The 248,400-nt window shown below is 46.6% G+C and overlaps 5 protein-coding genes across 22 annotated transcripts; 2 read left to right on the top strand and 3 right to left on the bottom strand.

The window, feature by feature from the left end:
* The first annotated feature begins 9,755 nt into the window (after positions 1-9,755).
* RNF4 (ring finger protein 4) lies at positions 9,756-28,114 on the top strand. Its single transcript, XM_027067943.2, has 8 exons — positions 9,756-9,993; positions 13,048-13,162; positions 15,450-15,529; positions 20,033-20,101; positions 24,115-24,124; positions 24,536-24,695; positions 25,291-25,339; positions 25,911-28,114. Exons 1-8 carry the CDS (start codon positions 9,985-9,987, stop codon positions 26,058-26,060), a joined length of 642 nt encoding a protein of 213 aa, XP_026923744.1. The 5' UTR covers positions 9,756-9,984; the 3' UTR covers positions 26,061-28,114.
* A 14,609-nt stretch (positions 28,115-42,723) lies between these two features.
* On the top strand, positions 42,724-209,417 carry FAM193A (family with sequence similarity 193 member A). Of its 16 annotated transcripts, none has more exons than XR_008296454.1 (24): positions 44,339-44,465; positions 112,707-112,952; positions 136,752-136,909; positions 137,413-137,580; positions 140,816-141,050; positions 147,704-147,828; positions 151,921-152,068; positions 158,942-159,019; positions 160,588-160,700; positions 160,834-161,076; positions 163,480-163,633; positions 163,750-163,929; positions 168,986-169,237; positions 178,874-179,072; positions 179,994-180,266; positions 181,561-181,843; positions 182,745-182,928; positions 183,928-184,158; positions 186,529-187,366; positions 194,808-194,889; positions 203,356-203,481; positions 204,583-204,670; positions 204,790-204,907; positions 205,217-209,417. XR_008296454.1 is itself a non-coding variant. In XM_053217700.1 (22 exons), exons 2-21 carry the CDS (start codon positions 112,725-112,727, stop codon positions 203,447-203,449), a joined length of 4,266 nt encoding a protein of 1,421 aa, XP_053073675.1. In that variant the 5' UTR covers positions 44,339-44,465; positions 112,707-112,724; the 3' UTR covers positions 203,450-203,481; positions 204,790-209,417. The 16 variants fall into 16 exon arrangements, 8 of the variants coding, with proteins under 8 accessions (XP_026923107.1, XP_053073675.1, XP_026923368.1 ...); XR_008296457.1 differs by having other exon boundaries at positions 204,790-205,362; positions 206,385-209,417; XR_008296455.1 differs by having other exon boundaries at positions 204,790-205,362; positions 205,988-209,417.
* LOC106978860 (heterogeneous nuclear ribonucleoprotein A3-like) lies at positions 59,497-61,005 on the bottom strand. The gene has a single exon (XM_027067650.2). It carries the CDS (start codon positions 60,988-60,990, stop codon positions 59,902-59,904), a length of 1,089 nt encoding a protein of 362 aa, XP_026923451.2. The 5' UTR covers positions 60,991-61,005; the 3' UTR covers positions 59,497-59,901.
* On the bottom strand, positions 81,326-82,008 carry LOC106978837 (Golgi SNAP receptor complex member 2). The gene is given in 5 exon segments (XM_015076583.3): positions 81,326-81,414; positions 81,417-81,623; positions 81,626-81,671; positions 81,674-81,903; positions 81,906-82,008. Coding segments are annotated over 5 exon segments (675 nt in total).
* Positions 209,418-212,952: 3,535 nt separating the features above from the next.
* Positions 212,953-247,759, bottom strand: TNIP2 (TNFAIP3 interacting protein 2). 3 transcript variants are annotated; one of them, XM_027068310.2, is made up of 6 exons: positions 247,400-247,753; positions 218,303-218,590; positions 216,757-216,846; positions 215,710-215,976; positions 215,472-215,591; positions 212,953-213,801 (listed from the first exon to the last, which is right to left on the bottom strand). In XM_027068310.2, exons 1-6 carry the CDS (start codon positions 247,676-247,678, stop codon positions 213,535-213,537), a joined length of 1,311 nt encoding a protein of 436 aa, XP_026924111.1. In that variant the 5' UTR covers positions 247,679-247,753; the 3' UTR covers positions 212,953-213,534. The 3 variants fall into 3 exon arrangements, with proteins under 3 accessions (XP_026924111.1, XP_014932091.1, XP_026924169.1); XM_015076605.3 differs by lacking the exon at positions 247,400-247,753 and adding an exon at positions 222,645-223,280; XM_027068368.2 differs by having other exon boundaries at positions 213,606-213,801; positions 215,476-215,591; positions 247,400-247,759.
* Between the last annotated feature and the right edge of the window lie 641 nt (positions 247,760-248,400).

Genomic DNA, 248,400 nt, shown 5'->3' with positions numbered 1-248,400 from the left:
GTATTATCAGTAGCTTCCTTGTGTAAAAGAGAAATTGTGAGCCTGAGGTTTCCCTGGAGTATTTTTTTTAATTATGTTTATTTTTTTAGTGATTTGTACACCCAACATGAGGCTCGAACCCATGAACCTGAGACCCTTTTGTAGCCATTATGTTTGTAGAGATGTTCTTTCCTTTTTTCCCATGATGGTGGTGTGTTTTTGAGTCTTTGTTTCCCGATGGTGACTATATTTAAAAAAAAATTTTTTTTTAATGTTTATTTATGGTTGAGAGAGAGTGTGAGCAGGGGCAGGGGGAGGCAGAGAGAGGGAGACACAGAATCTAAAGCAGGCTCCAGGCTCTGAGCTGTCAGCACAGAGCTAACATGGGGCTGGAACCCATAAACCATGAAACCATAACCTGAGCCGAAGTCAGACACTTAGTCTGCTGAGCCACTTAGACGCCCCTGCTGATATATTTTTACTTGCAGTGTAAGACTCCATTTCCGCCATCTCAGAAATTCAGCCTCTTTTCACCTCAAAGGCATTCTCTCTGAGGCATGTCGTGAGCTTGATAGTTTATTTCAGTGGAAGAAAGTCACAGTTTATTTCATCAGCATGTTTATGGTAAGAGAAGGGGACAGTGAGTATTGGACTTGGAATCAGATTGAGCATGTCGAGTGCAGGAGAAGAAGCGGTTAGATTAGGACCACGAGCATGGATCATATTAGGGTCCTGCTGTACGAAGAGCCTGCGGCAGGTGACTGACAGCCTGGATACGAGCCCAGTACAGCCACTTGTGCTTTGAACACTTGTTTGGAAGCGTGATTAGTTCCATCCAACAGGATTGAAATCTCGGGGACCAGTCTGAACGTTTCGGGATTCGAGTTGATGTGCATAATTTCACCTGTGAGAGATACTAGGTGAACACAGAAAATTGAACTGAGCTGAACCAAGTCACGCAGCCTGAAGATAGTACACTCTCCTCAAACATCTACTCAAACATCTTTCTCAGTGACTGTGTTATGAGCCACACCCTTGCACATCTCACGTTTAAAAAATTTCGCCCTACTTCCCAGTAACTCACTGCAAACCTTGTAAAGTACCATAGCTGTATATGTGCATTTCCCATTTAACGTGTACAGATGTGCTACCGTTTTTGTTAGGTTCTTAACTTTTGTGTGCATGTGACATTGACAAAGCTTTTTTAGTTGTACCCTTAATTTCATTTTCCTCCCATAAGCTGTGTAGTTTTTTGCATTGTGTGGTATATTTTAGAAATACACACGTCTGTAACTTCAGATGAGGCCACAAAGGTTAGTGGTGAGTTGGGGAAGGGAGGTTGGCTCTGTGAAGGTGATGGATGTGATTGGGAATATTTGCAGTCTTCTTGGATCTTTTGGAGCCTGGTAGTTTTTTGGGTGTTTTGTTTTGTTTTTTAAGCTACCATGTGAAGCCTTTTAACTTTCCCTGACCCCTTTTCCATCTATATTAGAGCATTGGATCTATTAGTTGGGTGCTTTGCTGTTCTTTATGAAGCATCCCAGGTGCCACATTTGTCCTGGAGGCCAAGGACTGTTGATTTCCTATTTTACTTCCTAGGGAGAGTGTTGAAGGAGAGTTGACGAGGGTCTGGATTAGGGCTTCCTCTGCTCAACCCAGGTTTATGGGATCCCACTACCAAGACTAGTGTCTCTCGAGGATTGAGTTTGGCTAGCTCTTTGGTGACAGCATGCATCCATTCATTAGCCAACCCACAGCTGCATCTGCCTTGAGTGGAAGGGAAGGACTTGTGCTGAGGAGCTCGCGGAGGAGGGGGGCAGTGCTATTTGAGACCAGCCCGCGTATGCAGTAAAGGAGTTCCCTCAGTGGGCACTGCTCCTCTGCTCCCTGCTATAGGTATAAGCCAAAGAATCAAATTTGTAAGCTTCTGACGATACCCCCGCTCCCCTTCAGGACCTGTACCTTAGCCCTTTTTTTAGTACTAGATTCGTTCCTCACACACCCTCTTCTCGACTGGATATTAGTTCAGGATTCAGTAGAAGCATCTAAGCCTTCTAGCTGGCTTTCTCTGGCAGGCTCTGTGTTCAGGCGCCATCCACACAGGCCTAGCACGCCTGCCTCTGTGAGTTTCATGGCCACAGTGACCCTGATCCTGAGGAAAAATGGGAAGTTGTTGATGGCCTCAGCACCTGAGGTTGATACGCTCCACTGGCCTCTGGTATCTTTTTGACCTCGGGAAGGATAGATCCATAGATCCTTAGGTTTCTTTTTGTTGTTGTTTTTTTAAAGCTTATTTATTTATTTAGAGCATGTGTGTGAGCAGGGGAGGGACAGAGAGAGAGAGAGAGAGAGAGAGAGAGAGAGAGAATATCCCAACCAGGCTCCATCCACTGTACTGTCCATGCAGGGCCCGACATAGGGCTTGATTCATGAACCGTGAGCTCATGACCTGAGCTGAAATGAAGAAATGGACGCTTAACTGAGCCACCCAGGGGCCCCTTGGGTTTCCTTTGTTATGAACCCCTGCTTGTGGCCTCCAGGAATTGCCTTTATCTGCATCACCAGGCCACCATGGCCTGAAAGAAAATTGGGTTAGGGGTCATCAGTGGAGAAGCCACTTAGCTTCTCTTCTTTGCCGTCCCAGAGTAGTAACCCTTCTACAGAGGAGTTGGTTGGATGTGGTATCTTTTAATATCTTCCCAGCTGTGAATATCTTCCTGACCAATCACTGGTAACAACCTCATCAGCCATGGCTATCGGGGAATAAAGGTGTCCCCATGCCCAGGGGTTTCATCAACAGAAAGGTCAACCTAGTGTTTGGGGGGAATTGTTCAAAATCCTGCAGGTAAAGCTATAGAAAAATTTGTAGGAACAGCTTGTTGGAGAAGAGGAGGAGCCACGGTCTACACCGGCTGTGTTTGGGTCCTAGGTGTGTCCTCCCAGGCCTGGATGGGAGAGGCGCAGGGTCCCGCTAGAGGCAAATTCCTTACAGATGTTTCTGGGGCTGTGTCCACTGCAGAGTGCCTCTGAGTGACTGACTAAACCCTGTCAAAGGGTCTAGAAAAAGAGTATTATATAAAGTTTATCTTTAATTTTTTTTTGTTGTGGTAAAATATATCTTTTATAACGTGAATTATTTGAACCACTTTCAGGTGTTCATTGGTATTAAGTACATCACACTGTTGTGCAACCATCAACTGCCATCTGTCTGCAGAACTTTCTCCTCTTTCCAGAGAGAAACTCGTGTATTCATTAAATAGTAACTTCCTGTTCCCCCTCCCTCCCTTCCCTGGCAATCACCATTCTACTTATTCTCTGTTGCTGAATTTGATGGCTCTCAGGGCCTCATAGAAGGGGAATTATACATTATTTGCCCTTTCGTGTCTTCTTTTACTGAGCATGCCTTCATTGTTCATCCATGTTGGAGCCTGTGTCTGGATTTTATTTTGAAAGCTCAATAATCTCTTTATTGATGTTTCTTCATAGATTTTCAAAAAACTGAAGTTCACTCTTAATTTTGGATTTTTGCATCTGGAGGCTTGAATCACGAAAGTAGACCATCTCTATATCCAGGCAGCTGTTCTTTTTTTCTTTTTGTCTAGTAGAAGCAAAAGGCTGTCCTTGAGGGGTCCTGTGTTAGGAGAAAAGGAAAGAAGTTCCCTTGGTGACATCACCAGGCAGGTGTGATGGTCCTTGGTGCTAATGCTGCTTTCAGGCCTCTGAGACTGATGATTGCTGGCGATGGCTTCATCAGGGTAATAAAATACATTTGGAAAGAGCAGCTACTGTCTCTCCAAGCCTAGTGTGGTGCTTTCTCTTTCTGTCACATCCTTTCATCTAACTCCTGCAAAACCCCCAGGGGAGACCAGTGGTCAAGGCCCCTAAGCCTCCTTTAGGAGTAAATAACTGGGAGAGGTCTGCCCCATTACCTCTGTGCTGGCTTTTCAGCCTGCTCTAAGCCTAAGCAGGAGTGACTGGCTACATCCTGCCAAGCAAATCTTTTCTGGAAATGAAATGACTCTCGAGATCATGACCTGACCAAAATCAAGAGTCAGACACTTAACCAGCCGAGGCGAATATTTTTCTTAAGTACTGAGGCCCAATTGCTGATGTGACAGTGTCATCAAGGTTCCATTTAAAAAATTGGGGGGGGGGGGTGCTCCTGGCTGACTCAGTGGGTAAAGCATGTGACTCTTGATCTCAGGGTCATGAGATCAAGCCCCACATTGGGGGTAGAGCTCGCTTACACGCTTTGAGGGGCGCGTGGGTGGCTCAGTTGGTTGAGTGCCCGACTTCAGCTCAGGTCATCTAACGGTTCATGGGTTTGCGCCCTGCATCAGCCTCTGTGCTGACAGCTCAGAGCCTGGAGCCTGCTTCAGATTCTGTGTCTCCCTCTCTTTGCCCCTTCCCTGCTCGTGCTTTGTCTGTCTGTCTCTCGCTCAAAAATAAACATTAAACAAAATTAAAAAAAAAAAAAAAAAGCTTTGAAATGAAAGTTATTGGCAGGGGTTTTTTTTTGTTTTGTTTTTTTGTTTTTTTACTTTTTTTGAGAGAGAGGGAGTAGGGGAAGGGCAGAGAGAGCAGGCTCCTGGCTGTCAGTGCTGGAACTCACAAACCATGAGATCATGACCTGAGCTGAAACCAAGAATCGGAGGCTTGACCTACTGAGCCACCCAGGCACCCCAGTTATTGGCAACTTTTAGTGCTCAGGCTCAGTCCCCCAAGAGGGCAGGCTGTGCTGGGCACCAGTACGTTGCCAATGGCCTTCGGTATTTTTTACATTCTTTACAAAATTACAAAAGCTGTTGGTTAGTACACAATGCTCTTTAAAACATTCTTGATTTTTAACACATGTTCCATACGTAGTTCTACTTTTGGAATTCCATTTATAGAAATACTTAAAATAACAGGGCAATGCTATGTTTATGGTTTTAAAAGGGGAGATATGGAGTAGACAGTTGGTGCTAGCCAGTACCCGATTAGTCACTGATAAATGGGTGTTTCCCTGATGAAATCCTGTAGGATTTGTGCTGCTTTCTCTCTGCTTGTACCACGCCAGCATAAAGAGGTTGCCCTGGCTGGCTCATTCATACCCACAGGAGACTGCGTGTGTGTCTCATAGCCATTTAGGAGTTTACAGTGAGAGCTGCTTGTAGTTGGCACACAGAATGAGTGGCCCGATGCGTCGATGCGTCTGCACATCGTCTCCCCGTAGAAAAATGCATGAGGAGCCACCGAAGAACCAAGATGGCCTGGCACTTGTGGCACCCGCCTGGAGAGTTAGGTCTCCGATGTCTGTGGGTAATTGTGCCAGCCTCTGCTGCCTGGTGGTATGAAGGAGGGCTCCCACACCCTGGGCTGCACAGAGCTGCTCATCCCTAGATCTCCCTTGGGCACCCTGTGGACCTACACTTGGGTCTCTGGTGCACCCCTGGCCTGCCCCTCCTCTGTGGACTCTCCCTTTCTTGGCATGGGAGGACCAGCTCTGGTCTCTCACTGACTGCTTCCTGCCTGCCTGGCTGTTTCTAGCCGTTTTGTCTGTGGACGTATATCGGGTACGTGGTCACGTGTGTCACTCCCACTAGAATGGGGGGGGGTGTCATTCTCTGAAGTGTCAGTGATGACTTCATGGGAAAAAAATCCATCTCTGATAAGGACAGAATGAGTAGAGCCTTCAGTCTGTACTGGCCTCGGTAGCTCCCTCCCGTCAGGCTGTCCTGTCTCCCACCCACCACCTCCAAGCCACACAGCTTTCTTCTTGCCTGGGGATCTTAAGTCTCCTTACCTCCTCTCTGTCTGCTTTCTGACTGGTGCAGCCTCCCGCTGGCCCTCAGAGCACATGGGTGACAGGATCTTTAAATGCAGCTCTCCATGGAAAAGCCTCGGTTGTCCTGCCCTTGAGGTGTGGGTTAAGAGGCGAGTCATGATGGGTCCGTTCACCCTTGCTGTCTTCTGCCCTCTCCAGCCACCCACACAGCCCCTGCCTGAGGCATTCTTCTCCCCTTCTGCACATCCGCCCCCGCCTGGTTTGTTTCTTGAGTAACTCCTGTCACTTTGGGCCTCCACTTGCTTGGTCACCGGTGAGCACCTTCCTGTCGCCCGGCCTGTTGACTGCTGCTTCCTCCCTGGAACACAGGCTTTGTCTGATGCCTCCGGCTTCTCTCCAAGCTTTGTTTCTGACTTTTTATTCTGCTTATAGGCTCTTGCTCTACCTGACTCCCTGTGTTTAGAGGTTTAAACACAGTCTAAAACCTCTACCTCCACTCCAGTTGTCTCTCCTGAGTTTTTTCAGCTGCCTTGGACCTTTCTACCTGGATATCCCACATCCAGCATTTCTAAAACTAAAACTGTCTACCGTCAACTCCTGTTTCTTCTCTCCCTTCCCTGGTTCAGCTTTATGGCATCGCTCCTGCCAAGTAACCAGCTAGATACCTTTGTATGTGTGGTCCTTACCCTCCTATCAGAGCTTTAGGAACTCCTGGCATCTGGCCTTCCTGGCCATGCCCAGTGTCATGCTCTACCCCCGTCTTGTCTTCGTGGCAGGGACACCATTAACCACTCCACTTTGCACAAGGCATCAGGCTGGGTACAGAGTGGACAGACAGCGTCCTGCCCTCACAGCACTTAGTCGAGTGAGGGCATGTGAATGACTTCACGGTCTGCCTTGGGAACCGAAGGACCGTGGGCCGTCTGCTGACTTGGGGTGCTGGTATTGTTGGAAGGACTTTGTTTCTGGATATAGTGAATTCGAAAACCTGGAAAACATCATCCATTTTCCAGATTATTTCTAGAATCAAAGACACCTGATTCTGGCATGGTATTTATTTAATAGTGTAGGTTCTGGTGTCACACTGTCCTGGTTTAAGTCCAGGCCACTGTTTGGTGGTTGTGGATTTGGGGCAGGTTGCTTAATCCCTGACCATCCTTAGCTCTCTCATGGGTAAAACGATAACCTCAGTAGCACCTTCCCCCTTGTTGGGTGATGGGACCGTTACAGAAACTGTGTTTGGAAAGCACAGTGGTTTGCACACGTTAGAAGTAATGTCTGGGCTTCAGCTGTTGTTAGTCTCACTTTTATTCTGATGGCCTCTATCACCTGCAGGATCCAGAACACTTTGTAGGCTGTGGAGGCTACCTTCCTGTGAGCCCTGCCTTCCCCGTCCAGACAGTACACTTCCACACCCGCACTCTGGTCTGTTGGGTGCCCTCTGCTTCCCACCTCCGTTCTCTGGTGGATTTCCCGAAGGCCAGCCTTCCAACTCCCTATGCTCTCTGAACACTGTTCTTCCAAAAGAAGCGGAGAGATTGGAAATGAACTGCTGGGCTGGGGCTGTGGGAGGTGGTTTCAGAGAGTAGAGGGGGCGTGCAGGCCACGAGGGTGGGGGTGCCTCTGGGGCAGCCCGTAGGACAGGTCTTGACCATCCTTGAAAGTCTAAAAAGTAACCAAGTGGGAGGCAAGAGGCTTAGGGAGTAGCCCAGGCGTGGGCTTTACTTTATTTGCCGTCGCTCAGCAGGCAGATCTCCCTCCTTGCCTGTCAGTGACGTTTTTATCAAAGATTCTTCTCAATTCTGAGACACACCATGACGTAGGTGACTTCCCCCCCAAACAGCTGCATCATGGTGTGCCCCCCGGACGTAAGCTCCTCCTCAGGATCTGAAACATACGCAGATTTGTTAGAATCCAGAAAGTGTGGCGGTCTTGTGAGTCCCTGGAGGCCATTGGGGTGCCTCCCCCTCTGCTCAGACCAGGAGGGCACTCTTCCTCCCGGCCAGAGCCTCTGCCCTGAACGCAGTGTCAGCCGAGGTTTACCTTTACTGGGCCGGGTGTTGCTTTGGGAAGCGTGGGGGCCCTCTGTGTGTGGGGGCCATCTGAGGGGGGGTGCCGTCAGGAGCGGTCATGCTGCGTGCCAGCTGCACGTCTCCCCGCAGAGTGACGGTGAGGACGCTACCCCTCTAGGCCAGCCGGGATCAGAGTGGATAATGAGGTGCCAGGGAATTGGACGTGGGCAGACGCAGATCACCAGGCAGTAGAGAAAGAGGCTCAGCCGGCTGGGCAGTTCCTCCAACGGGGCTTCTGTTGAAAACACCCGGGGTGGGGCGGCTGCTGAGAAACCTTCTCTGATCTGTCCTTGTCCTGTGTTTCTTTACACCTGGCTCGTATACCTCAGTTACACCTGAGCCGTCGCCAATGCCAGCGTGCCCCCACCCCCCAGCGGGGAGCTGATGCCTGGGTCTGTTCGCTGCTGTGTTCCCAGGGCAGGGGCCGTACTGACCATTGAGCGAGGTGGGGAGACGAGGTGTAGAGAGGGGCCGGGGGCGGCAGATGAGTCCCATTAGCCCCTGGGATCCTCGAACACCTGTTGCAGGAGGCGCTGCTCTGTTTCATAGTTAAAGAAACAGGGCACAACGTTTGGTGCTTTGCCCAAGGTACGAGGAGGGCTTTGGAAGCACCTGACCAATCCAGGCTGCCTGGGTCTGCAGATGTGCTCCCCACCGCTGCAGCCAGCTGTGTGTCTTAGAAGGAGGTGCTGGTGGGAGACCTGTTAGGAGGTAGGACAGATTAGAGAGCGGTCGTGTGGTTCCTGCTGCCTCGGTGTTTCCACCTGCAAGGCCTTTTCCTCGTCCAGTGGTTCCTGTGGTGCGGCCTCTGAAGCAGCACCATTAGCACTGCCTCAGAACTTGGCGGGAATGCAAATTTTTGGGTCCCATCCCAGACCTGTTGAATCAGAGACTCTGGTTTCAGAAGCCTTCCGGGTGAGGCAGGGGCAGGCTCAAGTTTGAGGACCCCTGTCCTTGTCTGGACCACTCTGGCCCAGGGTGGGCCACCACAGAGCCTCCTCTTTGCTTGGATTCTCCCCGCGTCCCTCAGCCTTGCCCTGAGCTCAGGGCTTCCCCCACTAGAAGCTGGCTTTTTGCCCCCTTAAACCTTGATGACTCTTGGCCTCAGACTCCATGTTTTTGCTTCTCTTTGCTCCCTTGCCTCCCAGTGGAAGGGCCCTGAATGAAATCCTAGCAGCCTCTAGCAGCCCCTTCACTTGCTGTTTCTCTGCTTTTCCTGGAACCTCCCGCTTAGCTTCCCAGCCCACAGTTTCTTGGTTCTTCCCCGTTCAGCTGCTGCCAACGACAGAAGTCTCAGCTAGGCATGCAGGATGAATCCCAGCAGGTGGCTCTCGTGTCCTAAACTATCAGCACCTCCAGAGGGCGACAGTGAAGTTATGGAAAGAGCCAGAGGCTTCACTCTGGCCTCAGAAGCTCCGTGCCTTCCTGGTTGCAAGGCGTCCGTGAGGTCATGTGTGGTGGTTCTGATTCTCTTTCCTTTTCACAGCAGCCAGCACGGGACTCGGGAAGGGTTTCAGCAGCCAGAAAGGAGAGCAGGCAGTAGCACATGGGTCTGATCTCAGACTTTGGCATGATGGAGCCCCCAGTACTCTATGAGGATGCTTGCTTCCTGGGCACCTGGGCGCTCAATCCGTTAAGCATCAGGCTCTTGATTTCAGCTCAGGTCACGATCTCACGGTTCATGGGATCAGAACCCCGGGTCAGGCTCTGAGCTGACAGCACAGAGCCTGCTTGGTATTCTCCCTCCTTCCTTCCTTCTCTCTCTCTCCTTCCCCTCCCTCCCTCCTTCTCTCTCTCTCTCTCTCCCCCTCTCCCCCCTCCTCTGCCCCCGCCCCACTGGTGCACGCTGGTGTGCATTCTCTTCCTCTCAAAATAAAAAGAATGCTTGCTTCCTAAGAATATGCAAGTAAGGAAATGAGTTGCGTAGAGTATCCGGCAAAGTTCAGGGAAAGGGTCGAACTGAGTTTGTTGATGACAAAGGCGGCAGCACGTACCACCACCTTGATATCTTTGATTTTCAGGACTTCAGATACCGGGAATATATCTGGCTGCAAATTGCCATGCTAGCAAGAGGATGAGTAACCAGTGGGTGTGAGAAGTTGTCGCCTTCCCTGCCAGCTCTGCACAGGTCCCATCCTTCTCTGGAGGGTGGAGCCAAAGGGCACCATGAGTACGGTGAGTTTTAACAGCACGTGAATTTTATTTTATTTATTTATTTTTTTAATTTTGTTTTCAAGGTTGAGCAACTGTCTCATTCCTTATGACACATCAACGGAAGTACCGTAAAAGTGCCTATGAGTAACCCTTGTTCTCAAAAGAATGTGTGCTGGACCTCTGGCAGCTGTGCAGCCTACTCGTCTTAGGGAGTCCGTTGTCTTGGGTGGGGTCCTGAAGACAAGGCTGAGAAGTAATAGTGGGGGTGGGGGGTGGGAATTGTACCAGGGCTCTGGTTTATTTAATCATTTACAACCCAGTTTTCCATTTCCCTTCAGTCTCCTTCCCTTGTGTAGTTCTTGGTCCAGTGTGGGCATAATGGTAATGATCTCTTGTCAGAGTTTTCTTACACTCAGTGACCTAAGTTGGTAAGTCAGCATTATGACTGTTCAGAGCTTTGATCAGACTCAGAAGCAGTGCTGGTTTAGTGGAAGCAGGGGTCACCCGGAGCCCCTGGAGCTTCAGAGGAGATTCCCTGAAAGTCCCCCTCTGCAGTTTATTCCCTGCTGACAAAGCTGCTCATCTGATCTAAACTCAACCCAGTTGTTTTCTGAGATACTAAATTCATATCAGGTGGACCAGATGTGAAAAGACAGCCTCGTATTCTCTTTCCAGGTTCCAGAGGTGCTATGAATGTGGGGGCGGGATGAGACAACCACAGCTCCCAGGGTGAACAGTAGTAGAAATCCTGTAGATTCCTTTTGCTGCCCCTCCCCCAATGTCCATCTCCTCCTGGCCACTCCCAGTCCCTAGTATGCTCCAAGCCCTTTTGGTATTTACACACAAAAGGGCCTTTGTTTCCCTGACCTACCCTCCTAAAAGGCAGACGTGACTTCCCACCTGGGTCCCTTATCTGCAGATTGTCATTGCCCCTCCCTTGTTGGGAAACCAATGTCCTAAGCCTGGCTGCCTCCTCTATGAAGCCCACACCTTGCCCAGGCAGGATCTGGACAGACAGAGCAATATAGATAGTCTCTTCTGTGATTGTGTGAAGAAGTTGGTTAAACTTCCTTGGAACGGTGTAAATAACTTAGGTGATCAGTTTAAACTGGAGGCTGAGCCTCTCTGCTCGCCAGGAGGGGAGGGGGAGAGCCACGATGAGAGTAATAGGACAGAGTGGAGGATCTCTGCAAATGTCGTGGGGTTCTTGAGGCTGGCCCTGAGCTGATGTCCACCTGCTGCCTGCCCGCTGGTGAGGGCGATTGGAGGAGAAGGTGGGAGCCCTACAAGGGGTCGGTCCTGATGTGGTCGTGCTGGCGGGATGAGGGGTCTCCTCGTCATGGAGGTGCCATCTGCATAGGTTCTGAAAGCTGTGTGAGAACTGGCCGAGTGAAGAGGGGAGGAATGGGTAGCCCAGGCACAGAGGGGCTTGAAGAGCTGCCAGGGAAGAGGACCGCTGTGGGGTTTAGGGTGGGGCGGGGGAGCGTTGAGCGTGCACATTGCGGCAGTAGCCATGATAGGTTCTTTCCATCACCTAGACCTTGGCCAGGGCCCATGGCTGCTGCCCGCCTCCGTCGGTGGAGACCAGAAACCATACAGGTAGCTGCAGAGGGGCACGGGGGTTCTGTTTACCAGCATCTGCTGAGAAATACTAGGCTCTTTCCAGAGGAAGGAAAATGCAAGGGCAACTTCAGAGAGAAAGAGGCACGAAGCAGCCCTGGGTGTTCTGGTGGCCGCTGGGGAAGCCTGTAGACTCCACTGAGGCCGGGGTGTCAGCTCCCTTGAGGGGCAGAGCAACTCCTCGCTGGAGAGCTTTGAACTATTGCAGTGGCTTGTCTCCGGGCCCTCCTGGGGATGGCTCCTCAGATCCACTGAAAATTGCTAAACCCAAATCTGATTTCTGACTCTCCTCAAGCTGCCATTTGCTACTGAGGAGCCGTTGGAACCCAGCAAGAATCAGACATCTCTCTGTTGCCTAGCCAGTGAGCGTTGGGCCCAGTGATGGGTTCCCTTAGGTCTTGTGCAGATCTCACCAACAGTGTCAGGTCCATCCAGAGTTTCCAGAGACAGAATGCTTAGTAAGGTACGTAAGCAGTTAGGGTATTGTTGGCGTCTGCGCTCAGTACTTTGCGCACTCTGTCACCTAATCTGTGTGCCAGCTCTGCAAGGCTGGTACTGGGGAGGAGGAAGTTTAGACTGCCCCACCTCACCCATTTTGAAGCATAGTGGGCCCGGTGCCGGTTAGAACGCAAAACACAGGGAGCCAGGATTGGTTGGGGCCATGCAGGGTGGGAACACAAGGTGACAGGGTCAGGTGAAAAGTTCTATCTCTTTTGAGGAAGGCAGGCTGTATAGGGCATGTTCTCATCCTGTCTTTCAGGGCCATCCAGGTCAGAAAAGCTGGAGCTTACTGGTAAGCCAGCGCTCAAGGATGTGTCTGAGAAGAAGGCTGGTTCAGAGAGTATGGACTGCAGCTAGGCCAGCCAAGAGCCTGAGCTTTCCGGAAGGCAGGGCTCTTGGGCAGCCACTGGGAACTTTGATTCTTTGAGCTCTGGGGGTGATTGTTGGGGTGTAAACCACACTGAATAGTGCTCTAAAGGTTAAAGGTTTTTGAACGAAAAGACCCAGTTTCCACAGTGGATAGAAATGTGGTAAACTGAGGGCCTTTGGGTTGAAAAAACAAAGAGGGCTCAATGGGACCAAACACAAATCCGAGGAAGATAGGTTTGTGACTTTTTTTGGTTAAAAGGAGGGATTTCTGGCCAAGCCTTGACCTAGATCAGAGGCTTCTATAGAGTGGTGTGGCATGTACTTTGGATAGACCAGTAGTTTGATATAACAGAAGTTTTACTTTGTAGAATTCATATTCACTATGTGTTTAGTATTATTTCTCTCTAAATATTCAGTGATAGGAATGTCAGGTTTTGAAAGGACCCCCACCTCAGGCTGGCTCACTGGCCTCCTACTCTTCCTGATGAGTTGAGCCATTCCCATGTTGACCTTTTATTCTTGTTAAGGAAATTGTGTCAGCAGCCAGAGCTCATGCGACTGTTTCTTTCCCTGGGTTACCCTCAGAGAAAGCGTCGTGGTGGGACAGTAAATTCTAGACAAGCCCAGAAGCGAACTCGGGAAGCAGCGTCCACCCCTGAGATGGCCTTGGAAGCGGAGCCCATAGAACTTGTGGAAAGCGGTAAGATGGCCAGGGACGCCGTGACCGGGGGCGGGGTGGGGGGTGCTGGTGGGGGACGGTGTGTGTGGGTGAGTACAGCACTGCCGCCTCTCAGCTGTGGGGCCTGGTGGGAGCCACACCACCTGTGCGTGCCTCCGCTGCCCCCTCCGAAATGGGGTGCTCCTAGTACCGCTCATACAGTTGTCCGCGAGGTCACTGAGATCAGTGCTTGTGAGAGAACGCTTGCTGTACGAGGGTTAGCTTCTGTCCGTGTGTCTGTAAGACCTATGTGACCCTGGACTCCGCCACTTGAGCCGCGGCTCAAAACCGGAAGCGCACTGGATCAAGAACTGCTTTGTGCGGTATCCGAAGGCCTCCACGGGTTCCGACAGCCTCTCGGCAGGGCTGACCTTCTGGGAACGTGCAGGGGGGTGAGACGGCCCTGGGCTTTTCAACTCGAAACTGCATCTCCAATTTGTTCTGCCTCGTGAGGTTCTCCGATTTCCTTTTCTCTTTCTCTTTGAGATACAGAATTTCCCAAGAAGGCAGATCTGTTGACAGCTGTCTGTGTTGGAGTGGGCTGGTATAGGCAGAGGCCAGATTGATTTTTCCCCCCTTCTGCCTGCTGAGGGGGACGGCCAGTGGCCTGAGTTGAGTCCCTGTGCTCTGCATGTGTTAAGATTGATTTCGTGACTGCGAAGCTTGAAAACTGACATGTAAAGAGAAGCAGCTTGTCTTGAGATACATTTCATGGGCCCTTCAGAGAAGTGAAATTCTCAGTATCGTCTCTGTGGCTCCTGAGTTTCACTTCTGTGAATTCCTAAAAGCCTGGAGGCTGAGACCCTGGCCCCCCTGCCATCCCCTCCCCTCTGTCCCAAAGTTGATTCCCCTGCATCTGAACTCTGCCATCATTCAGGAGAGGCTAGCGCTGGAGGCTCCTCGATCGGAACACTGAGCACATGAGTGGTCTCTAGGGGCTCGGGGTCTCAGGCTTGACTGCTATTTGGCCCAGCCCTCCCCTCACCGCAGGCCACCTCAGCATGTGCACAGGGCCGTGTGCACAAGCTGCCCGTTGGAGTCCGGCTTCTATTTATGGAGCCATAGATTGTGTCCATCAACACAGAAACGGTTCTGTGACCGAGAGCATATCAGTATGTGGGCTGTTCTTTAAAAAGGAGGAGGTCAGGGGCACCTGGGGGGCTCAGTCGGTTAAGCGTCCAACTTCAGCTCAGGTCATGATCTCACAGTTCATGAGCTCGAGCCCTGAGTTGGGCTCAGTGCTGACAGCTCAGAGCCTGGAGCCTGCTTCAGATTCTGTGTCTCCCTCTCTCTGCTCCTCCCCCACTCCTTCTCTTTCTCTCTCTCTCTCTCTCTCTCTCTCTCTCTCAAAAATAAACAAACATTAAAAAACTTATAGAAAGATCATTTTGTAAAAATTACATTGGACACAACCATATATTGTGGTCTTTATTGCTGTGAAACTTCTTAATATAAGAAAATAAAGCAAGTTGGAATATACTAAATGCATCACAAGTGACTGTCCCCAAACAAATACTTCTAAAAATCCTACTCCCATGCTTCTTAGTGCTGTAGCAATAGAAGCAAAAATGATCCTAAATCTTCTTTTTTTAGTTTATATAAATGGAAGTTGTCCTCTGCCATTTGCTCCTTCCTGCCGCACAGAAATGCTGCTGTTTGGCACGTGTCTTTTCCCACTTTGTCCTGTGCTCACGTGGACACTGCCGTGTATCCTAGGGCTCAAGGGCAAGCTGCGGAACGGGCCCAGCCCATTTTGGTGTATTGGGGTGCTAGCAGATCAGTAAATACCTCCTTTGTCCCACCTGAGAGCTAAATGGAGATGAAAACGTAACTGATGGGGGTGTGTGGCTGAGCCCGACAAGGTCTGTGGGTGGGTCCATCCCAAAGAGAAAGGCCCTGCGGTGAGCATGCCTGGTCCTGTCCCCACATGTCCCCAGGACTGCTGGGTAGGTCACTGCCCCTCCCCTGTGCAGGGGCCAGTGGGGACACAGAGGCCTGGTTGTGTGGCGGGGGAGGCCCCAGGGATAAAGGTGTGCATGCGCGCAGACCTCACCCCTCGGTGCAATCGTAAAAACTACACGGTGCCCCTCAGCAACATTCTGGAAGGGCATTCACTGGCTGCCACCTCTGGAAAGGGGATAGGTCCTGAGGGTCTGCATTCTGTCCTTTGGTAGGGTTTAGCACAGGTTTATACCTGTAATCATTTCATGCTTAGAGCGGTGTGCCTTTACTTTTCTCCTAATGCCTGTTAAAATGCTTTGTTTTGAAGCTGGAGACGAAATAGTGGACCTGACCTGTGAATCTTTAGAGCCTGTGGTTGTTGACCTGACTCACAATGACTCTGTCGTGGTAAGTGTTGGAACGGAGAGTCGCCTCTTCCTGGCTGCGGGCCCTGGGCCAGCGTCAACTTCAGAAGGCCTCAGTCACAAGTAGTGGCCTGTGCCAAAGAAGCTCGTGCACCCAGTGACTAGAGCCCAAGATAGAAGGTGTTTCTAGAAAATCATTTGTTGTGGCTTTGCTGCCTGTGGACAGTAAATGTTTGTGACTGTGGCCTTTCTGCAGCTGGCACATAAGCCATGTGGGGAGAGCCCCGAGACCCCACCTCTGTAGCCCCCCATTCCACCCTTGATACCAGCTGTGCGGCCTTAAGTTCCTCAGCCTCCTTCGCGTTGTGAGTGGGGATGTGTCACGGGCTTGTGTGCGTGTTCGGGTGGCTGGCACGTGGGGGTACCGGGCACACGTGGGTTTACACTTCACAGCTGGCGGGAACGAGATCTCTTCAGTTCCAGGAGGGCCCCCTCACGGGGTGCAGGTGCCCTGCACCGCTGCCTGCCGCCTCAGCTGTGTCAGGGCTCCAGGGAGGGCAGCAGCCTGCCTGAGCCCCCTTCCTGGGGCACCGGCTACGGACCCTGGCAAAGAGCGCGCTCGCCTCTGTGGCCCTCGAGGAGGGAGACCCGGTCTGGGCAGCGGGCGTGCTGCGGAGTGGTCTGGCACGCCGCCTCCACCACGTGGGGGTGCACCGCTGTGTGTGGGTCCCGGCGGCTGCTCCGCCCCTGGCCCCGCATCCTGAGGCTGCGTTTGCCTCTCAGGGATGCCTCTAGCATCTTCTGTCCTGATAGGTACTTTGTGGAGTGGAGCGAGTGGGAGGCAGGCGCTACCAAGGACTGGGCTCGGTAGCGGCTGAGTGTTCACCTGGCCTTGGGTCCCACTGATCCTGGGCTTATTCTGATTGTGCTTGGAACTTCAGAAGAAGGTTGCACTGAGAAGCTTCAGGACTTCTTTAAAAGGAAAAAAGGGCGACGAGGAGGAGCTGTCTTGACAGATTTAGAGGTTTAGACTCTGGCCTTGATTTAAAACCTATCCTGTGTTCCACACGCACACGCGCGCACACACACACCACCCATCCCAGAGGAGAGGCAGCTGTTCTCGCCAAGCTATTAAACAGCCTCCCACGGGTCCTGGATGCATGTGCAGGTGGGATGTCGGCTCCCAGAAAGGAGCCAGTAGTTCTCTGGAGATCAGTTGGAACTTTCTGAGACAGGTGGGGAGTAGGCTTAGCTGTCAGTAGTCTCTGCCTAGGCCCGATGGGTGTGTTTTTTTGAGGTACGTACATGTACACAACTTTGCTGCTGGTCCCGCAGGCTCCCTGGGGTTCTGGAAGGATAGCTTCTTTTGGTGCCTTGGCTAAAGCATGCGGCCCAGTTGCTGATAGACACTTAGAAGCAATGCCAAGTCCTTCTTTTCTGTGATACTCCTCCCCACCTGCAGCATGACAAGCCCTGGGGGGATAGCCGGGATCCTGCTCGACCTTCGTGCCCTCAAGGAGACGGTGATCAGCTTCTGTTGGGTGACACGCCAACAGCATGAAGTCCCCTTTCATGCCTTGGGTATTTTTTTTTGCATGACCAGACTGCCCTCCCTACATGGGCTCCTTCGTGAGCTTTCCTGCTTTCTCTGTGTTTCCCTGGGCATGGAAAGTCCTCAGGAGACATGGAACAGGACTGTTAGGGTTGGGGGAGCTGTCCTAGGAGTGGATGGCAGGCCAGAGGCCAGCGATGGGGAGAGGGGGGAGCGGGCCTGGGAGGTGGGAGTCCTGGTTTTCTGGTCCCAGATGTACTGGTCATTTTGGTCCTGGGACTTGACTTAACCGTGGTCGCAGTGTTCCCAGCCATAAAGTAATGGTTTGGGACTTTATAGCACTCTTGATTCTAATTATTCTCTACTTTTTGTTGTATATTTTAATAAATTCAAATGCCAGTTTTTAACATGTAAGGCTGAAGTTCTTGCTCTAAGCAGATCTACACGGGAAACCTAATTGTATTAACTCAGGACAAGATGAATTGTAAGTTCAGGGTGACCTCAGGCCTCCCCTGCAGGAGAATGTGAATGGATAAATGTATCTGTTCCCAAATTGGGGTGATCTTCCCAGTTCTACCGGAATCTGGGAACAGGCCAGGTGTACCTCTTCTGCCTTGCTGGGAGTAGCTAGTTCCATATCTTGAGGACCAGAGTCTCTACTTACCTGGGTCCAGGCACAGCTTCAGAATGTCGGGGAGCCCTCTGATGAGAGATTTCACAGAGACTGGATTTTTCCAACTCTAAAACCCCAAAGCCTCCAAAACCCCCAGTGAATTAAGAGAACTAAAAAATGCTGTAAGGTACAATAAGACTTAATCCATCTCTGCTTAGATATTTTTTTCTCCAAACCAACTTTTATTTTGGGCAATGCATACCCAAAAAAGGCCGTCACTGCTGGATCCCAGGGCATGTGTATCTTTGATGTTTACCAGATTAATGCCTCTTTTCCAGAGGGGCTGTGCTAGTTGACGTTCTTGCCAGTGTTCGAGGGGCCTCTGTCTCCACGTGCTTGCCGCCGCTTTGCTTCCAGTCATGGTAACCTGGGAGTTTCCTGTGTGGCTTTAACGTGTATTTCCTTGATTCTTCTTAGGGTTGAACACTTTTTCATGTTCATTAGTGGTTCATTTTCCTCTTTTGTGAAGTGTCTGTAAAAATCTTTTTTTTTTTTTTAATTTTTTGTTAATGTTTTTATTTATTATTGAGACAGAGACGCAGCATGAGTGGGGGAGGTGCAGAGAGAGAGGGAGACACAGAATCAGAAGCAGGCTTCAGGCTCTGAGCTGTCCGCACAGAGCCCGACGCGGGGCTCGAACTCATGGATTGAGATCATGACCTGAGCCAAAGTCAGACGCTCAACCGACTGAGCCACCCGGCCGCCCCTGTAAAAATCTTTTTACTCACACGTTGTACATACAACTTTTACAATAGCTGGAGAAATTGATCTAGAACAGAGCAACTCCTTGTCTTCTCCCCATTCCTTCCCCCCATTTGGTTGTCTGCCTTGTGGGGTTTTTTAGACCTCGGTTTTTTTTGTTTGTTTGTTTTTGTTTTTTAAGTAGGCTCAACTCCCAACGTGGGGTTTGAACTCAAAAGCTGGAGCTCAAGAGGCGCATACTCTACCATTTGAGCCAGCCAAGCACCCCTTCCTGCTTTATTTTGTTTTACAAGTGACAAATATGAGCTTGCTGTTAGGTTTTCTGTCTTCTCAAATGTTTGCCTTTTTGATTTATGTAAAGAGGTTCTTAATTTTAATAGTTGGATTTATCAATTTGCTGAAGAAAATTTCATATAAAAATGTTGCTGTATTCTGACAGTTACTGTTTTGCCTTCTGCAAGTAGGTCTGTAACCCACGTGAATTGCCTTTCGTGTGTGGTTCTAGGGGGGCGTCTTTAGCCCCTCTCAGTGAAGTCTTACAGTGTTCCTTTTAGTTTTGCAAGTCTTTTGTTAGAAGAGTTACTCCTAGATACATGCAATATTAGGAAACTACTAAAAATGGTATAAAGTTTCCTTCTTTTTTTTGTTATTTGCTAATTGATTTTATCTGTTGACTTTTCTCAGTCTAGCAGTTCTTAATCTGTAAGTCTTTTGGATTTCTCTATGCACAGAACAAATTTTGGTTCTTTTCTACTTTTTTTTCTTACCTTAACACCCTGGCGAAAGAAAATTCAGCATTGGCTGAATAAAAATGGTGACAGTCCCGGACATTCTTGTCTCATCCCAAATCCGAAGGAATCTTTTCAGACTTCAACCATTAAATAAGCCCTCTGTGGTAGGTTTTGTTGCTGCTGTTCACGTCCTTTACAGATTGGAGAAATTCCCATTTCCTGTTGGTCTGCAAGTTTTGTCGTGAATCATGTACTGAATTTTAACACTTCATAGAAGGATAATTTTTCCCCTTTCGTATGTTGAAGTGGAGAAGTCAAGAATTTCATTGGTTTTCTCCATTGGTTTTCTCTGTGCACCATCAGCACAGAGCCCGATGTAGGGCTTGAACTCACGAACCATGAGACCACGACCTGAGCCAAAACCAAGAGTCAGATGCTTGACTGACTGAACCACTCAGGTGCTTCACATTGATATTAATGTTAAACCAACTAAATATTGTGGATGTGATATTTTCTTTTTATATATTGCCAGATTCTGTTTGCCAATATTTTATATATACGATTTTTGCACCTTTTTAAAATTGTTTTATTTTTTAGTGTTTATTTTTTAGAGCGAGAGCGAGAGAGAGAGAGAGAGAGAGAGAGAGTGGGGGTGGGGACAGAGGGAGACACAGGCTTCAGGCTCTATGAGCTGTCAGCACAGAGCCAAGGTGGGGCTCGAACTTAACGAACTGCGAGATCATAACCTGAGCCAAAGGTCGATCTGTCTAAAATTTTCACTTTTATTGGTATAAATTTGTTTGTAATGTCTTAATGTTCTGTGGAATCTGTAGTGATGTCTCCTTTTCCATTTCTGATTTCAGTTATTTGTGTTTTCTGTCTTTTTAGATTAGTATCACCAGAGGTTTATTAGATCTTTCAGAGAACGAACTTTTAGCTTTGTGGATCCTTTCTCTTGTAAGTTTTTTTCATTCATGGTTGCTTCTTTCTTTGAATTTACTTTGCTGTCTTTCTAACTTACTAATTTTCATCATTTCTTTTCCAGTAAATGCATTTAAGATTATACTTTTTAAGCTATATCCTACAAATTTTGTTATTAGTGTTTTACATTCAATTCAACATATTTATCAAACTTGTTTTTTAACTTTGAAACATTGGGGATTTTCTTTATTTCCTTTGTTGTTGTTACTGATTCTTTGAATTACTGCATTATTGGTCAGAAAATACATTCCATGTGTCAGTTCTTTGGTAATTCCTGAGACTTGCTTTGAACCTGGCCTGCACAAAGCAGCTGGCCTTCCCTAGATAACCTGCCTGGGCTTTGGTTTCTCTGTGAGGCTTTCAAATGTAGGCTTCAATTTATTTTATTTTATTTTTTTAATTTAATGTTTATTTTTGAGAGAGAGACAGAGTGTGAGCCAGGGAGGGGCAGAGGGGAAGGAAGACACAGAATCGGAAGCAGGCTCCAGGCTCCGAGCTGTCAGCACAGAGCCCAATGCGGGGCTTGAACTCACAAACCATGAGATCATGACCTGAGCCGAAGTCAGACGCTTAACCGACTGAGCCACCGAGGAGTTCCAGGCTTCAATTTTTCAAGAATTTTCTGTATTTTTTTTTCCTCTGGATTATTGTATTGCCTTTAGTTTGAACAAATAATTTTTTTTTGATATATCTTTTTTTAAAAGTATGTATGTTTTATCTTGTTTTGGTGGTTTTCAGTGGGAAATTTGGTGGAAATACTAGCCTGCCATTTATTGGAAACCTCTGCTTGTATTTTCCATCCTTCTGCCTTCTTAGCTGGGGTAGTAGGTGAGTTCAGGTTTTCAGGGCACTTTTCTTTTAAAGTCAGGTTGGTTTCCCTGAAATCTCTTTGTGATGTGTTTCCATGGTGTGCCTATGAGTCACACTATTCGTGTTACACTCCATACCTGCCTATTTTCATTCATGAGACTGGAAAGAGTCTGCTTAACTGAAGCTCTCTTGCAGGCAGGGACAGAGTCCTGTCCATCTCTAGGGGAATAGTCAAGGGCCCGAGGGGCACCTGGTGACTTCATAATCGTGTAAGAAAGAAGGGCTGGTCACCATGGCCAGGAACGGGGGAAATGGTTGTCTGTGGTGCTAGAGGGGCTGCTTACTGTGACTGCAATGTTCGTGGCAGGCCCGGTGTTCCTGGGCCTCCCAGCAGGGCCGCACTAACAAATCCGTCACTGCACTGCGTGCAGCGGTTGGATCCAAAGAGCAGCTGCTTTCGTGCACAGTGGGTGGAGGTGGCTGTTTTCCCCAGTACAGCAGCATGCCAAGTGGGGAGGCTGCCTGAAGCAAGTGGCTTGCTGAGCTCTTGGCCACGTAGGCATTCTTAGAAATGCATGCAGAGGACCCCAGGCTGCCTGTCTCAGTCCCGTTATTTCACCCAACGTATTCTTGCAGCCCCCGGAGGTGCCTAGAATGCCAGGGGTTGCGTCTACTGGTAGAAGGAGGGCTTGACCAGAAGCCTGTGACATGGGTGTCCGCACTTGTGGGTGTTCTAAGGCCCACCTGTGCTTCAGAAACTCAAAGGGCCTTCGCGTGACCGGCCTGGAGTCCGTGTGCCCTGGTGTGAAAGCAGGCGGCAGCGGGGGTCTGCTGTGGGTTGTTCGTACTCCGGACGCCTCACTGGTCTCTCAGCGCTCCGCCCTGTGCTTTATTCCACAGTCAAGAATGGGAAGCCAGAGCCAAAGGTGAAGCAGGCTGTGGGAGGCCACTTGCCACAGTACTAACTCAGCTGTTCAGACCAGGGGGTTGGGGGGTTGGTGTTTTGTTGCTTTTAAAGGCCTCTTGGCCACATGAGAGGCTCCAGAGCTGCCCTCCTCTCCCCACCAGGCAAGCGCTGTGTGACCTGCAGGGCCACAACTATGAGGAAGGGCCATTCCAGGGTGCTCGCAGGCACCTTACAGGGGTGCTGGAATTTGATATGGTTCAGCTGCTGGCTGGCCCAAGCACCAGGCATGGTGTCTCATGTCCCTCAGCCAGGCTGTGGTGCCATTGTTTTCTGCCCTTTGGGCAAGAAGCTTCATCTCAGGTTTTCTGTTGAGGATGGGGACCGAGTCATCACCAGTGAGGGGAGCTCTCTGGCCGCTGTGTATTCGTTTACCCAGTGGTTAGGTAAGGAACACCTGTCCTGAGCCTTGGACTAGGCAGCTGTATGTACCTCCCCAGAGGCTGACGTTTGGCCTGAGCCTGGCACTCCCTGCAAGTGAGCTGGGTCTGACTCGCAAGAGCCTGTGGAGACCTGGTTCCCACACACTGGTTTCCCGGGAGCCAGTGACGCCATATTTCTTCCAGGTGTGTCCACACTTAATCGAATGACCCATCTTGGCAAAGGAAGCGAGGCAGTGTTGGGGTGCTGGAAAGCTGGGATCGTCCCTGCCCACAGCAGATTTTCCTTCTGTTCTTGGTTAAGTTCAGAGCTCCCTTTCTGTAGACTTCATGGGGACTGCACCTCCTGTCAGCCCAAGCTTTTTTTCTAGTAAATATCCCAATAATGAGATTGACGGTCCCCCACTTTCATAGTTCCTCAGTCCAGCCTCCTCTAGGGGGAGGTGGGGGTGCCTTCAGTAGTAATGTGGGTTATGTTCTCATCCGCAAAATGAAGATCTTTATGCTTAGACCCTCCTTTCTGGGATGGCTACTTGTATCTGTCATGGTTCAGGTTGGAAAACTGAATCCGCTCTAGTTCTAAAGCATAAATGGATTTTAATACATGGGAGGAGATGCTTCTTGGTGTTGAAAGGGCTGGAGGAGCAGGACTCTAGGAATAACCCCAGACATCTTGGCCTTGACCCACCATGGGACCGTTACCTCCGCCCCAAGCAGAGGGTCAGGAGATGGGAGCTATCACCTGCACTGATCTCCTTGGGTTCAAGGAACCAATACCTTAGCCCCTTGCTAGGGAGGAGGGGCCTGGGCCAAGGACACTGCAGCCTGGGCCAGGACTGCCTGTTGATATTGCCAGCCGTGTCCACCTCCAGCGGCTGAAATGGGTGCTGTCTCACTGGTGGAACTTAGTTTGTGTCCAGAATCCCTGCCATGGGGAGTTGGGATGGAGAGAGCTTCTGGTTTCTGCAGGGCAGGACAGCATGCCCTCTGCCATGGTGTCGGCCAAAGAGAGGTGGGCAGTGCGGCTTTCCTGAAATAGGTGATGGCCTGTGACGAACAAGAGGAAGAGGTGTGCCACTGGTGACACTGTAGACAGACAGGTATAGGAGCTCAGAGAGGGTTGAAGCCATGGGGTATGAAACTATTGTAGCATAGTAATCCTACTGTAAGTTCTGCTGAGTAGCCGATGGCGGCCTCAGGTTCTCAGTAACTTGTGTGTGTTTCTGGAGAACCTGGAGTCAGGGTGGTCTCAGCCCTTCGTGTGCCACTCGTTAGTCCCTGCACACCCTGCTCTGTTTAATTACTTGATTATATCCCAGCATAAGTACTGCACACCCTCCTCCCAGTAAAGGTTCATGGAACAAGATGCTTGTCACTGGCCCACCGGACAAGGAGAGCGTACGGACCTAGTCCTGGGCTCCGTGTCCGCGGTGAGCTGGGGGCGCTGGTGCCTCTGTTCTCCAGAAGAGAAAGCCAGCACCTCCCACATGGTGAGTAACTTTCAGGTCACGAGGCTGGCAGCTCGACTCACTCGGCATGTGGCAGGCCGAGGCACACAGCGTGCCAGCTGCCAGGAGGCGGAGGCGCCCAGGACGCACCTTACTGGAGGGGAGGTGTCCAGACCTCCCGTCAGTGCTGGGCAGGGGCAGGCCCTCTCCCTGCACCTGTCCCATCCCCTGGGGTGGGGAGGCTTTACTGGTCCCCTGAGGATTTTTGCATTTGAAATAAGAAATGCTTCAATTGTGTCATTTAAGATAAGTTTTTTTGAAATAGACAGAGTATTTTATGTCATACTGACGTTCCTTTTCTCTTTTGTTTTCCTCCCGTTTTAATAGATTGTTGATGGTAAGTGGTTTCCTCTGTCTTTCATTGGGTTTGGGTGCAGAACTGATGTGGGTGAGGGGTGTAACGCCAAAGGCCTTGCCAGGCCTGTGGGTGCGAGAATGCCAGGCGGGAAGACCCCTGCGGTCAGTGCCCTGTGCTCGCTGAGAAGACAGTACCCCTAGGGTGGAGCTGTGGTCCCATCAGGGTTTAGAGAAGGCTGACCGCCTTGGACTCCCCACTGCTCAGGCACCTGCTCGTGGCAGAGGTGGGGCTCCTCCTGGGAAGACCGGAGGGTGGCCTCTGTATAGCTGGGCAGGACCTTCTGGGTGTGGTTCTGTGCCTCTCGGGTTGGCGCTGGCCTTTCCCGGTGGGAAGGGAGTGGTGAGGTGATGGGGCTGGCGACCCTGCCCTGAGCGTGGACTCCTCTCTTAGAAAGGAGGCGGCCGAGGAGGAACGCCAGGCGGCCGCGCCAGGACCATGCCGACAGCTGTGTGGTGAGCAGTGATGACGAGGAGGTGTCCAGGGACAGAGATGTGTACGTGACCACCCACACTCCTAGACACACCAGAGAGGAGGCAGCTGCAGGACTCAGGTGCCAGCCCCCACCAGCCTGCTTCCTCACCAGAAGCCTCTGGCCCCGTGGGTCCCCTCGTCCCCTGGAGAGGGGAATCTTCTCTCCCCCCACCTCCATTTCTCAGGGGGTAGACCATTGGAAATACTGGACCTTGCCCAAGCTCTGTGAGCCCGTGGCTCGAGAACGTCTTCTTGGAGCAGCTGCCCAGCAGCTAGGGACAGGCGGGCTGGATTCAGAGCTAGTTCAGCCGTTCCTGGAGGGACGAGGGTGTGCCCGGCATGGGCAGGGTGGGTGTGGACATCCCTGGGCCACCTGCTGTGAAGGACAGATCCAGTGGCTTCCCGTGTCCTGCACTAGGAATGCTCAGAGGGGCTGGGCACAGCCTCTGCCCCAGATGGGGAGGCAGAGAGTACAGCCTGGGTCGGGGAGGACAGGGCGTCTTCTCTTGTTCCCCTCTCGCCTCCCTGCTGCGCCCCCCTTGGGGCAGCTGGCCTTCTTGGGGGGCTTCCGATGCCCTGTGCTAACGGGGGATCTGGGCTGCTTCTGTGAAGCCACTCTGAGGGATTGAATGGTGGGGTTGCTGAGGAACTGACCCGAAGCCCTGTGATTGTAGGCCCTCTGGTACTGTCAGCTGTCCGATCTGCATGGACGGGTACTCTGAGGTAAGCCGGCTCTGCCGTGTCTTCCTGGTTCCTGGTGTCCACACTGCTTCAGTGGAAGAAGCGGGCAGAGAGGATCTTCTCGTTATGTGGCATTTGACACCTCTGTTCTGCAGTCCGCGTGGCTACTGTGTGTGGCCTGTCACACATCTGTGTGTGAGGGGAGAACGTGCCAGCTTCTATTTGGGCCCTGCAGCCTTCAGCCCTGGCCCCCGTTGAGCACACCAGTCCTGTGTGTTTCCTGTCCCAGCCTAAGCAGAAACTGCCAGTATTTCCCGTGGCCCCTGCGCCCCCCAGCACCGCCCTGTGTGCCCGCACGGCAGCCCTGGGCCTCAGCAGGCCTGTGGGTGCGGTCCCTGCAACCCTTGGGTGGCTGCTGCCGGGAGAGTGGCTCCCGCCTCTGCCCTGGGCCTTAGAGACCCTGTCGTAGTCACCTGACGCTGCAGGGCGAGTAGGTGTGTTCAGTCCTGCAGAGCTGCCCAGCCCTTCTTCCCCTTGTCACAGCAGAAGTGGGGCTCTCTGCCGCCGTGGGACCAGGGCACACGTGAAGGCTGTTCCTTCTTGTGTTTTCTAGATTGTACAGAATGGACGTCTCATCGTTTCTACAGAATGCGGCCACGTCTTTTGTAGCCAGTGCCTCCGTGACTCCCTTAAGAATGCTAACACTTGCCCAACTTGCAGGAAAAAGATCAACCACAAACGATACCACCCCATTTATATATGAAGTGTGGAGAGTGTCAGGAGAGGCAGATGGACAGACAGCCGGGCTAGGTCCTCCACTAAGCCTTTCATGGCTTCTCTGCCTCAATTTCCTGAGCTCAGAAAGACTATTTCAGAGCCAACGTCTGATATGTAAACTGCTCTTTTGTTTCAAACCCGCTCTTAGACCCTTTCGTTACCTCCGGTTTACTGCGGTGGAGCTGGAGCCAGGGCCCAGGCGGGGGTCCCCACCTCTGCCCCCCTGGGCATCCTGGTTCCAGGGTAGGAAAGAGGGAGTTAGGCACATCGGAATTGAGAATCGTGGTTCCAGCCTCTTTCTGGAGCCTGCATGTCTGCCAAGAAATTTTCCCCTTTTGGAAAGTCTGCCCCAGCTTCCTCCTGGCAGTGTCATCAAGGGGCTGGCCCGGCTCTCCCAGGCGGGCTCCGTCGTCCGTGGCGTCAGTCCGCCTCAGCGACCGAGCTAGACCAGGTCCATCCGGCCCGAGGACCACAGGTGTGAGCACAGCCCTAGAAAGACCCACCACCGGGCGTTTTTCTTCCCTGGCGAGTCTGGGGTGCCCCGTGACTCCACCCACACCTCAGCAGTGATGTGCGGGATGCTGCAGACCAGGAGACTCTCTGCAGGGCAACTCCCGGTTTCCTAAGAACGAAATGTGCAATAAAGCCTGTTCTTTGCCTACTTTCCAGCAGCACAGGAGATGTAGCACTGTTAGTGTCTGTCCCCTCAGAGGCCTCATGTTGCCCGTGGAGTGGTGCCTGTCACATCCCGTCCTATTCACCACCTGTTCTCAGGAACTTAGCCCGTGCCCCATGGTTTTTCACCTGGTGCAGGCCGTGCAAGGTATATAGGGCAGACATGTGGTTGGATATCCTCTCTCTTTTCTGATCAGATCTGTCCTGTGTTCGCCACATGCCCTCTGGTCCTCAGTTCCCACTGCCTAATGTCCACTCGAGTGTAAAGACAGAGCTGGTGGCAGTACGTGAGGCCTTACCAGCCACCCACATCCCTGCTGTTGTCCAGGTCAGCTCCCCTGAGTCTCAAAGAGTTCGGCCCACCTGACACTAGCTGGGCTCCGCCTTGGCTTTCACCCACACCCCCCACACCGGCTGACATTCATTTCAGAAGCTGCTCTTCTGACCTTTTGGGCTTTTGACTGCTCCATAGGTTTGGTTGGCAAAGTATGGCGGCCTCTTCTCCCCAAGCGACCCAGATAACACGCTCTGCTCAGCTCCCTCGGTGTGAACATCTTGGTCCTCAAGGAGGCAACAGGGTGACCTGACTGCCCCTCACGGCACAGGGCCTGGGGGCAGCCAGCAGGGGAGAGGCCTTGCTGCGGCCGCCCGCCTGGGCCTCTGCACCCTCCTCAGAGGGCTTCTAGCCAAACCACCAGCCTCTTCGTGTGAAACAGCTGCAAGGTGGGGAAGGGGCCTTCTCTGGCTTTGCTAGCAATAACTGACCTTCAGTTTACCCTTCTGAAGGAGCAGGGACTCGGCACGGAATTCACTTTAAACGGGGCTGAAGGAGTGTCCCTCCTCTGTGTGAAAAAAAATTTGTTTTATTCTTCATTCTGACTTTTAACTATTTGGCTCACTTCTGGTTAATTTGGATGAAAGTAATAATTTTCTACTTGGAGTCAAGGAGGGCAGGACGTCAGTTCCCATCGGCCTGATGCTGGGTGTGTCTGCCCTCTGATTGGACATCATTGCCTTTAAGTTCCTCTGGGCTTCATGGAACCTCTTTTGTTCTGTGCCAACAGTGCCCAGACTTCAGAACCCAGGACGACCGTGCAGCCCAAATCTCCTTTAAGTTTTGTGCTTAAGGACAAATGGTTGATTATTAGGTTGTATTCCTTCATACTAAATTGGGAAAAAATGTTTAGTTTCTGCTATTCAGAAACTGCAAAATAGGTTGGTAAGAAAAAGAACATTTTCCTTTCTTCATTGTACATAGTTCAGATCTTTCTTTCTTACATTTAAACTATATCCATGTACATCAGTCTGTTTTTGACTCCTCTGCTAGTGTTACAGATGGAAATAAAATCATTAATTTGAACCAGATCTCTTTAGTGCATTCATTTGCTCTTTGGGATGGATTTTCTCCCCCTCTGTGCAAGATGTGTGATTCCTGTCTGCCTCAGATTTAGCCTGTTGTGTGCACGTGTGCAGGAAAGTTGTTTGTGCGGCTACCGATCCAGAAACCAGCAGGCCAGACCAGAGGTCATTCCTGGGAGTGGAACCACAAGCCCAAGCCCTGGAACCCTTGATCAGGCAGGATTAACCTGCACCTCTGCTCCAGGAAACGTGGCTGGCTGCAGGGGAAGAGCTGTGAGCCGCGTGGACTCAGATGGACCCGGGAGTCTGACTGCCCGGTGCCCCTCCCTGCCTCAAGCACCCGGACACAGACTTTGCCTTCCACGCCTGGGTGGGGGCCCAGGAGAGCATGGCGTGCCCCAGGTGATCAGTGCCGGAAAAGGTGGGACGAGGGAGTGAGTGGGCTGGCGGTGGTGGTAGAAGAGCTTGCCTCCACCTAGCCCCACGCCTGTCCAGGGGCCCCAGAGATAGAGATGAGAGGCCCACCTTCAGCTGGAGACCAGTTCGATCAGAGGAAAATGCAGTTACTCAGACACTCCCTGCACGTTTTGTCACGCCCCAGTATTGCAGTTGGCTCTGGTGGGTATCGAGTAAACCCATGGATATTGCTGCCCTTCTGGGGTATGCATTCCTTGAGGGAGACTGTGCCATCAAGCCAGTGAAAAGTCAAAACCTGGAGGTCAGGTACAGGAGTCCCCGGGATAGCAAGAAGGGACGCTGAGCTGCAGTCTTCGAGGTCCAAAAGCGTTCTAGGGAAAGGGGAGGTGATGTACGTTCCTTCTCTAATGTACACCAAGGTATACCAGCCTTGCATTTCTTGGATAAATCCATCTTGTTCATGATATTTTGTCTTTTTGTTTTACCAATATTTGGCTTATGGTTTCTTAAGATCCATGTTATACGTTACAATGACCTACCATTGTCCTACTCTGTCTTTGCCAGGTTTTGGTTTCAAAGTAAGGTTAGTTCCTACAGAGAGACTACAGAGCATTCTCTGTATCCTGATTTTGAGTTACTCCTTGACTGAAGTGGAGCTCATAAATACTATCTCTGAACTGTTGTTTTCATTGAGGAACGATTTTAAAATACTGATGTGTTTTTCCCATGTTTGAGAATTCACTCTTTTTGTCTGTTAAGTCACAGGTTTCTGGGAATTCATACATTTCATCTCTACAAGATTTTGGCATAAGGTTGTTCATAGTCTCCTCTTAGAAGCTAATTAATGGCTGCAGCAATTTTTTTTATCATCAATCAGTTTTGTCAGTTTTATGTTGTGTATATGTTAACTCCAGTATCCAAAGTCTTTGTGGCTCTCGCTAATGATTTCTTCGTGTGTCTCGTGAACTTTTTCTCCCTTATTTTGAGCCCACGTAAATTGGTACACAGTCCAAAAATTGAGAACTGGATTGAAAGTGGGTTGCTCCAGAAAGTATTTGCCTTTGCTTTTATGAGGTATTTAAGGTTGTTAACCAACACAAGGGCGTTCTATTTATCTTTTATGCTGTGGAATATAGCACACAAAAGAGCACACTTCACTGAATTACCTCAAAAGTATAGCTCAGTGAATTACCGTAAGTCACATGCCCATGAAACAACCAACCGCAACAACAAACAGAATGTTGTTGCCACTTTAGAAGCTCCTACTTGTCCTTCCTCCCAGTCAGTACATGCTGCCTTCTGTCCCGGGGGAATCGCTATACTGACTTTGATGGCAAGGACTGCTTTGACTCTAATTCTGGTTTAATTACCAAAACATGCAACCTTAACCACGTAATTTTGTTTGACCTGTTCTTTGAGCTTCAGACAGCTGAAACTATTTGATATGCACTGGGGTTGGGGCTCCTGTTCCTCGGTGTTACATTTGTGAAATGCATTCATGTCATGTACAGTATTCATTTCGTTTGCTGCATGGTATTTCTGCAGACGAGTATGCTTCAGCTTATCCTCTTTCAGTCATTTCAGTGTTGGGGCTATTAATAGCCCAGAGTGAACATTCTGTGTGTCTTTTGGTGCAGTTTTGCTACCATACCTGTTGGGCATATACTTATGTGTAGAATCACTGGCTTATGGGGTATGAACATTTCAGGAAAACCCACAAATAAGTGGAAATTAAATCACACTTTTAAACAACCGGTGGGGTCAAAGAAGAAATCACAACGGACATTAGAACATACCTCGAGAAGAAAGAAAATGTGACCTTAACAAAACTTAAGGGGTGTGGTGAAAGCAGTGCCTAGGGGTTGCTTACAGCTATAAATGTATACATTAAAAGAGGAAGTCAAATCAATAACTTAATTGTATGTCTTAAAGAACTAGAAAAAGAACAGGAAACTAAACCAAAGCTAGAAGAAAGGCAATAACAAAGATTAAAGCAGAGATAAAGGAGTTTGACAATGGAAGACAGAAAACCAAGGACACCAGAAGTTGTTTCTTTGAGAAGATCAAGGACATTGGCAAGTGTTTAGCTAGACAAAGAACAAATCTGCTAAAATCAGCAATGAGAGGACATTACTGAACTTTACAGAAGTATGGAGGCTTATAAAATACTACTAAGAACATCTGTAAAATTGGGTAATGTAGATGAAATGGATAAGTTCCTAGAGATACAAACTACCAACACGGACTCCAGATAGAAAATAAGAGTGGGCCTGTGCAAAGTGAGACTGAAGCACTGAAAGTGCAAGACCAAATGGCTTCACTAGTAAATTCTATCAAACACATAGAAGACGACTGTCTTGGATTCTAACAAAAAATTCAAGAGAGCACCTCCTAACTCCTTCTGAGGTCGGTATTATCCGGATACCAAAGCCACACAAAGACACTACAGGACAAGAAAACTGCAGAGTAATATCTCTTATGAATATGGATGCAGAAATTTTTTTGAGAGAGAAAGCACAAGTGGGGGAGGGGCAGAGAGAGAGTCCCACGCAGACTCTGCACCGTCCATGCGGGTCCCGATGTGGGGCTCGAACTCACGAAACTATGAGATCATGACCTGAGCAGAAACAAAGTCGGATGCTCAACCGACTGAGCCACCCCGGCGCCCCTGGATGCAGAAATCTTAAACAGATGGCTAGCGCAGTGAATTTAGGAGCATACTAAAAGCATTACACACCATAACCAGGTGGGTCTTTCTCCAGGAATGCAAGAGGGACTCAACCTATGGAAATCAATACAATTACTACGTTAATAGATGAGGAAAGGAAAGATAACATATGAGCCCCTCAACTGATGCAGGAAAAGTGTTTCCCAACACCCTTTCATGACAAAAACACTCAAACCAGGAACAGGAGGAAATTACCTCAACATAATAAGGGCCATATATGAAAAGCCCACAGCAAAGATACTCAATGGTAAGTCCAAGCTTTTTCCCTAAGATCAGGAATAAGACAAGGATGCTTAATTTCAGCACTTCTATCCAACATCATGCTGGAAGTTCTAGCTAAAACAATTAGGCAAGAAAGAAAAGGCATCCACATTGGAAATGAAGGAAAAGTATCTGCACACGGCACGACAGTAGAAAACTAAAGAATCCACAATACACATAAACAACTATTAGTGCTTACATGAACTCAGCAAAGTTGTAGGATATGAATTCACAAGTTAGTGAATACACTGATCAATCTGAAAAGGAAATTAAAACAATTCCATTTCATAGCATCAAAAAGAGTAAAATCCTTACAGTGTACACTGAAACCTTGAAAGAAACCACTACAAAATCTTGCTGAAAGAAAGAAAGCTAAGTACAAAGATACCATATGCTCATGGATTGGGAGACTTTTCGATTGTTACGAAGGCAATACTATCCAAAACAATACACAGAATCAGTGCAATCCCTCTCAGACACCAATGGCATTTTTTTTTATAGAAATGGAAAAATCTATCCTAAAATATGTATGGGATTTCATGGGACCCAAGATAGTTAAAACAATCTTGAAAAAGAGCAAAGTTGGAAGACTTCCCAATTTGAAAACGTATAAAGGTGCAGGAATTAAACAGTATGGTGCTGGAATAAGGGTAAATAAATAGATAAGTGGAATAAAATTGAGAGCCCAGAAATGATCCCTCATCTCTATGATCAAATGATCAAATGTCAACAAGGGTTTCAAGACCATTCAGTGGAGAAGTCTCTAACGGTGCTTGGAAAATTGGATATTCACGTGCACAAACATGAAGTTGATTGAGTCGTTAAGCCATATACAAAAATTAATGCAAAATTGATCAAATACCTAAATTTAAGAGCTAAGATCATAAAATTCTTAGAAAAGGGGTGCCTGGCTGGCTCAGTAGAACATCTGACTCTTGATCTCAGGGTCATGAGTTCGAGCCCAATGTTGAGTGTAGAGCTTACTTTAAAAAAAATTCTTGCGGGGGGGGCGCCTGGGTGGCTCGGTTGAGCAACCCACTTTGGCTCGGGTCATGATCTCACAGTTTGTGAGTTCAAGCCCCGCATCGGGCTCTGTGTTGACAACTCAGAGCCTGGAGCCTGCTTTGGATTCTGTGTCTCCCTCCCTCTCTCTGCCCCTCCCCCACTCATGCTCTGTCTCTCTGTGTCTCAGAAATAAGTAAACATTAAAAGAAACTTTAAAAAAACACATTAAAAAAATTCTTGGGGCACCTGGGTGGTTCAGTCAGTTAAGCATCTGACTCTTGATTTCGGCTCAGGTCATGATCTCACGGTTCGTGAGTTTGAGCCCCAAGTCCAGCTCTGCACTGACAGCACAAAACCTGCTTGGGATTCTGTCTCCCTCTCTCTCTGCCTTCTCCCCAATCACGTTCTCTCTCTCTCTCTCTCTCTCTCTCTCTCTCTCTCTCTCTCAAAAATAATCATTTTTAAAAAATTCTTTGGAGAAAACATAGAGGAAAGTTGAAAACAACTTGTACAATGTGTGCAGTTGAAAAGGATTCAAGTGGAAAAAAAAGGATTCAAGTGGTAAATTTTGTATTATATTTTTCTTGGATTTGCCAATGGTTTCTTAAATATCACACCGAAAGCACAGGCGACAAAAAAGGAAAAATAGAAACATTTGACAAAGTTAAAATTTTTTGTGCCTCAAAGGAACAGTGAGAAGACAACCCACAGAATGGGAGAAAACTGCAAGCCATCTATCTTGTAAGACAATAACCAGAATATTTACAGTGCTCCTACAACTCAACAAGAACAAGAAGTCAGACAACCCAATTTAAAAACTGGCAAAGTACTGCAATGGATATTTCTCCAAATAAGATAGACAAATGGAAAATAAGTACCTAAAAGGAAATCAACATCATTAGTCACCAGTGAAAAGTAAATCAAAAACCACTAAGAGATCACACTTCACACCCATGAGAATGGCTGTTACCAAAAAACAGTATTGGCAAAGATGTGCAGAAATTAGACCCCTTGTGTATTGCTGGTAGATCTATAAAATGGGGAAGCTTCTCTTAAAAAGTTTGGTGGTTCCTCGAAAAGTTAAATATAGAATTAGTACATGATCCAGCAACTCCTAGGTGGATACCCAAGAGAATTGAAAGCAGGGACTTAAACATCCCTGTACATCAGTGTTCATAGCAACATTATTCACTATAGCCAAAAGGCGGAAACAACCCAAATGTCCATCAACAGATGAATGGGTAAAGAAAGTATAGTATATCCACACAACAGAATATTATTCAGCCTTAGAAAGAAATGAAATTCTGATACAACATGGATGAGCCTTGATACCATTATGCTAAGTGAAATAAGCTAGACATAAAAGTACAAATATTCTATGATTCCACTTACATACGGTACCTACAGTAGGCAAATTCATAGAGACAAATTAGAATAGAGGTTACCAGGGGCTGGAGGTAGAAGGGAAGGGAAGGTATCTAATAGGTACAGAGTTTCCATTTGGGATGATGAAACTTTCTGAAAATGGGTAGTGGTGATGATTGTACAACATTGCAAATGTAGCTAATGCCATTTAAATGTATGCTTGAAAAGATAAAAATGGTAGGTTTTTAAAAAAAAAATTTTGGGGAGGGGCACTTGGGCAGCTCAGTTGGTGGAGCATCTGACTTCAGCTCAGGTCATCATCTCATGGTTCAGGAGTTCAAGCCCTCCATTGGGCTCTCTGCTGTCAGCACAGAGCCTCTTCAGATCCTCTGTCTCCCTCTCTCTCTGCCCCTCTCCTGCTCACACTTTTTCTCTCAAAAATAAAACATTAAAAAAAAAAAAAAGATTTTCCTTTTTCAGTAATCTCTACACCCAACATGGGGCTCGAACTTATAACCCTGAGACCAAGAGTCACATGCTCTACTGACTGAGCCAATCAGGCACTCCTAAAATGGTAATTTGTATATATATTTTACCACAATTTTTTTAATGTTTTCACATTTATTTATTTTTGAGAGACAGAGACAGAGCGAGACAGAGCGTGAGTGGGGGAGGGGCAGAAAGAGAGGGAGACACAGAATCCGAAGCAGGCTCCAGGCTCTGAGCTGTCAGCACATAGCCTGACACAGGGCTCTAACCCACGAACCGTGAGATCATGACCTGAGCCAAAGTTGGACGCTTAACCAACTGAGCCACCCAGACAATTTTTAAATAAAAAAGCTAGTATAAAATAATCAGATCTCTGTATTACATAGATATAAAATTCCATGTATATGTCATTTCATATATACCATTTATTATGGTCTTTATTCTTTTTCCATTTCCATCTGGAATAATTTTCCTTATGCCCAATGAACTTCTTTTAGTATTTCTTTTAGTGAATTCCTGCTGGCAATAAATTCTATTTTTGTTAATCTGAAAACGCCGTTATTTTACTTTCATTCTTGCATGATATATTTTTTTCTGAGTAAAAAATTATAAGTCTTTGCCTAATATGGTTGCCATGAGCCGCATGTGGCTGTTGAGCACTTAGAACATGGTGAATCCAAATGGAGAGTGACGGGAAGTGTAATACACGTGTGGTTCTGAAGACTTAGCATGAAAAAAAAAGTATAAGATATCTTGTTAATAGTTTTATATTGGTTACATGTTTAGCTCATGATATTTTGAATATATTGCATTAAATAAAGATTTAAAAAAAATTCTAAGCTGGTGGGGTTTTTTGGTGTGTGTGTGTTTAATAACTAGGTCATTCAGGGGCGCCTGGGTGGCTCAGTTGGTCGGTTTGGGCATCTGACTCTTGATCTCAACCTTGGTCATGATCTCTCGGTGTGTGAGATTGAGCCCTAAGTTGGGGCTGTCAGCACAGAACCTCTTTGGGATTCCCTCTCTCTCCTTCTCTCTGCCCCTCCCCCGCTCACATTTTTCTCTCTTGAGATAAATTCAACAACAACAACAACAACAACAACAACAACAACTAGGTCCTTCCATTGTCTCCCATCTTCATTTCTGTTGCATCTAGCTGACACCTGCCTTTGAAGAGAGGTGATGATTTTCTCTGGCTAAAAGTTGTCTTTGTCTTTGTTTTCAGCAGTTTGACAATGATGTGCCTGGGTGTCAGGTTTGCTTGTATTCATCCTGCCTGGGTTCACAGGGACTCTTGAAACTGGGTGGATGTCTATCGTCAGCTTTGGAGAACTCTGCTTCTGTGGCATTCTCTCTTGCCTTTTGGGACTCCAATTACACACTGTTAGACCTTCAACTGGGTCTTATCTATTTCTTGGTCTTTTTTCTGTTTTATCAATTGTTTTTTTCTCTGTGTGCTAGTTAGGATGTTTAATACTGAATTATCTTCCAATTCATCTTCTTTTGCTTTTGCTGTCTCATCTGTTCATCTGTTCTTAGTTTTAGTTATTTTTTACTTTTAGCTAATATATTTTTTAATGTTTATTTATTTTGAGAGAGACAGGGAGAGAGAGGGGGGAGGGCGGGGAACAGAGAGCAAGAGAGATCATCCCAAGCAGGCTCTGTGCTGTCAGTGCAGAGCCTGACATGGGGCTCAATCCCACAAACTGGCAGATTGTGACTTGAGCCAAAATCAAGAGTCGGGTTCTCCACTAACTAAACCACCAGGCGCCCCTAGTTTTAGCTAATATTCTTACAGATTTCAATCCCCAGGTGAAATTCTCCATTATTTCATCTGTTTTTACACCTTTTTGTCTAATTTCTTGAGCACATTAATTGTAATTACGATACAGTCTTTGCATACCAGCTCCAGTATGTGACTCACCTACAGGTTTGTTTTTAGTCTTTTGTGTTTTTATTTTCAGTCAATTTTTTACTTTTTTATTTTGACAGGCCATGACATTTTAAAAATTGTTTTTAGAGACAGTGTGTGTGAGCAGGAGAGAGGGACAGAAGGAGGGAGGGGGAGGGAGAGAGAGAGAGAGAGAGAGAGAGAGAGAGAGAGAGAGAGAGAGAGTCCTAAGTAGGCTCCATGTGGAACCTGATGTGGGGCTCTATGCCACGACCCCAGGATCATGACCTGAGCCAAAATCAAGAGTTGGATGCTCAACTGACTGAGCCACCCAGGTGCCCCCAGGCCACAACATTTTTAGCTGAAAGCTGACCTTGTGCATAAGACGTTGTAGGGGATGCGATATCTTCCTCTGCTAGGCACATAGAGCAGGTGCCAGTCACCTCAGCCTGGTTGCACATTAAGTTATATTAAGGCTGTGTTGTCGTTCGCTAAGCTCTGTCTACTGGGTCACTTCCCACTGTCAGGATGCCACGAGAGCTTCCCAGTGAGCACTGGGGCGCCTCTCTCTGCTTAGGCCTGATCTATAATCCTTGTCTTTTCAGCTTGGTAAAATTGCCAGACCTCTACTCTGCTTCTCAGGGTCTTTCTTCATCCCAGAAGCTTTGTCTTTTAGCTTCCTGCCTACAGGGTATGAGAATTTGGCAGTGTCTTGAGAGAAAAACTGTCAGGTTCAGTGACTTACTCATCCTGTCTCACTGGGATTATAGCCCCAAGTCAGTTTTGTCTTTTCACCGCAGAAGACCCCCCGATAGTATCCTCTTTTCAGACAAAGCCTTGCTTCTCAGCCCTGTGTCCTAAGTACTGGAAAACACTCAGGGAAAAATGGACCCCTGTGCCTATGTCTTCAGGCCCCCTCCCATTTCTTAAACATCTGTGTTTTTCTTATATTTTGTGTATGTATATACATATTTACACATATATGTATATGTATATGTACATATGCATATGTATATGTATATAAATATATTTACACATATATGTTCTAGTTAAATCAATAATCAGGAGTGTATCGTGGTGACTCTGTTGTTCCTGTATCAGATAGTGCCTGGTGTGTTCTTTCATACCAGCCATGTATCCAATCTTTCACCTCAATTTCAGACATCAAATAACTTCAAATATCAGGTGCTATTTTTCCTTACAGGCTTCCATCGTCCTGTTCTAATTTGGGCTGGATATTTTTTTTCCAATTTTTGACTTTTTTTTTTAACCCCTACTAGGGAGTCGTCCCACCTCCTCAACTGAACTTGTAATTATCTTTTCTCTCCTATTTTTTCTTTGTTTCTTTATTTCTTCTTCTTCTTCTTCTTCTTTTTTTTTTTTTTTTTTAGAATGTGCAATCGGAGGGGAGGGGCAGAGAGAGAGAGAGAGAGAGAGAGAGAGAGAGGGAGAGAATCTTAAGCAGACTCTATGCTCAGCGCAGAGACCGATCCAGAACTCAATCCCACAATCCTGGGATCAGGACCTGAGCCGAAATCAAGAGTCAGACGCTCAACTGACTGAGCCACCCAGGCCCCCTCGCTCCTATTTCCATCTGCCTTTTTCTGCTTTCTGTAGAATCTTAACTTTATCTTCCAACCCAACTGCTGGTTTTCTTTTACAGTTTTGGTTATACGTTTAATTTCCAAGCCGTTCTCCATCACTCTCAAGATTGGGTGACCCTTGAGGTCACATGTCTGTTATAAGACAGAGGAGAGATACTTAACAGTCTCAGGCATATGTGAGAACTAGACCTATGGGCATACCTTATTTTATTGTGCCTCGCTTCAGCGAGCTTCAGCTATGCTGAGTCTTTTACAAATTGAAGGTGTGCAGCAACCCTGTGTCAAGCAAGTCTGTTGGCCCCATTTTTCCAGAACTGTTTGTTCAGTCACATTTTGGAAATTCTCACAACATTTCAAACTGTTTCATTATTATTGTATTTGTTGCGGTAACCTGTGATTACAACTCACTAAAAGTTCAGGTGATGGTTAACATTTTTGGGCAGCAAAGCATTTTTAAATTAAGGTATGGCATTTTTTTTTTTTTTTTGTATACAAAATGCTATTGCACACTTAACAGACTATAGTGTGCTGCAAACATAACTCTTATACTGGGAAACCAGAAGTTTATTTGACTCACAGTTTTAGGACATTGTGCAGTGGTCTGGAACCAAACACCCACTATCTCCCAGGTATGCCTGTCCTGGTACTTTAGGGTTTGTTGTCATGTTACAGTCTGTTTACCTGAAAAATGCAGTTTGAATCTCCAGAATTGTTGTCCATATGATTCTACATTGTATGTGATTTTCTTTCGGAATTTTGAAATCCACGCTCCACTATCTAGCACCAAATGTTGTTACTGCTAAGACATTTAGTGAGAAATTTTCCGTGTCTTTTTTTTTTTTAACGTTTATTTAGCTTTGAGAGACAAGAGAGAAACAGAGCATGGGGGGGGGGGGTGCAGAGAGAGAGGGGCACAGAAACTGAAGCAGGCTTCAGGCTCTGAGCTGCCAGCACAGAACCCAATGCGGGGCTTGAACCCACTGACGGTGAGATCATGACCTGAGCTGAAGTCGGACACTCAACCCACTGAAGCACCCAGGCGCCCCCCTCCCTTTTTTTTTAAATATGACTTCCTCTTTTTCTTTCTGCATGTTTTAGGCCGTTTTATTTATCTCTGACTTTCTACAATTAGTCACCATCCTTGGTCGACTCTTTCAACCTGGACACTCAAGTCTTTATTTCTGGTAAACTGTATTTCTTTCAAAAGTTATTTCCCTCCACTTTTCCCCCTAGAACCCTTAGAAAGTTGTTGGATCTCCTGGTTTGAACTTTTATAAGTCTCATTTCTCTCCAAGAAATGTTTTCTGTATCTTTTTGTTCTACTTTCTGGATAACTTCCTGGACATTATCTTGCAACCTTCTGCTGAATTTCTTTTACAATTTTGCCTATATTTTTAGTTTCCAAGACTATTTTCTTAAATATCTTTCAGGATATTAGCAGCTTTTTGAAAATTTTCTGATTCCTTCCGTTAACACTTTCTTTGCCTGTCCCTCTTTCATACACGTTGTTTTTTAATCTGTGCTTGAGCCTTTTTTTTTAAATGTTTATTTTTGAGAGAGACAGAGTCAGAGCAGGAGCAGGGAGGGGCAGAGAGGGAGACACGGAACCCGAAGCAGGCTCCAGGCTTTGAGCTGTCAGCACAGGGCCCGATGTGGGACTCAAACTCATGAACTGCGAGATCGTGACCTGAGCCAAAGTCGGCCGGTTAACCGCCTGAGCCACCCAGGTGCCCCTGTGCTTGAGCTGTTTCTTTTTTTTTAAAATTTTTTTTAAATGTTTTTATTTTTGCTACAGAGAGAGACAGAACATGAGCAGGGGAGGGCCAGAGAGAGAGGGAGACACAGAATCGGAAGCAGGCTCCAGGCTCTGAGCTGTCAGCACAGAGCCCGATGCGGGGCTCGAACCCACAGACTGTGAGATCGTGACCTGAGCCGAAGTCGGCCGGTTAACCGCCTGAGCCACCCAGGTGCCCCTGTGCTTGAGCTGTTTCTTAAATGACTGGTGATCCTTGACTGTTTCTCATGTTTACAAGCTGATTAGAAGCTCCACGTGGGTAGAAGTTTATTGACCTACAGACTTCAATTTTGGGTGAGGGTCAAGAACGGCCTGATTATTTGCTATCCCCAAACAATATAGTATGTATGTTCGTATCTGTCCTCACGTTGTTAAGTTTCTGCAGAGAATTCCCTGTGCCCTGCTTGGGGACAGAAGCTTGCTGCTATGGTTCTGCTTGGGGCAAGGAAATGGCCTGAGCAGAGGTGTCCAACCGTTCTTTCTACAGACTTAATAAAGCCAGAAATTAGAAAAGGCTTTCATTGTTATGTAATGCTTACGGGTTATGAATTGTGAAATAATGAACTTATCTAATTTTTTGTTAAAAGTTGTCCTGTGTTATTAGTGCGTATTCATATCTTGGTCAACAGTATTTATTTAAAAAAAATTTTTTTTTAAGTTTATTTATTTTTGAGACAGAGAGAGACAGAGCATGAATGGGGGAGGGTCAGAGAGAGGGAGACACAGAACCTGAAACAGGCTCCAGGCTCTGAGCTGTCAGCACAGAGCCCGACGCGGGCCTCGGACTCACGGACCGTGAGATCATGACCTGAGCGGAAGTCAGCCGCTTAACCAACTGAGCCACCCAGGCGCCCCAACAGTATTTATTGCATTATGAAAATAATAAAACTTCACTTTTACAAAAACATATCCAACATATGCTGCCTTTCCCTGCAGTTAGTTCCAAAAGGCTCTCAGTGTGAATGGCCATCACCAAGCTTAAGTCCTCTCTAAGGTCACTGCCCACACCTCCCTGTGACCACTCACACTCCTGCTCAACTGAGCTTCTCTTACTTCTAAGCATATATAAGACCTTTCCTGGCCTTTATGTTGTACATTCTCCCTTGTGATGGTTAATTTCATGTGTCCACCTGACTGGGCTACAGGTGCCCAGACATTTGGTCAAGTGTGACTCTGGATGTATTTGTGAAGATGAGGTTACCATTTGGATCAGTAAACTGAGCAAAACAGATTGCCCTCCCCCGTGTCAGTGGGACTCATCCAATCAGTTGAGAGCCTGAAGACAAAGAAAAGACGGAGCTCCCACTGCCTGAGTATCTCTGAGCCGCATCGTTGTTTCCTACCCCAGGACTCAGACCAAATTAGCAGTTCTTCCTGGGTCTCCAGCCTACAGGCTTTTGGACTAGAATTATACCATCGACCCTCTTGGTTGTCAGGCCTTTGGATTTGAACCGGGTTTCCAGCTTGCTGCCTGCAGATTTCAGGACTTGCCAGCCTCCATCATTTTGTAAGCCAATTCCTTACAATAAATCAGCCTCAGTCCCTCTCTTGCACACACACACACACACACACACACATACATAGAGGTTGGTACTGTTTCTGTGGTGAATCCTAATACACTCCTCAAGGGGGGTGAAGATGAATTCTTAGGGGGAGAAACAAATTCTAGATATTACAATGCTTTGTGGCCCTCCAGAGCTTAGCCTTGCCAGACAAAATCTTATTCCTTAGTATTTAACTCCCCCCCCCCAATTTCTTATGCATTTTTCCTTAGGGGAAGCTAATGAAATACAAAGGTTGAGAACAACTGCTCATGCCTTTGCTTCATCACTTGTTTGCCAAGAAGCACCCTCTGCACCCTACAAGGTTGTCAGGAGTGTCCTGCACCCCAATCTTGCTCCCCTGACATCCATTCTCTATACAACATCTGGAGTTCTGTCAAAAATACACATCCTACCCTGACACACTCTATTCAGAACCCTCCATGGCTCCCAGTTGCATTTAGAACAAAATCCGGCTTCCTTACGGATGCCCGCAGTTTCGGCCATCTTCACTTGCTCTAGCCACGGTAGCTTTTGTAGTTTCCTGGGACTTGTCTCTGCTCCAGAGTCTTGCATTGCTGAAATACCTTTTCTGTGAGTGACTGGCTCTTGCTCAGTTCACCTTAGAGAAGTTTCCCTGGTCTGTGGCCCTCAGAGGAACTCCCAACTGTATCACCCTGTGCTCAGCCAGAACCTAAAAGTCACACCAGAGCCACAGCTGAATTGGAATTCCGGCCCTGCCTCTGACTATCAGGATGACTTTGGACAAATCCCTTAACATCTATGAACTTCAGTCTCTCGTCCATAACATAGAGCTAATGGTGCCTATCTCAAGAGTGGTTATGTGGGTTAGAGGAGGTGACACAGCAGCAGGCAGAGTGGCTGGTACATAACTATTTGGCAAATGGTCATTATTATGTCATTCATTCATCCAGCAAATACTGGATTGGTGTGTGCCCAGCCCTTGCTTGGCAGGAGCTGGGATTCACAGGTGCATGAGTCAGGCACTCCCATGTCCCCCCAGTCCCCTAAGACCTCTCCGGGGATACTGGTGAATACCACAAATCTCAATCTAGTGTCTATGTGCTATGATAAAGGAAAGCAAAGGGGCTGTGGGAGAAGGGAGTGTCTGACCCAGCCCCCCTCCCCCCCCCCCCCCCCCGTGGGGTGGGGAGCAGCCCAAGACTTTGTTTACCTGGAGGAGTGTCAAAGGAGGTTGAGCAGGCGTCCCCCACCCACTCTCTCAAACACCACCATCAGGGCAGGGTCATCCAAAACCCTCTGGGAGGGGGGAGGGGCCTTTATTTTGCTGACAAGTAGAGTCCCCGAAGGGCTTTAAGCAGAAGGTTGATTTAGCTCATTCTGGTTGTGTCATGAAGAATGGGTCAGAGGATTTGAAGACGGTGACTGCAGCTGGGGCAAGGGTGAGGTTAGGCAAAGAGATGTGGGCAGGCCCAGAGCTAACGGTATCTCGGCCCTGTAACCACCCACAGAACCCGAGGGGGAAAGGATGTTTTTGGTGTCTCGGTGACTGTGATAAGTGGGGCGCTCAGGAATGCAGGGCCTAGGCAAAGGACCGCTCCTGTCCTAAGGGCAGAACTGTACCTGGGGCTTGCTGATGATGGGCAAGCGGCCCGGGGAGGAAGAGGGTCCAGGCGGAGGGCTTAGATTTCTGACCTGGGAGTCTGAGGCCCCGCGGGGGCAGAGAGCACTGCAAGGCCTGGGACGGTCGGAGGCACGCCCTGCGAGGTGGGTGAACGCGAGGTCGCGAGAAACTTCGGGACCATCCGGGACCTTGCCCGGTCACTAGGCACCAGAGCCCCGGACGCGGGAGCAGGGAGAGGGCGAGCTCGGGAAGGGCGTCTGCAGGCCCTGGGGTGCTACGCTAACCGACAGGTGTGCCGGGCCGGGCCCTGGTACAGCCACGGCTGCTCTGCACAGGCTGCTCCATCTCCCAGGGCGGACCCCGACCCGAGGCGCCCGGGCTCTCGGGGCAGCAGCTCCGCGCACCGCTGGGCCAGGCGCCCTCCGGAACCCCACCCAAGCCCACGAGGCAGGTCGTTCTCATCCCCAGCGAGTCACCTGGGTTCTGGCTAGGGGACCGGCCCAAGGTCACAGAGCCAGAAAGTGGGGGAGGCGGACTCGCACCCAGAGCCGGACCAAGGTCACCGGGCCCCTCCCGGCGGGCCAGAGCCCGGTTCCCGGCCTGGGGCATCCCGGGGGCCGGGCCGGCCTGCGGCACCCGGGGGGCGGGGCGCAGGACGCCGGGGCGTATGCGTGCCTGTCAAAGAGGCGGAACTCCTCGTCTCCAACCCTGTAGTCCGTCCACCGCGGGCGACGGTGCCTGGCGCCGGCACGGCCCTTCCGTCCAACTACAACTCCCAGAAGGCCAAGCGCCGCGGGCGGGCCTGGGCTGTGCGTACAGCGACGGTGACGTCACCGGCGCAGGCGACTCCCCCCAACCCCCGGCTCAGCCCCGCTCGGCGTCCGGGCGCTCGGCCGCGCGAGGCTTGACGGGAACCGTGGTCATCCCACCGTGTGTCCCCGGCGGCGACGCGGGCGCGCGAACTCCCACTCCCGGCGTGCCCTGCGCGCCGGCGCTCGTTAACGGCGGGAGGGGGCGGGCGAGGCAGAGCGGGAGCGGCGCTCGGGAGGGCGGAGTAAGGCGTGGGGGGGGGGGAGGGCGCCCACACCCCTCCCCCTCCCCGCCGCTCCTTCCCCCTCCCCCGACGTAAACTGGGATCCCTTTCCCCTTGTGTCCGCCATATTGGACTCTAACTCTGGTCAGCGGCGGCGCCGGGCCCGGTGGACTCGCTGTTCCTCCCGCCCAGCGGCCTCCCCGCAGCTCCCGCCCGCCCGGCCCTCCCCGCCCGGAGGCGACCCCGCGTAGCGCCCCCCCCTCCCCCCCGCCCTCGGCCGGCCGGAGCGCCCCGCCGCCGCCTCAGCCTCCCCGCCTTCCCCGCCCTCCGCCGCCGCCGCCCGCGGCCCCGCGCCCGCTCCGCGCCCTCTCCCCGCCCGCCCGCCATGAGCCCGGCCGACGCCAAGCGCGGGGCCAAGCGCCGGAAGAACAAGCGGGGCGGCGGCGGCGGCGGCGGCTCGGGCGGGGGCAACGGCGGTGCGGGCGGCGGCAAGGCCGGCCCGGCGGCGGCGCTGCGCGGCTCCCAGGCCGCGGGCCTGGCGGCCCCGGGCGGCGCGGCGGCGGCCAACGGGCCCCTCGGCGCGGGCGCGGGCGCGGGCGGCGCCGCCCCCGGAGGCTACTTCGAGGTAAGCGGCGGCGGCGGCGGGGCGGGGGCGGGGGCGGGGTGGGCGGGCGGACGCGGGCGGCCCTCCCGCCGGGGGCCGGACTCCGCGCGCGGGCTAACGGGCCGGGGCCGGGGCCGCCGGCGGCTAGCGCGGTGACAGCCTTCCCGCGGGCTGCCCGCGCCAGGTGCCGGCCTCTCCTGGGTGCGGCGCGCGGCGCTGCCTGTGCCTCTGCCCACCTGCGCGCCGCTGTCACGGGCCCGGGGGTGCTGCCATCTCGCCCCGCGCGGAGCTCGTCCTTGACATTGCTGGTGTGCGATTCCAGGAGAATCGGGAGTCAGGTGACAAGCGGGGCTTCCCTCCGTAGTTGAGAGTGCCTTCCGACGTGGCTTCACGGCGGCTGCCTTCTCCATCCCTTGCGAGTGATGCCTGAGTAGTGCCCGCCTCGAAGTTTTCTTTTTCGGCTCCGATACCGTCGTTTGAGAGCCACCTGACAGTCTTCCGGAGTCCTGGCTCTCCGTTTCCAGCTTTAAAAAAAAAAAAAAAAGTTTTAGGGGTAATTGGTGGTCTGGTTACTCAGACATATGTTTAGTAGTGCCTGAACTTAAGGCATTTGAAAAATGATTTTTTTCTCCTGTGTTGGTGAAAGCAGCAAGCCCACAGTGCATCTACCCGTTGTGGATTGCTGCACCTTTGTTCCTTGGACATCGGTCACAACACTTCAGAAGACACGATGGCAGTGGGAGGGTGTGCACCCGACACGGTCATTTCCAGTCGTTCACTTGGCTACTGAAAGATGATGGACTTTGCGAAGGTCGCGTTTTTAGAACTGTTGCATTCAGTTCTCTTAAAGACATTTGCAATTTAAAAAAAAAAAAAAGCTTCATCAGGAGTATTTGTGTGCGAAATTATGAGGCGAACTGTTTTATGCAAGATTCTAAATGTTGTGTAGGAATGGTCTGTAGTGAGAGTAGATAAATGGTTGCATGTGGTGTGGCTTTCTGGTGCTTTTGCTATTAAGTGAACTTACAGTAACGCGTGTGTGCTTTCGTTTCAGTTTAAAGTGTTTTCAGTGTTCTCTGTAGTGTAAAAAGTGCAGTTGTTGGAGCTTTCTCGAGATGATGTTGTCACGTTCGTTTGGGATCCTGGGTCATAGGCCTGGACTTCATTCTACAGAGGTTACCCTTTTCGAATACCCCAGAGAGCAACACAGGTGTAGTTGTTGGGGTCAAGGATGAAGTTTGGGCACTTGGATCTTTGAGCTGTAAATTAAGGGTAGTGTTTGCTGCTGCTGGGGAGGTAAGAGTAGGCCGTCTGCCTATGCAAATCCTTTACAGAAATGTTGATGATATTTGCTATAGCTTGGTGTAAAATAGACCACTTCTGCCCATTCAGTAAAAACAAGTTGGTGATACTATTGTTTCAGGTTTTAATAAATCCCATTTATTTTGCAATATTTAGCTAAAACAGTCTTCTTTCAGTTTATTATTCCAATCACATTACTCAAACTCATATGTAACCATCTATCTAGTATGATTTTTGACAAGACTGCCTTACTGTTAAACTTACAAGTCAAGGTTTTTGACCACGATCCCCTGTGAGAAATAAGATATATTAAGACCTGTAGTGCCTGCTTCCTCTTACACAACAGAAGTTTTACAAAGTGGTGTGTATATATATATTTAATGTTTTTATTTTTGAGAGAGAGAGAGAGAGCATGAGCATGAGCAGGGGAGGGGCAGAGACAGAGGGAGACACAGAATCCCAACCAGGCTCCAGGCTCTGAGCTGTCAGCACAGAACCCGAGGTGGGGCTAGAACTCACAGACCGTGAGATCGTGACCTGAGCCAGGTCAGGTGCTCAACCGACTGAGCCACCCAGACGCCCCTACAAAATGATATTCTGATTTTTTTTGTCTTTTCTATTTCATTCTGTTTCATTAATAAAACGGTTGTAGTACACAGAATTACTTTACTGTGTTCTATTGATTTGTGACTTGCGCTCTGAGAAACATTCTCTGTAAAGTTGTATCTTAAGTTTTTTCACTCATATGTGGAATTTGAGAAACTTAGCATGAGACCATAGGGAAAGGGAAGGAAAAATAAGTTACAAACAGAGAGGGAGGCAAACATAAGAGACTCTTAAATACAGAGAACAAACTGAGGATGGATTGGGGGGGGACAGGAAGGGAAGATGGGTGGATGGGGAAGGTGGGGGAGAGGGGAAAATGGGAGATGGGCACTGAGGAGGGCACTTGTTGGTACGAGCACTGGGTGTTGTATGTAAGCCATGAATCATGGGACTCTACTCCCAAAGCCAAGACTACACTGTATACACTATATGTTAGCTAACTTGACAATGTTATTAAATAAAGTATCTTAAGTTTTAAAATTTCTTCACAAGTATTTTTGATAACAGTGCATGAAAGATACCCATGGTGGCAAAGCTGAAAGTGTTCTTGATAACTGATCACAAAAATTTTTACTGTAATTCTGAAGCCTCTGGATTGTTTCCCTATAGATGGTGAACTCTTTGGGGGAACCTTGTCTGGTGCAGAAGAGGCATTCAAAGAAGTGTTTGTCAACAAACAACAGAGAGTGGGTACTGGCCTTGCATTTCCAGAAGAAGCTTCTGATTGATTCCGGGGTTGCATCCTTTCCATTCTATGTAGGGTCACCAGGGCAGAAGGTATCTGAGAGAGGAGTAAGAGTGGAAGGACGGTCTGGATTCCCAGGAGGCGTCCTGTGTTCTGGGCACAGCACTGAGTGTTAGCCGAGGACCACCTTCATCAGGGTAGCTGCTCAGGCACAGAGGGCCTTTGTGCATGTGGGTGGCTTCTACACAGAAGTAAGGGCTGAGGGGTAAGTAGGAAGATACAATGTAGCTTGTAGAGTCTTTGGCTGCAAAACTTGAGTATACAAACTTGATAGGCTCTGTGCCCTCAAGCAAGCTGTCAAACCTCAGGCTGCTTCAGTGTTCTAAGTGATCTGGCACCTAGCTTCTAGGGTTATTGTACGAATTAAATAAATAAACAGTGCCTGGTGGCACGCACTGTTACGTATGTACACAGTCATTATTTTCCAGGAGGCTGGGCTGGACTTTATTAAGGACTTTGCCACAGGATGCTATCGATCAACCTTTTTCCGCTTGTGGAATGGGAACACAGTATGCGATCAAGAACAGTGGGCATGGCTGGGTCTTGGATAAGCCCCGTTCTAATAGCCTCATTTGGTGGTCTGCTCTGATGCAACAATAAAGGGTTGGCCCTGAAATGAAAAGTTGGTGGTGAAGGGTATCATGAATATATCTTATTGTTTTGCATTTCTATTTTAAAATATAATTTTCATAATGTTCATGGTGTATTGAGTGAATAAGGAAGCTTATAAAACAGAAAACGTTTGTAGCTCATTAACAATTTAAAAACATATTTATTTATTTTTGAGAGAGAGAGAGAGAGTGCGTGAGCAGGGGAGGGGCAGAGAGAGAGAGAGAGAGAGAGAGAGACAGAATCCGAAGCAGGCTCCAGGCTCTGAGCTGTCAGCACAGAGCCCAACAAGGGGCTCAAACTCACAGACCGTGATACTGATCATGACCTGAGCTGAAGTCAGAGGCTTAACCGACTGAGCCTCCCAGGTGCCCCTCATCAATAATTTTTAAAGATTCTATTTTTCTTGAATGTTTGTTTATTTTTGAGAGAGAGAGAGCTCAAGTGGGGCAGGGGCAGAGAGAAGAGGGCAGAAGATCCAAAGTGGGCTCTATGCTGACAGCAGCCCGATGCTGGGCTCCAACTAATGAACTGCGAGATCATGACTTGAGCCACCCAGGTGCGCCAGAGATTCCATTTTTAAGTAATCTCTACACACAGTGTGGGGCTTGAACTCAAAACCCCGCGATCAAGAGTCTCATGCTCTACCAACTGAGCCAGCCAGGCTCCCCACAATAGAAAACATTTGTAGCATGAACCCATATTTGTAAAATATCTGTGTGTATGTATTTGCATAGGAGAGTCTGATACGATATGCGTCAAAATATTTTGTGGTTGGGGCGCCTGGGTGGCTCAGTTGGTTAAGCTTCTGACTCTTGAACTCAGCTCAGGTCTTGATCTCACGTTTTGTGAGTTCAAGCCCCGTTTTGGGTTCCACATGTAGCCTACTTGAAAAAAAAAATTGGGGGTGGAAATTCTGATGGCTTTCTTTTTTCCTTTTTGCACATTCCTCAAACTTTAAGACTTTTCTACAGTGAGTATTACTTACGGAGCAAAAAGATGAATAGTACTTTACAACCTAATATTACCAGCATTTTTTCTTTTTCGAATAAAACTGATCTTGGCTTTTTCACCTTTTAACAATTAAACATTTAGGTATTATATACAAAATAAAAATATTTACACAGTCACAGTTGTGTTTTCTGAATGGGTGTGCGAAATTCAGTCACGCCCATGTTATTTGCAAAAACCAGAATTCCTCTATAATGGAAATTGACCCAGTCACTGGCTGTTGGAATATCAACTTACACATAGTTTTCACTCATGGAGGACTCAAAAGGGAATTTAGAGCTGTTTTTGTCATGCTGTTAGAGATTTGTAAAAGGAAGCCATTTGGCGGTAGGGATCAAAGTACATTTCCAAACTGCGTTATTAAAGTTTTAAAGTCAGGGGGCACCTGGGTGGCTCAGTCGGTTAAGGGTTCTACTCTTGATTTCGGCTCAGCCCATGATCTCACAGCTCTGGGATTAAGCCCCCCATAGGACTCTGCTCTGAGTGTGGAGCCTGCTTGGGATTCTCTCTCTCCCTCTCTCTTTGCTCCTCTCATGTTCTCTCTCTTTCTCTCCCTCTCTCTGTTTAAATGAATGAATGAATGAATGAATGAATGAAGTTTTAAAGTCAGAGAAACCTGTTGTAGTATAGGGAGCATTTGTAATAACATAAATCCTTTTCAGCAAGGAAAAGTGGCAAGAAGGAGATACTATTAATAATATTTAAAGGCCATCCTACAGCACATTCATACATAGTTAGATGGTATGATTATGAATCTCGAGGCACATTGGGGTGTGTTGCAGGCATTGCTGCCGTGATGAAATGAAGTTCAGTCATAACTTTCTCCCTAGTTCACATTTGCCTTAGTAACCTGAGGGAGTATGTCAAATAAAGATCTAGAACCTTATGTGCTTTAACTAAGATTAATAATTTGGTGCAGCTGCGAGGAGCACCTGTGTGATTGAGTATTTTATGCATGTGCACACCCATGTAACCAGTATACCAAGATATAGAATATAGATATAGAATATTCCCTGTACCCTAAAATGCTTCCTTGTTCCCCTTTGCAGTCATCCCACCACTGTTCTGCATTTGGGCTGTATTTGAATTTCTTGTGAAAGTGCTCTGCCAGTGCTCTCTGGCTCAACGTTGAGGTGCACTTGTGTTGTTGACACAGCAACTCAATCATTTTTTTAATTTTTTTAAATATATTTTTATTTTTTTATTTTTTTTAAATTAAATTGTTTTTTTAACGTTTTATTTATTTTTGAGACAGTGAGAGACAGAGCATGAACAGGGGAGGGTCAGAGAGAGGGAGACACAGAATCCGAAACAGGCTCCAGGCTCTGAGCTGTCAGCACAGAGTGCGACGCGGGGCTCGAACTCACGGACCGCGAGATCATGGCCTGAGCCGAAGTCGGCCGCTTAACTGACTGAGCCACCCAAGCGCCCCTTAAATATATTTTTAAATGTTTATTTATTTTGGTAGAGGGAGAGCACAAGTAGGGGGTGGTGCAGAGAGAGAGAGAGAGAGAGAGAGAGAGAGAGAGAGAGACAGAGAATCCCAAGCAGGCTCTGCACTGTCAGCTCAGAGCCCTAATGTGGGGCTTGAACTCAAAGACTGTGAGATCATGACCGGAGCCTAAATCAAGAGTTGGATCCACCCAGGTGCCCCATCATCATTCTTTTTCATGGCATACATCTTTTTCCATTGTGTAACTATACCACAGATTATCCATTCTGATACTGATGGACATTCAGGTTATTTTATTTTATTTACTTTTTTTTTTTTTTTTAAGTAGGCTCCATACATAACGCGGGGTTTGAACTAACGACCCTGAGATTAAGAGTCGTGTGCTCTACCAACTGACCCAGCCAGGCATCCCAAAGTTATTTTGTTTTATAGCTGATAAGCACATTCCTGTACACGTCTTTTGGTGGACATGAGTACTCATTTCAGTCGAATATATGTCCATATATACCGGAGTGGAGTTGCTAAGTTTATGTGTGGTTTGACTTTAGTAGAACCAGGTGGTTCTACTGCTGAAGTTAAAGCACGTAAGAAAAACCAGGCAGTTTTTCTAAGTGGTTTTATTGTATGCTAATTGAAAAATTAACATGTAGTAAAATTGATATTTTAAAATGTATAGGATTTTGGATTATATAGACACATCTTTATAGACTAGTATAACCACTACCACTGTTAGGATACAGAACACTTTCTTTGCCCACAAAAGCTCCCTTGTGCAATCCCTGTGAGATCATACTCTCTTCCACCCCCTAAACTCTTGGCAGCTAGTACTTTGTTACTATGATTTTATCTGTTGGAGGAGTCATATAAATGGAATCATATAGCATGTAACTTTTTGAGGCTAGTTTATTTCACTCAGCATAATCACTTTGAGATTCATCCCAGTTGCATATACCAATAATAGATTGTTCCTTTTTACTGCTGAGTAGTATTCCATTGGATGGATATACCACAGTTTATTCATTTTCCCGATGGTGGACATCGAGGTTCTTCCCAGGTTTTGGTGAAAATGAATATAGCTTCTATAAAAACATTTGTGTACAGGTTTTGGTGTGGAATTAAATTTTCATTTTTCTATAGTAGATACTAAGAAGTGGGAGCTGGGTCATATGGTAACATTATAAGAAACTGCCAGACTAGTTTTCAGAGTGGCCATACCTTTTTGACTTTTCACCAGCAATGTTGAGAGTTCCAGTGACTCTGCATCCTTGCTAGCACTACTTGTCCGTAGTTTTTATCTTAACCATTTTAATAGGTGTGGTATGGTGTGGTTTCAGTTTGCATTTCCCTAATGACTACTGATATTGAACACTTTTCATGTATTTGTTTGCCATTCTTGTATCCTCTTGGGTGAAGAAGTGTTTATTCAAGACTTTGACTATTTTTAATTGGGTTGTTTATTTTCTTGCTTTTGAGTTTTGAGAGTTGTTTATAATTCTGGATAGGAGTCTTGTTGAATATGCAATTTGCAAACATTTTCTTACAGTCTATAGCTTTTTTTTTCTTTTTTTGCAAAGAAAAAAATTTAATTTTGATGAAGTTCAGCTTACCAGATTTTTCTTTTATGAATCCTACTTTTTGCTGTCATATCTGTAAACTTTTTGTTTTACAAAACTTCAGGTTATAAAGATTTTTTTTTCCCTATGCTTTCTCCTAGAAGTTTCATAGTTTTACATTTAGATCTGTGATTCATTTTGAGTTAGTTTATATATATCTATATCTATATATATCTATATGTACATATGAACTATTCATATCTATCTATATATATTCATATTTTTTTTCATATGGATATCCGGTTGTTCCAAACCCATTTGTTGAAAGGATATCCTTTCTCCACTGAATTGGCTTTTCACCTTTGTGAGAAATCAGTTGACCTTATTTGAGTGTGGGTTATTTCTGTACTCTCCGTTCTGTTCCATTGATTTGTGGGTCTGTTTCATTGCCTATACCATGTCTTAATTACTGCAGGTCTTAAAATTGAGCAAGGTGATTTCTCCAGCTTCAAAAGAAAAAAAATCTTTTAATGTTTATTTCTGAGACAGAGAGAGACAGAGCATAAGCTGGGGAGGGGCAGAGAGAGAGGGAGACACAGAATCAGAAGCAGGCTCCAGGCTCTGAGCTGTCAGCACTGAGCCCGGTGCGGGCCTCAAACTCGCAAACTGGGAGATCATGACCTGAGCCACCCAGGTGCCCCTGATTTCTCCACTTTAAAGAAAAAAATATTTTGGCTATTTAGTTGTTTTGCTTTTCCATATATTTTAGAATAAGCTTGCCTATCTTTACAAATAATTCTTCTGGGATTTGAATAGAATAGTCTTAAATCTATAGATCAATTTGGTGGAAAATTGACACATTTACTATGTTGTTTTCCAATCCATGAACATAGTATGCATCTCTATTTGGTCATTTTTGATTTCCTTTTTTTTTTTTTTTTTTAATGGAGGTATAATTGACCTATAATTCATGTTTGGTTTCTTTCATTGGTGTTTTGTAGTTTTCAGCAGATGGATTCTGTACATGTTTTCCTAGATTTATACATAAAGATTTAATTTTTTTCAACCTCTGTAAATGGTGTTTTTTTTAAAAAAACTTCAGTTTCATTTATTCATTGCTAGTATATAGAAATGTAATTAAATTTTGTGTGTTTATCTTCTATCCTTTGATCTTGCTAAAATCATATTCTGGGAGTTTTTGGTGGACTCATTAGTATTTTCTGTGTAGAAAGTCATCGTGTCTGAGTAGTGTTTTTTTTTTTTTTTTTCCTTTGTTTTCTGTTATGTATGCCTTTTCTTTCTTTTTCGTTCTTCATTGCACTGGCTAGGACTTTTAGTACAATTTCCTTGTTCCTGATTTTAGGGTGAAAGCATTCAGTATTTCACCATAAAGTATGATGTCTGCTGTAGATTTTTGTGGATGCCCATTATTAGGTTGAGGAGTTTTATTAATAGATGTTGAATTTTGCCAAATGCTTTTTTGAATCAAATTGATATGATCATGTACTTCTCTCTTTAGACTGCTAATGTGGTAGATCACATTATTGACTTTTTTTTTTTTTTTTGACATTATTGACTTTTAAATATTGACTGAGCTTTGCATTCCTGGAATAAACCCTTCTTGGTCATGGTAAATTACTCTTTTTTGGTTGTGGGATTCAGTTTAATATTTTGTTGAGTGTTCTTGCATTTGTTGTTATGAAATCTATGTCAATAGTTTTCTTATATATTGTTCTTGCCTGGTTTTGGTGTTAGTATAATGTTGACCTGATAAAATAACTTAGGACTTGTTCTTTTCTCTCTATTGTAGTGTGTGCTTTTCAAAGAAAGGGCTCATTTCATTTAAGTTGTTGAATTTACGTGTGTAGAGTTGTCAGTAGTATTCCTTTATTTTTGTTTTTTAAGGTTTTATTTAAGTTTATTTATTTATCTTGAGAGACAGCTTGTGCTGCATGCATGGATGTGGGGAGGAGCAGAAGAGAGTAGAGAGCTGAAATCAAGAGTTGGACACTTACTGAGCCATCCAGGCGCTCCTTGATTTTAGTTTTTAAGTGATCTCTACACCAGTGTGGAGTTGAGCTCATGATCCCAAGATCAACAGTTGCACGCTGCACCGACTGACAGTAGGGTGCTCCTGTAGCATTCCTTTATTGTCCTTTTAATATGTCTGTGAGGGTCTGCGGTGATGTTCCCTTTTTCATTCTTGATACTGAGTATCCTTCCTTTTTTTTCTGCCAGTCTTGCTAGACATTCTTCAAGTTTTTCATCTTTTTGAAGAACCAGCTCTTTTGACTTTCCCCCCCTGTTTTTCTGTTTGTGATCTTGAATTTTTTTGACTGCTTTATTACTCTGCTTTTGGGCTTACTTCGATTTTACTTTTTCTAATTCCTTAAGCTACAAGCTTAGATTATTGATTTGAGGCCATTCTTCTTTTCTCTAATATATGTATTTAGTGCTGTAAATTTCCCTGTAAGCCATGCTTTTGCTGTAACCTCCTTGACTCACAGGTTATTTACAAGTATGTTTAATTTCCTGTTATCGTTCTGTTACTGAGTTCTAGTCTCATTCTAGTATGGTCAGAAAACATGCTTTGTATGATTGTAATTTTTTTTTTTTTAAGTTTATTCCTTTTGAGAGAGAGACAGCGTGACCACATGTGGGAAAGGGGCAGAGAGAGGGAGAGAGAGAGGCTCTGTAGCCATGGGTCTCGAACCCATGACCTGTGAGATCACAACCTGAGCCGAAGTTGGACACTCAACCGACTGAGCCACCCAGGCACCCCTGTATGATTTTAATTCCTAAGAAATTTTAAGGTGGTGTGGTCTGTCTTGGTGAATACTACTTATGGGTATAAAACATATATTCTGCTATTACTGAGTGGAGTGTTCTCTGAATGTTATGTAGACCCAGGTGGTGATGATTTTTTGAATTCTTTTATATTTGTGCTCATTTTTTGTTTGATGCTAGTATAGCTACTCTAGCTTTCTTTTCATTGATATTTGCATGGTATATTTTTCTATTTCTTTACTTTCAACCTCCCATATAATTATGTTTGAAGTGTGTTTCTTCATAGACAGTTACTTGATTAATTTCCATTCATTATGTATATTTTTACTTTATAATATGTATGTGAAATATACTTATTAACTTTTATTAACCTGAGGCCTTTGTTCCTGGGCCTAATTGCTAGTTGAATATCTGTTTGGTGCTAGTATAGGTTGCTTCTGTCATTGTATAGCTTTCTTTATTGGACTCTTTTTTTTTTTAATCTTTATTTATTTTTGAGAGAGAGAGAGAGAGAGAGAGCGAGTGGAGGAGGAACAGAGAACGAGGGAGACACAGAATCCAAAGCGGGCTCCAGGCTCCAAACTGTCAGCACAGAGCCTGACGTGGAGCTCGAACTCATGAGCTGTGAGATTATGACCTGAGCCGAAGTTAAATTTTTAAAAAAAATTTATTTATTTTTGAGAGAGAGAGCATGAGCAGGGAGGGGCAGAGAGAGAGAGAGAGGAGACACAGAATCTGAAGCAGGCTGCAGGCTCTGAGCAAGCTGTCAGCACAGAGCCTTATGTAGGGCTCGAACCCACAAACTGTGAGATCATTACCTGAGCCAAAGTCAGATGCTCAACTGACCGAGCCACCCAGGCGCCCCAACCTGAGCCAAAGTGAGATGCTTAACTGACTGAGTCACCCAGGTCTCCTTTATTGGACTCTTGTTGACCCTGTAGGCTTTCTGAACTCATTGGCTGGAACACACTGGCATGGAGACACAAGCTGTCTTTAGAGGGACTTTGATCAATACGAGTTGGGATCAAATAGTTTGTATCTCATGGACCTACAGAGTATTTGTTTATTTTTTTTACCGTAGAAATCAACTTTAGTTTGTAAACTGTCTTAGAGTAATTCCAATAATATATATGGCGTTGGCTTATCCCATTTCCTGTGGAAATTGATTTTTCCTTTTTAAGAGTTGTAAATAATCTCTGCAGCCAATGTGGGGCTTGAACTTATAACCCCGAGATCAAGAGTCATGTGCTCTACCAGTTAAACCAGCCAGGCACCCTGACATTTTTCTCTTAAATATTTTGAGTACAGTATAAGTTACATCTTGAAACTGAATGAGAAGTTGGGGAATTTAACTTCTTTTGGCCCAGGATGTTTTTAATGACCTTTTTATTTTAGGGGCACCTGGGTGGCCCTCATGGTTCATGAGATTGAGCCCCGAATTGGGCTCTGTGCTGACAAGGCAGAGTCTGCTTCACATTCTCTCTCTCTCTTTCTCTCTGCCCTGCCACTGCTCGTGTGTGCATGCACACACACGCTCTCTCTCAAAATAAATAAATGAACATAAAAAAACCCATTTTTTAAAAATTTTATTTTAGAATAACTTTAGACTTACAGAAAAGTTGCCAAGTTAGTATAGAGAGTTCCCATATTCCCTTCAGTCAGTTTTTTCTAATGTTGACATCTTATGTAACCTTGGTATATTTGTCAAAACCAAGAAATTGGTTATTTATTTATTTATTTATTTATTTTTGAGAGACAGAAATGAGTAGGAGAGGGGCAGAGAGAGAGAGGGAGACACAGAATCTGAAGCAGGGTCCAGGCTTGGAGCTGTCAGCACAGATCTCTGTGTGGGGCTTGAACTCACAAACTGGGAGATCATGACCTGAGCCGAAGTCGGACACTTAACCGACTGAGCCACCCAGGTGCCCCGTTTTAAAAAAAATTTTAACGTTTATTTACATTTGAAAGAGGGAGACAGACAGTACGCGAGCAGGGCAAGGGCAGAGAGATGGAGACAAAATCTGAAGCAGGCTCCAGGCTCTGAGCTGTCAGCACAGAGCCCGACGTGAGCCTTGAACTCATGAGCTGTGAAATCATGACCTGGGCCGAAGTCGGATGCTCAATCGACTGAGCCACCCAGGCACCCTATAAAATTGGTACAATATTATTGACCACAGACTTTATTTTCATTTCACCAATTTTTCCACATATACTCTGTTTCTATTCCAGGACCCAGTTTAGGACATCATCTTGCATTTAGTGGCCCAGAATTTTAGTTTTGATTATTTTTAGCTGCCTCATCTATGGGATGGGAAGGTTAATTTTTATTTTTCTGAAGGAAGGCCTACAAAAAGCTGAATAATATTTATGTTTAAAGTATGATAGTAATTTTATATTAATGCCAAACTTCAGTGAAATTGTTAAGTAGTAGTTTGCTGCAATCTAATTCTTTTTTTTTCTAATTCTCTTCATTCTTCTGTTAATGCTTGGTAATTACTCCACTGTTGAAAGTAGCCCAGCAATGTAAACATTCCCCCCAAGTTCTTGTTGAGAGGTTAGTCCCTTCTTTAGAGGCCAGTGAAGGAAGGTGAGGACTTGCCCCTGCAGGTGCATCCCTGGTTGATGGTCAGTACAGCTTAGAGAAGAGACTCACCAGCCCCTTGCCAAAGCTGTTTGGTTTCTTTGGATAAAGAAATCCCATAAATGAATTCTTGAGCGTGCTTATAATATTGCTGTTGCTTTCTGTTTTTAGAAGAATAAAAAACAGCATCCCTTATTAACTGGCTTAAATTGCAGCTACTGTCAACATTCTCCCTTCTTTTAAAAGAATAATAGGTCAGTTATATCTCAGTTTAAAAAAGGTTATTAGGAAAGTCAGGTCTGTCAAGCAGTCATTACAGTTCAATGCCTCTCCACAAACTGCGAGTTGGACTGGTTTTTTTATGTTTGCACATTTTGTAGGTGCCCACACCAGTGTCGTGGTTGGAATGCTGGGATCGGCAGACCATAGACTCGTAGGACTGTAGAACTGGACAGGCTACAGCACAGCTCATGTTTTTGCTGAGCCTATATTTGCTCGCTGAGGAAGCTGAGGCCCCAAGAGTTGAGTTGGGAAAATCCCTCTAATTGTCCTAGTCAGCTTCCCCTCTTGCACCTTTCAACTCCTGGTGGCGCTGGTCACTTACCAGTGATCTACCCGAGATGCAGAAAGCCACCTGTTATCCTTGCCTTCCTTGCTCTAATCTCTGTCGATACGTTTTCTGTAAGCTCTTCTCTGGGAGCGTGCTCTGCACTACATCCTCCCCCCTCCAGGTAACCCTGCCTCTTGTCTGAGCATTTGGGGGTCCCCGCTCTCCTCGGATGACACCTGAACTCGCTCTTCCACGCCTTGCCTGACCGACTGTCTGGCCGAGTGGAGAGGCTCTCCTCCTGGCTCCTGCTTCCTTCCACTTTGTCGTCCTGCTGCTGTCGCTGCCTGTGTCTGACCCGGTAGCCGTCACACCGTTCTGCTTGCAAGATGTGGCTGTGTCCTTCTCGTCGGTGTGCCTTTGTTGGTGCTGGTGCTGCAGTGTTTCTTTCTCTCCTTTGCCCAGTTAACTGCTGTTTCTTTCTAAGAGGTCATGGGCTGTCCCTGTGGGAAGTGTGCCTCCTTCATCCTCGGCCAGGCTGTGGGCTGTGGCCGCCCTTCTGGGTTCCCTTGGTGTCCGTCCGTAGCTCAGCCACCACACGCAGGCTGGATTGGAACCCCTAGTTCCCTGGGACGTTTTCTTCCAAACCCTGCTCTGTGCCCATAGCGCACGCCCAGAAAGTGTGGCTCTGCGGACAGTCTGGTTGGTGTCAGCTCCTGCAGGTCCTGCCTCTTTCCCTTTTTTTCTGAAATGTGCTGTATTCTTTGTCTAATGTGGAAGAAAGCGTTGCACTCTTTTTCCAAAGTCAATCTTATATTCCAGGGGTTCTTACCTGATAGATTTTAGGGAGTCTGGTTAACCCATGGAAACTCACTGCAGAATTTATGTGAGTACATTGTCTTGAAGTCTGTTCAAAACCTCTCTGTTCTTTCTCTCCTGGGTCTGCACTCTTTCATCCTTTATTGGGTTATTTTCCTTAGCATTCAGATTTTTTTTTTTTAATTTTTATAAAAAAAATTTTTTTTTTACATTTATTTATTTTTGAGAGACAGAGAGAGACAGAGTGTGAGCAGGAGAGAGGCAGAGAGAGAGAGGGAGACACAGAATCCGAAGCGGGCTCCAGGCTCTGAGCTGTCAGCACCGAGCCTGACGCGAGGCTCGAACTCACGGACTGTGAGATCATGAGCTGAGCTGAAGTCTGACGCTTAACCAACTGAGCCACCCAGGTGCCCCTAGATTTTGAATTGCCCATCTTCCCTTCCCCCTTACTTCTTCTCTTGACCTTGCTTAACCACTTAAGATACCTTTCAGTCTGACCCTGTTCTGCCTGTTGCCACCAAATAACTTGAAATACTGGTTAATAATATTGGTTAATATTGGTTGCTTCTACTTTCTTTATCCTCGGTTCCTGTTTTATTCCCTTATCCGCCTATCACCTTAATCAGCCTTCCCAGAGGTCATTAAGTGATAATATTGTCACCAAATCCTGTTGTTCAATCCTGATGTCCTCTGAGCTTGTTGCATTTGATGGTGCTTATATACACCTTTCTGGAGTCTCTTTGCCTTCTTTAAATGGCACCGTCCTGGCTCTCCTCCTTACTCTTGGCTTTGGTTGCGCTCACCGGTTCCTGCACTTAAGACACTCAGTTTGATGCAGGTGATTCTACGTCCCACTCTTCCTCTCAGGTTCATTCTTACACTTGATGATTTTAACGTGTGGTAGAGATTTCTGATAACAGCAACTGGTCGATCAGCCCTTCTGTAACACTGGGGCTGTATGTACTTGCTTCCTGAGTGATGGTTGAGGCCTTTCCCCTCATCTCTGGCAAGTGAACTCAGCCTGTCCATGTTTATTTATTTTCTTTTATTTTTTTTGAAAAGTTAAAAATTCCTTAATTTTTTATTCCTGGTACCACTACCACAATTTACAGGGCAATATACCTGATGTAATGAAAAGAGAAAGAAAAAGACAAAGCTACAACAGATAAAAGACCTCAGGAATGTACATCTAATTGACGCTACCTTGCATTAATCAATAGCTGCACTTTTTGCAAACTGTGGCTGTGACAGTCCTGAACAAGAAGGGTTTCCTGTTTAAGCTGCAGTAACTTTTCTGACTATGGATCATCGTTCCTTCTGTGGCAGATTTTTACAGTTCCTCTAATGCATTTGGGACGACTGTCTCAAAGTAACCTGCAGCTTTCCTGACAACTCCTCGCTCTCTCTCCTGCTAAGAACTGTAGCCCTTTTCTTCTGAAAATTTTTAGAACCTTCTGCTACCGTATCCACCACTTCCACCACCAGATCCATAACCACCACCATAGGGACTGCCCGAGCTTCTTCCACCAAAACTGTCCCCCTTCATGGGTCCATAATTTGATTGCTGTTGTCCACTATAATTTCCAAAATCATTATAGTTCCCACCACCACCATAGTTACCTCCAAAATTTCCTCCTTCGTTGTAACCATCATATCCTCCACCACCGCCACCATATCCACCTCCTTGGTTTCCATATCCTGGTCCACCTCCACCATAGCCTCCTCTACCTCTAGAACCAGGACCACCACCATAGTTGCCACCATCACCTCCAGGTCCATTACATCCACCATCACCTCCTCCATAGCTACCTCTGCTGCCACCACCTCCACCACCTCCACCACTGTAGCCTCCTCTTCCACCAAAGTTTCCTCCACGACCCATAAAGTTGCCAGATCCACCTCCACGACCTCTTTGCGAGCCAGCAGACTGCATTTCTTGTTTAGAAAGGGCCTTTTTCACTTCACAATTATGCCCATTAATAGTGTGGTATTTCTGAACAACAATTTTATCAACTGTATCATGATCATCAAAAGTTACAAGAGCAAATCCTCTCTTTTTTCCACTCTGCCTGTCCTCCATAACTTCTATGGTTTCAATCTTGCCATACTTTTCAAAGTAGTCTCTCAAATTATATTCTTCTGTATCTTCTTTAATGCCACCAACAAAAATTTTCTTCACAGTTAGATGGGCACCAGGCTTTACAGAATCCTCTCTAGAAACAGCTCTCTTTGGTTCCACTACACGCCCATCAACCTTGTGTGGTCGAGCACACATTGCTGCATCCACCTCCTCCACACAAGAGTAAGTCACAAAACCAAAACCCCTGGAACGTTTTGTTTGGGGGTCTCTCATCACCACACAATCTGTAAGTGTGCCCCATTTTTCAAAATGTTCTCTTAAACTATCATCTGTAGTTTCAAAGCTCAAACCACCAATAAACCGTTTTCTCAACTGCTCTGGTTCCTTTGGATCATGGCCCTCCATTTTGAGACCGGACTCGCCTCTTCCAACTCGAGTTCCCAGCCTGTCCATGTTTAGACTAAATTCTTCCCTTCACATTACAGAATGAGTAGTGAGGTTTGTTTACTACATAATTTATCACAATACTTTTTTTTTTCTGATTAATTTAAAATTTATTTTTTAGGGGCGCCTGGGTGGCTCAGTCGGTTAAGCGGCCCACTTCGGCTCAGGTCATGATCTCGCGGTCCGTGAGTTCGAGCCCCGCGTCGGGCTCTGTGCTGACAGCTCAGAGCCTGGAGCCTGTTTCAGATTCTGTGTCTCCCTCTCTCTGACCCTCCCCCACTCATGCTCTGTCTCTCTCTGTCTCAAAAATAAATAAACGTTAAAAAAAATTTTTTTTAATTTATTTTTTAAATATATATTTATTTTGGGGAGAGTGCAAGTGGGGGAGGGAGTGGGAGAGGGGGACAGAGGATTCAAGGCAGACTCTGTGCTGACAGGCTCACAGAAGTGAGCCCAATGTGGGGCTCAAACTCATGAACTGAGAGATCATGACCTGAGCTGAAGTCGGATGCTCAACTGACTGAGCCACACAGGTGCCCCACCAAAATAAGTTTCTTTTAAAGATTTTTTTTCTATTTTTATGTATGTATGTATGTATTTTTTAAATGTTTATTTTTGAGCGAGAGAGAGAGAGGAGAGATATCATGAGTGGAAGTGGGGCAGAGAGAGAGAGGGAGACAGAATTCGAAGCAGCCTCCAGGCTCTGAGCTGTCAGCACAGAGCCCAACGTGAGGCTCAAACTCACAACCCCGAGTTTAAGAGTCAAACGCTCCATTGAGTAAGCCAGCCAGGCACCCTTCAAAATCTGTTTTTGCCTAAAGATGTATGTGGTTGTGCTTTGGACACAGTTTCTGTATCTGTCAGGTAAGACTATGCTAGGTAAACCTAAGGATCTTTTCCAACTTTGTTACTTTTTGATGGTCAGTCCTTTGGTCACACACTTTCAGAGATCACCCATCACCTACTGCGGAGGTCTCTTAAGTGAGGGGTGCTTGAGAGGCACACTAGGAGTGGATCAGGTGCTCCCTGCTGCTGCGGGAAGAATGCTTTAGTCCTTCCATTTCCCAGTAAGACATTATGCCTGACAAATTCACTTGTTACGTGAATTGAGATTGCTGCCCTCACTTGCCCTGTATCTGAGGCACGAGTCTTGCATCGTTGCTGAGGTGTCCTGCGGCAGGAGAGGAAGTTTGTTCCCTGACAGTGTGAAGCCTGTGGCAGTTAGAGAGTGCTCGTTAAGTATGTTCGTGAATTCTGCTGTCTAATTTTAATTAAAGAGGTCTCCACAAAATAGGTAGCCTTCACAGAAACCCTGGATTGAAGACCGTGCCAATAATGAAAGCGTATGTAACAATCAGGAAATTGATGGCACCTCCTCTGCTTCCTGCATAGGCTCTTTGTTAGCCACGTAATGAAGTCAGGAAAATGATCTAAGCAGAGCTGAGAACCGACTCTCAAAGACGATTTGAAGTGTGGAGTTACATGCAGTTTTATTAGTGATGAGCCATACCCAGAGTGGTTATCTTGCCTTGAGATGTTAGGGAAGGAAAGTAGCGAGCCTTTCTAGTCAGCAAAGTGTTTGCAAACTAAGCGAGAAACAGCTGTAAATTTTGTAGCAGTGTTTAAAGTTCTACATTACTGGATCTGGTACTTTATAAAATTTCATTAAGCTTAAGGATGAGCTCCTGAGGGTTTATATTTCTGAAAGGTTCAGATGCAGCAGCAGCTCTGGCTAATTGCACAGACAGACATGCAATACGGAGAATTAGGAGGATACAACATTCCTGAAACGACAGACGGAACAGGTCTCTGGGCTGGGCTCCCGAGAGTGACTTCCAGAACAGAAAGTACAGCGTTCAGCTGTGGGGTTGGTCAGGCCAGTCTTTGACATGTGCTGTGCTCACCTAGCACTCAGAGCCGGAGTAGCCACCTAGCATTGGGGGAAGTTTGTTCTCCAGCAGCGGGGAGTGGGGAGGCAAGAAGGCTGAAACAGTACAGAGGAAACAAGATGGCACCAAAATAAATACATTACTTTGTCAGCAAATACTTTCAGAGTATTCATAGAAAGTATTGCAGAAGGTTTGAAAAATTAAATTGTTAGAATAAATTATGATGAACACATAATGGGGGGTTTGCTCTGGGATGATGGAAACACGTGCTTTTTTTTTTTTTTTTTTTTTAAGTTTATTTTAAGAGAGAGAGAGTGTGTGCAAACAGGGGAGGGGCAGAGAGACAGAGAATCCCAAGCAGGCTGTGTGTTGTCAGTGTGGAGCCCAAACACAGGGTTCGATTTCACGAACTGTGAGATCAAGACCTGCGCTGAAACCTGCTTCTAAACAGGTTTTGTGATAGGGTCCCCTCCCTAAGGAGAGAGAAAAGAAAGGAAGGAAGGAGAAAAAAGAAAGAAAGAAAGAGAAAGAAAGGAAGGAGAGGGAGGGAGGGAGGGAGGAAAAATTTCAAGGTAATCTGGCTGTGTGCCTATGAGACAACATCCGTCACGACCTTGTAAACTGAGACTACTTAATCAGACTGCAGGTATATATGTGTGTTACCATATGTGGGAGACAAAGAAATAGAAAATATATTTTTAAAAACTATGCCACGTGACGTTCGGTGTCAGTTCTTTGGGTACGAACCCAGCTGAGTGGTGCTGGCACCAATAAAGTTGTTTCCTGGAGATTAAAAAGCCTCAGTGTCGCGAGTCTGCGAGAATCCTGGTGCAGTTTCAAGTTACGCTTTCTGTAGATTCAGGTTGAGGACTTTTGTGGTGTGTGTGTGACGCTGAGTATCCTAGAGCATATGTATTCTGAAGTGATTTTTTAAAAAGTTTTGTTTAAGTAATCTCTACATGCAATGTCGAGCTTGAACGCACAACCCTGAGATCAAGAGTCGTATGCTCTATCAACTGAGCCAGCCGGGAACCCCGAAATGATTTCTTTAATTAACAGGGGTTTGTGGAAAAATAAGGTATAACCAGTGTATTTATTTATTTAAAAAAAAATAAAGATTTTTGGGTAGGGTAGGATGGCAGAAAGAACAGCACATGTGAATTTTATTCACCACGTGATGCATAAGTAAGTTCTTATAGCGACAAATGGAAGCCAGAGTCATATAAGGGATCAGCCTGAGCCCTTTACAAAAGGAGTGAATCTTTACAGTGTTTTGTCATGAGATGGAGAGTAAGTATGAGCTTTGCTGGTTGTCTTGTGGCAAAATTAAGAGCACTGCTTATTCTGAGGGTGAATTGAGCGTTTTTCTTTTACACAAAGACAAGTGTTGTAAATTTGTGATCTTTTCTGTAATAACAAGGGGCTTTCAGTAGAAAGCTACCTAACAAATTCAGTGTTTTTGAGAAAATAAACAGTTAATCTGCCCCTCAAGGTAAAGGTGACATTTTAACCATGAGTGGGAAACTGCTTCTCGAAAGAGACTCTTGCTGTGGAGGGCATCTTGAAGATGGGTGTTTAGAGTTGCCGCCACTGTGTTTTGTTTTGTTGCTAAGAATATAAATAGTCATCTTACTGCACACTTAAACTGGGGGACGAAATTGTTATGCTGTCTAGAGAAGCTTTTTGGAAAGTTTACTTTTGAGCTTATTAAAAATACAAAAACGTGACATGCCTCCTGATTACTGTGAAAACAAAGAACTGTGAGGAAGATAAACATTGACCAGCTGAGGGGGGCCTGGGTGGCTCACTCAAGTCGGTGAAGTGTCTGACTTTGGCTCAGGTCATGATCTCGTGGTTTGGGAGTTTGAACCCCAGATCAGGTTCTCTGTTGTCAGTGCAGAGCCCGTGGAGCCCGCTTCGGATCCTCTGTCCCCCTCTCTCTCTGCCCCTCCCCCGCCTGCGCTCCCTCTCTCAAAAATAAACAAACATTTAAAAAATTTGACTAGCTGACTTTCAGCAAAAATCTTTGTGCAATTGATTGACGGGATTGAAAATTGATGAGCATGATTTAGTAAGTGCAAATGATATATAGTATTTCTTCCATTTAGATCCGTGTGTATTTAAGGGAGAGGGACCTTTTTCAGTAAAGACTGCTGGTAAAACCAGCTTTCTAAATAATTGAATTTATAGTGCTCCAAAGATCTGGTTTTAACACAAAGTATATTATACCAAGATTTTGAAAAATAATAAAGTACATTCAGTCACACTGGCTTCCTTAAATTTTCTTCTCACGATTCTTTGTGATATAAAAAAGTTCTTCAGGTTTGTTAATAAGTATGCAAAAAGGATTTCATTTTTAAAAAAATGTTTATTTTTGAGGAGGTGGGGACCAGTGGATATGAAGCGGGCTCTGTGCTGACAGCAGGAAGCCTGTTGCAGGGTTCAAACTCATGAACCCTGAGATCATAACCTGAGCTGAATCCAGCTGAGCCGCCCAGGTGCCCCCAAAATGATTTCATTTTTATCTTATTGTATGTTTTTTCGTTTTGTGTATTTTTTATTGTATGTCAGTTATATTCATCAACTGCATCTGAATGCCTGCTGTGTTACTGGTAAGACATATAGGACGATCTCCAAGCCATGTCCTTGAGCCATGCCTGGATGTACAGTCTGTTATGTGGGTGGGGGTTGTGTGCACTCCGGTCTGCCTAACCGAGAGTCCTTCTGGAGGAGTCCACCTTCTGGTGGGCAAGGAGGACCTCTCTCCAGCTGGGTCCTCTCCACCTTTCTCCCTTTACCTTGTGTTTTCTCATTCATTACATCTGGACCTGGGCTCCCTATCTCTGCTCTTCAGGAAGGCTTTTTTCTCCCACATCCTTTTTCTTTTCCTGCTCCCCTTTCCTTCCTTCTGGTTCTGCCTCCTGAGAATCCTACTCTTCTTTGTTATTCCAGGCTTGTTTCTGCCTTCTCCATTCAGCTTGCCCTGATTCTCTCCCGACTAAAGCAATTACCTTGAATGACACTGAACACACTTGTATTTACCTATGCATTTATGGCCTTTTACTAGATTAGAAGTTTATTGAATGAAGAAAGATTTTAAAGCATAGTGCCTTGTTCAAAGCTAATAAGTGTTTGTTGAATGACTCAAATGAGATGTAGAATTAGAATTTTTTTTAAGTTGTTTAAAAACTTCACTATAACATTTGTTATGTAGAAATTTTCTACCATGTGAATTTAGACAGAGTCTAGCTAACTTAGTCCAGATTTTCAAACATACTAAATTAAAAGGCTTAGTGAAACATTCTAGGCCAGTATTTCCCACAGCAAGGTGTGAATGCTCTTACCAGGTGTAGTTACCACAGTGTAAGGAAAAATAAGAGGGGCATTACTATGCAAAAGGAGGGATGATTATTTGGGGAATTGGGACTTAAGTCTTAGGAGGTGACTGGCTGGATACGTTTTCTTGTGTACAAAGTCGATTGCAGATTTTAATTGATTCTGGAGTGTGGAAGATAACATGGTCTTTCCTTTCTTGTGGCCTGGAAACTCATGATTGGGTAGGGTTAAGTCTTTAGATCACTCTGGGGCTTGAACAGTTTGTTTCAGTATTGACCAGTTACTTATTGAAACACTGGGGGGCTTACTCATGCAGCCTCTTGTAAAGAGCCAACTGATCAGAAAGAAACTCGTGTGGGGCTGAGAAATTGTAATAGAAATTTTGTTGCTAACGGGTGGACTGTAACTTTCTAAAAACTGAATTTTATTTAGCAGTAATATGAAAGCAGTTCAAAGTGGGTTTATTCAGTCATATTTAAACTGTTTAATGAGCTTAGTGCTATTTGTCAGTTTTTTTTTATTTTTAAAAAACATTTTTTTAGAGTTTATTGTATTTTTGAGAGAGAGAGAGAGAGACAGAGACAGCATGAGCAGGGGAGAAGCAGAGAGAGAGAGCAAGAGAGAGAGCAAGAGAGAGAGGGAGACACAGAATCCGAAACAGGCTCCAGGCTCTAGGCTGTCAGTACAGAGCCTGACACAGGGCTGGAATTCACCAACCGTGAGATCATGACCCTAGCCAAAGTTGGACGCTTAACCGACTGAGCCACCCAGACACCCTGTTTGTCGCTTTTAATAGTGAAGAGTTCTGGTGTTTAATATCCTGAAATACTCTTTTTTAAAAAATATTTATTTAGTTTTGAGAGAGAGAGAGAGAGAGAGAGAGAGAGAGAGAGAGCGAGCGCGAGCATGAGTGGGGGAGGGGCAGAGAGAGGGAGACACAGAATCCGAAGCAGCTCCAGGTTCCGAGCTGTCAGCACAGAGCCCCACGCGGGGCTCGAACCCACGGACTGCGAGATCACGCCCTGAGCCACCCAGGTGCTCCACATCTTGAAATGCTCTTGAGAGCTGTGAGGAAGACTCCAGGCAAACCTGAGATGTGTCTTCCTTCATCATGTATTTAGAGCATCTATTATGTCAGGAGTTGTTCTTGGCACTGGGGACACATCAGTGAACAGGGCTCACAAAGATCTCCCTGTCCCTTTTCATGGGAAGAGACAGTAAATTAATGAAATGGTAGGATGGTGAGCGACGAAGCAGGTGCGTGGGCATGATGCTTCCAGGGTTAAGGGGGGGGATCCGGGAAGGCCTACTGAGCAGAGACACGAAAAGGCAATGAGGCAGCAGAGCTATGTGGACATATGGATAAGAGTGTTGTAGACAAAGGAAACAGCAGGTGTCAAGGTCCTGTGACTCTCCTTTATAATTTTAGCTAATTCTGCTAAAGTAAAAGATGCTTTCATAATCATTTGGGCTGAAATCTTTATCTAGAATCTGGTCACAACGTCACAGATTTCTGGATGGTCCTATTCACATGTTCATCCTTAGAATTGTAGGACTGGCATATTGTCATGGTGAACAGAATTTGATTTCATCTCCTTCAGATGCTCTTGAAAGTGGAGCTGTATTCTTAGGGGCAGAGGCTGGATAAGTCACTTGGATCTGGAGGTTTTCACAGCTCGTATTAAATAACAGACACTTCGAGCATGGCTTCTGAAATTGTGACTGACTTCTAAATAGCCCAGCACTCGTTCACTTCAGCACTAGTGAGTGGAGTCTGCAGTTGCCATGTGCTCATTCTAGGGGCTAGTTTGAATCTGTGCTTCGTGGACACATCATCTTTCTTGGGTTCCTACCTGCAGGGTTGAGTTCGTTGTGTTCAGGTCTTCCATTTGTAAGAAACCAGTACATTCCGTCAGCCGTTGCAGACTTGGTCATTTTAAGTTCAGAGAGTAATCCTGAGCCAAAGAGGCAACTCTGAATATCCTACTTAAGAGTTTGGATGATGTGCTCTAAGCCAAACCTCCATGGTTTTCCTCCATGCATTTTAATTAATTCTCTATGCTTTAAACATGTCCTAAGCGTTCCCTGAACCGCGTAAGAATCGTACGGCTGTCGGTCTCATCTGTTTGCTCCTCCTTGCAGGGGTCATGGCACAGTCTCTGGTGTGTGACACCTCTCTTGACTGGAATACTTGAAATCTTTTCTCCCCTTCATTATTGAAGTCCCCTGATGACACAGGAAATAAGCCTTCCTAGGTTTGGATGTAAGGCAGCGTGCAGTTTGGAGGAAGGTATGCGAAGCACCCCATGGGCACGGGACTTGGAGGGCTCCTTCCTAGAGCAGAGCTTGGCCAGAGGGGCCCTGGCTTGATTTTAGTCCTCCTTCCCTGGCCTGGGAGCTTTTGTTCCAGCCAAATCTCCCACTCAACTGGGCTGCATCTGATCAGTCTCCTAGATCCAAGTGGAGCTTTCCAAGGGACCACACCAGTGCCGCGTCCCCCTCCCTCCTGCCCCTCCCCGCCCCGTCCTGCTCTCTGTTGTATTCAGGGTTTTTCAGATGGCAGGAAACAGAAGACCGCTCGGTTTAACTTCGGGCACTGCCATATGTGGGCAGCTGTGGCACCCTGCCTGTACCATCGCTGCTTCTGGATGTGAGCTGGCTTTGCCGAGCCTGTCTTCTGGCAGGGGCCCGCCGTGTCTCTGGGTCCTGCTCTTTGGTGATTCTGCCTGCAGTGTGGCCTGAGTCCTTCCTTTTCGCAGCCTCTAGTGATTTCTGGCTGATGTCGCTTTGTATTTTGATTCCCATTTCCCAGAAGTGGACTAGGGCATGTTTTCATGCTAGGTGTCATCTTGGGTCCCTGGGCACGCTGGGGTGGGCTGCCTCTCCTCCTTACCTCCCACCCCTCTGTAGGCATGAAGGAGAGGGCAGGGCCTGGGCTGCTAAGCAGGGGGAGACTGTGAGGACACTCCCTGATGAGAGCCACCTTGCAGACAAGCTTGGGGACACACACCTGTTAGAACGGTGCTAACACCTGTTAGAACAGTGCTAAACTTCTGTTTCGTTCTGTGTAAAAAACTAGGAGTTTGGAAGGGAGGGGCTTCCCTCCCTGAGATAGAAAAGTTAATTTTATTTAAAGATGTCTTGGGAGGGGAGAGTTTTGACCGATATATGTACACAGTGAAATCCTAGACCAGAACTTTTTATTTATCACTTTCTAAATTTTGCTCAGGATGTCAAAACCGATTATAAAGACTGAATTTCAACTAAAAGGTAAGCTCAAAGTAACATTTCAAGCTTTCTTTTTAATCCCCTTTCCCCCTAAATGAAGTGCTTCACGGTGCCTAAAGGAAACCAGATTGTCCAAGAATGTGGCCTCACAGCAAAGGCTGGACTGGGGACCTGGGCATTTTTCCAGCCTTGCCAGGAATTCACTGTGTGACCCGGAGAGTCTCTTGTCCTCCTCTGATTTGTAAAATGAGAGATTTAGGTAAGATTAAAGGTTGCAGGCTAGTAGGCCTGGCTGCTAACTTGTGGGTGGGAGCTGTCTGTAGGCCAGGTAGTAGGGAAGCCTGTGCCACGCCCTGCCCTGCTGGGGAACTGGGGTCAGGGGCCTGGAGGAGGAGCAGTGGGAAGTGCCCTGGTGCGACCTTGAGCGCTGGGGCCAGAGTTTGGGTCTTTTGATTCAGGGCAGATAGAGACAGGTAAGGGCTTTGAAAAGCAGAGCAGACATCCCCCGCTGCAGTGAGGGCCATGGTTTGGCCCACATCTGAGACACCTGGGAGAGTGAGGTGGGTTGAATGTGGGAAGGTCAAAGCAGATTCTTAGGAGTCTGACTTCAGGCACCATTTCCCCCTGGAATAGGAAATACCCCGGAAGGGCTTGGCCTGGGGGCAGGTCTCACGCTGTGTTAGTTGCCTCAGTGTAGGACCTCCTACTCCTTGATTCACAGCACCTGCCCAGCATCAAACAGGTGTCAGTGTCCTTTTGCCTTCTCCCCTGTTTGCCTGCTTCATTTTATGCTCCTTACTCCCCCCGCCCCCACTTCTTAATCTGCTCTAGTCTGATAGGTTTGCTTATGTGGACAGGCATGAATCTCTTGAATCTCTCTTTTCAGAGATTGCGTGTATTTGCTTATTTCCAAGTGGTGCGGAGGCACAGGTCTTGTTCTCGCTTCTTCACGCAGCTCCGTGTCAGATCATCTGTTGGTGCGTGTGTCACGTTTGTCCATCTGTCCCCACGAGTGTCTGCTGAGTGCTGGATTGTCAGGCTGTGGACAGACCTGGAGGGCCTTGTCTGACGCTCTGACACTGGTTTTAATCTGTGGGAACATGGGAGGGTGTTGAGCAGAAGAGTGATGTACTGTGACTTAGGTGGGTGTAAGGGGCAAAGACTGAAGCAGGAAGACCAGTTAGAGGCCTGGTGTCAGGCGTGGGGTGGGCATTTGGCGGGGGGCTGGGGTGCACCCCCTTGATTTCTGCGTATGGGATGGGCGCAGGTGTCTTGTCAGGAACACGGGTGTTCCGCGCCCAGGCAGGCTGTCCCCCACACTAAACTTGCTGGGTCTGCTCTCCTTCTGGTTTCTTTGCGTTGGATGACTCCCGGGTTCTCTGGTTCACTGCTGCCACCGTGTACATTTGGTTTTGGACATGTTGAGCCCCCTGGCCTTGAGACGACCAAGGCAGATGTGGATTAGGCAGTTGTACCATCAACATCTGATTTTTGCCCTTCTCTGTGCCCGCGGCTCCCTTCCCGCCGCGAACGATGATCTGTTTTGCTCCCAAGCTGGGTCTTTGCCCTTCCTACCTTCTCTGGTGTGGCCTCTTCTCTACCTCTCTCTAGTTGTGGGGTTTGTTCTGCCAGGCTTTGGATGGTGTTCTGGGTTATTTACGCTGATGTGAGTGTCCTCTAGTTGTATCTGTGGAACAAGGTGAGCGTAGGGTCCTCCTGCTCCACTGTCTTCGCAGCCCTCTCCACTATAGGCATCTGAGCCCCAGACCAACTCCTGAGGGTTGAGTGTGTCTTGATGGTGTGGATGCGGCTGGTGGAGGGAAGGCATTGGTGAGGAGAGGCCAGGAATGAGCCCTCGAGGTTCTGTAACACTCAGAAGCTGTGACCCCTCTTGCATTATTAATGCTTACATCTAACTGCCTGAAATAGACTTCGAACAGAGGAATTTTCAATGAATATTACATGCTTAGCTTTTTTTATTACATGAATTAATCATTTGGCGTTAATTAAAAAATGAAAATGAAAATCAGAAGCAACATTTATTTATCAATTAATTCTGGTTACCAAAGAATTATTTGGGTACAGGTAGTAGGTCTCTGTCCTGTTGGAAGTGTTGAAAAGCTGAATGAAATAAAAACTTACTTAGAATAAAAGGTTCCCACCCTTTTGGGTTCATGACCCTCCTCTGGGAAAGGAGGGCCTAACGTCCTCCCCCTCTGTCTGCTGGTTCACACTCCTCTGACTGACTCCCTTCCAAATACTGGACTTGCTCCTGGCCCAGGCCCTGGGTTAGGGAGAGTGTTGACCCCCCCATCCAGGGGAGAGGGAGGGAGCAGGGACAGCGCCTTGTCTGTGTTGGGGGGCTCGGAGTGTTTCCCCAAGTGAAAGGAGTCAGGGTTGATGCCCAGCGAGTGAGCAGAATCTGGTCAGTGGCACTGTGTCCCAAGCAAGGTGTGGTGACTAGGGCCAGACTCAGCCAGGGGTGTCAGGGCCTTGGACTTGAAGTCGAGATCGTTGAGAGAACGCGGATTCATTCATTGAGCAAACGTTTATTGAGGTCTTTGAATACGTGCTTGATACTGGGGTTGTGACACTGGAAGAACATCCACGAGTCTTGCCGTGCGTTGTCTGGCACGGTCAGGTTGCCGGGAAGTGTCCCGTGGAGTGGTTTCTGTTCTTAGGAGGCTTATGTTTTAGGTGAGTTGGGCAGCAGTGAGATACGAATAGCAGGGCAAAACTGTACTAGAAGAGAGATCAGGAATTAGTTCCTATGGTTCTTGCGGCATTGCTTTGCCGCGTAAGCAGTAATCACTGAGTGGTCCTGCCGCAAGCTGATAATTACACGTGTCCGCGTCGGCTGGCACTTACACGGCACTTTCCACGTCAGGCACTGTTGTGCCGTCCGTCCCTGTGTGTGTCTCCTTTCTGTCTTTACAGTGACTTGAAGCACAGGTGCTCTGGTCCCCAGTTTATGTTGAGGAAACAGGCACAGAAAGGCTAAGGACTTGTTCAAGGCCAGCTGCACAGCCAGGAGGAGCAAGGGGCCAGGGCCAAGCCAGCACCTGCCCTTTTGGATATAAGGGGCTGGGGAGGTACTGTGACAGGCGTAAGGCCACCGAAGGTGCTATGTGCTGATTCTCTGACCAGTCTTTGTGGTTTAGACGGTAATTTCCATACAGCATTTTTGAGGATTTAATGTGGCCTCGTGGGTTTTATTGGACTTTGTGCAGGTGTTGATCTCAAAGTTGTATTACCTCAGGTTTTTAATTGACATGAAGACTAAAATCCTCAGAATTTTGAGAATATTTTGGAGTCCATGCAATATTTATTTCACATATTCATTATTTTTTTATGTATCTGTTACCATTCTTTTTTTTTTTACATTACTGTACTGTATTTATTAGAGAAAATCTCTGTATAAGTGCACCTGCACAGTTCAAGCTCTTGTTCAAGGGTCAAACTGTACTGTGTTCATGGGAGAGTAAGATGATACAACCTTTATTAACTTTTTTTCAGTGAAAACAACCAATTTATTGTGTTCATGTAGAAACACAAAATTCTGAAAGTAAAATCGAGATCAAAAGGTTAAAATACTATATTCAAGAAATGTGTTTTGTAAGGGTTATTATAATAGTTAATAAATATTCTCTTTTCCCTATCAATTATATTTTTAATTTTTTTTTTACTTTTTAATATTTTATTTCAGTATTTGAAATCAATACTATTACACAGGTTGAATTACAGATTTGTATTTGAGGATATTTCACTAAGTTTTTGTTTGTTTTATTTATTTTTTTTAATTTACATCCAAATTAGTATGTAGTGAAACAATGATTTCAGGAGTAGATTCCTTAGTGCCCCTTTCCCATTTAGCCCATCCCCCCTCCCACAACCCCTCCAGTAACCCTCAGTTTGTTCTCCGTATATATGAGTCTCTTCTGTTTTGTCCCTCTCCCTGTTTTTATATTATTTTTGTTTCCCTTCCCTTATGTTCATCTATTTTGTCTCTTAAAGTCCTCATATGAGTGAAGTCATAATGGTTTTTATCTTTCTCTGACTAATTTCACTTAGCATAATACCCTCCCATTCCATCCACGTAGTTGCAAATGGCAAGATTTCATTCTTTTTGATTGCCCAGTAATACTCCATTGTATACATATACACCACATTTTCTTTATCCATTCATCCATCGATGGACATTTGGGCTCTTTCCATACTTTGGCTATTGTCAATAGTGCTGCTATAAACATGGGGGTGCATGTGTCCCTTTGAAACGGCACACCTGTATCCCTTGGATAAATGCCTAGTAGTGCAATTGCTGGGTCGTAGGGTAGTTCTGTTTTTAGTTTTTTGAGGAACCTCCATATTGTTTTCCAGAGTGGCTGCATCAGTTTGCATTCCCATAATTGTTACCATTCTAATGTCAATTTTGTGAAGGCATGAATTTGAAAAGGGGGAATTTTGAAGCTCCTAGTTTTGTGTGGAAATCACTTAGCTGCTGGCTGTGTCCCCCTCCCCCCCCATCATTTCATTTCTCTGTGTTGTGGTTTTCCTGACTGCCTTCTGAGGTCAATACACTAATGTCCACAATGCAGTGTATACTTACAGGCAGAATTTATTTTAATTTTACATGTTTCTTAAAGGTCTGATGAGGTCACTTAAATGTCTTAGTGATTTGTGATAGCTGGTATCCTGGAAAGTCCTCATGTGACCTCATGTCCTTGAGAACGTCAGGAATCTTTTGTAGAAAATAAAGTGACTTGAGGACATCCATATATAGTGGAATGGTGGTAGGAATTAGTTTAAAAGCATGGCTTTGGGGAATGTGTGAGTGGTTTGAGGTAGATGAGAGAGTGAGAATTTTAGTAGGACCCCATGAATGCTAATTGTTACCATGTGCTTTTCATGATTCTAAGATGTTTCTGGTATTAGAGGATTGAATCTTTAGTCTTGTAAACTATGCACATTGTTAGTGTTAGGGAATATTCTGTTTCTTAAAGGGTAATCACCCATTAAACTTTGTAGGTCAGTTCTTTTTTAATCTGTTTCTGTTTTTTTCCCAGTATCCATCCCACTTAAATTTGCCCTTTTCAAAAAAAAAAAAAATGTTTTTTCAAAGTTGTGCTAAAACACGTATATCATAAAATGTGCCATTTAAACCATATTTAAGCATACAATTCAGAGACATTTACCACGTTTTAACTAGTTCCTATTGTTAACAATTTTCTAAGTCATTAACTTTTCGTAATAATGATTGTACCTATTTTGGGGAAGGTGGCTTTCTGAATTGATTTCTAATAGCCAAATATTTACTTTTCTCTTCCTTTGAAATAATACTAGTCGTTACAGCTATGAACTTAACTTTAAGTACAGCTTTGGCCAGACATCTAAAGTTTTGATATATAGTGTTCTCAGTTTCGTGTTTTTCTCAGTCTTTACTCAGCAGACATTCAGTTAGTGCATATTATGTTCAAGTTACTATGGTAAGTACTGGGAATTTACTGGTAATCCCTGTCCTCTAGTATTAAATATTGGTGGGACTGTAATTACAAATTTATGTCTTCATTAAAGTACTTGAGAGAGAGCTTTGAATATTGAAGTGCATTAGACTTTGAAATATGTGGTTTCAGCTTTTATAAATCTTACATTCCATTTGTTTTTTGTTTTTAAATTTTTTTTTTAATTTTTTTAACGTTTATTTATTTTTGAGACAGAGAGAGACAGAGCATAAACGGGGGAGGGGCAGAGAGAGAGGGAGACACAGAATCGGAAGCAGGCTCCAGGCTCTGAGCCGTCAGCCCAGAGCCCGATGCGGGGCTCGAACTCACGGACCGCGAGATTGTGACCTGAGCTGAAGTCGGATGCTTAACCGACCGAGCCACCCAGGCGCCCCTAAATTTTTTTTTTTTTTAATGTTTATTTATTTTTGAGACAGAGAGAGACAGAGCATGAATGGGGGAGGGTCAGAGAGAGAGGGAGACACAGAATCCAAAGCAGGCTCCAGGCTCTGAGCTGTCAGCACAGAGCCCGACGCGGGGCTCGAACTCACGGACTGCGAGATCATGACCTGAGCCGAAGTCGGACACTCAACCGACTGAGCCACCCAGGCACTCCTGTTTTTTTGTTTTTAAGTGAATATGGCCTGTATAACTTGTGTCTGTTGGAGTGTAGGTTTCTGTTTGCTTTTTGGTAGCCTATTTGATCAACTGTGCAAGTGTTTCATGGAGTTTAACGCAAGAAGTATTCAGTGGAGTTTAAATCTTGACATAAATCCAACAATTATGCCTTATTTAAATTTGTCATTTATGTTTTTGTCTGCTTGGTTTGTTACAGATTGATAGGTGGCCTGTTTGACTATTGGTGACATCTGTTAATTTTTACCTGGAGACTTTACTGGCTTTGCATTTTATACATATTAACATGTTTATTTTTATGTTGAGTTGTGAGTTTCACGTCTTTATTAAAAGCATATTTGCTATTAACAGAGTAACCTTGTTACTTATAATGTTTATCTTTTCTTTAAAATTTTATTTTTAAGTAACCTCTTCACCTAATGTGCAGCTTGAACTCGTAACCCCAAGATCAGGAGTCACATGCTCCACTGACTGAGCCAGCCAGGCGCCCCACTTATGTTTTTCTGACTTTAAATTGCTACCCATGCATTTATTTTATTTGCATTTGCCTGCTTTATTTTGCCCGTTTAAAACAGTCTGTCATTTTTATGGTAATAAATAGCTGCCGTTTTGACTTAATGGTTACTGTTACCATTAACCATTAATGGTTACTCTGGGTTACTTAACCCAGAGTCCTAGACTCTGTTAAGCACTTCACTTGTCATATCTCACTTGATTCTGTAGCAGCCCTCTGAGTGGATTTTTTTAATCTTCCCTTTGCAAATAAGGAAACTGAGGCTTGGAGGATTAATGACTTGCCTAAGGACAAACAGTGAGTATTTTCAACCACAGTTGTACAGTATTTTAAGTGTATGTTTTCTAAGCAGCCACAGGATTCAGTGTTGCTTTAAAAAATAAACAACATTTTTTTTTTTTTTTTTTTTTTTTTTGAGAGAGAGCAAGAGAGAGAGAGAGCTGGGGAGGGGCAGAGAGAGGGGGACAGAGGATCCAAAGCAGGCTCTGTGCTGTCAGTGCAGAGCCCGACGCAGGGCTGTAATTCATGAACCACAAGATCGTGACATGAGCCAAATCAGAAGTTGGATGGTCGACTGACTGAGCCCCCCAGATGCCCGTAGTGTTGCTGTTCTTGCAGGATGTGTCAGAAGGAAGTTTTAGAAGGAAGTTTAATGGAGAGGTACATATTTTTTGAAGACATTCTTTTTGGGATTCTGCACCTGTCTCATGTGTCTGTTTATCTTTGACCATCACAATATCTAGTCAACATTTGTGTTGAACTTGTTGGTTCAGAGGTATGAGTCCAGATGGCCAGGCTAACTTCTTATATACTGAAACTATTATCACCTGGTACAGGTTTTCAACTCTTGGCTACTAAGAGTTCTAACCTAAAGTTGCAGGGGTGGGAAGGAAAAGTTTTCTGGATTGGTTGTGAGGTGCCAGTGAAAGATGCTACTTGCACTTGGGCCCTTCTCTCCTGGAGAAGCAGCACCATGTCTGTCTTGGGCATCTGTGCAGAATATGTACAGCTGCGTCTTATGGGATGGCTCTCTAACCCCAAAGGTCTCCCGTTTAATGTGGTGAGTCCCCAGTAGGCCATTCCATCATTCTCCCCAGCCAGCTGTTTTGGGTGATGGGGTATGTGACAAGATGAGTGAATCCCATGACCATGGGTCATAACAGTGAAAAGTTGTACAGTAAGTCTGTAATGGTGACATGGGAGAACTGGGTGTATCAGTCTAGGTCCAATCAGGAAACAAACCATATAGTTAATTTATTTTTTTATTTTATTTTGTATTTTTTTAAACCATATAGTAATTTAAACAAGGGAAATTTAATATATTAAGAAATTAGTAAGCTCCGCTAGAGTAACTGTAAACTGGAAAGGAAACTCTAAAGTATACTCAAGGGCTGAGGGATAGTACCCCCATGGAAGGACACATTTCGAAGGGGGCCACACCCCAAAGCTGGGGTTCATACCTTGTTGGAGCACATGTGGTTGCAGCTGGGTTGCCTGGGCCAGAGCTAGTCCACAGTCACTGGGCAAGCAGGATCTGTCTGGGGTGCACGCAAGCTGAGGCTGGTGGGTGGGCATGCATGGCAGTCAGGGCACCCCTGCAGGCAGGCTGCCTGGGATGCGTCATGTCTGTGTTGGGAGGGCCACGGGAAACAGACCTCTAGGGTTCAGGTGAGCCAAGATGGCAAGATGGGCAAGTGTGCAGGAGTCTGGGAAGCACGGCCAGAGCCGATTGCTGGAGCGGTAGCCCCCTTATTCAGGCGCTCAGACATTTCTGTGTATCACGTGGGCCAGGGCAGCTCCAGGCCACTATGTGGGACCAGGTTGGGTAGTAGGCTCACTAGATAGCCAGCCCTGCAGGACCCCTCACCTGTGCAGAGGCATGGGGGCTGAGGAGAGGTTGGAGGAAGCCGGTAACTGAGGCTGGGGCACGAGTCCGGCCTCCCTGGGGCTCCCAGCTATGTTGTTGCTTGCTGAGTGAGTCCAGTGCTAGAGAAGGCACGAAATGCCGAATACCAGACAAGCTGTGCCCTGCAGACACCTGGCATTGGAGAACCCGGATCGTTCTTGGCGGAAGTGTAGGTCACTGAGCAGATTCATCACTCCCAGCCTTGCTGTCATGAGCGTATTAGAGTAAGTGTCCGGGAAAGAAGCTCAGAGACACGTGTGGCGCTGCTCATCTTGTCCACTGAGCTTTGAGAGCTGCGCTTGCAGGGCGTGTCCTTGCTGAGCATATTCACACAGGACCCAGAGGCCCTTGCGTGCCGAGTCCGTCCTCACACCCCTTCCCTAGAGCCCTGTGCCACCGGTTATCGCTTCTTGTTCTCTCCAAATTCCTGACCGTCCTGCCAGACAGTAGCTTCCGTCAGTGAATTGGTGTGGATCTGCATCTCTGGCCATTTTTCCTTCCTGGCAAAGGGTCCATCCGACCATGCTTCTCAGACCTGTGCCCGCTGGTTTGGATTTTCCTGCCACTGGGCCTTCAGGACCGAGTCTGAGTGTAGTGTCATGTTGCAGCCCTCCCGCTGGCCAACACATCGTCACTTAAACCAACTGTAAACAGACTCAGCGTTTTGTTTTCTTTGCTGACCGTTGGTCTCAGGGGAGTCCCTGAGAGGCTGTAGGTGTAGTTTCTAAAGTGGCGGTGAAGGAGCTTGATTCTGCATACCGTGCATGTGATTCCAGGATCTTCCGGCACAAGTTACCCCGACGGGCAGCTCAGCTCCCGTGTCAGGCAGTCAGCCTTTCCTGTCTGTCACTCTGAAAACCGCTGGAGAGTCTTCCGCTTGTTCATTCAGTGAACGCTGCCTGCCCTAGGAGTGATGTTAGGGAAGGTGTGAGTGGAAGGAATGTGATTGGGACAAAGTCTCTGGTCTCCCGGAGCCCATGGTCAGTTTCTCGGGAGAGAGGTGAGTGCATGTGGTTAGAAGTGCTGCGGGAGCAGGAAGGCGGGAGCAGGAAGGCGGGACTAGCCACCCAGCCTGGAAGGGGGGGGGGGGGGATGAGTCAGCTTTGAAAGGGAAGATGATGCCCGAGTCCCAGCGCTCCCCTCCCGAGAGGCTCTTTCCAGGTGGCTGATGGGAGGAGGAGCTTTCCCTGACCCCTCCCAGGCAGATGCTGGCAGAGAGGCAGTCCACTGTCGTCTTGGGAGTGCAGGTGTGGGATTCAGACTGCCTGGATTTGAATCCTAGCTCTGTGATGTTAGATGAGGTTTCCTGATGGTTCTGTTCCTTAGGTGTCACAGCTTTAAAATGAGACAATAGTGCCTACTTTGGAGTCATTGTAAGAGTCACAGGAAGAAGTACATGTATGGCATTTCGCATAATGCCTGGCACTTGGCTCTTGGCTTTGTAGCCTGGTGTGAGTCATTTCCTCTCCTTGGGGCTTTTGTAGTAACATGCACATCTTTTTATATTAATGCTCTTTCTTTCATTATGTTGGAACAGCTCACTCCTGTGGCATTTTCTCAAGAGCCAGAGAATATATGTGGTCTTTGGATCTGTCTCCAGCATCTTGTAGGTCTTCCGTAAATACTGACTGAACCATACAGAAGTAGGCATGTGGGAGAAATGGATTATTTTCTAACTATGAGGTTTGTTTCTGTCAATTTATTTCTGGTAATATGTTTTTTCCCCCTAAGTTTATTTATTTATTTTGAAAGAGAGAACGTGGGAGGGGGAGAGAGAGAAAAATCCCAAACAGGCTTTGTACCAGCAGTGCTGAGCCCAATATGGGGCTCGATCCCACAAACCGTGAGATCATGACTTGAGCCGAAACCAAGAGTCGGATGCCTAACCAAGCGAGCCACCCAGGTGCCCCTCAGTCTTTGAGTCTTTAGTCAGATGACATTCATTCGACTAGGGCAGAGACGGTGTCTTCTCCCTCAAGGTGCCACCATATGTGGTCCTAGGCAAAAGTGTGGGTCATTCTTTATTAATCATAATGCTAGCCAGCACTGGACGGTCTCTAACTGCGTGCCAAGCTGGGGCTTGAAGCACTTCTTACCTCCTCATGGCAGGCCTGTGCGGCTGGTGCTTGAGGACAGAGAGAGGGTGAGTGATGCCCATGTCAACATGCTAGTAAGTGAGACTGGGCAGTCCGGCCACGACTTGGCATTCTTAGTTATTTCAGTAGAGTTGTTTTTCCTTGAACTTTTTATTCTTTATTTTGAAAAATAAACTTTATTGAGTTATAATTTGCACGCAGTAGGATGTACCCATTTTTTTCAAGTTTATTTTCAGAGAGAGAAGGTACGGGGTGGGGGTGGGGGGTGGAGCAGGGAGAAAATCCCAAGCAGGCTCTGCACTGTCAGTGCAGAGCTTGATGTAGGGCTTGAACCCACGAGCTTCAGGAACGTGACCTAAGCTGAAACCAAGAGTAGGAAACTTGACCGACTGAGCCACCCTAGGATACACCCATTTTAAACATACAGTTTTCTGAGTATGGATGAATGTTTACCATACGTAGGAAATTTCTGGGGTACCTGGGTGGCTCAGTCGGTTAAGTCTCCAACTCTTGGTTTTGGCTTAGGTCATGATCTCACGGTTCCTGAGTTCTAGCCCTGCGTTGGGCCCCAGGCTGACAGAGCAGAGCCTGCTTGGGATTCTCTTTCCCTCCCTCTCTCTCTCTGCCCCTCCTCTGCTTGTACTCTTTCTCTCTCTCAAAATGGACAAACTTAAAAAAACAAAAACAAAAAAACCCCTAGGAAATGTCCATCACCCCACCCAGTTCCCTCAAGCCCTTTGCCAGTCCACCCCCTCTCCTCTGGCCCCAGGCAGCCATTGATGATTCTTGATAGGGTTTGACTAAAACCTCCCATCTTGGTGGCTATATTTTCTGTTCATTCATTTTTTGTTTTCTTTTCCCCCTTTTTTCTGCCTCTTCTTGGTTTTATTTAGCATGTTTTATGATTCCGTTTCATCTCTTCTGTTGACTTACTATTCATACCTCTTAAAATATTTTATACTTGCTGCCTTTGGGCTTACGGTGTACATTTTAATTTTTTGAATTTGTTTATTTTCAGAGAGAACATGTACTTCTTTCATTTCCAAAACACCATGCATCTTGGTCACACTAGCTTCTCTACCAAGGTGTCACAGAAAGCAGATTTGAAATTCCCACTAGGCTACAGATCACAGTTACTTCCAAGTGATCGTCACAGTTAAGACGGCCATGGGTTTCAGTAGGCCTCCTTTGGGCTCCCCTTTCTCTTTCACGCACCCACACTCACACAGTGGGCAGGTCCTTCAGCCAGTGGGCGTGGCTGGCTCACTCCAGTACTGCTCCCCGAGGAACATGACCACTCGGGTGAGCGACGCCCCACGGATCATACAGCCCTGTCCTGGAAAGCCACGTCACTGTTGGATAAGCCCAGCATGTTGGCAGTGTCCGGGATCTCCTGAGTCCCCTTCAAGGTCAGTCTCTGGGCCCTCAGTCCTTCCAGAATACTGTGTCCGACTCCACTGAGGCCATCCATGCCATGGTGAATTTTCTGGAGGGAAGAGTCAGACCACAGTGAGTCATGCATTAGGGTGGTGGTGTCGAGTCATTAGTGGTGGAGGTGGCACCCAGAAGCTCCTCTTGCTGTCTTGTCTCTTCTGCTGTGCCCTTGTGTACCGCTGATGCTGGAAGTTTCTGAGAGCAGTCTACAGGTACTGGGTGTGCTACTTTAACCTGTCCGTGTGAAGCGTGGCGTTCTTTCTTTGGTTAGGGGGCTCTTTGCTGGACATAATCCCTAGAAGTTCTAGATGGCTGAATATCTGGTCTGTGTTTGCTTAGATTTTGTTTTCTACTAAATACAGAGACTGTTTGTCTGCCATCTCAGTCCCATGTGAGACTGGGCCTTAGGGACCTGCTTGTGTGTTTGCTGGTGTAGCGGCTTCACGTTGCCAGCCCCCACCAGGTCCGGTCCTGGCTTTACAGTGTACATGTAAAGAAAAAAACTTTTTTAAGTTTATTTTTGAGAAAGAGACATAGCATGAGTGGGGGAGGAGCAGAGCGAGAGGGAATCCGAAGCAGGCTCCAGCCTCTGAGCTGTCAGCACAGGCCCAACGCGGGGCTCGAACCCACGAACTGTGAGATCATGACCTGAGCTGAAGTAGGACGCTTAACCGCCTGAGCCCCCCAGGCGCCCCTACAGTGTACATTTTAAATTCGTGCAAAGTGTACCTTCAAATGATATTATATTGCTTCACAGCGTAGTACAGGCATACTGGTTTTATATTGTGCTCCGCAGATACTGTGTTTTTTACAAATTGAAGGTTTTTTATTGGTGCCGTTTTTCCAAAAGCATTTACTCCCTTTGTGTCTCTGTCTTAGGTTAATAATTCTCGCAATATTTCAGAGTTTTTCCTCATTATTATGTTTGTTATGGTGATGTGTGATCAGTGATCTTTGATGTTACTGTTGTACTTGTTTTTGGGGCACCATGTACTGTGTCCATTAAGACCGTGGACTTAATTGATAAATGTGTGTATTCTAGCTGCTCTGTAGAATGTCAGTCAACCATCCCACAACCCTCGCTTTCCTCAGGCCTCTCCACTCCCTGAGATACAGCAGTACTGAAATTAGGCCAACTACCAACCAACCCCACAGTGGCCTCTGAGGGTTCAAGTGAAAGGAAAGGTCACGCATCTCTCACTTGAAATCAAAAGCTAGACATGATGAAGCTGAGTGAGGGAGGGATGTCTAAAGCCAAGACAGGCTGAAAGGTAGGCCTCTTGTACCAAACAGCCACGTTGCAAATGCCAAGGAAAAGTTCCTAAAGGAAATGAGTGCTACTCCAGTGAGCACATGAATGATAAGAAAGGGAAATGGCCTAACTACCGGTAGGGAGAAAATTTCAGTGGTCTGGAAGGAAGATCAAAACAGCTGCAATACTCTCTTAAACCAAAGCCTCTTCCAGAGCAAGGCCCTGACTCTCTTCAATTCCGTGAGGGCTGGGGGAGGAGAGGAAGCTTGCAGAGGTTGGTTCATGAGATTTAAGAAAGACGCCGTCTCCATGACACAGAAGTGCCAAGTGAGGCAGCAAGTGCTGATGGAGAAGCTGCAGCAAGTTCTCCGGAAGGTCTAGCTAGGATAATTCATGAAGGAGGCCACACTAAACAGTGGATTCTCAGTGTAGACGAAAACAGCCTCATTTGGGGAGAAGACTGGGACTGTCATCGCTAGAGAGGAGAAGTCAGTGCCTGACTTCAAAGTTTCAAGGGACAAGCAGATTCCCTTGTTAGGGGCTAATGTAGCTGGTGACTTGAAGTTGGAGCCAGTGCTCATTTACCGTTGGGAAAATCCTAGGGCCCTGAAGAACTGTGCTGAATCTACTCTGCCTGCGCTCTACAGATGGAACAACAAAGCCTGGATGACAGCATATCTGTTTACAACATGGTTTACCAAATATCTTAAGCCGACTGTTCAGACCTACAGTTCAGAAAAAAAGATTCCTCTCAAAATAGTACTGCTCATTGACATTGTACCCAGTCACCCAAGAGCTCTGGTGATGTATAGCAAGATGAATGTTGTTTTCATGCCTGCTGATACAACATCCATTCTGCAGCCCATGGAGCAAGGAGTAATTTCTAATTTTGACTTTCTAGTCTTACTATTTAAGAAACACATATCTTAAAAAATATAAGGCTGTAGACGCCATAAATGGTGACTCTTCTGATGCAGCGTAAATTGAAAATCTTCTGGAAACGATTCACCATTCTGGATGTCCTTACGAAAATGTTTCTTGCCGTGGCTCATGGGAAGAGGTCAAAATATCAATATTAACAGGAGTTTGGGAGAAGTGGGTTCCAGCCCTCATGCAGGACTTTGAGGGGTTCAAGACTCCGTGGAGAAGTCACTGCAGATGGGGTGGAAACAGCAAGAGAACTATGATCAGGGGCTGAATGGCTGCGATCTCAGGGTCAAACTTGAACGGATGAGGAGCGCTTCCTACGGAGGAGCAAAGAAAGTGGTTTCTTGAGATGGACTCTGCTCCTGGTGAAGATGCCGTGAAGATGGTTGGAATGACAGCAGGGATTTGGAATATGGCATAAACGTAGTTCATAAAGAGCGGCAGGGTTTGAAGGGACTGACTCCAGTTTTGAAAGAAGTTGTACCGTGGGTAGAATGCTGTCAGACGCATCACGTGCCACAGAGAAATCATTTGGGAAAGGAAGAGGCGGCACATTCATTCTCTTGTTTGGGAAACTGCCACAGACACCCCAACCTTCAGCAACCAGGACCCTGATCAGTCAGCAGCAGTCTGCGTCAAGGCAAGACCCTCCACCAGCAAAAAGGTTGCAGCTCGCTGAAAGCTCGGATAATGGTTAGCATTTTTAATAGATACTGTATTTATAGTAATTTTAAAACAAGATACAAAGTTCAAGTATGTACATAATTTTTCTGCTATTGCACACTAATAGGCTACAGCATACTAGTGTACTGGGAAAAAGAAATTCATTTGAGTGGCTCTGTTTGCAGTGGTCTGGAGTTGAACCCACAGTCTCTCTAAGGTCTGCCTGCCAAAGGGCCTTTACATAGTATATTCCCAATTCTCTGATGTTATTTATTTTGCATTTATATGTGCTATTAACACACAGTACTCACTATTTTTGCTTTTGCAAGTTACCTTTTAGTGCAATTCTTGAAAAAACAGAAAAGACTGATTTTATTTTACTCGCATTATGTTTTTAGGGCTCTTCATTTCTTTTTGTAGATCCAAGTTTCAGTATTACTCAGATTCTTTCTGCCTGAAATATCTTACATTTCTTGTAGGTTAAGTCTCCTGGCAATGAATTTTCTTCAGTATTTGTTTCTGAGAAAATCTTTCTCCATTATTTTTAGAAAGATATCTTTGCTGGGTATAGAATTTTGACTTAATAGGTGGTGGTTGTTGCTTTTCCCTTTCAGTACTCTAAAAAAAAAAAAAAAATCACCGTCTTCTGGGTTTCATGTCCCCATCCCCCCCCCCGGCCAGGAACCCTGCTGTAATTCTTGTTTTTGTTCTTCTGTGTCTAATGTCTCTTATCTCTGGCTGCCTTCAAGATTTTCTCTTTTTCGTTTGTAGCATTTTGGAAGTGATATAACGAGGCAGGGTTTTGTTTTTTTTTTTTTTTTTTTTTTTTAGCCTAATTGATATTCTCTGTGCTTCTTGGATCTGTGGTTTGGTGTGTCATTAATTTTGGAAAGTTCTCAACCGTAATTTCTTCTGCTCTGTTCACCTCTTGCTAGGATTCTGATTACCTCTAAATGAGAATGTTTCCTATTGTGTCACACTTCTTGTTTGTTCGCCCCACCGCCCACCTTTTCTTTTTGTGTTTTAGTTTGGGTGAGTTGATCTGTCTTCAAGCTCACTGATTCTGTAGTGTTCATTTCCCTGCTGAAACTACCTTTCTGATGTTGTCCACTTTTTCTGTTAATAGTCTTTAATATATTAATTATATATAGTTATTTCAAATTCTCTGTTAGATAGTTCCAACACCTGCTTCATGTCTGAATCTTGTTTTGACGATTGCTCTGTCTCTTGGGAGTGTGGGTTGTTTTTTCCCCATGCCTTTTATATGCTTTATAATTGTTTTTCAAAGACAGACATACTGTATAGGACAGTAGAAACTGAAGTAAATCATTTTTATGCCTGGAAATGGACACAGCTTTCTTTCTACTCGGTCTTTAGTGCTGTAGTTTGTATTACTCTCATTAAAAGTAGACCTAGGTTTAGGATTTATTGTTGCTTTGGTTATTGTCAGTGCACCACAGCTGTCAAAGTTCTGTAGCAATGGCTTATGTTTAGTGTGAAGGTGGGTTACCAGAATTACCAACTCTGTAATTCTGAGTTTTAAGTCTTCCCTATTTGTAGTACTTCACAAAGTGTATCTTTGCACACCCTTATTCCTCTCCGTCCGTCCTAGTAGTAGTCTTCAGTTGGCTGTTATTTGAAGCTTTTTTATTTAATCATGTTTGGTGGTAGTGTGGTGCTGTCTTCATTATTCTGAGTAAGACTCCGCATTAGGCATGTATGGCAACCCTGAGTCTTGGGGAGTGGCCCTCCTGGTTCTTCCTTGGCTCAGGTTATGGGCTCATTGTGCAATCCTGCCCCTTCTCCAGGAGTCAGTGCCACCCCCCCCCCCCCCATTCCCTTCCCCAGGTTGTAATGAGTGTTCATCACAGCCCTCCCCTGTACAGATTAAGGCTTTTGTTCCTTAGTGGAGATGGAAAGGAAGGACCTGGGTGAAATTTCTTGCCCCTCCCACTTGGCTGCTGCTCCCCTGCCCAGTTCTGTACTGCCATCAGTGCTTCTTAGGGCTCTTTCACGTCTTTTCAGTGACCATCCCGTGGGTTTCGTAGACAGGTTGCAAAGGGATACAGACTTCCCCAATTTCTGTGACCCCAGGAGTTGTCCTGACAGTTTGCAGTCTTCACAATTTGGCATCTGTTCATAACAGCCTTCTTATCAGTGCTGCATTGCATCCACCTCAGGTGAGCGTGTATGCTCTTTCCTTGAAGGCACTCGGAGTTTGGGCCAATTTGCTCTGTAACCTCAGTTCCCTGGTAGCTTCAAAAAAAGTCATGGACTTGAAATTAGTTGGTTTTCATTGTTAAGTGTGGGAGCAGTCCATCCTGGGGCAGAAGCCAGAAGCAACCTTCCTCTGTCTTGAGGAACGGAAAGAAGTTTTATAAAGCTTGATGAAGTCCAGTTCGTCATTTTTTTTCCTTTTATCATTAGTGCTTTTCAGGATCCTAAGAAATCTGTCTTACCCCAAGGTTGAAATCTTTTGTCTATTCTAAGGTTGGGAAGATTTTTTTACTTTGTTTTCATATTAAAGTTGTATAATTTTAGCTTTTTATGTTTTTAAAGATTTTGTTTTTAAGTAATCTCTGTACCCAAGGAGAGACTTGAACTCATGACCCTGAGATCAAGAGTCGCACGCTCCACTGGCTGAGCCAGCCAGTGCCCCTATAATTTAGCTTTTATGTATAGGTCTGTTATTCATTTCACATTAATTTTTACAGTGGTGTTAGGTAAGGTTGGAGGTGTTTTCCTATGGATTTCCAGTTTTGTATCGTTTACTGAGAAGCCTCTTCCTCACCAACTGAATTACCTTGTTCTTTTGTCAAACATTTATTTCTTTTTTTCAAAACTTTTTTTATTGTTAAATGCTGTAAAAGAGCATAAAATGAATGTATAGCTCTGTAAATTATTTGAATTTGACCCCTAGTATGAGTACCAGTCAGATAAATAGAACATTCTGGTGACTCTAAAAGCCCACTAATGGTTGGTTACAGTTCCCTTTCTTTCCCTTTGTAGGTAACCACTAAGCATACATACCTAAACAGTGTAGTTTTGCCTGTTTTTGAATATTACATAAATGGAAGCAAACTACCTACAGTCTTTGGTAATGGCTTTTTTCATGCAATAATATTTTTAAGATTTCTTTTGAACTGAGCTACAATTTGATCATTTTATTGCTGAGTAGTGTTTCACTATACGAATAGACTACAATACATTTATCCATTCTATAGTTGATGGGTATCTGGGCTATTTCCAGTTTGGAGCTGGTATGAATAATCTTGTACAGGTATCTTGGTGCCTACAAAACAAGGTATCAGGAAAGATACGTATTTAAAAGAGAAACTACTTGGTCATAATATATTGTGTTTTTGAAGTCTTAAAATATAGTGTGTGTTCCCCAACATGGTTATACCTGTTTCCACTCTACCAGCAGCGCACCAGAGTTCCTGTGGTTTTGTTTTTTTGCCTAAATGGTCACAGTTGTTGTTTTTTTTTAATTTTTTTTTAACGTTTATTTATTTTTGAGACAGAGCATGAATGGGGAAGGGTTAGAGAGAGAGGGAGACACACAGTCTGAAGCAGGCCCCAGGCTCTGAGCTGTCAGCACAGAGCCCGACGCGGGGCCTGAACCCACGGACTGTGAGATCATGAACTGAGCCGAAGTTGGACGCTCAACCTACTGAGCCACCCAGGTGCCCCAACACAGTTTTGTTTTTTTTTTTTTTATTTTAGCTACTCTGCTTGGTATTTTACTGTGATTTTAATTTACATTCTTTGACTATATGTTAATTGACCATTTGGATATCCTTTTTTTGTGAAAGCCTGTTCAAATCTTTTGCTCATTTATTTTCTATTGAGTTTTAGATCTTTTTCTTAGTTTTTTTTTTTCTTTCTTAATGCTGTCTTTTGTCTAGAAGTTTATTTAAAAATTTTTTTTTAATGTTTATTTTTGAGAGAGAGAGAGAGAGACAAGAGTGTGAGTGGGCAAGGGGGTAGAGAGAGAGGGAGACATAGAACCCGAAGCAGGCTCTAGGCTCCGAGCAGGCTCAGCACAGCACCCAATGCAGGGCTCAAACTCATGAACCGCGAGATCATGACCTGAGCCGAAGTCGGAGGCTCAACCGACTGAGCCACCCAGGCACTCCTGGAAGTTTATTTTTAAATAGTTAGATCTGTTCACTCCTTTATGCTGTAGTTCTTTTGATGTCTTGCTTTAAAATGTTTTCCTTCACTGGAGATCATGAAGATACCAATGTTATCTTTCACATTTAGGTCTATAATTTGAAATTGATTTTTGTATATCATGTGATGTAGGGATTATATTTTATTTTTCCTTCATTTGGATACATAGTTGTCGTAATACTGTTAGTTAAAAAGAATGTTCTTTCCACAGTGCTATGGAATGCCATCTCTGTTATAAATTTAGAGTCTATAAATATCTTGGTTCTGTGTTCTTTGTCTATTTGTCTATCCTTGGATCAATACCATTCTCCCTCAGTTAGTGCAGCTATTTTTTTTTTTTTAATGTTTATTTATTTTTGAGAGAGACAGCATGAGCAGGGGCGGGGCAGAGAGAGAGAGAGAGAGAGAGGGAGGGAGGGAGGGAGGGAGGGAGAGAGAATCCCAAGCAGGCTCCATCCACACTGTCAGCAAAGGGCCCGACATAGGCTCGATCCCATGAACCATGAGATCATGACCTGAGCTGAATTCAAGACCTGGACATTTAACTGACTGCACCCCCCCCCCCCCTCCGGCGCCCAGTACAGCGTTTTAGTAAGTCCTGGTAGTCCTCCTTGTTGGTTATTCTTGGCTCCCTTGTCTTTTTATGTAAATTCTAGACTCTCAGTTTCCATATACAGGTTTGTTTGAATTTTGGTTCAAATTCCATTGAATATATAGATCAGTCTGAGGAATGATGACATTGTCACCTCGAGTTTTTCATCTTTGAAGCTGATATTTTTCTCCATTTATTTGAGTATCTGTACTTTTTTCAATAAAAATGTATAGTTTTCTCTAACTTTGAGTTTTCATCTGTAAGTGTGTGATTTCCGTTTACTTTGGGTGTCTTTATTTTTGTCAATAAAGATTTATAGTCTTCTCTTTTAGGTATAGTTTTCTCTGCATGGTTTCCCTCTAGCTTTTGATTTATTCTTTGGCATTTAAGAAGTTTTAAAATCACTTAACTTAGAAACAATTTCAAATTTACAGAAAAGTACAAAAATGTTACCAAATTTCTATATCCTCTTGGCCCAGGTTCCCCAACTTTTGGCATTTTATTACATTTGCCTTATCATTACATCTCTCCCTTCCTCTCTCTTCCCCTTCTTCTCTCTATACACACATGTATATGTTTTACGATTTTTCTCTGGGCTCCCTTGAAGAAAAATTATAAACATAGTGTCCATTACCTCTAGTATGAATGTGTATTTTTCTAAAAACAGGAACATTCTTCTCCATATAAATTGTATACCTGTCAAATCAGAAAATTAGCATTGTTACAGTATTAACATCTCACCCACAGGTTCTTTCAAATTTCACCATTTGTCCCCCAAATGTTCTTTTTTTTTTTTTTTTTAATTTTAATGATTTTAATGTTTATTTATTTGGGGTGGGGGATGCAGAGAGAGGGAGGGAGGGGGAGAGAGAGAGAGAGAGAGAGAGAGAGAGAGAGAGAGAGAGAGAAAGAAAGAAAGAAAGAAAGAAAGAAAGAAAGAAAGAAAGAAAGAAAGAAAGAAAGGGTCCCAAGGAGGCTCCATGCTGTCAGTAGAGAGCCTGACACAGGGCTTGATCTCAGGAACTGTGAGATCATGACCTGAGCTGAAAGCAAGAGTTGGATGCTTAATCAACTGAGCCACTCAGGCACTCTGCCTCCCCCCACCCCAGAGTGTTCCTAATAGCAAAAACAAACGAAAGAACTTTCCTCCCTGTTCCTTTATGGTCCAGAATAAGTTTCGAGATCACTCACTGCATTTGGTTGCCATATTTGGAATTTCTCAGTCTTTTGTCTTTCATGACCTTGACTTTTTTTTTTTTTCAAGATTTTATTTTTTGGGGCACCTGGATGGCTCAGTCGGTTGAGTGTCCGACTTCAGCTCAGGTCATGATCTCATGGTTCATGGGTTCGAGCCCCGTGTCCTGCTCTGTACTGAGAGCTCAGCACAGAACTCAGATTCTGTGTCTCCCTCCCTCTCTGCCCCTCCCCTGTTCACGCTTTGTCTCTCACTCAAAGATAAATAAACAACAACAACAAAAAGATTTTATCTTTGAGTAATCTCTATATCCAATGTGGGGCTCAAACTTACAGCCCCAAGATCAAGAGTCACATGCTCCACCAACTGAGCCAGCCAGGCACTCTGACCTTGACATTTTTACGAGAGACTGCACACTTGGTAGAATGACCCTTAACTTGGGTGTATCTGAGGTTTCCCCCTGATTAGACTCAGATTTTGCATTTGAGCAGGAATTTCATACAAGTGATGCTGTGTTCTTTGTAGCCCATCATCTCAGGAGTTTGTGGTGTTGATTTGTTCCATTATGGGTGGCGATAACTCCCACCTAATGGTTACGCTGTTATCTGATTGGTTTGTTCACTGTAAAGTTAATAAGAATCTTGTATTTACTAGTAATGATTAGGTAATGTCTTTTGTAGGGAAATACTTTGAAGTTGTTGTAAATGTCCTGTTTCTCATCAGACCTTCTCCCTCTGGTTTTAGCATCTATTGGTGATTCTTAGTTGAGTCCAGTAAATCTGTGGGAGCCCAATGGTGACCTTTTAATGTTGTCATTCCTTTAGCGATTATTGACACTCTGCAGTAAGCTAGGGCTCTCCTTTCTTGTTATCTGTGTACCCCCTATATAAATATGAACTTACGGGTCTCTGTTTTATGCATTATATCAAATATGGCCAAATTTGGTGGAAACTCCTGGTTGTAATAGATTATATGCTGGCTGCTGAATCCTTTAGACATATCTTCATTGTTCTTTGAGTCTTTCTTTATAGTACCAGAAGTTCCGTTCTTATGTTGAGTTTTTTTTCTGCCACAACCCTGAAATCAGCCATTATTCTAAGAAGCCTTGGTTTCTGTTAATAGACCATGGTATTTACAAATCAAAATTTGGGTGCTAGATGTTCTCACAGCCAACAGAGATAGGAAATAAATGTATGCGTGTGTAGACTCATCCACCTGTATCGGGTTTTGTGATCTATTAAAACCAGGAGTTTGCACCAGATCTTTTCAGTTCTGGTCCAGCATTTGGAGTTTACTATGGCCTTCTTCCATTGCATATTTGTGCCTCTCTAATCCTACACTGAGAAACCTCGCTGCATTATCTTCAGTGTATTTCCTTATTTCTCAGTCCTTGTGTTTGTAATTAGTCTCCAACTGCCAGCCACGTTTCTCAGCCCTGGCTCCACTGACTCATGCTGCCCTTGCGTATTATGTCCCTCCGTGCCATAATGGCCAGTTTCCATGAGTGTAGCACCTGGTGGTTTTTGTTTTTTGTTTTTTGGTTTTTTTTTGGTAGATGTTATGAGTGGTAACTTAAATTTTTAAAAAAATATTTGTTGTTGGTATATGGGAATATAATTTAAAATATTTTGTTCTTTATCAACATTTGTAAGATATTCTTATTTATTTTTACATCCTTTTGGGTTTTCTGTGTGTACCATTATATCATCTGCAAATAGTGACACTTCTTGTTCTCTTTTCTAATCATCAGTCCTTTTATTTTTCTTTCCTGACTGTTGTGGCTGGGATCTCTAGGATAAAGTTGAATAGAAATGATGGTTGCAGGTACCTTCAATCTCATTCCTGATTCCAAAGGGAAAACTTGCACTGTTTTGTTTTTACGTTTTTTGTTAATAGATTTTTTTTTAAGATAGCCTTTATTTATCATTTTAAGAAAGTTACCTTGTATTCCTGATTAATTAGGAATGTTTTTACTAATGAATGGATGTTCAGTTTTATCAAAAGCCTTTTCTGGCATCTGTTTAATTACATGGTACTTGTGTCTTGTTCTGTAATGTGATAAAGTAATTAGAAAATCAGCTCAGTGTTGAACTATGAATTCTTGGGTAAAAACCCACTTTGCCATAGTGGTATCCTTTTCTGTCTATTGCCAGATTCAGTTTGCTCATACAATAATTTAGAATTTTTTTGCATTTATTTTCATGAATGAGAGTAACTTGGAATTTTCTTTCATCTGTTGGATTTCAGGATGTAGATTATGGTTAATTTTTGGTGTGTACCTTTTTCTGTTATCTGGAAGAGTTTGTCTAAAATTAGACTTATTACGGGGCGCCTGGGTGGCTCAGTCGGTTGGCGGCCGACTTCAGCTCAGATCATGATCTCGTGGTCTGTGAGTTCCAGCCCCGCGTCGGGCTCTGTGCTGACAGCTCAGAGCCTGGAGCCTGCTTCGGATTCTGTGTCTCCCTCTCTCTCTGCCCCTTCCCTGCTTGCTCTCTGTCTCTCTCAAAAATAATAAACATTAAAAAAATAAAATAAAATTAGACTTATTTCTTAAACATTTTGTTTTTGGGATGTTTATTTATTTTTGAAGGAGAAAGAGACAGAGCGTGAGTGGGGGAGGGGGCAGAGAGAGAGACACACACACAGAATCCGAAGCAGGCTCCAGGCTTCGAGCTGTCAGCACAGAGCCCGACGTGGGGCTCAAACTCACGGACCACGAGATCATGACCTGAGCTGAAGTAGGAGGCTTAACTGCCTGAGCCCCCCAGGCCCCTACACTTATTTCTTATTAAATTTTGCTAGAAGCCATCTCAGCTTGGACTTCCATCTGGTCGAGTTTATTTACTAATTAAAGTACTGCTCCAGTTTCTATCTATCTGTTTTGGTAAATTGTACTTTCTAGGAATTCTTTGAACATTTCATCAAACTTTCACCAAAAGTTTGACCTAAATATGTTGATACTTATTTATTGTTATTGCTATTTTAAGTGAGTTTGATGTAACGATGTTTTCATTTTGACCTTGGTGTTTTGTACGTTCTCCTTCCTCTTGAGTCTCGCCATTATCTGTCCATTTTTTTGCTCCTCTGAGAAGCAGTTTTTGGCTTTGTTGGTCTCTGCTAATGCACGTGTATTTTGATTTTGATGCCCCACCTATACTCCACCTCCCTTAGCTGGCTGGTGTGCCCATGCCCCAGCGATGTGAGCCCTAGGACTCATACAGCTGTATTTTGGGAAGGGTGCCTTCATCTGAGAAGCTGCCTTGCCCAGGAAGGGACTCCAGCACATCTTCCAGTGTCTGGAGCCAGCTCACCTACGTCGAATCCTCGTTCTGAGACTTACCAGCCAGCGTGAACAAGTTTTCTCAAACTCAGCACTTTAATTTTCTTTTCAGTAAAGTGAGGATGGTAATTGGACTCACCATATAAGGCTGTTGGGATGATTAGAAGCTCCTGTACATATTGAGGAAATTAGCCTATTGCCTCTGTATTACAGATATTTTGTCTAAGTTGGTTATTAAAAAAAAAAAAACAACTTTATGCTTTACAGAAGTTTTAAATTTCTGTGTTAAAAAACTTGGGAGTTTAAAAGGATTAAAGTATTTAGAGCTATTGTCAGCTGTAGTCAAATTCTCATTTTCTAGCTGTTCTTTTTCCTATTTGTAAATTATTCCCTGTGACTTCATTTCCTTCTGCTTAGGGCTGGATATTTATTCTTTATTATTAGTTCATAGAAGATGGGAAAAGGGAGAAATAGTGACTTTCCAGCCCAGTACTGCCCAAGAGAAATGGAATGTAAGCCACATGTAATTGTAAAATTGTTAGTAACCAGGGGCGCAGGGCAGGGGGTGGGGGGTGGGGGGGGTGGGGGGCCTCAGTGGGTTAAGCGTCTGACTCTTGATCTCAGCTCAGGTCATGATCCCAGGGTTGTGGGATTCTGCCCCGTGTCAGTCTCAGCACTGAGTTTGGAGCCTGCTTGAGATATTCTCTCTGTCTCTGTCTCTGTCTCTCTCCCTCCCTCCCTCCCTCCCTCCCTCTTACTCCTTCAGTCTCCTCTGCCCCTCCCCCGCTCTCTCTCTCAAAAAAAAAAAAAAGTGGGGAGGTGGAAAGAGTAGATGAAACATAATTGTTGAAGCTGAGTGATGGGTACATGAAGAGTTCATTATACTATTCTTTCATCTTTTATATGTGTTGGGATATTTCCATAATAATGTCTTGAAAGTGTACTGAGGGGGTACCTGGCCAGAGCTTGTGACCCATCATCTCGGTTTGAGCCCCATGTAGGGTGTAGAAATTACTTAAAATAAAAGGGGGTACCTAGGTGGCTCGGTCAGTTAAGCATCTGACTCTTGATCTCAGCTTAGGGTCTTGATCGCAGGGTTGCAAATTCGAGCTCTGCGTTGGGCTCCGTGCTGGGCGTGCAGCCTACTTAAAAATATATTTTTTTTAGTAACCATCTTATAAAGGTAAAAAGAAACAAATATAATCACTTTTACCTGGTATATTTTACTTAACCTTAAGTAACCAGCGACAATATTATTTCAGCATGGAATCAATACAAAAATTATTACTGAAATATTTGCATTCCTTTTTTCATACAAGTCTTTGAAGTCTGGTGTGGATTTTATACTTTGCCACATCTCAGTTTGACTAATCACATTTCAAGTGCGCTGTAGCCACATTTTGACAGTGGCTACCAAGCTGGATCTTGTGTTAGTTTAGGGATCAGCTCAAAGCTGTCTAAAATTGCTTTTGACTTTGCTCTTAAAAAACAAATTTTTTTTTTATTCAGGTATGATATACAACATTATGTTAGTTGCAGGTGTACAACATAATAAGGCAGTGTTTGTACACATGTGATCACCACAGTAAGTCTGATATCTGTCACCACACCCGGTTGCAGACTTTTTTCTTACGATGAGAATTGTTCAGATCTGTTCTCTGAGCAACTTTCAAATATGCAATACAGTATCGTTAACTGTAGTTGTCATGACGTACACAATGATGTCCCTAGGACTTACTTATAACTGGGAGCTTGCACCTTTTGACCCCCTTCACCCATTTCTCTCCTCCTCCAGCCCTGCCGCTGGCATTGCCAGTCTGTTTTGTCTGAGCTCAGTATTTGTTCTTTTCATTGTCGTTTTTTAGATTCAGCATGTAAGTGAAACAATATGGGATTTGTCCTTTTCTGACTGACTTCGCCTTAGCACAGTGCCCTCGAGATCCGTTGGTGTTGAGATTTTGTTCTTTTTTTATGGCTGAGTAGTGCTCCATTGTGTTTTCTCCGTTCTTCCATTAATGGACCCTTGGGCTGCTTCCATGCCTTGGCTCTTGTAGCTGCTACTGCAGTGAACGTGGAGGTGCAGACGTGGTTTTGAGCTAGCGTTTCCGTTTCTTTGGCTACATGCCCGGAAGTGGAAATGCTAGGTCACATGGTAGCTCTGTTTCTGATTTTGTGAGGGACCCCCGGCCTGTTTTCCACAGCAGCTGCACTGTTCCCACCAACAGTGCCCGGGGTTCCACACCTCGCCAACACCTGTTGTTTGTTGTCTTTTCGAGCAAAGCCATTGTAGCATGTGTGAGGTGAAGACTGTGCTGTTTTTGAATTAAGCTACTATTTGGAATTGAGGTGTGACTGTCAGCGTTAAAAATACAGATTTCAAAAGCTCTTTGGAGTCTGTTTTTGTTCAGCCATTTATTTTATATATGGTGCTGGCCATTGTATCTCACAGATACGATTTTATACATAATCACATGTATCTCCTATTTAATGCCAGAAAAAATGCTTATACATGTATTTAAAGACTATACAGAGGTGCCTGGGTGGCTCAGTGGGCTAAGCATCTGAGTTCAGCTCACATCATGATCTCCCAGTTTGTGGGTTCGAGCCCCGTGTAAGGCTCTGTTCTGACAGCGCAAAGCCTGGAATCTGCTTCAGATTCTGTGCCTCCCTCTCGCTGCCCCTCCCTGGCTTGTGCGCGTGCTCGCTCACTCTCTCTCTCTCTCTCTCAAAAATAAACAAACATTAAAAAAAAAAAAAGAATATACAGTCTTTGTTTTTCATCAAAATATGAGATTCTAGTTATTAAATTACTGAAGATGAAATAGAAAACATTTTTAGAATTTCTGATAATGTGGTTAAATGCCTTTCACTATAAATGCAAAATTTTCTGTACTTGAGACATCAAATGAAGGTACCTGAATCTTCTTGCTTCTGGGTATGTCAGTTTCCCATTCCTTAACTGATTTCTGTTACCAGTTTTTGTCTCTTGGTAAAATTGTTAAAGTTTGTTACCAGAGCCTTGGAGCAGCAGATACATAGTCTGTGTGTCCCTATCAGCAATGGAGGATGCTGTTCCTGTGCCAGTTTGGGATCCACAGGGGCTGGGGTTGTGCTGGCAGGAGGGAAGGGCCTTAGCCTCAGGTCAGGGTCTGTCACATGTGGGTGGAATGCCGTCATCTGGGGACCGGGCTCTCTCTGCTGGCCCCTCCAGTGCACCAGTGCCCAGTGGTGTAGTCAGCAGTTTGGCAGGCCACCTAGGCAGCAGAGGAGATGGCGTCTGTGATCCTGACTGAGCAAGGACAGAGATGGCCAGACCCGAATGCCTTGCGAGCACTGAACGTGAGGGCCCCTTCTCACCACCAGCTGGCCTACCCGTTCAGCTTCCAGAAGTCTTTCTAGGAAAGTTTGCTTTTCTCATGATACAAGTGACACATGCTTCTTGAGACGCAGTTAGGGGCTAACTGGAAGTGGGTGTTATTCTGCCCAGTCTTTCTGCACTTCCTCCTCTGTCACTGAAGCCTGGCTTCCCCACTTCTCAGTCCCTGTCCCCATTTATAGGGCCATCCAGGACTTGAGGCCAAGGCATTTGATTCTACACCTCTTCCCTGAAAGCTACCAGGAAAGAAAGAAGATCTCTTCTCTGAAAAGAGGAACCTGCTAGAAGCCTGAGGCACAAACTGAACACAGAGCAGAGAAGGTGGCTGGGAATTGACCCTAAGGTTAGGAGTCCTGGTCTGGAGGAATGTGTGGAGCCATCTTTGCCTAGAGTCACGACATCTGGGGCTGGAGTGGGTTCTCAGAAGCATCAGGAGGGTGTGATGACCAGCAGGCCAGTGGAAGAAAGGCCATGCAATAGGAGAGAGTGAACCCCTGTGCCTTATGTCGGTGGAGTCCGGTGTGATGCTGGAGGATTGGTGGCGAGCAAGAGAGCCTTACTGGCAGGTTGGAGAGTGAGCATGGCCCTGCACCTTTTAGTCCGAGGTGCCTGGCTGTGTGTGGCCGTGGAACACCTGAGATGTGCTCTAAATGTGCAAGTGCACGCTGAATATTGAAGGCTTGGTACGAGAAAGGAGTACGAAATATCTCATTAATAGTTTATATGGATTACCTTTGATATAATATTGTGGGTGTTATTGAGTTAAATATGATGTGAGTAGAATTCACCTGTGGGGGTTCTTTTTTGGAGTGGGGGTTTAATAGACTTCATTTTTTGGAGCAACTTTAGATTCACAGAAAAATTGAGCAAGAAGTACAGGGAGTTCCCACGTACCCCTCCTCCGTCCTCACACACACGCACGCACACTCCCACACGGTCAGCATCCCCCACCAGAGGGGCGTTTGTGACAGTTGGTAAGCCTATACTGATACATCATCATTAGCTCAGAGTCCATAGTTTCCATTGGGTCATTTGGTGGTGTACATTCTTTGGGTCTGGACAAATGTCTAATGCTAGGTATCCCTATTACGGTATCATGCAGAGTGGTTTCACTGCCCCAAAAAATCTTCGGTGCTCCTCCTGTACCTCCCTTCCTCCGCCAACCCCTGGCAACCACTTTTTTTTTTTTTTTTTTTTTTTACTGTCTCTGTGGCTTTGCCTTTTCCAGAATGTCCTGTACATGAAATCATACAGTATGTAGCCTTTTCAAACTGGCTTCTTTCCCTTAGTAATGTGCATTTAAAGTTCCTCCATGTTTTTTCCTGGCTTGGTGCTCATTTCTTTTGAGTGTGAGTAATATTCCACTGTCTGGATGGATCGTAGTTTATCCATTCACGTTCTGAAGGACATCTTGGTGGCTTCCAAGTTTTGGAAGTTTGAATAAAAGTGCTATAAACATTCATATGCAAGTTTTTTTGGTGTGGATCAAAGTTTTCAGCTCCTTTGGGTATATACCAAGGAGCATCATTGCTGGATCGTATGGTAAGAGCATGTTTGGTTTTGTAAGAAGCTGCCAAACTGTCTTCCAAAGTGACCGCACCATTTGCGCTCCCACCGCCGTGAGCGAGAGTTCCTGTTGCCCCACTTGCTCACCCACGTGCCTTGGACTTTGGCCTTTCTGATAGGTGTGAAGTGCTGTCTTGTTTTCACCATTGTTGTTAGTGTGTGTGTGTGTGTGTGCGTGTGTTTTAATTTACTGCATAGCTCACATTTGTGGCTTGCATTTAATTTCTCTTGGAAAGAGCTGGGGTGCACAGCTCCAGCGGAGTTGAAAAGGAAGGAAAAGAGGTTCCTAGCAGCTGGAGGTGGAAGTCTGGTCCCGAGGAGGGTGTTTTGTGTCTTCAGCCTAGTGGTAACAGTGTGCTTGTATCCTCATGGAAACGATGCAGGAAAGAAGGAAAGATTGATGATCCGAAGAATGGAGGGGAGAATCCACAGAACAGAGTCCTCAAGCAGATGGCGGGGCCTGGTGCGTGAGCAGAGGTCTCACCTAGGCGAGGAGGCGTGTGCTGGGTAAGCATGCCGAGGGGCACAGCTCCAGGTAGACGGCTTGGAGCCTCTGGAAACAAACTGCCAGTGGGTTTTCAAACAGGTCGTTAGGACTTCACACCATCATCATTCTGCAGTGCTGTTTGCCGCGCTGAGTGTTGTCGTAGCCTTTTTAAATGTTTGCAGTTTCAGCAAGAGGTCTGTGCCCTTCCCCTCGTTGTGAGACCCACGGGGACCAGATGCTTTGACAGGCGCCTGCTCACCTGGCCAGGGTGCCCTGTCAAGGCTACATATGCGGTGTGTCCCCGCCTCCTGCTGCTGCCCGCCTGTGCACCTGCTTCACATGGAAGTCTCTGCTCTGCCTCCCCTCAGCTTGCTCTCCACACCTCTGCTCCCTTTCTTCTGCAGCTCCTGCCGGGAGGCACCCCTCCCTCTTCCTTCGGACTCTTAGCCCTCCAGTGAAAGTTTCTGTGCCTCCTCTCCCTGCCTTGTGAATTTCTTGGACCATAGCAGTTTTAGTAACAATCCTGGAGGCCAACTCTGTGTTATCACCACATTCTGTGTTATGGGAAGTTGGGGATTCTGCAAAAGGCAAGTACTTTTTGTGGTTATTATTTTAGGTCACTGGCTAGTCTCTGGTGTGGCTGTCCTGGCACCAGGTGCCTCCCTGTGGCCGGGTGTGGGGTGGACGGAGGGGGCTGCCCCTGGCCTGGGTGCCCAGGTCAGCAGGGCCGTGTTGGTGACGAGCGTGCGAGGTGTGTTGAGTGGCTACCTTTGGAATCACCTCAGTCGCTCAGTTTTCAAATGTTGCCTATCCCACTTACAGTGTCTGACTCAAAGCCTTTCCGGCTTCTGTTCTATTTGTGGGTTTTTTCTTCCCCTCTGGTGATATCTGGGTATTGCTGTAAAGACTGTTAGCACCCTGTACTAAATGACTGGTTACTGGAATTTTCGGATTTTAAAGGGGGTGCAAACTGTAGCCAGAGAAGTTAGTATACTTTGATATCAGCATGTCATTTGACCACAGTAGGTGATTTGTGGTTTCAAGATGGGTGAAAAAGAATGTAAGAAAGACCTATTCCCAGGGCCGTAAGCCTTTCTTAACTGTCTGATTTGCTGCTACTAATAAATTCAAGTTCTTTTTCTCTTGCCATATGGAGCTTAAATGCAGAGACCTGAGGTATTCTGTAAACATTTGAATGTGTGAATTGCCATGTGCCAGATGACGGAGCAGTGGCGCTAACCTCGCCCCGGCATCCTGACTTGTTCCGAGGCTGCTTAGACGTTTATCTTCTTCCAGCTAAGCAGAATCAAAACAGTCATTGCGTTGCTTACTAGACTTCAAAGAGGACTTCCTGTATGTACAAAGACCATATTCATAACAGTTACATGCTTAAAACCATTTTATATAACTATAGTTTCTGGCAGAGAGCAGGTACCACTGTGCCTTCATTAGTGCGCAAAGCCACCCTGTCGACTTCTGCAGAACCACTGGGCATTCATAGGTAGGCCCAATCAGAAGGTTGACCAGCAGCTGTACGAAACCAATGGTTGCAGATTTTTTTAGGCTTTCTCTACTTTTTAAAATATATAAACTGAAATTGAAGTAAATCCTAAAACAAACAACAAAACACAAAAAACCTCACTTCCACATTAGCTATAAAAAGAATGCTATCATAATGTAATAGTAGGGACTCAGTAATTAATGTTTATTGAATTTTTTAGGAAGCACCTTTGAAGTCTTGAAATTGCTAAAAATATTTTACTCTCTGCGATCATATAAATTACATGTTCCAAAACATTAAAATATTTGAATAATTTTGCACCTAACTCATGGTTCTGTTAGCAATTTTATGGTAACTAATTGGAAGAGAACTTAAATATTAATGTTAGTAATTATTTCCCAAGTAGTACCGCTTGCTTACAGAACTTGCGTGTGCTTTGGGAAAGCTGAGTTCAGAAAGGAAGCAGAAAAGACTGTAGATATTTTAGTGACCACACATGCAGTCATCCCTGGACACAGGTAGCTCACAAAAGGTTGTGTGTAAACTCAGCAAGGAAAATGGCGGTGGGAGTAGGGGAGACCAAAGGTGAATTGATGATGTGGAGTAGTGGCTTCATTTCCGTCATTGAGCATTTACTGGGTGCCTGCTGGATGCTGGGTGCTTTGTGGGACTTAAAAATTCTCGAGTGTCATGAGAAGATGGACATTTGAAAGCATAAGGTAGTCGTGTCAAGTACAGAGGGGGTACAGGAATCGGGGTAATTAACTCTGTGGGGCTGTATTGCTTGAGGGGTGGGGAGTAAGTTGGAAGAAAGCACAGTTCACAGAAGAAGAATGATAGCACAGTGAGGTTTGTAAGGGTGCCTGACAGCTGCCTGGTAACGGACGGGAGATTGGTGTTTCAGGATTGGAAATGGCATGTACTAAGGCCCCACAGTTGAATGGGGCAGAGGTTTGGAATTTTAAGGAATTTCAGCTGGGTAATTCTGCAGCGACTAAGTGACAAGGGCCTTGTATGTCGTGCTTGATCCTTTTAGGCAGGGGACCTATTGAAGGGTACAAAACAGAGGAATAGTCTGGTCACATGTGCAGTATGAGAGGCCATCCTGACAGAAGTAGAGGATATATGGAAAGCAGACAGATGTGTGGGTTGGGGACCAGTCAGGAAGAGACAGCTGTATAGTGTCTGAGGCAGGAGATGTTAATGGGACAAAAACAGGCATGTTTGCTTTGTGTCTTGTGTACGTGAGAATCCTGGCTTTAGCCTTCACTGGGCTGTATGACCTGAGATGTGCCATTATTACCTGACCACCTTTAGTGCTATTATGCCCTAAGATGCCATATTTTCTTTGGGTCTGTAATAAGTTTAGCTGTAAAGTCTTTACTTATTTTTAAAAGTTTATTTATTTTGAGAGAGAGAGAGAGCAAGCACATGCAGGGGAGGGACAGAGACAGAGAGGGAGAGAATCCCAAGCAGGCTCCACACTGTCAGCGTGGATCCTGATGTGGGGCTTGAACTCATGACGCAGAGATCATGACCTGAGCTGAAATCGAGAGTCAAGACGCTTAACCACCTGAGCCACCCAGACGCCCCTACATGTAAAGTCTTTAAATAGTAAGTCTGAGTTTTTCATATTGCATTTGGAGTTTCTTTTTTGGAGATTGCTTTTATTTTTATTTTTCTATATATATTTTTAATGTTTTTATTTTTTGAAGGAGAGAGAGAGAGAGAGAGAGAGAGAGAGAGAGTGCGTGCGAGCATGAGTGGGAGAGGAGCAGACAGAGAGGGAGTCACAGAATCTGAAACAGGCTCCAGGCTCTGGGCTTGAACTCACGAACTGTGAGATCATGACCTGAGCCGAAGTCGGATGCGTAACTGACTGAGCCACCCAGGCATCCCTGGAGATTACTTTTAAAACTAGAGTGTAAGCCTAGCAGGAAAATGAATTTGGTATCTTTCTTACATATATACACATTGGCCACAAATGACGGCTTGTACCACAGGGTAGAAAACCAGTTTACTGAGGAAGGATGAAGTGTCTTGAGTCACAGGTGCAGAACTCAGTTGTCCGTGGCACTTGCAAGTGTTTTCAGCAGGAGTGCCAATTTAGGAATAAATATATTCTCTTATGGAAAAACGTCTGGGTTACAACATAGGATCTGAAGTAAGTCAGTAAATCGATAAAATGCCTTTATATAAATACATTTTATCTGTATGTGTGTAGGACTAGGGGGACGACACTTATTTAGTGTTTATTTTTGTACATTTATTTTTAAAGAATATTGATGTAACCAGACCGGATTTATCCTCCTGTCCTAAACCACTTGAATGAAGGACAGACTATCTCGAACAGCATTGTTCCAACATTGGGCAGCAGGCAGTACAGGACAGTGATCTCTGAGAGGCAGAAAAACTAAACGAGCTAAGGACTGGCCGAGCTCACTGCCTTGAGAGCATTTGCAGGCCGTGGCTCAGGAAGAAAGGAGGGAGTAGCCCAAAGAGAACCTGGTGGTTTCCTTGAGGTGGGGAGGCCAAAGTAAATTTACAGGGCAGAGTACCAGAGAAGAGAGGGCTGCAAAGAGAAAAAGAGAGTTTTGGAGAACCACGTGGGATTCTCCTTGAATACTCAGCTGTGTACGGATGAGCACGGGCATGTGTGGAAACTGCGTGCCAAGGAAAGAATCCAGGAAGGGAGTCGTGCCACAGTCCTTGGAGCTCATGCAGGGACCCAAACAATTTGTGTGCCCACAGCCAGAGTGGGGGAATCTTGTGACACACAGATAGTGCACTCCCAGGGTATTGCCTCAGTAGTGGGGCAGATTGAAGGTGCTCTCATCCTGGGAGCATCTCTCTACCTTCCCAATGGAATGCTGCCTGAGGCACGAATCACTTAATAAAGCCAGTTAGATCTTTAAAAAACAAACAAACAGAAAGGTGTTCTGATCCCACCTCCCAAATTTTACAAGCAAGCCTTGGGAAGACCAGACTCTTCCCAAATAACCCAACTATGACCCAGAACAAAGCTCAGAAATATTTGAAGGCGTAAAACAATACCCATGACCTAACACGGTAAAGCCTACAGTGTCTAGACTATCTGGTCAGAAGAAAGCATGAGGCACGCAGAGACCGACGCAGGCAAGTACGATCCATAATGAGGTACAAAATGAAAAATAGAAACAGACTCAGAAATGACACATGCGATAGAATTATTAGCTAGGTGTTAGCGCAGTTATCACTATATTCTGTATATTCAGCCGGATAGAGGAAAGCATGAGCATGTTAAAAGGAAACACAGAATAAAAGAAAACCCAGGTGAACTTCTAGACCTGAACGCGTTGGATGCTGCAGCAGAAGAGGTGAAGGAACTTGAGGAGATAGCAATAGAAAGTATCCGAAAAGAACCATGAAGGAGAAGCCAGCACGGCAGGGCGGGGGTGAACAGAGCATCAGTGAGCTTTGAAACTGCTTCCCGGGGCCCACTGTGTATGCGTAATTGGAGTCCCTGAGAGAAAGAATGGGAATGAGGAATACGAAAAAAATTTGAAGGAATAATGGCTGAAAAATGTCCAATTTGTTGAAAACTATAAACCCACAAATCCCAGAAGCTCAGTAAGCTTCAAGCATAAGAAAGATGAAGAAAATTACACCAAGACACATTTGTGTCAGGGAAAACAACGGTTAAAAGAAAAATGCAGTCAGGAAAAGCGATGCATTAGGGGTGCCTGGGTGGCTCAGTGAAGTGTGCAACTTCGGTCAGGTCGTGATCTCACAGTTCGTGGGTTCGAGTCCCACGTCGGGCTCTGTGCTGACAGCTCGGAGCCTGGAGCCTGCGTCCCATTCTGTGTCTCTCTCGCTCTCTGCCCCTCCCCCACTCATGCTCTGTCTCTCCCAAAAATAAATACACGTTGAGAAAAAAATTTTAGAAAAAAGATGTATTATTTGTTGAACAAAGGTAAAGACGGCAGGCTTCTCATGAGACACGGCGCAAGCCAGGAGACGGAGAAAGAGCAGCTCTAAAGCACAGAACGGGAAAAGCGTAACCTGGAATCGTAAACCAGCAAAAATGTCTCTTAAAAGTGAAGACGAGATCAACATTTTTTCGGACGTAAAAAGCCCAAAGAATGCATGGCCAGTGGATCTCCGTCACAAATATGGTAAAGGAAGTTCTGAGGTAGAGAACAGATGTCACCAGGTGGATATGTGAGTCTACAGAAAGAAAGAAATATGCTGCAAATTGTAAATGTATGCAGAAAATACGTTTTAAATTACTTTAAAATAACAGTTGTCTAGTTTTTTGATGTGTATTTTTGAGAGACAGCAAATGGGGTAGGGGCAGAGAGAGCGGGCTACAGAGAATCCCAAGCAGGCTCGGTGCTGACAGCAGAGAGCCCAGCGGGGGGCTTGAACTCACGAACTGTGAGATACTGACCTGAGCCAAAGTCAGACGCTCAACTGACTGAGCCACCCAGGCGCCCCTACAATTGTCTGTTTAAAAGAAGAGCAGTGGTGTGCCTGGCTGGCTCAGTCAGTGGAGCAGGCAACTCTTTTTTCTTGGTCACGAGTTCAGGCCCCAGGCCCCATGTTGGGGGTAGAGATTACTTAAAAATAAAATCTTAAAAACTAATAATAAAGCAAAAGCAGCAACAAACCATGAGACTTACGTGTAGAAGGAAAATGTCTGACAACAGTAACATGAAGGCCAGCAGAGGGAAATGTAGGATTCTTGTATGTTTAGTGGTAAAGTCTTACTTGATGACTGGTAAGTAAAAATGTACACCATGACACTAAAGTGACCACTTCAAACAGAAAAGTGTAGCTCACAGTTCAACAAAAGAGATAGAATAGAGTCATAAAAAATACTCAATTTTTAAAAAGCTGAAAAAGAGGAAAAGGAAACAACACATGGGTCATTAGACAAATGATTAGGTGACAAATTTTATAAACTTAAATATCCATTTAATATCCACAATTGTATTTAATATAAGTGATCTAAACATGCCAATTTTAAATTAAAAAATTTTTAAAAATTGTAATGTTTATTTATTTTTGAGAGAGACAGAGCTTGAGTAGGGGAGGGGCAGAGAGAGAGACACACACAGAATCGGAAGCAGGCTCTAGGCTCTGAGCTGTCAGCACAGAGCCCAATGTGGGGCTCGAACCCACGAGCAGTGAGATCATGACCTGAGCCGAAGTTGGATGCTTAACCAACTGAACCACCCAGGCGCCCCAAACATGCCAATTTTAAAAGATTGTGAGATAGGAAAAGTATCACGTCCCAGCTATATGCTTTCTGCTGTAATGTGCTGTAAACATAGAGATGTACACACTAAAGTCATAGGGAAAGACATGCCTTGCCTTATGTAAGTAAAAAGCTGGAGTGGCTCTTTAAGTATCAGAAAAATAGATACCAGAGCAAAGAGAGTAGTTTCATACTGATATAGGGGTCAGTGTATTAAGAGGACGTAACAGTCCTAAATGTCTTTGCACCTAATAACAAAGCTTCAAAGTATGTGGATGAAAAACTGATAGAACTTCAAGGGAAAACATTGCTGGATCATAGGGTAGATCTATGTTTAGTTTCTTGAGGAACCTCCATACTGGTCTCCAGAATGGCTGGAGTTTGCATTCCCATCAACAGTTGCAAGAGGGTTCCCCCTTCCTCTGCATCCTTTTAGCCATTCTGATAGGTCTGAGGTGGTATCTCATGGTGGTTTTGATTTGTATTTCCCTGATGATGAGTGATGTTGAGCATCTTTTCATGTGTCTGTTGGCCATCTGGATGTCTTCTTTGGAAGAGTGTCTATTCATGTCTTCTGCTCATTTCTTAACTGCATTGTGTGTTTTTGGGTGTGGAGTTTGAGAAGTTATTTACAGATTTTAGATACTAACTCTTTGTCAGATACGTCATTTGCAGATACCTTCTCCTATTCCATAGGCTGCCTTTTAGTTTTGTTGATTGTTTCCTTTGCTGTGCAGAAGCTTTTTATCTTGATGAGGTCCCAATAGTTCATATTTGCTTTGGTTTTCCTTGTCTTCTGCAACATGTCTAGTAAGAAGTTGCTCTGTTGAGGTCAAAGAGATTGCTGCTTTTGTTCTCCTCTAGAATTTTGATGGTTTCCTGTCTCACATGTAGGTCTTTCATCCATTTTGAGTTTAGTTTTGGGTGTGGTGTAACAAAGTGGTCCAGGTTCATTCTTCTGCATGCCACCCTCCAGTTTTCCCAGCACCACTTACTGAAGAGACTGTCTTTTTTCCATTGGATGTTCTTTCCTGATTTGTCGAAGATGTTGACCGTATAGTTGTGTGTCCATTTATGGGTTTTCTGTTCTCTTCCATTGATCTATGTGTCTGTGTTGTTTTTTTTTTTTTTTTTTTTGTGCCACCACCATACTATCTTGATGATACGGCTTTATAATATAGCTTGAAATCCGGACTTATGATGCCTCCAGCTTTCTTTTTCAGGATTACTTTTCTTCTTTGGGGGTCTTTTGTGGTTCCATACAAATGTTAAGGTTGTTCTAGTTCTGCGAAAAATGCTGAAAAATGTTACAAGAAATAAGTCAGGAAAAGACAAATACCATATGATTTCACTCATATGTGGAATTTAAGAAACAAAACAGATGAACACATGGGAAGTGGGGAGAAAAAGAGAAAAGAGGGAAACCACAAGAGACTCTTAAGGGTAGAGAACAAACTGAGGGTTGATGGAGGGAAGTTGGGGGATGGGTACCAAAGAGGGTACTTGTAATGAGCACTGGGTGTTGTATGTAAGTGATGAGTCACTGAACTCTACTCCTGAGACCAATATTGTATCATATGTTAACTGACTAAAATTTAGATTAAAAAGAATTTCAAGGAAAAAGAGATACATACAAAATTATGGTTGGAGTTTTTAACACCTCTCAGTAATTGATTGAACAAGTAAACAGAAAATAACTAAGGTTATAGAAGACTTGAATGACATTGTTAGCCAACCTGACCTGACAGATGTTTACAGAAAACTCTACCCAACGATAGCAGCACACTTACACATTCTTTTAAGTAAATGTCAAACATTTACCAAATAGACTATATTCTGGCCCATGAAAAGTCATTTTTTTTAATGTTTATTTATTTTGAGAGAGTGCATGAGCCAGGGAGGGGCAGAGAGAGAGAGAGAGAGAGAGAGAGAGAGAGAGAGAGAGAGAGAGAGAGAGAGAGAAAATCCCCAAGCAGGCTCCGTGCTGTCAGCACAGAGTCCGATGCAAGGCTCGAACTCAACAAACCATGAGATCATGGCTTGAGCCAAAATCAGGCATCAGACACTTAACCGACTGAGCCACCCAGGTGCCCCAAAAAAGTCTTGATAAATTTGGAAGAATTCAAATTGTACAAAGCAGCTTCTCTGACTACGTGGAATTATATTAGAAATCACAGATGAAAGACACTAGCTACACATGTCACACGTTAAATAGCCCATGAGCCAAAGAAGAAGTCAAGAGGGTAATTATGAAGTATTTTGGACCTAATGAGAATGGAAACACCACACATCAAAATTTATAAATCATTGTCAAAGCGCTGCTTATAGGGACACTTAGAACACTAATCACCTCTTTGTGCAAAGAGAAAGGGCTCAATGACTTGTTCTCTCACCACAAGAAAGCAGATCAAAGAGCTAGTTACACCCAAAGTAACCCAAGACGAGGAAATAATAACATAAAGGCAAAAATCAACAAAACAAAAAATTTTTAAATATGGAAAGTCCACCAAACCAAAAGCTGATTCTTTTAAAAGTAATAAAATTGATAAACCTTGAGCCAGGCCAAAGATTTGAATAAATACTGCATAAGCCTGTGAACAAATATTTAACAGAATTAACACTTAAGGAAAACCACCGTGAGACAGTGCTACACAGTCATTACAATGGCTACCATGAACACAGCTCACCACATCGATGAGGATGTGGGTTACTGGAAATCTACAACATTGCTTTTTGGGAATAATTTGGCAATTTCTTAAAAGTTAGACATGCATCTACCGTATGACCCAGTTATTCTATTCCTTGGTATTTATCCAAGAAAAACAAAAGCATGTGTCCATACCAAGATTGTACATGAGTGTTCCTAGCGACTACTGTTTGTAAATAGCCAGACACTGGAAATAACCCAAATGTCTCTGAATGGGAGGATGGATAAAAACAAGGTGTGGCTTGCCCACGTAATGGAGTACTACTCAGTAATTAAAAGAAACAAAGTCCTGATACATACCTGGGAATCCTCTCCAAATAACGGTGCGTGACAGAAGAAGCCAGACAAAAGACATTATGTTGTGTGATAATAACTTCTGGACTTGCATAGTAATCGGTAGAGACAGAGCCCAGTCCAGTGGTTGCCTGTGAATGGGGGTAGGAGGAGAGTGACTACAGGAGGGAGGGAGTTCAGGGGGCACAAGGAAACCTGGGGGCGACGGTAAATGTTCATTGTCTTGATCTCCATGGTTTCATGGGTGTGTGCGTATGTCAGAAGTATTCAGGTTGCACGCCTCACATATCTTCAGCTTCTCCTGCCTCGGCTATACTTCAGTACAGCTGTAAATGCCTTTCAGGGAATCAGTGGAGTTTATATGTGTGCCTTACATTTGATCACAGATAGTTAGGAGCATAACCATGGGGCAAGGCACTAGTGTTTGGTTAATTTGAATTTTAGTCACGTGTTGTAGCATACACACGTGTGCATCTTATAGTCTCTGTTATTCGCTTTGTCTGAAAACGCTGTGGAGAGGAGAGGCTGGCATCTTTCGAGGACTAGCTTTATACTAGTTGGCCAAGTGTTGAGAAGTTTTGACTTTGGTTCCCTCTCTCCGTGGATCATCTGGCCTGCCTTCATGGCTTTACATACCACATGCGCTGGTGACCCAGAATTACATATTCAGTCGCAACCCATTTCCCAAGTATCTTACTTGTGCAAAACAAACTCGCCACATTATCTGGATGTTTAACACGAAATTCATGTGTAACAACATCTATAGCAAACTTTTGGTTCTTGCCACGGCCCTAGCCCTCCAGCTGTGTGTGGCACCCCTGTTGTTGGCATGACTGCTGCCCGGGTGGTCCGACCTGTTCTCGTCACATCCTTGGGTTCATCAGCAAGTCGTGTGGCTCTGCCTTCAGTGCTCCTAAATCAGACACCTCTGCTTTTCCATGGCTCCTGCCTGCTCCTGGAACTGCCTGGAACAGTGTTCATGCACACTGGGTCTTACCATGTCCTTCTGAGAAACCTTCAGCCTCTTCCCACTGCCCGCATGGGCAACCCTGCCTGCCCCCGTCTCTGGTGGTGCCCCTGGCCTTTGTCCTGCACCCCCCCCACCCCCCCTCCCCAACGCCCTCATGTGCTGCCCACGCCTGCAGTGCTTGTCTCCCAGATGTGCAGCTGTGTGTGTTTCTGTGTTGCCTTAGCATTTGGGCCCTAGCTCACTTCACCCTTGTTAGAATGACGTCCTCCTTGTAGCCCTGCACCCTTGCTGATTTTTTTCTTCGTGGAGGAGTGCTTCCTGCTGTTGGATGGCCGGCGCTTAAGTCTGAGTTCGCCGGTTCGGTGTCTCTCTGGAACCAGCAGGACCTCTGGGCTATTTGCAGGTGCATCTGTGATCTAACCTGTCAGGATGTTGGCACATTGTGTATTTCAGATGTTTTATGGAAGAGGCCTTCCTCATCCCAGAGCCTTCCCTGCACTCAGTCAAGGAAGACTTGTTTTTGCCTTTCCCACCTCTGTTCATCTTCAACATCTGATTCCTTAGCAGTCTTGTCAGCCCTTCCTTCATAGCAGACTTCACTGCTGCCTCGCTCCTAGGGAACACGCAGCTTCTCCCTGATTGATCCCCTGTTCCCATCTCCTCTCTTCCCCCCCCATACAGCCTCATAGCCCTGATGGAACCTCCCCCGCTTCCCTCTCTGTCTCCCCCTGTGGCCTCCTGCCCCAGTGCCTTTGTGCTTGCTCTCAGGAGTGGCCCTCTCCCAGGTATCTGTGTGGCTGCTACCAGCCACCGACATCAGGTGTCTCCTCGAGGAGGTTCTTAATGATGGGAAGGCATTGTCCCCAACCCCTGTCACTCCTGTCTGCTCTCTGTTTTTCTCCTTCTCAGTGATCACTGTCTAATGTTCTGTATTTTTTCCTTCTCTGTCTTATTTGTAGTCTTTGCCTTTGACAGATGTATTAGCTCACCGTGGGCAGGGAACTTTGTTTTAGTTACTGCTGCATCCTCAGTAGCTGGACGAGTGCCTTGGCACATGGTGGCTTCCAGTAAATACTGGACGAACAGGCTGACCAGTGGGTGGACAGACAGATGATCTGGAACTGAAGTGGTTACCCTCAAGTCAGTGCTGGCTAGTATGTTATTATCTCTGGCTTGGAGACTTTGTAACCTTGGAAGCTAGCACCTCCTTCTCTGGGTAAAAAGGTGGCCTGGAACAATCTGAAGGCTGTGGCTGTTCAGTTAGTGATGGGTTTTTTTTCCATAGGCCTGGGGACGAGAGGTGGTTTTAAATCAGTGAGATTTTTGAAATTGTCATACTTTCTACATCTTGGATCTGTCGGGACAGAGAAAGACGTCTGCTCCCATGGTGTTCTGTGGTTTGAGTAGTCTGGAGCTTCCTAGAACGCCGCTTGTTCGGATACAGTACTCACTTCCTTCCCCTCGCAGCCCAGACATTCACACGGCCGCTGAGCTGGGTTTGGTTAAATCCATGGAACCTGCGTATGTGATGGAAACAGTTTTGGTCACTGGGTTATAAAGGCAGGTAAGAGTATATGTGCAAGTCTTTTGTGTGTTAGTGGTGCTGTCATTCACTCTCTTATTCATTCATTCATTCATTCATTCATTCATTCAGCCCCCCTGTTGAAGCACCTGACCTGCTGGCCCGCCGGGGCTTTAGGGAAGGAGCCTGCGGCCTTTTGAGAGTACTCAGTCGGCCGTGGAGCCAGTCGTTTAAATGCACACTTATAGTCCAGCTAACAAGCACAGCCAAAGACGTATGTGAAGCCTTGGTGCAGGAGAGCAGGGAGAGAGCCATGGACTGAGGGAGGAGCTAGACTGCTGGCTGGGCAGGGCTGGGTAAGGTATCGGGAGGAGCCTCTGGCCGAAACCGGAGACTTTTGTAAAATACCCCAAAGTTCCAGCCTGAATAACCTTGGCCTGGGTCCCTGTCCACCTCTCCAACCGATGAGGCCCATGGCAGAGGATGGCAACAGAGGCCTGGGGGGTTTCTGTCACCTTGATCCCACACGTGCTCTGGCTTGGAACCCTTGGCACACCTGTCCTGCCTCTGGAAGGCCATGCCTGGTTTCCCTGCTGACCTGTTCCCAGGTCCGCCTCTCTTGAACCTCTCAGGATTTGCAGGATTCCTGGGATGGTTTCTCTCTCTATGGTGCAGATGACCAGTCTTGGGCTCACATTCATTTGGGTTAAAATCTTGGCCCCTGCTTGCTGACCTTGTGACTTTGGGCCTGTTTTACATCTCTGGAGCTTGTTTGTGTATTTTTAAGGCTAATTTTTCTTTTCTGATAGGATGGTTGGTCTTTTGAAGAGAATCCAGGGTAATGATCTTGCATCTTAACTATTTGAAAAAGCAGACGTTGAAATCAGGTGGCTGGAGATGCCTTGAGCATAACCGCTGCTGAGCCGGAAGGGAGGCTGGGTCTGGGATGTGTGGCGCCATCCGGCTCCTGCTGTTTCTCTTGCCTCTGGAATGGGAATACCAGCTCCCAGGTGGTTGGGATCTGCACACATACACACAGGCCAGAATTACTCCCTTGGGTCTGAGCCCTCGTGTGCACGCACGCACGCACCTCTGGAATAGTGGCTTTAAACTCTGCTGATGGTCAAGAGTCCTGGTGTCCCCCCGTGTGGAAATTGAGATGCACACTTTTCAGCACGTGGGGAGAGTAATAACATGTCTGGGTGCAGAGGCTAAGTGTACAATTTTCTAACTCCTTCTAAGATGTTCTTTATGGTGCTACTGTTTATTTGAAGTACGGTGAATTTCTAGAACACTAGGTACAGTTTTATTCAACAAATTACTTATTAGATGCTTATATAAACATGCACGTACATTGTAATTTTAAAACTATATAGTATTTTTAAGTGATCTTGGCTTTGTGAATCATGTTTTGAAAATAGAAATATTTTTTCTGTTTCAGACTCCTTTTAATTTTGGCATGAATCATAGAACACCACCCTACCCCGCTGGGGATTATTGTCTTCTGTGCAGAAGTGAGCGGAAAGACTCTTCATTCTTAGAGAGCGGAATTAAGACTGCGAGCAAATTGGCCCTTTCTATGGCCCCCAAGGGCAACAGCGTGCTGCACCTGCCACTGTGGGTATGCCCAGACTGCCGGCGGACTGTGGAGAAGGAGGAGAGGCACAGTGGCCTCGACCAGCCATCGGTGAGTGTCCACCACGGACAGCATGGGCTCCTCAGCTTTCTCACCCGGTGGGCTAATTGGGCAGTGAGATCGTTAATTTGGGTCAGCTTTCTGGAAGGAAACCCCTCTAACGCCACCTTCTGGTCCCTCGCTCCACCCTCGGGGGCCATGCTCCTGGTCTCCTGTCCATACCTGCAGCAGGTAGTGGGGGAGACCTGCTCCCCTTGGTGGCACAACTCAGTCAGCAAGCTCAGGAGACCAGAGGATGTGTTTGGGCTGGTCTCAGGATTTCTTTGGCAAGACAGTTTGCTGAAAAGCTCAAAAAGTCTTTGGTTCTAGCCAGTTTCAAGAGCTGGTAACTCACCTAAAATTTTTTCCCAGAGGCAGTTCTTAACTCTGCCCCCGCCCCCCAGTTTTTCCTTGATTTCTTTTCTCAGCTGAATGGAGGCATTCTTGAGCACTTCGGGCTTACATAGGAAGGCCACACTCTTAGTCTGCTCTTTGGCCCAGTTGTGTGTTAGTGGCCCTGGTCCCAAAAGGTCTTGCTAGTCTGCTCTTTGGGTTCTGGAACGACTTGGCTCTTACAGCCATATGAGGCCCCACATTCTAGGACTTTTCTGTTCCTTTTATTTCGTCTGTAAGCCGCTGCCTGTTTTCCAAGCTGTTGCCTCCTGATGCCTCACTACCGGCAGCCGCCAACACCAGCATCCACCACCGCGTGTTCTGACCGGGGACTGCTTTCCAGGTCACGTGTGCTGGGTCGGTGAATAAACGTTTTGCTGTCGCACGGTGTGAATCTTCCTTTCCGGTTCTGTGGCCTCCTTCCTGCCTCCTGCTAGGCCAGTGACTTCTGTTCTAGGGGTTCATTGAGGGCAGTGCCCCAGCTCATGTGCTACTTTCTGCGCAGGCGTTTGAACAGCTAAGCCTCAAGGTCTCACTGTTTATCAGAATAAAAATTGATAATCTCTCGCCACCTCGTCTCACGTGCTCCTTTTCCTGTGCATTCTCTTCAGCACCCCTTTCCTTCCTTCCTTCCTTCCTTCCTTTCTTATTTTTTTAAGTTTCTTTATTTTGAGGGAGAGACAGAGAGTGAGAACAGGAGAGGGGCAGAGAGAGAGAAGCAGAGAAGGAATCCCAAGCAGGCTCTGTGCTGTCAGCACAGAGCCTAGCATGGGGCTCGAACTCCCAAACCGTGATATCATGACCTGACCCGAAATCAGGAGTCCGGTGCTCAACAAACTGATGTGCCCCGACGCCCCTCCTCAGCACCTCTTTCTGACGTAGTGTGCATTCGACGTCCTCATTCTGCTCGGCTTCTTCACTGGAATATACACTCCACAATGGCAGCTATTTTTGTGGATTTTCTGACCAGGAACGGTGCCTGGCCTGGCACATTTAGGAAACCCAAATATTTGAGTTAATAAATAAGTGATTGCACACGGAAATGAATAAGCCATGGAGCCCAGCCCCCTCAGTAGGATTCAAAAGGTGGCATAGTCTGTCTTTAGGGTTTACCCTCAGATCATCTTGCTTTGATCATTTTATTGTTTGACTTTGTGTCCTTCGTGTGTCCTCTTAAAGTGTATGACCGTTTCCCCGTTTCTTTTATGAGAAGCCACTGTGCGGTGCTGATGTTGGCGGCCCACTCCATCCCCGCCGGCTTCTGCTTGCCCGCCCAGAGCACTCCGTGTGCTCCCCATGCTCCCTGTGCTCCCGGCCCTCTGTCTGCAGGCCTGCTCTCCTGCCGCAGCCTGGCCGTGCCTTTGGAAGGAGGGTTTGGAGACCAGTAGAAATAGCTGATTTCCCAGAAGTTGTCTTGCCGTGGTGACAGTCTCATTTCCTAACCCCACTTTGTCCTGCATAGTGCTATCAAATGAGGCTCTCTCATCACACAAGTGACACTGGGCACCAAAGAGGAAATGTTGGCTTATGTTTGTAGGCTTAGACCCTTTGTTGCTTTTTTAAAGTTGGCCTCTTTGTTCAAGCTGAGTAAAACTGCTGGCCTTTTTTAAAACCTGAGATATAGGGGTGCCAGGGTGGCTCAGTTGCTTAAGCGTCCAACTTCTGCTCAAGTGATGATCTCACAGTTCATGAGTTCCAACCCCACGTGGGCTCTGTGCTGACAGCTCAGAGGCTGGGCGGCTGGGCCCTGCTTTGGATTCTGTGTCTCCCTCCCTTTCTCTCTCTCTCTCTGTCTCAAAAGTAAATACGAAAAAAAATTTTTAAATAAAACACTAAAAATGAGATACAAGTTACATCTAGTAAAATTCACCCTTCAAAAGTATATGTATAGTTCAGTGTGTTTTGACAAATTTATCCAGTGTGTAACCACCACTACTGCAGTTAAGATGTGGAACATTTCCATTGGCCCAAAAGTTCCGTTGTAACCATTGACCTGATTTTTGTCCCCATGGTTTTGGTTTTTCTAGAGTGTCACATAGCCTCCTTCAACTTGGCATAATGCTTTTGAGAGTCCTCCCTCAGCAGTTTGTTCCTTCCGATTGGTGGATGGATTGTAGAGCTATACCACACTGTTTATCCAGTCACCATTGATGGACACTTGGGTTGTTTCCCGAATTAGACTGTTGCATAAAGCTGTGTGAAGCTCGTACAGGTCTTTCTATGGACATTCTTTCTGCACGTGGCTGGAGTGACTTGCTACTGTTCGGTTAAGGACTTTCCTTTCAACTCTGCTCATGAAGGATGTCTGCCCGAAGTCGTCTTGTCTTTAATGTCTTTCGGGGCCTCCTAAGATGAGTTGAGGTGTGCTCCGGCTTCTTTTTTCTGGAAGAGTTTGTGTAGAATTGGTATTCTTTCTTCCCTGAGTGTTGTTGCTTCTTGTTTTATGTTTCTCTCCGACTGTTTGGTGCAACACCATGGCGTGCGTGTAAGAGCCCGTGGGGCTGAGGGGTGTACTGACTCTCGTGCCCTTGGGGCATCGGATCAGTCTGGTCAGCCCTGGAGCTGGCCTGGCTGCCCCACACAGTCATTTCTGGAGCAGTGTGGACTGCGCCCTGATGCTTGTGTGGGCCAGGGAGGGGTCTCCCTTCACATGCCGGCCCCCTCTTGTGGTGCTGGGCTGCCCTCGCTTCCCCTTCAGCACAAGCCTCTCACCGTGGCATTTTGTCTGTCCAGCCTCTCCCCGCCATTCATCCGGAAACCTCAGGCAGCCCTGTGCCTGGGGCATTGGGGGCAGCTCTCCCCCTGATCCTGCCGCTGCCCTGTGATATAAGCCAGACTCTGCCTATATCTGTAGGGGCCTTGGGTGGGACAAACCCCTGTGCCTCCCCAGGGTGGCTGACCTGTCCCTGTGTCCGTGTGGGTTTTGGGCCTTTCTCCTACAGTGGAGAGCTCGGTTCTCTCCTCTCATGGATAAGGCCTGGGCCCTGGGTAGGGGGCATGGCCACCCCCACAGCAAAGGCTTCTTCCTCCAAGAGAAGGGGTGGGTCTGGCAAGCCACACTGGCCACATTCGGCCTTTAAGAACTCATTACAAGTCTCAGTTTCTTCTAACCCACATTAAAGGCTGCACTCCTTCCTCTGCCGAAGGTGAAATAGTGCATGTGTCCCCTTGTCCTCAGAGGGGCTCAGTGCACGTGCCCAGTTCGTGTGGTCACTTCAGCCCTCTGGTAGCTCGGCGTTCCGAGTTCTCACTGTCATTGTGGGAGCTCTGAGTCACTAAGTGGCAGCGGAACTAAATTGTTCTTTTCTAGGTGAGCATTCACTGCCGCAAGCCATGGTAAAAATTTGCTCTGACACCCTGCCTTACGGTCCACACTGTAGACTTCCACCCTTTCTAGACCTCGTTGTGTCCAGACCCCCCAGAAGTCTTCCCTTTAGACGTCCCCTTCACACCGGCACGTCCTGGTCCCGCTTGGTTTGTGTGTGTGTGTGTGTGTGTGTTTGTTTTTTAGGGGGCTTTGGGTGCAGGTCCTTCTGACCACACTGTTCTCCTAGAACAGCCAGAGTTCTGTGACTCAGCATCACCATCACTCGCCTGCAGAGCCCCCTGAGCACTTTGCCTGGGACCTGGCTCCACGCTGCCCCTCCCTCCACCTGGTAGGGACTTGAGGAAGAAAATGGGGGCCTCGGCTCCCTGCCATCCCTTGACCCCAGTGCTTCGGGGCTGTGGATGAGCCTCTGGCGTGTTGCTCTGGCTTCGTTGTCTTACCACGAAAAGGGGTGAACCTCTGTCCTTCTCCTGTTTTCCCAAGCCCACCACACCCTCTGCCCTGCTCGGCTCAGCTCACACCTCAGGGCGGGGATGGCTCGCCTCCCACCCCCATGGTCGTGGAATTCGGGTGCCCATCCGTTTTCGTCCTCTCCAAGGCTCTTGTTGCTTCGGTTGGTCTTCTCTTCTTACACACCACACATCGTTTCTTCTGTCCCAGCTCATGGCCAGGACTGTGCAGATGCTCTAGAATTGTCCGTCTTTCACATAACCCGCCTCTGAGCTCGCCATCCCTCCCAGCTGTCCCCGCCTCTCCGCAGCCATGTGTGTGCACCTCTGGGGAAGTGGTAAACTTCTGGGGCAGGATCTTCAGTGGATAACAGGCTTTCCATTTCTTTTCCAAGTGGTTTTGGTGAATTATATTCTGAGAAGCTGTTGCGTTACTGGTATGAAAGTTTGTGGAGGAATACTCTTTCCTTCTTACCATATGTGCACATACAAATTTTTATTCCTTGTTTGTGCTGTGTTTAACAGTCTTGCTAGAACTCTGTCAGTTTTGTCTTTTCAAAGAACTTTTTAGGTGAAAAAAAAAACCTCTCCCCTTTCTGTTTGATTAATTGCTGCTGCTGTGTGCGGTGTAGACGTGATCAGTCAGTGTCGTGGCATAGCCAAAAGCAGTGCTGGTCGGCCCCTCTGACTTGTCTCCGCCTCGTCCTCGGTCTTCAGGCTCCCACCGCTCGCAGATTCGTGTCTGTTCCTCCAGAGATATTCTGTTCCATGTATCAGAAGGTGGTGATGGCAGACACCATGGCGTCCTGCACTGGAGACATGTGTCAGGAAGTGGAGACACGGGCTTCTCTCACTTTCTTGTCCTTGGTAGAGGAGTACGGAGGCCATGGCAAGGTGGGGTGCTGTCTGTTTCTAAGCCTCTTCTGAGGGCTGTTGACAGGTGTCTGGAGCTTGGGTGCCAGCTGCTTCGGGGAGCTGCCATCCTCCCTGATCTCACCTGGGGGGCCTTGTGGGAACCTGAGCCTGCTTGGCCAGCCTGCTTGGGGGCAGGCCGGGAGACGGCCCTGTCCCACTTTCTGGCTTCCAGGGGAGGAGCCGCTGGGCCATCACTTAGCTCCTGCTGCTTGTGACCACAAATCTGGTTTTTTCTTCTTTCTCTGTGGTTGCTCTTTGGCCTTCCTGAGCTCACCTGTCGTTTTTTTCTTATTCTGCTCTGATAAGTGCTGGAACCCTCTCGTTACTGTACCGGATTCTGAAATGGTAGTTGTATTGGCTCAATTTTAAGTATTACCCAGTTTTCATTATTTCTCTTTTAAACCGTGAATTCTTTAGAAGTATTTGTAAATACCACAACATAGTCTTTTGGATGATTTTTAATCGTTGACTTTTAATGTAATGTCATTGGGTGTCCTGTCTCCGTTGTCATGATTCCTTTCCGGTCAGTTACACTAACGCATTGTTAAGTTTCCTGAATGTCCCGTGTGTCCTTGGAACTGTGTTCTCATGGTTTGGAGGGCTCTGTGTTCACCCCTTAGATCAACCCCTTGCTAATTGTGCTCTTCATTCCTTCTGTGCTTTTGCTTTTCCTCATATTGTGTGCTTATTAATCTGTGGGATTCTGAGTAAGGCTGGTTAAACTCCTACCGTGCATATATATTTGTCCTCTTTTCCTTAGAAGTAGTTTCATTTTTGCTCTGCATTTTAAAGCTGCACAGGTGAATACATGTTAAAATGACTAAATCTTGCTGTGTTGTTCCCTTATTGCACAGAAGCTGTGTGGCTTCTCCCGAAGGCCTGTTTCGTTTGCTGTTCGCAGAGCTGTGTGAGCTCCCTCCTCCTCTTCCTCTCCTTTCCTGTGCTCCTGGTGGTGGCGTGTGTGAGGTGGTCTTGTGTAGTCAGCATAAAGGTAGATTTAATTTGGTCTCAGTGCTGAGATGACTCGGTCACTTCTGTGGTTGCTGACCTGTTTGGGTTTGTTTCTACCACCACGCAGGTCACAACTCAAGCATCACCCTTAGCTTACCTCTTGTGCTGCACGCGGTCCACCCCATGTCCATGGGGTTTGCACCCTCCCCTCCTGCTCTTCTGTATTCGTTAGTCCTGGTGCCCGTGTGCCTCTGCACCTGCACACTGCTGTCAGCTTTCCTGGTGTTTTGAACTGTATACAAATGCCTTACTGCACACATTATTTTGTGCCTGGTTTATTTTGTTCACCATTATGTTTGAGATTCGTAAACATAGTTTCTTCATTTTCATTACTATCTACTATTCCCGTTTTTGAATATACTATATGTTAGTTATTTCCAAATTTTGCTGCTATGAATGATGCTCTTAGAGCACACTTTCACACATTATGTTGAATGTACGTGTGTGAAAGAAATTACGGAGTCCGGGAGAGTTTATAAAATTAACTCAAGTTAAGATTAATAGCGTATTTTTTTTATATATTTAAAAACTTTTTTTTTTTTAATTTTTTTTTTTCAACGTTTATTTATTTTTGGGACAGAGAGAGACAGAGCATGAACGGGGAAGGGGCAGAGAGAGAGGGAGACACAGAATCGGAAACAGGCTCCAGGCTCTGAGCCATCAGCCCAGAGCCCGACGGAGGGCTCGAACTCACGGACCGCGAGATCGTGACCTGGCTGAAGTCGGACGCTTAACCGACTGCACCACCCAGGCGCCCCTTAAAAACTTTTTTTTAATGTTTATTTATTTTTGAGAGACAGAGACCTTGCACGAGTGGGGGAGGGGCGGAGAGAGAGAGGGAGACACAGAATCTGAAGCAGGCTCCAGGCTCTGAGCTGTCAGCACAGAGCCCGACACGGGGCTTGAGCTCACGAGCCGAGCCGTGAGATCATGACCTGAGCCGAAGTCGGACGCTCAGCCGACTGAGCCACCCAGGTGCCCCGATTAATAGCATATTTTTAAATGAAAACTATCTTCCAAAACAAAAATAATCTCATGAGTAGAGTAGCATTGTTTTGTTTGGGTAATGTAAGACAGCTAGATTCTCATACCTGTTTCTGTGTTCGATCTGTTGTTATAGGTTATTTTGATTGAAGTGTATGAAGAAAGTAGCTCCATAGCTTTTTTAGGTGATTGTGGATATTCTTTTTTGATATTGCTCCAAACCATGACAAGTAATAGTTTCTTAATGGTTACTTGCAACGTAAAATCTGAAACAGTAATTCAATTTGTTGCTATTACCACTACTCTCAACAGAAAAGTCTTTAAAGTGGAGGAGCTTTGGGGCCCGCAATGATGGATGCAGATTTTCCAGACTTCTGATTTTTGCGTGAAAGCTCAGATTTTGATCGGCCACAAATAGCATCAGCTGTTTTCCTTGAAGCGACAGACCCATTTCATTCATTTTTGAGAAGACCACCACTGTCTGAGTCTGAATAGCCGTAGTTTGGTGTGTCAGGCATTCTTGATGCTTCATGGGGGAAGTGGCTCATTCAGCTCATAGCGCACAGTTCTTTTCTTGGGAACGTTGCTAGAATGCTTTATGCCTACTGCGTGTTTCATCACATAGGATATTGCAAAAACATGTGCTTGAGGGTTGAGATTGAATACGATTAATGATTTTAATGCATCAAGAGCATTCTTTAGTGGAACTGGCCTTTTTAAAAAATTAAGTTATTTTATTTTTTATTGTTAAAAACATTTTTGTAATGTTTATTTACGGAGAGAGAGAGAGAGAGTGTGTGAGTGTGAGCAGGGGAGGGGCAGAGAGGGAGACACAGAATCCAAAGCGGGCTCCAGGCTCCGAGCTGTCAGCACAGAGCCCGACGTGGGGCTTGAACCCACGAACCGTGAGATCATGGCCTGAGCCCAAGTTGGATGCTTAACTGACTGAGCCACCCAGGCGCCCCTATTAAAAGAACTTTTTTTTTAATGTTTATTTATTTTGAGAAAGAGAGAGAAAGCATGAGCAGGGGAAGGGCAGAGAGAGAGGGAGACACAGAATCCGAAGCAGGCTCCACGCTCTGAGCTGTCAGCACAGAGCCCAATGTGGGGGGCTTGAACCCTTGAACCGTGAAATCATGATCTGAGCCGAAGTCAGACACTGAACCAACTGAGGCACTCAGGTGCCCCAGTTTATTTATTTTTATTATGTTCATTTATTTTGAGAGAGATAGAGCGAGCGTGCATACACGCACACAAGTCGGGGAGGGGCAGGGAGGAGAGACAGAATCCCAAGCAGACTCCGCACTATTAGCACGGAGCCCAATGTAGGGTTTGAACTCACAAACTGTGAGATCATGACCTGAGCCGAGGTCAAGAGTCAGACGCTTGACTGTGTCACCGGGCACCCCAGTGGAACTGGCCTTTTTAAAACTAAGTGCGTGGAAGTGAAGGACAGTGACTCCTAGCACACTTTGTTGTGCGACTTTCATTCTTGCCAAGGTACTGACAGTTATGCCCGCCAGTGCAAATGTCGACACAGGGAAAAGGCAAATGACACCCAGATATTTATGTGAAAATAGCTTTCACTAGTGGACTTGCTGAAAAGGTGCTCAGGACTGCCAGGGGTCCATGGACCACGTTCAAAGAACCACTGTTCCACCGGAGTACAGTGGTCCCCCTATCTGTGGTTCCCCTTTCCATGGTCTCAGTTCCCACAATTGGCCAGTCTAGAAGCAGGTGATCCTCCTCCCGACGTGTGGTCAGGAGGTCAGTGGTAGCCTGATGCTAGGTCACAGCGCCCACGTCACTCACCTTACTTCATGTCCACACGTGGTCACTTCGTCATCTCACATCATTGCAAGAAGAAGGGTGAGTGCAGGACAGTAAGACATTTTGAGAGAGAAACAGCACATTCGCCCAACTTTTATTACAGTGTGTTGTTACAGTTGCTCTAGTTTATTATCAGTTTTTGTTGTTAATCTCTTGGCTGTGCTTCATTCATAAATGAAACTTTATCATAGGTGTGAAAGTGTAGGAAAAAACACCGCATAGATAGGGTATAGAATATTCAGGAATTTAGGCATCCACCGGGGATCATGTAACGTATTCCTTGCTGATAAGGGGAATGACCGTATTTGTCTTTTTCTTATAGATACATGGGACTTCTTTATGCGTGTTGAATATGAGCCCTTTGTTGGCTTTATGCATCACGGGTACCAGGTGCCTCTTTTGCTTCCCTTTTCACTGTTTAGAGTGTCTTTAAAAAAAATTTTTTTTTAATATTTATTTATTCTTGACAGAGACAGAGCACGAGCAGGGTGGAGGCAGAGAGATAGAGAGAGACACAGAATCCGAAGCAGGCTCCAGGCTCTGAGCTGTCAGCACAGAGCCTGATGTGGGGCTCGAGCCCATGAACTGTGAGATCATGACCTGAGCCGAAGTCAGAGGCTTAACTGACTGAGCCACCCACGTGCCTCGATAGTGTCTTTTTAAATTTTTTTTTTAAAGTTAATTTATTTTTGAGAGAGAGAGAGAGAGAGAGAGAGAGAGAGAGAGAGAGAGAGAGAGAGTGCTTGAGCTAGGGAGGGGCCGAGAAAGAGGGAGACAGAGAATCCGAAGCAGGCTCCAGGCTCTGAGCTATCAGCACAGAGCCTGATGCGGGGCTTGAACTCATGAACGGTGAGATCATGACCTGGGCTGAAGTTGGACGCTTAACTGACTGAGCCACCCAGGTGCCCCTATAGTGTCTTTTGATGAGCATTTTTAATCTAGTCAGATTCTCAAATTTTTCCTTAGTAGTTACTGCTTCGTTTAGTCCTGTTTATTAATGGTTTTTCCTATCACGAGATCATAAACATATTTTTAGTATGTATTTTCTGTTAGTACTGTCCAAAGAAATGTGTGAATGACAGTGCAAGCCACCATGTGAGTAATTTTAATATTTTAGTAGCCACATGTCACATTTTTTTTCTCAGTGGATCCAAACTTTCATTTCATCCTTTACTCAATATAAAAAATATAAATGAGATATTTTCAATTTGTTGCCTCCTGAATACTCATAATCCTTTGTGTATCTTACATGTACAGGCCACATCACTTAGGATGCTCACATTTCACAGGCTCAGTGGGCACGTATGACTAGGGGCTGCTGTAGTGAACAGCACAGTCCTGTGCTTTTATTGTTTCGCCTTTCATGTTTAGACCTGCAACCCTCCTGGAATTGAAATTAAATTTTTATACGGTGTGAGGTAAAGGTCAAGTTAGGTTTACTTCTGTGTGGAAATTCAGTTTCCTAGCAGCATTTATTGAAACAACTGTTGCCCCCTCCTGCTCCCTGCCCCCACTTTGTTGTAACTGAAGCGTCCATGTATGTGTGAGTGTATTTCTGGGCTCTGTGTTGTTCCATTGCTTTGTTTGTCCTTGTGCCAATAGCATGTTGTCTTAATTACTGTAGTTTTGTAATAAATCTCATTTTCAGACAGTCCCCTTACCTTGTATTCTTCAAAAATGTCTTATTCTTTGTTATTTGCATTTCTGTATAATTGAAAATTATCTTGTCAACTTCCACACACACAAAAAAAACCCTCTTAGGATTTGACTGGGATTGCACTGTGTTTATAAATCAGTAGTAGGAAAATTAACTTCTTTCTAATATTCTCAATAATCTAATAATCCCATTGAGTGTGGAATTTTTTCCTATTTATAAGTGTTTTATATTTTTCTGTGTTATACCATTGTTCCTTTAAAAAAAAAAAGGTTTACCCCTAGGTATTTGACTTTTGCTTATTCTATTCTATTTTATTGTTTTTAAGTTTTTATTTATTTATTTTTGAGAGAGAGCACGTGCACGCAAGTGGGAGAGGGGCAGAGAGAGAGAGAGAGAGAGAGAGAGAGAGAGAGAGAGGGGGGGGACAGAGGATCTGAAGTGAGTTGAGAGAGCAGAGAGCCCTATGCAGGGCTGGAACCCATGAACCGTGAGATCATGACCTGAGTCGAAGGCAGACACTTAACTGATTGAGCCACCAAGGCGCCCCTGCTTGTTCTGTTTTAAATGAGGCTTTCTACATTCTTCCTCATCTAACTTTGTCAGTAGAGATGTAATTGACTTTTTAAGTTGCTAATTGAATGGAGATTGCAAGACTCCTATTTTATGACTCAGGTCTCTGATCTTACTTTTTTCAACTGGAATCCCAATCTTTTGTTGTTGTTGTTGTTGTTGTTCCTAAGAGTTGCAATTTCAAGTTACAGTCTGTTGTCTCAGATGTTTTCTGTATTGCTGGGTAGTCCTGCAACACTCATTAAAAGACTCCACACAGATGCCTTTGACTCACCTTCTCAACCTTGGTTACTGGCACAACACCCAAGATCGTGGGCCAAGTGAGAAGTGGAATATTAAGGAGGCACTTCAAGAGAACACCTGATATTTGAGACAGAGATGTAAAGTAGACATCAGAGAAAAAGAAAAACAAGCAAGTGTGATAACCAGAACTGAGTGAAGACAGTCGTTTTAATGTTTGTTTGTTTGTTTGTTTGTTTGTTTGTTTTGAGAGACAGAGCCAGTGTGCATGAGCAGGGGAGAGGCAGAGAGGGAGAGAGAGAATCCCAAGCAGGCTCTATACTGTCAGCACAGGGCTCGATCTCAGGAAGTGGAGCTTCAGGAACCACGAGATCATGACCTGAGCTAAAATAAAAAGTTGATGCTTCATCAGCTGAGCCACCCAGGCGCCCAGTGAAGGTAGTCATTTGAAGGGTGATGTGTGTGGTCAGTGGTGGTTGGGCCTGAGATTTGATTTTTTGCCCTACTTGAAGGTGATAAGCTACTTTTTTACTCTTTTATGGCTGTTAGAGGGGACACGAGACTCCTGGGTCAGAGACTGCAGACTTTATTGCTCACAGTGCAGCAGCCATCACGAGCATGACCATGTCCACCCCCCTTGTTCTCTTCCCTTCCCCAAATCCCATGTCTGTGAAGTGGAGAGGCCTACGTACGTGCTGTGGGTACAGTGAGTTTATGTTGGTCAGGGTGAAGGAGCACTGAGTTTGGGGATCTGTCATTTTTTTTTTAATTTTTTAAAAATGTTTTTATTTATTTTTGAGACAGAGAAAGACAGAGCATGAGCAGAGAAGGGGCAGAGAGAGAGGGAGACACAGAATCCGAAGCAGGCTCCAGGCTCTGAGCTGTCAGCACAGAGCCCGGCGCGGGGCTCGAACTCACACACTGTGAGATCATGACCTGAGCTGAAGTCGGATGCTCAACCGACTGAGCCACCCAGGCGCCCCCGGATCTGTCATTTTTATAGTGGGCAGTAAGCACTCCTGCACTTTGTCTCAAGGTTATCTGCTTCATAAATGCTGAGAAATGGCCCAGCGGGGAGGGACAGGAGAGAATAGGCAGAGGTTTACAGCCCTGCTAGATCCATCAAGACCAGGAGAGACCCACGGAGGACTGTCTGCAACTGTCCTCCTGACAGACATTTTAAAAAGTTAACCAAGACAAGATCTCAAGTGTTGAATGTGACAACAAAGAGATTGTATCTGACCTTTGCTAGATTCATGTCAGTGGAAGTGTGGGAGTAGAAGCCAGACTGAGCTGTGTGAAGAATAAAAGTATTGGTGAGGAAGCTGCAAAAGTCAACTTAAGGTGCTGATTTTGAAGATGCTTGACTGTGAAGGCAGGGAGAGCAGATCCAGAGAGAAAGGGGAGCTGGAGGAGGGGCTGAGAGCATTTAAATCTGGAAGGAAAGAGCTGGTAGTCAGGGAGAGGCATTCCCCCCCCCCCCATTAAATTTCATTTTTTGTTATAATAGTTGAGACAGCTATGTATGAATATGTGTATAATAAGCATGTTATGAAGGGTAGTAAAATGAGCACCAGCCAGCATTAAACAGGCCGTTCCAGATACTCAGGCACCTTTCTGGGTTTTACCTTCCCCATCTTCCCTCCTCCCCTTCTGAGGTAGCCACCATCCTTGCATTTTATATTTATCATTCCCTTATTTAAAAATTCCTGTAACAATTAAATTGCCTATATGTGTATCTCTAATAATTTAATTTTGCTTATTTCTGATCTTTATGAAAATGGTGTATGTTTGGGGCGCCTGGGTGGCTCAGTCGGTTGGGCGGCCGACTTCGGCTCAGGTCGTGATCTCGCGGTCCGTGAGTTCGAGCCCCGCGTCGGGCTCTGTGCTGACAGCTCAGAGCCTGGAGCCTGTTTCAGATTCTGTGTCTCCCTCTCTCTGACCCTCCCCCGTTCATGCTCTGTCTCTCTCTGTCTCAAAAATAAATAAACATTAAAAAAAATTAAAAAAAAAAAAAAAAAAAAAAAAGAAAATGGTATGTGTTTATGTTGCCTCTGTGTCTTTGTTTATAAGATTCCTCATGCTGTCTGGGTAGCTGCACTTATTCACAAATGTAATTCATCTGTGATTCACATACAGTTCAATATGTTACTGTATATAATTTATTCATCAATAATTTTGTTGAAAGATACACAGTTTTGCTTTTTTTTTTTTTTTTTTTTACAATTATCAGTGATGTTAAAAATGCTGTCAGGGCATTTGTATACCTGTCTCCAGTTACTCATTTGTAAGGGTTTTGTTAAGAGTGTGTGTTGGTTAGGATTTTCCAGAGAAAGAGAACCAACAGGAAAGAGAGGGATTGAGAGAGGGGGAGAGAGAGAGAGAGATAGGGAAAGAGAAAAGGGAGGAGGAAGAGAGGGTAAGGAAGGAAGGAGAGAGGAGATTTATTATAGGGATTGGCTCATGTGGTTATGGGGGCCAAGAAGTCCCACAGTCTGTTACCTGCAGGCTGGAGACCCAGGAAAGCTGCTGGTGTCATTCAATCTGAGTCCAAAGGTCTGAGAACCAGGGGACAGTGGTGTGAGTCTTGGTCTGAGTTGGAAAGTCAGAGAACCAGGACTGCTGACATCCGAGGGCAGGAGGCGGGGGTGTCTCAGCTGAACCGGGGAGTCAGTTGGCCCTTCCCCTTTTGTCCTGTGACCCTCAGTAGAACAGATGATACCCACCCTCACTGGTGAGGGGATCGTTTTTATTCAGTCTACCAATTCAAATGCTCATCTCTTCCAGAGACATCCTCACAAACACACCCGAAAATAATGTTTTACTAGCTGTCTGTTACCTCTTAGCCCAGTTGAGTTGACACGTAAAATTACTTATCATGGTGTTTGTTTATGCAGTAGCATTGCTGGGTTGTAGGTAATTCAAATGTTTATTACATTTGTAAGATAATAGCAGTTTCCCAAGTGATCATTCCAGTTTCTATCCCTGCCAGTAGTGTTTTGAGTTCCAGTTACCATATTCTTGCCCACACTTAGCATTGGGTAGGCAGACTTTGAAATTGTTTGGGGGTGGGAAAGAGTAAGGCAGAGAAATGGTGGTACCCCTGAGGTCCCACTAGGATGGGAGACCTGGGATCTCTTTCTAGAAGACTCATCTTTCTGTTGAGATGGGATTCTCAGGCATGGCTGCATAGGGGTGCAAGTAAGGTGGGGTGGGGAACGTGGAAGTTGAGAAAATTACTGTCAGAAATCTTTTTTATAACATTTTTTTTTGAGAGGGAGACTGGATTTCATAGGATGGGAAGAAACTGGGGAGTGGGTAAGGTTTTTACGTGGTCTCCTTGAGAAATGAGAACAGTGAGCTGTCAGGGTGTCCAGGTTGTGGCCTGAGTCCCTGTTGAAGGTGCAGACATTGCCCCCCTCAGCAGCACCCCCTGTGTTGGACAAGGAGAGCAGGGTGGCAGGGCTGCTTGGGAGGGGTCAGGGTGGCTGCATGGGCTCAGCAGAAGCTGGGCCTCCGGGGTGTCCACTTGGCTCAACGCTCCCCCCCCCCCCCCCCCCCCGAGGTGCACTGTTCCTTCCACTGGACACGTGCATGCATCCACCCCAGCCACAGCCACTTTGTCCTGGCTCCTGTCTCCCTGCCCGCCCCCGCACCCCCCCCCCCCCCCAAAGTCAGGGTGTCTGCACAAGCTCAGCACAGAATAATAGACCCTAGGGATAGTTTTTGAATGAAAGGAGCAAGCTTACCTTTAATTTATGGCCAAAGGTAATGTTTTAGGACCTCAGAACATTTACAAATACTCTTCCTGCACAGTAGGGTTCACAATATTTTGTTTGTATTCTGATAATGGGGGAGGACATGTTCAGATCTTTGGAGGGCCTGCTGTGTATGGGAGGGCCTTGTTCCTGACTTCTGTGGCCTGGTGGGCCTGGGTGCACTGCTTGTCAAGGCTACTGGGGAAGGAACAGAGGTTATCTTAATGGTTCACATTCTTCACTGAGGCCAAGCAGAGACCCACGAACGTATGGCCTGCTCTGTGCAGGAGAAATTCAGACAGGCAGAGAGATGGGGTGGTCAAGGTGTTTTGTAAAAAGAGACCTGCGAGGATATAGGCCTAACTCAAAACATTCTGCTCCTTAGTAGTCAGAACCAGGCCTGTGTTGAATTTAGCAATTTGGTTTCAGTTAATCATTCATCTGTCTCTTTATTTTTATGTTTTTAAATATTTTTTATTAAAATTTTTTTACTGTTTATTTTTGAGAGAGCGAGCGTGCGCACGTGCATGAGTGGGGTAGGGGCAGAGAGCGAGGGAGACAGAGAATCTGAAGCAGGTTCCAGGCTCTGAACTGTCAGCACAGAGCCTGATGCGGTGCTCAAACCCACAAACCATGAGATCATGATTTGAGCGGAAGTTGGACACTCAGTGGACTGAGCCACCCAGGTGCCCCCAAAATTGTTTTCTTCGAAGAGGTCTGTGTCACGCTCAGGCATCCTGCCACAAGGAAGACTACTTGGCAGATTAATACTGTTTTTTTTGTTTACAAGTTTATTTTATTTTATTTTTATTTATTGGGAGAGAGTGCATGAGCGAGCAGGGGAGGGGGAGAGAGAGAGAGGGAGGGAGGGAGGAAGAGAATATCCCAAGCAGGCTCTACACTGTCAGCATGGGAGCCTTGATACATGCCTTGAACCTGTGAACTGTGAGATTATGATGTGAACCGAAATCAAGAGCTGGATACTCAACTGACTGAGTCACCCAGGTACCCCGAAGGTTGATTATTTTAAAGCCTTCCTTTTGATTCTGGACATTAGCAATTGTGTCTGTGTTCTCAAATATGTCATTAAAACATAAGTCTTGCATTTTATACTAAGGAGCCTGATTCTCCAGCGGTTATGTGCCTGCGGGTCTTACCAAGGCCTATAGTCTCAATTTAAACCAGCCATTCAAGAGTTCGCTAATATTTGTTTGTATCTTGAATGTTTGCCCTGTTGGGTCTTGGTTCCTAATACAGACATATAAAGTTCCTTCATGGTGAACATCATGAGAGTGGTTGCTGATACAGGTTGTCACTACCACTCAGAGCTGTCAGATTGGGCAGACAGAACTGAGCCTCACAGATGTATCGTCCAGGTGGTGGTCTTTGGCTTTTCTTGCTTAATGTAATGATTTTGAAACTCCTCTCCGTTGTTTTATGTATCCATAGTTAATTCTTTTTTATTTCTGAGTAGTATTCCTTATCCATTCACCAGTAAAAGGACATTTATGTTTTTTGGGTTTGCTATTAACGGTACAGCCACTGGTAACATTTGAGTACAAGTCTTTGTGTGGACATAGTTCATTTCTCCTTGTTAAATACTTAGGAGTGGAATTGCTAGGTGTAGTTAACATTTTAAGGATCTGTCTTGGAATTTTTCAAAGTGCTTGTACTGTTTTCCAGCCACGTATGAGAGTTCCTGTTAATCTGTGTCCTCACCAAGGCTGGATACATTCACAGTCCTTAACTGTGGCCATTCTAGTGGCTTTATAGTGCATCTCAGGGTTTTAACTGGTATTTTCGTAATGACCTGATGAACATCTTTTCTTGTACTTATTTTCCATCTGTATCCCTTTGGTGATGTGGCTCCTCAAATCTTTTGCCTGTTTTTAATTAGGTTATTTGTCTTATTATTATTGAATTGTCACAGATCTCTATAGTATATTCTGAATACAAGCCTTTCGTCGGGTACATTTTTCAAATATTTCCTCCCAGTGTGTGGCTTGCCTTCTCATTGTATAACACTATTCTTTGAAAAGCAAAATTTTAGATTTCTATCAAGTCCAGTTTATCAATGTTTTAAAAATAATTTATTTTGAGAGAGAGAGAGAGAGAGAGAGAGAGAGAGAGAGAGAGAACACACATGGGCGTGCGCACATCCAAGCGAGGGAGGGGCAGAGAGAGAATCCCAAGCAGGCTGTACACTCAGCATGGAGCCCAACATGGGGCTTGATCCCACGACCTTGAGATCATGACCTGAGCTGAAATCAAGAGTTGGATGCTTAACTGACCGAGCCAGGAGCCCCCAGTTTATCGATTTTTAAGTGATTTGGGTTTTTTGTGTTCTCTGTAAGTAATCTTTGCTACCCAAGGTTATAAAGATTTTTTTGCCCTGTGGTTTTTTTCTAAATGACTTCTGTTTTGAGCCCATATATTTGATCTGTGATCCTTTTTTAAATTTAATTTAATTTAATTTTTTTATTTTATTTTTTTTCAATATATGAAATATATTGTCAATATCAATATATTGTCATATTGGTTTCCATACAACACCCAGTGCTCATCCCAAAAGGTGCCCTCCTCAATACCCATCACCCACCTCCCCTCCTTTTTTTTTATTTTAAATGTTTACTTATTTTTGAGAGAGAGAGAGAGAGAGAGCGAGCGAGCGAGCATGAGCAGGGGAGGGGCAGAGAGAGAGGGAGACACAGAATCTGAAGCAGGCTTCAGGCTGTCAGCCCAGAGCCCGATGCGGGGCTTGAACCCAAGAACCGTGAGATCATGACCTGAGCCAAAGTCGGACGCTTGACCTACTGAGCCACCCGGCGCCCCCATCTGGGATCCATTTTGAGTGAAATTTGTATCTTTTGTAAATTTTTTACAATGTTTATTTTTTTTAATGTTTATTTATTTTTGACAGCGAGAGAACTTGAGCTAGCATGTGCATGAGTGGGGGGAGGGGCAGAGAGAGAGGGAGACACAGAATCTGAAACAGGCTCCACGCTTTGAGCTGTCAGCACAGAGCCCAACGTGGGGCTCAAACCCATGCATCGTGAGATTATGACCTGAGCGAAAGTTGGACGCTTAACCGACTGAGCCACCCAGGCGCCCTGATCTGTGATCTATTTTGAGTGAAATTTTGTATCTTTTGTAAAGTAAGGTTGAGGTTCATCCTTTTTTCATGTCAATATCCATTTGTTTCAGAACTATTTGCTGAAAATACTATTTTTCCTTGTTAAATTATCTTGGCATCATTGTAAAAAATCAGTTGGTACTGAATATGGGTCTACTTCTGGACTCTGTCTTCCACTTTACATATATTACTCATCCTTTTGTTAGTACCTTAAAAGTCTTGATTCCTTAAGCTTTTTAGAGTAAGTCATGAAATTATGTAGAGGTTCTCTGGCTTTGTTCTTTTTCTTTTTTTTTTTTTTTTTTTTTTTTTTTTAATTTTTAAAAAGGTTTTTATTTATTTTTGAGGCAGAGAGAGACAGAGCATGAGCTGGGGAGGGGCAGAGAGAGAGGGAGACACAGAATCTGAAGCAGGTTCCAGGCTCTGTCTGAGCTGTCAGCACAGAGCCTGACATGGGGCTCGAACCCACGAGCTGTGAAATCATGACCTGAGCTGAAGTCTGGAACTTAACCAGCGGAGCCACCCAGGTGCCCCTGTGCATTTCTCCTTTTAATTCCTGCTCCATGTATTTTGAGCTCTGTTATTGGCATGCTTATTTACCACTGTTACTGCTTCTTGTTAAATCAGTCATGTTGTTATTATTATTAATTTTGTCTTCATCATCATCATAACCTTCATGCATTGCTGCTAACATTCCTCATACTAAAGCCAGCTTTAGTATGGTGGCTCATGGAGCCACCCAGCCTTTTTTGGTTAGTATTTGCATTCAGTATGTCTCCCAACCTTAATTTTTAACCAATTTGTCTTTATAATCTGCTGTAGAAAGCGTAGTGGGTCTTGTTTTTTAATCCAATCTATCTTCTAACAGTTGGAAAATTTAACTATTTCTATTTCATGTCATTATTGATAAGTTTGGATATAAATCTACCATCTTTTTTTTTTTTTCTATTTTTTCCTGTCTGTTGTTTGCTACTCTTTCCTTCCTGTTCCTTCTTTTCTTTTCGATTAGTTGAATACTTTTTATGATTCTATTTTACCTCCTCTTGGCTTATTACCTATTACTTTGTTTCATTTTTTTTCTTTTTAAAAAATTTTTAATTTAGTTTATTTTTTTAATTCACATTCAAGTTAGTTAGCATATAGTGCAACATTGATTTCAGGAGTAGATTGCTTAATGTCCCTTACCTCATATAGCCCATCCCCCTTCCCAGAACCCCTCCAGTAACCCTCTGTTTGTTCTCCATATTTAAGAGTCTCTTATGGTTTGTCAACCCTCCCTGTTTTTATATTATTTTTGCTTCCCTTCTTTTATGTTCATCTGTTTTGTATCTTAAAGTCCTCATATGAGGGAAGTCATATGATATTTTTTTCTCTCACTAATTTCGCTTAGCATAATACCCTCCAGTTCCATCCACGTAGTTGCAAATGGCAAGATTTCATTCTTTTTGATTGCCGAGTAATACTCCAGTGTGTGTGTGTGTGTGTGTGTGCGCGTGCGCGCGCACACACACACACACACATACCACATCTTCTTTATCCATTCATCCATCGATGGACATTTGGGCTCTTTCCATACTTTGGCTATTGTTGATGGTGCTGCTATAAACATTGGGGTGCATGTGTCCCTTTGAAACAGCACACCTGTATCCTTTGGATAAATGCCTAGTAGAGCAATTGCTGGGTTGTAGGGTAGTTCTAGTTTTTTGAGGAACCTCCATACTGTTTTCCAGAGTGGCTGCACCAGCTTGCATTCCCGCCAACAGTGCAAAAGAGATCTTCTTTCTCTGCATCCTCGCCAACATCTGTTGTTGCCTGAGTTGTTAATGTTAGCCATTCTGACAGGTGTGATGGGGTATCTCATCGTGGTTTTGATTTGTAGTTCCCTGATGATGAGTGATGTTGAGCATTTTTTCATGTGTCGGTTGGCTATCTGGATGCCTTCTTTGGAGAAGTGTCTATTCATGTTGTCTGCCCATTTCTTCACTGGATTATTTGGTTTTGGGTGTCGAGTTTGATAAGTTCTTTATAGATTTTGGACACTAACCCAACTGTTACCTGATACGTTGTTTGCAAATATCTTCTCCTGTTCCGTTGGTTGCCTTTTGGTTTTGCTATGTTTCATTACTTTTAGTGGGTCCAGAGTTCACAATATGTATCTTCAACTTTTCAGCCTCTACTTTCAAAGAATATTATATGCTTAACATGTAGTGTTAAGAGCCTTAAAAAGTTGTACTCTGAGCTCCACCAGTGTTTGTATAGTCATCTGCTTTTCTCATACAAATATAGAGTTTACCGTACATTTTTCTTACTTTAGCTTTAAATAGTTAATTATCTTTTTAAAAGACTTAATAAACGAGAAAAGTCCTTGTCCTTTCCCTCTACTCCCTTTTATAAGCTTGGTGTTCTTCACACCATTCACCTGCGCTCTTCTGCCTTTAACATTTCCTGTAGTGCCGGGGAACTGCTGTTTGTTTGAAAACTTTTCCTTTGCCTTCATTTTAAAAAGTTGTTTTTGCTAAGAATGCTAGGTTGTTGGTCATTTCTTGCTGGCTTCCCTGTTTCTGTCGGAAGCATGTTGCCATTCTTGTCTTTGCTCCTGTGTGCAGAAGGGATGTTTTCCTCTGCCTGCCTCTCCGACTTGCACCCCATTGTTGCTTTTTGGCAGTTTCACTCTGATGTGCCTTGGTGTGGTTTGCTTTCTGTTAATTGTGCTTGGGATTAGATGAGCTTTTAAGATATGCCAGTTTATGGTCTCCTCAAATGTGGGAAATTTTCAGCTGTTTCTTTATATAGCCTTTTATTCTGGGATGCCATTACCTGCATGTTAGACATCTTGACTTTTGTTTTAGAAATGCTTCGTTTGTTTGTTTTTTTTCAGTCTTGTTGCTGTACCTCATTTTGGATTATTCAGATTTATTGATACTCTGTTGTGAGACAGCTTATGTTTTCATTTCTAGAAGTTCCATTTGCTTATTTTTTACATTTTCACTTGCTGCCCTTGTGTTTTCTGTTTTCCTCTACTTTCTGAAACTTAGAGTTTATAATCACCAGTTTGAGATTCTTGTCTCTTGGTTGCATCATTTTCGTTATTTTGGGTTCTGTTTCTCTTGATTGGTTTCCCTCATGGTTGTGAGTCATATTTTCTTTCTGGGCATTGTGCATTTTACCTTGTTGAGTGCTGGATTTTGTTGTATTCTCTTAAACTGTGTTGGATTTGGACAGAAGTTAAATCTGTAAGATGAGCACTACAAGGTGGCACATTTAAGGACTTACTGTATGGGCATGTGCTATTTTAAAAGGCCTCATTTCATCCCTTGTCACCAGGAAATGTTACTTTTCGGGTTCTTGGCTGCTGTTTGGAGTCTGTCCTGTGTGTCAGGTGCTAGTGCACAGCAGTGAGCAGGACGGCTTGTGGAACTGAGCTTCCAGTGATGAAGACAGGTGAAAAACAACACAGCGACAACAACAGGAAAACAAGGGAGACACCAGGATTTCAAAGAGCAGTTTGTGACATAAGAGATTAACAGGGGTGATCAAGGTCAGGAGATGGGCACCCACACCAGTAGTTTGAAGAGGGGCACTTTTGCGTGGAAAGCCAAGTGTAACGGATCAACTAGCCACATCTGGGAAGGGAACGCAAAAGAATCCAGCAGTGGCACATCTAGGGGGCAGCCACTACCACGCAGCTTAGGGAGACGACGCCAGGCAGGACCCCCTGGGAAGAGGCTCTCCGGGTAGCCGAGCAGCTGCTGAGGAGCTGCAGGGCGCGGCAGGTGGGCTCGAGGGGGAGCTGGCGGCGCTCAGTCCACCTCGCTTCTCCGAGGGGCTGGCCGGAAGAGCCCCTGCCTCCGCAGTGTCCCTCCGGCGCCCCCTGCCGGCAAGGCTCCGCTCGGCGCCAGCAGCTGGGGAGGCGTGTTTGCCGGGGCTGCTCCCACACAGACCCCGGAGGCAAGGGTGCATTTGGGGCCCAGAGGCCAAAGGTTGACCCCTGGCTCCCCCGTTTCTCTGCTGAGGTGTGCCTGCTAGAACTCTGTCCGTCTGCCAGGCCATTCACAGGGCTAGGGGGTTAGCGCTCCAGGCCGAGAACAAGTACGGTGACAGGAGGGCAACAGTGTGCCCTGGGAAGGCTAGAGAACTGTGTTGAGATAGTTAGAGTCTGTTCCTAGCTGGTGTGGAAGTTCTGTGCGGGGAGGTGACAGGGTCTGTCTTGCTGCAGCTACCACCCTGGCTGCTACTTGCAGAGGAGCCGTGGGCACAGGTGACGGGGCGTGGCCTGGTTGGGCTCGGGTCGTGCATCCGCTGAGGCTTGGAGTCGCGCGGCGGCCTTGCTGTTGGGTTCCATGGGGGTGGAGGAGCGAGGAGACCTCCTCCGCGAGGGGCACGGACCCGCTGTCCTTGGGGGGCAGCCTGCTTCCGCCAGCACCGCCTGCGGACCTGTGGACCCTTTTCAGGCCTTTCCCGTCGCTGTGGTATTAGAATGGCCTCATTTTCAGGTCCTCTGTCCTTTGCCGGGCTGTCCGTGGTCCTCCTTGGTGACAGCCGCCCCCCTAGGCCACGGTTGGGACTTGGCACGGGACTGTGTGCCGCGGACTCTGTGAGACAGCCCGCAGTCCCGCTTGCCCCCGCCCTCGGTGCTGGCCCGCCCCTGGCTCCTGCTGCGCCCCGCCGGGTGCCCGGACTCCAGGGGCCGCACGATAGGCCCGGCGTTCTGTGCTCCCCCCGGTAGCCAGCCCAGGAGGTGCCCCACGGGTCTGCCCGCAGACGCCACAGCCCGCGAGGGAGGGCTTGCGGCCCGGTGTTCGCGCGTGCGCACTCCCTTCAGCGCCCCTCCCGCGGCTCTGCCCTTCTCCTCAGCTGTGCGGGCGATGGCCGTGGGGCCGGCTGCCCTGCTGGTGCCCTTTCTTGCGGGGGGGGGGGCAGGGGTCATCCGCTCTCAGACAGGAGCCCACTTCCCACATTGTACCAGAGTCCTTCTCAGGTCCCGTCATCGAGGGACAGGGTGCCAGCTGGGTGGGTGTTGGGGTCACGTCCCAAGACCGGAGAGGGCCCGGGGAGGGGGTAAAGGTCGCATTTCTGTCCCCTGGAGTGGCCGTCGGGTGTCCAGTCACGGAGGTCGGAGCCCGCTTCATCCCGCCGCCTCTGCCCGGAACGCTCGCCTCTCCAGCCTCCCGTCCCTCAGCACCCGCGGCGCAGCCACTTCCGGCTACTTCCGGCGGGCTCCCGGCTGGGGCCACCGGCGGCGCCCCGAGCGCCGTCCCACGGGTGGGGGCCGGCCCGGCGCGCGTGCGGGGCTGGAGCTGCTCTTCTCTGGAGAACGAGCGACGTTTTCGGGCGGCCTTCCCGGGATCAGGTGGCACGCCTGAAGGCGCGACAGTCAGTTGCAAAGGTCTCGGGTGTCAGGAAAAGTCGCCCAGGTGAGGCCGTTGGGGATCTCGTCAGTGTCTAGGTTTGCATCTGTTTCTCCAAGGCCTTTTTCTGACGCGTTGGTCACAAATTTGTGCCGTGAACGTTTGAACATAGTCTGCCCTGTTCTCTTTTTCAAGCAGGGCCAAGACTTTCTTCTTCACTCCCCTCTCAGCGGCTCGCAGCCGGAGGCGGGCGGCGGGCGGCTGGCCCTCGGCGCGCAGACGCTGCCCTCGGCCGGGCTAGGCGCCGCCCCCTCGGACGCCGCGTGTGCTTGCGAGGCCTGCAGCGAGCGCAGGTACGGGTGTCCCCGGGGGGGGGGGGGGTGGGGGGGGGTGGGGGGGGTGGGGAGGGGGGAGCGAGGCGAGGCGAAGCGAAGCGGGGTGAGGAGCGCGAGAGCCGCCCCCCTGCCCCAGGACGCTGGGCAGGCCGGCACTGCGGCTGCTGCGGGGCAGAGGGGAAGAGAAGCCGGGGCTTAGGGGGCTCGGGACCGCAGCCGCAGCGGCCTGCGCAGAGGGCGGGACGGGGCGGGGGTGGGTGGGTAGCGGGGGGCTTCATGGGGAGTGAGAGCTGCCTGGGGAGCCTCTGCGTTCGCTGTGCGGGAGGCCAGGTGCGTTAGCTCGCGTCGTGCAAGGAGGGGCCCCGGGACAGCGGTCCAGGGTCCGGGGACCGGCCGCTGTGGGCACCTGGGGCCACGGCAGTCGGGGTGGCCCCCCCCCTCCCCTTGGGCTGTCTGGAGGGTGAAGGGCGACACCGACCCTGCGCTAACCCTGACCTCCTTGCTCTTGTGCCCTCTAACAGAGAGATTTCGGCAGACACAGACCGGGAGCCCCAGCAGCTGCAGAACTACTGGTCAGAAGTGCGCTACACGGTCCGCTGCATTTACCGCCAGGCAGGGACCCCGCTGGCCGACGACCAAGACCAGAGTCTGGTGCCGGACAAGGAGGGGGTGAAGGAGCTCGTGGATAGGTACACGTTGCCCCCTGTGTCATGTCCCTCCCTCACCTGTTGCCGGGGAAGCCTCCTCTCTGCTTGCGGGGGTGGGGGGGGGGTGGTGTCTCCTTTCAGGACCTAGTGAGCTCGGCCCTGCGTGCTTGGCCCCGGGGGCACTGCCAGTCTTCAGCAGACAGACTGCCAAAAAGCACACCTGCTGGGTAAAGTTTCCAATTCTAATTCTGATGAAATACCTCTTGTCTGTATAATAAAAAAAGAAAAATGAGTTGACACGTTTCTTTCGTTTCTTAGCGCTGAGACAGACGGTAACACTGCTTTTTGAGTACTTTCTGTGCCGGGGGTGATCTAAGCACTTGCTCAGGAGGCACTCTTGCATGTAGTTAACCCAAGGAGGACAGGACAGGCAGTTATCCCACTGTCAAGGTGAGAAGAAGCTTCCGTGAGGCCAGGCAGCTTGAGAACGCGTGTAAGCGTGAGTAGAGGGCCTGCTGTAGCCAGGCCTGGACGTGTGGGTGATTCTCAGACAAGAGTGGCTCACCACATGGCGTCTGTTGTTCGGCAGCACTTTGTGCCCGCTGACACTACAGAACTTGAGGTGGGCATAATTTTTATTCTTCCTTACAGCTTGTAGCATCTTTTTCCTCTTTTTTTGACATGTTCCGAATAAGAGGAATAAATTTGAGCTGGACATTTCATGGATCGATTCGCCTTTTGTTTTCTTTTTCTCACATTTTGAACGCAACACCTTTGGGGGTCTTAGAAACCGTTGTTTGCCGCAGAGTACGGTTTATCTGTGGAGACTGGAATAGTGATTGGCCATGGGTTCTACTGACTAGTGGTTGAGTCCGGCCAGTGTGTTTAGCGCTTGGCCTGTGTTCCAGGAGGCGGTTCTGGGTGGTATGTGCCTGTTCTGGAAGTTAGGTTGCCAAGTGAGTATGAGGAAGAAACATGACCTGCACCTCAGGCCCATGACTTCATACACTGTGAATGCTTAGGAAGTGGCTAAAGTCAAACGAGGCAGTTGAAGGAGAATACCCAGCAGGTACAGTGTGGGGAGAGATGTTACCATGGAAATTACAAAGGTAATACTGTGAATTGTGAAGGTTTGGGAAGCAGTGTTGCTCTACGAGTGAAATAATACTGTTATGTGGAAATCTCACGCCCCCATCTAGAAGTGTATGTATCGGATAACCGTATTTCCCCCAGTCCTTGCATCCAGGAACGCTGCTGTTTTTGTTGGTTATGTGCCGACACACATCAGGAGAGGGATGTGTGTGATGCCTGTACAGCTGGTGACGATAATCCTTTCCTCCTTTCCGTGGCCCCCCGGCGTCCTGTGTGGTCCTGCTCTGCGCCACTCTCATACTGTTGGTCACTGCATTCCAGCTGTGCTGGCTCCCGTCATTCCTCTCCTGGCCACACTCGCTGCTGCTCCAGGACCTTTGCATTTGCTCTTCTGTCTGCATTGTTCTTGCTTCCTCGGGGTTGTTTTTCCTCCCTTCAGTTGTTCACATTACTTTTCGGAGTAACCTCAAAGAGGCCACCCTAAGATCTGAGGCGCCTCCCTGCCATCACTGTTCCTCCCCTTGCCTTCTTTCTTATTACGTTACTGCCGTCACCTAGAATTCCATCATATGTACGCACGTGCCATAAGCGTCACGTGGGCGGAGAGTTTCTTTACTTGGCTTCCTCACTGCTGCGGTTTGACGGGTTAGAATAACCTTCAGCACACAGGCGCGCCCGTGCTTGTTGACTGTATGTATGAATGAGCTGCCCGCATCTTCAGCGTATTCCTGCCTCTTGGTCATACGGTTTTTAAAAAATCTGCTTGCAGAAGTACCCCATGGCCATTTCATTAAATTTGTAGAATACAGAGAGGACGGAGACATAAAGTAAAACAGGTGTACAGTTCTCCATGTTAAGAGGCATCCAGTCTCCCTGTAAGTTTGATTGTTCCTCTGTCATTTGAGTCTTCTGTGGTGTCCATTTAACACACGAAATGCATTCCGTTTCACAGGACAGTTGTTGTACTGGAAATTAAGAAACTGTCTGTCTGGAACATACCGGCCTCAGTGGGAGTCCCATCAGTTTTTATTGTTTCTCTAGCCACATTGTGTATAAGGCTTCCCATGTTTCATTGCTGGGTTTCACTTGGTTCTTGTCTTTGCAACTCAGGTGGTGCGCTAATTTAAAACTGAAATAGATGGCAACTTACTACATTCTTCCCTTTTGACCAAACGTGGTGCCCAGAAGGTGAAAGGATCCATTATGTAAAGTCCAGGAACTGTGGCCTAATATGTTTTACAACTTGTGTCTAATGAAGCACTGGCCTCAGAGTGCTTCCTCCTGGTGGCGGGTCACAGACAGATACTGTCGTCACCCCAGTGATCCTGGGTTTCTGTCTGCAGGCTCCTCAGAAGCTCATACTTAAGAGGAACGGCCACTTTACAAGTAGATTATCTGCAAGTTAGGAAAGAAGTTCATAAAAATGTTAACTGCTATTGTGGCCCAGTGGAAAGGCCCTTATTAATTTTTTCCCTGCTCCTCATTTTACAGATTTTATTTTATACGCTTCTTTGGGTTTTTTGGTGGGGTAATTTAAAAAGGGATGTATTGTTTCGACAGTGTCCTCTGATTATAAAAATAATAAGCCCATTTGGATTGTATACCGAATTCATAGAAAGGACAGAATAGTCTGCATTAGTCCTCCAAGCCAGGTATCACTTCTGCTGGGATCGTCGCTTTTCACCTAACATACGGGCATTGAAAATTAATTGTCTTCAGCCTCCTGTGTTTTTAGATAGTCTTGTGGTTGAGAAAGCACATCCCTCCCAAGACAGCTGCTGCGGTGCCCGTGTATAAGCACTGCCACCTGCTGGTTCTGTGAGTTCCAGCCTTTTACCCAGCCCGTGTGGACTTCTGTGTTTGGCTGAGGGATGAACTCAGTGATCAGCTGAGTCAGTACGTGTGCGAGCCAGTGCTAGTGCAGGGTAAGCTCTGAGTAAATACTGGGGTTTTTTTGGTCCATTAGCTGGTGACTTTGGAGTTCTCGATGCTTTCTGTGCCTGGGTTCCTCTCTGTTGAGTGGGGTGATGGCCCCTCTCACAGGTGGTTGAGAAGATGGCTGCTGTTTCTGTCGTCGGGCCGGTGCCTGTGCAAAGGCTCCGGGACGTTGCTCGTAGAACAGTTCCAAGGAGGGCCTTGTGTGGATGGGATACAGGTGAGTGGTGACTCTCTCTTCTCTGCGCAGGCTCTGTGAGAGGGACCCTTACCAGCTGTACCAGCGGTTGGAACAACAGGCCAGAGAGTATGTGCTGGAGATGAAGGTCCGACTCCTCCGGCAGCTGTCGGCTGCATCCAAAGTGAAAGCCCCGTCTGCCCTGCAGGGCCCTCCACAGGCACACCAGTTCATCTCCCTCCTTCTCGAGGAGTACGGTGCCCTCTGCCAGGCGGCACGCACAATCAGCACCTTCCTTGGCACGCTGGTAAGAGGGAAAGCTGCCTTTCTCTGGTTCTGCTGGGGAGAGCTGTGGACAAGGGCTGTGGTCGTGTGAAGCCGTGAGGCTTGTGTGTTGATCGCGTGCACCGTCACGGGCTCCTGCTTGGCGGTGTTCAGGCATGTAGGAGAGAACCTGATTCCTCTCCCTTTTCTCTTCTCTCTGGACTTTGCCGTGGGATAAAAGTGTTGTGTGAATTGATATCCGGGCGACACATCATAGGAATGCTCTTTGGAGGCCTTGAGGCCTAGGGAGGGAGCGATGGGGACCATATGAGGTTAGGACCAGTGTGTGTGCATTAACGGAAAAGAAAGAGAGATGGCTTCTGTCTTGAGTTGTTAACTCTGCTGTCAGTGTGCACACGCAGAGCATGAGTCCTGTAGAGGGCACTTGCTGACAGCCCTGTGGCTTTCGGTCATTGATTGCCCAGTCCAACCCTGGGTTAAGGATGGGTTCACAGAAACAAGTGAGAACACCACCCTGCCCCGCATCCCTGTCTGGTAATGCTAACAGAGGAGTGTCCTTTCTGACCACTTCACAAAGGTAAGTTAGCACAGGTGGGTAGAAAGAGGCACATAGTGGAAGTACAGTTACTGGAAACCAGCTAAGCTGGAGATGAGTGCCTTCGGTCAGCCCTGGCAGTCAGCGCAGCTGCCAGTTGGAAGGAGACCATGGTACCCAAGAGACCAGCCATTCATGCTTTCTGGACTGTTACAGAAATAGCAATTTGCTGATAGTCTGTGGAGCTGTTGCTCATCACCTAAATTTTATTATTAAATGATACTTCAGGGGCGCCTGGGTGGCTCAGTCAGTTAAGCATCCAACTTCGGCTCAGGTCACCATCTCATGGTTCGTGAGTTCCAGCTCCGCGTCGGGCTCTGTGCTGACAGCTCAGAGCCTGGAGCCTGTTTCGGATTCTGTGTCTCCCTCTCTCTCTGTCCCTCCCCTGCTCACGCTCTCTCTCTCTCAAAATAATAAACATTAGAAGAAAATTTAAATGATACTTCATTGGGCTAGTTTTGAGTACTTTCTCATGGGTAAAACTACATTTTGAAACAAGTATAGTAATCAGTAATCCCTAAAGTTTTAAATGTAATTGGTCTTTATGTGACTCTAAAGTTGATAGAGCTTCCTGCTAGAGAAATTTACAGGCACGCAATTTGGCAAGTAATTTCAGGGGGTTCACGGACTTCCTCAAGCATTCCTGTGGTAGACCTTGCCGTTCCTGTAAGTGACTCCCTGCATCTTCGAGGAGAGCTTGTGTTGTGAGAAAAGGACTGCTGAGTGGGAGGGGCAGAGTCTCTGCTTCAAGATGCGATTCTACAACTGGATGCCAGCGCCCCTGAGCGGGGCCAGGCTCGCCTCTGACACCTCACTCCTTCCTGGCGCGTCTCATGCAACTCTTCCTCTTCTGCCTCGACTTACTGAAAGTAAGTCAGAAGTTCACATCTAGTGCCGTCTCCTCTGTGACCACAACCTTGAGACCTTCCTGAGTCTGCTGTGAGAGGGGACAGCCGAAGCTAAGAGTGTCTCCTGGCTGTCTGAACTTCATGCATAGCAGTGAAGAGTGCTACCGCAGTGCCCCAGCTGGTGCTTTAAGTCCAGGCCCTCCTCAGGCAGTTAGAGGGGAATAGGGCTCTGGAACCAAACAGATTGATTTGGACCCTGCTTCTTGGAGCAAATTCCTAGAAATTTACATAGAAATATTTTCTTGTGGTTTGGAAAAAAATTCGTAAGCGCGAAGAACAAAATGTAGTTGTTTGGTCGGTGATTTATGTCACTTTGGTTGCACATGGAGATACTCTCTTTGGTTTCCAGTGGTACAGCAGACGAGATACCTTGAACGCTTCCTTCCTTCAAGGGAAACAACTGAATTACTGGATGACAGAAACTAAAACAAGATATGAGCTTTTACAACACATTGCTGAGGTGGCATGAGAGGCAAGAAGCCTTAGGGGTGAAAAACACATCGGCAGCTGGAATTCTGAGTAACTTGTGTGCCCCAAAGCCACCATCCACTCCAAGGATTTATAATCCTGGAAGACAGGATGTACAGCCTAGGTCCAACCCCGGGTGGCATCGGCACGCAGTGCTGGGCCTGCAGATGGCCACCACCTCCCTGTGAGAGCGAAGGAGAGGCCCTCAGACTGGAGGGACGGCAAGGGCGTATGCCTGTTGTGATCTTGGGGTGGGCAGAGGTGAGGTACAGCGTCCCCCAAAAGTGTGTAACTGTGAACCAACTGCCTCCTCGGCCTGTGGTCTCAACGAGTGCTGTCGGTGGGGTATCGCAACTCCCAAGCCCACAGGTCACTTCATGGTGATGGAGGCTGTCATGTCAGTAAATCAAGCAACGTGCACGTAGTGGGCTTGGCGTCATCCCAGGTAACCACAGTAACCTTGTCGTGTCACAAAAGCTGACTATGACTTCTTATCACTGACTCACACCCAGTCTATATAAAAATTCTCAATTACCTCCAGAACCTCTTTTATGGTTGGAGCGTTCAAATCAGGATCCAACAAGGTTCGCACAGTTGTAACAGTATCCTTCCAGGCCCAGCCGGTGATCTTTGCAGGATAAGAAATTGACACAGCTGAGTCAAGATTGAGTTAAAGTTAGTGTCTGAAGGCAGCAGTTCTCAACATTTTTGGACTTGGGGCCCTTTAAACTTAAAACCTGAGGACTCCAGAGGGCTTTTCTGTCTTTGTATATTTTGTCTGTTAATATTTGCTGTATTGAAATTAAAACAGATTTAAAACTATTAAAGCACTTTTGAGATGAGCCCCATTACATAACATAAATAGCACATATTTTAAAATAAAAACTATTTTCTTTCTTTCTTTCTTTCTTTCTTTCTTTCTTTCTTTCTTTCTTTCTTTCTCTCTTTCTCTCTCTCTCTCTCTCTCTCTCTCTCTCTCTCTCTCTCTCTCTTTCTCTCTCTCTCTCTCTCTCTCTCTCTCTCTCTCTCTCTTTCTTTCTTTCTTTCGTTTATTTTTGAGAGAGACAGAGCATGAATGGAAGAGGGGCAGAGAGAAAGGGAGACACAGAATCCGAAGCAGGCTTCAGGCTCCAAGCTGTCAACACAGAGCCTGACGTGGGGCTGGAACTCACAAACCGCAAGATCACTACCTGAGCCGAAGTCGGACACTTAACTGACTCAGCCACCCAGGCGCCCCAAAAAGAACTATTTTCTGAAGCATATTTAGTAAGAAGAGGGGCGTCATTTACATCTTTGCAAATCTCCATAGTTTCTGGCTCAAACAGAGGACACATGGATTCTTCTCGTTGCTTCTCCGCTCATGCTGTTGTCATAGGTTGCTTTGGCTGAAGTTATTGATGAAAATCCTGCCACACAGATGTGTATTTGGAAAACGGAGGAGTATTTTAGTAGCCTTTTCAGCCATTTTTCTTGGAGAGTACAACAGTGCCTTAGTGCTTCTTAAATGTTTATCTTTGGGAGAGAGAGAGAGCGAGAGCATGTGCACAAGTGAGAGCGGGATAGAGAGGGGGACAGAGGATCTGAAGCAGGCTCCACGCTGCCAGCAGTGAACCCACCTCGGGCTCAAACTTACAAACCGCAAGATTGTGACCAGAGCCGAAGTCAGACGTTTAACTGACTGAGCCACGCAGATGCCCCCAGAGCCTGTTAATGGTTAGTTGCAGTGTAGACTCTGAAACCCTTGAGCTGACTGTATTGTTAACATCAGAACCATTATTGTAGCCCACACTTTGAGTGGATGTGCCCATGCATGGGTTTCTAGCATCATGCATTGGTTATTTGGAAAATACTGGTTCACTGAATAATTTAGTGCACATCTTCCTGATGATATTCAGTATAAAAAGTGACCTTTGTTACTGTCACCACTGATCCTTATCAGAATGGAGAAGCTTCAAGGCCACAGTGGCAATTTTCCAAAGTTCTGATTTTTGCTTGAAAGCTTGATTTTTTTTCCAAAGTTCTGATTTTTGATTGGTCACAAATCGGTCAATTATTTTCCTTAAAGCAGCAAATTGGCTTGCTGTGCAAACCCTGCCTGCTAAGTTCTCTGCTAACTCGACTGGCTTCTCTTGGAAACATCTCCTGTTTTTCTGATTCTGCAGAACCCATGGCATACATCTAGACATAGAAAGAATTTTTAAAAACATGACTTTCATGGGAAGTGTACTTGTGGGTTTATTCCACACTGCCCTGGAGAATCAGAGGATGATGGGGTCATAGTTTATTTTTTTTAATTAAATTAAATTAAATTTTACTTTATTTTATCTTTAGAGAGAGAGAGTGCATGAGTGGGGCAGAGGGGCTGAGGGAGGAACAGAGAGAGAGAGTCCTAAGCAGGTTACACACTCCGTGTAGAGCCCAACAAGGGGCTTGATCTCATGACTCTGGAATTGTGACCTGAGCTGAAATCAAGAGTCAGATGCTCAAATGACTGAGCCGCCCAGGTGCTCCGATAGGGTCACATTTAACAAAATTTATTTTATTTTATTTTATTTTATTGTATTTTATTGTATTTTATTGTATTTTATTGTATTTTATTTTCTATTTTTACTTTTATTTTTATTTTATTTATTATTTAAAAATTTTTTTACATGTTTATTTTTGAGAGAGCATGAGCGGGGGAGGAGCAGAGAGAGAGAGGGAGACAGAATCTGAAGCAGGGTCCAGGCTCTGAGCTGTTAGCACAGAGCCCGATGGAAAAAGTTTATTTTAAATATTAAAATAAAATTAGGACTAAAGTTATGCTTCCCACTAAGAAATGCCTTGCTAGACTGCAGTAATCATGAAATCTGAATTTCTATCCACAAGGACAGAAGAATCTTGACTATCCTGGTATTTCTCAAGGTCTGTTACAGAACTTGATTCTAAATATCTTCTCTTTCTTCTTCCAAATCCCAAAACCTTCTTGCAGTTGAATGTGAAAAGTAAAACTAGCCTGGATATAAAAGCCCAAGCCTGAGTCATTGGCGAGCTTGTTCTCGGTGCCTCTGGCTCAGGCAGCACCGAGTCCCGGCCACACTCACACACAGGCGCTTCCCCCCCCCCCTCCACCCGCCCCCTCTGTAGCTGTGAGTGCACGTCTTCCCCGGAGCCCCCCTCAGCTGGCCGAGGGACTGCTCTGGCTGCTGCCTTAGCTCCTACACGTTCTCTGTTGTAGAGACGAATTGTGAATCGGATCACTGCCTACTACTCTGTCCCCTGGTGACTCCTGGGGAGCAGGGACCTACGGTTCTGGTGTTTGTGTTCCTGTACCTGGCACAGCACCTGCAGAGAGTAGTCTCTGCTGAGGTCCGTGACACGTGGCATGTTCGACATGTCCTCTGTGGCCACGTCCTTAGTTAGTACATTTTTGGGGTAACAGTTTCTCATTCCAGAAATGAGGCTGAGTTTATTGGTTCCTGGGCCACTGTCCCTGTATTGAATACAGGTGTTGAAAAAGCACACCTACGGGAGTGAGAGCAAGCTGTGGAAACATGGACGACACTGGGGGTTTGAGGTTCTCTGCAAGCATCGCGGGTTCCTTAACCAGCTTTCTCTCTGTAGGGTATGAGGAGAGCACTGTAGGTGGCGGAGCGGACACACACATCTGCAGTGTGGTGGTGCCACTGTTGTGCGCTGAGCACTGTCTCACTGGTGTTTGTGCTCAGGCACAGGAAACGATGGTTTTAATTCAGTTTTTAACGTGCCAGCCCGTTATCAGGGGGCAAAACATGGAGTGTTCTTGGGTGGACGTTTACTGACATCTGCAGGTGTGATCACTTTGATTCACTTTGGCTAACTTGTGGAACAGACCACTGAAGGTGCTCACTGTGAGTACTTCGTCTCATGGACTGTTGGCTGCATCTTGCTGAGCAGTGCCCAGAGTTGGCGGTTGCTTAGGGAAGGAGCATCTCCCTGTGGACGTGAGACGGTGAGACGCAGGTAGCGCACGCCTGTAGCTTCCTGGTGGAAGCATCGCTTCCCACACAGGCATTTGCTTGTAGCAAGATCCGGTAGAAGTGAATGCCGCGTTTAGGGAAGGTGCTGCTGTCTCTCCTGGTCACCTTGCGTTGAGGGCAAATGGATGTCACCCTCCGTGATGGCCAGGACACTCCTGAATGTTTAAAAGATGTCTCAAGTAACTGATGAGTTTGGCTGCGTTTGTTAGGGAAAGGAAAGACCTGACTTTTCACGGCATATCACCAGTGGGGCAATTATTTGCATCTATCAGAATGGGAGATTTCTCAAGACAGGCAAGAAAATGATTCTCCTGTCATATCAGAGGGTTTGTGTGCACTTAAATTGTGTGAGGAGTAGGGCTTGCAGTGCGTTTTGGAAGCACAGTTGCACGGAATGACCATCAAATATACGCATGTGTTTCTCTCTCCCTCTGTTGTTTTTTCAGCTGTGTGTGTCTTACCCCCTTTCTCTGTGTGAAGGGCTTAGAAGGGAGGAGAGATGGGGGTCCCGTGTGCGTGTGGCCAGATACCTGCATCAGGTTGTGCTCGGGGTGCACAGGGAGCAGCGACCCCTTGTCCACAGGATGTTCGGGCCTGTGTAGAGGATGGCGGGGGCGGATTCTTCTGGGAAGTTTTTAGTTTTCATCAGCACAGTACATCTTCGTTTGTTTGTTTGTTTGTTTATTTATTTATTTATTTTAACTAGGAAAACGAACACTTGAAAAAGTTCCAGGTGACGTGGGAGCTGCATAATAAACATCTGTTTGAAAACCTGGTCTTTTCGGAGCCACTTCTCCAGAGCAACTTGCCGGCACTGGTGTCACAGATCAGGTATCTGGTCTTAATCTGCATGTGTCTCTGTGAGGTGACAGCATGGGCCTTTTCCCTGTGGTGTAGCATGTGTACATCTGAACACCACTGCAGTGTGCAGGTTCTTGCCCAAAAAGTCGCAGGGCTTAGGGAAAAATACAGTTTGGACAGAGACTCAAAACCCTGAGAGCAGTACAATTAAACTTTAGAATAACAAACTCCGCAACAATGCCTCTAAGATTTGGCACCGCAAAGTGATGGATCACTAAATTCTACACTGTAACCAATTTTACCGTATATGTTAACTAACTAGAATTTGAATAAAAACTTGGGGCAAAAAAAGATTTAACACCAGAAATTCCTTGTAAATAAGGACAAGGACATAGGATTTTACTTTGACAAGACTCAGGCTTGGCCCGGTGGCTGTGACGTAGTCCGTACTGTGGCACTCAGGTGTGCAGGGGGAATGGGGAGAGGGTGTGGGGGGTGAGAGGAGGGCTCCAGCATGGACCCGACAATGCCAAGGGGCTCCTGGGCACTGAGGGCAGGGATTCGTGTCTCTCAGATGCTCCCTCCGTGCCTTTGTTCAGGGCTTGGGTTCTTCTTACTGGTGTAGAGTATCCGTGGGGCTTCCTCATGTGTGCCAGGATGGGTGTGCCAAGTGCAGTATGCAGGGCATTTGCCCTGGTTGATGCGGCTGGGTGTGTGTGTGTGTGTGTTCCCACGTGGCTGTGCTCAGTTGGGAGGAGCCTCTTTGGGTCTGCATTCCCTGTGTGCTGCCTCGCCAGGTGCATGCTTCCTGGGTTCTGCAGCGTGGTGATTTTGTTCTATGGACTTAACCACATGTGACCAGACTCCTAACACTCTAGACGCTTAATAACAGCGTGGACCACGGTCACCTTTATTTAAATGTCCGTGCTGAAATTTATTTAGAACAGATTGACAAAGAAGGGAATTTTTTTTTTTTTAATGTTTGTTTATATTTGAGAGAGACAGAGACAGAGAGAGACAGTGTGTGAGCGGGGAAGGGGCAGAGAGAGATGGAGACAGAATCTAAAGCAGGTTCCAGGCTCTGAGCTGTCAGCACAGCTTGGACCCACGATTCACGAGATCATGACCTGAGCCAAAGTCGGAGGCTTAACCGACTAAGCCTCCCAAGAGCCCCAAAGGGAAATTATTTTTTAAGTAAATAAATTATTATCGTAGTTGACTTACATAGCACTTTTTTCTTCTCTTGAAAACCATTTATCAACCTAGTTTTCATTTCCTATATTCCTAAATTCTATCTGAGGGATCATAACTGTTCTCACTTAACACTCACCTCTAGAGAAAGAAGAACTCTAAAAGCAGTTGGATAAAGGTAATGGGGGCAGAGAGATCAGAACAAAGTGTTGTGTGGGTGTGGCCTATGCTCTGCTTGGCTCCTGACCCCTGCCGACATCCCCTTCCCCTTCCCCACAGCCTCTTCTCCGCCCACCCTTTCCCTCTGTGTCCACTCTGCAAGCATCTGGCACATTCCGTGGTGGGGGCATGGATCCCTGAGTGTCCTAACTTTGACCCCCTCACAGAAGAAAGAGAGGAAAATACTCAAAATTGTGAGTTTGAAATGCAAAACATGGTTTTGTCCCTAGTCACGACATTGAGATCCACCAAAAGCACTTTTTATGAAAAGACATGAGTTTTGGGAAGGGGGAGGGTTCTTACAGCAAGATTCCAGGACCTTGTACTTTCTTGTTCTGGTGAGCCAGTCAGTTTGATGGGCTTATCATCAAACTGGGGCTGAGTGAGCAGTACCTGAAACGTGTCCCAAAACCGTGCCTTAGTTCCAGATTTCTTACTCATTGCACATGATGGTAAGACTCCAGAGACTGGCAGTGTTTTAGTCTTGAATGCTAATTCTGGGGTCAGGCTGAAGTATTGCTCATGGGAGCAGGGTGGGAGCCAGGGAAATAGAGATGGGGACCGAGCTGGGGAGGAGGCAAGAGAGCGTTCCCCAGGAGGACTGGTGATGCCCAAAGCTCTTCTGTGCTCCCTGGCAGACTCCCTTTTCAGACCCAAGAATAATTCAGGTTTGAGCTTCTGGTGTATAGATACCCATTTAACAATGTGTACCAGTTTTGGGATGAGTTGTATACAAATACTATCCCCTAAAGTAATGACCACGGCTGTGGCATGTAAAATCTGTAGTTGCGGGTATTTTAATTGACACTGGGCTCTGGGCCTGTGTTTAACTTTATTATAAAGTAAAACATAGATAGACAAAACTACACAAAGCAAATGTATAGCTAAATGAATTGTTGGCAGGTGAGCATCCCATGGCCACCCGTGAGCACAGCCCCCAGGAAGTCAGTACCTCTGTGTGGCCCGTCCAGACACAGGGTCCTCTCCCTGAGCTGCCGCTGAACTGGCTTCCGTGGTAGTCCTGCTCTTTCTTTTTTTTCTTCTCATATTACTCAGGTGTGTGTTGCCATCGTCTTGCCGAGTTTTTTGTTTGATGTATCTTTTGTATTTTGGTTTTTTTCAAACACGAATTATTTAAGCGAGGCTGACCTCATGTAAAGGAACCAACTAAGTTCAAGAAAGTTATTTCTGTCTTTTTTTTTTTTTTTTTAACAGCTTTGCTGAGATACAATTTACATGCCATACAATTCACTCATTTAAAGTATACAGTTCAATGGCTGTTGGTATATTACATCGTCAGCTATTAAAAATTGTGGTAAAGTATGTACAACATAAGACTTGCCATTTTAGCCACATTTAAGTGGACAATTCATTTGGATTAATTACATTCACAGTATTGGGCAACCATCACCAGTATCTATTTCCAGAACTTTTTCATCACCCCGGAGACTCCATCATGGTTAACTAACAATTCCCCACCCCTTCTTTTCCCCATGTCTTTGGTAATTCTTTAACCTCCCAGTCCCCACCCCACCCATCCTGTCCCTTGTAATTTATCTGTTGAAGAACCTGAGCCCTTGACCCTTCAGAGATGCCCAGAGTGTGGACCCCGCAGCCTGCGTGCTCACAGGGCACCGCACAGGCTTTCTGTCTGTGCTGCCGGAGAGCTGGTGCTGGATCCAGAAGCTTCATCAGACCTGTTTCCTTCCCTGTAGCAAGACCAGGAGCCTCACTGTCTGCTTATTTGTTGTTATGGGTATTAGCAGCGATTGCCCAACTGGATTTTATTTTAAATATGTAATATTAATTGTTTGGGAAATGTTTAATTAGGTTTGTGAATAAACTTACCAAAAGCGACTTCATTTCGTTCTCCTTATCACTTGTTTTTTCACATGCATGGTATTTGTAACCGAGGTTACCGTGAGTATCTTTCCATGGTGTTATCATGCATTTACAAAGTGAATATTTAGATAGTGACCCGTGTGTTCAGCCACTGATGCCATGCGCCGTGAGGACATTTCTTCGTTTTTTCTCTGGATTCCAGTCCAGCTCTGCTTGAATGTAAGCCCTGTGCCTACACATTGTGCTCCGATTACCCCACCAAAGATGTCCCGGGACCCCTGACTGCTTTGCTCTCCATTGGCTCAAAATGGAACCTGTATCATGGTATAGGAGGAGAGCAGCTCTCACTTCTGGTAGAAGGGGGAAGAAAAATGTGTGCCGGGCAGATACCGGTCTCCCTTAACATCCCCGTTTTCCAAGTGGTACGAGAGAGGCAGGATGACGTTACGTAGAAGATGGGCTTTGCGTGAAGCATGGGAACCTGTGATGAGCAAGGCTGTGGAAGCAGGAATGGGAGAGAAAGCGGCTGCTCTGGGACTGATGAACAGCCAGCCAGAGGGCTGTGTTCTCAGGCCCCGGGCCCACCCAGTCACTGTGCAGAGCCCAGAGCAGCCTCAGAATCTTGGTCTTTTAGAAGAGTGTTGTTTGGTTTGGTTTTTTTGGGTTTTTGGGTTTTTGGGGTTTTTTTGGCTCTTCTTTGAGCTTCTCCTTGATTCCAGATTCTGTTCTGGGCGCCTCACAGCAGCCTGGTGCAGTGCTTAGCGGTGTCCCACGTGTCACATCGGGAGAGGAGGTGACGGAAGCAAAACTCCCGTCTCTGGCCTGGAGCCTCTGGACCCCTTTCCTTTGCTGAGATGCCTCTCTCCCTAGGCTGGGGACCACCACACACGACACGTGCAACGAGGACACGTACAGCACCCTGCTGCAGCGGTACCAGCGCTCCGAGGAGGAGTTGCGCAGGGTGGCTGAGGAGTGGCTGGAGTGCCAGCAGAGGATCGACGCCTATGTCGATGAGCAGGTGAGCGCGTGCCGCCCGGAGATGTTGTGGGCCGGGCACGTGTGCCAGGTGACCAGGGACGGGAGGTAGGTGCAGGTTGCGGGGTTCTGGCCACTGACTTTCCCAAGGGAGCAGAGATTCTGCGGTGCCACAGTGGTCTTCATTCAGTTGTGCCTGAGGGTGGCAGCAGCTGTGAATCAGGTCACTGTTGGCCTGGCTACACCCACCGTCACCTGCGTGGGCTGCCACCTGGTTCAGTGTCCCCTCAAGAGTCTGTGAGGCCCTTGGGAGCTCCTGAGCCTTGTAATTTCAGGAACCACTTCCTGAAAGCTCTGCCACTCAGAGCCCACTCTCGGCCTCTCACCATCTAGAAGAGGAGCGCAGACAGAACATAGCTGACGGTACTTGGCAGGTGCTGGCAGGGACGGACGAGGACCAAGAAGGCAGGGCCCTCCTCTTGGAGATGGGGCCTGAGGGCAGGTGCACCTGGTCAGCAGGAGCCTCTTAGGAGGCCGGAGTGTGGGACTTCCAGAGGGCACCCCAGCCTGCCTGCCCGCCTTTCTAAAACTGCAGGAGGGTGGATAGAGGAGGACGAATTCAAAACCGACCTTTCCAAGATAACAGGATGTAAGGAGTGATAAGGGAGCACTGACAGAGCCTTGTTTTACCTTTGAGACTCTGGGATTTGGATCTACCCTACTGCAGACCCCGTGGATGCTTTCTCTTTCCATGTTGTAGGTAGGATGAATATAAATGCAGTTCTGGTTTTAGAAATTCTTTCTTCATTTCTCCAGTTAAACTGTGACTAAACACATAAATGCCTCAGGACAACTCTTAGAAAAAAGGAAAGACTGAGACTTTGCAGAAATGGAGAAAACCTTTGGGAATAGTAATTTTCTTACGGATCTGTCCCTGAAATTAAATGCCTATTTAGGAATGTAATGTATAGTATTATCACTGCTATTCTGATGAAAATGGAGCGTATGTAAAAACAACAATATGGTTATTTTCTCTAGGAAGGAAAGTACAGTCTTACTTTAAAAAGTAAACCTGAAATTAAATTTATTTCTTTAAAAGTCATGTTCTGGGGCACCTGGGTGACTCAGTTGGTTAAGTGTTGCAGTTCACAAGTTCGAGTCCCGTGTCAGGTTCTATGTTGACAGCACAGAGCGTGCTTGGGATTCTCTCTCCCTCTCTCTCTGCCCCTCCCCTGCCCTCACTTGTGCTGTCTCTCTCTCTCTCTCTCTCAAAAATAAATAAACATTAAAAAACAAAAAAAAAATAAATAAAAGTACATGTTCTCACAGCTCTAAATGCTTACAGTAAAAAGTAGGAAAGATCTTAAATCAGCAACCTAACTTGGCAACTTAAGGATCTAGGGAAAAAAGACAAACTAAACCCAAAGCTGGCAGAAGGAGAGAAACAATAAAGATTACAGCAGATAAAATACAGAGTAGAAGAAACAGTGAAACCAGACGTTTGTTCTTTAAGATCATCAAAGTTGTCAAATCTTTAGCTATATAGACTAAGAAAAAAAAGAGAGAAGACTCAATTACTAAAATCAGAAACGAAGTGGGAACATTATTACTGATTCTACAGAAATAAGAAGAATGGTAAAAGAGTACTGTGAACAGTATCAGAACAGAACACCAACAAATCAGATCGCTTTAGATGAAACGGACAAATTCCTGGAAACACAGAACCTGCTGAGACTAAGTCACAGGGACACAGGAAGTCTGAATGGACCTACAGCTGGTATGGAGACTGAATCACTAATCAAAAATCTCCCAGCAGAGGAAAGCCCAGGACCTGTCGGCTTTGCAGGTGAATTCTGTCAAATATTTAAAGAAGAATTAACATCAGTCCTTCCAAAAAATGGAAGAGGAGAGAAGCTCGCCAACTCATCCTGTGAGGCTAGCATTACCCTGATACTAAAGCCCCACAGACACTGTAAAAACAACAAAACTACAGGCCAGCATCCCTTAAGAACATTGGAGCAAAATTCTCAACAAAACAAGCAAACAGAATTCATAAATATATTGAAAGAACTTTACACCATGACCAAGTGGGACTTATTCTTGGAATGGAAGGAGGGTCAATATGTGAAAATTGATCCGTGTAATAGACTACATCAACAGAGTGGAGGGGGTAAAAAAAAAAAAAAAAAAAAAAAAAAAAAAAATGATAGTCTCAGTCGATGCACAAAAATCATTTGACAGTATTTAACCCTTTTTCATGATAAAACACTCAACAAACTAGGAACAGAAGGGAACTACCTCCACATAAGAAAGCCATGTGTGAAAATCCATGGGAACCATCATACTCAGTGGTGAAAGACTGAAAGCATTTCCTCTAAGATGAGGAATAAAGCAAGGTTGCTTGGTTTCTCTGCTTCTATTCAACATGATACTAGAAGTTCCGGTCAGAGCAATTAGGCAAGAAAAATAAAAGGCATCCAAATTGGGATGGGAGAAGGTAAATTATCTCTGTGGATGATATGATCTTATGTGTAGAAAATCCTAAAGACTGTAAAAAAAAAAAAAATACTAGAACTAATAAATGAATTCATCAAGAACAAAGTCAGTGCACAAAAAGTTATATTTCTGTACGTTAACAAATAATCTGCAAAGGAAATTATAAAAAATCCCATTACAACACTATCAAAATGAGTAAAATACTTATAAATTAATTCACTCAAGGAGGTGGAAGGTGTATACAGTGAAAACCATTAAACTTTCTGAAAGAAATCAACAAAGACATAAAGGGAAGTACATGCCATGTTCGTTGGAAGACTTAATGTTAAAATGTCTGTATTAGCTACAGTGGTCTACACACTCCGTGCTATCCCTGTCAAAATTGTAAAGTTGTTTTTGTAGAAATAGAAAAATACATCTTGTGGCACCTAGGTGGCTTAGTCAGTTGAGTGTCTGTCTGTCAGCTCAGGTCATGATCTTGCGGTTCATGAGTTTGAGCCCCACATTGGGCTCGCAGCTGTCAGTACAGAGCCTGGTTGGGATTCTCTGTCCCCCTCTCTCTCTGCATCCCTCCCTCACAAAAATAAACATTAAGAAAAAAGAAAAACCCATCTTAAAATTCATATGCAATCTCAGGAGACCCAGAGTATCCAGAACAATCTTGAAAAAGAACAACAAAACTGGAGGACTCACACTTTGTGATTTCAAAACTTACCCATACGCAGAAGCATGACATTGGAACCTTACCTCACACCATATGCAAAAATTAACTCGGTAGATCAAGGACCTAAATGGAAGACCAAAAATATGAATGAAAATAGGACTCCAAGTGAAATTCAGCAGACACAAAAGAATAAATATGGTAGAACTCCACTTATATGAGGTCTCTACCATAGATTCTTAGGGACAGACAGTGTAATTCATGGGGACCAGAGCCGGGGAAGTGGGGGGGGGGGGCAGGGGAGAACGGGGAGTTATTACTAATGGGGACAGAGTGTCATTTGAGGAGGATGAGAAAGTTCTGGGAATGGATGGTAGGGATGTTTGTACGATGATGTGAGTGTACTTAATACCACTGAACCGTACACTTAAAAATGGTTAAGATGGCAAATTTTATGTTATGTGTATTTTACCACAATAAGAAAAAGGAAAAAAAGGTATTTTCCCTTTTTTTCCCCACAAAGAAAAGACATCCTCTTTACTAAAGCAACCAAAAATTTATTTTCACTCACCTATCAAGAAACCATGATGCCATTAATACAAATTAGGGAAACTGAGTAATTTTAGCATCTGGAAGGTACCAGTCTTTCTAGAACCCTTGGAATGGACATCAGTCACTTCCAATCGAGTAGTAGGTTAGGAATTATGTAGTAATTTCAAGGTTTCAAAACATCTGTAAAATAATTGAGTATTCACAAGTAAGCATGGACGTGGGAGACGGCTGACAGCTTTAAATCACTTGTTTTTGCTTGCTTTTTAAAACGTATCCTTTATTTGTTATTTGACACATACATAAGCCTGCAGGTACCCAAATGTTCGGAAAAGTTAATCACAGAGGATGTGAGGAGAGGGTCAAAAGAGTAGTTCTATTGAGTGTGTGCCGAGTTCTGTACTAAAATACAGAAATTACTACCTTTCCTAATGTGTAGCTCCTTTAAAATCGTCTTTAAATGTGCAATAGTGATAGCTACTTGTGAGAAAAAGGTTTTTCCTAAAAACAGCAGACGTATGTCACGTAAAGGGAGGACTGGCACCGATATTGAATCTTCCCATTTAATAAGATGGTATATATTCTCTTTTTAGGTTGGTTTTTTTTTTTTTTTTTTTTTTTTTTATTGTATTCTGTGTTATGATTTTACCGTTTGTTTCCTACCAAGTTTATACCTGGGGGCTTCGGGTGTTGGGGCCGCACTTTCACGCTGTTGGCACTCCACCCAATGCCCTTACTCTCCAGGAGTTTCTGAGTTGGCTGCCTCGAATTTTCTAGGAGACCATGACCCCTACAATAATGTTTTGTCTTACCCTCTCTGGCACTTGAACTGGTTTGTTTGGCTTCGGTTAAAGCCTTCGGCACAGCACGAATGCGTACTGCTGTCGGCCACTGCTGTTGGAGCCGTGCTCTGCTCTGGCTTCCCGTTAGGTCACGTGCTTTGCCTCGCTTACTGATGATAGTTCTTGGCAAATTAAGGAAGGCTCCCTTTTCTAGCTTATTAAAGTTACGATTTTTGTAAAAAGCAGAAATAGATACTGAATTTGATTGTATGGTTTTTTTCTTTTATGTATTTTTCTATATGAAGTGAAAGATTAGGTTTCCTAATTTTGAGACATGTTTGCATCCCTCGAATTAACGTCTTACTAGATTATGGTGTATTCTCTGTTAACCCATAACTAGATTTAAGTAGCTGATACTAGGATGTTGGTGTCTGTATTCTGAGGTATCATTGACTCTTTGTCTTTGAGGCCTTCTCTGTTTTGCATAAAGGTTATGCTAGTCTCGTAGAATGAATTGAGAAACTTTCCATGATGTTTTTAGCAGCATCCAGTTAAAAAAAATTTGTTTTTCCATAAAGGATTTGAGGGAATACACCCTAAAACCTGGGGCATGATTTGTTTTGCAGGGAGGAGGAGTGAGGATTATAGACCTCATGCTGCCTTTTCAGTTTACATTTTACTTTGTCATCTGTTCTGGGGTTTTTGCTTCATGAGTCAGCTCCACAAATTGATGTTCGCCTAGGAAGTTGTCTGCATCGTTTAGACAAGGGATTACAAGCTTGTGCTCAGAGGGGAGGCTGTGGGACAGCTGCTGCCCACGCCCCCCCCCCCCCCCCCGGCCTGCCTCCCTGGCACACTTGGCATGGAGAGCACCATCTGTACCAAAGGAAACACCACACCCTCGGCCAGGAGGGCGGCAAAGGGCAGGTGCCTCAGAGCTGCGAAGACGTCCAGAGAAGTCTGGCCCTTAGGTGGAATCTCAAGAGCTTTCTAATGTTGACTCAGCTTTTTAAAAAGCACTGTGCAGGCACAGCGGAACAGCCCGTGAGCCACCTGCTCACAGCTCTTCTTTGGATGTGAACGTCTGCCTTGTACAGTTACTTCCTCCTGCCCCCCCGCCTGTGTCTGCCCTTTCTCAGGCCCACTTTAACTGTGGGGCCTTTTCTTCCCTTGGTCAGCCTGGGAGGGAATTTGGAGAACAGTGTTCCCGTGTTTATTGATCACATTTGCTTCTTCATTTTCCTGATAATTTCTGCTTTTACCTTTAATTTCTTCCTGCCTTATGGGTTTGTTTCTCATTTTTATTTTGTTCCTTTGGCTTGTTAGGTTGAACACATACTTTTCAGTCTTTTGTTCTGTTTTGTTCTCTCAGAAATGCATCTAAACCGGTACATTTTCTTCTACATGTTGGGCACATCTTACATAATCAGATTTGTGGGGCTTTCATTGTCAGTTATTTCTGTGGACTGTACTTTCAACTTTGATTTCTTCTCTTATGGTTTAAATGATTAAAAATGTTTTTTCCAAAAGCATGAATTTATTTTTTGAAATTACTTTTGTTTTGTTTTGGAGGGTTTATTGGTAGTATTTTCTTGTCTATGGGATTAAATATGTCCCCCCCCCCCCCGCTTTTCTTTGTTCTGATAATTTGGAAGATACAAATCCCACATCTATGTTTTTAGTGGTTATTCTTAAGTTTTTAATAATTAGAAGAATACATTTACATAAACATCAAGACTTCATTGTTTCATAGCCTCCCCCCGCCCACTAAAACCGTACCTTTGAGCCCATTCTTCCCTGTCCCCCTCAATTGGGCTTCTTTTCTAATTGTGGTAAAATACACGTAACGTAAAATCTACAGTTTTAACCACTGTGAAGTGTCCATTTCAGCGGCAGTAAGTACATTCCCATGGTTGTGAGCGCCCCCAGCCTCTGCCTGTAGAACGTCTCCACCTTCCTTGAAGGACACCCTGTCCCATTGCACAACAGCCCTCCCTTCCCCCCACCCCTCCCAGCCCCTGGTGCCCCCGTCTACCTTCTGTTCTGTGGATTTGACTCCTCCAGGGGCCTCGTGTGAGTGCAGTTGTACCAAATTCGCCCCTTTGTGACACCGGTGTCCTGTCCGCAGGCTCGTCACGGGCAGGCTGGGTCATCTCCATTTCTGGATCTCTGGTTCAGGCAGGGCACATAACAAGAGGCTTTCGGTAAAGGATGAATGTTCACTACTGCAGTGACAGATTCAGCTCTGACATCTTAATTTCTTTTTTTAATGTGAGTTCCTCCGTGTTTCCCACGTAAGAAGAGCACGTGAAAGAGGTGGAGCCTCTGTAGGTGGTTTGTCACGTGCACCAGATCTGAGATCTCCCCTCGCAGACGCCTGGGTGACTCTTGCTGGTACTGAGGTTTTTTGTCTGCATCTCCTTACTAGATGACCATGAAAACCAAACAGCGCATGCTGACAGAGGACTGGGAGCTTTTCAAACAAAGGCGATTCATTGAGGAGCAGGTAAGGCTGTGGGGAGGCTGCACGCCAGAGCAGGAATGCAGCTCGGGAAACCCCACCATTTCAAGGCCACACTGCCCTGCCTGCTCCTGAGATAGTGTTGTTAATCCTAGATAAACTAATTTCCCTTATCTGTTTCCGCATCCTCTGTATTCCTCAAGGAAAAACTCGTTTATCAAGTGACCCCCTCTAGCCCTGCGCTCTCTAGACAGGTGGTGGGGTCACAGAGTGGGACTGGGCCCACCCCCCTCAGGCCGTTTCCCGGCCTCCCACACGCCTGGGCCATACGTTCAGTGCGGCTGCTGACGGTGCTGCTCGCTTCCTGCCTCCCCACGGGCTCTTCCCTGCCCCTCTGCACCCTCTGAGGCTTGGCGGGGTGGGGGGGGGGGGGGCTTGTCATGATGTCCTCAGGGGCACTCGACTTTGGAAGCCTGCTCCCCTTGATTTTCACCCACAGGCTGGCGTCTGCCGCTGGTCTCCAGCCGGCCCTTCTCCCTTGGCCCCCTTCAGACGTTGGTGCCCCCTGTCCTCACCCCTGCGGTCTCCTCTGGGCCCCACGGGTAGAGGGCACCATGCTCCGCGTGCTCTCCCGCCCCCGGCCCCCCCCACCCTTCCTGTATGGATTCTGTCCTATCAGATGGCCCTTCCAGCCTCACCCCTTCCATTGCCAGAGCTGGTCCACAGGCTTCTCTGAAATCCAGATGCTTGCCTAGTTGATGGGAAGTTTGGCTGCCACTTTCCACGTAGCTCCTGGCTCCACCCCCTTCAGTTGCTGGTCCTTGTCCCTGCAGTGGGCATCCTCCCCAGCTGGCCTTGCTCCCACCTGCCAGCACGTGTCACAAGTGCCACTCGTGCTACAGCTCCGTGTGTGCAGGCCTGTGTGCCTCCAGGCTACACTGTTGGGCACGGTGCTCTCCTCCCAGTCTGCCAAGACCCCTTTCCTGCTCAGCCCAGGGTCAGTAGGCCTTCTAGAGGTGTTTCATTGGATGCTTAGCTCAGTGCTCTGCCTCTGACCCAGAGGCCTTTTTTTTTTTTTTTTTTTTTTTGGCCTCTGATGAAGTTAGCAGCGAACCGCCTCCCCTGTGAATCACCCTCCCCCCCCCCCCCCCCCCCCCCCGGCCCCACACACACCGGCCCTGCTGAGCTGCTTTTCTGTTTCCGTTTCCGTGGCCTCCTGCACAGATCTGGGCTGGAGCACCTCCCACCTCATGGTTTCCTCTTTCAGGGTCTGAGCTCCTTGGGGGCCACAGTTTAGTTCTGAGCTCCTGGTCCCTAGTGAGTCCCGAGCACACAGCCATTTGGGGTCAAGGCTGGTGTCTGCTGGTGAGGCACCAGCGGGGGGGTGTTCCTGCTCCCTGGCCTTTGTGCAGCTCTAGCCAAGGGCTGCTGCACATTTCAGGTCTGCCCCTTTCCCCCCACCCCTTCGTGGCTCTTTCCTATTCTGGGAAGCTGTGGCCGCTGGCTTCTAGATGGGCGTGATACATATATTACCATGATTACTGAAAACTCGGATCACCTGATTGGGGAATCTGTCTTGCAGAGTTAACCTCTCATTTGATGATTCCCTCCAGCTAACCAACAAGAAAGCAGTTGCTGGTGAGAACAATTTCACGGACGCCATGAGGCACATGTTGTCCTCCCGGCTGAGCATGCCCGACTGCCCCAACTGCAACTACAGGAGAAGGTGAGCCTGTGCTGTCGTGTGGGCACAGAGGGCCTGTGGGACCCATGGCCTCAGCAGAGGCGCTGACCCTGACAGAGTGTGGTCTGACCTTCTCTCCTGGCTCTCTGGGTAACTGTCCTTCATTCCCACTCAGATGTGCTTGTGATGACTGCAGCCTCTCACACATCCTCACTTGTGGTGTCATGGACCCCCCCGTCACTGGCGACATCCACAGTCACCAGCTGCCCCTCCAAGTGGATTCTGCTCCCGACTATCTCTCTGAGATGCGCCCACCTAGCGTGTCCTCAGCAAGCTCAGGGTCAGGTTCCAGCTCTCCCATTACAATTCAGCAACATCCCAGACTCATCCTCACAGACAATGGCTCTGCACCAACTTTGTAAGTTGTGACTTTGTAATAAGATTTCAGAAATTTACGTAACCCAATAATGAGAAGTATGGACAGTGTTGTCTGCAGAAGTATGGATATCATTATAGTGCTTTTCCAGAAAAAGGATCCTTCATTTTTTAAGCAACTTTTAAAATATGAAATCAGTAAACCCAAACTTTGGCACTATTTCATTACCTGAAAAAAAAATATGGTAAATTAATAAATGCCAGTAAAGAAAAACCATGTTGGTATGCAGGGAAGTGTCTCTTCAGTTCTGGCTTCACGTTTCCTCATTTTATTTGAGGGTGATCAGCCCGAAGCTCATTCCGCCTCATTGTCCGTTCAGCATTCATGCTTATTCCATGTCTTGCTAAAAACCCAGATGATCACTTTAGCAAGCGATTGAAAGGTTCTGTTTTCCGTGTTCCCACATTATCTACAAGTACATTTTGTATGAGCGAGGTGGCTGTGCCACTATCGCCAGTTCACACTGTAGGTGAGTGGTCCCACGTTTGTTCGGAGTTGTGACCCTGTCATTTGTTGAGGCTTTCCACCCTGACTTCTGGAGGGGTTGCACATGGATGCGTGTTTTTATTTTATTTAGGTACATTTAGGTTTGTATTTCGCTTATCGTAGAGCATAGGGGTGTCAGGAGCCCCGTGCAGGTGACGGACATCAGCCCCGGTACCCAGTAGTAGAGATTGTTGCCCCAACTGCGGGCTGTTCAGCGCTTCTCAGATTTCTCACTTCTTCCATCTGGATTTCTCACGATGACTCTGAGGCTTTCCTTTGGAGTCTTCCAGTCCTCAATATGCATCTGGTCTCAAACACAAAATAATTCTAAAGGGATTGGTCTCAATGCCATGACTCTGTTGAGCTCGAACTGCTTTCTAGTCCTGGACACCCTGTGCTCTCTGGGAGTCTGTGAAGGAGGGTCGAGAGTTTCCCAGCCAGCTGTTTACCAGCCTCTAAAAAACGTATCGGCAGGAAACACATACAGCCTAATAAAAATGTGTGTCAGAAGAGCCTATCCCTGCTCACATGTCACAGCTGCCAGCGTCAGGTGTGAGCTCCTGTGCCTTGTCACGTGGTGGAGGAAGTGGCCTGTGGGCACCTTTCTCCTCAGGCTGGGATTGTCCGTGGCCGTTCCGGGCCTCTGGTCCTTCAGCAGCCTGGGGCTAATGTCTGCCAAATACGATTTACCGTGACCTGAAGCCCTCCAGCGTTGCCTTTGGTACGTGTTGTCTCTTTCTTGGTGTCATCGCGAAGGCGCTTACATAGAGTCGTGCAGTTTTAGTCTCTGTTCAGCAGTGCCCTCCAGTTTTGGTGGGCTCTAGGGCCAGTGCAGCCCGCCTTCATTACGTCGAGCAGACGATTTAATCACTTCATCTCTGAACCTCGGTTTCCTCATCTGTGGGTCATGGTGGTTATAACATCTCAGGAGCGGCTGAGTGTCCACCGAGGCAAAATGTCCCGTCACCTCAGGCACCACAGGCCCTCAGGAAGCCTGCACAGCCCGCACCCGGTGGGTGCTGTGTGCTTCCCTTGGTGAGTGTGCTGTAGTATGTTGACTCTGTTTCTAAAAATGGGAAAGACATTTGAGTTGAGCAATTCTGGACGCTCTTCTGAAGCTAAAAGGTCGCTAGTTCTTAGGACTTTTCCTTCTGGAGGTTGTTGTATGCTGAGGCAGAAGATGGACTCAGAGGCATGCTCACATAGACTATGGGGTGACCACGTGTGGTCACATCACACCTTGAACAACTTGCACTGCAGTGGGAGCTCCGTGCCCACTCTTTCCACACACCAGAAAAGCGTATGTTTGAAGTGGCCTTCGTTGGCTACAGTCTTGAAATTTGCTTATAATTTTTAGTAAGTATTTCATTTGCCCATTGTTTAGATGTCTTGCTAAAGCTGATATTTACTTAAGATCTTGACTGACTTGTCCAGAGCTGGCCTTATAGTGAAAAACTGTCAGTATTTTGTCAGCTAAGTGCCTTAAAGTTTTGTTCACCTGGCTACGTCTGAAATTTTGGCAGTCCTTGGTAGTCCTTTAATTTTAGTAAAAAAATTGTGTCTGCTTGGAAATGGCAGAGAACAGCTGTAGACCAAGGCACTTCAAGTTGAGTGGAAATGCAGTGATTAATCTGATTACATTTTTATGCTTTTTCCAACATTTTTCTACTTTTGGAGTTTTGTTTTCCATTCTTCTAAATAGTACCAATGGTAATCGTTCAGGCATTTTTCTCCTTGTGTTCAGGTTACTGAGAGATAGTAGGAAGTGTGTGGCGCTCAGTGTAACACTCTTGTGAACAAGAATAGTGTCCGTGAAGGAGACGTCTGTGCTTTGTGGGTGGTTCACTCACTGTCCCTCCGGGTAAATGGCCTCCTGGTGACCATCTCTGCCTGTCTCAGTTGTAGTGATGACGAAGACGTTGCACCATTGTCAGCTAAGTTTGCTGATATTTATCCATTGAGTAACTACGACGATACTGAGGTGGTGGCCAACATGAATGGAATCCACAGCGAATTGAATGGTGGCGGGGAAAACATGGCTCTGAAAGATGAGGTATGGGTACAGCTTCTTCCTGGTGACAATAAGTGGCAGAAAATGGTGATCTGGCATCTTATTTTTTTATATTCTTGCGTTTTGAAAAGCATAATTGATAAAGGTTGTTTTTAAAGTCCCCTCAGGTAAGCAGTACCAGTAGTAGCTCTTCAGAGGCTGACGACGAAGAGGCAGATGGCGAAAGCAGTGGGGAGCCGCCAGGAGCCCCAAAGCAAGACGTGGCTCTAGGCAATGGGAGCCCCAGGAAAGAGGAAAGTAAAGTGGACAGTCCACCCCCATCTTACCCAACTCAGCAGGTACGATTTTATCTTTCTGAACTTTGTGTTTTGCCAAGGGTATCTTTCTCTGTGTGTATTTCCTAAACATGAGAATTATTGAATGCAAAATTGTGTTGTTTTGAATAACTTCTGAAGATGAGCACTGGAGAGGATCAGAGCATGCTTTTAAAAATAAATCAACGTGACTCCTGAGCCCCATTTTGATCTTGTTCCTCTTGCTTGAGTCTCATCGACTCTTGCTTGAGTCGAAATGACCGAGTCAAATCGGTCTTGATTTTGTAACTCTCCACAGTAGCTCCAGATATTTGGGTATCATAGAGGGTTTTTTCTATAAAGAAGCAAGGGGAGAGTTTGTATTTTTGTTTTCTAAATGTTTATTGTTAGAGAGAGAGAGAGAGAGAGAGCGCGCACGCGTGCACACACGTGTACACGCGTGCACGCGAGTGGGGGAGGGGCAGGGAGGCAGCAGATCCCAAGCAGGCTCAGTGTTAACAGCAGAGAGCCTGACATGGGGCTCGAACTCACGAACCCACGGCCTGTGAGATCATGACCTGTGCCAAAGTTGGATGCTTAACTGACTGAACCACCCAGTGAGACTTTTTTAAACAAGTAAAATAGTGGAATGTTAAAATTTCAGAAATGGTTGATTTTGTAAGGGAGGTTTTCTTTCTGGTGGATATCGGGTTTCTTAACTGAAGGTAATACCTCATGAGACAACTGTCTTTTCTTAGAGACTCAGTTTTACAAATAGGTTATCACGTAGTTTTTAAATGAAAGGAAGACCAGGTAAAAGTCAAGATGCTTAGTTAATTAACTTACTTAATAGGCAGCGTAGATCCACGGTTCAGGCAAGGAAGGTGACATGGTGAAAAGGTGTTACATTGAGAAGTCCTGCCCCCTTGTCCTTTACCATCTGCCCTGGCCAGCACCTACCCACCCCCAGTTTTAGTCCCAGTAGATAACCAGTCTTACTCGTTGTCGTGTGTCTTCCCAGTGTTTGTTTATGCAAATGCTCATGTTTCTTCTTCCCCTTTCAAATGAAAAGGCTTATGTGCACAGGCAGTTCCCTGACCAACTCTCCCTGTACAGAGTGCACTTTGTTCTCTTCTGCTGCCCTCTGTGTTCCAGCAGGTGGATGTACCATGGTTTTGTTTTTCTTTTTAGTCCCCTGCTGCTGGGCACCTGTGTTTGCTTCCCTCTTTTTCCCCTATATACTGTTCAGGGAGCGTCCTTACGCATCTTTCATACATAAGTAGGTCTATCCCCAGGATTGGTCACCAGCAGTGGCTTTTCTGGGTCAGAGTGTGATGGCTGCCCTGCCCCCCCAAAGAGGCTGCTATCATACAGTTTTGGGGTGCTGCCAGTCTGATAAGAATTGGTAATCCCTTCAAGTTTCAGTCTCCATTTTATTGTTTATGGGTAAAGCTGAGCATTCTTTTATATATATCGATGGGCCATTTGTTTCCTTTTCCAGCTTATTGAGTTATAGGAATTAGAAGAATTCTTTATGTGTTGCCCCTCCTTTATAATTACGTGATCTGAAAACATTTTCTCTTGGTCTGTGGCATGTCTGTTAGTTTTTAATGGTATTTTTTGAAAATCAAAAGTTTTTAATTTTGCTGAATTCTAATTCATCAACTCTTTCTTTTATGAATCATACTTTTGATGTCCCATCCAAGAAAACTTTGCCTAATACAAAACTCTGTTTTCTTCTAGACGATTTGTAATTTTAGCTCTTACTCAGGTCTGGTTCATTTGACCCAGTTTTTACTTATGGTGTGAGAGTAGGGTTTAAATTCATCTTTTTGCACATGTGGATATCCAGATTGCAATTGCATTGATTGCACCATTTGTTGAAAAGACCATCTCTTTTCCTGTTGAATTGCAGTGGCCATTTGCTGAAAATCATTTGACTATAAATACAAGTGCTTATTGTCTGCACTCTGTATTCTGTGTTTATTTGACCTCTGGGTCCTTTCCCATAGTGTATTTGACCTATGCTTTATAGTAAGTTTGGAAATAAGGTAGGATCTGCTCTCCAGCTTGGTGAGGCCTTATTGAAAACTGTTTAGGCTGTTCAGAATCCTTTATGTTTCCATGTAAGTTTTAGAATCAGCTTGTTCTACAAAAAAGCTTTCCTGGATTTTGATAGAGATTGAGTTGAATTCTTGAATATTTGGTAGAATTCACCTGGGCAGAATCCTCTGGGCCTAGTCTTTTATCTGTGGGATAATACAGATCAATTTGGGGAAAATATAGTCCTAACAAAATTGGAATCTGTCAGCCTATGAATGCACTATACCTTTCCATTTGTTTAAATCATTGTTGATTTCTTTCAGCAGTTAAAATTTCTAGTAAGTAGGTCTTGAACTTCCTAAATTTATTCTTAAGTATTAGATGGTTTTGATTCTGCAGTAAATGGTATTTTCTAGTTTCAGTTTTCAATTGATTGTTGGCAATATGTAGAAATACAGTTGATTTTTATATGTTGATCTTACATTCTGTAGCTTAAACTCATTTATTCTTTTGTTGTTTTTCCTTTTTTTTTTTTTTTTTTTTGGTAGATCCCTTTGGATTTTCTACATGCAAGATTATGTTGTTTGTGAATAAAGACAGTTTTACTTTTTCCTCAATCTGGACGCTTTTAATGTCTTACTCTCGCCTTCCTGAGCTAGCTAGCACCTCCAGTCCAGCTCTGCGGGGAAGCGTTGCAAGCGTATGTCTTTGCCTTGGTCCCAGGCCTGGAGGGAAGTACTCAGTCTGTTACTAGTGTGATGCTACCTGCACAGTGTCTAGGGATGACCTTACCAAGTGGAGGACATGAATCCTGTCAACTCCCAGTTTCCTGAGAGTTTTATCATGAACATGTATCTGGTTTTCCAAATGCCTTTTCTGCCTCTATTGAGATGTTCCTGTGGTTTTCATCCTTCATTCTGTTACTGTAGTGTATTGCATCAAGTGATTTTTGGATATTAAACCAACCTTGTATTCCTAGGATAAATCCCACTTGGTGTGGTATATAATTTTTTTTGTTTGTTTGTTGCTGGATTGGTTTCCTAATCTTTTACGTCCATGTTAATGAAAGATACTATTTTATGGTCATCTCTCCTTGTGACATCTTTGTCTGACTTTGATAATGTTAGCCTTAAGGAATTAGTTGGGAAGTGTTTATTCTGCCTACAATTTCTGAAGCAATTTGTCTAAAATTCGGATTTCTTAAATATGTGATAAAATTTACCAGTGAAATCCCCTGGGCCTGGTCTTTTTTTTTGTGGGAAGACTTACAGTTACTCATTCGGGTTTTGTTTATTAATAGGTTTACTCAGATTTTCTATTTCCTCTTGAGTTAATTTAAAAAATTTGTGTCTTTTTAGGAATTCATCCATTTCACCTAATTTGATGGCATAAGGTTGTTTCTGGTATTCACTTATAAATTCTTTTAATTCTACAGGGTCTGGAGTGATGTTAATCCCTGGTTTTGGTAATTTTGTTTTCTTACAAATTTTGTTTGCTAGAGGTCTTATCAATTTTTGTAAATAACCAATTTTAGGTTTTGTTAATTTTCTCTGTTTTTCTCTTAATTTCATTTATTTGTATTCTGATCTTCATTACTTCTGCTGCAGTCTTTGGCTTCGGTTTGTTTTTCCCTTTCTAACTTGTGAAGTCTAAGCTTAGATTACTGATTTTAGAACTTGAAAACTTATTGAGACCTGTTTTATGACCTAACATGTGGTCTCTCCTAGATGATGCCCCATGTACACTTGAAAATAATTTGTGTTCCGCTCTTGTGGAGTGTCCTACAAATGAAAGTTTGGTCAAACTGATACCATTATTCAAGTCTTTTGTATCCTTACTGGTTTTCTGTCTTGTTCTAAAAATTGCTGACAGATGTACCGAAGTCTTCAGGTATAACTGCGGGATCGTCTGTTCCCTTCTCAAATCTGCCAGATTTTGATTCATGCATTTGGGACAGTGTTGTTGAAGGTGTATACATGTATTATTGTTACATCTTCCTGGTATATTGACTCTTTTGTCATTATGAGATGGTTCTCCACTAGCATTTCTTCTCTTAAAGACCATCTCATGTGACATGAAGAGTCATTCCAGCTGTCTTAGAATTACTGTGTGCGCACGTTATATATTTTTTCACGTCTCAGAATGTAAGATTTGTCTTTGAATCTTTTAGTTGGGTCTTATATTTGCATCTTGTCCGTCGATCCTGCCTTTGGTCTGGAGTGCTTTGTTTATGGTTAATGTCATGATTGGTGCTGTGAACAGCTGCCATTTGCTGTCTGTTTCTCTAGGTCTCCTATGTTTTGTTCCTCTGTTCCTCTTTTGTATCAGACAAAAATTTTAGTATTCCATTTTAATTCTGCTGTTGATTCTTTGTTTTTGTTTTTTGGGGGTTTTTTTAGTTAATTTTTAAGGGCTGTTGGCAACGGGAAGTGCCCCAGGCAAGAGGGCTAGACTCCCACTGCTCTTACCTGACGTTCTAGTAGATTGGCATGAATAAATGCTTCTCAATTTGCTTTTTCCCTTTGGTTGGCTTTCAGATCCTCAGATGGTTGCTTTGACAATTGTGTTCAGTTTCACCTTGTTTCGAGGGAGAGAAGCCACCGACTGCCTCTCTTCCCTCAGCTGAGTCCTGTCTCTGGTGCCTTCACAGAATCTCCACGTAACCACGCCTTAGCAGTGCGAGCCCCGTGGAGTCCAGTACCAGTGCTCTGTCGTCCCTGGCCCCAGCCCCCCTCTGTACTCTGCCACCCTTGCCAGTCCCCTTGTCCCTTCGCGGACAGGCACGGGAGCACACTGGTGCGGGTGCCACCTCAGCAGACGCCCGGCTGGGGAGTGAGGTGTGCATCTCTTCTCTCCCCAGGTTTCCTGCATCCTGGGCTCATGGGGTCCCCTCTGTACTTTTACAAGGAGGGCCCTGGGTGACTTGAGGTCTCAGATGAGCCCTGCCATCTTTGTTTCGGCTGTGTAGCTGCTCAGCAGAATGTGACTTTTTAATTTGTCCCTTCTTTGTTTCGCTAAATAACTGGGTACTTTTTTTTTCTTTTTTCTTTCCTTTCAGGCTGAACAAACTCCAAACACTTGTGAATGTCATGTTTGTAAACAAGAAGCCTCTGGACTGACAGCATCAGCAATGACAGCTGGCGCCCTTCCTCCCGGCCATCAGTTCATGAGTCCAGAGAAGCCCACACACCCTGCTCTGCATCTTTACCCCCACATCCACGGACATGTGCCTTTGCACGCAGTCCCACACCTGCCCCGCCCTCTCATCCACCCCACCTTGTATACAGCGCCCCCCTTCACACACAGTAAGGTAAGTCAAGGCAGAGAGGGCCTGAAGCTCCCCTGTCACTAAGGTCTTTGCAAGAAGTGCATAGTTTAACAGACAAAAGTCATAAATTGTCAACTTGTATAGGACCATGTCTACTCCTGATGGGAGGTCTGCAAATGTCTCCTTTTATTGTAATCTCTTAAGCTCTCAGAATTTTGAATGTTCACGGTTGTAAGAACAATCACAAAAGTCATGATGTATTCCTTCAGAATTAACTAGAATGTAAAGAGTTTCCCAGGTGATGTTGGCATAACGAGTTATCCTTGGGTGCCTGCACAGATAGCTCTTCTCAGCAAGACATAGTTCGGTTCTTTACTTACGGCACCCTGGGCCCTGGCTCTTTTTCCTAACATTGTATGGGTAAAACACTGAGTACGCATGAGTCTTCTGACCCTAGCGGGGCTCTCCAGTATCTGAAATGATTATGCTCTCTATGTGCAAAAATTAAGGACTTGTCGAAATACACAGACTTAAGGAGGAATCCTGAGCGCACTACAGGAAGAAGTCCCAGCGTCAGGTGGTTGTTGAGGGGTGGCTGGCGGGCACACGGGAAAGGGCATCCCAGAAACTGGCTGTGCTGCAGGCTTGTTCAGAGAAAGAGTGGGCATCTAGAAGAAGTTCGATTTTCATGTATTTCTTCTCAGAGAACACCATGCTTCTATTTGAGTAGCTTAGGCTTTGCAGAGAAATTCTTAGGTTGGTTTCATTCTTTGTACCTTAGATAGCTTTGCCTCCTTAGCTATTTTGAACTTAGCTTTATTGACTCTTCTAAATTCTGATTTTTGGTTTCCTTTTCTATCAGTTATTCTGGTTCAAGATTAGTTTTAATCAAAAATAAAATTTTCCCCAAACTACAGACTTATGATTTAAAACCGTGATTCTCAACTGGGAGAAGGGAGGAGAACGCAGGGTGGAAGGGGCTTTTTCAAACCGCACACACATTTTCTCCCTGCAAGGGCGTCTGCCGTGAAGTGGGGTGTGTGTAGCCCACCAGTGGGCTTTGTTTTCTGGGGAGGGGCACGGGTAGGAGAGTGACAACCACTGATTCAGAGTAAAGTAGAATCAGTTTGTTACGTTTTGTTGTGATAAGTAATTGGTGACTACCCAGGTTTATGCTTAAATTTTGTTCGATTGGATATCTCTCAGTTTGACATTGAATGATGGCTTTATTAGTAAAATGATTTGAAATAGCATTTTCAGGTGTACATTCAAAGCCAGCCTGTTTTCACAGTCGCCTGGTCTACATAGCCTCTTTCTCTCTGGTTGAATATATGAGGTGGGGAAGCTATCCACTCTGTTTTCCCCCGGATAGAACTGCTGTCTAGTCCCTAGGAACCACCCCTAGAAATAGAGTGCAGTGAAGCTGATTATTCCCCAGAGGCTGCTGGGACACTCCAGTTAAAAACGGGTATTTTTCCCCCTAACTTTTGGCCTTTTCTCACAGCATTATAAGTAGTCCCTAAAATGGTAAAAGAGAAGAAAAATATTTGGGGGGAGTATCATCTGTATATAAAATCTATTTATCTAATACCTTTTCAATTTTAACCTAGTAGATAGACGTGATGAAGGATTCATAGGTAGAAGGGCAAATACAGAGGACGAGCTGTTAAGCTTCATTTCAGTCACTGTGCTATGAATGTCAAGACTGTTCAGTGATGCATGTAAAATACATTAACTGGATGCCATTTTTATTTAGAAAAATGAGATGCATTTGGCAAAATACTTCAATCGTAGCTGATAAAAAGACGTTTGTTTCTCTAACAAGCTAGCGTTGTCACTTACAAGGTCTTCCAAAATTGGTTTGTATTACTTGAGTTAGTTTGACTTCAGCGAATACTGTGAATACACGTGTAGCTAATGCGTAACGTGTTCACAACCCCATAGGAGTTGGTAGAAGCCCCTTCTAGAGAATTCACATCAGAGCAAGCGTGTTCGGAGGATGTCCCCGTGTCATTGGGAGGCAGAGGTGGGCACTGAACGTGGAGGAGGGCGGCTGTGCTCACGGAGCTCTTCTGCTTCCCTGTTTGTGTTCGTGGGGCCGTTAGGGATCTTTACTCTGGTAAAGTGGCATCCGTCACCATTAAGCCTTCGTGTCATTATAGTTGTAATTCTTTTAATTCATACTGTGGCCGTTGTGGGTAAATATTTAGTACCTAAAACGCTTGGGATGAGTAGTGTAGAAAGTTTATTTGTTTGAACTTAGGAAAACTTGAAGATTGTTTCTGGTTTTCAAATGTCTTTGTACCAGTGGTACATGTATCTTGTATGCTGAGATCGAAGTCATTTCAAAGTTAAAGGTAGTGGCAGGAGGAAAAGGCAGTAAGGAAATTCTAGACAAAAATTAAAACTATATGACAGGGAGTTTCATTTGCAAATATTTGCGGATTTCGCAGCCTTCTTTTTGGTACTGATTTCTGCTTTAATTCCCTTGTGGTCTGAGAGCAGACTTCGTATGACTTTTACTCTCTCGAATTTGTTGAAGTGTGCTTTGTGGCCCAGAATGTGGGCTGTCTTGGTGAGTGTGGCCTTGAGGATTTGCATAGTCTGCAGTTGGTGGATGAAGTCGGCTACAGACATCCGCTAGGTGCCGTTGACTGATGGTGCTGTTGAGTTCAACGATGTCCTTCCTGACCTGCTGCTGGATCTGCCCGCTCCTGACACAGGGGTGGGTGCCAGAGCCTCCCGACTACGGGCGGGCTCTCCTCTTCCTCCTGCAGTCCTGTCGGTTTCTGTCTGTCTTGCGTAGCTGGGCGCTGTGTTGTTAGGTGCTCACCCTTTAAGGATTGTTTTGTCTTCTTGGATAACTGACCTCTTCGTCATTATGTAAAGCTCTGTTATGTAATTATCCCCGAGAACCTTCCTTGCTCTGAGGGCTGACTTGTCTGAAATTAACACAGCTCCTCCAGTTTTTCATTTACATTAGCAGGGCGTCTCTTTCTCCATTTCTTTACTTCTAACTTAAAGCGGTCTTTGTACTTCCAGTAGGTTTCTTGCAGACACACGTAGATGGGTCTTGTTTTTTAATATACTCTGAATACAGTTTCTGTCATTTCATTGGTATATTTCGACTAGCCACGTTTAAAGTGATTTTTGGTGTTTTGGGTTAAGAGTAACCATTTTCCGATTCTCTGTTCATTACCAGAGGCTTCTTTTTTGCCTTCTCCACTTTTAATTTTTTGATTCTAGTTTAGCTCTTCTCTTTAGCATACCGACGATACTTTTTTAAAAAATTGGCAGTTGTGTTAGAATATACGTTTTACCTCATCTAAGTCCTCCTTCAAAGAACTGCTCTGCTTCGTGTTAATATAGGTACCTTTTCATAGAGTGTTTGTTCCCAGCCCTTCCCTCCCATCCCTTGTGACAGTGCTGTATTGTTTTCACTTATCTGTTTATTAATCACCCAGTGCATTGTTACTGCTAATGCTTAAGCAAAGTTATCTTTTAGATCAATGAATGATGCAAAATAAGTTTATCTCACTTATATTTATTTCTTCCCCATTCCCTTCCTTTCTTTATGCAGATCCAGGTTTCTGACCTGTATCATTTTCCTGCTGCCTGAAGAAAATCTTATAACGTTCCTTGTAGGGCAGGTCTGCTGGCGATGAGTCCCCTCAGTTTTTGTTTGTCTGAGGAGGTCTTTATGTCTCCTTCCCTTTTCAAGGATAATTTCGTTGGAATCAGAATTCTAGGTTGGCGGGGTTTTTTCTTTCAACACTTTAAGCAAATTTCACTCTACTTTTACCTTGCATGGTTTCTGATGAGATGTCCTCTTTAATTCTCGTCCTTATTCTTAGAGGTGCAGGGATCCCTCCCCCTCTCTTCTCCCTTCCCCTCCTCTTTCCTTCCTTTCCCCACGCCTCCCCTCCCTTTCCCCAGGCTGCTTTCAAGGTTTTCTTTTTGTCTTTGGTTTCCTTCAGTTTGATAATATAAAATGCCTAGGTGTAGAGTTGGGGGTGTGTTTTTTTCTGTTTGGTGTTCTCTGAGCATCCTGGATCTGTGGTTCATTGTCTTTTGTTAATCTTGGAATGTTCTCAGCCATTATTCCTTCAGGTATTTCTTGTGTCTTTTATCTGCCTTCTTCTGGTATTCTAGTTCCTGTTTGTTGTGTCTTTTGAAATTGTCACACACTTCTTGGCTGTGTTGCTCTGGTTTTGGTCGGTGGTGGCGGTGGTTTTTTTGGTTTGGGTTTTTTTTGATTCTTGTTTCTTTTTGCATTTCAGTTTGAGAAGTTTCTATTGACAGATCTGGAAGGTCACTGACTCTTTACTTGGCCGCGTCCCGTCCACTGATGATCCCTCCGTCAGAAGCGTTCTTCATTTCTCTTGCACTGTCTTTGTGCCTGGCTTGTTCTGTTCTTCTGCAGTTTCCTTCTCACTGCTCACGTTACCTGTTTGTTCTCGCATGTTGTGTGCTTTTTCCACTCAAGCCTTCACCACATTAGTCGTTTTAAATCCCTGTCTGATGATGCCCAACCCTTTCATCTTCTATGTCCCTCGTCTGCCCCTGGCCTGCCGCCCTGCTTTGTGCGTCCGCCCCAGTCTGTCCCGAGAGCCCCTTTTGCATCCGCCTTCCAGTTATGTGACTCTCTGGTGTGTCTAACCTGCCGCTTCAGTTTGACGTATTAATTCCATCTGTGGTTCTGATTTGTAAGCTTTCATTAGTTTACTTATTTATTAAAAAAAAAAAAATTTTAATGTTTATTTATTTTTGAGAGAGACAGAGACAGAATGTGAGTGGGGAAGGGGCAGAGAGCGAGGGAGACACAGAATCTGAAGCAGGCTCCAGGCTCCAAGCTGTCAGCACAGAGCCCGATGTGGGGCTCGAACTCACGAGCTGCGAGATCATGACCTGAGCCGAAGTCCGACGCTCAACCGACTGAGCCACCCAGGCGCCCCTTGTTAATTTATTTTTAAAATACGTTAGCAACTTTTTATGTTTTCTTGTTCCTTGATCATGTTTTCTTTCATCTTTTCTTTCTTTAAGCATTTTACACATAGTTCTGTGTTTGAATGAAACCTTGAGGATCTAAATCTGGGTGTTTGGTTGCTCCTGTGGATGTGTTGTTTCCTATATGTATAGTGATTTTTTTTTATGGGATCATGTTTTGTTCAACTTACTCGGTGAGAACAGCAAGGCCCTAAGTAGGGGAAGACCCCTGGGACCCTCGAACTCCTCCTGGCAGTCTCCAGCTCCCCTGCCTCCCGCGGGACCACAGACCTGTCTCCCGTCACCGTGACGACGGTGCATGTGCCCCCAAGGAAGCCATCCCGTCCCCACACGTTTTCACTCTGTGAAAGAGTCCCCTTGATTTCTCTGTGGCTGAGCACCTTGTTACAAAGGTGTTTGGTGCCATTTTTCTGGGAGCTAGAGTGTCATGTCCCCCTTACTGGACACAGTGCGAGCAGAGGGGGACCACACAGCCTCTCAGAGAAGAACGTCTGTGAGCTGGCAGGCTGCGCCCCCTGCTCCTTCACAGAGCAGGCCCAGCCTGCTGGCCTCCATGGCCCGGGAGCAGAGGGCCATGACCGCAGAGCTGGGCTCAGAAGAAGCCCAAGGCTTCCAGCTCTAAATGTTGCATAGTTTCCATCTGGAAACGGAGTTCTGAAACAGACATTGTGCTAGGAAAGGGCCTAGTAATGGAGATAGAGCGAGGTTTTGAAGTCTCACTGGGAGCGTGAGGAATAGTCAGAAATGGTCACCATATCCTGGCCCTCAGTGAGTTCAGTATGAGTGGAGCCTGGCAAGGTGGCTCCCATGTGGCTCTGGGCCCTGTACATCTGTCCCCTCCCTCACTGGGTTACTTTAGCACAACCACTGCAAAAGCGATGAAACCAGACGTGGAGCAGGTCTGAGGTCAGGTTGGAATTTGAGGAAGAAAAAAGCTATATGGAACACAGGGACAGAAACAGATTGCCATTGGGGGTCCTACAGTGATTTAAAAAAAAATTGTTTTTAACATTTATTTATTACTGAGAGAGAGAGACAGAGAATGAGCAGGGGAGGGGCAGAGAGGGAGACACAGAATCCGAAGCAGGCTCCAGGCTCTGAGCTGTCAGCACAGAGCCCGACGCGGGGCTCGAACCCACCAACCGTGAGATCATGACCTGAGCCGAAGTCGGACACCCAACCGACTGAGCCACCCAGGCGCCCCTGTGATTTTTTATCTGTATTTTGTTTCAGAGGCTGTATTCAATTCTTCTGGCCTGAGAAATAGCAAGACCGAAACAAAGGTGGTGATTTGGCCTCTTTACTGTCTCTGGCAGGAATGTTGAAGAACCATAGTAAGAAGAAACAATAGTCACTCATCCCGCTTCCCGCTCGCTGGGGTGTAACTGGAATCCCTTTCTGTTTGAGTGCTTAGTGTTGGCAGCTGCTCTCACGCGTGGGTGCACAGACTCGGTCTTTTGTGCTGTTGGCTAGTTGTGTTCAGCAGCCATGTTGACGGAATCTGGGTTGGAGGTGGGTTGGTGTGCAGTACGGCTGGGTCTCCTGGCTCCCGCAGAAACCCGGAAGGTGTTTAGAAGGCATCTGTCATGTGTGTTTGTCAGAGCTCTCAATTAAAAGAAAAAAATGTTACTTTCCTGTAAATCACTTTTGTGTCAAAGTGGAGAACAGTTGAAAACTTCTGTTAATTGAAGCCGTGTGGATTTGTACAAAGAGTGAAATAAATCAGTGTTGTAATTCAACAGCATTATCCACATGTCGAGAGACTAATTTTATGCTTAAATCACTGGTGTACTTGAGCGGGCAGTTGTACTTGGCCCCGCAGTCGGTCTAGTTGACAGAAGCCGGTTTTTGTCCTAAAGGAAACCCACATCTGTTGAGGCTTAGCTGTCTTGTGGGAGAGCACTCCCATAAACGCAGCTTGTTTGTGGGGACCACCTGCTCCCTTGGTCTCTACAACTGGACTTCCTGTTCTGAGTAAATGGGCTTCTGAAGAAGTGTGTGAATTGAATTGAATTGAAGTTTGCAGTTATTTCAGCTTTACAGTTGTGTTCCCGTTCCTTCTAAATTAAACTCTGTTCAGCCTTTATTGAACATCCGGTATGTGCCAGGCCCTGTGCTACATGCTAGCAAAACAGAAACAGGTGAGCCATGGCCCCTGTTTTTCAGGATCTCCGAGGCTAAAGACAAAGACAGAACCAAATCCAAACCTCGGAATGCCATGGCACACCTTACCAGGGACTGTACATGCAGAGTAGGAAGGTCACCCTGGAGAGGGAGGGTTGCTGACTGAGCCCGTGGGGTGGTTTTGCAGAGGAGGTGAGGCTGGCTAGTGTTTGGAAGGGTGAGCATGAGCTCTCTGGACACAGGCGGGCAGCAGCGAGGCTCTCAGCCAGGCTCCCTCGTGGGGAAGTCTGTCTGCTCTCAGCCGTGGGTCAGGAGGGTCTCGGGAAGTAGCGAGGAGCTTCGGGGCCCGGACGTGCTGTGGCTGTGCAGAGCTGCCCGCCAGGCCTTCTCAAAGCAGCCGTGCCGCCTGCGGAGCCAGCTGGCTTCCACCTGTCGGGCTCTCTGCCCCTTAGCAGAAGGTCTTCGAAACTGAGAAACTTCCTTCCCATCGATTCCTCCTCCGCAAAGCAGCTCTTAGTTTATCATGACTTTGTGAAAACTGGGGTCTGTGGAAGTACGGCTTTCTTGGTCTCCTCACTCTTTGCCCATGGGGCTCCCCTGACAGAACGCTAGATTAGGCTCCTGCCTTGGTCCTGGGCATCCAGACCTGTTTCTTCCCGTTCGACAGCCCGAGGGTCCACTCCTTCCCCACCCTGCACCTCCACCTCCCTGAGCCTGTTCCAGGCCAACGAGTGTGCTGAGCCACCTGAGCAGCGTGATGCCCACTTCCTCTTGGTACCCAGGATGGGCGGCGTGGCCGAGGGCAGGGCGGGGTTGCTCTGTGTCTAAGGACCAGTCTCACAAAGTGGTGACCGTCCACCTCAGCCATCTGTGTGCTGCACAGCGACACCCACTGTCCAGTTTAATTCTTACCACAACCGTCGGAGGTAGGTATTTCCAAATTACAGATGAGAAAACTAAAGCACAAAAAGATTGAGTAATTTGCCTGAGGTCACACAGCTAGTAAAAGGGAGAGCTGGCGTCCAGACCCATCAGGCTGTGCAGCCCGAAGACTGAGAACAGGACTGGTGTTTCCGACCAGCTGTGTCACTGACCACACCTCCTGGGAACTGTGGTCTCTGGCTCCTGCTCCGGTAGCTGCAGCGAATGTCCTGATGGCCCCAGAACCCCTCCTCTCCGTCTCTACCGCCACTGCCTCCTCATCTCTTGAACCCTGACTGACTGCTCCCTGCGGTGCCCTCTCCCCTTCCAGGCAGAGGCCATGCAGACACGTCTCTGCTTTGGCTCCTGCAGCCTGTCTTGCTGTGGGGCAGTTGTCTGTGGATGTGGACTGTCCCTGTGCTGTCCCCATTCCCTCCTAAGCTCTGCCCTAGTCAGGCCCTGAGGGCTTTGTCCCACCTCCTGGGGAGGGAAAGCTGTGTGCTGGCACCAGCAAGGTGCGGGGGCAGCAGGGCCAGGACCCGCCTGAAGGAGGGCAGAAGTTAAACCAGCAGACCACAAGGAAGTCTTGAGTCATAGCCATAGTAAGCTCTAAGTGGGAAAACTGGATTTTAGGTGTGTTGCCTGGGAAGGCCCACCTTGGTCTCGGGTGCTGGGTGGTGAGGGCAAAGGTAGTGATGAGTTCTTGGAGGAAGGGATGTTTAGGCTGAGGCCTAAAGGATGAACGCACGTCAGCGAGGTTGTGAGCTGAGGTTAGGATGTTCTAGAACCTGGGTGCAGCACAGGCCAAGCTCAGGGTCAAGGAGGAGGTTGGATTTGAGGGCCCAGGGAAGGCCTGTGTGTCAGGGGCTTGGCAAACAGGAGGGCCAGGCCAGGCCACGTTACAGGCTTGCCGTTTTCTCCTAAGAGCAGCGGGGAGACATGGGCATGTCCCCAGCAAGGGGGTGCCTCGCTCTCAAAAGCTCACTCTGGCTGCCGGGAGGGAAAGGACGGGAAGGAGGCGGGGTGGGAGATGCAGGGGCTGCCTCTGCCCAGGAGGAGGGCTGTGGGGGGTGGGGGGGGGGAGCCAGGGGAGTGTGCAGCCGGCCACCCGCCCTCTGTGCCCCGGCAGGGCCTGGGCGTGCTTCCGGGCTCACGTGAAATCCATAGTTCCTCAGACGTGCCTGCACTTCGCCCAGGTGTGAGCCAGTAGTTTAAGACTTTCACCGTTTTTCACTAGTGATTCCAAAGTTGGCTTTTTAGCAGTGATCCTGGAAATGCCAGATGAGGCTGAGCCCCAGGAGCAGCTCGTACGCAAGCGAGCCCCACGGAGACGGTGCCGAGGGAGGAGTGCTGTACGTTGCTGAGTGGTCTCAGGTCTATTTGGTAGATTCCCGGAGACACCAGTTGCTTTTAAAACCTACGCCTGGTTCACATGTGACCGATCGTGCACGGCGTGACAGCCAACCAAGTAAGCGCTCCACGAGAAGCGTTCAGCCCGGGACGCCTGCCCACAGCGAGCGCGTCCCCACAGGGTTTTCAGTCATGGTTTGTCTGCTTGTAGTTCAACTATGTAGGTAAAAACAGAATATTAATTTTGATATGTGATTAGAACATTTTTTTTTGTAGGCTTTACCGCCAGCACCTGTTCAGAATCACACAAATAAGCATCAGGTATTCAATGCATCTCTTCAAGACCATATTTATCCAAGCTGTTTTGGGAATACTCCAGAGTGGAATAGTTCTAAATTTATAAGTCTTTGGGGATCAGAAGTGATGAATGATAAGAACTGGAATCCTGGCACTTTCTTGCCAGATACAATTTCTGGTAAGGAACTTGTTAAAACTTTCTTAAAGGTTTAAAATGACCTGAGCTGGGTGGATCGCCGTCTGTTGCCTCGGTCCCCCAGTAGAAGCCCTAGGCTAGTCGGGCCCCGCCTTTGTCGCTAGTGGGAGGCCCCTCGGCCCCGTCCCGCTGCAGCCGCCCACATCTGCCGCCAGCCAGGGCCCTGCGCACCAGCGGGGTTTCTGCCACCCCAGCGCTGCCCGGCGTCTCGTCTCCAGGCTTCAGTGTTTGGCCTCTGGTTCTCGAGCAGTGATCACAACTAGCCCTCAACCCAGTGCACAGGGGCCTTGCAGCAGCACCACCGTCGACTTGAATGCTGTGACTTACGTTCCTTTTCTCTGTTTCTGTATTGATACTGACCCTACCTGGGGCCTGTCCCCTCTCAGCTCCCTCCTCCCAGCGCTCAGCTGCTGAGCCGCAGCTGTTACTCCAGTTGTAGGGAAAGGTGCACCCGAAGAGGGGCTGGCTGCACCCTTAGCTCTGTCTTCACGTGGTTAGAGCCCTTGGTGGCCCCACACCCAGCCCCCGCATGTGCTCAGAAAAGCACGCTAGACTTGACATCTGTGCTTGGAAAGGATTTCTAGCTGTGTGACCTTGGGCAAGTTGCTTAGCCTCTCTGAGCCTCAGTTTCTCTATCTTTAGGATGGGAATGATAGCACCAAGCTCAGAACGTAGCTTTAAGACATTAAGTAAAACCGCTTTGGGAAAGCACCTAGCACAGGAATTGGCACATAGTAGGTGCTCAATATGTTTTTTCCTAGATGAAAACTCGTTGTCTAGCATCACCCCGTGTGACCCCAGCCTCTGTAGCGGCCCCAGTGCTAGGAGTTCTGTTGGCAGACGTCCCGTAGGTGTTGGTTATGTGTTCCTCAGGAGCCTTAATTCTCGCATTCTTCTCTGAAGGGGGTGACATGCTAGGGCCAGCGCTGTCCGAACCCAGACCCGAAGCCCTCCCGCCTCCGCCCAGCGACGAGGCGCCCACCGTGTCGGAGAGCAAGGAGAAAAAAAGTGCCGCCAAACAGAAGTGCTTATACAATTTCCAAGACGCCTTCCTGGAGGCGAACAAAGTCGTGATGGCCACGTCGTCCGCCACCTCCTCCGTATCCTGCACAGCCACCACCGTGCAGTCAAGCAACAGCCAGTTCAAAGTGTCATCCAAGAGGCCTCCCTCCCTAGGTAAGGCCCGCCCAGCGCCTCTGTAATTGCCTTTTCCTTGGCATGGCCAGAGGCCCAGGTGTGGTGGTAGCCCTGGAAAGTGCTGGCAAGCAGAGGGCACTTCCCTGCGAGTCTGATTCGTATGTTGCTGCCCCACCGACTTCCTCCGGGGCCTTGCCACGCTGTCTTGCCTTTCTTTTCTGTTCCTGTAGTTGTGAGAGAGGAAGGGGTCACTGCTTTCTGAGCATGAGAAGGAATTTGTCCTTTAAAAGCAGAAGCCTGGTGGAGAGGGCGTTGATGGGGCTGCGGGCCGGGCTGCGGCCCAGCCCCCGTGCTGCTCAGGTGGCTCCACGCTGTGGCGTGAGCACAAGCAGAGGGGAGCTGGAAGCAGAGGTCAGAGGCACGTAGGAGCTGGCTCCCAGGGCCCTCGCTAGCATCAGAAAGAATAATAGGATAGATTATAGCACATACAGTCAGGAGTCACCCGGGTGTTCAGAGAAGGGAGGAGGGCGAGGCAGCTCTTTGACAGACAGACACTCACCGCTGCTCCATGATAGACATGACAGAGAAGGCCACCGTGCAGCCTTCAGGGTGACTGTCAGTCCAGGTGAGCACCCTCGGTGGTCGTGACAAACAGCGGGTGTTTGCCTGGGGAATGCAGTATCCCCACCGTCCAGGAGCAGCAGCCACAGGTGACTGGCAGATCACGAAGGGAATATCAAGTGCCCCTCGCTGGAGGAATCCGGCAGACCACCCCCTGCACACTGGTCAGAGGTGACCTCCCCGTCAGGGCACGGACTGATGCTAGGGGCCTCTTTGTGCGATCACGCAGGAAGGATCCGTCATGCCCGGGGTACGTCTGCTAACTCTGACGTGACACCGTAAGCCCATGCTGGTGGGCAGCTGTCCTCAACTCAGAAAATGCAGTGTTGCAGGAGGAGAAAAGTTGACAAGGGGCTGGGTTGGGGGAAAGCTACAAAGGCTGGGTGGGGGACATGGGGGACGGGATGAGAATGTCACACGGACAGTGTGTCTTTGATGTGGTCACACAGCGAAGAGTCCTGTCCTCCAGGGTTTGTGCTGCCGTGTTTAGTGTTAAGCCAAAAAAGTGTGTGGCTCAACACCCACACGTGTGACAACATGTTCAGTGTGGTGAATCCAGGTGAGGGGTATGTGGGTCGTCTTCGTAACTGTGCCTTCACAGTCTCTATAGAGCTTCGAACATCTTCACACGAAAAGGTTGAGAAAAGGTTTAGTGAACAGAAACTAACTTAGTGCGGCGTCCTCGATGACCCTTCTGTGTCTCCACACGCAGGCGAGGTGTTCCACGGCGTCAGCAAGGAGGACCACAGACATGCGGTGCCGGCCGCCCCGAGGAACAGCCCCACGGGCCTGGCGCCGCTCCCCGCCCTCGCCCCTGCCGCCCTCGCCCCTGCCTCCTCGCCTCACCTCGCAAGTCTCGCAGCCCCGTCCTTCCCCAGCACCGCGGCCACGTCTCCCGGGTTTGTGGACACGCGCAAGAGCTTCTGTCCTGCTCCCGGAGCCCCCCCGCCCCCCACCACAGACAGCTCCCTCAGCGCCCCCCCCAGCGTCTGCAGGTGAGCCTGGGGCCCGCCCCGGCGATCTGTTTGTTCCTGGGCATGTGCGGCTGAACGGCCAGGGAAAGACGGACAGGGGCGTGCCCAGCAGAGGCCGTGGGACGAGGGGAGGACACTGGTCGCATCTGTAGTCCTCAGAGCTGGGGCCACCAGGGATCGGTTGTGCAGACCACCATCTAGCCACCAGCTGCTTCACGGGGGAGAGGGGTCGGGGGTACCTGGGTGTTTTTTAAGTTGTTATACATTCAGTGAAGAATGATACAACAGCTTTAAAAAAAAATTTTGTTTTAATGTTTATTTTTGAGACAAGGGGGCAGCGGGGGGGGGGGGGGGGAGCAGAAGGAGAGGGAGACACAGAATCCGAAGCAGGTTCCAGGCTCTGAGATGTCAGCACAGAGCCTGATGCGGGGCTCGAACTCACAGACCGCGAGATCATGACCTGAGCCGAAGTCAGATGCTCAACCGACTGAGCCACCCAGGCGCCCCAAACAACAGTTTTTTTTTTTTTTTTTTTTTAAAAAAAAAAAGATGATTTGGGGAGCACTTCGGTGGCTCAGTCAGTTGAGCGTCTGACTCTTGATCTCAGTTTGGGTCTTGATCTCAGGGTGGTGAGTTCAAGCCCCCAGTTGGGCTCTGCGCTGGGCAGGAAGCCTACTTAAAAAACATAAAAAGATGATTTGTGTTGTGTTTGAATTTGCCTATGTGAAGCCATCCCCACACAACCTCCACCGTCCGCCCCATGAAGCGGTGGCAGGAGGGACCGTGCAGAAAGAGACTGAGTGTGGCCTCCGAGATTATGTGCCTGCCCACACCACCTTTCCTGTGTGGCTCCTGGTGTCCGGGCAGCACCCTGCTCCCCATACAGCTGGCGGCTGGTAACCGCCTATGTGTGGTTTCACAGTGACCCCGACTGCGAGGGGCACCGCTGTGAGAACGGCGTGTATGACCCGCAGCAAGACGACGGGGACGAGAGTGCTGACGAGGACAGCTGCTCCGAGCACAGCTCCAGCACCTCGACCTCCACCAACCAGAAGGAGGGCAAGTACTGTGACTGCTGCTACTGTGAGTTCTTCGGGCACGGCGGGGTAAGTGTCCCCGGGGGCGAGTTCCTGGGGGGCCGGCACGTCCTGGGGCAGCGGCGCGGCACGGCCACACTGTGCGTAGAGCCCCAGGCGCAGTGTGAGGAGAGCCGAGGGACGGTCCGGAGTCGTGGCTCGCCCTGTAGGTTGTACTCGCCCTAAGGAGGTGATGAAGATACCTGCCCCGAGACGTAGCTCTAAGGATTACTGCATCTTTGCATTTGTTTGTGAGTTTTAAAACACTTGCTGAGCTAGGGGCCTACTGAACAGCTGGCCGTGGAACCGTTGGGTCTGGGCTGTGCACAGCCGTGTGGTGGGGGTGCTCGCTGTGCGCGGTGTGCACGTGGGATTCCTGTTGCCGGGATACAGGGGATGTTGATGCACGTACACACGTACACCTCCTCCCAGAAGGGTCTGTCTGTACAAGCAGACGTCAGCCGTGGTGCCTTGGGGGGGCTGGGAGGAAAAGCAGCGACTGGCATTTTGCTCTTTTTCCACTTTTGTTCTGTCTGCATTTGCTCAGTGGGCACACGTGTGTTCAGTGTCAGGAAGAAGTTTTGGCAGTGGGATTGAGGGCAGTTTTCTTTGTTCCTTTTGATGCTACACAAGAAACTACAAACGGATGAAGAGACTGTATAAACACTATTGACTTGAAAAGATAATCACTGTATCCTGTAAGAAGTACATTAACCCGTACATGTGGGTTCTTTTTCCTTTTTCAGTTTAAAAATACCTGTTCGTGTACATAGTTGGTCCTGCGTTACCGCATTTTTCATGAACATGTGACGGTTGACAGGGTCTGTGCTAGAACTGGTCTTGGGGTAACTGTGGTAGGTTTTCCTTTTTGCCACCACTTGTTTGTCTTATTTTGCACAATGAACGCTTACTACCTACCTGACAAATAAGGAAAAGTTTACTTCTAGGGATATGTGCTGGAATTGACAGTATTCAGAGTCATGAACACATGAAGCTTAATTGAGTTATGTTCTCATTTAATTGCCTTAGCCTCCGGCTGCACCAACAAGTAGGAATTATGCAGAAATGAGGGAGAAGCTTCGTTTGCGGCTGACCAAGAGGAAAGAGGAACAGCCTAAGAAAGCGGACCAGCTCTCCGAGAGGGAGGGTGTGGTTGACCATCGCAGGGTGGAGGACCTTCTGCGGTTCATAAACAGCTCCGAGCCCAAGCCAGTGAGCAGCACCCGAGCCGCCAAGCGAGCCAGGCACAAGCAGAGAAAGGTGAGCGCGCCACAAGGTGCTGCCGGGGGCGGCGGGCGGGCCTCGGGGCCCCATGCCCACCATGCTGCCGCAAGGGCCCCGGACCGTCTCTGTGTCCGTGGCAGGAGCCGGGCAGAAGCCCTATGTTGTATTTTCAGGACACAGCTTCCCCTTTTTAAAAGTCACAGGTTTGTCAGTGGATCTAAAGCAGGCCTTTTGGGTCCCTATGCCCAGCGGGGGCGCCGCAGCAGACCCACGACCTCTGTCTGCGAAAGAGCCTTCCTTCCCAGGGAGGTTGAGGAAGGAGCCCCTGGCTGGGAGTCCAAGGGGGTTCGCGGTGGGCTTTGGGAGACTGCGGGGAAAGAAGTTACTTCGACATGCGGCTGGGACAGGGCTCTTGGCACAGCGACACCCTTGGGACCTAGTCCGAGGGCTCCTCCCGTCCCCTCGCTCCTCGTCCCCCAGCTGGCAGAGGACGATCAGGCAGAGCCATCCCGGAAGAGGGCAGGCACGTGGCATCGGAGCCCCGGGTGGAAGAGTGGGATGGAGGGCCGTCGCGGGCAGCCCTGGGCACCTCACTGCAGGGCGTGTGCATGGGCTGTCTCGAAAGCAAGCGTCTGCCGTGACTAGACGGGTTGGGCCAGCGGAGGACGCAACGTGCAGAGGCTGTCTGCTAGCACTTCCTCTTAGTGCTGCAAGTGAGGGCACGGGCCGCGTCTGCCCTTCTGTGTGCCTCAGCGCCCTGGGGCCGGGCCCATGCCAAGGCCATCCTGGTTCCGGCCTCCTACAGAGGCAGACCGTGGCAGATGGATCCGGGCTGTGCAGAGGGAACCTGGAAGGGCGCAGGCTCTGACAGCAGGAGGGGTGGCGGCTTCGGGAAGAGGCCAGGCACCTGCGAGGTCCCACAGAGACAGAGTAGAAACCTCCCCCACGTGTGTCAAAGTGGGCCACCCAGCAGGAGCCCTGTTGGGCTCCACGGCCCCAGGCGAGGTGGAGTTGAGGGGCCCTGAGGAGAAGCCTGCTCTGCACCCGAGGAGCCCGGGGTCTGCCGAGCCCCACTAGGGCGGGGCAGTGAGACGTATTCCCCACCAGGAGTGTTCCACCAGGGCCCACTCATCCCGTGTGCTCTGTACCCAGCACCCCGTCTTCCAGAGCGGCTCGCAGACCTGCTTTGCGTCTGGCTGACGGGCTGGTTGTTGAAGGCACCGTGTACCTGGTTTTGAGTTCCCTATAGATTCTGTCTTGTGGCAGATTTACCCCCTGACCTGCTGTAGGGGGTGCCCTGCTCCTAGACGCTGGGATACCTGTCCAAAGTAGCACCCACAGGGGCCACTCCGGGAGCTGCCTGTGGCTGCTTGCCGTGTCCAAGGCTTCTCTGTTAATAGGTGGAACCAGGATTTTAAATAAGTTTTACCTGAATTGTCCGATTAAGTTTTTTTAAAAATCTGTCGTCAAATTTTTAACATGATTTTATGTTTAAGTTTTTCACAATTACAAGTAAATTGTCTCTTAAAAATATTGCCTACTGAGATGTTGTGAAAAATCATGCAAACCCGGAAGGACTTCTAAATGCAGATGTGTTTGCCAAAGTTTGTTACTGGAGCCCAGGGATGCAGAGAGCCCCGCCTCTCGCTCTTCACGGCTTCTGTTTGTTGTCAGAGCAGAAGGAAGAGTTTGTGCCGAGGCTCCTGGACTGTGTCTCACCAGTGAAGCACGGTCTTCGCCAGGCATGAATATTAACGTGACGCCACGCTGGAGGGCAGAAATAGCCAACGTCTGTTTGCCGTGTGACATGGAATATATTAGCATGCCATTGGCTCTGTGACCCTGGTGAAAATATGTTGAGGCCTTTGTTCATCTGCTAGGGTGGGAAAAAGGAGTTGCAGGTTTTTCGGTGCAGCGCGCACTTCTGACATGTGGATCCACCGGCCTCGCCCGCAGAGGCGCACTTGCCCAGCTGTGGTGGCAGGGGCACGGCCGTTAAACCGCCCTGTGATCGGTGTGCGCGGCTGGTTCTCATCCAGACGTCACGCTCCAGCGGGAGGCCGGCACAGGGCAGGGGCACCGCAGCTGCCTTGACCTGTTTTATAGAAGTGCCCAGCCACAAGCTCAGAGGCCGTAAGGAATTGTTTGCTAAGTGGCCCCCGCCACCACCACCGCCTCCAGTAAAGTAGTGAGTGTATATACCTGGGCAGAAAGATTAAATCTCATGATTCCAGAGAGTAAAGTAATTTGGGGGTGAGTGTGTTTTAAGCTTTGGGCTTATTACATATCCCCTTTCGGAGTTTATGTTCTTATTATATAAATTCGTTTTAAAGTTAATTGTTTCGTGTGCGTCTTCACGTTTAGAACACTTGCTGTTGTCTTAAGTTGCCTCTTTCCCCACGGCAGCTGGAAGAGAAGGCGCGCCTGGAAGCAGAGGCCCGGGCCCGGGAGCACCTGCACCTCCGGGAGGAGCAGCGGCGGCAGGAGGAGGAGGAGGAGTTTCAGCGGCTTCAGGAGCTTCAGAAGCTGAGGGCTGTGAAAAAGAAGAAGAAGGAGAGGCCAAGCAAAGACTGTCCCAAGTTGGACATCCTTGCCAGAAACTTCCAGGCAGCAGCAGAGTCTGTACCTAACTCTGAAAACATGCACAATGGCTCACTAGAGCAAATGGAAGAACCAGAGACCTCACCTCACTCCCCTTCCAGACACGGGGACCACTCAGAGCCGGGGCCGGGGCCGGGGCCGGGGGCCGACGGCGACGCCACCGACCCCATGGACGCCAGAGACTCCAAGCTCCTCCTCCCGAAGGAGGTCAGCGGGAAGCAGCAGGAGCCGCTGTCTTTTCTCCTTGACATCATGCATCAGCACAAGGAGGGGAGTGGCAAGCAAAGGCTCAAGCAGACCAGTAAGGCCGGCAGCGAGCCGGCAAGAAGGCCGGCCGAGCCCCCCAAGGCCTCCGAGAGCCAGCCCAGACCCCGGCCCCAGACTGAGTCGAAGGCAAAAGTCCTGGACCTCACTTCCCTGGCGGAGCAGAAAAGAGAGGAGAGGAAAGTCAACAGTAACAACAATAACAAAAAGCAGCTGAACCACGTCAAGGAAGAAAGGTTGAATCTGGCCCCCCAGGAGCCTGCCTCCCCCAGCGAGCACCCTCAGGACAGCAAGCTGGTGCCCGCAGACTCTCCTCAGCCCAAGGGCAAGAGCAAGAAAAACAGGAAGAAGAAAGGAGACAGAGTCAGCAGCTCAATCGGTAAATACGGAGCTGGGGGGGCGGGGGGGGGGGGGGGGAAGTGTGGCTGGTGCCCCCTGTCCAGGGTGCTACCTTGTCCCTCCTGGCTTGTGCTTCTTGTGGCTTTGTCACTGCAGTGAGAGACAGTGGCCATTGTTTGCTTTTGTTAGTTTGAAATAATTATCGATGGACAGAATTCCCCTACACTCTTGATTCCCCCAAATCAGTGTGTTACCACATTGGCTTTGTCTGTCTTTTTCCCTCTTCTGTTGTTTTTCTGAAGCAAAGGAGAGAAATTTCAAACATGAATACTTTTAAATACCTTTACCTTTAAATACTTCACTGTGGGGGCGCCTGGGTGGCGCAGTCGGTTAAGCGTCCGACTTCAGCCAGGTCACGATCTCGCGCTCCGTGAGTTCGAGCCCCGCGTCGGGCTCTGGGCTGATGGCTCAGAGCCTGGAGCCTGTTTCCGATTCTGTGTCTCCCTCTCTCTCTCTGCCCCTCCCCCGTTCATGCTCTGTCTCTCTCTGTCCCAAAAATAAATAAACGTTGAAGGAAAAAAAATTTTTTTAAATAAATAAATAAATACTTCACTGTGTATTTCCTCGAAACAAGGATACTCTCTCACAAAACCACAACACAGTTATCAAAATTAAGAAATTAACACTAGTACAATACCGTGACCTAATTATATAGGCCTTAACTCCTGAAGACGGAGCCTTGAGAGGGTCCTCAGTGTGGTTTGCATTTCCATTTTTCTCTAATTACGGTGAGGTCATGTTCTTAAGAGCGGTTTGTCTCTTTTTTGTGAATTTTCTACTCTTTATTTTTTTCTCACTTTATAATTAGGTTTTCGGTCTTCTTATTTCCATGTTTACTAAGAGTTTTTCACGTTAGACATACTAGCCTTTTAATGTGTTACATACTGCAGATACGTACGTGCTCCCAGTTCACAGGTTGTCTTCAGCCTTGCGGAAGTGTTCTCTGTCACTTTTATATAGTCAGTTCGTTGATCTCCTGTTGCCTCTGGATTTTAAATAACAGTCAGAAAGCGTCCCTCTAGCACAAAGGTGGAAGAGGGGTGTGCCTGTGTCTTGTAGCATTTGTGTGGTTCCGCCTTTTTCATGTAGTGCCTGGTACATTAGAGTTTGTTCTTGTGTATCCTTGGGTCCAGTATATGCTCTTTCTTTAAATGGTTAGCCCGCTGGCCCAGCATCAGGGATTAAAAATTCGTCCTGGGGCGCCTGGTGGCTCAGCCGGTTAAACATCTGACTTTGGCTCAGGTCATGATCTCATGGTTTGTGGGTTCGAGCCCCACGTCGGGCTCTGTGCTGACAGCTCGGAGCCTGGAGGCTGCTTCGGATTCTGTGTCTCCCTCTCTCTCTGCCCCTCCCCCTCTCATGCTCTGTCTCTCAAAAATAAACATTAAATTTTTTTTTTTTTTTTTTTTTTTTTTTTTTTTTAGTTAAAAAAAAAAAAAAATTCATCCTGCCCCAGTGATTCAGGACATCTCCTTTGCGCCACACTAAATTTCTACTCTGGAATTTCTGTTCTTTTCCGCTTTGCTTTGTCGTGTGCTGTTGCCGCACTGAGTTAGTTATTTGGGGAGCCCTGTGTGTTTCAGTGAGGCCTCTCCTCATAGGTGTTTTCCAGCATTGTCCTGGCTGTTTATTCCTCTCTGTGCTTCCGTGTGGACTTCAGTGTCTGCGTGCTGGGGCCATAAAAAAAAGCTTTGTTGGTATCTTTATTGGAGTTGCATTAAATTTATTCATTAGGGGAGAATTATTGCCTCTCTGAATTGATTGCCCTTTCCAGATGTAGGAGTGTTTCTCCACTCGTTCAAGTCCACTTTTGTGGCTTTTAGGAATGTTCTGAAATTTCTCTCGTAGATTGTCCACATTTCTTATTGAGTGTCTTGCTCACTACGTATTCGATCTTCCTCGTTTGCAATGTCATTGTGGGACTCCTCACCGTTACGTCTTCTCGCTCTGCGCTTTATGTGCATTAGCCACTAGTCACACGTCACCACTGAGCACCGGGAATGTGGCTGCTCCAAGTGGAGGGTGTTGTAGTGCAAACATACCGTGGATCTTGAAAGCCTTGTATGAAAAGAATGAATATAAATACAAAATACAACAATGTAATTTTTGTACTGATTACAGGTGGAAATGATCGTCTTTTGGCTATATTTTAATTGAACGAAATGTATGTTACTAAAATTAATTTTACCTATTTTTAATTTTGTTCTTGTGGCTACCAGAAAATCTTAAATTATATTTGTGGCTCACATCATATTTCTGTTGGATAGTGCTGCTCTGAGTGGTTGTTTGTGTACACAAAAGCTATTGATTTTTGTATATTAACTTTATGTCTTCTGTCTTACTGAATCATTTTATTGTTTGAGTGTTATTGTTGATTCTCTAGGGTTCTCCAGCTGTTCTATCGTATATATACAAATAGAGAAAGCTTTATTCCAACTTTCCCAAGTCTTACCCTCCCAGGGTTTGATTGTATCATTCTCAATCTTAACAGAAATGTCTGGTGTTTCCACATTAAGTCAGATTCTGGCTTTAGGGTAAGGTTTATATGTCTTATCATTTTGAGAAAATATGCAATGAGTCCTACTTTTATGGAGTGGTTTTTTTTTTTTTAAATCAGGAATGGGTGTTGAATTTGGTGAAAGTTTTTCTGGAATCTGTGGACATAAATATGATTTTTCTTCTTATACCTATTATATTCTTAGGTTTCCTAATGTTGAAGCAGGCTTGGATTCCTGGAATGAAGCCCATTTGCTTGTAGTGTATTGTATTCTTTAGTTTTGGGTTCTGTTTGCTATGATTTTAGTTAGCATTTTCATACCAATATTGATAAGAGATACAGGTCTGTAACTTTTTTTTTTTTTCCTGCTTCCTGTATTAGCTTTGGCTACTAGTATCATATTTCATAAAGAAATGTAAAAAATTAGGGTTTCTTGTTTGTTTTTCATTTTCAGTGTTCTAGAACAATTCACCCTGCATTGAGACTATCAAAGCTTTCAAGTTCTGAGAGAAAAACTCCTATGCAGCCCTTTGGGCCTGGTGCTTTTTTATGGGCTAGGTCCTTGATAATTTTGTCTCTTTTCTGAGAAAGATAGAAATGGAAATTAGTTTATTTGGCATTGCTGTTTCTAACGAGGTTAATTTTAGTAAACTATATTCACATAGTAAATTATTTTTTCAGCTAGGTTTTCCAACTTATTTACGTAGATGTGTGCAAAGTACCTTATTTTTAAAAATTTATTTTCAGTGGCTATTTTCCTCATCATTATTTATGTTTTCTCCCCATTCTGTTTCATTCATTAGTTAATAGTTTGCCTATTTTGGGGACGCCTGGCTGGCTCAGTTGGTAGAGCATGTGACTCTTGATCTCACTCAGGGTGGTTGAGTTCAAGTCCCATATTGGGTGTGGAGCCTATTTAAAAAAAAATAGTTTGTCTGTTTTGTTACCTTTTTTTTTTTTTTTTTTAACCAGCCTCTTGATTTATTAAATAGGTTTACTGTTGTTCTAATACCTCATGCATTTCTGCTTTTTATCTTTATTTTCTTCCTGTGCTTTCCTTTATTTTTTTGATTATTTCCCCCAACTTTTTGATTTGGGAATTGAGTTCATTTGTTTTCATTCCACCATTTTTCTTGATCAAAGTATTAAGTGCTTCAGATTTTTCTCTGATCATTCCTTTAAATATGTTTCATAGTCTGATAATGTTTCCATTTTGGTTTTTTGTTTGTTTTTAAGAAATTCAGTAATTTCTTTGTTTTTATCCCTCATTCACTAGTAGTGTAATAGGTGACTTTTAGGTTTCTGGGTGGGAGAATTGTTTTTGTATGTTTAATAATTTCTAGGTTTCCTGCATTGTGATCAGAGTTTGTTGTTTGTAATATTTTTGTTTTGTGGAATTTACAGGTGTTTTTTTGTGACTGTTCCATATATACTTCAGATAAAAGTGTATTTTTTCTGTTATCATGGGGAAAATTGAATATGTATCTCCCATCATGTATCGATGAGTTATAGTAAGGGTTAGGTCTTCTGTATCCCATAGTTGTTTTTTGTGCTCTTGACCTGACTTTTCTTATTTATTATTAATGAGTTTCTATGTTGTATTTCTTGTAGTTTTGCCTTATAAAGGTGGTGTTTGTGTTATTTGGTGCACTATAAATAACTCTATATGTTATATAACCATATGTATAATTATGTGACTATGACCAAGCTAACTACAGTATCTTCTTAGTGAATTGTGGTTTTTAGTACTGAAAAATACCTTTCTGTTGTGTTTTTGTGCTTTTGGCTTGGGTTCTACTTTAGTTAAGATGGTGATCGTTGCCCTTTTTTTGTCTCCATTCGCCTGGCGGGGCCCCTCTGTGCTAACCCCTTTCTGAGTCACTTAGTGTTAGCTCATTCTCTGATTTTAGGTAGCACAAATCTGAGTCTTGCTTTGTGAGCCAAATGGAAACTCTTATCTACAGGTGAGTTTAAGCCCATTCCCATGTATTATTACTGTGTGCTTTGTGTCGGCTCTGATTACAGTTTATAATTACTCTGTGTATTTTATACTTACTGTTTCTTTTTCTATGTGATGTGTTTCCTTAGCTTTTATGTGTAAAAAATCATTGGTTTTCACGACACTTGGCAGTCTTGTCTGAGTGCATTCCTCCACACTTGCACGTCTAGTGCCCCGTCCTTGCTTTCCTTCCACTGCTGGCTCCACGGGAAGCGCTCTGCCACCCACTTATTGCCGGGGCAACGGTCTGTGAGCCGATCCCATTCTTTCCATTTCGCAGTCCCTTCTCTTCCCGGTTTCAGCCGCGTTATTTCCGCTGTGTCAGACACACAGTACTCCTAGGTCCACAGCTGATTACATTCCGTGCTTGTGCTGGTCCTCCTGTGAGGTTTTCCCAGCCCTCTTCTGGTTGGGTGGAGCTTGCTCCTGGGCGCGTGTCCCCAAGCAAGGGTCAGGGGCACAGAATTCTCTGAGCTTTGGCAAAGCAGAACATTTCCTGCACTCTTAATGATGAACAGACAACCTGGCTGGATATGAAATACTTGGGTCATACTTTCCACTCTGATTAATAATATAGCTTTGTTGTGAAAAACGTCTTTGTGGTGCTGAAACTGGTCATGGTTCTCTTTTTTCCCTTATACCAAGATGTGCAATACTGATTATTAGTTCTAATCAGAAGAAAAGAATATAAAAAATTTGCTTTATTGGGATACCTGGGTGGCACAGTTGGTTAACCATTCAGCTCTTGATTTCGACTCAGGTCACCATCTCATGGTTTGGGAGATCAAGCCCCTCATCGGGCTCTGCGCCATTAACCGGAGCTTGGGAGTCTCTCTCTCTCTCTCTCTCACTCTCTCTCTCCTCTCTCTCTGCCCCTCCCCCTGCTTGCGAGAGCGCTGCACTCAAATGAAATAAACATTTTTCTCAAATGAAATAAACATTTTTTTTTTTAAAGGAAAAAAAGAAATTGCTTTATTAAGACAGCTTTCCTAGCAGATGTACCTGCTCTGTCTGCTTTTGTGGTCGTTCCTCTTCTAGAACTGTTAATGGAATGACTATTGATTAGAGATTGTTCCTACCTTAGACTTCACTTTCATTGTATCTGTAAACACCCCTGAGGCTCCTGGGTGGCCCAGTTGATTGAGCTTCCTACTCTTGATCTCAGCTCAGGTCTTGACCTCCGGGGTCCTGAGTTCAAGCCCCTGTTGGGCTCTGCCCTGGGCATGAAGCCTACTTTAACAAAACAAACAAACTAACAAACAAAAAAACCCTCCTGCCCCATCTTGCTCTTCCTCATACGTCGGTGTTGCCTTGAACAGGGCGTCAGCGAGTTGAGTCGGCAGCCAGACGAGCGAGGTCTTCTCGATGTCCAGACAGAGCCCTGGTCAGAGTAGTCTTTGTGGCTGGGGAGGGATGGACTGGGCCGTGGAAGCCAGGCAGCTGTGACTGGGCGTGTTGTGAGGATGACTGTGCCGGCCTAGTGAAGGCCAGCACTGAAGCAGTGGCAGTGGATGGAGATGGGGGAGTCCCTGACTTTTCACAGAACGCTTGCCCAGCACCTAGAGAGTGTGACGTATGGGCAAGGGGGGATGGGAGGCTCACTGTCAGGAAAGGAGCAGGCTTGCAGCAGAGTATGGGACCCACTGTTGCCTGTATTGGGGGTCAGACGCCCGAAGGCGTGTGTTTGCAGGAGGTAGCTTTATAAGCGTGGAACTCAGGAAAGCCGTCTGGGGCAGGGGTGGAGGTTTGGTGGTGTCGGTATCCAGGTGGAAGGAGGGATTGGGGGAGTTGCGGAGGAGGAAGGCTGAGAGTAGGAGGGCCTGGGTCCGGCAGGGGCAGGGGGCTGTCTGTGCAGGTGGGGCTGTGGTCACGCAGGTCCCGACGGGGAAGCTCTTCCCTGCCGTTTCTGTGAGCTCACGGATGTGAGGGCGCTCTGCCTGGTGGCAGAGGTCGTCAGTGGTGCTAGCTGCTTACACAGGGGAACCATGTCTTGTGCTGCTGTGGAAGTGCCCCAGTGATGGGGGAAAAGGTGTGTCTGTCTGTTAAAGATTATAAAAAATTGCCCCATGCCAAAGTCTGCAGGGAAGCGGACACTCTGCACCCTTCTCTGATGGGGCTGGCTGTCGTGCCTGCACTGATGGTCCCTCGCGAGGCCCAGACAGGGCCCAGGAAGTGCCCGGCATCCCACAGGTACCAGATGGGGTGGGCAGAGCAGAAGCGAGAAGTTGAAACCCTCAAACTGGCTGAGATTCCAGGAGATGGAATAGTCCCAAATCATTAGCCTCCCTGCTATCCTGTTTTCAAATTGGGTGATTTGACTGTAAAGTGAAAAAGCAGCCTTGCTTTTTTATTGGAACAGCCTGAAAAGTTTTTGATGATGTTTCTGGGATGTTGCATATGTAAACCAAGTGTCTGGGAGAGCCATCTTCCTGTAGAGGTTGATGTCTGGGACCGGGGTACAATTGTGCCCTCTTACTGTGAGGGACAGCATTTTCCTCCCCTTCATGCTGCCCTCTGGGCAGCTTCTCTATTCACTAGTGCACTCCTGCCCCCAGTAGGGACTTAGGGCAGCCTCTGGGCTCACAGGCACTTGGGTTTCCAAGAGTCTTCCGAAGGGCTCTCCCATCATGGAGATGTGTCAATTTAAGCCCGGTCCCTTGGGGATTGGGTGTCAGCAAATGGGCCTCTTCTGGAGGGACCTGAAGCGACAGCTGCTTTGCTCAGCAACCACGTGAGTTCCCCGATGTCCAGGTTGGACCTGGATGTCCACAAGCACGTGGGACTCAGCTGCCCTCTTTTAGCTGTTTGTAAAAATCTCATCTTGGAGAACATTTTCAGTTTGCGAAGCTGTTAAAATTAAGTAGAGTAAAGCCACATGGTTTCTTCTCTTGTAATCTGACTTGCCTTGTTTCTTTCGTTTAACAGATGATGTCTTTCTGCCTAAAGATATCGACCTAGACAGCGTGGACATGGACGAGACCGAGAGGGAAGTGGAGTATTTCAAAAGGTAAATGTTGGGGCTTGTGTCTGAAGTAATGTGGGTTCACGGCTGCCATACACGACCCTCCCGTGGCGTTGCCAGTTGTGTGGGGCACAGGTTCTGTCATCTGGCCAAGGAGCCTGGCTCCTCAGTAGCGTGGCAGCCCTGTGACGGCCTGCCACACGTGTCCCTCCATAGCCCCAGCACACACACTGGCCTCCTCACTCCCGCTTGCACCCAGGCGCTTTTCCCCTCCCTTCTGTGTGAAGACTGGTTTAGGACAGTGGTTCTCGACGTGCTCTGGACCAGCTGCACCAGCGGGGCACACAGGCCTCTCCCCACACCTGCAGGGTCAGGCGCTGGGGAGGGACCTGACGTCTGTGTGATCACAAGCATCCCTGGTGACCCTCATGTGTGCTGACACTGAAACATTCTGTATGGCATGCTTTTAAGGAGAAAAGTAACATTTTAGATATTTTCTGTTTTCCTGACGAGCATCAGACTTTATTAGTACTGTGTTCGATAGTATTTTATCTTCTTTGTGAATTTTGGCAAGCAAATTTTATTTTAAAGCTCCTTGTTCCTTCTTTGTTAGTACTTTAACTTGTTTCAGGTAACCCCCCCCCCCCCCCCACCCACACACACAAGGAGCAGTGTGTTTGCTCTGAATTCTAATTCTTCAGGATAGGATAGGACAGAAAAGAAGTCTAAATATTTCTGGAAATTATATTTATTATGTAATTTATGTATGTGTGTGTATGTATCTCAGCAGACGGAATAAAGCATCTGCTCAAGTTGGACATGTGTTCATTACAAAAACTCTTAAGTAGGACTACACAGGCACATCCTTAACATAATAAAAGGTATCCATAAAGTACAACAAATGCCATACTTACACTGAAACATTAAAAACTGCCCCTTGAGATTAAAAAAGAAAAAAGAAGAGAAGGATGCCCATCATCACAACTTCTGTTTGCGAAGACATAAGAAGAAAAAAAAGGATAAGAATCAGAAGGAAGAAATGGGATTGTCATTCTCAAGTGGTACAGATGTGTTTGTACAAAGTCCAGAATGACCTATAGGTAAATCACTTGCATTAGTAAGAGAGTTTGCCCTGAAGCTAAATTCTGGGGAGCAAGGGATGGAATAGGGACTTTTCTTGGATAAAAGCAGAACTTTGGAGGGAAATTTTCCCAAGGTAGGTCTGTAGGCCTCATGTATTTTTGAAATCATGCATGTGCTTATAAACAGAGATTATCAAACACCCAAGACCTGGGGAAAACAAACATCTAGAAATGAAAAATATAATTATTAAAATCGAGATCTTAATAGATACACGATAAACAGCTTAGACACTGCTGAAGAGGGAATTCGTGAATTTGAAGAAATATCTCAGACATACCCCCCCCGAATGCACCACAATTCAAGGAAAATAGACATGGAGGAGAGAGACTGAGTCTAACATATACATTTAACTGGGACCCCCCCCCCTCCCCCCTTTGGAGAAGATGGGGACTATAGAAAAGCAGTATGTAAAGAGAAATGGTGCCTGGGGACTTTGAAGAGCTAATGAGAAATCCAAATCTACAAATTCAACAGTACAACATATACCATTAGGATAAACAAATAAAAATCCATTCCTCAACATAGCAAATGTAAAACCCAAAGACCATGGAGTGATATTTTCAGTGCTGGGAGAAAATTGTCAGTCTATAACTACGTTTCCCACAAACCTATTCTTTAACATAAAAGAAAAACTACAGGAACTTGCTACAAAAACATCTGTATAAAAAAAAACATCTGGGGCGCCTGGTTGGCTCAGTCGGTTGAGCGTCCGGCTTCGGCTCAGGTCATGATCTCACAATTTCTGGATTCGAGCCCTGCGTCGAGCTCTGTGCTGACAGCTTAGAGCCTGGAGCCTGCAGCCTGCTTCGAATTCTGTTCCTCCCTCTCTCTCTGCTCCTCCCCCGCTCATGCTGTCTCTCTCTCTCTCTCTCTCTCCCTCTCTCTCTCTCTCTCTCTCCTTCAATAATAAATAAAAACATTAAAAAAAAATCTAAGATTACACTTCAAGAAAAAAGATTGATCTTAGAAAGTCTGATTTGCAGAAAGGAGAGAGAAACAGCCTGATAAATGTCGGTAAATAAAATGCTTTCTTTGTGACAAGATAGTACTAATAGCCAGTTGACATTATGTCTGAAAGAACCACCGTATTGAACAGTAGCTTGTGAGTTCGTGTAAAGTAGAGCTGAGTATCCTCAGGTTCTTTTATCATTCACGTATTTAGCAGTTAAGTATTTCAGGGTTTTTTTTAATGTTTATTTATTTGTGAGAGAGAGACAGAGTGTGAGTGGGGGAGGGGCAGAGAGAGAGGGAGACACAGAATCCGAAGCAGGCTCCGGGCTCTGAGCTGTCGGCACAGAACCCAAGGCGGGGCTCGAACTCAGGAACCGTGAGATCGTGACCTGAGCCAAAGTCGGACGCTTACCAGCTGAGCCCCCCAAGGTGCCCCAACAGCTAAGGATTTAATATTGAGACTCTGAGGTGAAGGTGATACAGTTTCACAAGCAGTCCTTAAAAGAATAGAAATAGGCTGTATAAATTGCTAATCTATAGAAGGAAAAAAAAAAATCAAAACTCAGAAAAAACAAATGTAAAGAAGGTACAGTAAACAAATTTTAAAAACACGAGAGACACAAGTTCAGTTTTACCAGCAACCATTATAGTTAAAAAGTTTGTCAGATTGTGTTAATAATTTTAAATACACATATACATACTTACACACATGCACGCACACACACATACACGTACCATTTACGAGAACATACTGAACATACCTAAAACGATGAATAGAAAGGTGGAAATAGAGAGGGAAAAGGAAGCTACTGTATAGTTATGTTATTTATTTATTTATTTTATTTTTAAATGTAATGTTTATTCAGTTTCGAGAGACAGCAAGCAGGGGTTGGGCAGAGAGAGAGAGGGAGACACAGAATCTAAAGCAGGCTCCAGGCTCTGAGCTGTCAGGACAGGGCCCGACGTGGGGCTCAAACCCACGAGCTATGAGATCATGACCTGAGCTGAAGTCAGACGCCTAACTGACTGAACCACCCAGGCGCCCCTGTATAGTTATGTTATTATCAGACAGAATGTTTTAATATAAGGGACAGATGAAGGTTGCTATACAGTAATAAAAGGTTCAGTGTGTGAGGAAGACCTAGAAATTTTAAACTAAGTACTTAATGAAATAGCTTCAAAACACAAAAAGGAAAATTGTTTTGGGCTGCACGGAGAATCAAATCCACTCTTCTTGTAGGATATCTCAGACTCTTTCTCTGTGTGGCTGCTCGCTTGAGCAGTGCAAGCACCCACAAGGATGTGGGGGGTCAGCAGAGCTTGGCCAGCAAGCTGAGTCTAATGAGTACAGATGAAACTGTGTCCAGCAACCGGGGTCTGTGTTCTTATGCACACAGGGAACGTTCACAGAATCAGAACACTTGCGGGGCCATGGAAAGCAGGGCTCAGAGGTTTCAGAGAATGAATATGCATAATTTGTGTTCTCTGCCCGTAACATGTTTAAGTAGGAAATGCGCAACAAGTAAAATTTTAAGTCCCTTAATATTTGGAAATCTGAAAGTATATACATGTAAATAACTCATGGGTTAATAAATAAGAAACCACAGTAAGACATTTTAAATACACGGAGCTAAAAGATAGGGAAAACGCATATGAAAACCTGAAGGATGTGGAAAAAGTTTGCTCTTTCAGTGAAGCCTTGAATGCTGCCAAGTGAGTTTTTAAAACTGAAAATAATGACTTGGGATTTCATTTGAGAAATTAGGGGAAGAACAACCAAATCCAAAGAAAGTAAAAGGGGATAATACATAAAAGAAAGATAATGAAATAAAAAACAAATACAGAGAAGATCAACAAAGCCAAAACTTGACTCTACAAATATTAACTACATAAATAAACCTTTGAGAGACTGGTCAAGAAAAATCAGAAAAACAAAAAAAGACACAAAAGAATATAGTAACTAGATGGAAAGGAACCAGGATGTCAGTGATTATCAAAGTTGGACCATGGCTGTGTCCATTTCACTGCATTCGATTTGGTGTGGGTCTAAATCTTCCATAATAAAGAGGGTTTCTTTAATTTCATGAACATGTAAATGGAAAGGATGGTATAATTAATAACTACAGGTGCTGCAGCAATTAAGATACAAGAGGACACTGGGAACAACTGCATGATTAATTTTAAAACTTAGGTACGAAATCAACCCAATAAATAGCTTGAATGATCCAGTAACCATCAAAGAAATCAAAGCAGTTATAAGTCTTCCCAGTGAGAAAACGATATTCTGACGGTTTTGCAGAGAATTCTCCCAAAACCTCAAACAGATTATCCAAGCTTATACTGATTCTACCAGAGAATGGAAACAACACACAGGACTCCCCACCTCATTTTATGAGAGAAGGAAGAATTTTATACCAAAATCTGCTAAAAAGCAATACAGAAAACATGAAAAATTACAGATCTCTTTCAGTCATGAATATTAGATGTAAAATCGTCAAGAAAAAGTTCACATCAAGAAAAAGTTCAAATCCAACAGTATTTTAGGAAGCAATATACGACCAAACAGACGTACCCCAGGGATGAATTCAAGGAGTATTTAATATTAGGAAATCCACAAATGCGATTTGCCAAACTGATACATTAACGAAGAACCCTATGATCGTTCCATAGGTTCAGAAAAAACACTTGATAAAATCTTAGCACTCTGCTAATTAAAGAGAAGAAGAAGAAGAGGAGGAGGAGGAGGAAGAAGAAGAAAAATGGTAAACTAGCAATAGAAGGAAATATCCTTAACCTGAAAAGATTTACCAAAAGAAGAGAGAGAAAAGAAATTCACATGGAACGTTTTCTGAAATGGGAAACATGGAAGCACATGCAAAACAGAGGTGCTCTGTTTCCACTTCTGTTCAACCTTAAATTATAATTCCTAGACAGCAGAATAAGAGAAGAAAAGAAATTAAAGGCTTAAGGAGTGGAAAGGAGGAAATAAAATTCCATTTTACAGATGATCTAAGGGTCTACAAAGGGGATTACAGAAGAATTTAGTAAGGATCAGTGTACAGAAGTTACATTTCTCTACAGCATCCATAATTTGAAAATGTAATTTAAATAAAGACAGCATCTATAATAGCACCAGAATCTGTGCCATGTCCATGAATAAACCTAACAAAAGTTGCACAGGACTTATGCATAGAAGACTTTGAAACGTGACTGAAGAACACTGAAGACCCAGATCCTATATTCATTGACAGGAAAAGTCAGTATCATAAAGCTGTCGTGTTTCCCAAAATTTATCTGTAGATTTTAAAACCCAAGAAGAATTTTACAAAATTTAGCGTTTTTAAAACATGTTAGGATGGATATATTGTGCTTGCAGCCACACAATGAAATGCTATACAGCAGCGAAAAGGAGTGAACTAGAGCAGTCTGCAACATGGATCTTACAAACTGAATAGTCAACAAAAGGCAGGACACGAGAATGTAAATAATACCCTGTTTATATACAGTTCAATTTAGACACAGCTGAAGTACATCTTTTGAATATACCCACCAGTCAGTCCAGCAGCTCCACTCCTGGCTGTCTGCCCAAGAGAAACAAGAGTGTATCCACACAAAGACCTACACATGAATGTTTCTAGAAGTTTTATTTGTGATAGCCAGAAACGGGGGCCAACCCAGATATCCACAGCAGATGAACGGATAAACCATGCTCTGTCCATCTGGTGGACGCCACTCAGCAATGAGAAGCATCCTCCTGATGAAACACCATAGATGGATGTGAGAAGCAGTGTACTTAGTGCACAGGAGTGCATCCTGTGAAGTTCCATCTACACGAGATTCCAGAAAATAAGGTTCATCTGTAGTGACAGACAACACATCGCCGTTTGCCTAGGGCCAGGGAGCCAAGGAGATGACAGACAACAAAGGGACACAGGAAAATTGGGGATTTCCTGGAGATGTTCTGTCTGAATTGAGGGGAGAGTATATTGTTCGGGAATACTACACATAGATGTTAAGACTATAAAGAAAAGCAAGGAAATTACTGACATAAAAAGCCAGAATAGTGATTACTGGGAGCAGGGCGGGGCTCAGCTGTGGCTGAAGCAGGTGCTGGGTGGGGTTGCCTGGGTACTGGCAGCGTCCCAGGGCTTGATTCTCGCGATCCACAGTGTTTGCCTTATAATTTTTTCTTTATAGTGCACGTCTGTTTCATTTATTCTTCCTTACGCGTATTACTTTTATAAGAGACAAAAACAAAACAAAACAAAAAAACCTTATAAAGGATTGATAATGATGCTCATTTTCTTGCCCATTTTAAAGACTTAGAAAGTCATGATTATTAAAACATCATGATATTCGTGTAGAATATCGTGGAGCCCAGAAATAGGCTATACAAACACAGAGCTTTGGTTTATAACAAATGAAGGTGTGTTCATAAATGGGGCTGTGACATTCCAATTTGAATACTTAGCTCACACCATACTCAAAGGTCAGCTTTAGATGAGTTGAGATTCTAAATGTCAAAAGCAAGCCTTTTAATTGGGAATATAGGTGAATATATTTTTGACCTCGGAGTAGGGAAAGGTTCCTTAGAAACAACAACCATAGGGGCGCCTGGGTGGCACTCAGTCAGTTGAGTGTCCGACTTCGGCTCAGGTCATGATCTCGCGGTCTGTGAGTTCAAGCCCCTTGTCGGGCTCTGTGCTGACAACTTGGAGCCTGGAGCCTGCTTCAGATTCTGTGTCTCCCTCTCTCTCTGCCCCGTCCCTGCTCATGCTCTGTCTCTGTCTCTCAAAAATAAATGCTAAAAAAAAAAAAAAAAAATGCTCTTACGGCCTTGAAAATAACAAAGTGTGGCTTCGTGGAGGAATTGCACAACATAATGTTGAAAGAAAGCAGGAAGAAAAAAATAATAGTATGGTTCTGTTTCTGGAAGTCCATGAATCAGCACACGAAATACTGCTGAGGAACCATGAGACCTGGGGCTGATTATCACCTATGGCAGGGCTGCCTCCTGGGAGAGGATAGCAAGGTGCTGTCGGGTTGGTGGTGTTGGGCTTCTCCCCCTGGGTTGGGGGGCGTGGCCACCCAGGCTTTCGTGTCATGGTTACCTGTGCACACGTGTTCTGTACGTGTGACACAGTCCACTGCTGACAGCACGGAGGCCCGATGGGGAGGTGGTATCAGAGCATAAGGTGCAGGGGAGCCGGGTGTGTGGAGAGGGCTCGGCAGAGCCAGGGGACTCTGGGCCTCGGGGCCCCAAGGAGCAGCTTGGGCTGTGTGTCCTGTGCCCTGAGAGCCCGTCAGAGGCCTTGCTTCCGTCGGGTTGGAGCTCTTTGTGGAGTGGCTTGCAGCGGGGCCGTGCGTGACCCTTGTAAGCGTCGAAGTCACTGTTCTTGGAGACGTATGGGGCACACATGTGCCAGGGGGAGCCGCTGGGAGCGGCTGCGGGAGAAAGAAGGGAGATAGTAGAAGCAGAAGGGAGAGCTTCCGGAAGGTGCAGAAGGTGACATTGCTGGACTCGGGGTTTGACCAGTTTGGCCGGGGAAAGAGAAGTGAGGTTCGGGGCGGGGTCGGGGGGCGGGTACGACCCTTCTGCCTGGACACAGACTGCCGGGCGAGCTGCACAAGAAATTGAGGGTGGTCGGTTTAACCACTGTGTAAACCAACACACTTCCACTTCCAGTGGTGAGGCAGCAGTAACCATTTTCAGGCTTAATTCAAATTTCTGCTACCCAAATGAGAGCTGGAAAGGTGAAAACTTCAGAAATTATGCCAAGTAAAGGCTTTTGAAAGAAAATGTTCTTCGTTTAAGTACAGAATCGGCCACTGTCGCCTGGGAAGCAGGTGGCAAAGTGTGGTCTTTTCCAAGCCCTGTTTGGCATGCAGCGTGTGACCCAGAGCTGGAGCCCGGGGCCGGAGGCTGGCGCCTGAGGCCGCAGGTGCTCCTCTGCGCCCGCTGCGGCCCTGAGTGCTGGATGGGCAGTGCAGGCAGCAGTGGGGCCGAGTCTGGCCATGAAAAGTCCCATTCCTCCCACATCGCGCTTCCCCGTGTGTTCGTGGATAAGTGAGGACGGCGGCGGGGGGGGGGGGGGGGGGATCTCTGTGACTTAACAGGTGACAGAGGCAGGGTGGTGGCCGTTGGCAGAGCCACCTTCACTGACTCAGGCTCATCAGAAACTTTCCTTGGGCAGCAGCTTCCATGGGGGACGAGTTGGAGAAGAAGGACACGGGAAACCGGAGGACACTGAGGGCGCTGGCCAGTGTCCTGAAGTGGGGGACTCCCTCCTGAGGGCCCTTCCCTACTCTGACCCCTCTCCCCACACTCCCCCTCTCCGGAGGACACTAGGCTTTGCCAGCCACAGCGAGAACGTGGGCCGTTTCCTTCCGTGACCGTTTGGCTCTTTGTCTCCACAGATTCTGTTTGGATTCGGCTAGACAGACCCGACAAAGACTGTCCATCAACTGGTCCAATTTTAGCTTGAAAAAGGCCACTTTTGCCGCCCACTGAATGAGGACCGCCTGGAGAGGGACACGCAGGAGGTGGGCCAGGCCTCGGAGCTGCTGTGCTTGCCCAGGGCTGTGCCGGGTGGGCCACCGCACCCGAGACCACCCCCAGACCGAGAACTCGCTGCTCGGCCCGCGTTGGTAGCTCGTGTGCGTGTAGTCTGTGAGCGAGGCTTCGACCACAGCTCTGTGCTGTCGGATTGGAACAGTGGCTCCCGCCAGTTTCCCACCACGCGGCCTCAGAGCCTGGGCCGTGGCCAGAGACGCGTTCCGTCATCCACGTGGCTCGTTGCCTCTGCATCTCGCCCTGTCCTGTCATCTGTCCCCGCCGGGGCACTGCCGTCACTCAGCTCACGTGTGCCCTGCATCCCACCCGAGGCGGGCTGGGCGGGCAGGCGCTCTTCCGTTCTCCTCCACAATCTACTGTTTAAGAGTGTACACGTTGCGCTGTTTGTGTCTGATCCCCCTGACTTGTAGCCAGCTTGTGTAAGATCCCTTGCAGAATGAGAAAGTTCAAAAACAAAACCCCACCCAGTACTCACACCATCAAGTCTGTTAGAGAGTGTACGACTGTATTAACACGGAGGCCTGCCTGGCTACTTTTTTAACATATTGTTAAGTAATATTAAAATCATGTCTTTCTTTTTGAAAGATGGAATACATTAGTACAGCAGGAGACCTCGTCTGGTTGCTTTCTGCTGGGGCCCATAGGGCGGTGGGGGTGGGGGCAGGGTGTGGGGCAAGCGGGTGGACCTCCCCACCCCCCGTCCTCCCTGCAGTGGTGCATCTGGGCCCTTCCGTGTGCCCAGGACCAGAGCCCAGCCGGATGACTCCGAGGGTCTGGTGTGAGAGCAGTGGGGGCACCAAGAAGCAGCAGTGGGGTGCAGGCTGAAGAGGGGACACCGCATTCTAGTCTGCGGGGCAGGGGAGGCACAGCAAGGTTGGGGCGGGGGGGGGGGGGAGGACCGGTGGGCTGGGACTGCACACGGCCTAATGGGCACGTGCCCATCCAGCCTTCAGGGAGTAAACTGAAAAGTCACAAGCGTTAAATTGGGTATACATAAGGAACAACGTGAGCAGGATTTCGGATGAAAAGGGGAATTCTGCCTTGGTTCCTTTCTCCTGAGATCTCTCCAGGCAGTTTGTGGGAGTCTCCGGTGGAGCCGCCATCCTGTTCCCACCCACTTCCCGGAGCACCCCGGAGCCCCACTGCTCCCCACTCTTGGTAAACCTGCGTGTGTGGCCCGTCCCTGAATGAAGGGGGAGCAATGAGGGCCCCATTTCTGTGTGGAGACGGGGAGGGGGAGGCAGCCTCTGGAGATACTCTGACGGCTCCATCCACAGGACTTCTGGACTGACGGCATGCAGGTGGGACAGAGCAGAGGCAAGAGGGACTCCTGAGGCTCTGCTCTGAGCCCTGGGCGGGACGGGGCCAAGTCTGGGGTGCTCATCAGAAGCCCAGGTGAGATGTCTGGCGCTGGGGATCGCTGCTCGTGGGCAGAAGGCCCCCCAGGAACAAGTGTGGACAGGTCGGGCGGGGGGCTGTCCGCAGATCCAGTGTCACAGGTGGCAGGAGCATGGCACGGCAGGGCTGCTGTGGCCGAGGTGAGGTCCAAGAACTGGCCCTGGGCTCCCACCACAACCCCGTGGGAGCTGGTTTGCGGGAAAACAGGGTGGGAAGAGCAGGTCCTGGGACTAGGAGACGGGGTGGCAGCAAGACGAGCAGGGGGACAAAAAGCTGGCTGGCTTGTTGTGCTTTTGTTTTTTCTAGGTGGGAGGAAGGACAGCATATCTCTGCTCCTGGGATGACCCAGCAGATCGAGGAGCAGGCTGGGTGGTGACCACAGGAGCCATGTCCTTTTCAAGAGGCCCTGATGTGCCTCCAGGACTCCCAGGCCCAGGCCTCGTCCCTTCCCGGTGAGCGTGAGGGTAGCCGGGCTGGCTGGGCAAATGCTGGGGAGGGTCCCGGGGAGCCTGCACACCTGGACCCTGCCATCTGGGGAACCTGCCCGCCCAGGCCCACCCCTGAGACCCTGCCCGTGCCCCACCCCATCCTTCTCATGAGTTGGAAGCAGTCCCACCTGTGGGCCGAAGCTTTCATCTGCCCTGGGGGCCACAGTGGCCGAAGGGTCCTACCTGTGACATGAGCAGGGCCTTGTCGGGGCCAGGAGTGGTGAGGGGGACCCCTGGGCACCCCGACACAGGGTCCACACACACCCATGTCTCCACCTAAGTTGGCCCCACCTGGCCCCCTGCCACACCCCTGCCCCCCTCACACACGGGCCAGCCACCTAGGCCTTGCTGCTTGAAATCGGGAGAATGCCCTGCCCACGTTCCGCACAAGGCCCAACCCTTTCGCTCCTTTGGGTCTTTCCCTGAGTGGGGGTTGGGGGCGGGGGTTGTCTCTTCACCATTCCCAGTTCTCAGGAACAGAACACTGAGGATGGATTTCGGGCCTGGGAGGCCCAGGACAGTCCAGGGGTAGGAAAAGGTGGAGGGTCGAGGCTGGCAGGGCTTCCTTAGTTCAGCCCCTCCCACACAGGTGGAGGCAGGCCCAGGCCAAGACACTGGATACTGTGCCCCCCAGTGCAAGGCTGCGTCGTCCTGCCCAGGCATTGCATTTACTGGTGGGGAAACCAAGGCCCGAGGTGTGCCTGCGAGACATCTGGCCCCAGTGCTACTGTCTTCACAGGGGCCTCGGCCCGAGGGTCGGATCGCGTTGGAGTGTCCCCTCCTTTACGCAATAAATGATCACGAGATGAAATAAAATAACAGTAGCTAGAAAAGAAACAGTGAAAATGCCCTTTCGTTGAACTTTGTCTGCATAGTCAGGCCGTTAAAAAAAATATTATCAAAATGAGCATTATGGTACCAAAAGGATTAACATTTCTTCGTTTCATTAATATGTTTTTTTAAAGAAGAAAAAACTTCCCTCACAGGTCACGCTGTGTTGCGGTTTTAAACACAAATAAAACCTCTCGGTCACACACGCAATGACAATTGAAGTAACTCGAGTCCTGGTTCTGTGTCTTCACAGTGACAGCCAGTCGCACTGTCTGTCTTGGATCCACCACTAAACCGGAAGAGTAGCTGGTACGGGGCGGGGTGGGGAGTGGGGGGAGGAATGGGAACGAACTGCACAGAGAAAATTCAGGCGGTTCTGGACTGTTAAGAACTTGCTCCTGAACCTGTGTGTCCCTGGGAGCCCTGCAGATTGTCTGCCACAGAGAAGACAGCATGGGACAAGAGGAAGAGTCATGAACGTGTGCCAGTGGCACACCCAGGAAGGAACAACTGCCATGGAAACTGTCCCCGTGCCACACGATCGTAAAACCGAGGAAGTTTAAACCACGCTTTTGGATGTTGGACTAGAAGCACATGGCAATGTTTCCTGAGCCGAGGGGACGAAAGAGGGTAAGCCCCCTGAGTGCCCGCTTCCTGCCTGGAGGCAGCTTCCAGGACTAGCCCTGGGCAGGCCCATGGCCACACCCCAGCAGGCCTGCTGAGTAGAGTAAGCCAAGACTGGCATGGGGGGAGGCCCAGGCAGCTGGAATTTGTGGGGCAGGGTTCCGAACAGGAGGGGCTGCATCTCAGGAGCTCGGGGGGGGGGGGGGGGGGGGGAGGGGCTTCAGAGTCCCCTGCAATCTACTGATCTTGCAGGTGTGGCTTAAACTTCCAGGAACCCAAGGGAAAATCACCAGAAAGCAGTACATTTGGCTGCAATAGTGTTTCTACCAGCCAGGGTGGAGAGACCTTGAAATACTCGGATATAGACATCGGTGTAGGGTCAGAAGGCTATGATCTTAGCAGTGGGGTTAAATTAGCCCTAGAGTAAAAGCTAAAGCTAAAGGCAGGCCTCGGAAGGCTCAAACTGATCCTAAGCATCTTAACTGCCTGCCTCAACAAAGTCCAACCTAAAGGAATACAAAAATATCCCACACTAAATGAAAGTCTAAGTGAAGTTCTAAAGAAAAAATAAAATATCTGCAATGAAAAATACTCTGGGTAGAATTAACGGATCAGAAACTTCAGAAAAAATACCCATGGACTTGATGCCTCGGGAACACAAACTACCAGAAAGCAGAAAAGAGAATGGAAAACAGTAGCCGGTGGGACAGTGTCAAGCATTCCAACATACATGTAACTGGAATCCTGGAAAAATGAGGAACAACCACGACAAAATACTAATTCAAAGTGAACCTGTCACAAGTTTGCTGGAATTACGGATGAGGCTGTTGAGTCTGTAGGTCAGTTTGGGACGAAGTGACATCTTGAGACCATGGAGTTCCCAGTCTGCGTTTATGTGTTCTTGACTTCGGCAGTATTTTGTAGCTTTTATTGTAGAGATTTTGCACACTTTTGATGAATTTTTCCTAGGCACTTTGTTTTTGATGTCATCACAAATGGAGTTATGCTTTAGTTTCCTGGGGCTCCCATAACGCAGTGCCACAAACTGGGTGGCTTATGACAGAAACTTCTCCTCTCACAGCCCTGGAGGATATAAACCCGAAATGTGGGTATCGGCAGGATTGGTTCCTTCCAGAGGTTGGAAGAACCGCCTGTTCCATGCCTCCCTCCTAGCTCCCGGTGGTCACTGGCAATCCTTGGCTTACAGAGGCATCACCCCCAGTCTCTGTCTGTCTTCACGTGGCCTTCTCCCTGCATCTCTGTGTTCGTCTCTTTAAGATTTTAAGCAATTCCGGGGCACCTGGATGGCTCAGTTGGTTAAGTGCCTGACTTTGGCTCAGGTCATGATCTCATGGTTCGTGAGTTTGAGCCCCATGTCAGGCTCTGTGCTGACAGCCTGGAGCCTGCTTCCGATTTTGTGTCCCCCTCTCTCTCTGCTCCTCCCCCACTCGCGCTTGGTGTCTCTTTCTCTCTCTCTCAAAAATGAATAAACATTAAAAAATTTTTTTTCAAATAATCTCTACACCCAACATGGGACTCAAACTCACAACCCTAAGATCAAGAGTTGCACACTCGCACGTCTCTTCTGTCCCTACAAGGACATGAGTCACTGGGTTTAGGGCCCACCCTCATCCAGCACATCATCTCATATTACATATGCAAAGACCCTATTTCCAAGTGAGGTCACATTCACAGGTTCTGGGGGTTAGTTAGGACTTAACATCTTGTTGGTCACTGTATCTTTTGGGGAGTTTTAAATTTGCCTTTCTTGGGGTGCCTGGGTGGCTCAGTTGGTTCAGTGTGTGACTTTGGCTCAGGTCATGATGTCGCAGTTCGTAGGTTTGAGCCCCCACACCGGGCTCTGTGCCGACAGCTCAGAGCCTGGAGCCTCCTTCAGATTCTGTGTCTCCCTCTCTCTCTGCCCCTTCCCCACTTGCATGTTCTCTCTCAAAAATAAACATTAAGTTTGCTTTTCTACCTGTTGTAAACATACAGGAGTATGGTAGATTTTTCATATATCGAACTTTATCTCTTGAGGTTGTCAAATAATTGACATAAATTCTAAACTTTAAGAACACCTAGAATTTTATGTGTGTGTGTATGTACTCCTTTATGTATATATATCATATATACATACAATCTGTCATCTGCAAATAGGGACGGTTTTATTTACTTTTTCCCCAACTTTTTTGTTCTTTATTCCCTTTATTACTGCACTGGGTAGAACCTCCTGTACAATGTTGAATTACAGTGGTTAAGAGTGAACAACCTTGTCTTGATACAAACCTCAGCAGGGACAGCATTTAATATTATATCATCAAATATAATGTTAGCTGTAAGTTTTTGGACATAACACCTTTTTCAGATTGAGGAAATGCCTTCTTTTTCTAGTTTGCTGAGTGTTTTTTTTTTTTTTTTATCATGAGTGGGTATTAAATTTTGTCATATACTTTTTTGGCTTCTATTGAGATCATGTGTTTTTTTCTGTTATTCTGTGAATAACATTTAATGCTTTTTTGAATGACCAATCTTGTATCCGTAATTAAAGTTCTCCTTGGCTATGATTTATTATCCTTTTTATATTGAATTCAATTTATTAATTTTTTTAGGGCTTTTGTGTCTGTGTTCATGAGAGAGATTTGTCTTGTAATTTCTTGTTTTTCTTAGGTTTGGGGGTCATAAAAATGAGTTGGAGAACATTCCTTGTATTTGCTGAATGTATGTAAGATTGGTATATCTTTCTCAGATGTCTGGGACAATTCACCAGTGAAGTTATCTGGGCCTGTAATTTTCTTTGTGAAAATATCTTTTTTTTTTTTTTCTTTCTTTTTTTCATTTAAAAATTTTTTTTCTTTGGAGAGAGAGAGATTGGGTTCATGCAAGCTAGGGAGAGAGGCAGAGGGAGAGAGAATCTCAAGCAGGCTCCATGCTGAGCGGCCCTGACGTGGGGCTCCATCCCACGACCCTGGCAACATGACCTGAGCCAAAATCAAAAGTTGGATGCTCAACCAACTGAGCCACCCAGGCATGCACCCCCCCTTTTTTGCGTGAAAATACTTTTAATTATAGATTCAATTTACTTAATACCTACAGAACAGCTACTCAGGTTTTGTTTCTTCTTGTATCAGTTGCATTAAATTGTGTTTTTCAAGGAGTTTATCTGTCTCATCGAAGTTGTCGGATTTATTAGCATAGAGCGTTCATAGTACTCCTTTTAGAGATCTATAGTGATGTTCCTCTGTTCATTCCTGATTATCAACAATTTGTTTTTTCTGCATTAGTCATGTTAGTGGTTTATCCATGTTATTGGCATTTAAAAGAACTCTTCATTTTGTTGATTTTTCTGTTTTCTGTTTCATTGATCTCTGCTCTCATATTCTTTCCTTCCCTTTTCTTTGGGTTTAATTTGCAGCTCTTCTCTTAGCTCTTGAGCGGGGCACGTAGATTGCTGAATTTTAACCCCATCTTCACTCATTTCAGAGTATTTTCTAATTTCCATTGTGTCTTTTCCTTTGTCCACAGATCACTTAGAAGTGTGTTGGGAATTTGATATTTATCTGTTACTGAGTTGTAGTTTAACCTCACCAGGGTCAGAGAACATAAATTCAATCATTCAGTTCTTTGGAATATATTGTGACTTGATTTGTGCCCCACAAATTTGTCTCTGTTGGTAAGTGTTCCATGTACACCTGAAAAGAATTCTAGTTGGCTTTTGTTGGGCCTAATGTTCCACATAAGTAAATGACACCAAGTTTGTTAATTATTTTGGTTAAATCTTGTGTATCCTTGGTGATTTTTTTTTCCTGCTTCTCTCACTTAGAGGTGTGTTAAAATCTCCAGCTATGATTGTGCATTTATCCAGCCCTCCTTTTGTTTATATATGTTGAAGCTATGTTATTAACTGTATACAAATTTAGGAATGTTACATATTCCTGATAAATTTAGCCGTTTGTCATTATACAGTGTTCTACTTCTGCTAACACTTTTTGTCTTAAATTCCATCTGATAATCATGTAACCACTCTCATTTTCTTGGTTAGTGTTGGCATGGTGTGTATTTTCTATCTTCACCCTGTGTTCTTATATTTAAAGTACGTCTTTGCTGGGCGCCCGGGTGGCTCAGTTGGTTGAGAGACTGACTTTGGCTCAGGTCATGGTATCATGGTTTGTGAGTTCGAGCCCCACGTCGGGCTCTGTGCTGACAGCTCAGAGCCTGGAACCTGCTTCTGATTCTGTGTCTCCCTCTCTCTCTGCCCCTCCCTCACTCATGCTCTGTCTCTCTCTGTCTCAGAAATAAACAAACATTAAATTTTTTTTTTTAATAAAGTACATCTTTGCTAATGGGCATGTAGGTGAGACCTTGTCATTCTCATCCAGTGTGACAATCATTGTCTTTCAGTGATCCATTTATAACGTAATTATTGATACAGTTGGGTTTGAGTCTGCCATCTTGCCATCTATGTTGTCTCATCTCTTCCTTATTCCTTTAGTTCTCCTAGCCTGTCTTGGATTAGTAACATTTTCTGTTCTATTCACTTTGTAAATATTTTTATTACTATGTTAGTGGTTACTCTAGAGATTATGCTTTCTTATTGCATTACAGTCCACCTTACATCAATGCAAAAACTTCTGTGTAATAAGTTCATACTCTCTCCCCCACCTAGGAAGCTCTTTTGGTCATATGCTTGCATGTTTTAAAGGCCTCCAAACATCGTTGTTTAAAAAGTAATTCATATCTACCCGCGCCCAGGTTCTTCATTCCTTTCTATATTTTTATCTGGAATAATTTCTGTAGTACAGATTTCTTGTGGTGCAGTCAATTGGATATAAATTTTGTTACCTTGTATTTGTCTGAAAAATACCTTCATTCTGCCTTTATTTTTCCTTTGCCTAGTATTTTCTTTAAGATTTTAAGTAATCTCTACACCTAATGTGGGGCTCAAACAGCTCCAAAATCAAGAGTCGTATGCTCTACCAACTGAGCCAGCTAGACACCGGTCTAGTATTTTCTATTGCATGTTGTCCTTGTGATTAATACAGTATAACGTCCTAGACTCTGTTGCCTGTATCTCATTCCAGGTGACAGCTGATTTACTGGTTGATTACCTGAAACTCTTAGGCCTTTTTAGAGCAAAGGCTATTTCCATTTTGTCCTAGGATGTCAACTTTACTCCTAATGCAGGGCCCTTACAGGGTTTCAGAGGAAAACCCAAAGTATTTATACCTTTGAAGCTTGAGGGACCCCAATTCAAAACTGTCCCCCTGTAATATTCAGCCACTGGAATGTCTGCTCAGCTCTTTCTGCTTTCCATCTGCTGTTCTCACCCCAGAATCCTTGGGTTCTTGCTCAATGCATGGAAAATTGGGGGGTCAGCCAAGGATTTGAGGGTTCCCCCTTGTGTGGCTCCCTTCTGTCTGGGGTGTCCCCATCCTCTGTTTCCAGTATTCAGGTGTCCACAAGCTCTTCCAGTTCCTGAGGTCAGGGAGACTGAGGCTTTCTGCTACAGTCTAGCCACCCCATGCCACATAGGCTGGGTCTCTTCCAGCGGGGCCCCAGAGGAAGTGACACCTGAACTCTGACTTGAGGAGGACTTAGCCAGATGGAAGGATGAATTCCAGGAAGAAGTACAGACTGTGCTATTGAGAACATGGGTGCAGATGCCAGCTTTGTCACTCGGGCACTGTGTGACTTTGGGCAAGTGACTTAACCCCTCTGTGCCTCCTTTTCCTTGTTTGTGTTGAGGATGATCATAACACTTACCTCCTGGGATCGCTGTGAGGGTTCAGGGAGTGAACCCTGGCAAGCACTTGGCACGGCACCTCAGCCTCCCCTCCCGCCTTCTCTTTCGGGTCACTGATCACACCTTGCTCTGTGTGGCTCTCGTGTGCTCTCAGCAAGTACCTGCAACCCTCTCACTGCATTCCCAGCCCTTGGCTACACATCCTGGGCTGGGGCAGAAACAGACCGGAGGCGAAGCGGGGCTGGCGCCAGGTCACGTGGTCCCTGACAGGCAGGTGGCAAACACAGGAGTGCTTCTCCTCCTCATCAGCCAGTCTGACTGAAAGTACTGCAGCCCCCGGGACACATTCTCAAGAGCAGTCCCCATAGCAAGTGTATTTATTATAAAAATAAGTAAATGTGAAATGTCTTTTGTCTTTGAGATATGTGGCAAACGCTAGTGCAGTGCATTTCAGTGAGGACACGTGTCTCTGCGGTGGCCGAGAATAGTCCTCGTGTGCGAGGTGTTGCCACAGGGCTCAGTCTACAAACCTGGTCCCGACTCAACAGAACCGGGGGCCCACACACGTGGTCCCTGCAGGCAGCCACCTCTTCCCAGCGAGCTGCAGCGGCCCAGGCGCAGGCTGACTGGGGCTGTCGTGTTGCCTGTGAGCGTTCGTGCGCCCCCTGCTCCTGGTCTTGACCCGACAGCCGGCCGGCCGGCGGGGGGGCAGGGAGGGGCGCACTCCATACCAGAAGCCAAGCCAGGCCCTCCCAGAGGCAGACGCCGCACGAGAAGTTCCCTCCAACTTGGTCTGTTCCACCGCCCAAGGATGACCAAGGTGAAGGATCAGAAACCCCCTCGACCTGTGCTGGGTCCTGGGTCTCAGGGGATCTCGCCCCTGCCCAGGGCCGAGCCCCCTCAGAAGCAGCAGAGTCACAGGTAGCTCCAGCCTCAGGGCCTCACTGGCAGCACTCGGCCACATGCCTGAAGAGCTCCTCGCCTTGCTCGTCGTCGAAGTGCTGCAGGCAGTGAGGGCACTGAAGCTCCCCCTGCCCTCTCCGGGTCGTTGCTCCAGGACACCTGCCCTCTGCGGAGAAGTCCGGCCCCTGAGATCCAGTCCCAGCCTTCCGGCCACTGGGTGCCACAGGCTCCAAGACACCGGTCTCTAAGTACTTGGGGGTTTTGCTCCCCGTGTGCGTCCGGCAGGAGCCCCGCTCTCGGCAGTCCTGGAAAGAAGGCAAGTATCCGTTCACATGGGCCGCACTGCAGGCCACAAAGCCAGGTGTCGGGTTCTAGCACTCGAGAGATTTCTCCCGTCCCTGAATGGGACTTGCAGCCCCTCCCCACCTCCTGGAGTAGCCCAGAGTCCAAACAAGGTGGGGCCCAGTCGCAGACGCTCCTGCACAAGTTCAGATGGGGCCCGCTCCCTGCCTATCAGCCCCATATGCCTCTGTGGAGAGACAGAGGTGGAGCCGGGGTGGGGGTCCCTCCTAGCTCGGCCCGGCGCACGCCCTCCAGACATCAGTCACGAAGCACCGTGGCCTGCATGCTCCTCAGCCTGGTGCTTCTACTTCACATCTGAACTTGGGCTTTCCTCTGTGGGCCTGGGGCTTATTGCCCGCCCCTTCTGCACTCCTGCCCTGGCTCCTCAGCAACGGCAAGTGCTCCCCCACATTCGAGGGGCCACAGGCCGCAGCTGAAAAGGATGCAGAGGCCACGTAATGCAAACGCCCTGTCCCCCAACAGACTTGAAGTGGGTCCTGATCATCCCTGTTGGCCCAGAGTCACTGACAGGCTGCCTAGAACCACACCTTTAATGACCTTTCAATCCAAGAGCACGTGCTCCCTCAAGTTCGAGGCAGCCAGAAACCCACAGGTGAAACCCGATCACAGAAGACCACAGAAGACCGCCCCTGCCTGGGCCCATGGTGGAGCGTCCTCAGCCAGAGCCTAGAGTCCCAGGGCCTCAGGAGAACCCGGAATCTGTGATGGGAGCCGCTAAGGCCGCTGGGGACGATGAGGTCCTCCCGCACCTCCTTGTTAGCCTGTGGCCTCGGGGGGGAAACAGGCTGCGGGCACGGTCCCCACCCACTTCACCCGCCAGTAGGAACAGCTGCCTCTGTCCAGGCCTGGTGCTCTGGACCGAGTCCAAGAGTGTTAGAGAGAGGGTGTCCCCCGTGACTCCCTGCACCTCATGCAGGGTGGGAGCAGAAGCCACCGACAAACCCCAGCAGCATAGTACAGGCAGCACCCAACCAGATGGGGCAGCCCCGAGGTCAGCTCAGCATCCCTGCTCAACCTGGTACGTCAATCCCCAGAGGTGCCACTACCATCCAGCCCAAACGTTCTTGGAGGGGCCCAGTAGGTACTGGCTGAGGGGCTAAAGAAACCAAACTCTCCCAGGGTCTCCGCAGAGCACGGAGAGGGTCCAGGGCAGAGGGGAAGAGGCATGTGGGCGCCATGGGTCCTGCACCGAGAAACTATCAATTCTGACTCACGCCAGGCCTCCCTAGTTGGGGTGGAGGCCTACTGGCCCGCAAGGCCCATCTCCATGCACACGGGCCGTGGGCCCAGGGACGTTACTAGACACCTGGGAATGGAGTAACCAAGTACCTGTGCCTCATCGCGAGGAGGGGACACGTATGAAGGAAGCTCCTAGCAGGAAGCCTGGGGCCCAGGACGTGCTCACCGGGCGCATGACCACAAGCATGGAAGGCAGGACAGGCCCTGTGGACTGTCACACAGTGTGACTAGGAGCTCTTCCACCCCCATGCCCCAGGGGCTGGGCAAGGCGGCTCTGACCTAAGCAGGGCAATCAGGGTCTCAGGCCGATGCTTGAAATTCGCGGAAAGAAAAATGGGAGAAATGCCACGCCTAAAGAGGCGTCGTACTCTACCTGCCTCCGGGACGCCTGGTGCCGCAAGGCGGCCACCTGCTCCTCCAGCTCTTGAATCCTCCCCTGAGCACGCTCTCGATCGGCCCTTTCCGAGGTGAAATCATCCTTGTAAGCAAGAATCTGAAAAGAGGCAGGACACGCGGCTGTCAGCACGCGGCGCCATTTCTGCTGCTCAGGACGGAGAAGGTGCCCACCTGGCTCCCGCCCACCCCCCCACCTCCCCCACCCAGGCCCACACCTGCTGCTCCAGCATCTGCACCCGCTCCAGCGCCGCATCTCGGGCCCTCCTCACAGCCGTCAGCTCCTCCTTCACTTCCACACAGTCATTTATCTTCTCCTCCAGCTGCCTGTTGAGCCTGGAGATCTCCTTCCTCATCAGCTCAGGAGGGGAGGGTCTCTCGGGCTCACGGGGGGCCTGTAGCCCCTGAAGCTGCGCGTGGAGCCCCCTCACATACTCATCCCTGCTGGCATCGTAGCGCTGCCACTTGGCGTTAAGGTCTTCTACCTGAGGGGATGTGGCCAAGACACGCGGTGAAGGCGGCCCCACGCTACGCCACGCTTTGTGTTTTTAAGTTTAAACTTTTTCTTCAAATTTTTATTAAATTCCAGTTAACATCCAGTGTAATATTGGTTTCAGGAGCAGAACTCAGTGTCACTTGCAGACACCCCCCGTGCTTTGCCGCCATCCCCATCTAGCCCATCCCGCCCCCCTCCATTAACCCTGTTTGTTCTCTATCGTTAGAGTCCCCTATGGTTTGTTGTCCTCTCTTCTTCCTCCCCCACTTCTCCTGTGTTCCTCTGCTTGCTGTCTTAAATTCCACACAGGAGAGAAATCACGTGGCATTTGTCTTTCTCGGACTATGAAGCGCTTTGTTAGCAACAGCTAGCTAATGAGTTCTTCCCCTTAAATGGATGTCACCTCACTTTGCTCTTCTATCCAGAGGGGACACAGGGAGCAGCAGACACGTCCGAGGCACGGCGGTGACGTCCGCCAGCAACTGTTAAACACAAGTGGACTCGGTGCGGTTTTCCCTCCTTAAAAGCCATACTCGATAGTAATTCTTGCACCTCCTTTCTCGACCTACGAGTTAGCCTGAGGGGACAGAGCATGACGGGGCACAGTCTGTGCACTTTCAGACAAAAAGGTCAGGTCTCGGCATGGTGTGTGTCAGCCAAGGTGGCCTGAGGGGGACACAACCCCTGAGCACCATGGAGGACAGGACCCCCCTACACCTGCAGTTCACAAGGGCAAATTCTTCTTGAATGAAATATGACAGATACTCACATGGGTCACCTTCTGTCTCAACAGTCGATTTTCTTCCTGTAACTTCTCGATAACATCCCGGACACAGGTGTCCCCGCCTGTACGCTCTGGCTGCATAACAAAGGGAGAGTGGGAGGGCACTATGTCGCTGAACATAAAAAGTGCAACAAGAGGGGAGGAAGCTAGACCCGCGGACCAAGGTCGCAGACGTCATCACATCCAGCAAGGCACCAGCTGGCGGTCGTTCATCAGGTAGAGAAGCAAAGTGGAGACACAAAAGGACTCCCTGCTTCCCGGAGGTGGTGGGGGAAGGGTGTGCTCTGCCCTGACCCGGGCCCACCACCCACCGGGGCTCCCGCTGCCTGACATGCTCTGTCATGGTTCGGGGGAACAGGGGGCTCAGTCCCATTGTGCGGCAAAGGACACACCGGCCCTGGGCCACAGGGGGCAGGCCTGGCTGGGAACCCATCATGTCTGCAGACCATCAGGGTCAACCTTGGTGGCTTTGTACACAGGGTCTGACCCACACCATGCTCATGCCTAGAAGCCACATCCCAAACCACCCCTAACAATGGTAGGCAGCCCTAACCGAAAAGTCTCGTTTGAGAAGTCTGTCTGAATCCGAGAAATGCAGTGCATTTAATAGAACAGAGGGCTGTATGTTGGTGACATCATTTTTGAGAATTCCCCTTGAATGACAAAGGAAGTATGTATCCTCACGGCGCAGCCACTGGGAAGCCCCGGGTGACTCAGCCAAGTCCCAGGCTGAGAAATGATGCTGATTTAGTGACTGTAAGAGCCGCCGGCCCCCAGCCACCATCGTGTGTAGCTACTTTCAAATCCCCGCAAGGAAACGCCCCAGTGACTCAACGTTGGAGAAGAGCACCCGCCTCCTCCCAAATAGCACTTTTCTTTTGGCTTCTCAAATACGCTTGGTTCCTTCCGAGGTTCCCTTTTAGTGGAATCCACCTGAGAACAGGTGGTTCCCCATGCGAGCTGTGGCAAAGCCGCCGCTAAGGGGCCGGTCAGCCCATCCCCCTCAGAACATCGCAGCGCATTCCTCGGTGAACCTGGTCGCAGCCTAAGAGAACTGCCCGGAAAGGACCCCGCTCAGCGAGCCCACAGCCAGCTGTGCCGAGGTCCACGGCTGGGTCGGTGCCGCTCTGTGCAGGTGCATGGAGCACAAGGAAGGCCAGCACCCACGGGCCTGCGGGCCTGCGCATGGGGCCTGTGGGGGAGCTGCCCTCACCTCGCTCTGCATCTTCCTCATCCACCTACCAGCCTCGGCTCCACCCTCTTGTCCTCAGCTAACCGAGGCTACAGAGGCCAAGAGGCTGGGCTGGTGAAGCAGGCTGCCCTGCTTTCCTATCACATTTTGCACGTTCCATCTTTCTAGAAGAAAGCCCTGACTAGACAGGCTTTGTCACAACCAAGAGGACTCTCCTTACTGGTGGGCTCTGGGCTCCCCAATCCCCGCGATTGCTGAGGGATCCTGCGGTCTCTACGCGACGCCTCCTGCCCCGATGTGGTCTTCACTGTAATTTGCTTACCCACGTGCATGGCCTACCTCAGGACTTTTCTCCCTCAAGTCCCCCTGTGTGCGCTGTCGTTCATCCAGACACTTGGCCAGATGCTGGCACATGTGGGCAGTGGCGGCCAGAGTCCTCCGCAGCTGATGGGTCTCATCGGCCAAGGAGCGGCACAGAATGTCGCTGGCAGCCCGGGCTCGTTCCTTCTCTGCCACGCTCTGCCGCAGCAGGGCAACTTCCTTCTCTCGCTCATGCTCCGGCTGGCTCATCAGCTGCTGCTTCTCCTTCTCTTTTTCTTCTAACTTCTCAGAAAGTCTTTCAATTTCCTAAGTGGAAGATTTAAAAGCATAGTTTATTTTATTAAAAGAAGGTAAAAAAACAAATGTTCATAAAACAAGAGAAAAGTTTGGCACAGACACCCCGTCACTAGATGATGAACAAACTCATTCAGAGGCCAGCTTTTGAACTATAATTAAACTGGAGTCGACGTTCTTTCTGAAACTTCATCTACAATTCTGTTTTCAGGGACGCCTGGGTGGCTCAGTCAGTTAAGCACCCAACTTTGGCTCAGGTCATGATCTCACAGCTCGTGGGTTTGAGCCCTGCGTTGGGCTCTGTGCTGACAGCTTAGAGCCTGGAGCCTGCTTCAGATTCTGTGTCTCCTCTCTCTGTCCCTCCCCTGCTCACACACACACACTCTCTCTCTTAAAAGTAAACATTAAAAAAATAGAAAAAAATTTTAATGTTTACTTATTTTTAATAATTCTATTTTTATTTATTTATTTATTTATTTATTTATTTATTTATTTTTACGTTTATTTACTTTTTTTGAGAAGAGAGACAGCATGAGCTGGGGAGGAGAGAGAAAGAGGGAGACACAGAATCCGAAACAGGCTCCAGGCTCCAAGCTGTCAGCACAGAGCCCAACGTGGGGCTGGAACCCACGGGCCACGAGATCATGACCTGAGCCAAAGTTGGATGCTCAACCGACTGAGCCACCCAGGCGCCCCAATAATTCTATTTTTATTTTCACAAACAAGTTCGTAATTTTAGATGGTACATCAGCAAATTACGAAGTGTGGCAACTGCAAAGACTCCTTTATGGGACGGACAGAAGCTGCAGCGGGTCAGTGCCTAGAAGGTACATCCTCACTCCTGGTACTTGGAATTCGACTTGACTTAGAAGTAGGGCCCTCACAGACGTGACTGGTTAAGAGGATTAGAACAGACCCCGATCCAGTGACTGCTGTCCCTATACGAAGAAGGAAATATGGACACAGACACAAGGAAGGAGGTGGTGTGATGAGAGACCAGAGAGCTGCGTCTACAGGCCAAGGGGCACCAAGGGCTACAGGAGCCACCAGAAGCTGAAAGAGGCAAAGACACACCCACTCTGGAGCCTCCAAGGGAATTTGGCCCTGCCAACACCTTCCTCAGGCTTCCAGGGCAGAAGGGCAGACAATTAAATTCCTCTTGTTCTAGGCTCCCAGCTATGGGACTTCGTGACAGAGCTCTGGGACCTAATCCACCCACCGCTGATTACTTCTTTAAAAGAAAGTCCTTAAAATTACAGTCTGCTCTATACCTGGCCTTAATTTTGTACCTTCCTGTCTCAATCAAAGAACTGCAGCGCCTGCAAATCTTTGAGGTGACACTGGGTGCGCGAATGTGACCCAGAGATGGAGCACCAGCCTTGGGAGACGCAGGTCAGGTCTGGGCTTCCCCGGGAGGGTGTGGGCAGGAAGGACTGGCCTCCCGCGGAGGAGCGAGCTCACCCCCACCACCCATCCCTCACCCTCACCGCCCCCCCCCCCCCCGCCAATGTGAGTGTGAGGGGGAGACACACGGGGACCCTGGAACCTTCTCAGCACAGCAGAACGAAATGCTGGGCCACATTACTAAAGGACCCCTGAAGTATTATTCTCTTACGTGCTTGAAACAAAAACAAAAAATATGCATGGTTGTAACAAATTCAACGAAACCTAATTCCTCTTTTGCCACCAACCCCTCCACCCCAAGCGTCACTTTCCAGAGGCAGCTCCTATCCACCATGTGGGCACAGGTCTTTCCAGAATGTGTTTAGGCATCTACCACACCAGTCTTCATACACAAATGGATCCTACACCAGCACACTTTTCACCGCTGTCTCCCTCCTAAAGAACACCTCATTCCAAAGTAGATTCCAGATTTGCAGGACACACTTCCAATTGATGGACATGAACCACTTCCTTACCCTCTGGTGCAAATACATCCACAGGAAACATGCTCAGAAGTCATACAGCTGGGACCGTTTCAAGACTGGATTAAGAAGTACCTGGTAAAACTGGGGAACACAGCCCAACACAGGGCCCCACCCTGTTCCTGGGCCCGTGCCTGAGCCCATGAGGCAAGGGCTCCTCCACCCAACACCCTGTGCACCTGGGGTGGCCTCCGCAGGAGAAGTCCACCATGTGCCTCCATCACTCTAACCAGGTGACCCAGAAAACATTCTGGAATTCTCGCCCTCTCAGGGAGTTAAGGGTCCTTGCTTTCCCACTTTCCTTGAACTTCACTCGAGAAGTTGACAGCAAGAGAAGAAAGAATAATTCCTGGTAGGATGGTCAATTCGGCTCTCTTAACAAAGACCTAGAGGAAGAGACTGTTCTAGACCCATAATCCAAGACAGGCCCAAAAAGAGAGGCTGGAAGAGATGAAGTGAGGAGGTCAGACCCTAGCAAGTGGGACATGTCCAATACCCAGTGCAGAAGAGGTGACAGGATGAGGACAATAGGCCTGACAGAGTATAAGAAACCACACTGGTGATGAACCCAAAACGGATTGTCACCACAGGTGTCCAGTGCCCACATTCCCTCCCCCTCCGTAGATGCCATCCAGCCTGGTGAGGCCATTCCTTTCATTTTTCCACTTTATGACCTCACCGTGAGTGGAGTCCAGGCCTTTCTGGACTGAAGGAGGAAGAGGCCTTTCCCTGAAAGTTGGCCAGTCGGCATTGCTACCTCCTCCCAGCACACGACCATTCAGCACCAGGCTGGAGCAGTGGGACCTGGAGGGGCTATATCCACGAGCTGGGGGCTGCCAGCTGTGTGCCAAGTGGCTTGGCCTGGATGTGGCCACTACCTGATACACCACAATGGGTATTTACACAGCTGAGAACCAACCATATGGCCTCAACATAAAATCCTATAAACAGGGAAAAGGCCAAATCCCAGCGTGAGCTCAGGTTCCCAGTGCTGATCATTCCTGTGACACTGAGCCTAAAAACACAAAACTAGGCCTGTTTATTAGCCTGGAATTTATTTTAAAAATTGACCACTTTTTAAAGGCATTTCAAGCTGAGCAGGGGCCTTGTCCCATGTTCTTACTGTTTAGACGGTACAGCAAGAGCGTCTCACGACCACCTCTCCCTCTGAAGTGTCCAGACTCCTGGCCGGCCACTGCTCACCCCTTGCCCGGCTTTGGTTTCCCTCTACCTACATCACAGCTTCGGTGTTGCTTTGTTGCTACTGTTGGAAGGGAAGTGCCTGAGGGCAGTGACTTTTCTATTTAATGTTTATTTTTGACAGAGAGACGGAGAGCGGAGAGCGGGGAGGGGCAGAAAGGGAGAGAAAGAATCCCAAGCAGGCTCCACACTGTGCAGAGCCTGACATGAGGCTCAAAGTCACAAACTGAGAGATCATGACCTGAGTGGAAATCAAGAGTTGGCCGCTCAACTGAATGAGCTTTGCAGGCGCAGTGACCTTTTTTTTGCCATTCTCCCTGATCTTAGACCTTGTTACCCTCAACAGAAGCTCAAACTTGTATATGGAGTACACAGTGCTTAAAGAGGTCTACCCTGAAATTTCAGTTATTCTGGGGCGCCTGGGTGGTTGAGCATCCGACTTCAGCTCAGGTCATAATCTCGTGGTTTGTGAGTTCAAGCCCCACGTCGGGGTCTCCATTCTCAGCGAGGAGCCTGCCTTGGGTCCTCTGTCTCCCTCTCTCTCTGCCCCCTACCTTGCTCTCTCTCTCAAAAATAAACATTAAAAAAAAATTTTTTTTTTTAATTTCAAAGTTATTCAAATCAGCATGACAGAGAAATAAATGTCTCTATCCTGCTCTGTATCTAATACTGAAGTTTATTCAGGGTAAATACATATCTATGCGTGATACAGAGATCAACGTACCTACGAATATATGTAATATGAATACAGACAGGAATCCTGTGAACATACCGCTAAGGGCTAGTCCCGGGGGAGTCATGAATTTAACAAGTAACCACAGTGACAGCAGGAGCTGCTACTGCTCACCACAGCCTTGGTGCCAACTGTGCAATCTCCGTACATCCTACAAGACAGCTTCTCCCATCTTTCCCATTCTACAGATGGGTAAACCGAGGCTCACAGGGTTGGCAGCCACTGGAGTGACCAGGTGAAGAAGCCACTGTAGCCTTGGTGCCTCCATGCAGTACAGCCTCCCTGCGTCCTCTTGGGGCCGGAACACCTCAGGCAAGACCTGCATTCCCAGGGTCCTTCCTCACTGGTCAGCGGGAGACACTGTGGACACGTGCATCTCTATAGACAGCACGGCAGCATGTCCTCCAGCTCAGGGGGCTCTGGCTCCACACTCCAGCCCCGGGCTCCAGGCCCAGCCCCATGTGGATGCCAGTAAATGTCTGGGAACAAGACTGGACGACACAAGGATCAGGACCTGGCCTGTTCTCAACCCGCCACAAGACAGCCATGTAACAACCAGACCCGGGGCCAACTACAGTTAGTTCTGAAGGACGCACCAGCCTTATTACGGTCTTAAAAACCAGCTTTCAAACATCAGTTTAGAAATAACCTAGCTTGGGGCGCCTGGGTGGCTCAGTCAGTTGAGCGTCCAACTTCAGCTCAGGTGGTGATCCTGGTACATGAGTTCAAGCCCCACGTTGGGCTCTGTGCTGATGGCACTCCTGGAGCCTGCTTTTGGATTCTGTATCTCCCTCTCTCTCCGCCCTTCCCCCACTCACTCTCTGTCTCTCAAAAATAATTACAAAATATATACTAAAAAGACATTACCTAGCTCACATGGAGGCTTGTGGGTGACAACAGTACCCTACTCGGGGCTGGCATCTTCCCTCACAGCTGGGAACCTTCCAGAGCTAGAGAAACAAAAGCAAAACCACTGGGCGGGGGGGGGGGGGGGTGCAAAACATGTCAGGAACCCCCCAAAGAGTGGCCTGACGTGTCCTCACATGCTGGAGGGACCCCAGGACTTCGGCACATGTCACTCGTTCTGAAGTTGGAGAGAGACGTCCTGGCTGATCCGACCAAGTGCCCTTGTTGAATCTATGACTGTTCTCATAGACCACTGTTGTCAGAAAGCCAGACTTGTCACAGAAGCCCAGCTTCACACACACACGATGCACATGAGTCAGCAAGTGGGCTGATGTCCCCCAAGAGAGCCTTTTGCTGGGACCCACAGTTCCATGGCTCCATACTCAGGACACAAAAGTGTGAAGAATTCCATAGTCTTGTGAGTTAACCTTAAGAGGCATGGCCTCCTGGCCCTCGTCCCTGTATTTGTCTGCCCAGGCTCCCCTAACAAAGTCCACAAACTAGATGACCTAGAACAGAAATTCACTCTCTCACAATCCTGGATGCTCAAAGTCCAAAATCCAGGTATCAGCAGGGCCATGCTCCTTCCAGGGCAAGAAGAATCCTTCCTTGTCTCTTCCAGCTTCTGGTGGCTGCCAGTGGTTCTGGGCTTGTAGATGCATCACTCCAATCTCTGCCTCCATCTACACATGGCCGACTTACACGGGCAACCAATCACCAATCCACCGGAATCCAGTATGCCATCCTTTTTCATTTATGACATCTTGCAAAGACCCTTTTTCCAAAGAAGGCCCCATTCACAGGTTCCAGATAGAAATGAATTGGGGAGGGGACACTGTCCAACCCAGTACAGTCTCTGCCTCCCTCTCTTTCCTGAGCATCCCTCAGTGAGAGCAAGGGCAAACAGGAATTTCAGGAAAGGCCAGTTAACTGAGGCTTTACCACAAGTGTCAAGCATGTATCCTGAGAAGCAGTGATAAGAGAGCAACAGGGTTCTTCTCTGGAAGAGTGTAGTGGGGGAGCAAGGCAAAAAGATAAGGGCAAAACCTAACGTCATCTGCAGGGTTCTGAGAAGATGGTGAAGCAGGAAGCACCGGGAACCTACCTCCCCACCAAAAAATGGCTGTGCGGCAGAACCCATCGACTGTAACTGTTTTGGAAACCTGGAGTCTATTGAAGGATTCCAACTTCTGGAGGAAGACTTGGACAGTCAACTGAGGTTAATTTCAACCAATTTCAGCTCTTAGCCCATTCCCTACACCCAGCCACCTGCAAGTGTTTCTGAAGCGGCTTGCAATAGTCTTGCAGGAGCCAGGGTAGGCAAAAACACCCTGTCCTGTAAACATTGGAATGTGTGCTCTGATAGCTTGCTCCTTCCCATCAGAGAGGTGCAAACACAGAAAGGCAGCCATGGTTGCTGCACCTCCCCCACTGTTGCAAAGACCCTCCCCTCCATCTGAAGTGACTTGAGGGAGATTTAAAGGGATACAGCTCTCCCCCCACTCTGCATTTTTCTGTTCCCCCCCCCACCCCCGCTTAGGGAACCAGACACCAAAGACAAGGACTTTCATGGCTGCCTATTTACATACATACATAAAAATACATATACACATGCACAAACACAAAATAAAGACACTTTCGAAGGCAACTACATATAAAGAGAAAATTAGAAAGTGCCTACATTAAAATTTTTTTTAATGTTTATTTTTGGGAGAGACAGCGAGTGAGGGAGGGGTGGGGAGATTGGGAGACACAGAATCCAAAGCAGACTCCAGACTCCCAGCTGTCAGCACATAGCCAATGCAGGGCTCGAACCTACAAACCGTGAGAGCATGACCTGAGCCAAAGTCGGACACTCAATCGACTGAGCCACCCAGGCACCCTGAAAGTGCCCACATTTGACCAGGGAACAGCACAGGCTCAGAAGAGACCCGAGCAAACCTGAAGTTACCCCTCAGGCTGATCCCTGGCACAGAGACAACCTACAAGAATCAAAGAAAAAAAAAAAAAAACACAAAACCTTGAGGAAGGGGGAGAATCTAATTTCCAGACATAAAACATTATTAGATCCAAATGCCCAGTTCTTAACAAAATACAAGGCATAGAAAAACATCACAAGGCATACAAAGAAAATATGGCCCATCTGAAAAAAAATCAATCAACAGACATCCCTTTTAAAGATCTGATGGCAGATCTTCTAAACAAAGACTTTAAAACAACCATCTTAAAATGTCAGAGAAAGAAAAGATACAGAAAAAGTCAAGAAAGCACTGTAGGAACAAAATGGAAATATGATTAGATTTTAAAAACCTTAAGAAACCAAAACGAAATTCTGGAGCTGAAAAGTACAATAACTGAAATGAAAAACTCGCTAGAGAGTTTCAAAGGCAGATTTGAACAGGCAGATGTGTCAGCAAAGCTGAAGATAAGACAATGGAAATTACCAAGGCTGACAGAAAGAAAGAAAAAAAGATTGAACAGCCTTTGGGACCTGTGAGACACCATCAAGCAGACCAGCACATACACTGTGGGCGTCTTGAAAGGAGGAGAGAGAGAAAGAGAAAGAATATTTGAAGAAATAATGCCTGAAAACTTCCAAATCTGATGAAAGACATGAATATAAACATCCATGTAGCTCAGTAAACTCAAAGTATGATGAACTCAAAAAGACTTACACCAAAACACATTATGATCAGACTTCTGAAGCCAAAGATAAAGAATCTTGAAAGCCACAAGAGAGAGGCAACTCATCACATACTCAGTAAGATAATCATTAGATTATTCATCAGTCAAAAAGCAGTGAGCCTATATATTCAAATGCTAAAAGGGAAAAAGTATTGGGGGCACCTGGGTGGCTCAGTCAGTTAAGTGTCCAACTTGGCTCAGCTCATGATCTCACAGTTCAGCTGTGTCAGCTGTGCTGACAGCTCAGAGCCTGGAGCCTGCTTCCAATTCTGTGTCTCCCTCTCTCTCTCTCTCTCTCTCTGTCCCTCTCCCGCTCATGCTCTCTCTCAAAAATAAACATTAATTTTTTTTTCTAAATAGCTATATAAAGTTCCCTTTTAAAAAAAAAAGAAAAACTGTCAACCAAGAATCCTATACCCAGCAAAACCGCACTTAAAAACGAGTGAAGGTTAAACTACAACATTCCCAGATAAACAAAAGCTGAGGGCATTTGTTACTAGACTTGCCCAGCAAAATGCTCAAGGGAGTCCTTTAGGGTGAAATTAAAGGACGCTAGACAGTAACTCAAACCTGTATGAAAAAATAAAAATGTAAATACATAGGCAACTACAAAATCTAGTATTATTGCAATAATAGTTTGTAATTCCACTTTTCTACACAATTTAAGAGACTAATGTCCTTTTTAAAAGTTACTACTCTAGGGGCGCCTGGGTGGCTCAGTCATTTGGGCGTCCGACTTCAGCTCAGGTCATGATCTCGCGGTCCGTGAGTTCAAGCCCCGCGTCGGGCTCTGTGCTGACAGCTCAGAGCCTGGAGTCTGTTTCAGATTCTGTGTCTCCCTCTCTCTCTGACCTTCCCCCATTCATGCTCTGTCTCGGTCTCAAAAATGAATAAACATTAAAAAAAATTTTTTTTAATAAATAAAAGTTACTAGTCTAAAAGTATTATTGTAACTTTAGTTTACAACTCCACATGTTTTCTACATAATTTTAAGAAACTGATGAATTTATTTTTTTTTAATTTTTTTTTATTAACGTTTTTTATTTATTTTTGAGACAGAGTGAGACAGAGCATGAACAGGGGAGGGGCAGCGAGAGGGAGACACAGAATCTGAAACAGGCTCCAGGCTCTGAGCTGTCAGCACAGAGCCCAACACGGGGCTCGAACTCACGGACCACGAGATCATGACCTGAGCCGAAGTCGGCCGCTTAACCGACTGAGCCACCCAGGCGCCCCAAGAAACTAGTGAACTTAAAAGAGTAGTTTATGTTTAGGGGCACATGATGTATAAGGATGTAATTTTGTGGGGCGCCTGGGTGGCTCAGTCAGTTAAGCATCCAACTTCAGCTCAGGTCATGATCTCACGGCTTGTGAGTTTGAGCCCCGCGTCGGGCTCTGTGCTGACAACTCAGAGCCTGGAGCCTACTTCTGATTCTGTATCCCTCTCTCTCTGCTCCTCCCCTGTTCACTCTCTCTCTCTCAAAAGTGAATAAACATTAAAAAAAAAAATTTTTTTTAAAAAGATGTAATTTTGTGACATCAGCAACTGAAAGGGGTGGGGACAGAACCATAAAGGAGCAGAATTTGTATTACTGAAGTTAACATTCAACTTAAAGTAGTATGACTTTAGAATATTAAACATAATTCCCATGGTAACCACACACACACACTCACACAAAAGCTGTAGAATATACACAAGAGAAAATGGGAAAGCAGTTTAAATGTTTCACTACAAAAATTTGAATTAAAAAATATTGAATTAAAAAAATTTGAATAAAAAAAATTTCACTACAAAAATTTGAATCAACAAAATAAGACAGTAATGCAGAAAATGAGGGAAAAATGCTTTAAGTCATCTAGAAAACAAGTAGCAAAATAACAGAAGTAGTTCATCCTCATCAGTAATTAGCTTAAATATTAATGGATAAAACACAAGATCCAACTATTAGTTTTCTACAAAAGACTCACTTGAGATCCAAAGACATAAATAGATTGAAAATAAAAAGGATGGAAAAACATACTCATGGAAATAGTAACCAAAGGAGAGGTAGGGGTGCCTATACCAGTATCAAACAAAATACTTTAATGTTTGTTTATTTGTGAGAGACAGAGCATGAGCAGGGGAGGGGCAGAGAGACAGGGAGACACAGAATCCGAAGCAGCACAGAGCCTGACGCGGGGCTCGAACTCATGAACTGTGAGATCATGACCTGAGCCGAAGTCAGCACTTAACCGACGGAGCCACCCAGGAGCCCATCAGACAAAATACTTTAATTCAAAAAAGGTTACAAAAGACAAGGAAAAACATTATACATTAACAAAAGGTTTAATATAGCAAGAAGATAGAACAATTACAAGCATTTGTGCATCTAACAACAGGCTATATGAAGCAAAAACTGACAGAACTGAAGACAGAAATAGTTCTATAATAATAGAGACGTCAATATTTGACTCTCAGTAGTGGTTAAACAACCAGACTAAAGATAAGTAAGAAAAAGGCCTTAAACCACAGTAACAGAGGTGTAAACGCCCACCCAGCAACAACTGCATACAACTGATTTTTGACATTTTCCAGGATATGTTAGACCACATATTAAGTCTCAGTAGATTTTTTTAAGTTTATTTATTTCAGGGGAGAGAGAGAGTGTGTGACAGACAGACAGTGTGAGCGGGGCAGGGGCAGAGAGCAAGGAAGACAGAGAATCCTAAGCAGGCTCATACCGTCACATGGAGCCTGATGCGGGGCTCGAACCCACAAAGTGTGAGATCATGACCTGAGCCAAAATCAAGAGTCAGACACTTAACAGACTGAGCCACCGAGGCACCCCAAGTCTCAGTAGATTTTAAAATACAGATATCATATAAAGTGTCTTCTCCAACCATTAAAGGATGAAATTAGAAGTCAACAACAGAAGTAAATCTGGAAAATACACCAAATTGTGGAAATTAAGCAACACATTCTTAAACCAATTAATCAAAGAAGAAATCACAAGAAAATTAGAAAATACTTAAGAGAAAATTAAAATGAAAACAAAATACACCAAAACTTACGGGATCCAGCGAAAGCAGTGTTAAAGGGAAAATCTTAACAAGCTATAAACTTATAAACAAGCTATAAACATTTGCCTTTACAAACAAGAAAGATTTCCTGTCAACAACCTTTAATTTTATAACTTAAGAAACTAGAAAAACAAGAACAAACTACACCCAAAGCTAGCAGAAGGACAAAAACCATAAAGACAGAATAGATAAAAATGAAATAGAGAACAGAAAAGAACAGAGAAAAATCAATAAAGCCAGTACTTGATTTTTTTTTTTAAAGTCAACAAAATTGACAAACCTTTTGCTAGGCAGACTAAGGAAAAAAGAAGACAAATTAACAAAATCAGAAATGAAAAGTGGAGACATTACCATTGTAACAGAGTAGTATAAACAACTGTCACTGACAAACTGGATAACCTAGATGAAAGGAACAAATTCCTAGAAACACAAAACTTACCAAGGCTAAATCATGGAGAAATAGAAAAACTGAATAGACTTCTAAGTAGTAAGGAGATTGAATCAATAATAAAAAATCTCCCGAGGCAACTGGGTGGCTCCGTTGGTTAAGGGTCGAGACTTTGGCTCAGGTCATGCTCTCATGGTTGGTGAGTTCAAGCCCTGCATTGGGCTCTTTGCTGTCAGCTTGGAGACTGCTTTGGATCCTCTGTCTCCCTCTCTCTCTGCCCCTCCCCAACTTGTTCTCTCCCTCTCTTCCTCTCAAAAATAAATAAACATTTAAAAAAAACCAAAAACCTCCCAACAAAGAAAAGCCCTGGAACTGATAGCTTCACAGGTGAATTCCACCAAACATTTAAAGAATACCAATTCTTCTTAAGTTTTTTCCAAAAAATGAGGGAATACTTCCCAATTCGTCCTATGAGGCCAGCATTATCCAGATACCAAAGCCAGACAGAGACACTACAGGAACACTAGAGACCAATATCCCTTGTGAACAATGAACAAATGCAAAAATCCTCAACAGAACACTAGCAAACTGAAGTAGGCAGCAAACTAAAAGCATTATACACCACAAGTGGAATATTTTTACTGGAATGTAAAGATGGTTAAACATACAAATACTGGTGAATGGATGTTAACTAGTTTTATTGTAGTGATCACTTCTCAGTATATACAAATATCAAATCATTATGCTGTACACATGAAACTAACATAATGTTATATGTCAATTATATCTGAAGGGGAAAAAAAAGCAGTTGACGCTATAACACCAGTGTACTGGTATTAGTCATTGTACTGGAAACTTAAGTTGGCTTACCTCTATACTTAACTCTGAGTTCAGTATTTTCCCACTACACATTCCTCCATCCATTTCATAACTTGCTTCAGGAAGTGATTATTTATACATCAGGGTAATTAACGCAGGAAACAAACCAAACTCTCCACAGTTAATTGTCCAGAAAAAAATGATAGAAGGGCAGAACCCATCTGGTAACCAAACTAACCTGCAGGACTAACCACAAACAGAAGGGGCAATCAGTGGGGATTATCACTAAGAACACTGAGTCCCTGCCCTTAGAGAGACAGCGTAACAAACAATTCCACCTAGAAGCAGCGGTTTGAAAAGTGCCTGGGGTATATGGGAAGGATTTATTTACTAATCTGAGCACGCACTGGAAGGGCGAGCAGGGATCGTTAGGAGACTTGTCCAAGAAGAAAAGAGCTAGTGGCCACCATTTCTCTTCCCCTCCCTGACAACCTAGATACCCAGACACCTGTGGGAGCCAAGATGAACACTTGCTACCTAGCTTGCTAACACTACGGCCATGCTCTTGCCCCCACATTCTCCTGTGGATCCACCCCATCTTAACTGCCTCGCTCAGCAAGAGTCCCTCCAAGGCATCTGATGTCTCATTGAGCAAGCAGCCCTGACAGTGGCCAACACTACTCCAAAGTGACTCCTGCCCTGGGAGAAGGGAAGATAACCACAGTTGACCAGGTCAACTGCAGCCCCTGAACAGTAGGCTGGGGCAGACATCTGATCTGACTGCTGGCCCTACCCACAAACAAAACTTCATGCAGGGCAGCACAAAAAGAGAGCCCTGTGGTTCAGGGACACTGCAACCCTAACAGACTGGGAGCAGATATCTGGTCTGATGGCAGGTTGTCCCCATCAATAAAAGCCTCTCAGGGGACAACACAGGGAAAGAACCCTGAAGTTCAGGGGGGAAAAAATCTCAACTTTCCAGAAATAATAAAGATTAGAGCAGAAATAAATGAAATAGAGACTAAAACCAATAAAACAGATCAATGAAACCAGAAGCTGGTTCTTTGAAAAGATCAACAAAATTGATAAATCTTTAGCCAGACTCCTCAAAAAGAGAGGAAAAGAGAGAATTTAAATAAAATCAGAAACGATAGGGGAGAAATAACTGACACCACAGAAATACAAAGGATTAAGTATTCTGAAAAATTATATGCCAACAAATTGGACAAACTTGAAGGAATGGATATATTCCTAAGAATATAAAACATGCCAAAGCTAAATCAAGAAGAAATACAAAATTTGAACAGGCCAATTACTAGCAATGAAATTGAATCAGTAATCAAAAAACGCCCAACAAACTAAAGTCCAGGATCAGATGGCTTCATAGGTGAATTCTACCAAACATTTAAAGAAGAGTTAGTACCTATCCTTCTCAAACTATTCCAAAAAATAGAAGAGGAAGGACAGCTTCCAAATTCATTCTATGAGTCCAGCATTACCCAGATACCGAAACCAGATAAAGACACTACAAAATAAAACTAGAGGCCAGGGGGCGCCTGGGTGGCTCAGTGGGTTGAGCATCCGACCTTGGCTCAGGTCATGATCTCACGGTCCGTGGGTTCAAGCCCCACGTCAGGCTCTGTGCTGATAGCTCAGAGCCTGAAGCCTGCTTCGGATTCTGTGTCTCCCTCTCTCTGACCCTCCCCTGTTCATGCTCTGTCTCTCTCTCTGTCTCAACAATAAATAAACATTAAAAAAAAATTTTTTTTAAACTACAGGCCAGTATCTCTGATGAACATAGATGCAAAACTTAACAAAATATTACCAAACTGAATGCAACAATACATTAAAAAAATCTTTCACCATCATCAAATGGGATTTATTGCAGGGATCCAAGGGTGGTTCAATATTCTCAAATCAATCAACATGATACATCACATTAACAAAAGAAAGGATAAAAAACATAAGATCATAACGATAGATGCCAAAAAAGCATTTGACAAAATACAACATCCATTCATTAAAAACTCAACAAAGTAGGTATAAAGAGAACACACCTCAACATAGTAAAGACCATATATGAAAAACCCACAGCTAGGGGCGCCTGAGTGGCGCGGTCGGTTAAGCGTCCGACTTCAGCCAGGTCACGATCTCGAGGTCCGTGAGTTCGAGCCCCGCATCGGGCTCTGGGCTGATGGCTCAGAGCCTGGAGCCTGTTTCCGATTCTGTGTCTCCCTCTCTCTCTGCCCCTCCCCTGTTCATGCTCTGTCTCTCTCTGTCCCAAAAATAAATAAAAAACGTTGGAAAAAAAATTAAAAAAAAAAAAAAAAAAGAAAAACCCACAGCTAACATCATATCAATGGGTGAAAAACAGAGTTTTTCCTCTGAGATCAGGAACAAAACAAAGATGCCCACTCTCACTACTTTTATTCAACACAGTACTGGAAGTCCTAGCAGTAACAATCAGGCAAGAAAAATAGAGAAAAAGCATCCAAATTAGTAAGGAAGAAAAAAAAGTGATCATTTATGTGCACATAATGTGAATCACATTTATGTGATTCCACAATTTGAAGTGCAAGCTTCAACCTCAATCATCTTTGCATTTCCCTAGCCTAGCGTGTAAAAGAATGCAATTAATTAACACCTTTATAAGGTAGTAAAGGCAGTCTCAGTCTGCTCCAATTTAACTTTACAGCCACTTCCTGTATTATTCTCTAAACTCTTCACTCTAATTATACTGGATTAACACTGATCCAGAGCCTTGTACAACCCTGACACATACACATGCTTGTAAAATGAATGTAAATATAATCAATACTGGGAAAAATGGAAAAACATAACCCATAGTGCCTGCTCATACACATTCCACTCCTATGCAGAAGATGCTCAATAAACACCTAACTGGCAATGGTAGATGACATTCACATCTTCTGAGTACCACCTGTGTGCAGATTATGCTATGCTCTTTATATATGTTAGATCATGTGCTCCTCATAACATAAAACAATGTACTATACATCCATTTTGTGTATTTTCCACAAAGGCTATTATTTCTATGGTATCTGTTTTCTCAACTAGTATGTGTTTCATAACAATAGGAATCTGCCTTTCTTGATCCTTTCTGCATTCCCAGGGCCAGTCAAAACATCTGGCATACAGTAGGCATTCAACAACTGTCTAATGACTAATGAATAAATACATAAATTGTCCTATGAGCTAGGCATTGTTATTTTAGTTCTACTGATGAGAAAACCAGAACATTAAGTGACTTGCCCAAACTAACATAGCTAGGAAGCGGCAGAACAAGATTTAAAATGTACTATTTTTCAGTGTTTAACACTTGCTTCTCATTGGTGCCCAATAATAAGAAAGAATTATAGCCCAGAGTACTTCTACAAATCCCTTGTGAACTCCCTACAAGGCAACTTTAGCAAGCTTCATCATTTTCTTAAAGACAGTGAAAAGGTGATGCTCATGACTAAGGTTACCCATGGCTTTTTGAAATAAGAGGTGCAGCATATCTATCTTCTGGACAGCAGTGTAGAAGGATCGGAGGCCAATGTGGACGAACTGGGCAATTATTAAGCATTTTAGTTATGTATTGATAGGCTCTGAATTATTTCTGTTTGCACTTTAGTTCTATTTTCTACATGTTACAAATTGATCGTGTTCTTGACATACCTATCATTTATTCTCATTTATACTATACCTCAAGATAATTAGACAATTGTTGATAAATATCTAATAATAATGACCTGAGAATTAAGCCTTTTAGGTGGCAAGAAGCACAATGTACGTGTTTGATGTTTGTTTTCTATCTATGAGTCAACATCAATCCCTTAGAGTGAACAAAATGTTATTATTAAACCTTTCCAATCAGACAGTTTTTCACTGGATTTGTTACACAATTATACTGCTGTGCTTAAGTTCACAAACATATTTCATAAAAAAAATAAGGAAAACAAAATTGATCAATGTAATAGACTACACTAACAGAGTGAAGGGGGGAGACACATACTCATATCAACTGAGGCAAAAACTACCTCCACGCAATAAAAGCCATATCTGAAACACCCACAGCAAGTATCATACTCAATAGTGAAACTGAAAGCTTTTCCTCTAAGATCAGGAACAAGTCAATAGTGCCCACTTTCACCACTACTATGGAAAATAGTACTAGACATTCTAGCCAGAACAAGTAGGAAAAAAAGAAAAAGAAAAGGCATCCAAATAGGAAGTAAAATGATGTTTGCATATGATATAATCTTATATGTAGAAAACTATTACACACACATGCAAAATAACTTAGACTAAATGAATTCAGCAAATACCAGGAGACAAAGTCAACAAATAAAAAACAGGAGTATTTCTACACACTAACAATGAAGAATCTGAAAGAGAAATTACAAAAGCAATCCCATTTACAACAACATCAAAAAGAATAAAAGACTTAGGAAGTCATTTACTCAAGGAGATGGAAGACTTGTACAGTGAAAACTACAAAACATTACTGAAATTAGGACAGGGGCGCCTGAGTGGCTCTATCCGTTAAGTGGCCAACGTCGGCTCAGGTCATGATCCCACAGTTCATGAGTTCGAGCCCCACATCAGGCTCTGTGCTGACAGCTCAGTGCCTGGAGCCTGCTTCAGATTCTGTGTCTCCCTCTCTCTCTACCCCTCCCCACTCACACTCTGTCTCTCTCTCCAAAATAAACATAACAAAAAAATTTTTTTAAAGAAAAGAAATTAGGACAGAAATAAATGGAAACACACCCCATGTTCACAGACTGGAAGACTTAATAGTGTTAAAATGTCAATACTAATGTGAAAAGTATTAAGGGAAACTTCACTAAAATGGAATCAGGGCCCTCATCCCCTGCCACTTGTCAACTGCAGAACCAACAGGAAAAGATGTATCTTGCATCTGGACAGGAATGTTCTTAATTTTCTTAACATTTTCTTTTTGCTAGTTTACTTGAAGAATACAGCATGTAAGGACACCCGGCTGACTCAGTCAGGAAAGCATGCAGCTCTCAATCTTGGGGTTGTAAATCCAAGCCCCATGTTAGGTATGGAGCCTCCTTAAAGATTTAAAGAAAAAGCGTACAGCATATAATACTTACAACACAAAGTAAGTGTTAATCAACTGTTTATGTCATTGGTAAGGCTTTCAGTCAACAGTAGGCTATCAGTAGTTAGGCTTTCTGGGGAGTCAGGAGTTATACTTGGATTTTCAACTGCAGAGGAGGACGGCACCCATAACCCCCATACTGTTCAAGTGTCAACTGTATTTCACTATCCCAGCAGAAGGAAAAAAGGTTCTCTCCTCCACCAGCAACAGCCCAGCCCATGAAAGACTGTCACAACTCAACCAATGAGAAGTCACTACACCTCAAACTCCGTTTACTCCAATGGACTGTTTGTTTATGACAGCCCTCCCAGCTCCCCCTTTCCTCTATAAAAGAGCATTCTTCTCCTTTGTTCTCTGGACTTGCTTATGGTTTTGCTGTACCTTGCATGAATTGCAATTCTCTACTAACCCGAATATGGTTTTGCTAGTAAATAACTGAGTTTTATTCTTAAGGTTAACATTACCCAAAGTGATCTATAGATTCGATGCAATTGCTATCAAAATCCAGATGATTTTTGTTTTTGGAGAAATAGAAAAATTCATCCTAAAATTCATATAGAATCTCAAGGGACTCCAAATACTCAACACAATCTTAGAAGAAGAAAAAAGGAACAAAGCAGGACTCATACTATCCGAATTCAAAACTGACTACAAAGCTACAGTAACCAAGACAGTGTGGTACTGGCATAAAAACAGACATTTACACAAAGGAAACAGAATAGGGAGCCCAGAAATAAACCCTTGCATATATGGTCAAATGGTTGTTGACAAGGGTGCTAAGACTGGGAAAGGATAACTTTTTTCAACAAATGGCACTGGGAAAACAGGACATCCACATGCAGCATAAAATTGGACCCCTACCTCACACCATATACAAAAACTAATCCAAAATGGATCAGACTTAAGACCTAAAACTATAAAACTCTTGTAAGAAACATAGGCCAAAACTTCACAATATTGAATTTGGCAATGTTTTCTTAGATATGACACCAGAGCACAGGAAACAAAAGAATTTCTCTGTAGCATGTGATGGTGTTTGATAGCATTCTACCCACAGAACTTTCAAAATTGGAGTCAGTCCTCTCAAACACTGCCACTCTGTCAACTAAGTTTATGCAACATTCTAAATCCTTGTTGTCATTTCAACAATCTTCATAGCATCTTCACCAGTAGATTCCATCTCAAGAAACCACTTTCTGTGCTCCCCCAAAGAAGCACCTCCTCCTCTATTCAAGTTTTATCATGAGATCTCAACAATTCAGTCCCATCTTGAGGTTCCACTCTTGATTTTAGTTCTCTTGCCATTTCCACCACATCTGCAATGACTTCGCCCATTGAGTCTTGAACCCCTCAAAGTCTTCCATGAGGGCTGGAACCCACTTTTTCAAAACTCCTGTTAATATTGATATCATGACCTCTTCCATGAACCATGAATATTCTTAATGGCATCTAGAATGGTGAGTCATTTCCAGGTTTTCAATTTGCCCAGATCCATCAGAGGAATCACTATTTATGACATCTACAACCTTATGAAATTTATTTCTTAAATAAGACTTCAAAGTCAAAATTATTCCTTGCACCACGGGCTGCAGAATGGATGGTCTGTTAGCAGGCATGAAAACATTAATCTTGCTTTACATAATCAGAGCTCTTAGGTGACTGGGTACAATGTCAATGAGCAGTATTATTTTGAGAGGAATCTTTTTTTCTGAACTGTAGGTCTGAACAGTCGGCTTAAGATATTTGGTAAACCATGATGTAAACAGATATGCTGTCATCCAGGCTTTGTTGTTCCATCTGTAGAGCGCAGGCAGAGTAGATTCAGCACAGTTCTTCAGGGCCCTAGGATTTTCCCAACGGTAAATGAGCACTGGCTCCAACTTCAAGTCACCAGCTACATTAGCCCCTAACAAGAGAATCTGCTTGTCCCTTGAAACTTTGAAGTCAGGCACTGACTTCTCCTCTCTAGCGATGACAGTCCCAGTCTTCTCCCCAAATGAGGCTGTTTTTGTCTACACTGAGAATCCATTGTTTAGTGTGGCCTCCTTCATGAATTATCCTAGCTAGACCTTCTGGAGAACTTGCTGCAGCTTCTCCATCAGCACTTGCTGCCTCACTTGGCACTTTTGTGTCATGGAGACGGCATCTTTCTTAAATCTCATGAACCAACCTCTGCAAGCTTCCTCTCCTCCCCCAGCCCTCACGGAATTGAAGAGAGTCAGGGCCTTGCTCTGGAAGAGGCTTTGGTTTAAGAGAGTATTGCAGCTGTTTTGATCTTCCTTCCAGACCACTGAAATTTTCTCCCTACCGGTAGTTAGGCCATTTCCCTTTCTCATGTGCTCATTGGAGTAGCACTCATTTCCTTTAGGAACTTTTCCTTGGCATTTGCAACTTGGCTGTTTGGTACAAGAGGCCTACCTTTAAGCCTATCTTGGCTTTAGACATCCCTCCCTCACTCAGCTTCATCATGTCTAGCTTTTGATTTCAAGTGAGAGATGCGTGACCTTTCCTTTCACTTGAACCCTCAGAGGCCACTGTGGGGTTGGTTGTCAGTTGGCCTAATTTCAGTACTGCTGTATCTCAGGGAGTGGGGAGGCCTGAAGAGAGGGAGATAGATGGGGGAATGGATAGTCAGTGGTGCAATCAGAACACACACATGTATTGATTAAGTTTGCTGTCTTATATGGGCATAGTTCCTGATGCCCCCCAAAATTACAATAGTAATATCAAAGATCATTGATCACATATCACCATAACAAACATGATAATAATGAAAAACTTGAAATATTGCGAGAATTACCAAACTATGACACATAGACATGAAGTGAGCAAATGCTGTTGGAAAAATGTGCCAAAAGAGTTACTTGGTGCAGGGTTGTCACAAATATTTTTTTTAAAGATTTTATTAAAAAACAAAAACTCTACACCCAACACAGGGCCTGATCCCACAACCCTGAGATCAAGAGGCATACACGCCACCAACTGAGCCAGCCAGGCACCCCATCACAAACTTTCAATTTGTAAAAAACAGTATCTGAGAAGTTCAATAAAATGAGGTATGCCAATAGAGTATTCCTAAAACTCCACAACAACCAAGTAACCAATTCAAAACTGGGCAAACGACTTGACATTTCTTCAAAGAAGATATACAAATGACCAATAAGCATGTGAAATGATGCTCAACATCAATAATCATTAGGAAATTGCAAATCAAAACTGTCATCATTTTGTATTAAATCACGACACACCCATTAGAATGGCTACTGTTAAAAAAAGAAAGAAAGAAAATAATTAATATTGGTGAGGATGTAGAGAAATTGCAACTCTGTGCACTGTGGAAAACAGAATGTGGTACAGCACTGTGGAAAACAGTATGGTGGTTCTCAAAAAGTTTTTTGGTCTCAAAAAGGACCAAACTTTTTGTGGTCCTCAAAAAGTTACACAGAATTACCATATGATCCAGCAATTCCACTTCTGGGTACATACCCCAAAGAATCAAAAGCAGGGTCTCAAAGATAGATTTGTACACATGTATTCATAGAGGCAGTGTTATTCATAATAAGCTGAAATATGGAAGCAACCAAAGTGTCTATCAACAGATGAATGGATAAGCAAAATGTGGCATATACATACAATGTAATATTTTTCGGCCTTAAAAAGAAGGAAATTCTGGCACATGATACAACATGAATAAACTTACAGGACATTATACTAAGTGAAATAAGCCCATCACAGAAGGACAAATACTGTATGATTCCACTTCTATGAGGTCCCTAATCAAATCATAAAGACAGAGAGTAGAATACTTCCCAAGGTTGGAGGTTAGGGGGCAGGAAGATGGGAAATTTTTTCTTAATGGCTAAAGAGTTTTAGTTTTACAAGATCAAAAAAGGTACGAAGATAGACGGATGGTTAAAAACAAACAAAACACACACACACACACACACCCCAATATAGTTTATTGTAAAGGATAGACGGATGGTTAAAAACAAACAAAACACACACACACACACACACACACCCCTAATATAGTTTATTGTAAAGGATGTTTGCCGTTCCACTCAATAGAAAGCATGGCAGAACAGGGAAAGAAAAGGTGGAAGGGAGAGAAAGCTGGTATGTCAGGACTAGGCAGGGTCCACCTAGTACCCTGGGTGGTGATAAGATGGGGTTGAGCAGTTATGGGCCACATAGTGAATTAGCACCATTATCCCAGAAAGTCTTAACTAGAGGAGCTTGTAAAGTTACCCGTACAGGCCTTGTGTTACAAATGAGATACGTTCTTGAGTCTTACTGTGGCGGCAAAAAGAACCACAATCACATGCTAGCTACAGCTCAGTCACCTGGCAGTCCCTACACAGCTGAGGATACAGCCTCAGCATCCTCTCTGGGAACTCCCGGTCTCCCAACCCAGGCTCCCTGCTCCTAACAGGCTGGCTGACATGGCCACTGGTGAGACCAACCTATTGATCAAGTCTTCTCATTGTTTTCACTCTGCACAGTGGGAAGTCTCTCTATTCCTCCACAGGTTCTGTGACAGACCCAGACAGATACAGGAGTAAGCAACAAACATGTAATCACATAAGATACCAGATTGTTAAAATGCTCCTTAAATAGTTAAAAATCCTAAAACAAAACCTACATGTTGGGGTAAAGGACCATACAGATGTAGGACTTTAGATCTGGTTCTGTCTGGGACCTGCTTAGAGGCTGTGGGGCCACAGCAGGCCAGTGCTGAACCTGTAGGCTGAACACCAGTGGCCGCCAGACTACAGGTAGAGTACTGCTACTTGCAGGTGTGTGCGAGTGGGTGGCAGAAATGATGTGCTCGGGTCCCCACTCTGCACTCATCTATGGCTCCTGGTGTCCATGACACTAAGATCAGCGGTGCAGACCAGGTGACTTCTAAATTTTTCTTCTGCCCTGATGAGTTATGAACCACTCTCCCCAGAAGAGGGAGAGAGCTGGAGTGAGGGAGACATCTGGCTTCCAGAGGCATTTAAAACAAAGCAGATGAGAAAATACTGGCAATGTGATATGAAGTAAAATGTACAGACAGCAGGAACTCAACCGCGCCCAGTGTGTAAAGGAAAAACAGGAAGGAGGCATGCCAAGAAATTAACACTGGTTATCCCCCACATTGTGGGATTACAGTGGCTGTTAGTTTATTCTCTGTCCTTTCCTCTATTTTTCAGATATTCAAAATTACTTTTATAGTAAAAGGGGGGTGGTGGTGAGGGAAAGTCTCTTTTTCAGTCTACAATCTGGCTGCGGGACAAAGCTAAGAAGTGAAAATTGTCTTTTGCAGTGTAATCCCTTTGTAGACCTAGTTTCTTTCCTGGGACAACCCAGATGATAGCTATGGCCCAAATGGAACACTAGAGTTCATCCAAACGTGTGGAGGCACTTCCAAACAGCTGTTCTAGAAAAATACTGTTACTCTTGCTCCTGGTCTGAGTGCTTATGGTATTTCAAAACGACAGACATAACATCAATGACAAGGAGGAGGAGGAGGGAAAGTAAGACTTAAGTGCGTTACTTGACACTCTAGCAGGCACTGCCATTGTCATGGGTCCCAGCATCAGGGAGCTATTGCTACTGAAAGATTCATTTACAACCGGGGCTAAAAGTCACCCCAGAACGTAACAGGGGTTCACATGGCCCAGAACCCAATGTGAACACATACACACCAGGAGTCTATACCCATGTACTACACACACACACACACACACACACACCCAGAATCTAGTGTCTACACACAATTAAACGCAAACATACACATATATAGAACCTTCCATGTGCACACACACATATCCGTGAAGCCCAACATAGGTGCACACTTCTCAAACCTAAAAGTGGCACACACACACCTTAGAACCTAACAAAGACATCAGAACCCAAAGTCCCGCAGAATCCAAGACACACACAAACCCCCCATAACCCACAGGGTCACACACGTCTCAGGTTTTCAACATGAGAGCAGACTCCTCTGAACCCAAAACAAACACGTTCATCAGATTCAACACTGGCACACACAGCCCTCAGCCCTAACACAGGTACAGACCCCTCAGAACACAACACACACCCCCGTCTCAGAACCCAAAACAGGAACACATCCTTAGAGCCCAAACAGGCAAACCTTTCAGAACCCAAATGGAGCACACACCCCTCTCCCAAAACAGAACACACCCCCTTGAACACAAAATGAATGCACACGGCCCCAGAAACCCAAAAGGGGCACACACACCCGTCACACCTAACATGGGAGCTCACACCTCAGATGCTAAAGCAGGCACACACAACTCAAAACAGACAGTAAGAGACACACCTCAGAAGCAACACAGGCGCACACACCCTCAGATCCATAACGTAAGCACACAAAGCCTTCAAATCCACCACAGACACATCCTTCAGACCAAACACTGGCACGCTCCCCTCAGCACCCAGCATGAGAACACCCCTCAGAACCTAACAGATGCTGGCATCTCTCAGAAGCAACAGGAACACACACCCTCAGACCCAACATGGGCACACACAGCAATCAGAACCAACAAGGAAAGACCTCTTCACAACCAAATGGAAAGCAATCCTCAGACCCACACGGACACACAAGCCTCAAAATCAACACAGACATAAAACGCTTAGGCCTAACACGGGCCCCGCACTCCACAGAACCCAACATGGGAGCGCAGGCACTCCTCAGAACCAACAGGGTCACACACAGCCCGCTGAACCAACATGGACACAACCCTCAGACCCAACATAGGGCACATTCCTCAGAATCTAACACACAACCCTGAGACACAACACAGGAACATCCCTTATCACTAACACGAATACACAACCCTCAGACCCAAATAGTCACACACACTCCTCAAAGCCCAACCTAGGCTCACACCCCTTAGAACACAACATGGGCGCACACTCCTCAGAATTTAAGATATGTTCACACCCCCCAGAACGAACATGAAACACATGGGTACACACAGCCCTCAGAATCAATATGGACATACAACTCTTTCACCTAAACAGGCCACACACTCCTCAGAACCCAACATGGGAACACACACCCTTCAGAACCAACACAGACACACAAACCTTAAACCTAACACAACCCTAACATGTAAATGGGCACACACTTCTCAACACAATATGGAATACAGTCCTCAGAACATAACACATGCACACAATTCTCCAAACAAACCCAAATACACACCCTCGTATTCAATATGGGCACAACACCCCTCAGAACCCAACACGACACACAGCCCTCATACCCACTCCTGGAGGAGACACTCAGAACCCAACCCAAACACACACTGCTCACAACCCAAAATGGGCACACACCCTTCAAACCCAACACGGACACACACACACCCACAGAACTAACACAGAAACATAACCCTTTAGCCTAACATATGCACACATACCCCACGGACCCAACAAAGACACGTGAACACACAACCCTTAGACCTAACACAGGCACACACATCCCTCAGAACCCAAGACGGCTGCACACAACACGTAGGCCCAACATGAGAACACACATACTCTTCAGAACCAACATGTGCACACACACCTCTCACAACTCAATACTGGTGCACACACCCCCTCAGACCTGACATGGGTACACAACCCTCTCAGAATCCCACATTAATGCATATACCCCTCAGAAAACAGCTCAGCCACACACACCTCATGCCCATGGGAGTACACCCCTCAGAACTCAACACACACAGACAACCCTTAGAACCAACACAAACACACACCCCTCAGAATGAACTCAGACACAACCCGCACACCAACACAGGCATACACAACCCACAGAACCCAATACAGGTGCGCACACCCACAGACACAACATGGGCACATTCCCCTCACCCCCACATGCACACACAAACCTCAGACACGACAAAGGTATACACTCATCAACCCAACATGGAGTCCCATGCCCCTAGGACCCAACATGGAGGCACTCACACTCTCAGAACCAAAACAGGCAAATACCCGTCAGATCCAAAAGGGACACACACCACTCAGAACCGAGTGAGGGAACACAACCCTCAGATGTCAACAAGGACAAAGCCCTCAGAATAAACAAAAACACACAACCCTCAGATAAGCACACATGCCCTTTAGAACCCAACACAGGCATACAAGCCTCACACCCAAAACAGGCAAAACACCCAACTGTACACACATCCTCAGAACCCACCTACAGGCACGCAGACCCTACAGAACCACCGTGGGAGCAGACACCGACTCTCCATGGGGCACACAGATACCTTAGACCCAATATGGGCACACACATCCATAGTCAACAAGGACACACACACCTCTCAGAATCCAAAATGGATACACACCTATGACACTCAACATGGGCACACACTCCTCATAACACAACAAGGACACATGCCTAAAAGCAACAAGATACACAGCCCTCAGAACCAATAGGACGCACAACCCTCAAAACTCAACACAGGCACACACCCTTAAAACCAACATGCACACACAACCCTAAAGCTTAACACAGGCAAACATACCCCTCAGAACACAACATGGGTGCACATCCCTCAGACCCAACACAGGCAAACACCCGTCAGAACACAGTACAGTTTCACACAACCCTCATACCCAACAAGGGGGTATGAACACAAACACACACCCATCGTAACTCCAAATAGGCAGATAACCTCAGGCCCAACACAGACACACACCCCCTCCCAGCCAACATGGACACACATCCACCCCTTCCACCTAACAAGAGCACACAGACACTTCAGAACCCAAACGGGCACACATACCTCCCAGAATCCACCACATGCACACAAACTTTCCTCAGACAGCATGGGAGCCCTTCCTCAACATCTAATACACCCACAAAACTTCATAACCAACAAGAACACACACCCCTCAGCACAACACAAACAGAAAACACCCTCAGAACCAACATGGACACACAACCCTCAGACCCAACGCAGGCACACACACCACTCAGAACTTAACACAGAGCACATAAGCACATACTTTCAACTCAAAACGGGAACACACACCCCCTTCAAAATGAACACCTACTCACACCCCTCAATACACATGTGACCTGGCACAAAAATCCCTCAGAACCCAACATGAGTGCACACATACTCCAGAACCTACATGGGCTCACACACACCTCAAACCCTACATGGACAAACATCTCAGAACCCAAAACAGGGACACACACCCTTTAGACCAAACACAGGAGCAAAAACACACCTCAAAATCAACAGGGACACACACCCTCACCCAATATGGGAGCACACCCTTCAGAACCAACACTGAACATGCACATCTCAAACCCAACACAGACAGAACACCTCTCAGAAACCAACATGGCCACACAACCCTCAGAACACAACACGGGCACACAGCCCTCAGAAACATCATGGACATACAACCAGCGGACCCAATATGGGCACAACACAGCAATACACGCTCCTCAGAACCAACACAGACACACAACCCTCTAATCCAGATGAGCACACACACTCCTCACAACAAACACGGGAGCACAACACTCTGAAGCCAACATGTGTACACACACACACCTCGGAACCGACACAAATGTAAACACTTCGGGGCGCCTGGGTGGCTCAGTCGGTTAAGCGTCCGACTTCAGCTCAGGTCACGATCTCGCGGTCGGTGAGTTCGAGCCCCGCGTCGGGCTCTGGGCTGATGGCTCAGAGCCTGGAGCCTGCTTCCGATTCTGTGTCTCCCTCTCTCTCTGCCCCTCCCCCGTTCATGCTCTGTCTCTCTCTGTCTCAAAAATAAATGAAAAACGTTAAAAAAACAAACAAACAAATGTAAACACCTCAAACCTAAAATAGACACACACACCACTGCGAAGCGACTCAGGTGCACAAGCCCCTCAGAACCCAACATAAACACAATGCCTTAGGACTTATGCAGGCACACATACCCCAGAACCAACACGGGCACATACACCCCTCACAACCCATAATAGGCGCACAAGAGCAGACCCCTCAGAACCCAATCCCAAGGCACACCTCTAAGAACCTAAAACAGGCACATCACCTCTCAAATTAACACAGACACACACTTGTAGAGCCAAGGACACGCAACCCTTAGACCTAACAGAGGCACGCCCCACCACAGAACCCAAAAGAGGCACACCCCTCACAACCAACACGGGAGCACACACCTCAGACCAACACAGGCACCAACATTCTCACCCAACTTGGGAGCATACCCCTCAAGACCTAACACGTGCACACATGCCTCGAACCCAGGATGAGAGCACCCCCCTCGGAACCTAACACGTACTCATACCTCTCAGAATCAACACAAACCCATATCCCTCAGATCCACCGCGGAGAGACACAGCTATCAGAACCAACGAGGACAGCCAGCCCTTTAAAACCAAGTGGAACTCAACCCTCAGACCCAACACGGACCCACCACTCAGAACAACAGACACCCAACCCTCAGACGCAGCTCGGCACATACCCTCAAGACCCAATATGGGAGCACCCCCCCCCAAGAGCCCAAAATAGGCACGAGCCCCCCAGAACCAACACAGGTCCCCCCTCAGGCCCCACACAGGAGCACAGACACCCCTCGGAAACCAACATGGACTCACAACCCTCAGACTCAGACGGGCACGCGCCGCCCCATACCCAGCACAGGAGCACACAACTCAGAACCTAACACACACACACACACACACACACAAACACCGCGCCGGCAAAATCCAGGCCCACTCCCCCCGCCCCCCCGCACAACCCAGTACAAGCATCACAGGCCGCACACCCGACATCGGAACACACACACCTTCAGACCAACAAGGCCCCGCAACCTCAACGTGAGCGCACACCCCTCAGGTCCCAACACAGGCAGACACCCTTTGACCCAACACAGGATACGCTCCCCAGAATCTGACACCCTCACAAACCCTCAGAGTGAACACGAACGCACAACCTTCAGACCAAAACAGGCACGCGCCCTCCTCAAAACCCACATGGGGCTTACACACCTCAGAACCAACACAGACATACAACCCTCGTGCCCACCACGGCTGCACACACACAACCCTTAAACCGAACACAACCTTCAGATATAAATGGACACACATGGAGCACACCCCTCAGAACACAACACATAGATAACCCTCACAACCAACCGGAAAAAAACACCCCTCCTACAGAACCACCCTCAGACCCAACAGGCGCACGCGCCCCTCAGAACCAACCGACACACATCTCCCCACACAACACGGGAGCACACCGTGCGGAAGCCAACTCACGCACACACACCTCAGAACTGACCAGAACGCTCCTCCCTCGGAACCCAGCACGGGCCAGCCAACAAGCACGCACAACCCTCACACGCAACGTGGCACACGCCTGTCAGACCCGAACTGTGAGAATCAAGAAGAGGAAACTTTAGTGAGAACCACGCCTCCTCGACTGCAGATCCCACCGGAAGAGGGGCCTGGCGAGGCCCTACTGCTTCACGATCCCAGGAGGAAGGAAGGTTTCCTCCGGCTCCGGCAGCAGCCCAGCCAATGAGAAGCCACCACACTTCCAGCTCCCAGTTTCCTCCAATGGGCTTTCTGTTTACAACAGCCCCCGCCCCCCATAAGACAGCGTCCTCGGCGTTCCGTGCCCTAGCGAAGGGTTTTGCCTTAACGTGCTGGTCCTGGGTGGCCGTTCTCTGCTGTTCCAAAGAAGCCTATCCTTTCCGGAACAGTAACGGGCAGTTTTATTTTTAAGGTTAACAGTGCACGTGCACACACTCCTCAGAGCCCGCCGCCACCCACTCCCCTCACCCAACCCTGGAGCGCGCGCTCTCAAACCTGTCACAACCCACCAGGACGCAAGCCCGCAGCCCTGACTCGGGCTCGCCCTCCTCGGAACCCACACGCGCCCACACCCGCTGCGGTCTGAGGAAGCGCGGCTCGCCCACAGGGCCGCACCTGGCGCAGCGCGGCCTCCGCGGCGCCGCCCTCCCGCTGCCGGAGCTGCTCCCGGAAGCGCGCCACCTGCTCCAGTAGCGCGTCCACGAGCGAGGGCGCCGCGTCCCCCTCGAGCGCGGCCAGGCGGGCGCGGAGGCGCTCTATGAGGGCATCCCGCGCCGCCAGCTCGTCCTGCAGGCGCCTCAGCCGCTGCCCGGCCTCGTGGTACAGGCCACAGAGCGTCGCAGCCGCGCGCGGGGCCCCCTCCCGCCCGCCGGACCCAGCGCCCCCCGAGGACATGGCCGCGGGCCGCTACCGGAGGGCGCGCGGACGACACACCAACTTCCGCGCCGGGTCTGGACTGGCTCACCTTCCCGGAACTTTTCCCGGAGCGTCCCGCCCACCGCCTTGACCCCGGCCCCGCCCACGGCCCACAGCCAGGCCGCGCCCCCCCACCGACAGCCCGGCCCCGCCCACAGCGACCCGCTTGGCCCCTGACCCACCGAGAAGCCGCCCCAGACCGCCCACAGCCTGGCCCCGCACGCGGCGACCGGCGTGACCCCTGACCCACGGAAAGGCCGGCCCAGACCCGCCCACAGCCCGGCCCCGCCCCCTGCCAAAAGCAGGCCCCGCCCCGCCATCGGTGCGGCCACGCCCATGGCGGCCAGCGTGGCCCCGGACCCACGGAAAGGTCGGCCCCGACCGGCCGCTAGCCCGCCCTGCCCGCGGCCCGCGGCCCATCCCAGTCTCCCGGCCCACAGCAGGCCCCGCCCCCCGCCGGCAGCACAGCCCCTCTCCCCCGCCCACTGAACGTCCCCGCCCCCCGCCGACAGCCAGCACGGCCACGCCCCCTGCCAAGAGCTGGCCCCGCCCCACCGACAGAACGGTTCCGCCCCGCACCGAGAGCAAGTACCCGCCCTCTCTCCCGGCCCCAGCCGTTGGGGCCTGGCCTCCCGGGGTGGCTGGCTTGTCCCAGCGGCCCAATTCCCTCCCCCCTCCCCGCCCCCCCCCCCCCCCCCCCC

Source organism: Acinonyx jubatus, chromosome B1 (genome assembly GCF_027475565.1).
Source record: "Acinonyx jubatus isolate Ajub_Pintada_27869175 chromosome B1, VMU_Ajub_asm_v1.0, whole genome shotgun sequence".
Classification (NCBI taxonomy): domain Eukaryota; kingdom Metazoa; phylum Chordata; class Mammalia; order Carnivora; family Felidae; genus Acinonyx; species Acinonyx jubatus.
Note: the sequence above shows the minus strand (reverse complement) of the source record. Positions and strands in the feature narration are given on the sequence as shown.

What these genes read in the sequence shown, in the direction of transcription:
- RNF4 (XM_027067943.2), top strand. An exon ending in GAGGCAGCTGCAGGACTCAG is followed by an intron (nt 24,696 to 25,290) that starts GTGCCAGCCCCC and finishes CTGTGATTGTAG; the next exon opens with GCCCTCTGGTACTGTCAGCT. An exon ending in GCATGGACGGGTACTCTGAG is followed by an intron (nt 25,340 to 25,910) that starts GTAAGCCGGCTC and finishes TGTGTTTTCTAG; the next exon opens with ATTGTACAGAATGGACGTCT.
- LOC106978860 (XM_027067650.2), bottom strand. Translation starts at nt 60,990, where the DNA reads ATGGACAGGCTGGGAACTCGAGTTGGAAGAGGCGAGTCCGGTCTCAAA.
- FAM193A (XM_053217700.1), top strand. Translation starts at nt 112,725, where the DNA reads ATGAATCATAGAACACCACCCTACCCCGCTGGGGATTATTGTCTTCTG. An exon ending in ACATGGCTCTGAAAGATGAG is followed by an intron (nt 163,634 to 163,749) that starts GTATGGGTACAG and finishes TTGTTTTTAAAG; the next exon opens with TCCCCTCAGGTAAGCAGTAC. An exon ending in CATCTTACCCAACTCAGCAG is followed by an intron (nt 163,930 to 168,985) that starts GTACGATTTTAT and finishes CTTTCCTTTCAG; the next exon opens with GCTGAACAAACTCCAAACAC.
- TNIP2 (XM_027068310.2), bottom strand. Translation starts at nt 247,678, where the DNA reads ATGTCCTCGGGGGGCGCTGGGTCCGGCGGGCGGGAGGGGGCCCCGCGC. An exon ending in CGGAGGCCGCGCTGCGCCAG is followed by an intron (nt 218,591 to 247,399) that starts GTGCGGCCCTGT and finishes TCTTCCACTTAG; the next exon opens with GAAATTGAAAGACTTTCTGA. An exon ending in TGAGGGAGAAAAGTCCTGAG is followed by an intron (nt 216,847 to 218,302) that starts GTAGGCCATGCA and finishes TTTGTTATGCAG; the next exon opens with CCAGAGCGTACAGGCGGGGA.